Below are 226,484 nucleotides of genomic sequence, written 5' to 3'. Positions count from 1 at the left end.
CAGGCGGCAAAGAGACCACCGTGATCCTAACGGTCCCGAGCCATCCCTCCTAGACCTAGCCGACTTCCTGGCGAGAGAAGTCAACAGCCTACGATTGGATACGTTCGTGCGGAGCGCACCAAGCTCCAGAGAGGGACCTAGGAGAGCAAACGATGGCCGCAGGCTGGTGACCGTCATGCACCAAGCCGAATCAGTACCGAGCAACAAGAACCACAGAACCCCCTCGATGAAAGAGAAGTGGAAGATTGTATGTCCGTACTGCGAAAAGGAACACTGGCTGTCACACTGTGACACGTTCAAGAAGATGACCGCCGACGAGGTGAGTCAATGGATAAAGTCCAACCGCCGCTGTTACCGATGTGCGCGCAGTCACATGGCAGCCGAGTGCCGCTTAAAGAAGAGGTGTAGTCGGTGTGACGGAGCCCACTTGGACGTTTTACATGACAGTAACAGAAGAAAGCCTGCACCCTCAAGCAGCACAAAGGCAAGTGTTATGTACATTGACCCCGCCAGCAGCGGGGGCGCCCGGGTGCTCTTGAAGGTGGTCCGCGTAACACTGGGTTACGAGGACAACGAGGACACCTACGCCGTCCTTGACGACGGGTCAGAGAAGACCCTTCTCCTCACGTCCGCTGCGGCCCAGCTGGGGCTGCGGGGAAGCGAAGTAACGATGACGATTCGGACTATAAGAAGAGACCTGAAGACGATCAAGGGCGAGAACGTCTCCTTCACTATCGCAGCAAGCGGGCAGCCAGAGAGGCGGTATAGGATCACTAACGCTTTCACCAACCAAGATATAGGCCTGTCGCAGTACACCTACCCCATCGCCAAGCTGATGGATAAATACGTGCACCTGCGTCAACTACCTATACCGCTCATAGACGGTGCCACCCCGACCCTGCTGATAGGATCCGACCATGCACACCTCATCGTCCCGATGGACCGGGTCCACACTGGGCCCAGAGGCTGTCCAGCAGCAGTCGAGACCCGCCTAGGATGGACACTACAAGGCCCCCTCTCCAGGTCTCCCAACCGAACAGCAGCCACTAGCTGCCTCCACTCCAGAGTGACAGAAGAAGACACCACCCTCCTACAGCACGTCGAGAGGCTATGGACACTAGAGACAATGCCCTTTAAGAACGAAAAGAAACACATTCGTTCCAAGGAAGACATTTATGCTATAGCCCTCCTCGAGAAGGGGACAAAGAGAGTCAAAGTCAACAGAGTGATGAGATACGCAACTCCACTCCTGAGGCGAGAGGGTATGCCTACCTTCCACGCCCCAAAAGAAGCGACGGAGCGGTATCTATCGAACACAGAGCGGCGCCTAGCCAGAGACCCCGCTCAAGCTACTGTGTACCGCGCTGAGATTAACAAGCTAATCACAGCGGGACACATAAAGAAAATTGACATTAAAGAGGCCGATCAGACGACCGAATCATGGTACGTGCCGCACCACAAAGTCCACCACAACGGCAAGGATCGGATTGTGTTTAACTGCAGCTACCAGATCGGATCACAAAATCTGAATAAAGAGCTCTTGCCCGGCCCAACACTCGGCCCCTCTCTACTGGGCGTGTTACTACGTTTCCGCCAGAACAAGGTGGCCATCAGCGGCGACATCAAAGGGATGTTTCTGCAGGTGCGACTAGTGGAAGAGGACAAGCCCCTGCTGCGGTTCTTATGGAGAGAGAGGAATGAGGATGGGCAACCATCCATCTATCAATGGGAAGTCCTCCCTTTCGGAACCACATGCAGCCCATGCTGTGCTACGTTCGCACTGCAAAAACACGTCGCAGAAGACCCAGCAGCTGATGAAGAGGTCCGACAAAGTGTAGGAAATAGTTTCTACGTGGACAACTGTCTGCAAAGCGTCTCGACGCCAGAAGAAGCCGAGGCCCTCCTACTCAAGCTCCGCGCCTCCCTGATCATAGGCGGCTTTGATCTCCGGCAGTGGGCCAGCAGCGACCCTCAAGTATTGCGCAGCCTCTCCCCAGAGGACAAGGCAGCAAGCAGCGAGACCTGGATGGCGACCATCCCAGGAGAAGCCCAAGAAATGACATTAGGACTAGTCTGGCGCTTCAAAACAGACTCGCTCCATTATAAACACACACCCCTGACCAAGGAGCAGGGAAGGTCGACTTCACTACCGACCACAAGACGGAGTGTATACAGAACACTCGCCAGACAATATGACCCGTTGGGATGTATTCTACCTTACACCACCAGGGCAAAGATGATTGTGCGAGCGCTATGGGACAAGGACCAGGGCTGGGACGATCCCATACCCGAACACCTTGCCTCCACATGGAGAGAGTGGGAGACAGAACTCAGCTCGCTCCCAGGTGTCAACATACGCCGCAGCTACTTCCCACCCACAGTGAGGCCGGAGACGTGTCAGATAGACCTGCACGTCTTCAGCGACGCCTCCGAAGTAGCCTACGGTTCGGTGGCCTACTTGCGGGCCCGAGAGGAGGGAGGAGAAATACATACTGCCTTCATCCTGGCTCGCTCAAGAATAGCCCCCCGCAAGCAACAATCTATCCCGCGTCTAGAGCTCTGCGCAGCCCTAGCAGGAGCGCAACTCGCCACGTTAATCCAACGTGAACTCACCATCCCGGTGCAAAGAACAATCCTGTGGTCAGACTCCATGACCGTACTCACATGGATCCAGTCCGATTCGTGTAGATACAAGGTCTTCGTGGGAGTCAGAATCACAGAGATCCAAGAGTTAACAGAAGCAGCATGCTGGAGGTATGTGGACACAAAACAGAACCCAGCTGACGTCATCACACGGGGAATGTCCCTGGATGACCTCACCCGTCACAATCTCTATATTGACGGTCCCGAGTTCCCCAAGCTCCCGGAAGAAGAGTGGCCTACACCCACCCCACGGGAGGCGAGTGAAGAGGAGGCAGAGAAGAAGAAATCTATGTTCTGTGGGTTGACACACACACTCGTCCCCACAGATCCCAACATAGACGACTGCCCCACCCTTGAGAGTGCGCAGTTAAAGACATTCCTGTGGCACCACCCAGAGGTTCCGTCCACTACTGACATTACTGCAGCTAACTACGAAGAAGCAGAACTCCTTCTGCTACAGCGAGCCCAAAGAGACTCGTTCCCCGACGAGCTAGACTGTCTGCAGGGATCAAAGCCAGTCCCGTCAGACAGCAGACTGCTCCACTTGGCCCCTGAGAGCGACGCCCATAATCTCATCAGAGTGGGTGGTCGTCTGAGGAGAGCCCCAGACTTACCGGATGACGTCAAGTACCCGATAGTCTTAAACAGCCGACACAAGGTCACAGAGCTCATCATAAAGAAATACGACGAGGACGTGCACCACGCCGGGGCAGAGAGAGTCTTCGCGGAGATCAGACGTCGTTATTGGATACTGCAAGGAAGAGAAGCAGTACGACGCTTCCAGCGGACTTGTCTAGACTGTCGCAAGTGGCGAGCACAGCCCAGTATACCCAGGATGGCTGACCTACCCCCCTGTCGCCTCCGACTCGGCGACAAGCCCTTTCACTCCACCGGTATGGACTGTTTCGGCCCGCTGTATGTAAAGAAAGGAAGAGGGACGGAGAAGCGGTGGGGTATTGTATTCAAATGCATGACCACCCGAGCGATACACATAGAACTCCTTCCAACCATGAGTACGGACTCATTCCTTATGGCCTTCCGGAGATTCACATCGCGGAAAGGAAAACCGTCTATATTATTGTCTGATCACGGGACAAACTTCAAAGGCGGAGAAAGAGAGCTGAGAGAGAGCTTCCAAGCTATGGGCCCAGAACTTAAGACCCACCTCGCTCCATCTCAGATTGATTTCCAGTTTAACCCCCCGAATGCACCTCACTTCGGTGGAACTTGGGAACGAGAAGTACGTTCAATAAATACAGCCCTGTACGCCGTGCTTGGGGCCCAGACCGTGGCGGAAGAAGTCCTCACGACAGTCCTCACGGAGATCGAGGGAGTATTGAACTCAAAGCCCCTCGGTTACGTCTCAAGTGATGTAGCAGATGTCGACCCAGTCACCCCCAACACTCTCTTGATGGGGCGGCTGGACCCCGCGCTACCACAGACAGTGTACAGGCCTGAAGAAGCGAACGGCCGAAGAATGTGGAGGTACAGTCAAGTATTGGCTGACAAGTTTTGGAACAGTTTCCTCCTCCACTATCTACCATCTCTACAGACCCGCCAGAAGTGGGTAAAAGAAAGAGACAATTTGACGGAAGGTACAGTCGTCATGATTATCGACCAGTCACTACCCCGAGCTATGTGGCCGGCCGGCCGCGTAAGCAAAGTGATCACTGGTGCCGACGGAAAGGTCAGAGCGGCAGAAGTGCTCGCTCAAGGGCGGACATACACCCGGCCCGTGGCGAGGCTGATAGAGTTGCCAAGGCTCCCCGACTCTCTCGATGACGACCATGACCCCCCCGACTTTGTGAACTGCCCTACCCTCACAACGGACATTGAGTAGTGGACAGTGCGGTTAATCTGTCTCTGCTTATCTAATTAGGTGCGGACTAATTAGGAGGCGGCTGTTACGAAGGATCAGATTAAACCGAATATATATATTTATTACTTGAGATATATTGTATAATATTTGTATATCGTCTGAGATCCCTTGTGTATTCTTTGTACATATACACGGAATATCCCTTTTACCTAGTACAGACCATAATATTGCGTTCTCCTATTGGACAGCGGTCCATTAGGCGCCACTGCCATACCCCCAATGTCTAGTTCAAAGTCACCGCCAAAGACATGCCTGGACATGACCGGCTCTGCGCAAGAATACGAGACAGAAATAAGGCTGGTACTAGATTGTTCACCTAACGTATAAATACGGCGCAGGTGAATACAGAAGTACTGTTACCCAATAAGTTGAAGCCTCACACCACGATACAACGTGCTGTGAAGTGGGCCCGTTTTGCCCCAAAATAGAGCCTTGAGACCGCGTGCGAATTGATAGCTGAAGTATCAGAGTTTAACGCTGTACCGTCGAGTTCGACCTATTCTATTATTTCAGTAATCTATTTATGTATAGTGTATCGTGCGGCTACCGTTCTACAGTGACCAGCATTACCAACGCTTCCTCGTACCAGCTAGTGTGCTTATCCAGGCTGGGCGGCTTAACCTGGCGCCGTCATCCGAGGAGCCCTAGACGAGGACCGTGTGGATATGTACACTGGATAACCTACCCGACGACTGCATAGCCCTTTTCGGCTGGATTATATTTGCTTTGGTCCTGTATCTGATGGAGCGGAGAATCGTCTACACCCACAATTGTGTGGGATTTACCCTGTGAGGAGCAACGTCGAGCCCGCCTCTAGGACGCCTGAGGCTGGCTAGCTTTCTTCCATGCGGAGCTGCATACCGGAGAATAGCTGTTGTTCGTCTGTGGATCAAGAGATTATTGCACTGTCTCCTGTACCTGGAGTCTCCTTATTCTTCGTTGACCCAGACTTTCGTTACAGACAAATCCTCTCCCCTGCTGGCCTACAACCGGAGGGACCCTACTAGTATCTCCCGCTGCCCTACTAGTGTACCATAGATATAATTCCTAAGATACAGGTGGTATTCATTATCTCCTGCGCAATATTCTAATGGACTTACGCTCTTGACCTATTCATGCACATTCTTCGCCTTACAAGCGCGACTCTAAGTAAAGTAATGTAATATAATATTATTGCTGCTCATAAATATTCTTCTAAACGAGTACTTGTGTGAAACCGTGTTATTGTGGATGTGTTCATCTCATATACCCGTGTACTGTATGGCCAGTAGTAATGTACATAAGACAGTAGTGGTTTAATGATACCATACTTATTCAATACAGTCAGGGAATTGTACCCCTCAGTTACAACTATGCTTGCACCTCATGGTACCAAAGCACCTCAAAGGCACTAAAAAACAAATTACAAACATCTCAAAACAAGCTAGTCAGACTACTGCTTGACCTAACTCCTAGAACCCACCTCACCCCTGCCCACTTTGACAACCTAGGATGGCTTAGAGTAGACGACAGAGTACAGCAACTTGCAATGGGCCTGGTCTACAAGATACACTACGCGACCAAGGTACCCATGTACATGTCAAAATACTTCCCAAAGGTCAGTGAATACCACGATCACAACACCAGAGGGAGCTCCACAAATCATGTAAAACCCAGATTCGGCTCAAACAAGGGACTAAACACGTTTCGCAATTATGCCACATCAATGTGGAACGCCCTACCTAAAGCTGTAAAGGAATGTGAATCACTACTAGGGCTGCACGATTAATCGTTTTTTAATCGAAATCGCGATTTGGAATGATGCAATTATCAAATCGCCAAGCCTGCAATTAAAAAAAAAAAAAAACATTTTTTTTTTTTTTTTTTTTTAACCAGGAAGTCCCATTGAGATACACGATCTCCTTTGCAAGGTAGACCTGGCCAAGATGACAGCAATAACATTTGCAATACATCACACAGCAATAAAATGTGCGATACATCACACAAGAACATAATAAATGTGCATGTATACAATACATCACATGTAAACACAAAGCAGAATAGTCTACATGATAGTAAAAGTGTATAATACAGGGTAATACAGTAATTTTGCAGTTGGGACCCGACTACAGAAAGCAGCAACATTCTTCTTGTAAATTTTTTTTTAAATATGTTATAATCGCATCGCAAATCGCAATCGCAATATCTGTCAGAATAATCGCAATTAGATTATTTCCCAAAATCGTGCAGCCCTAATCACTACCCACTTTCAAAAACACTCTCAAAAAACACCTACGTGAGACTGCAATTCGAAACTGGCCCCTACAAATGTCCTAACCTAGTTGTACAGTAAATGACCAAGTAAGGCTTTGTCAGTATTCCAATGTACAGTGTAAAATGTGTGTGTGTCCCCTACCCAACCCCCCCCCCCCCCCCACCTCCAATGTACAGCCCTCACCCAACCCACCCAACCCCACCCCACCCACCCAACCTCCTCCAATGTACAGTTTCTACGCCAAATGTATATACACTCTTTTTCTGGACACTTTTGTATCACAAACAGTACTGTATTTGCAAATCTGATATGTCATAAATGTATAGATGTAGCAGTACTGTCTATCTGTATGTCATGTATGTCATATATGTTATGATGAATTGAAAATGGGGGACCCTGATGTAAACAAGACGAAAGTCTTTCTCTGGTCTGCATCCCCTTAACAATTGTATGTATTGAGCTGTACTGTACTGTACCCATTCTGCAATCTGTTAATAAACTTTTCAATCAATCAATTCAATCAATTCAGGAGCACTGCCAGAGCTCTACAAAACGACCTCTAGCAGGCCACAATGTGCATGTTTCTGCTCAAACTGAGAAGCAGACTCCATGAGGGTGGTATGAGGGCCCAACGTCCACAAGTGGGGCCTGTGCTCACAGCCAGGGCCGTTTCTATGCATAGGCGAGCTAGGCAATGTAATAAGACATGTTAAAAAAAAAAAAATTACATCTCTTATTTTGGAGATCGATGTCATATTGTGACACTGAAATGAAAATAATATTTCATCAACTAAAATATTTCATCAACTAAAATATCTATAATTTCCAGAATAGTAAACACGTACAGGCGTAGAGGCGGCTCTGTGTAGGAGTGTGTTTCAGGCTGTGTGACGTAGAGGTAGCTCTGTGTAGGAGTGTGTTTCAGGCTGTGTGATGTAGAGGCAGCTCTGTGTAGGAGTGTGTTTCAGACTGTGTGATGTACAGGCAGCTCTGTGTAGGAGTGTGTTTCAGACTGTGACGTACAGGCAGCTCTGTGTAGGAGTGTGTTTCAGACTGTGTGACGTACAGGCAGCTCTGTGTAGCAGTGTGTTTCAGGCTGTGTGACGTACAGGCAGCTCTGTGTAGCAGTGTGTTTCAGGCTGTGTGATGTACAGGTGTACAGGCAGCTCTGTGTAGCAGTGTGTTTCAGGCTGTGTGACGTAGAGGCTAGTATCAGATATCAGGCTGGTACAAGGCTAGTATCAGATATCAGGCTGGTATCAGATATGAAGCGTCTAGAAGCACCGGATTTGCTTCTGCTCAAGCCACTGCCAGAGACCTCTGTGAGGAGATGAATGTGGAGGCTGTGCTGAAGCAGAAGAGGCTGAGAAAACCAAAACAGCAATTATCCTACGAGTCTCCTGATGAGCCCTTCAGTGATGCACTGAAACAAATGGAAGTTTCCTTCTTCAACCAGGTTGTGGAAGAGGCATATCCCTGGAGGGCCGCACAGACCTCCATGTGCTAGCCAAATGAACAATAACGAAGATGGACGTACCAACGTGTCAATCTAGAGTGACACAAAAGTCGCATGACTGTTGCAAAAAAATCATATATGACATATGAAAGTGGTCCAAATCAGAATTGAAAAGATCAGATGCATGTGTTTTGCTGACTCGTTAGTAGTTTACAATATACTGTCAGTGTCGTGAAAAACACTGATCTGAGTCACATATGAGCAAAATAAATCTAATTTGGACGCTGTTTCCTGCAGTCTGAACGTAGCCTATGATGCGAATAGCGTCCTCAGAGAAAACTGCTGTACAATTCGAACTACTACTCAGGATACTGCGAGAACAGAACACATCCCTATAGAATGCCACAATAATGTGGAACGCCGGGCCCACAGCCGTAAAGGAATGTGAATACCTACCCTCCTTCAAAACCGCTCTCAAAGAGCACCTACAGGTGGCTGCAATTAGAAACTGTCCGGTAAAGGGCAAAATCCCCCCCACCCCCACCCACCAGGGACGTGCACAGGACTTTAGAGGGGCAGGTGATCAAAGGCTGAAAAGGGTACTGTACCTGTGTCTTTTATAATCGAACCTCATCTGTTGTTACCAATTCAAGTTTGAAGTCGTCTTTGCGGACCCCTAGGTGTGATGCTGCCGTGTGCAGCACATGGGATATGGTGTCCTCCGTGGACCTTTTGGGGCGATATGCAAATTGCAGGGGGTCCAAGGTGTTGGGGAGGGAGGAACAGATGTAGCTCTTCACTAGCTTCTCAAAGCACTTCATGGCTATGGAGGTGAGAGCTACAGGGGGATAGTCGTTGAGGAAAGCGGGCTTGGATGTTTTGGGTACAGGGACAATAGTGGACTTTTTCAAACAGGTGGGGATGACAGACTGTTCTAAGGACATGTTGAATATGTCAGTGAATACCGGGGCCAGTTGGTCTGCACAGACTTTTAGGACGCGACCGGGGATGCCGTCCGGTCCTGCTGCCTTCCTGGTATTCCCTTTCTTAAAGGTCCTCCTCACCTCATGCTCTGTTAACCTGAACACTGAGTCTCCATCTGCAGTGGCTCTACTCTCCATTGCAGTGGCCTGTAGGTTGTTGTTGTAATTTACAGCCTCAAACCGTGCATAGAAGGTATTTAGCTCATTTGCCAGGGAGACATCAGTGTTCAGGGGGGGGGGGGGGGCCTTTGTAGTCTGTCATCGTTCTGAGGCCCTGCCACATACCTCTGGAATCAGCCTGTTCAAACTGAAGCTCTACAGTTCATTATATTACAATATGTATATATATCGTGGACGACGGTATAGTAAAAACACATTCCTTTGCATGGACCCATTACGGTATACCTTCATATTCTGTTTAACTCCCAGCCCTATAGGGTTACCATTTTTGAGCATCGCTAAATGTCAGAAGTCGCACACGATCCAGTTTTTGGCTTAGAGTGCCCCTAGAGTTTGTACTGAACTTGGTAGATCTGTCTTTTTTTGTCCCTACATCATACCCTGCAGGAAACATTGAAACTAGACACTCTAGTGTCTATGGGTCGGTTTAGAACCTTAATGACCAATCAGGTCACCACAATATGTAATTGTTTTTAAATTATTACCTCTGTTTTAATTTTTATCTATTCTATTATTTAAAAAATATTTTTTTTGTATGTATTTTCTAACTGTACTATTAATTATTCTGATTGTCTGATAATATTTATAATAATATAATATAATATTAATATTTATGACGCACTGTGACACTTGTGTATGTAACATCTCGACGGCACTGTAAATGAGTTTAATTATTCAGTATATTATCTAGTATAAATAAAGATTGAATGAATGAATGAATGAATGAATGAAAAAAAGTCTGATATTTTTCTTGAACTCAACTGCAATAGTAAAATTAAACGTTTTAATTTAATACCATCTGTTGTGAAGGGCCAGATTAAAGCTGAGAATCTACATTTATTGTTTTATATACATTGTATATTATTTATATATACACGGTATATCCCTTTACCTGCGTTAGAACCATAGTAATATTCGCTCTCCTTATTGGATAGCGCCCTAGGCGCCAGCCCGCAAGCCCCCAACGTCAGGTTCAAAGACAAGCTCAGGCATGTCGTAACATGCCCGGAGACAGCGTATTGATTCCAGACAAGAACTGAGGTTTGGGACTAGATAATCACTTAAGTATATATACGGCGCAGGTGCGCACAGCAGCACTTCGTGTTCGTTCATCAAGTTCATCCCGAGTCAGCGGGTAGTGAAGTGAGCAACCGTGCGTTGAGAACATGTGCGAATAGAATAGTAAAGTGTCAGAGTTTAATGCAGTAACGTCAAGTTCGACCTAGTTTAATGTGAAGTAAATAGTCGTTCATTTATTGTATATCGTGCAACCCAGTTCGTTCGTGTGTAGCATTACCTAACGGTTCGTTCGTGTTAGCTAGTGAACCTTAGCCAGGGTGCGTGGCCTAAATACGTCGCCAGCACCCGAGGAGGCCTAGTCGGAGAACCGTTGGACATGTGCACAGGAGAACCAGCGGCGGCGATTGCAGAACCATTTCTGGTTGGATTATATTGATTTGGAACGTGTTACCCGGAGAAGAGCCTCGTTGATTTCCACTATCGTTTGGGATTTAACCTCGTGAGGATTACACTCGGGCTGGCCTCATGGACAGAGGCTGGCTAGCTATCATCGTTTGCTATCGAGCATTTGGATTACAGTTATTGCTTTTGCTGCTGATCGTTGGATTTACAAGGACTGACTTCTGTACGTGGAGTCCCTTTATTCTTCATTGAATCAGACTGAGTATCCGAACATTCCTCTATCCTCTAGACCTTACAACTCTGAGAGGAACCCAGTGTCTCCAGGCGGTACCAGCGTTGCCTTCTATAATTGCTATTATACGCCAGGTGGCGTCAACCTAGACCCATCGTAGGAATCCTGCTATTCCCAGTGACTCATGCTACTGACTGACTTTATGCATATTCTTCGCCATACAAGCGCAACCCTAATTCTCATTCTGTAACCTAATGTTGCATAATAATAAAATACCCTCAAATACTATTTCTTTGTCAATGCCGTGTTATTATGAGTGTTCACCATCTATATTCGATGTACTGTCTGGCCAGTAATTAAAGTACATACCTAGCAGTGGTTTAATCTATCACAATCTTTAATACAGTCAGGGTTTTGTAACCCCTCAGTTACACCATCTAATACCAACATCATGACGGAAAATAAATCTATACATTTGCAATGTGTCTATCCGACACTTGTGGTCGTTGTACGAGGATGTACCCATGGATGTACATTTCTGCCTTCTCAGTTGTGTGGATAAGCTGTGGTGTGGAGTCTGGACTCTGGACTAGTCGATGCGCCATCTACTGGGTAATAGTGAAATTACCCAGGCGTGCACAGTAGCAGTTTATATAATAATAATAATAATAATAATAATAATAATAATAATAATAATAATAATAATAATAATAATAATAATAATAATAATAATAATAATAATAATGCAGATCAGTATAATAATAGCTGATCAGACTACTATTGATTGATTGATTGAAAATTGTATTAACAGATTGCAGAATGGGTACAATACAGTACGGCTCAATACGCACAATTTGTAAGGGGATGCAGACCAGAGAAAGACTTTCGTCTTGTTTACATCAGGGTCCCCCATTTTCAATTCATCGTAACATTTATGTTACACTACAAATGTACTGTTACATCCAGACATTTATGACATACAAGATATACAAATATACAGTACTGTTCAAAAAGAGAATAATTATATACATTTGAAGGGGAGGAGACTGTACATTGGGGGGGGGGTTGGGTGGGCGGATGTTTGGACATTTACTGGGGCCAGTTTCAAATTGCGGCCTCCCGTAGGTGCTCTTTTAGAGCGGTTTTGAAGGTGGGTAGGGATTCACATTATTTTACGGCTGTGGGTAGGGCGTTCCACATTGTTGTGGCATAATTTCAAAACGTGTTTAGTCCCTTGTTTGAGCCGAATCTGGGTTGAACATGATTTGTGGAAATCCCTCTGATGTTGTGGTTGTGGTATTCACTGACCTTTGGGAAGTATTTCGACATGTACATGGGTACCTTAGTGGTGTAGTGTATCTTGTAGACCGCAGGCCCATTGCGAAACCTCACAATGGGCCTGCGGTACTCTGTCGTATACTCTAAGCCAGCGGTTCTCAACAGGGGCGCCGCAGAGAGCTGCCAGGGGTGCCTTGAGATTTTTATTTTGTTTTTTATTCTTTTTGGATTACAGAAAATTATCACTAAAGTGCTATCTGTTGCAGCTGCACTGTTTTCCATGAAAATACCATATTTGGATCAGTTTGACCATTTCTCAAAATCTGAAAATCATTATGAAACTTGGTGTTAATAAAACACAGAAAAGGATTGATTGATTGATTGATTGAAAACTTTATTAACAGATTGCAGAATGGGTACAATACAGTACAGCTCAATACACACAATTGTTAAGGGGATGCAGACCAGAGAAAGACTTTCGTCTTGTTTACATCAGGGTCCCCCATTTTCAATTCATCAGGACATATATGACATACATGACATACAGATAGTCAGTACTGCTGCATCTATACATTTATGACATACCAGATTTGCAAATACAGTACTGTTTGTGATACAGAAGGAGTCAAGAAAAGGGAGTATATACTTAAGCATTACATCACGCGCAGGAGTGGTTTGTGACCAATAAACCATGCCTAGGGGTGGTCGTTAGGCCCGAGGCGCAGCCGAGGGTCGTTAGACCCCCCTAGGCATGGTTTATTGGTCACAAATCACGACTGCAAGTGATGTAAAGCTTTTATACAACTGCTAGATTCATCCAACCTTATTTCTATACAATAAACACACATTAATCGAAGATTTATTGAAAAAACCATCCGCCAGAAAAAGTAGTTCCCACAACTACAAAAAAGACAAGTTGCCTCCATGTGGAAGCAGCTTGAAGTGCATCCAACCAAACTAACACATCCAACTGTGTATTATTGGAATGATTGAGAGAAGTTGCCTCATGTGGAAGCAGCTTGAAGTGCATCCAACCAACTAACACATCCAACTGTGTATTATTGGAATGATTGATTGAAAATTTTATTACCAGATGCAGAATGGGTACAATACAGTACGGCTCAATACACACAATTGTTAAGGGAATGCAGACCTACTTTCCATAGAACTTCATTCTTAGATGCTTCTATATAAAGTAGGTAAAACAAATTAAAAAGTCTTCTTTGCCCTATAGGAAAAAAACGTTTTCTTCGCCCTATTCTTTTATTTATTTTTTTAAACCTACTGTAGAGGGCCTAAACTTAACCAGTTGGAAACCAAGCGTACAGTAATAAAATTAGCAATCAATCAATCAATCAACTCAATAGGCCATGCTCACTTAGAACAGCGCAGCACCCAGCTCTCTGACTATCCCCCGCGTTGCAGGCAGAGTGTGTGTGTGTGTGCGTGCGTGTGTGTGTGTGCGTGTGTGTGTGTATGTGTGTGGGGGGGTGTGTGGCGGTGGGTGGAGACTAGAGCGAGCGCTGACAGTCGAAAGGAAAAAGAAATTGAAAAAAAAATCGCAAATTAATCCATCAATCAATCCGCGATTTTTCTTTTGTTACAGAATGATTCAAGACCCATCAATTACATCATCCAACATTGTTTAAACGACTAAGACATTCGCTGTGACAGAATCGCTTGATATTTAGTCGTTTAGTCGCATCAACATATCCATTTGTAAAGATTATTGGCCACCTTCTTGTGATCCGGCGGAGTGATGTGATGTGGGTCGGTTGTGGGCGGGTCCTGGGCCAGCAGCGTGGATTGTTGCCAATAAAGACGTGTAAAATGACTGTTTCAGCCAATCAGAATCGAGAAATTTGCATGCCGTTGTATAAATTTGACGTAGAAACTGTACATTGGAGGAGGTTGGGTGGGGGGGGTTGGGTACATTGGGATATTGACAACCATACTGGGTAATTTACATTGGAGGTGGTTGGGGGGGGGGGCACACTGTATAAACAAGCAAAACTGTACATTGAGGGGGGGGGGGGGGGGGAGGAGACACTGTACAAACAAACAAAATTGTACATTGGACAATTGACAAAACCATACTAGGTAAATTACTGTACATTGGAGGGGGTTGGGTTAGGATATTTACAGGGGCCAGTGTTGAATTGCAGGATCACCAAGTTACTCTGGATAAAAAAAGATTTACAGACAACATTGAGACAAAGCTTCCTGACACATCTCCATCCAAACTCTTGGAAGAACTCATTGAAATCTCATCTGATACCACCTGGAGAGCTAGTTTCAGAGTGTGGTGCTGAGTACCAAGTATCTCATGATGCAGCAGTTAATGTGTTGATACCATTCAGCACCACATATCTGTGTGAAGCTGGCTTTTCATCCATGACAGCTCTGAAAACGAAATATAGGGCCAAGTTGAGCCTTGAGGATGACATGCGTGTTGCCTTGTCAAAGATCTCCCCGCGTATTGACCATATTATTAGCCAGCAGCAGCAGACCTCGCATTGAGCTAGAAATGTCCACTGAGTGAACGAGTGCTTATTTTCTGTATTTATTTATATTTTTTGAGAAATGGTAACTTATATATTACTATTGTAATTATGCACATCGTTGCGGGCAAGACCCCCCACATTTCATTGTATACTTGTATGCCGTGACAAATAAAACTCTAGTATCTTGTATCTTGGTGATCCTTTTCTGTATTTTAAAAAAATACATGATTTTCTGTTTTTGAGAAATGGTCAAACTTATCCAAATATGCTATTTTTATGGAGAACAGTGCAGCTGCAACAGATAGCACTTTAGTGATCCTTTTCTGTATTTAAAAAAAAAAAAACATGATTTTCAGTTTGAGAAATGGTCACACTTATCCAAATATGCTATTTTTATGGAGAACAGTGCAGCTGCAACAGATAGCACTTTAGTGATCCTTTTCTGTATTTAAAAAAAAATACATGATTTTCAGTTTGAGAAATGGTCACACTTATCCAAATATGCTATTTTTATGGAAAAGTGTGCAGCTGCAACAGATAGCACTTTAGTGATAATTTTCTGTAATTTTATTTAAAGAAATGTGCTATTTGATTTACTACTACAAGCAGTGTAATGTCAACAGTACTAAGCCATTTAGAACGGAAACACCTGTTAATAATGCATTATATAGCCTGCATATACACACAAATGTGTTTCCCGGTTTCTTAAATAAACATTATTTTGAAAGCAAGCACTTTTGTCATCATTGTAGCAAAAAAGACAGGACCGGAAAAGTCTTTATCGTATGTAGGGGTGCCCTGGAATATTTTATTGAACACAGGGGTGCCTTGGCAGCAGAAAGGTTGAGAACCCCTGCTCTAAGCCATCCTAGGCTATCAAAATGGGTAGGGGTGAGGTGGGTTTTAGGAGTAAGGTCAAGCAGTAGTCTGACCAGTTTGTTTTGTGATGTTTGTAGTCTTGTTTTTAGTGCCTGTGATGATGAGAACCAGATGACATGGTGCCTGTGATGATGAGAACCAGATGACATGGTGCCTGTGATGATGAGAACCAGATGACATGGTGCCTGTGATGATGAGAGCTGCAACATGTTGTGGTACCACCTCACGTGTGTGGGACTTACTCACAGTCGTGCCTCAAGTGAGCCGTGGCTCTGTAGCACATGCCAAAAAAAGTTATGAAGAGGGGTGAAAACTCAATCTCAGTTGCACTGAGGTCACACTGCTAATTTGAGATGTTTACAACTTTACAACATTGACCTCACATCCTGACACATTCTCATAAAGAAGCTGTGTTTGTGTGACAGGGTTTCTACACCTTTTCCAAAAGCTTTCAAGCAGTTGAAAGCACTACCTTGAAATTCAGTATTGTTATTATTATTATTAGTTAAATTCACTATTATTGAGGGACTTCATTTTATTAGTGAATGATTGTAATGTGTGTTGTAATGTGTTTTTTATACTGACCGTTTCATATGTTACATCTGTTTTACTGGAGTCTGGATTTTTTATTCAAGTTTTACCTCACCTCCAGACATACTTTTACTGAAAAGCTGCTATTGTGTGATGTTTTTGTATTGAATGCTGTATCTTTATTTCACTGCAAAAAACATTGCTTGAATGTTACAATGATACTTTACCTCTTTATCCTGATTTATGCTAAGTGCACTAATCCAATCGTATGCTACAACAATAAAGATGTTAAGAATTGGAATGGTTTGAAATCAGATTTTTTCTTCTTCTTCCGTCGACGAAAACTAGACTAAAACGAAGGATAAAAATTACTAAATGTGACAAACTAATATGCATTTTTGTCTAAAGAGTAAGACTAAAATATCTGCCAAAATTAACACAATACATGCATTATCCAAACAGGAAGAAAGTGCCACACTCTGGCTCCATTCATCATCGTTTTGACAGACAGCTGTTTTTGTCAGGTGAAGACAGCTCGTCTGTCGAAACGGTGTACTTGCTGATTTTATAAAGCAACTGACAGTGAGCGGTACTTTATGCCTGTTAGAACAGGGCTTCCCATTTTCTGTCTCTCCCTTCTCCACCACACCTGATTCACCTAGTCAAAGGGTGGATAATTAGATGATGAGTTGAATCAGGTGTGTTAACGGGAGAGACAGAAAATGTGCAGTGCTTGGGGTCCCCAGGAGCAGGATTCGGAAGCCCTGTGTTAGGCCATGTCCACACGTATCTGGATATTTTGCAAAACGGATATTTTCAGGCTCCGTTTAAAAAAAATCCTCGTCCACATGACAGCGTTAAAAAAATAACTCGATCCAGACAAACACATAAAAGCATATAAATTGCTCCAACAAGCATGCCGGGCCAGTAGGTGGCGATACGCGATATCTCAAATACCATAGCGGACTTAGCGGCACAGAGCGGACAGGACGATTAACAGATACAATGTCAATGTTAAGATCACAATCTCCCGATTCTGAAACAAAATATGGCGAGTCGTTATCACAAACTGTTCCAAAGATATTTAATGTTTTGCTAAACATGTCTAGTGTTGTGCCCGGCTTTAGACCAAATAGCAAATTCTAAATTGTGTTTTTTTTTTAATCCACTTTTTCTCCCATTTTTTCTATATTTTCTCCCATCCCAATTTCGTATCATCCTATTCAACCCTCCCCTGTCACGGACGCTGTTTCTTGCCTCCCACAAGCCGGCTGCAATGTGGACTAAGTCATACATAGCACAAGTCCCCTCCGGTACTTGAGGTAACAGCAGTCGCATCTTTTCACCTGCGCAGCTCGATCTCTCAGTGGCGAGGAGTAACGCGTGGGAGGCTCGCGTCTCTACAATTCGTAGCCGCATTTCTGCAGACCCCTCTCTGATTGGTTGAACTCCATTTTTGCAGACCCCTCCCATTTTTACAGACCCCTCTCTGATTGGTTGAGCGAAGCCCCTCTCTGATTGGCCCCCCGCATGAGCCGAGACAGGCTCCTCTAGCCAGGAGTCGAAACTCCGTTAACTCCAGAGAGAGAGGCTGAACGCAATTTATACGCATGGAAGTATTGATTACGCCATAACGAATCATTAAAAGATATATACCGTTAACTGGAATATGTTGTGTGTGCCTTTACACATGTTGGATAGGATTATGTAATTGGTTTGTATAGCGTCGCGTATAACGTTATTTCGCGTGACTTCACGGTTTATTCACATTTCACAATTCATCGTCGTGTTTACATCAGGGTCCCCCATGTTCAATTCATGATAACATATATGACATACAGGTAGACAGATGGACAGTACTGCTACATCTAGACATTTATGACATACCAGATTTTGAACTTGTGGTAGGCCTAGACATTTTCAATTCATCGTCTTGTTTACATCAGGGTCCCCCATGTTCAATTCATGATAACATATATGACATACAGGTAGACAGATAGACAGTACTGCTACATCTAGACATTTATGACATACCAGATTTACAAATACAGTACTGTTTGTGATACAAAAAGAGTCCAGAAAAGAAAGGCTATACATTTGACGTAGAAACTGTACATTGGAGGAGGTTGGGTGGGTGGGGGGACTATACATTGCTTCTTCTAAGTGTCTATGCTTTTTTTTGTCAGTATTTACTGGCTTTCAAAAAAATAACATCTTGTTGCTTGTGTGTTGAAGGACTTTTACCGAAGGGTTACACATATCATGTCTGCACGTACAGACGTGCGGTGAACCCATCCTGGACCTGCGTTGACCATACCTCTTTTGAGGCCACTGTGCGAATGACTCACCAGTCTGAGGAGGAGATCCTGGTGTGGGCAAGGTCGATGCAGGTCACCTGGAGAGTGGCCCATACATATATGTCATATATGTTATCATGAATTGAACATGGGGGACCCTGATGTAAACAAGACGATGAATTGAAAATGTCTAGGCCTACCACAAGTTCAAAATCTGGTATGTCATAAATGTCTAGATGTAGCAGTACTGTCCATCTGTCTACCTGTATGTCATATATGTTATCATGAATTGAACATGGGGGACCCTGATGTAAACAAGACGATGAATTGAAAATGTCTAGGCCTACCACAAGTTCAAAATCTGGTATGTCATAAATGTCTAGATGTAGCAGTACTGTCCATCTGTCTACCTGTATGTCATATATGTTATCATGAATTGAACATGGGGGACCCTGATGTAAACAAGACGATGAATTGAAAATGTCTAGGCCTACCACAAGTTCAAAATCTGGTATGTCATAAATGTCTAAATGTAGCAGTACTGTCCATCTGTCTACCTGTATGTCATATATGTTATCATGAATTGAACATGGGGGACCCTGATGTAAACAAGATGATGAATTGAAAATGTCTAGGCTAATAAACAACTTGTGACAAATAACTCTTGACTTGACCACCAGCCTCTCTCTCTTAAGGCATTAACTGGGTTAATTAATCTAAATGTTATATTGTAACTGTCTAGTTATTGATTGATTGAATTGATTGAAAACTTTATTAACAGATTGCAGAATGGGTATACAGTACACAGTACAGCTCAATACATACAATTGTTAAGGGAATGCAGACCCCAGAGAAAGACTTTCGTCTTGTTTACATCAGGGTCCCCCATTTTCAATTCATCGTAACATATGACATACAGATAGACAACTGGGTTAATCTAAATGTTACATTGTACAGTAAGTGGGGAGTGTAAACAAGTTGACCGCTGGCTGTGTTGTGAAATGTGAATAAACCGTGAAGTCACGCGAAATAACGTTATACGCGACGCTATACAAACCAATTACATAATCCTATCCAACATGTGTAAAGGCACACACAACATATTCCAGTTAACGGTATATTTTTTTAATGATTCGTTATGGCGTAATCAATACTTCCATGCGTATAAATTGCGTTCAGCCTCTCTCTCTGGAGTTAACGGAGTTTCGACTCCTGGCTAGAGGAGCTTGTCTCGGCTCATGCGGGGGGCCAATCAGAGAGGGGCTTCGCTCAACCAATCAGAGAGGGGTCTGCAGAAATGGGAGGGGTCTGCAAAAATAGAGTTCAACCAATCAGAGAGGGGTCTGCAGAAATGCGGCTACGAATTGTAGAGACGCGGGAGGCTCACGCTGCCCCCGACACTTCCTGATTCTACTGCGCAGGCGCACCAACCGACCTGTAGGAGTCGCTGTCCACAACGCCCGATCCCCACCCATCAGTTTCCCACCCCCTAATACGGCCAATGTGTATTAGTACGGACGACCAGCTAAACTGAAAGCAAATGTGGAGCGCTGGGCTCGAACTGACGTCTCCAGCATTTCGTGGTGAGCGCCTTGCCCACTACGCCACGTAGCCGCCCAAATTCTAAATTGTGTTAAGACGCCAGACAGAAGAGCGTCTGTACCTGATGCGCTCTGATGTTGTGGATAGTTGAGGATGTTGGCATTACGCGTGAGTGGTCCCAGGTCAGGATGACCCAATAACATTATTAGTTGAATAGTTACTGTACATGAATTACAGGAATCATTTGAATATATGCGAGATTATCTATATAGATATATATTTTTTTAAATCAGTTGTGCAAGTCAATTTTGGTGAGTTGTTTCTATACAATTCACTTATGACAAGTCATAACGCCGCGTGAGTCTCGGAACGTGAGAGAAAGAGAGAGAGATATTGTGCTATTTATTATCTACAATGTATAAAATAACAGCCTAGAGGCTTTTAAATACAACAAGGTTTGATTGATTGAAAACTTTATTAACAGATTGCAGAATGGGTGGGTACAATACAGTACGGCTCAATACACACAATTGTTAAGGGGATGTAGGCCAGAGAAAGACTTTCGTCTTGTTTACATCAGGGTCCCGCATTTTCAATTCATCATTACATATGACATACATGACATACAGATACAGTACTGTTCCATCCAGACATTTATGACATACAAGATGTACAAATAAACAGTACTGTTTAAGAGACAGAGTTTCTAAAAGAGAGTATAAACATTTGAGGGGGAAGAAATTGTACATTGGAGGGGGTTGGGTTAGGTCATAGACAGATATTTCAGACACCAAGCAATGCTGTTGCATTTCATGGCAATCACACAGACCATCGTTCATAGTTTCACACCAAACTTTGAGGGGAGGGGTGCTATGTATTTGAGCACACCCGACGACATGGCTGTTGTTATGCAAAGACAGCTGTGGTCGGTACTTAGCATGTGCACACAAAAATGCGACTCGTCCCTGGCTGCCGGGTGCTCACCTGGCTGCGTCTATTCGAAGCCCAAACAACTCCTGCTTCCGCGTTCGAGTTTTGCGCTCCGATTGGCCACTGACCTACGGTATTACGCCCCCCTTATCTACGCCAGTTCTGCACGCCAAACTCTACTAACAGCCTGCAGCTTGCTCGCTAGTCCTGCCTCTACTAACAGCCTGCATTATCCAATTCATATCAATCGAAATAATGTATTGTTTTCATCTCTATATTAACGGCTCGCTAGTTCTGCCTCTACTAACAACCTGGATTATCCAATTCATATCAATCGAAATAACGTATTTTGTTTTCATCTCTCTATATTAACGTGATTCCATCAACACAACATAAATGTTCAAAACACGACAAGACAGTTTGCATCACTTCCTACGGTTCTCGGCACTTATTCTACCGGTAGTGCGGTAGTTGTTGCCACGGTATTGGGTCTTTGGGTGAATACTTCATTGGCGGGGAAGAAGAACACTGATAGCGGGTTTTATTGATTGATTGAAAAGTTTATTAACAGATTGCAGAATGGGTACAGTACAGTACAGCTCAATACATACAATTGTTAAGGGGATGCAGACCAGAGAAAGACTTTCGTCTTGTTTACATCAGGGTCCCCCATTTTCAATTCATCAGGTGTGGACCGTTGCGCGAGCCCCAGAGGCTCCCAGAGTTAAACTGACGTCAAATCGGAGCAAAACAAGCTGAATCCGCTTAAAGAAGACGCATGCATGACATTGGGTATACTAATTAAAACAAGACATTCATTTGCTTTTTTTGCTCCGATTTTACATTAGTTTAAAACCCATTGTGCGCTGTAGAATTGTCAAAGAGTAAGTGCTTTTGCCCCTTTTCATTTGTAACTTCATCCTTCAATATCTTATTTAACATTACTGTATGATATAAGTGTGTATTAAAAGACGGAGCTGTTAATGCGTATGCATGTCTGTGTCCACGGGCAAGCTATATTCACGTAACTCACATATTCTAATGATCCCTGTAATTCCTGTACAGTAACTATTCAACTAATAATGTTAAGTTATTAGGGCATCCTGGGACCACTCATGCGTAATGCCAACATCCTCAACTATCCGCAACATCAGAGCTCATCAGGTGCAGACACTCTTCTGTCTGGCGTCTATTAACAAAATTTAGAATGCAATTTGGCTTTTAACTGAAGCCGGGCGCAACACTAGACATGTTTAGCAAAACATTAAATATCTTTGGAACAGTTTGTGATAAGGACTCGCCTTAGTTTGTTTCGGAATCGGGATATTGTGATCTCAACATTGCATTGTATCTCTCCGGCGAGAAATAAGCGGACAACGAATAAAACGTCACTCACTCGCCACTTAAAGAAATCAAAATAGTGTATTTAAACAACCTCAAAAACGTTCGAAACACGGTTTATATGGCGGCTGGGTGGCGCAGCGGACATTGCGCTCGTCACCAACGCAAGAGACACCAGTCTCGAATCCGGCTGTCAGCGTTGCCTCCGGCTTGGGCCGGCAGTCATACTGACTCAATTGGCAGAGTCAGCGGGAGGGAAGTCGTTGGGTGGTAATCTGGTCGTTGTAAACAGCGACTCCTACAGGTCGGTCAGGGCGCCTGCACAGCAAAGACAGGAGATGGCGGGAGCAGTGTGAGCCTCCCACACGTTACACCTCGCCAAAGTCCGCGCTGGCAGGTGAAAAGAAGTGACTGGCTGCCTCCACATGTATCGGAGGGGACATGTGATGGGCTTCTATCCTCCCTACGACCGGCCAGTGGGGGGGCACATGCAAGCAACGATCAGGACAGGGGAGGGAGAATTGGCACAAGAGGAAATTGGGATGGGAGAAAAATCACAGAAAAATTAGGAGAAAAAGTAGGTAAAAAAAAAGAAACACGATTTATATTAACCCATTCTCTGCCGGGCATTGTACCCATCATTGTACCCTCTCTGCCAGCGCTATAAGTCTATGGAGATGTTCACCTTCTTTTCAGGGCTATAACTTTTTTAATTGTATTGCTAAATTGACATTACTATGGTCCATTCAACATCAATTATCTATCGTTCAGGATGTAGGAAAGTTTTACTTTTTCATTCACACATTCATACTAAAATACCGTCTAGAGTATAAATATGTTTTTATCGTTTTCTGCAGTATTTCATAGAACGTGAGATATAGACATAAATGCATATATTAGATGATCAAATGCAGTTTGATACCGATCAACATTATATTAAAAATGTCAACTGTACATGGTCCTAAACGTCATGACTGGTCATCTGCGGGTGAACGGAGGGGGGGGGGGGGTCGTTTATAATTCAATGGCCGACGTTAAATGATTCATGTAGTATGGGTGATATATTGATCAGAGCAGTTTGTATCGAAAATGGTAAAGAAAAACACTGAAACTCACCCCAGTCTCCTCATAGCGTTGGGCGATGAGTGGAGCAAAAAAGATCGCTATTATGGGATGTTGATCGATGCGATCCATTTCCGGTTTGTATATTACTAATACACGTCCAAATCATGTTGATTATTGAGTTATGGCAAAGATTCATATCGACGGTGTCTGTATTGAGCCGCAGGACGATAAGCGAGTGGCCGGACGAAAATAGGGGACGGTCCGAGCACTTCCGGTTTGGCAACTCGTCGATCGGCCACGAGGTGGCGGTATTGAAGCGTTGCAGAGTTGTGATGGCCCAGACAGAATCACCCAAGACTCCGTGGGTGAAATATGAATACCATGACGAAAATATGAAATATTGATCTCAAAAACGCCTTACGGAGTTATTGGCAGACAACGCATGGCGGAGAAACCCGCCTTAACACGTGAATGGCGGAGAATGGGTTAACTTAATAAATAAACAAAAATGAAAAGTCTACTTATGTCAACGAAAATGTCCAGTAGGCCTAACTAAATAACAGATACATCTCCGTTACACGCAAGCAACGTCTGATGGCCGAATCTGTCAGACGGCACTGGAGTAGATTTTTTTTTTTTTAAACTTTGGCTGGCTCTTTTTGCGTTTATCGCTCTTTTTCTCTGGTCAAGTGTGACCGACAGAAACAGGTTGAATGGGGGTATAGATGGGGGAAGACACTCTGAGAAAGTTACGGCTACAGTCCGGGAATCGAACTTGCTACCCCAGATCCGTGACGAGCACGGTTGTCCCCGGCGCCGAAATAGCGCTCGAGGTACGCGGTGAGCTACTGGAGCTACCTGGCACTGGAGTAGATTTACATTCAGACATTTATGATACAAGATATACAAATATACAGTACTGCTTAACACATCCTGCGCCAAGAACGAGTTACGCCCTTTTTGCAGAGATCAATAAAAGAAAATATATACATTCGAGGGGGAATAAACTGTATACTTCTGTCTGCCATTTCAGCACCAGGCGCTGTCCATTGTTATTACGTCCATGCGCTTCAAGGCTACGGGCGCCTATTGCCATAGAACAACAGTCTGAGCATGCGTAGTGAGCTGTGACGTCATCGTTTATCTAGACTATGCGTTTACAGTGGCTACACGGATCCACTGAACCGATATTTTGGAAAATCTTCACTTTAAAATGCGTTTTCGAAAATCTCTGTTTGTTTCTGAAAACACCATTTACGTGTGGATGAAAGGCCCAAACGTGGAAGAAAATGTGCGTTTTGCAAAAGATCTGGATTCGTGTGGACATGGCCTTAGAATCAAGGGGGTAGCTATCAGGTGCACTATACTACAAAAGAGAATGACTGACTTTTGACTTTATGAGAGTGAACAAGGCGCATAATTTCACAGCAGTAAGATGTAACACATTTGTACATACCCCCCCCCCCCAAAAAATCTAAATGAAATATGTATTTACAAAACAGACATGACAACATTGATCAACTAATGTTGAAAACATGACAAAGTAACCTGAGCCAGGGAAACTCATATTGTTCAGTGGGGCTGCAGTGGGGAACAAAAGATTTTCAGGAAATCATTATTCTCATTTGGTATGCTACACCAGTGGTTCCTTGAGGTCCACCTGCCGTTCCATGTATTTGTTAAATTCCACCACCAGCACACCTGATTCAACTAATCAAGGCCTCGTTAAGTTGAATCAGGTGTGCTGGTGGTGGAATTGAACAAATACATGGAACTGCTGGTGTGCCTTGAGGAGAGGGTTGGGAACCACTGTGCTACACAAGCTAAAAAAGCATTTAACCCTTTCACTGCCACACTACAGAAGGTTAACCCTTTACTATCACACTACCGACGGTTACCGGTTACCCTCAGTACATCACTCCCATCACTATCTGGTAACGCATGGTCTGGTCACTCTGGTAGTTTCATAACAGCACTGGGGTACATATTTGTTAAGGCACAGCACACAGTCACAATCTTGTCAATAAAAGCACAGTCCTCGCCTTCAAATGGAACCAGCAGTTGCACTGGTATGGTATGATGTAGCATGCGATACTCATTGCGTACCAAACCGATCACTCTTTCAACATGGACCCTGAGGTGAGCTATCTGCCGTGTCTCCTCTACAGATTTTGGATCCATCTGGGCACGTCCTCTTGTGAATCCAGGGATTTTCACCTCTGCACACATTAGTGCAACATGGTCCCCGATGTCAAATCCACGGTCTGCTAAAACCAAGTCTCCAGGCAACAGTTTATTGAGGAGGCCACTGTTCTCGGTCAGATGCTTGTCACTTACACGCCCTCCCCACCCTTTGGAAATGAAAAAGATATACCCCTGTGGTGTAATGCCAATCAGGTACTTAACAGTGTGCTTTTGCTTGTAGTGGGAATATGTCTGTGCCTGCGCTTTCAGATTTGATGGTCTCTCACTCTCAGTGCCAATTTCAAAGCAGTCCACAATAACCGCAACACGATTGCCAAAAGCCTCTGCAAACTGATGTGTCATGGTTAATTGCAGGCAATGTCTAGTTGGCCAGTGTACCAACTCCGAGAGGTGATGATGTAGTACACATATGGTCTCTCTAAACACGGTGGCCACTGTTGTTCGGCTTACGCAGAAGAAATGTGCAAGGTGCTGTTGCTGCAGATTCAGTCTCAGCCGCATCAGAGTTAGGAGAAGCATCTGGAAAGGAGACAGTTTTCGGCCTGCCTTTGTCAGGCATGGAATAACCAATGTGTGCAAAGCCTGCAGCAAGGTCCAATATGGAAGGCCAGTGTAGAATCTGACCTTCACATCATCATCTTTCAAGGACTCCTCATTCATCTTCGCCTGAGACAGCTCTTTCCTCAGTGTCATGTTCTCCTCGAACAAATGCTCAGTGTCTGTTGCTTTGACCTCCGTGTACCCGAGGTCTACAGAAGGTGCCCAGTCTGGGTGGGTTTCATACATTTCATAGGCCGGTTTCCCTGAAAAACACACACAATTTCTTTGATTAGTTATGTAGTACTAGCTATGCAGGACTTGGGACTTTATTAGGAGCCCCATTAGCTGGCACAGAATCAGCTACTTTTCTTGGGCCACAAAGAAAACAAAAAGCACAACAGGAGTCAGGACAGACATTTACAAAGACAGCAGCCAGCCAACGTCAGTTGTGCTAAGTTAGCTGGCTGGTGCTAGCATTCCTAACGTTAATCTACTCTAGGGTGACCAGGTGTCCCGCTTTTGGTTGTACTGCACAGCCATTTGACCTAATGTCCCACATCCCGCATATTGAGAGGATGTCCCGCTTTTCGAAGCAAAAAAAAAAACATGGGTCTAAAAGCCCCTCCCTACAGTAAACGTAGCAACCCGCCTCTTGTCCACACACAATTTGCTCCGCTTGTGACGCTACCTCATATCGCAGATCTGATTGGTTAGGTAGTAATTTAGTGCGCTGTCAAAATCTAGCGCGCTGTCAACGTTTAGCGCGCTGTCAAAAACAAAACCATTACAAGCGAACTAGAAATCAAGATGGAAAGCAGTAAAAAGAAACGAACCTGCAGTAACTTACAACCAAGAATGACAAACGACACATGCCGTTTCTTCTTAAACCCAAACATGATAGCCAGACGGGCAGCTGAGATAACAAGCGTCTATCACACTGTACAACACTCCCATTCATACAGGTCAGCCGACTGTGGTAGCAAGCTAGCTCCTGTCATTTGGCCAGACTCCCGAGATTGCAAAAAAAATATCGTGTGGTCGTACAAAAGCTACATCCATAGTTATGGATGTGCTTGCACCTTCCTCAGTGGAGAGTTGTTTGAGTGAATTAAAAACCCCAATGGTCGCAGGTGCTTTCCATGGTTCTGAAGATGGGCAAACACATGGCGGCTGCCAGTGCCAAGACGAATGTGGAGAGATATAATTTTGTATTTAATTTGTATTTATTTTTATTTAACCTTTATCTATTCGGTGAAGACCAGTTGTTGTGAAGGGCCAGATTAAACTGAATATATATATGTATCGTTTGATATACTTTGTATATTATTTATATATATACACGGAATATCCCTTTACCTGCGTACAGACCAGAGTAATATTCGCTCTCCTATTGGACAGCGCCCCCAGGCGCCAACGCGCAAGCCCCCAACGACAAGTTCAAAGACAACTGCAGGCATGTCAGAACATGCCCAGAGTCTGCGTAGTAATACGAGACAAGGACTGAGGTTGGGACTAGATATTCACTTAAGTATAAATACGGCGCAGGTGTAAACGGCAGTACCTTACCTAAACCTTACCCACCTTCACCACGAGTCAACGTGCAGTGAAGTGAGCAACCTTGCATCTAAATAGAGCATTGAGAACCGCGTGCGAATAGAATGTTAAAGTGTCCGAGTTTAATGAAGTAACGTTGAGTTCAACTTAATCTAATGTGAAGTCAATAGTCGATCATTTATTGTATATCGTGCGGCCACAGTTCTTCCGTGTGTAGCATTACCCATCGGTTCGTCGTGTCTTTAGCTAGTGCACTTATCCAGGCTGTGTGGCCTAAATACGTCGCCCACACCCGAGGAGTCCTAGGCGAGAACCGTTGGACATGTACACAGGAGAATCGGCGCCGGCGATTGCAGAACCATTCCTGGTTGGATTATATTGATTTGGGACGTGACTACCGGAGAAGAGCACCGTTGATTTCCACTATCGTTTGGGATTTAACCTCGTGAGGATTACCACTCGGGCCTGCCTCGTGGACGGGGCTGGCTAGCTGTCGTCACTGCTGTCGAGCATCTTGGATTACAACTATTGCTTTTGTCTGCTGATCAAGGGAGTACAAGCACCGACTCCTGTACCTGGAGTCTCTTTATTCCTCGTTGACTCAGACGGAGTACCCGAACATTCCTCTACCCTCCAGGCCTTACACCCCGGAGGGAACCCATTGTCTCCAGTTGGTACCGGTGTTGCCCTATATAATTGCTACTATACAACAGGTGGCATCAGCTTAGACCCATCGTAGGATTCCTGTTATTCTTAGTGACTTATGCTCTTGACTGACTTTACGTATATTCTTCGCCATACAAGCGCGACCCTAATTCTCATTCTGTAACCGAACGTTGCCTAATAATAATAAATTACCCTCCAATAGTATTTCTGTGTCAATGCCGTGTTCTTGTGGGTGTTCACCATCTATATTTGATGTACTGTTTGGCCAGTAATTAAAGTACATAACTAGCAGTGGTTTAATCTATCACAATCTTTAATACAGTCAGGGTTTTGTAACCCCTCAGTTACACCAGTTATTCTAATAGAGAAACACAATTTATTTGTATTATTATTTTTGTATTATACACTGTTTTCCCTAGTTCTGTGTTAACAGGGAATATCGAACACAGACATTCCTGTCAAGTGATAAAGTTTGAATATTTAAAACAGATGTTAGGTGGTAACAAGCCGGCTGCCAGTGCCAAGACGAATGTGGAGATATCATTTTGTATTTATTTTGTTCTATTCGTGAAGACCAGTTATTCTAATTTAAAAAATTACATTATCTATCTGTCCCACTTTGTCCCACCAAAATCTTACTGTTGTCCTGCTTTTGGACTTTTTGCATCTGGTCACCCTAATTTGATTGATTGATTGAACATTTTATTAACAGATTGCAGAATGGGTACAATACAGTACAGCTCAATACACACAAAACACAATTGTTAAGGGGATGCAGACCAGAGAAAGACTTTCGTCTTGTTTACATCAGGGTCCCCCATTTTCAATTCATCATAATCTACTCATGTATGCTGACCAAGGGCAAGGGGTAACGTAACATTAATCCATGCGTTAACCACATAATATATATATATTTTTTTACAACTTACCTGAGTGAAAATGCTGTGAACACACAAACATGTTTTTGGAAATGTTGTTGAAAGTGATGTTTGTTCGTCTTACAGCTGCTACCCACGCCATTCGGCGCTTCTTTGTTAGCTCTGAGATCGGATTCAGAGGTCCGTGGCTTTGTTTCCAAGTTGGAAAGGAGAAGAATCTAAGTCCATTAGCAATCTGTTTCTTATGCTTGTCATAAGACCGGTTGTAGCAGTTAACAACACAGCAGTCCCGCACCATTTTGACTACCCACACGGGACAACTGTAAACAAAGCGCGGAGACTATCCCCGGCAGCCCATAACGCCTTGCGGTTTTTCCTCTTCCGCTACGACACCTTTTTTGAGTAGGGTCCAGCTGCAGCGCCGGAGAATCCTCTCACTGCAGAGACGCCACTGGGCAAGCCTGTGGCAGCCACGAACCTACTTTCTATAGAAGCAGCTCGGAGGTGTGCTGTTTTAACACATTAACTGCCACGGAGTTTGCCCGTCTCATACCACTCTCTGCCACCACTCTAAGCCTATGGAGATGTTTACCTTCTTTGCAGGGCTATACCTTTTTAAATTGTATTGCTAAATTGACATTACTATGGCCCATTCAACATCGATTATCTATCGTTCAGGATGTAGGAACGTTATACTTTTTCATTCATAGATTCATATGAAAATACCGTCTAGAATATAATTATGTTATCGTTTTCTGCAGTAATTCCTAGAACGTGAGTTATAGGCATAAACGCATAGATTATCAACTGCCGTTTGTTGCCGATACACGCTATATTAAAAATGTCAACTGTACATGATCCTAAACGTTATGACTGATCATGCGCGGAAGAACGGGGGGGGGGGGTCGTTTATAATTCCGTGATCGTCAGTAAATGCTTTATGTAGTATGGGTGATATATTGATCAGAGCAGTTTGCATTAATAATAATAAACAATCACGCCGAAAATGACGTCAGCGTCCTCTTACCGTTCGCCGATGAGACTGGAGGAAAAAGATCCTACTTATTTGACGTGGATCGACTAGATCCATTTCCGTTGCAGAGTTGTGCAGGCTCCCACTGTATCAGCCGAGGCTGGGTGAGGGCATTATGAATACCATGGCGAAAAAATGATATATGATCTCAATAACGTCGTACGCCGTGGAATGGCAGAATTAGCATGGCCTTGAAACACGTTGTACGACGTTATTGGCGCCAGATGTGTTAAGTGAGCGTGTGTTATTGGATTGATTGATTGATTGATTGAACATTTTATTAATGTCCGCCTTGTTTCGAACTGGTTATGCTTAGGCCCTCTTTCGAAGTCGGTTATGCTTAGAGTTTATCTTTAGAGCAGGGCGATAGACCACCAGCCCTGATTCCAAACTCTAAGTGTAATTCCCTCCAAGCACAGCAGACACAAGTGGTTTCTTTCTACGGGTTTATTGAAAGCATGGTCCTCCAATCCACCATGAAAACTTAAAAGAGAAAACATAAGTCGCGTTAGGTCGACACAAACAATAATATACACAGTATGAAAAGCAACATGTCAACAAAGCAAAATGCACACAAACACTAAATACCTCGTTGGCTGCATGCTACAAAAAAGGGGTTTTCATTCTTCTGTTCTTGTCAACAGTCATGGTAGAACCTGTACAACTCCGACCATCCCTGCTGCTTGCTCGCAGGTGCCGTAATCAGTCCCAAAAGTAAAAACGCGAGAGCAGCCCAAGCCGGACACCATATATAACCAGATGTCAAAATGAATATACTATATACTGTAGCAAATTAAATAACAAAGAAAATAAGAAATGCAACATAAATACATTCTCAAATATTACACTAGACTTACAAACTTAAATAACATATAAATTATGAAACCATATAATGGCCACAGCTACACTAAGGCATAACCGACTTCGAAAGAGGGCGACTTCGAAAGGGGGCCTAAGCATAACCAGTTTGAAACAAGGCGGACATTAATAAAATTGTCAATCAATCAATCAATCCAATAACACAAGCTCACTTAAAACAGCGCACCTCCGAGTTGCTTCTATAGAAAGTAGGTTGCTTATTGCTTAATAACAGCGGAGCAGTGCTGCCGTTGCTTCCGCGTTTTCCCTGCGGCATTATGTAACCGCCCTAATCCGCCATGATTTTCATTCGGCGCTCAGCTCACCTGGCAACGCAGCGGTCCTGCGGTCCATTGTTGACAAGTTCGAATCCCATCAAAAAAATATTTTTAACGTGATTTTTTTTTTTAACGTGTATTCTTTCGCCGGTTAAGGTTAGGCATGGTTAAGGTTAAGGTTAGGCATTGTTTCGGAGTTGGTTAAGGTTAGAACGGTTAAGTTTAGGCGCTGTTAAGGAGCTGGTTAAGGTTAGAGTTTGTCTTAGAGAATGGCAATATTCTTTCTATGGTTAAGGTTAAGGTTAGGCATGGTTAAGGTTAAGGTTAGGCATTGTTTCGGAGTTGGTTAAGGTTAGAACGGTTAAGTTTAGGCGCTGTTAAGGAGCTGGTTAAGGTTAGAGTTTGTCTTAGAGAAATGCAATATTCTTTCTATGGTTAAGGTTAAGGTTAGGCATGGTTAAGGTTAAGGTTAGGCATTGTTTCGGAGTTGGTTAAGGTTAGAACGGTTAAGTTTAGGCGCTGTTAAGGAGCTGGTTAAGGTTAGAGTTTGTCTTAGAGAATGGCAATATTCTTTCTATGGTTATGGTTAAGGTTAGGCATGGTTAAGGTTAAGGTTAAGGTTAGGCATTGTTTCGGAGTTGGTTAAGGTTAGAACGGTTAAGTTTAGGCGCTGTTAAGGAGCTTAGAGAATGGCAATAGACAGCCTATTTCCGCACTGCCGCTCTCCCGCGTTGCCGCGGTCACATGGTCAAATTGTCACATTCTTGCACTGCTCCGCTGTTAAAAAGTAACACGCAAGTAGGTTCGTGGCTGCCACAGGCTTGCCCAGTGAGAGGATTCTCCGGCGCTGCAGCTGGACCCTATTGCCTTTTTTGAGGTAGGTAGTTTAGTTATGATTACAGTGTGTAGACAGCGAAAGCAGTAGGCAGGTATGAATTGTTTTTGGTCTTCATTATTTAATGATATATAGTGGGGAACAAGCATGGCAAATTTGTGATGAATACTGTATCAATAACACGTTTAAATAAGTGTTTTTCAAGGTATTGCTAGGCAAAAAAAAGATCACGTGGGAAAGTTACAACCAATCAGACGTAGCTGTCCGTTATGGTTTTAGCGGATATTACGCCAAAGACTTTCTCCCGCGGTTTTGAGTTGGATTCGCTCGTTAATAACTAACCGGCTGACTGTTTGGTCACGTGATCCGGTAAAATCACACTGCCGATATCAGCGTCTTCTGTATAACAACAACACCGGGTTATTGTGAAGAGCAGGCCAAATAAACGTGTTTGCTTTCCGCGTCGCTTCAGTCTTATCAGATACAGCTGGCAGAATAATTTGATAAGAACCCAGCGAGGATCTCACGGAAGGAAAACCCCCGACGGCACCGGTGGGTCAAGTAAACAAACGTCCCGCTCGAATCCCATTCCAGGAAGTCTTTGTTGTTTGGTAACACGGGCTCTTCGCGTGGAGTGGGCATTTAAACGAATTAAACGAACGCTGCTAAACACAGGTTGTATTTGCAACAGAGCGACATATATATTTATTGTGATATTTGCTAATAAGTCGTCAAGATGCCACCGAAAAAGACTGCTAAACCGGTGACACCGCAGAACAAGGATGTGAAGCCCTGTGTTAAAGGACCGTCTCTGGACGAGAAGGACAACCCCGAGTTGTCTATGGAGAAGTAAGCTAACAGTTTAACCCCCCATCCCAGACAGCCCTCTGCTAGTTAACTAACATTAGCATACTACACTAACATTTACTCGTTTGTCGCCTTACGTTAGTTTAATTGTTCATGTTGCCTGTCCTTATTTTAAAAGTGACTGTGTTGTGTGTTGGCAACCCAGCAAGCTATTTCTTGTTAGCTGGCTGACTCACTGTCTTGCTAGTTGTTTATAGAATGAGATGCATTGTCATTATACAAGTACAGTACAATGAAAATAAGTTTGGCATCCAACCAGAGTGCTCATGTAATATACTATGTACAGGTGTTTAAACTGGATATAAAATATATAACGAGTACTACTAAGTAATAGTGCTAATCATATGTATGTGCAGATGATGTCCTATTATGTACAGTGATACCAGTATAAAGACACTATGGTAAGTATGTTATACTGGCTAGCAGCGTAACTAGTAAGAGTAGGTAAGGGATATGTACTTATATAGATATAGTATCTACAGATTTATAGTATCTACAGATAATAAAAGTATGTATGTATTGATTACTAATTTGTAGTGTGTTGTGTAGGTAGGTTCTATGATCCATTATGAGATGTTCTTATTGGAAAATATCAACAATCACATTACCTGAAAAATCACTTGAAGACATACAGGCGTCCTTGTCCTTAGTGTGTCTTAAACAATAGGCCTAAAGTTACCCACAATATGCTTTATATGACTCAACAATTATTGTGTCATGATGTTCCCTTAACTTGAACACAAGGAGTTTTATTCACTCTGTATCAGTGATGGCTGTCGGAATGTAGAGCTATTATTTTGTAGCCCCCCCCCCCCCCAAATACCACTTACAGCTCCTTTTTTAAGTATCACTGTCATTTGTGTTTCTCTGTTTTATAACTAAGATTTTTGCCCTCAATCCACCTCTAGACACAAAGAGAAGGATGCTGATTTCGTGGCCCTGTGCAAGAGCCTCCAGGTTACAGGCATGGTGTGTGATCGTGCGTGGACGCTATGGAAGACTATTCAAGAATCTATGGACAAAGTTCCCGTATGTATCGGCCCCTTTTATGTATATTAGATTCAAATGTATTGTCATTATACAGCACAAGTACAGTACAATGAAAATAAGTTGGACATCCAACCAGAGTGCAAATGTAACAGTAAAGTGCAATAGTAATATACAATGTACAGGTGATTAAACTGGATTTAAAATATATAAAGAGTACTACTGAGTAATAGTGCTAATTGGATGTATGTACAGAGTTGTAACTATTATTATGTACAGTACAGTGACACAGGTATATAGACACTATGGTAGTAAGTCATACTGGCCTGCAGTGTAACTAGTAAGAGTAGGTAAGGGATATATATGTATTCAAGTTTCTTTGAATAGTTGTCATACAGAAGTACAGAATACTTTTATACAAAATGCTTCTTACTGTTACGCTCCAGAGACTGTGCTAGACAAGATAAGTATGAAATAAAATAGTATAGCATGTAAAATAGAAGTAAAAATAGAGGTCACAGTGTTCAGTATAGACATATGTACAATGTTCGATGCAGAATAGAAGTAACTGAGTTACCATACAATATACAATATACTATGCAATGTACTAATATACAATACTATATAGTGCAGAGCAGAAATGGGATGAGGTACAATTTAGGTACAATTTACAGTAAGGTGTACGAGTTGTAGTGCAAATCCTTTACCAATAAATATAAAGTGTAAAGTGTGTTTAGGTGATCTAAAGTGTGGAGAGTATAGAATGGAGTGTATAGATAATAGTATCTACTATCTACAGATATGCAAAATAATTGTGTGCAGGTATGTAGAGACGGATGTGGATATATATATATATACACACACACGGTAAGAATAAATATATATATATATACCGTATACAGCATTATTGTACATGCTATCATACAGAGTTCTATGGGTAGACTATAGTATATTCTGGGAGCAGACTCGGATGTATTTCCTGTCAACCGTTGCAGCAGGAAATAAACTTGGGTCCTATTAGGATGTTATTGTTGTCACTTTGAAACCGTCTCTACATTCATATTGATTTTCTTTACACCCCCTGCAGCGTATTGATTGTACTACTATGACCTGCTGTCAAAGGTTGTAGAGGATAGTTTATATTAGGGATGGGGGCGTGAGTCTCGTTCTGAAATCCTGTGAGGCACGAGTTGTTGCAGGAAGTTGGAAGCTGTGGAGCATGGATAGTACACTTTAATGTTACCGCAAAAAGTTAGTTTATCTTTGCTTTATCTAAAAGATAAAAACAGCAGTTCGTGTTTGACATTTCCAAATTGTGCCAACGACATTTCGCCCACTTTGCGTAGCGTTCATAGACTAGTATTGATACGGACATGCTGTTCCATGAGCGGAGAGACCTGCTGCAGACTAATGTAATTATTACAAATGGTAACTGACTATTTTGATTGACGATACACATTAAGCATCGGGTATATTGCTATGTATTGTTATGTCCGTGGAGCTGGGCATAATAACATCGGTTATGTGTGTGTGTGACTGAGCAATATATCGTTATTATTGCTGCTGCCATGCGTTTTAATGTGTACTAAATATGTGATGGGTGTAATAGAACTAACAGATAGGGTGCCTATAAAGACTATTCCAAATGGTTGTCAAATGCATGCCAATATGTTGTTCATTCAATCTTTATTACAACTTGAAATCATTGAGGACACACCCTCATTTCCAATGATGTTGAATGTTTGGTGATCAAAGATTTAAACTGACTAAAGGATACCAAATTATTGAGTTTTAAAGTTTGTTGTATGATGTGTCAGGAGCACAGAAGCTAAAAGCAGATTTCCCAAGTTCAGCACAGACTCTAGGTGCTTTAAGTGTAACAGCCAATCATTGGAACGTGTACTATAGGGTCCAGGTGTCCACTCCAACAGAGAAGTGAGATAAACTGGGCAATCTCCAATTATGGCTTTATATAGAAATAGATGCTCTCACCTCTCTGCTAGAGAGGGCCATCCATTTCAAATGGAAAATAGGCTTTGTCCTTTACGATTAGCCTACATAGAGATATTTCTGGACATCCTTTCTAGATAAGCCCTGTCTACCACCAGAGGTTTGTTCTAAGATCTACTTTTATTGTCTTTTATACCTATTCTTATGTCTGCACTTTATGCATTGCTTTTAAAGTTATTATTATTATTATTATCTCACTCGTGCCTAATCTAGCAGTGGCATAATTCATCAAGATCACTTTCATCTACTTAAAAGGTCAAGTGCTGCAAGTCTGTTTGACTCTTTACATCAAGGAAATATGTGACGCACATCCAAACACTTCATCAAGTGGTTGATATAGAAGGAGAGAATGAAATTTAGAAAGACAAAATCATAGACTAATTATCCAATAAATGAATTGAATACCTTTTATTTAGCATATAAAAATAGCATAACGGCAATTTAAAAACCGTAAAAACAGTTAATACATAACATACACTTATTAGTATGTGTTAAAAACAAGATGGACAAATGCATAGGGATAAAAATAGCTAAAATAGAGAGTGATAAAAAAAAAAAGAAACAAGTCCAATCATTAAATAATTAAATTAATTGGTTACAGTCCACAACCCAGCTCCCCCAGTCCACGGCAGTTGGCCCGTCCTGGCCCTGCCTGGTTGTGGAGCCTGATTGCCACCGGTACAAAGGACTGCCCGAAGCGTCAGCTCATCATGGAGGGGGTGACAGGGGTTCTCAAGGATAGCATACAGGTTCCTCCTCGTCCTCCCCTCTGCCACCACCTCCAGACTGTCCAGGTCCGCTCCCACCACAGAGCTTGCTTTTTTTGACCAGTTTGTTTATTTTGTCTGTGTTGGTGTTGCCCCCCCAGCATACCACAGCGAAAAAGAGGGCACCAGCAACCACAGACTGGTAGAACATCTGCAGCAGTTTGCTGCAGACGTAAAATACCTGAGCCCTCTCAGGAACAACAGTCTGCTCTGTCCCTTCCTGTGTAGAGGGCCTCAGTGTTGTCTGTCCAGTCCAGTTTATTGTTCATGAGAACACCCAGGAATTTGTAGTTCTCCACCCTTTCCACCTCCACCGCTTCCTGCTCCGCCGATGGTCGGGTCCACCACCATCTCCTTCGTCTTGCTGATGTTGAGCTGTAGGTGGTTTTCATTGCTCCACTCTGTGAAGCTCTCCACCACAGCTCTACTCCTCCTCGTTGGTGATGTAATTGCCTGGTACATTAGACAGGTTAGGTTACCTATATGATAATAAACAACTTGAAGATTTAAAGATCCCTTCCACTCAAACATGTTTACTTTTTAATATATATTCTGTTATAGTTAACTGCTCTTGGAGGCTTGACTTTTGACTACACAGACTGCTATACAATTTTCAGTAGTTTATTGAACAATTTGGTGAAAAACAAAACATTTATACAAATTGTTATTCAATATAGAATATCTTTAAAAAATCCACCCGGAGGCGATCTTTCTAAGAATATAAACACCTCTGACTGTCCATTCACAAGTACAATTCTACCAGCTAGATCTAGAGATTGTCTTCGATGGCTATAAGAGATGATTGTAACTTAAGTTAACAGGATTTAACACTTTTATTTCTTGACATTTCAGGATTCCCAAAAAAGGATCTGGGGCGCTTGTCTGTTTGTGACGGTGACAGACCTGGATGTTGCCAGTTTCACCTTAACCCACGTTCAGAAAGTGGTGGAACTGAAGTAAGTAATGCTGCAGTAATGTGTGATGGTGATGAGTGTCGCATGACTAAATAAGCTGAAGGGTGTTGTGAACCCAGAACCATTAAGGTACTGTTATGCAAGTAACGGTAAGAGTACATCATATTTATTAAATAAATGAGGAATGGAACCCATAAACAAACAAGGAACAGGGCAAGGGAGAAAAAACGAGGAATAATAAAACAAGACAAACAAGACAAGATGAGGGATAAATCAACAAATAAACAAACTCCAATCGTCTAAATAAAATAACCAAGGGAAAGCAACACTTAATCAACAGGGTCACAACCCACCTCAACTGGTAAGCAGACTAACCAAAAATGCTATCAAAGCAAAGTGAACCAGTGGGTTCAAGGCCACAAATGATAACAAGCAACCAATGGTCCTGAATAACTGATCCACCCACCCCTGGATGAGTGATAAAATAAGATAATCCTTTATTGATCCCCTTGGGGAAATACATGGTGTGGGATGCATAGCTTCACAGTCCTATACAGTCCAGTATCATACACTATAGATACACTTAACCGATTCGCGGCCAACCACGTATATAGACGTGATTGGGAGCCAGTGCTTGACGGCCAACCACGTATATACAGAGCTGTATTTTGTCTGGAAAAGGCATATCGGGACTCCGAAGGTGCAGTACCGGCCAGATCCTGGTATTGGCTTGTGACGCCGAATTCAGTATGCAGTAAAGGAATATAGCATCAGCCAATGGACATATCGATCTACCAGATGGCGATCAAATAACTGGGAAATTCTTTTTGGAATCCAACCGGCCACAGGTAAGAGCCATTTGATGTCAATTTCAGTCTGATCGGGCCTTGTTCTCATAGCCATCCACCCGGTCAGCGTATGATGTTGCAATAACGAATGCCGTTATTGGTAATCAATAATCAGAAACGACTTCCCCCGCCGTCCCCTTTCATGCATTCATGGTGGAACATGATACCGATCATATGCATTTTTATTTTTAACTCTAGCTTGTGTAGGGCCGAAACACCACGATTTAACGTTATTAGCTTAGCGCCCTATAACGTTAGGTTATAACTATAACCAAGTTCTGTTAGTAATGGTGACGCTCGGCGTCACTCACGCACTGTACCTCGCTTGTGCACGCTCACTGAATAAAATTCCACAATGTACCTTTATATCCCAATATTCGTCTGACCACACCCCCATCAGCTTACCCTCATAAGCAGGTGTGTGGCCACCTACTCGCCTCCTTCCCAAGCTTTCACCACAAGGTGAGATCAAGGGCTGCAGCGGCGTCGGACGCCGAGCGTCACCATTACTAACAGAACTTGGTTATAGTTATAACCTAACGTTCTGTATCGTAACGGCTCTCGCTCGGCGTCACTCACGCACAAGGGAGGCCGAGCGAGAGCCATCGGCCGACAAATATACCCCGCTGAGGCCCCCCACAACCATCAGATCAGGGAGGACCGAGCCCCCCCGACCCCCCCTAATGGAGGGCACCCCCCCTATTGGTGGATCACGGGAGAGCGACGGACCCGACCGTGCGAAGAGGCACTCAAGCAACTCAACGCACAGGGTGAGCAGACCGTGGCCTGACCCCACGACTACCCACACGCACAACCCGCATGCCACCCGGGAACGAACGACCTCGTTACTGCCCCCAGAAATCACGGGGTCAAGAGCAAACCCAACCCCGTGGCAAGGCCGTAGCAGCGGAGCGCGAAGGAAGACCCAGACCCACCAAAGGGACTGGACCCCCTGGAAAACGGGGGCCCGGAGAAGTCCATGATGCCAGCATCAAGACCCCACCAGGTGGTCACCTAGTGACCCCGCCCCCCACATCGCCAGCGTATTCGGACAAAGGCCCCTCACAAGAGCGGGCCCTGTCCCCCCAATAGCACACCGCCTGGCACACTGACCCTGCAGGACAGGCAGTCAGCATGGCCGTAAGAACCAAAGGCTTACCACGGAAGCAGGCAGCGCACCGGGGAAACCAGGCAACCGGCTGTAACCCGAGCCTGGAGTACTGCGGACGAGACAGGCGCCAGAGGGGTCAGCTGAAACAGCCGCCCCGGCGGAAGGGGCGTATGCTGGCGTTGTTGACCACCATGACAAAGCCTCCCTCAATGAGGCAGCGAAGGCTGACACGATTGGCAGACGTCATGAACGTGCAGGGGCACACTCAACCGGGCAACCCGGGAGTTGACACCGCACCAACACACCAGAGAACCAACCACCCAGTCGTTACCCTATGCGGTGGTTGGTCCCATAACCCCTCAAGAAAAAACTCAAACGTACCTGCGGGCACTACCGCAGTACAAGTGTTTTAGTTTCCAACAGGGTTATTCCAGGCCTACGGGTCGACGAAACATTACTTCGGACCGGGCCCCGCGATACGGGGAGCACAGGGTCCCCTGAGGAGGTCAAAGACCACCCCAACAGGCCCCTCTTCGCCATGCGTAAGAGAAGAGCGAAAAGAATGGAGAACCAGCCCCAAGCACCCCGTACTTGGTATTCCCAGGAGGTCTCCCAACCAAGTACTAACCAAGACCAACCTGCGTAGCGGCCGAGATCTGACGAGATCGGGCGTGTACAGGTTGGCACGGCCGTAAGCCATTACGACAGTGCAGAGTACAACGTACCCAACAAGGGTCTCCATAGCGCCTAACCCTGTGACACCCGGACCGACCTGGCATTTCTCCCCCTGGAAAAAGCCCAAGTCCCTCAGGGTACCAGAACAGCAGATCTGCATCCCCGGCGGACAACGGGTTCAACTGCTCCGGACCAGCGTGACCAGAACCAGTCCCGTGCCCTAACCACGCCGACATGCCAACTCCAGGAGAAGGGGCAGATATGCGTGTTGACCTTAAACATGAAAAGAAGGCACCACCCAGCCGTTCGGTGCGAACCGCGCCCGGTGGCCCACCCCCAGGGCGTGAGACCCTTCTACGTATGTTCAGATCCATTCCGTCATCATCCCCCTGATATGAACGAGAATCCGTCGACAACCAACATAGGTCGTCGGAAGAGGAAAAAAACCCCATCCCAGTTGCTTTATAAAAACGCTGTTTTAACCCCAAGCAACCAAGGCGCGCCAGTCAGTCGCCTGATCTTCAACAGAACACCCCGAGCTAGCACTATGCGTGCGTCGGGACACAACCACATCAATGAACAGGCTATTTAGACCTGTCATTGAATCCCCAAGGCGCTCAGGGGAACGACAAGAGGGGTGTGATGCCTCCTAACTCCAACTCTTTTTAATAAAAAAGAAGGAAGCACCAACAGCATGAATCCCAGTCTACACAGCCGGGGGTATTTTTTTTTACATTTTTACATCCCACCACCCTCCCATAGGGAGGAGACGGAAATCCCCAGAGAGACTTCCCACGCGAGCTGTACAGATTGAAAAGAACATATTGCAACCTTGAGCCATGTAAATTTTGGTTTTAGGGCTCTCCGGGGAGGAGGCACTGAACCCATACACATGCACTCAATCGAATTGAATCGAATACACACACAATAGAGTAGGACTCCTTTTTGAGGTTCCACTCACCTTGACAATCTGAGGAGGAGGCTCTGCACTCTGAGGAGGCTCCCTCACATGGAAGGAGAGTCCTAACTCACAGAAGGCCCGAATAGGAGCTTCGTGAGGAGGAGCCCTGACCACCCCCCGAAACAGATCCATCATATGGACCCGAACAGCTCACGGAAGTCCTACCAACAGAGACGCGCTCAGTGACGTACTCTATGGCGGGGGAATTTCTGCGGTGCACACGCCCAATATTCCAGGGCGTGCGACCAGGAAACTCCCTCCCCCCCCCCCCCCCCCTCTTACCCTGTAACGTGCCGAACAGCAACGTGACAGGAACCTTGAAGGACAGGAGGTTTTAACCCCTGCCCATCAAAGAAGGGGAGAAAAGGATTACCAGTTCACCCCTTTACGACCCCACACCCATGATACGATGTAATGACAAAAGAGTATGACGCAGTCATAGTCAGCTCCATGAAGCGTCTAACAGCTTCACACAGCGCATGTGCTAACCTGCTATCTGATTTTTACTAAGGAAAAAACACAGAATAGAGGGGGCCCTCTCAAGAGCCCCTGTACCAGACTTACACATGTGCTTCTGTGGCCAACCCAACCCAGTTGTAGGTCACACGACACACACAACCCATTATCACCTACAAAAAATGGCAAAAACACTCTACAGAGGAACACCGTTTTTCATAATGAGAGAATACATAATTCTCGATTAGTATCGGCCACAGGCCTTGCTAAGCACACACGAAAAGTGACCAAACAATCTTTTCTTTTAGGAAAATACAGTTCCTCAAGCAATTTTAGCACAACCCCAGCAATCAAGCTAAGGGTTACATCGTATCCCACCACACAATGACACAATATATTGTAACAACATGTCTGAGAGGAGGGTGAGGAAGTCCCCAGGGAACCGGGGGGAAAACACCCCTCCTACTTTACCCTTAATACGGCCAGTCGAACAGGTAACCTGTTAATATGTGAACACACTGTTGTCATTACAGGCTGAGAAAAGAATTCATTCTTCACTCATATGTCACTAAGCATAGCTTTATAGGTTAGTTTAACCCCCTTAGTTGTGAGTACACGGTACATAAACACACATGATGTTTCTCAACACAACAAACCAGATCATTTTCACATCTGTAACAAACAACCCGATTTGCATGGAGAAGCTAAATACCAGTGACAAGACAATTCACACATAACTCGCATCGTATCCTAAATGTAGTGCAGCAACACTCGTTTTGGAAAACATCGTTATTTACAAAACATTTAGAAGGGAAAGAAAGAAGTGTTCAAGGTCTGGTCAAGACTAGAGATGTTCCGATACCATTTTTCCCTTTCCGATCCGATTCCGATACCTAAGCTTTGGGTATCGGCCGATACCGATATTTATCCGATACCAGTGCATAAAAAAAAATTAAAAAAAAATTATATACATTATACTTTTTTTTTTTTTTTTTTTCAGATACTGTTATACTGTTTTTTAGTAATAACTAGAACGTATGGTATTTATTCAACAACAGGTGATTGTATAGATTTGTATTAGTATCATTAATCAATGAGTATGGGCTGCAGCACTGCAGATATACCCTACTCCAATGATCCACACGGACATTAAACGGTGTTGCACTCGCTACTCAGTGGCTCTGCAGATATACCCTATTCAGTCTGTAAACTAGTGGCAGATAGAACGTTCATGTTGTGGTTTTTGATGCAAAATAAATATTCAACATTCTCTTTTGAAACTCCGCCTCAGACTCTTATCCTTTGGCACTTGCTGTACTTTGCTTGCAGGTCTGCAGCCATTATTGCTGGATTATGTGAATAGCACCAACTTTAGACACGGTAACGTTATCAAGCTAAGCTAACTGACCTAGCTCGCCTTCCCGCATCGACATTAAGATAACGTTAGTAATAGTCAGCTAACGCTAGTCCGTAGCTACTTAACTTAAATACAATTCACCGTGGGTGCATTATTGTTGATAGACGGTCACGGACAGTGTTAGGTCCTGGAGAAAGGACAGGCGATCATCTGATTTGATGTAACGTTAAAAGCGGATGTTGTTCCAACTAGCTATCTTTCCAGCTAATGCTATCATAACACCAGCCAAACACATCCCGATTCCCGTCCGAGCTCCCCGTCACACCGCACTGTCGGGGACAATGGAATTTAAGAAAGTGTATCTGCTGTTAAAATGACACAGCATCACACTTTAAAACATGTTCATTTTATAATCCTCACTCTCCGCAGGACTCGGCAGGAGATAAATTACATCATGGGATCGGAGGCTAGAATTTACGTGTACTCGCCGATACCGATACTAGCATTTTAGGCAGTATCGGCGGCATTTCCGATACTAGTATCGGTATCGGAACAACTCTAGTCAAGACCCTTCCTACCGTGAGCATAGTCAGAGTGTTTAAAGCATGTTATAGTCAGTTACGTCTATTCTGCATCGAACATTGTACATATGTCTATACTGAACACTGACCTAATTTTTTTTTTTACTTCTAATTTACATGCTATACTATGTTATTTTATTTCATACTTATCTTGTCTTGCACAGTCTCTGGAGCGTAACAGTAAGAAGCATTTTGTATAAAAGTATTCTGTACTTCTGTATGACAACTATTAAAGAAACTTGAAACTTGAACTAGTCTCAGAACGTTCAACAGTGTAGCATTAAGCTAACGGCCACTCTCGGCCGATAGCAGCAAGCTAACGTTACCTAGCCTAGTGACACAACAGGCTAGCGCCCGCAGCTAACAGCTGACTGGCTAACAGGTAGGCCACAACTAGCACGCAAGCTAAGCAGCTATCACCTGAACTTGTACACAACGATATAACAAGCCACACTCAGACAGGCCGCCGTTCTGAAACCCTCCTCACCTTTTAAGAGAGAAGAGAAACGAGATGTTAACACAGTTTTACAACAGTGATTTTACCATCCGGCGGAGCCAGCACAAGTCCCATCTGGGCTGTAGCCGACTTGAACATGGATTTTCCGATAACGATCATCCATGCCCACATTTCCTCGTTTAGGGTATACTCTCATTTGCATATGAAAGACGGGGCCTATACGGTGACAGAAGTACCCACGTGTCCAGAGATCCTGGGATCACCAGTTCTACTGGTCGTGGCCCACTAGTTGCTATAATGGGCTTCAAACCAAGATCCTCCGCCGTCGCCTAAAAGGCTGAACAAAGGACCCTAATCTGGGGCCGGTTTTCGTAAACATTGTCAGCTAGCCCCCATAGCACTAACAGACAAGCGGAGCTTGCAAGCAAACATTACTCACCAAACCTGGAACCCACCGCTTCTCACAACAGCGGCGCGTCCTACAGTCCAGCTGTGTCGCTGGAGAGTTTTACCCCAACCAGCCGCAGCAATGAGGACTGCAGTTGGGAGGCATGTAGCGGCGTGAACTCCCAATACGAAAAAACCGGCGGAGGTGTAGAATGATCATCATCTTCCAGACACTCCAGTACGAAGACAATATCGCCGTATTTTCTCGAATATAGTGAGAGAGAAAATAAAGATATGATGTCAACGTATCTCTCGTTTTCCAACTTTCTCCTAACAACCTCGTCAAGTGGGGATCTACCAAAGGCACTTCCTTGTGGTGAAGCGAAGAAGGAGGCGAGTAGGTGGCCACACACCTGCTTATGAGGGTAAGCTGATGGGGGTGTGGTCAGACGAATATTGGGATATAAAGGTACATTGTGGAATTTTATTCAGTGCGCGTGCACAAGCGAGGTACAGTGCGTGAGTGACGCTGAGCAAGAGCCGCTACGATACAGAACTAGCTTTGCAGGAATTACCCCAGACCATTGCGGTATGTAGTTCATATTCACGACGCTATAAAACGGGAACGTATCGATTAAAAAATATTTCTTTATAGCATATTGAAGGGAAGGTTTATACTGTCAATTGACAATGCCCCGCCCCCTCTTTTTTCCCCCTGTCTGAAGGAAGCAACAGTTGTGATTGGAGGATCAGGGGGGGGGGGGGGGGGGCGGGCACAATGAATGTCACACAAAATCGTATTGTGAACGTTACTGTCTGTGCATTACAGCCCTGACACACCAGTCGTGCGTTAAGGCAGGCAGGCGGGCGGGTGGCGTGTATGCTTTACCCAACGCAGTTGTGCGATTTACGAATCTGATTGGCCACTGACGTTTCTGGTCATGTGACATGTGCGCCCAATAGCGTGACGAGCTGTGTCTTTGCCCATTTCCGCGTCGAACAGCCTGCAAAGCACCTGGCGTTCTATCGCCATGCTCTAAGACAAACTCTAACCTTAACCAACTTCGAAACAGTGCCTAAGCTTAACCGGCGAAAGAACTTGCCGTCACGCTCCAAGACAAACTCTAACCTTAACCGACTTCGAAAGAGTGCCTAAGCTTAACCGGCGAAAGAACTTGCAGTCACACGATTGGTGCACATGTCGCATGACCAGAAACGTCAGTGGCCAATCAGATTTGCAAATCGCACAACTGCGTTGGGTAAAGCATTCACGCGGGCGGGTGACCAGCGCCTCACTTTTGCTCCCACAGTGTTTCCCATTAATGACCTAGACCGCGCGCCACAGTCCAATTGGTCCCGCCACAGTTTTATAATTTTTTTTATATTTGTTTTAAATATAGAGGGGCCGAGGTTCACCCACCAGTCTCACAAAATCCTGTAAGAAACACTGCTCCCATGTTAACGGACGTAGCTGTGCCCACCGGCCGCACGTGGGCGCGCAGGGTCGAAGCGATCGTTTTCGCTTTGGTTGGATTCAGAGGCATGCGCCACACACATTTTCACAGAAATACACTCAATATCTGCATTATTACCACACATATAGATATTGTTCAACCAGCTAATGTGTCTGTATCTTTCCCAATACAAATAAACCATTCACATTCTAATTAATTGTATAATAACTGGTTATACATGCAAAATGGACAATAGAACACTGGAACTGGAAATCTTTAAAAAATCTTCAAACGGGGACTGACTTCGCATATAGACTATAGCATTTACAGCTGTTCCAGTGTAAATGTGCCTTCCTCCGTGCGCTTTCGCCCGCTCTGAAGTCGGACTCGGTGTGCCAGGCCATGCGCGCAATCTCGCACGGAACCCGCGAGTGCCTGAGTGCGCGACTGGTCTGTTTGCGCCGTTATTGTCCCTGCGTGCATTACTGTCCGTGCTGGCAATTAAAAAATACGTCACCTATAAAAATAAATGCAACCTTTTTGGATCATAAGGACGTAGCTAGATTATAGTGTTGAAATTAAACGCGAATCGCTTATCTTTACCGCTAGAATGCCAGCTTTATAGTAGGGCTGGGCGATATGACGATATTATATAAATATCGGGTACAGTTCATTAACGATACACTTTTTTAACGTATCGTGGATATCGTGATGTTTTGCCCAAGAGGATTGTGTCGCGTCAATCTGGTCCACACCCGTTCAAACTTTTGAACAACGCCGCCCCCACACACACTAGTCACTACTGCATCAAAGTTACTACTTATTATTAACAAAGGCATTCGTTTTGAGGCATTAGCGTTATATAGTTACATGTTCAATAACATTAGCGTATTTACCCAAACATAGCAACGTCCGATGACGACATAGATAGCAAGCGTTACTGTTCATATCTCAGCCCGTGCTGAGTTGTGCATGACCATTCTGCGGTCTGTTAATAAAGTTTTCAATCAGACAGATGTATGGAAAGGCTTTTATTATAACATTCGTTGCAATAAAATCATTATGGCTCGTTTAGTCATGCTGCGGTGCGCTGGTAATCACTCGTCGGCCGCGGGGAGCTCAGCTGTTGTTGTCGTTGAGCTGAGCTCAGCTCTCGTCAAAATCAATGGCGGAAGTAAAAAACGCATAGCGCTTGCCGATTGGTGCTAAGAACAGCAGGGCGGGTGTAAGCGGTGTGACGTAATTGGCAGACTCGACTGTCAATCAAAATTATTCTGTTGCCGGCTGAATGATCGAATGAATGAAAACGTTATTAACGATTGCAGAATGGGTACAATACAGTACAGCTCAATACAACAACAGTGGACTGGGGGATGAAGACCAGAAAAAGACTTTCGGCTTTTTTACATAAGGGTCCTCCATTTTCAATTCATCAAAACATTTAGAGACATACAAATATACAGTAGTTTCATAAAAATGCTAAAATGCTATTGATTGATTGATTGATTGATTGATTGATTTAAAACTTTATTAACATATTGCAGAATGGGTACAGTACAGCTCAATACATACAATTGTTAAGGGGATGCAGACCAGAGAATGTCTTTCGTCTTGTTTACATCAGGGTCCCCCATTTTCAATTAATCATATTTCATATCTAAATCATATAATATCTCATTGCTAAATATATGCAATATATAATCTAATAATCCAATAATCTAAATCTAATATATAATATAAAAATGCTAAATGCATGGGTATTTTATTTAGTCTTTAATGTTAGCTTGCAAACTCAAATACTGTCTTGGTAAGCCTCATAATGAATTGTTTGGGGAAAAAAAGAAAAACATCGTGATGTGTATCGTGTATCGCCGAAAGGTCAGAAAATATCGTGATATCATATTTAGGCCATATCGCCCAGCCCTACTTTATAGTCGTTTGCGTGGTTTCCGTTTCACTATGTTTGCGAAGCTGTGTGTGTTCTGTATTATAGCTGTGGAGACATGGGCCCTATTCCCCGTACCTGGTTCAACTAAGTCGATCAAAAGTCCCATTATCCAGATTCAATTAACCCGATGTTTGAATCCAGGCTTTCCCTGTTCCTCGAACGCTGATTCAGTCTAGTTAATTCGAACCAGACTTGATACTCAGGATAATTGCGCGCGGCCGCCTCACCTGAAAAGACAGCAGGTGTCGATCGCAGAAATCCTGATTTTCTAACGGCATTGATTGATTGATTGAAAACTTTATTAACAGATTGCAGAATGGGTACAATACGCGGCGGCTGGGTGGCACAGCGGACATTGCGCTCGTCACCAACGCAAGAGACACCGGGTTCGAATCTGGCTGTCGGCGTTGCCTCCGGCTTGGGCCGGCCGTCATACTAACTCAATTGGCAGAGTTAGCAGGTGGAAGTCGATGGGTGGTAATCTGGACGTTGTGGACAGCGACTCCTACAGGTCGGTTGGGGGACGCCTGCACAGCAGAGACAGGAAATGGCGGGGGTAGTGTGAGCCTCCCACACATTACACCTCGCCAATGAGAGTCCACGCTGACAGGTGAAAAGATGTGACAGGCTGCCTCCTCGTGTATCGGAGGGGACACGTGATGCAAGGCTTCTATCCTCCCTACAACCGGCCAGTGGGGGGCATATGCGAGCCACGTTCAAGACAGGGGAGGGGAGAATTGGGACAGCGAAAGAAAGAAAAAGCTCAAAGAGTATCTAATTGATACGAATTAATAGATACTTATGAGGATATCTGTACTGTATGTGCTTAGTATCATGTACTATATAAATACATGGTTCCCAAAGTTTTCAAGGCGCGACCCCCGAAATAACGTGTCAGAGAGGCTTGGAGGGAGGCTATACAGTTTCACTATTAATCAGGGTTTAATCTGTTTCGGACATCATCCATACATGCATTGAATTGATTAACCTTTGGTTTATACCAGTGACACCTCATGTTCATCATCAGATAACGTGCTTGAACAGAAATGCATTTTCTCATTCATTTATCAAAATGTCAAAAGCTCATTCAATTTATCAAGTCACGTCGTCGTCACGTCATCAAATCCATCAAACTGCGCATCTCCTCATATTTTAAACCCAGTTACAATATCACAATAACGTGTGAGTGACAGTGATACAATTCAACACTCCACAGATTCAGATTCCTCGTAATGCATATCCACAATCCACAGATAAAGATGCTTCAATTTATGCTTGAATGAAACACAATCCGGGCGCTCCGTTAAGCAAATACATAAACCGTGGAGAATATGAAACGAATCAGAGCCAAACGCCCGATAGGTTTCATTCATTAAAAATATCCCAGCGGGATTCACATTTGCAATGCTCAGTTATTAAAATAACCACATAGTGTGTTTCGCGAGCGCCGTATCCGTATAACTATGACGTGCATTATTTAGGAGGACAAAGTAAATCCATAGGCTGAATATGATTTATTATCAGCATTTTAGGTATATTATTTTACATTTCAAAAGCCCCCTCTATGAAGCACAAAAACGTAATTCAGAATGGTATAATGGGATCTAGACTGTGAGAATTCTTTCAGGAAGGGAGCTGGCATTTCTTTGCGAGGGCGTGGCCATGCAGGTTATCCAGCTAACTGAACTTAACCCTGCCCTCGACCAGGTTAAAACTTTTTGATCTGTTGCCATAGTGATTTAGACAATCGCACGTCGGGGAACGGAAAGGTCTGGCTTAAGTCAAGTTATCCTGAAAATTATCCGGCTAACTCAGTTAGCCAGGTACGAGGAACAGGGCCCAATGGTGTGGCTCATTTTGACAAACATTACTTGTAGTGCAACATGGGAATAATAGTTTGTTTCCACATGCTGTAGTTTGTAGTTTATTACACGCTAAACATTGCGCATGTCCAAGATAATCCAGTCTTTTTTCATAGATCGCGAGATAAAACGTGTTATGTGCAATAAGCCCAAACCGTTCTGGTTGATCCCCTGAAACCCCAAATACTCCCAAATCAAAAGGTATATGCATGTATATATGTACCTTCACAAAATCATCATGGGGGGGGGGGTCGTTTTAACTCAAAACTGTGATCGTGTTTGCCGAGCATGTTTTTCGTCCGGTGAAACACAGAACTGTGATCGTTAGAAAAACACGTTTCAGATTCTGTAAAATAGACATAGAATGTACCTTACCTTAGCCAGAAGGTATTCCAAGAAGAAGAATTCCAAGTGATCCCATCGCCATCGCGATTACCAGTGTATATGTCTATACACGTTTCGATGGTCAAATACGCTTAGGCAACGGAATTTTGGGCCGATCAATGTGAATCTATGTTCAAGGAGGAGGAGGGGCCCCTACCAAGAAAAAAGAAAAGGTCACTATCAACACCAAGCCATTCCAGTTCAGACACAGACGATACTGCCACCTGGTGATAGTCTATCAGCATTGCAGTTCTAATGTATGTGAATGTGCCACACACAGTGATGCAGATCGCTCCTGGGCAAGTCTGTAGAGCGGGGATCAAAGTAAAAATATCAAAAGATCCAAAAACACTCGTTTTTGGCACTCAACGCTTGTCGAGCAAACATGTAATTTTCTGTTTTTGGCACAGAATGTGTTAACACATTCGGGGCCATTGGGATTAGACTATGAGGCCAGCTTGAGGCCAGCTTTTCATTACAAGTTTTCACTGTGCGTGAGGTTGTTTGTAGAGCTAAATCTATATTTTATATTATTGCTATGTGTCCATTGTCATTGTCAATTGACAGTATAAACCTTCCCTTCAATAAGAATCTTTTTTTTCATTAATACGTTCCCGTTTTATAGCGTCGTGAACATGAACTATATACCGGAATGGTCTGGGGTAATTCCTGCAAAGCTAGTTATAGGGCGCTAAGCTAATAACGTTAAATCGATTGGCGTTTCGGCCCTACACAAGCTAGAGTTAAAAATCAAAATGCATATGATCGGTATCATGTTCCACCTTGAATGCATAAAAGGGGGGGGGGGGGAGTCGTTTCTGATTGATTACCAATAACTGCATTCGTTATTGCAACATCATACGCTGACCGGGTGGATGGCTATGAGAACAAGGCCCGATCAGGCTGAAATTGACGTCAAATCGCTCTTACCTGTGGCCGGTTGGATTCCAAAAAGAATTTCCCAGTTATTTGATCGCCATCTGATGGATCGATATGTCCATTGGCTGATACTATATTCCTTTACTGCATACTGAATTCGGCGTCGCAAAAAGTATTCCAGGCGATCTGGTGAAGCCATAGCTTTAGGCTAACAGAAAAGCTAACCCGGAGTGAAAAAAAAGTGACAACCGGTCTGCAACAGGGGAAACTGCATTCTCGAGACAGCGCCAATACCAGGATCTGGCCGGTACTGCACTTTCGGAGTCCCAATATGCCTTTTCCAGACAAAATACAACTCCGTGACAACATCCGGGATATTAAAATGGAATAAAAACAAAAACAAGCTTATCACGTATATATACGTGGTTGGCTGTCAAGCGCTGGCTCCCAATCACATATATATATATGTGGTTGGCCGCGAATTGGTTAATAGATAACTTGCCCACCGCTAACTGCTAACCCCAATTTTGAATTCACATTGTCACTTTTAGAATATTTTAACATCTCACCAGTTTATAGTTAGATTTTAGAACAAAAAGTGATAGCCCTATATCCCATTGAGTGTTTCAATAACGGCCCAATACCAATGCATTGACGTATTCGACTTTGGCAGGTCCACAATGAATGTTATTGTTTACATGTTGTGCATGTATCCCCTCCCTACTTCCCATTTCCCAACGTGGAACGCACCTGATTCGATTAATGACATGCTGGTGCTCTAGTCTAGTGCGACATCTAGTGGCTGAATGTTAATCTATAGCACAATTTTTTATTTTTTTTTTATTATTATCTTTCTTCCCCTCCTTTTTCCCGATTTTTCTCCCATCCCACCCCTCCTGGTTGTTGCGTACTTTCCCCTACTGTTGGTCCGGGAGACCGGAGACTGTCACATGCTTTCCTTTTGATGCTAGTGCAGCCTGCCGGCAGGCCAACCTGGCCGCGCAGGTTCTCACCGGGGAGAGTGTAGCGTGTGGGAGGCCACACTATCTCTCCTTAGTTCCAACCCTTGCTGAGCAGGCGCCCCGACCGAACTGTAGGGGTCGCTGTCCACAACGCCCAGGACCCACCCTTCAGCTTTCCCACCCTCTGATACAGCCAATTGTATCAGTGTGAGAGGCCAGCCAAGCTGATAGCAACGCCGGGAGCTGGATTCGAACAGGCGAATCCAGTGTCTCCCGGTGTTGGTGACGAACGTAATCTCCGTGCGCCACCTGCCCCCCCAGCACCATTTATTAATTTATTATTAACTTTAATTATTCATTTAGTAATTTATCAATTGCATGTATTTATTTATTCCATAATTCTTTTTATCATTCTTAATTCATACATTTTTAAGTGTGAAGGAGTTCCTGGATTTGGTGAGGAAGTTGGATGTGAACTTGGACTCAATAAGCACCCGGGTGGATTCTGCCATTGCACGCCTGGAGAAGAAGTATGACATGTCTCTGGCTCTCTACCAGAGGTTTGAGAAGTGAGTGATGGCAATACAACACAGTACCACACCTACTTTGTCAAGATTACCTGCGCTAAGGCCTTTTTAGATGGCAGCACAGTCTTAACTTGTGTCTTCTTGTCAAATGTCCTCTACGGCATTAATGTTTGTGGCAGCTGCATTAGCTAGAGACGTAAAGCTCATAATTTGAAGGTATTCCATTCAAATGTGCAAATCAACCACATTTTTGTTATAAAGTAAAGTAATGCTGTTGATCTGAATCAAATTGAATTGACCACGAGCAAGGCATTTAATCCCTAAATCTCTCCACCAGAATTGCTTAGTGGCCAACGGTACCCGATTATGGCAGTACAAAGTTGATCCCAGGTGTTCCGTTTGCCTGCCTTCAGGTTATTGCTGCTACTAGTAGTAGCAGCAATAGTTGTATTGGTAGTAGCAGTATTGGTTCTTATATATAGATTTGCAACACAGAAATCAATTCATCCAATTTAGTAAAAGGTTATTTTATTAACATCAAATATATTTATTGGTCATCTGTTTTTGTTTCAGAACATGCAACAAAATCTTTGCTCTGGCGTCTGATGGCAAGTAAGTTAAAGACCTCATCAGCTGGAAGCATTGTCACTTCTCTTTTCAGTAATATAATTTGACTTAATTGTGATAAATGTTATCAGTGATGGCGTTGGTACGTATCGTAACTGTTTAATGTCTCGTTTTAAAGGGAGAAGGAGACCTTGCGATATTGTTGGACATTGTTTCTGTTGGCTAAAGGTAGGTTAACGTTTATTACACAACTGCCACTAAGTGACTAATTTCACTGAAGTTATACAGGTTGGTATAACACCTGTAGCAGTAGACCCTGCCACACGCCATCTAAGTGGTACTTTACAGGGCTCTCGACACAGACACAGGCAGAGATGATGGTGAATACTAGGGCTGACCTTCGATTTTTTTTTGGCAATCGAAGCTTCGGGGCCGAGCTTCGATTTTATTTCGAAGCTTCGAATAAAAAAAAAATTAATTGTTCTTTTTTTATATGTATAATTTTATTTTTTTATCTTATGTTGTGGGACTTGTACAGCACTTTGGTAAACTTTATTGTTTTTAAATGTGCTCTATAAATAAAGTGGATTGGATTAATGAATTAAGTAGCCCCTTTCGTGACTGTGACGCAGCCAACACAGTGTGATTTAATTCAAGGTGGATCGCTGTTGTCGTTTGAACAACTTCAGATTTCATGGGAACTACCAATCCCCCAAATCAAGAATGTTTAAGATGAATGAAGTAAGATTTTGATTATTTGAAATATGGCCTGTGTAGACTAAACCAGGGGTTCCCAAACTTTTCAGGCCAGGGCCCAGAAAATAAGGCGTCAGAGAGCCGTGGCCCAATGCACATCGGCAGGCTTTTTTTTTTTTTTTTTTTTTGCCAGGCGACCGATTTTTTAAGCCAAATATCACTTCAATCCTATTAAGTTAGCTCAAGTTAGTTATTCATTTATATGTGCTATTTATGAGAGGGCTAACTTGTTGCAAAATAATAATGATAATAATAATAGCCTCATTAAAATACTATTGTTGCTTCGGTTGTTTTCAGCGTTTTATGTGCATAATCTGTTATTTAGTTTGAAATGTTCGTTGAAATAAGTAGATTTTTCGTTTTTGTTTATTTATTAAGTTAATATAAAACCATATAGTCACATTTTAGAATACAACTAGAAACACTGTCCTGGCCTGCTTCTAAGTTCAGTGGCCTGACAAAAAATTAAAATAAAAAAAAAATTTAAATTTAATTTTTTATTTTTTTTAATCATCTCGCGGCCCACCTGGGCCGCGACCCCGACTTTGGGAACCACTGGACTAAACTATGCACAGAATTATGTCAGTCTACAAGGTCCGGATTCTACATGGTCTGGCAATGTAGACCTTGTAGACTCCACTACAGACCAATTATCAGTGAATGTTCATGCATTTTTAAGAAGGGCTACTTCCACAAAAAAACAAAGAACTCACCAAAACATCTCAGTAGCACCTTATCTAAATGTTCTATTTCATATATGGAGATTCATATTTATTTATGTATTGCATGCATTTCTACATTTTATTTCCTATTTTGTTTATTCATCCCAGTATCTTTCTTTCTTATGTGTGGAATTCTACAAGACATTTACATTCACATTTACATTTAGTCATTTAGCTGACGCTTTTATCCAAAGCGACTTACAAGTTCTGTACGACAGGTCATCAGGAAGGATACAACTCTATCGGCTGAGTAACAATATTCATCAAAGTGTTGCGTGTTACAGTGTAGGTTAGTTTATTAACCTACAAGTGCATGACAGTAAGGTTAGTTAGGGTTAGATTTTTTTAAATTTTATTTCAGATAATGGTTGAAGAAGTGCGTCTTTAGTCGACGGCGAAAGATTGGATGGGATTCGGCTGTCCTAACTGGGGTGGGTAGTTGCATTCCACCATTGTGGGGCAAGGACTGAGAATAGGCGTGTAGGTGGTGTATATGTGTTTTGAGGATGATATCCTTCAAACAGGCAATAGTGATTGTTACAAAGGATCAGATTAAACCGAATATATATATTTATTGATTGATATATATTGCATAGTATTTGTATATCGTTTTGATATCCCTTGTATATTCCTTGTACATATACACGGAATATCCCTTTAGCCTAGTACAGACCATAATATTTCATTCTCCTATTGGACAGCGGTCCACAGGCGCCAGGGCCATGCCTCCAGAGTCGGGTTCAAAGCCACCGTCAAGACATGTCTGTACATGCCCGGCCTTGCCCAAGAATACGAGACAGAAATGAGGCTGGCACTAGATTGTTCGCCGTGCATATAAATATGGCGCAGGTGAATACAGAAGCGCTTAGGAACTAAAGTTGAAGCCTCACCCACGATACTCCGTGCGGTGAAGTATGGCCTGTTTGGCCCCAAAGAGAGCATTGAGACCGCGTGCGAATTAATAACTGAATTGTCAGAGTTTGGCGCTATACCGTCGAGTGCGACATATTTCTATTAAGTCAGTAATAGTCTATTTGTGTATAGTGTATCGTGCGGCTAAAGTTCTACAGTGACCAGCATCACCAACGCTTCCTCGTACCAGCTAGAGTGCTTATCCAGGCTGGGCTGCTTTCATGGCGCTTTCACCCGAGGAGACCTAGACGAGGACCGTGTGGACATGTACACTGGATTAATCTACCCGACGACTGCATAGCCATTTACGGCTGGATTATATTTGTTTTGGTCCTGTGATTTATGGAGCGGAGAATCGCCGACGCCTACACGTGTGTGGGATTTACCCTGTGAGGAGCCACGTCGAGTCTGCGCCTCAGAGAGCCTGAGGCAGGCTAGCTTTCTTCACTGTGGAGCTACAGTCTACGGAGAACAGCTGTATTCGTCTGTGGATCAAGAGACTATTGCACCGTCTCCTGTACTTGGAGTCTCCTTAGTCATCGTTGACCAGACTCTCTACTACCGACAGATCCTCTACCCCTGCTGGCTTACAACCGGGGGGACCCTTCAGTATCTCCCGCTATATATTACCAGTGCACCATAGATATAATTCCCTAAGATTCAGGTCGTATAATTACCTCCTGCGTAACCAGAGAATGGACATTCATTATTGATTTGCCTACGCACATTCCTTTGCCTTACAAGTGCATCCAAAGTATAATAGAGAAGTATATTATGTACCTTTTGCTGCAATAAATACTTAATTATAACTTTGTGTGGAACCGATTTATTGTGGGAAGTGTTCATCATATTTATATATCATGTACTGTATGGCCAGTAATTAAAGTACATAAAGCGGTAGTGGTTTAATGATACCATACTTATCAATACAGTCAGGGAATTGTACCCCTCAGTTACAGGGATGATATAATTTGGGCAGTGCTGAGCTGGGTTACTTTCCTCCAGGGTATTTGTCCCCTTGGCCCCACCCAATGGCCCCATGCACACACACACACACACACACACACACACACACACACACACACACACACACACACACACACACACCGAAGTAAAAATAAAATAAAAAATTTGAAATGTTTTTTTTTGAAAATATTTGTATACATTATTTTTCTTTTTTTAAACTTCGATTTTTTTTTTTTTTTATAAACTTTTGACCAGTCAGCTGGTTCTTTTATACGTTTATCGCATTTATACTTGGTCAAGTTCGACCGACAGAAGCAGGCTGAAAGGGTTCAGATGGGGGGGAAGACACTCTGGGAAAGGCACGGCTGCAGTCCGGGATTCGAACTCGCTCAGCCCCAGATCCGTGACGAGCACGGTTGTCCACGGCGCTGAAATAGCACTCGCGGTACGTGGTGAGCTACTGGAGCTCCCCTGGTTCTTTTAGCGTTTATCGCTTTTTCTGGTCAAGCATGACCGACAGAAACGGGTTGAATGGGGTATAGATCGGGGGAAAGACACTCTGAGAAAATACGGCGAGTCCGGGAGTCGAACTCGTGTACCCCAGATCCGTGACGCGCACGGTTGTCCCCGACGCCGAAATAGCGTCCGAGGTACGCGGTGAGCTACTGGAGCTCCCCAACTTCGATTTTTTTTTAATGTTCGAAGCTTGTGCCATTGAACGAAGCTTCGAAGTATTTAAGACAGCCCTAGTGAATACATACCGGTTTATTGAAGAGAGTCGCAAGATATAACAAACCAGGAGCAGATATGATGTCATGACAAAGGCTCTCCTCAGTGTGTGTGAGGATGGCTAATTTAACATGTGCTCACTGATTACTGCAATGTGTAACAGGTGCGCAGCCACACCTGCTTCCATGTCTGATTAGCTTGACCCAGGACAGGTGTGGTTGATCCCAGGTCTGATTAGCTTGACCCAGGTCAAGTGTGGTTGATCCCACATCTGATTAGCTTGACCCAAGGCAGGTTTGTTTGCTCAAACCAGCAATCCCCACACCACAATACCTTTTTAACACTTTGGATGCCACCAACGCTATAAGTCGTTAGTTCATGCCGCCAGTTGAGTGCCGCCAACGACATATATCGTTTGTTTGCCGTATTTTTTTTTATTGGCAATTTGAATTCATATTTCATCAATCAAGCCTCGGGTTAGTGCTGCAGAGTCTCTCTGAGCTCAATTGGGAAGATACCGCCCCCTATCGTCTCTCCCTGTGTAACTGCACCCCATTAGTTTAGACTGATGCAGGGGGAGTGGTCAGTTTCCTCATTTTATTTTCCCCTCAAGGCCAACTGAAGAGACCAAGTGATCACCGGCCATCAGAACGGCGTCGATTATGTATTTACAGTACCAACACTGTAATCAATAAGCGTGATCGATATTTGGAATGGCGATCAGGAATTGGAATAATCTTTTTGGATAACATCTGATCTCAGGTAAGGAATCTATTTTTACCAGTCTTAGGATAATCAGACCTGTTTTCACGGAGATATAAGCTTTTTCCCTGTGTGTGTGTGTGTGGCTGTGATCGCTGATGAGGAAATGAGAGAATATATTTTTCAGCCCGCCTCTATAGCGTGCATAAGTACACATAATTATACTATCGATAATCTAGCGTTTTCTTTTCCATCACGCCTGGATGAATATAATCCTTTATACATTTAGTCTTTCCAGAATAGGTTATATTTGTTTATTTACTTTTGTCACCAATGGCCACTTTTATTATTTCTATTCTGCTACATGTGAATGTTGTAATGATCACACAGGGGTCTCTGGGACAAATCCTTTTCAGATGGGTGTATGTATGAGAACACAGGGTTTTGCCCCAATTGCAATAAAGATGAGACATAATTTAAATAAAATGGCAAACATAAGGGTAAATAAGTAAAAAATAAGTTTAAGTACAGTGTATAAGGTTGCACAATAGTTTAACACTGAACACAAACACATGTGTGTACAGAGGATGGAGGACAAAGCAACCACGTATTAGACAATGATGCATCCGTTTCTAAGCTGGTCCCAAGCTTTCACTGAAAAAAAAAGTTTAAATACTTTTTTACCACATGGTGGCGCTGCACCCCTATACCATTGTTTAGGGAAAGCCCTGGGAACATTCTCCATCCTCAGACATGGATATAGGTTTTACGCCGTGTGTTGTTTATTCCCTCTCCTCTGAGCAGGAACGGCTCTGCAGATGGAGGACGACCTGGTCATGTCTTTCCAGCTGCTGCTGTGTGTGCTGGAGTTCTTCATCAAGCGCTGCCCTACCGCTCTGCTGCAGACTCCCTTCAGTAAGCTTCCCCGCCTCTCACGTCTTGTTTTAATTCCAGTAGGGCTGACCCCATTAGTCGACTAATCTATCTAAAGGAGCCGTAGTCGACTGCCAACCTCTTAGTAAAAAAATATATATAATTTGCGTGGCTAACGCTAATGGCGCGCATACCAGCGAGGCTAACTCCCTAAGAAAACACTGAAGGCACTGAAAGAGGATTTCACCCATCTAATGAACACACTAGACTAGACAAATATCAAGATGTATCCATCAGTGGACCAATTGCATGCTTTTGCAGAGGACAAGAAGCCTTCATTCGACTCCATCAGACATTAACTCTTTGACGGCCAAACCCGAGTAAAGTCGGGTTATCTTGCCAACCGTTGAGCACCAGAAACCTGGGTATACTCGGGTTTTGATCCTTTGATATTTTCCTTTGATCAGCGTTCTATATGGTCAGCTGGAGCCCTCTACGTGCCTATGTTGGAATTGCAATGACGATCGAATCTCACCAGGTGGTAGTATCGCCTACCGTTTGAACTGGGAATATCACTTGTCTTGTGATCCACTCCAGCTGTTTCCGCCTAGGAGTGGATCACAACATAGCAATCGGTGGAAGATTTGGTGCCTCAGAGCTATTATTTCCCGTATGGTAGCCATGCCCATTATACACGAGTAATTGCGATCGCCATGGGATTTATTCATTTTGGAATACTTTCTGACTAAGGTCTATCTTAGGTAACCTGCTGGTATTTTTATTTTTTTTTATCTACTTTTTCTCCCATTTTCTATTTTTCTCCCATCCCAATTTCGTATCGTCCAATTCTACCCTCCCCTGTCTCGAACGCTGTTAGGCCATGCCTCCCACAAGCCGGCTGCAATGTGGACGAAGCCTTACATCACGTGTCCCCTCCCGTACTCGAGGAAGCAGCCGTCTCATCTTTTCACCTGCACAGCGCGATCTCTCAGCGTCGGGGGTCTGCGTGGGAGGGCACGTCCCCCGTCGCTTCCTGATTCTGCTGCATTTACATTTTAGTCATTTAGCTGACGCTTTTATCCAAAGCGACTTACAAGTTCTGTACGACAAGCCATCGGGAAGGGCACAACTCTATCAGCTGAGCAACAATGTTCATCAAAGTGTTGAGTGCTACAGTGTAGGTTAGTTTATTAGGACAAGTGCATGACAGTACGGTTAGTTAGGGTTAGATATTTTAATATTTTTTTTTAATTCAGATAATGGTTGAAGAAGTGCGTCTTTAGTCGACGGCGAAAGATTGGACGTGATTCGGCTGTCCTAACTGAGGTGGGTAGTTCATTCCACCATTGTGGGGCAAGGACTGAGAATAGGCGACTTCTCTTTGATGACCCTCCCGGAGCTTGGATAGGAGTAGGTCTGAGGCGGCCAGAAGATGCAGAGCGTAGGGGTCTTGAGGGTGTGTAGTTAGAGACCATTGACCGGAGGCAGGCGGGAGTGGTTCCCTTTGCCGCACGGTATGCTAGGTCGAGGGCCTTGAAGCGGATTCGTGCAACAATGGGGAGCCAGTGCAGGTCCCTAAGAAGTGGGGTGACATGGGCCGACTTCGGTAGGTTTGAGATCAGGCGAGCCACTGCGTTCTGAATGAGTTGAAGAGGCTTAGTGGCAGTGGCCGGGAGGCCAGCGAGCAGTGCGTTGCAGTAGTCGAGGCGGGAGATGACTGTTGATTGGACGAGGAGTTGGGTGGCTTCTTTTGTCAGGAAGGGGCGGATCCTTCTGACGTTGCTCAGGAGGAATCGGCAGGTTCTGGTCGTCGCTGCGATGTGAGCAGAGAAGTTCAACTGGTCGTCGAGGACAACACCAAGGTTCTTGGCGGTCGGGGACGCAGTCACAGCTGCATTCTCGACTGTGATTGAAAGGTCGGTTAGGGGGGAGGATTTGGCCGGCAGGCGGAGCAATTCTGTTTAGCTTAGGTTCAGTTTGAGGTGGTTGGTCGTCATCCAGGCGGAGATATCGGACAGACAGGCCGAGATCTGCTCAGAGAGGTGGATATCTGAGGGAGGGAAGGAGAGGAAGAGTTGAGTATCGTCGGCATAACAATGGTAGGAGAAGCCATGAGACGTGATAATGTTACCCAGTGATTTAGTGCGCAGGCGCACCAACCGACCTGTAGGAGTCGCTGTCCACAACGTCTGATCCCCACCCATCAGCTTCCCACCCCCTAATACTGCCAATTGTATTAGTATGAACGACCAGCCAAGCTGATAGCAATGCGGAGAGCTGGGCTCGAACCCAGCGTCTCCTGCATTGGTGGTGAGCGCCTTGCCCACTGCACCACCTAGCCGCCCCTGCTGGTATTTTTCTAACGTAAAACAGGCTTCTGTACCGATCACAGTGTCGTAGTTTACCGGACGTAAAACTTACTTTTGGTAAGCATCACAGTTTTGAGTTAAAACTACCCCCCACCCCCCTTGATGATTTTGTGAAGACACGTATGTACATGGTATATACTTTTTGATTTGGCACTGTTTGGGGCTTCATGCGATCAACCAGAACGATTTGGGCTTATTGCATATAATGTGTCATATCTCACAATCTATGGAAAAAGACTGGATTATTTTGGAAATGGGCGATGTTTAGCATGTAACAAACTACAGTGTGTAGAAATTAACTGATTAGTCAGTAATGGACTATGAACAATGCCTGTAAAATGAGCCATACTATTGTCTCCATAGCTATAATACAGAACACACGATGGGTCTGCATTAAACATCGCTAAAATGGTCATTAACCCTGGCGCCAAACAGTGCAGATGGCGAAAGCTGGTGGCCGTCAAAGAGTTAAACACCGCCCACAGCCCAAATGGAATGATAAAAAAATATATATATAAATCTTTTTTTATTAACTTTATTTTTGCATATGATCATTGCATTTGTATAGCGCTTTTTAGACACTCAAAGTGCTTTACAATAGCCTCCTTCGCCACCACTGTGTACCTTGGGCTAAGGGCTCAATGGCTGCCATACACTCTGACACCAGGCACACATCACAATGGCGTGATGGCAGGAGACAGAATTAGCCAATTAAGGGAGGAAGGGGTGATTAGGTGGCCCTGATTGGGAATTTGTCGAGAAACCCCCTACTCTTTGTGATAGACATGCACCCTTGGTTCTTTAACAACCAAATTCAGTTGGGACCTCGATTTAACGTTTCATCCGAAGGATGGCACTGTACGGTGTCCCTATCATACCATTACGGGAGCATTGTTACTGCCAAGTCCAGAGGAAAGAGTGCTCCCTGCTGGACAGCAACACCACTTTCTGACAACTGCCTTGCCCGGGGCTTGAACTGGTGATCTTCTGATCATGAGTCCAGAGCTCTACCCAAATAGCCACGTTGCCGGACAATTTTACAACCCTTTTGTAACATGTCTAGAACAGTGCTATAGAAATTATATCATCTATGTCATATAACAACCACCACCATCACTCTACAACCTGGCTGTGTGATGTTATGAAGAAGGTTTTAAAAGTACACGATTTTCACCTTTGTTTTAAGAATTATTTTTACAAATTAAGTAAAAGTAGGATGCATGTAAAAACATTATTTTACAATTGATTTCCTCTCCTTAAAGAAACGGTTGTCAAGAACTCCCGGAAATGCCCGACGCGAAGATCTCGTCGTAACCAGAGCAAAGCCAGCAGCCAGCTTCCAGAGCCAGAGGTGGATGTAGAGCTCCTTGACATCCTGTGCCAGGATAACGACTGCAGCCTGGAGGAGGTTTGTTCTCTGACTGCCAAGTCGGCTCCATAACTACCAAGTCGGCTCCATAACTGCCAAGTCGGCTCCATAACTACCAAGTCAGCTCCATAACTACCCAGTCAGCTCCATAACTACCCAGTCAGCTCCATAACTACCCAGTCAGCTACATAACTGTGAAAAAAGGAATTACTCCTAAAAGTTGCCCTGATTTTTGCTCTCATCTTGTTTTTTGCCCTCTGTTTTCAATGGTTTCACAGGTGAAGAATGTGTATGCGTCCAGTTTCACCCTTTTCCTGGACTCACTGGACCTCGCTAGATCCCTGGATCTCCCTCAGGTATTACATGGCATTCTGTACAACCCGTCTGCATCACGGCTACAATATATACCTTCAGGGCTTTCCGTAGGATTTTAGACCAAGATGGTGCTGAGTCGCTGAGGGGGACCGGATGGGTTTAGAGAGACTGTCACCTTGGCACCCATAGGTGCAGCAGGGTGGCTTGGTGTTTAGAGAGACGGTCACCTTGGCATCCATAGAAAGAAAATGTGCTCTTTTGTAATCCTCTGTAGTTTGAATGCGTCATGGGTGGAGATGTAACGGTATGAAAATTTCGCATCACTATTATAGTGACAAATGATCACGATTAGCAGTATTATCACAGTATTGTTAAAATGTGTGGAAAATCTTCAGAAAGTACTGATGGAAACTAAAGTACCGGGGAGCTCCAGTAGCTCACCACGTACCGCGAGTGCTATTTCAGCGCCGTGGACAACCGCGCTCGCGCGGATCTGGGGCTGAGCGCATTCGAATCCCGGACGGCAGCCGTGCCTTTCCCAGAGTGTCTTTCCCCCCATCTGAACCCTTTCAGCCTGCTTCTGTCGGTCGAACTTGACCAAGTATGAATGCGACGAAAAAGCGATAAACGCTAAAAAGAACCAGCTGACTGGTCAAAGTAAAAAAAAAAAAAGAAACTAAAGTACCAAGTTTTATATTGAAAACTATATACAATGACCCCCCCCCCCCCCCCCTGCACAATTTCAGTCTTAAAGGGGATGTATTTAAATCCTTTAGTTAATATAGGTCTTTGAGGTCCCCTAAGCATGTCTTAACTCATTCTGCGCCAGCCATTAGCCGGGTCCTGTTGTAGCTATGCCACGCTTTAAAGATAGGAGTGCGTCACCTTGTGGGCGGCCGGGTAGCGCAGCGAACTAAGCGTCTGTCTACCACCACAGAGACCGTGGGATCGAATCCAGCTGTGGTGCTTCCGGGTTGGCTGGCCGTCCATACTAACACAATTGGCAGTGTTAGCGGGTGGGAAACCCGGCGAGGGTGGGTCCTGGTCGTTGTAAACAGCGACTCCTACAGTTCGGTCGGGGCGCCTGCACAGCAAGGGAAGGCTCTGGGAGAGGTAGTGTGACCTTCCACACGTTACACTCTCCCAGTGAGAGTCCGCGCTGCCAGGTGAAAAGAAGCGGTGGGCTGGGTACACATGTGTTGGAGGAAGCATGTGATAGTCTCCGCCCTCCCGGACCGACGGTAGGGGGTAATAATAATAATAATAATAATAATAATAATGCAGGACCTGTTCAGAGGTCTTTAACCCATTCTCCGCCAATCACGTGTTAAGGCGGGTTTCTCCGCCATGCGTTGTCTGCCAATCACGCCGTAAGCCGTGTTTGAGATCAATATTTCATATTTTCATATTATGCCTATATCTCACGTTCTATGAAATACTGCAGAAAACGATAAAAACATATTTATACTCTGTATTTTAGTATGAATGTGTGAATGAAAAAGTAAAACGTTACTACATCCTGAACGATAGATAATTGATGTTGAATGGGCCATAGTAATGTCAATTTAGCAATACAATTTAAAAAGTTATAGCCCTGCAAAGAAGGTGAACATCTCCATAGACAAATAGCGCTGGCAGAGGATGGTTTAGGATGGTCAAAGTGGTGGCAGAGAATGGGTTAATTGGCATGCAAATATCCTCAATGTTTTAGCGGTTAGCACACACACACCGGAACACACACGCATGTATTGTCTTTGTAGGCGCAACAACCAGGAAGGGGATTGGGAATTGGCATAACGACTAACATTGGGATGGGAGAAAAACGGAAAAAGAAGGGGGGAAAAGATCATAAAAAATCTAATTAAAAAGGAGTGCGTCACCTTGTTTGTAGAGCTATATCTATATAATTTTTTTTATCCACTTTTTCTCCTCCTGTTTTTCTGTGTTTTACTCCCATCCCAATTTAGTCGTTATGCCAATTCCCCCCTCCCCTTCCTGGTCGTTAATCGCATGTGCCCCCCACTGGTCGGTCTAGGGAGCCCTGAAGTCTATCGGATGCTTCCTCCGAGACATAGGAGACAGCCAGCAGCATCTTTTCACCTGCCAGCGCGGACTCTCATTGGTGAGGTGTAACGTGTGGGAGGTCACACTACCCTCACCATCTCCCTCCCTCGCTGTGCAGGCGCCCTGACCAACCTGTAGGAGTTGCTGTTTACAACGACCAGTATACCACCCCACCGGCTTCCCTCCCGCTGACTCTGCCAATTGAGCCAGTATGACGGCCGGCCAAGCCGGAGGCAACGCTGACAGCCGGATTCGATACCAGTGTCTCGCGTTGGTGACGAGCGCTTAGTCCGATGCGCCACCCAGCCGCCCCTATATCTATATTGTATATTATAGCTATGTGGACAATACTATGGTCATTTGACAGTGACTTTCTTCCAGCCAAGATGCAAAAAAGAGATAATTTTTCAATGCATACGTTCGAGCGTTATCCCTTGGTGAATATCAGTATAATTTCAGAGTGGTCTGGGATAATTCCCGAAAGGCTGAGCTATAGCCTTATACGTGAATTCTACTATAAGCTTTGGTGTTTCTTGCCTGGACACGCTACTATTCCCAAATCAAATGTATATAATAGGTATTATGTTTCATCATGAATGCATGAAAGGGGGGGGGCGTTTCTGATTCTTTGATTGCCAGTAACGGCATTCGTATTGAACAGCTGGATCGGTATAAAAACATTGCAAAATCAAGCTAGAATTGACATCAGATAGTCCTTACCTGTGATCGGGAGTATTCCAAAAATAATATTCCAATTGTTTGATCGCCATCTGGTCCATCTGATCTCCATCTGGTCCACGACATAAGGATCGGGGGCATTTGATGCACTTCAATGCAATCGGGAGAACCATTCGACTCGCCCGACCCAGAAAACTGCGCCCGGAGACATTTGAGTGTAACACAGGGTCTGGAACAGGGTTTACTGCGCTCTCGATACTGCCACCTTGGAGGATCTGGCCGGTACTGCACCCTCGGGTCGCAGTATGCCTTCTAACGGCAACATACGGGTCCCTGACATTGAATAGAATATTAAAATCGGAAAAAAGGAAAAACTATCAAATAACGAGTATACTCGTTGTTGGCGTTCAAAGGATGGCACCCAATAACGAGTATAATTGTTGTTGGCGGGTAATGAGTTAAAGCGGAACTATTTTCCTATTTCTTTCACTATTTGGGCAATTTTACACTATTTCTTTTAAACTTAAATTTTTATTTTCATTTTTCAACAACATACATAGACAACATTCATAGACAATACACAGTACATAAATTAAAACAAATAGACAAAAAATGAGTAAAGAAAAAGTGTGACATGGGTCCTTCGGTCCATTCTACATTTGCATTATTTATTTACATTTGTATTCATTTCCTTGTATCCTTTTCAAACCTCTGTGATGTCGTTACTTCCCCTCCTGTATTCTTCCCATTTTCCCCATTTCCATTCAAACTTTTCTTCTTGCAGCCTCAGCAGATGTGTGATTCTCTCCATTTCCTGTATCCCCTCTACCAACTCTATCCATTGATCCTTTGTCGGCACTTCTACCTTGTACCACAGTTTAGTTAAAGCTTTCTTGGCTGCCACTATCAATAATATTGATATTTGATTAAGATATTATCTTAATCAAATATTTGTCTTCCCCTTGGATTCCTTCCTGTGACAGATTCCCCAAATACAACACTTGGCCTCCCTGGGGTATTTCGTATCCTATTATTTCATTTATTATCCCTCCTATCTCTTCCCAGTAGTGCCTTATCTTCTGACATCCCCAGAATATGTGTGTATGGTTCGCCCCTTCCTGTCCACACTCCCTCCAACATGTTTTCTTTGCTGGTGTGTAATTGCCCTGTATTTCTGGTGTTATAAAGTATCTAATTATATTTTTCCACCCAAACTCCCTCCATATCCTTGATCCTGTGGTTGTTTGTTGTGTCTTACATGTGTCATACCATTCCTCCTCTGTTATCTCTATTTCCAACTCTCTTTCCCACTTTTCTTTCACATACAATGTTGTATTTCCCTTACTGTCCATTATTGCCTGATATAGTGCTGATATCACCCTCCCCTTCCGTCCTTCGTATGACTTTACCATTATCTTAATTACCCCATTCTGTTCTTTGTCTCTATCTTGCTTTATTTCCTTGTTATAGTAGTCCCTAATCTGTGAATATCTAAAGTGGTCCCTATTCTCTAGTCCGTATCTTTCTTTCAATTTCTGTAGAGTCTGCATCTCCCCTCCTTCTGTCATCGTGCACATTGCTGTTATACACCCCCGTTCCCACCTCTTGAACCCATGGTCTTCTATCCCTGGTCTGAATTTGTTGTCGTGTGCTATCCATCTCAGTATCTTAGATTCTTTTTCTAGCTTGTATTTCTTTACTATTGTGTTCCATATGTTTATAGTGAATCTGGTAATTGGATCTAGTAGTTGTTCCTGTCTTCTGAACAGCTCCCTATCTCCTATCAGTGCCTGCACTTGGAATCCCTCTCTTTTGGTTTCTATATCTTTCCATTTGGCCTCATAGTTCACATTGCACCAGCATGCTACTGTTCTAAGCTGTGCTGCATAGTAATAGCTTTCTAAACTGGGTACTGCCATCCCTCCTTTCTCCTTTGGTAATTGTAGAGTCACATATCTGATCCTTGGCCTTTCCCCCCCCCAAATGAATCTTCTGTCTATCCCAGGGGTGGCCAACCCGCGGCTCGCGAGCCGCATGCGGCTCTTTGCCCGTCAATGTGCGGCTCTTCCATCCATAAAAAAAAATTTTTTTTTTTTTTTTTTTTTTTACTTTTTTTTTTTTTTATGTCACTCATTCCATAAGGACGTAGAATAAACATTTACAATTTTTTTTTAAATGGTCCATTTGCATGTTCTTGGTATCTGAATCTAGGGACATAGGATCAGTGTCAGAAATAGTGTGTCTGTTACTAGGCTTGAGTAAATTGTAATGAACCAAAGGAGAATATCAATTCTATTTAAAAAAAAATTATCTTTGACTGTAAATAACACCATGCTAAAATTGACCAGACCTGAAAAATCTAAGCAAATGAATAAAGGGAAGATGATTAAACAGAAGGTTTTGTAGATACAGTACTGAATTCTGCCATCTTTTTTATAATGTAAATTTCTCCACCATTTTTCATCATATTGCAACACCGTTTTTTGCAAGACGTTCACAGAAAGGTAGAGAAACTAACTGCGTTCTGTTTTATGGCAATAACGTTCAGGTTTGTGGGAGATAATCCCAAAAAATAAGAGAAATTAAAAAGTAAATCAAGAAGTCAGATGATTGACAGGGGCTGGTGTGAGCTGGGTAGGGTAGTTTTTCGAAATTTGAAAGCCCTGAGTCTCTTCCTTCAAAAGACTACACTCACTTTTGGCTGTGCCACTTCCTCCTGTCAATAATATGCGCCGGTTTCCGACTCAATGCCCTGAGATTTCTATAATCTTATATTTCACTAATAACAGTTAAAATAATTGGTAAACAAACATAATGCTGAAAATATACACTTTTACTGTATATCTCGGGCTTAAGAGGTTAACCCTGTGAGGCCCAAATTAAAAAGAAATTAGCAACTTCAGAGGCCAGAGGGTGGGACATATAAACACATTTACTATCAAATAGCATTGTGAGGCTGAACAACAGGACCAATTGACTATACATGTGCTTAAAGGGGAACTATCTTATAAATGGCTTTTTTCAGTGTTTACCATTGTTTCTTAGCTATGTGGACTTATATTAATAGGATCTATGTCTCTAATTCTCATATTGGCGCATTCTTCCAATTCTCCTCTCACAATATTCACCCTCAGTGAACTGAGTCATCTGAAAATGTGCATATCTGTGATGTCAGAGATTTCTCAGCTGCATAATAATGTGGCAGTTGATGTGGCAGTTGGCACCAGGCCACACAGTGGTTGGAGCCCAGCCTCAAAACGGCTTAAGATCTTGAGGTAGAAAAATGCGGTTTTTAGTACTTGATTAGAAATACAAAACAATGCATTTAAAAAAAAAAAAACCTAGGTGTTCCATAGACTCACAGGAATTGTGTAAAAGTGCCCAAATAGTGAAAGAAATAGTAAAATAGTTCCCCTTTAACATTTTTTAAATAAACATTATTTTTTTAAATGGCTAAAAGTGATTTTGTAATTTTGCAACCGTGGGTCTCACAGGGTACTTTTAACCCTGTGAGGCCCAAATAAAAAAGACATTAGCAACTTCAGAGGCCAGAGGGTGAGACCTATAAACACATGAAGGGTGCCGTGACTGAAAAAAAAGGTTGAGAAACGCTGGTATATGGTGTGGCTCTTTGTGGTACCACAGTCATTTTTTTGTGGCTCTTAGTCTCTGACTGGTTGGCCACCCCTGGTCTATCCCATTCCCTAAATTGTTCGTAAGGTTTTTTTCAATAAAATTCATTGTTTTGAATTTTTAATCAACTACTTTGGTGCACCACTTTCTCTGCACAAAATCGGAGGAAAAAGGAGGGGGAAGAAGATCAAAAAAATAAAAAATTACTGATCATGCGCGGATGAACGGGGGGGGGGGGTCGTTTATAATTCCGTGATAGTCAGTAAATGCTTTATGTAGTATGGGTGATATATTGATCAGAGCAGTTTGCAATAATAATAATAAACACTCACGCTGAAAATGACGTCAGCGTCCTCTTACCGTTCGCCGATGAGACTGGAAGAAAAAGATCCCACTTATTTGACGTGGCTCGACTAGATCCATTTCCGGTTTGTATAATAATAATAAACGCCCAAATCATATCGATTATTGAGTTATGGCAGCGATCCATATGTACGATGTGTGTCTAGAGTCCCGCAACAATATGTGAGTGCCGGACGCATTTCCCCGGTACACGGAGATCACCAGAGATCCATTTCCGGTTGTAACTCGTCCGATCACCACCAGGCGGCAGTATTGAAGCGTTGCAGAGTTGTGCAGGCTCCCACTGTATCAGCCGAGGCTGGGTGAGGGCATTCTGAATACCATGGCGAAAAAATTAAATATGATTTCAATAACGTCGTACGCCGTGGAATGGCAGAATTAGCATGATCTTGAAACACGTTGTACGACGTTATTGGCGGAGACAGTGTTAAGGTTTTTTGCAGAGAAAAAACCCCACTCAGATTATGCATTCTAGCGGCCTCTTCAGTGCTGTTCTCAATGGGCTGTTTCTGTGCCTGTAACAAGCGAGCCTTTGTATGCATCTTGTACACATGCATTTTATCAAGATATCTTCACAACGCAAATACACGTGTATACCAGGTCTCAAAACAAACCCATGTTGCATGCTGCTAATGGTTATCATTAAAACCGGTAAGCGTTTCATTACTCAGGGGAGTATATTGCGAGGCTGGTATGAACACCGTTGAGAAAGGAGAATGCTATTGTTTGCTATCGTCACTCCAGAGAACAGTGGACGTTGTTTTATCACGCCAGCACTTCCCTAGTGCTGGCGTCACCAGGTAACAGAGCTGTAGCTACTAACTCTCATGAAGCTTCTCATTCCTACTGTTAGCTTGACAAATATTTGTTCAAGTTGTCCGTTTGACACATGGTAAAATGAGACGTTTTATTTACGCAGCAGCACAGTAAAACCACTGTCAGATGTAATAATTGAATCCAGAACTTCAGAAATCCAGTAAAAGTGGTATTATGTTGTTAAAATATTATATATAAATAGATATACTGATATTATATATAAATAGATATACTGATATAGAGTGATAGTCAGTAACATGCGTCTCTCAGTCCCTCCGCTCTGCTGTAAGCGGAAAATACATGTTCTGGTATCCCATTCCCACTTTATCCGATCAAGAGCGAGAACTAGTTATTAAGCACATATTTAGTTGAAACAAATAATCTGCCAGTGCAGTAAGCAAATCTGGCATGGCAAGATTTCTTGAAATAAGTACAAATATCTAGGGGGAACGAGATACCAGAAAATGAATTTTCTGTTTACTGCAGAGTAGAGGGACTGGGATACCCATGTTTGTGACCAAACACTCTATCAGTGATGGTTGTTGGAATGTAAAGCTATTTAACACTTATTTTACAGCACCTGAACACCTACACACCTTTTTAATAAGCATTGTTTAACAGTCTTTGTGCTTCTGAATTAAATGTTTTTTCTTCTTTTGTAGACTGAATGCAGACTAAATGCTTTGATTTGAATGATTAAAAACATTATGGCAATATGTATTTCCAATCTTAATAAAATTATTCAATTAATCATAACAGCCTAATTGATTTACCCCTAAAACCTCTGAGGGGAGTAGTGGAGTTTGATGTGTTGACGTCATTCAGATTTCTACAGCGCTACTATTTTAGTCAAATAATGCTAAAATAAAATCATGGTACCTAGAACATTTTAAAAGTAGCACATGTAACTTCAAACCTGTGATGGATATTTTCAGGTATATATATATATACTGATCATTTAGGATGTGATGTTCAATTTGATTTAGATTCTTTAGGCAAAGGTTTGACGCATCATAAAGTAGGGATGCACTGATCTGACCTTTTCAGTCCCAATACCTGGGCCCTCATTTATCAACAATGCGTAGAAAGTGTTCTATTTCCGTTCCTACGCACGGAATTTAGAATGTGTGTACGCACAGAAAAATCGGGATTTATCAAACGTGCGTACACAGGTTCTATGCACACTCAGTGTTGATAAATACCATTTGTTCTACGCTCCGCGCTCGTGCACGATTTTAAGTATTTGCATATAGAACCGCCCGTAATTAACCATATACGGTAATGAAACACCCCCATGAAATTTGGAAAAGTGGACTAAGCCGAGCGAAGCATGTTATGGGAGAAATACGCGACAGGCTGACAGACGTGTACATGTACGGTGATGTCGGATATGATATCTATTAACTTCCTAAAGACCATTGCTGCCTGGGCAGCGCAAACACTAATAAAGACCGTTAACCACTGTTTGCCATTGGTGTCATTAATAACCATGATGGAATATGACTGCCTTTTTTTCTTTCGTTCGATTAATACCCAGGGATTAAAGTTATCCGTCAATTTGATTCCAAATCGCGACGGGTCTTCCGTAAATTTTCTACCTGCATGGTTTAATATGATTTGTAGAGGCATACAATCTATTTTGATGTCAGTATTAGGTATAGCCTATATAAATTATATATGCATAGCCTACATTATGCAACAGTAATTTGTGCATAACGCAGCATGGCACAGACATGTCACACGGAGCCCCGCGAAGCCGGCATACAGTAAACTAACCTGATCGTTAATATAACTGTTGTCCTTGTATCTTTACGCTTATGAAATTATTTTTTTTGTATCCACTTTTTCTCCAATTTTTTCTATATTTTCTCCCATCCCAATTTCGTATCATCCAATTCAACCCTCCCCTGTCATGAACGCTGTTTCTTGCCTCCCACAAGCCGGCTGCAATGTGGACTAAGTCATACATAGCACAAGTCCCCTCCGGTACTTGAGGTAACAGCAGTCGCATCTTTTCACCTGCGCAGCTCGATCTCTCAGTGGCGAGGAGTAACGCGTGGGAGGCTCACGCTGCCCCCGACACTTCCTGATTCTACTGTGCAGGCGCACCAACCGACCTGTAGGAGTCGCTGTCCACAACGCCCGATCCCCACCCTTCAGTTTCCCTCCCCGTAATACGGCCAATGTGTATTACTGTGGACGACCAGCTAAACTGAAAGCAAATGTGGAGCGCTGGGCTCGAACAGGCGAGCCCAGCGTCTCCAGATTTCGTGGCGAGCGCCTTGCCCACTACGCCACGTAGCCGCCCACATTTAATAATATTTATAGGCTATAGGCCCTTGTTTGTCCATAGCCTATTCTCAAATGGCAAAATCTCGCTGACGGACCCATGTATAGCCTATATCATATTCCTATATGTCTCCAAGGAATCGTGGGGCTCGGAGAAGAAAGGGAACCCCTGCTATAGCCTATCCTTTATAATGTTATAGGCTATTTTATTTACAGTAGTCTATTTATGATTTGTTTCCATAGCCGGTCTCAGTTATGCTGTGGCTGAGATGGGTCGGGATTAATGAATCTGATAGGTGACTGCTTCTCGGCTATACTAATTAAAGCCACGATTGAAAATAATGTACTTCCTTCTTGACAATAGCATATACTATAATAATATGAGAGCATACAAGAACAATGAATCTCACTGCCATGTAGCCTACGCCATGTATAGCCTGTAAGTGTGTCTGTCCACTATGTTTGTTACTTTGTTATTTTTTCCCCCTATGTAAAGCGACCTTGGGTCTCTTGAAAGGCGCTATATAAAATGAAGCTATTATTATTATTATTATTATTATTATTATTATTATTATTATTATTATTATTATTATTATTATTATTATTATTATTATCCAATCCAACTTTATTTATAAAGCGCTTTAACAGCCACAGGGGCACAAAGTGCTGTACAGAGGGAGCATATTAAAAACTATAAGCAGCACTAAAAATGGATAAAAAAAAACAAAAAAAACAAGAGTACCAAAAAAGAGAAGAAAAAAAGAAGGTAAACATAGGCAGCAATACAAATTTAAATAGATCAGAGTACTTAAAAAATATTTAAAAGCAAAGGACACAGTAACAAAACGATACAACAACACAGTAAGACAATAAGATCATAAAATCAACAAGCTACATGGTGTCGAAAGCCAGAGAGAAAAGGTGGGTCTTAAAGGGGCTATGCGTTATAAATGTCATTTTTCAGTCTCTAGCATTGTATTATAGTAATAGGAGTTCGTATCAATGTGTTTTTGGGCCTAAATACTATATTGACGAATTCCTCAGCTACAGCCCATCCCCTGTTTGCCTCTAGTAAATCAGGTCATGTTGATTTGACGACCTGGTGCACGTCACAGGGCGCTGTTTATAGCGCACAGTGATGTGATTGGCTCTGTGGTTTTAGTAATGCCCGCCTCCATTCTTCGACAGACAGACCGGCGTTAGCTCTCGGGACTCGGGAGCGATCGCTAGCTAGTTAGCACCAGCCGGGGCCGGCGTTAGCAACCGGGGGCGTCGCGGAGCATTCAGCCTGCTGGCTACCTAGATCCACTTCAACCAGCGTCGCGGAGCATTCAGCCTGCTGGCTACACAGCTTGTCGGTGTGCTAATAGCCTCTGCAAGCTAACGGTAGCTGGCTCCAGGCTATTAGCACATCGACAAGCTGCTGGAGCTCCCGACGCTCGGCTGGTTGAAGTGGATCTAGGAATGCTCCGCGACGCTCCCGGTTGCTATCATGTGCAGGTCCTCTTCTCAGACCTGTGTACTGCACACGCATCATGCAAGCTACACATCGCTGCATGTTGATCAATGGTGGCCCACTCGGTGCATCACAGTGGGCTACTATTGTGCTAACAACAACCGCGGTGTCCGGCTTGTCGGCCGGCATGAGTGCTCGATTTAAAATGGTTCTCTCCTCTTTGTATACCTTTGTCCTCACAAGTATTCTGCCAGGGAACTTATGGATACGACAATAGTAGTAGTTATAAGGTGTTTGATCATTGTGTCGTTGTACATATTGTGTATACACCGTTAGAAGCTAACGTAGCTTAGCTTGGTAGCTATTGTGCTAACAACATACCCCGACGTCTAGCTTGTTAGCCGGCATGAATGCCCGATTTAAAATGGTTCTCTCCTCTTTGTATACCTTTTTCCTCACAATTATTCTGCCAGGGAACTTATGGACACGACAATAGTAGTAGTTATAAGGTGTTTGAGCTTGTAACGTTAGTTAGCTCATAGCTATCGTTTGAGCTTGTAACGTTAGTTAGCTCATAGCTCTCGTGTACCACGATAGCTATGAGCTAACTAACGTTACAAGCTCAAACACCTTATAACTACTACTATTGTCGTGTCCATAAGTTCCCTGGCAGAATACTTGTGAGGACAAAGGTATACAAAGAGGAGAGAACCATTTTAAATCGGGTATTCATGCCGGCTAACAAGCTAGACGTCGCAGCATGTTGTTAGCACAATAGTAGCCCACTGTGATGCACCGAGTGGGCTACTATTGATCAACATGCAGCGACATGTAGCTTGCATGGTGCAGTGCTTTGCCCCACAGGTCTGAGAAGAGGACCTGTGGTACCCTTGACTGAGATTTCATAATCAAAACTGTTAGATCAACCCTGAAAACTGAAAATATCTGTGGTAATAGTTCATAACATGGACTCTCAGAGTGATGGAACCTATGTTAGCTTCTAACGGTGTATACACAATATGTACAACGACACAATGATTTACATTATTACAAATATGGTAACGTGGTTGTGGCTTTTACAAATAGTGGTAACATATATATATATAGATAGACAGTACTGCTACATCTCTATATTTATGACATACCATATTTGTATGTAACCTGAAACCTAAGGGGGGACCCTGATGTAAACAAGACGAAAGTCTTTCTCTGGTCTGCATCCCCTTAACAATTGTGTGTATTGAGCTGTACTGTATTGTACCCATTCTACAATCTGTTAATAAAGTTTTCAATCAATCAATCAATCAATAAGACCTCCACCTGGATGGAATGACGGGGAGATGGGCGGAGCTATTTGGTGGGTGGCTGTCACTCAAAGTGTGGGTGGAGCCAAGCCAATAATAGCCTGCTTTCATGAGGCTGAAAAATGCTGGTTTTGAGTACAAGATTAGAAATATAAAACAATGATTATTTTTGGAATAAAAATTACACATGTGTTACATAGACTCACAGGAAGTGTGTAAAGTTGCCCAAATAGTGCTAGGAATAGCACTGCATGACACCTTTAAGGAGGCCTTTGAAACAGGGCAGTGATGAGGCCTGCCTAATCTGCAGTGGCAGCTCGTTCCACATTTTGGGGGCGACAACGGAGAAGGCACGGTCCCCCCTGAGCTTACGCCTAGTTGTAGGCACTACTAGGAGCAGCTGGTCAGCTGACCTGAGAGAGCGAGAAGGTGTATAGACCTGCAACAGCTCAGAGAGGTAGGGTGGTGCAAGGTCATGAAGAGCTTTAAAAGCAAATAAAATAATTGGAGTGAGGATAAAATCGGTGAGATGTGGTCAGTTGATGCCAGTTGATGCCAGTTAAAAGACGTGCAGCGGCGTTCTGCACCATTTGAAGGCAAGCCACTGAGGATCCACTCACCCCTATATAAAGTGCATTGCAGTAATCCAGCCTAGTCGTCACAAATGCATGGATTACTGCTTCAAAATTCTGCGCCTGTAGGATGGGCTTAATTTTGGCCAGCTGCCTTAACTGGAAAAAACTCGATTTGACCACGGCCTTGATCTGGCTGTCAAATTTAAGGTCTGGGTCGATTTTTACACCTAAGTTCTTTACTATTGGTTTGACATGTTGTGCCAGTGAACCCAGATCTAGCAGTGAGGTCACAGAGGGGCCATCAAAAACCATGACCTCTGTCTTTTTGTCATTAAAATTAAAAAAATTCAATGCCATCCAGGATTTAATGTCATCGAGACATTTGGTCAGCGGCTCTATGGAAAAGGAGCCAGACTTTTTTAGTGGCATATAGATCTGGCTGTCATCAGCGTAGCAGTGAAAAAGAATGCCGTGCTTTCTGAGGATGCAACCAAGGGGCAATAAATAAATAGAGAACAGGACGGCGCCAAGTATCGAGCCCTGGGGTACACCATACAATAGGGGGGCAGTAGAGGACACAGAGTCCTCGAGCCTGACACAAAAAGATTGATCTGCCAGGTAGGACTTGAACCATTCAAGGGCTATGCCTCTGATGCCCACCCACTGTTCAAGGCGGGCAATTAAAATGTCATGGTCCACCGTGTCAAATGCGGCCGACAGGTCTAAAATGACCAGGACAACACAGTCACTGGAATCAGTAGCTAAAAAGATGTCATTAAAAACTCTTAAAAGTGCCGACTCAGTGCTGTGCAGGGATTTAAAACCAGATTGGAAAACCTCGAGAATATTGTGCTCGTTTAAAAAATTCATTAGCCGAGTATAGACAATTTTCTCAAGGATCTTTGATAAAAATGGCAGTTTAGAGATGGGCCTAAAATTTGGCATGGCTGCAGGATCAAGCCCAGGCTTCTTGATCAGGGGCTGCACAACCGCATGTTTAAAAAGTGCCAGGACCACACCAGAGGACAGGCTGCTATTTATAATGTTGAGTACAGTAGGCCCAACAGCTGGGAAGACTTCCTTAAAGAGTCGAGGTGGAACAGCATCATCTGGGGAGCCCGATGGCTTCATTTTGCCAATGACCTCCTGTAAGGAAGACAGCGTCATGGGCACAAATGTGTTAAATACAGCGGGGCTGGGGACAAAAACGGAGGGGTCATAAGCAGGAGGTGAAATAGAAGCCCTAATGGAGGAGACCTTATCAATAAAGAAGTTAAGGAAACCTTCACAGGCAGCACGAGAGGCCTCCACACAGGTATTATTATTATTATTATTATTATTATTATTATTATTATTATTATTATTATTATTATTATTATTATTATTATTATTATTATTATTATTATTATTATTATTATTATTATTATTATAATAATATTATTATTATTATTATCACGTCTGTGCGGGAGGCGGGAGCTCACAAATAGACTGTTAGTCTCAGTAAAGTTTCAACGGAGGTCATCTATTCTAACCAACAAATTGAAGTAGAAAGCATTTCGTTGTGACATCTTATTTGGAAACATGACACACAAAATAATAGTATTTAGCTTTTTATTTTAAACCATATTTAATCGCGTTCTGCCTGGGTGTTCTGCGTCATAAGCACGGAAGCTTATTTCCGCGTTGTAGTCTTCATATTCTACCGCTGGGCGCCAGGTACGCATGCTCTGAGCTGTGCGTATATATTAGGGGTGGGGGAAAAAATCGATACGTAGTAGTATCGCGATACTTTGCGTGGCGATACTGTATCGCTACAGGGACGCCAAGTATCGATATTTAATTATTCATATTTATTTTTTATTTTTATTAAATTTTTTGTATAAGGAAGTTGCATTGTTCATTTCAATACCTGTAATAGTACAGTAGTCCACACACATGTGCATTCAGTTAATTTGGAATATGACTGTAATACAAACAGTTCAGTTTGTCAGGTACATGCAACACAGATTACAGTGTTTACATCCGTCTGCTTGAGAAAATACCATGTTCTGCAATAAAATGATTGAAGTGAGATGAACAGACTGAACTTTATTTTATTAGATAAAACATGTTGACAGTTTTACTTTGCAGTTAAAAAAGATAATAATAATAATTTGATAAAAAATAAATAAAAAAGAATCGGGATATATCGAGTATCGCGATACTATCGTATTGCGGCTCAAGTATCGCGATAATATCGTATCGCCAGGTCTCTGGCGATTCCCACCCCTAGTATATATACGCACAAAGTCAAGCACACGTTCAAATTGATAAGTCCCACACTTTGCTTAGAAATGATTGTACGCACGGGTTACGCACATATCTGTTCGTACGCACCATTGATAAATGAGGGCCCTGGGCTTTGGGTATCGGCAGATACTGACGACTGATCCGATCCATTACTTTTAATGAACAGTATATAGACTTCATTTTGGGGTCATTGAACAGAAAATATTGAGATATAATAAATTTTTCTCCATTACAAAATGTCAAATGTCTAAAATACAGCAAGTCAAGTCACTGTGCTTTGATTTCTGGTATGATGGACGTGTTTCTTGGTATCGGATTTTAGTATTTGGGAAAGTCGCAGCAGATACCGATATTCTACTTTAGCCTGGTATCAGACTGATATCCAATATCAGTATCGGTCCATCCCCATCATGAAGCTTACATTTGACATATGCTGTGGAATATTTTAAATGAGCCAAACAGTGAAACTGTAGAAATTGTATATAAAAATAGAACATACCGGTAGTTTATTTTCTGTTTCTGTATGAGTATGCTCAGTTTACAATCAGAGAGACGAGTGTACAGTGTACACACAAGCGTCTGACCAGAAAGTGAGAAAGAGCTCTGGTCAGACTTACAATTAAATACCAGCTGGGAATGACGAATGAAAACGAAGATGAAAAATTAAAACAAAAGATGGGTTTAGGGGTTTTGTCGTGTCTCACACAAGACTGGAGACGAGGCCAAATGTCATATCTAAGTCAAACTGTCTTGGGCCTTGGCCGTTGTTTTAAGAACAATGTTAACATTTTCCGTGCCACGGGTCCGGTGCCCCGGAACCCCGTTGCGTGCCAACGCCTACTTCAATGATAGAGCTCTCATATTTGCGAACGCATAAACTATATCTTAAATTATGGCTATGTGTATAATATGGCCATCGCTTATCAATGACTTGTTTGCAGTCAACACTGTCTAAACGGATTGTTTTTTAGTCGGTTCATTTCCGTTTTATACTATTTTGAAAAACTTGTTTTTTTGAAAGTGTCAGGAAAATATAAAGATTCTGTGATAATCGCCCTTTAGTGGAATACACAGGAAAAAACGTTGTAATTTTTCTGCCTATTTATGAATCTGTTTCAAATAAACGCTAGATTATCGATAGTATATGTGTACTTATGCACGCTATAGAAGCGGGCTGAAAAATCTATTATCCATTTCCTGATCAGCACACACACACGCACACACACACATAGGGCCCACGTTGATATCTCTGTGAAAAAAGCTCTGATTATCCCAAGACTGGTAAAATAGATTCCTTACCTCAGATCAGATGTTCTCCAAAAAGATTATTCCAATTCCTGATTGCCATTCCAAATATCGATCGTGTTTATTGATCCAACGCTGGGTGGTCGAAACACAGATTCCACGCTGTTCTGATGGTCCACAATGAATCCGATCGGCTCGAGTTACATGCCTGAGAAGTAAAATGTGGAAGCAGGTTTTTTTTTTTTTTTTATGCGTTTCATTCAATCCAATCCAAAGGGGTGCAGTACCACACGGAGACACGATAGGGGGTGGTATTTTCCCAATGGATCTCAGAGAGTTCCAGTGGTAACGGGAGGCTAGATTGATGAAATATGAATGGAAATCGCTAATAAAAAAATAAACGAGATCTCTCGTCGTTGGCACTCAAAGTGTTAAGACTGTCGCCCTAGTGTCTGAGCTGTATATTATTTAACTATATTAACTAGTCAAGGCTGTACAGAGAATATGTATTTTATGAACATGATAATATTTTCGACCACACTACCTTTTGAATAACTTTTAACGTGAAAATGTTATGGGACAAATTCTATTTATTTCCCTCGAGGCAAATTACCTAGTTTTTTCCTTTGTAAGTTTTACTAGCCATGGAAATGTTATGGGACAAATACTATTTGTTGTGGGTAAATCTTAACCTTTTGTTTCCCTCCAGGCAACTTACCTCAACAAGCTGTATGAAGAGCACTACCTCAAGAGCAGAGACTTTGATGGACGACTGTTCTTGATTGGAGACGAGACTCTTCTCACCCCCAAAATAGAACCGTGAGTAGAACCATATCATTTTAGTCTGTGTTTCTCAACCTCACATTTTCAGTGTTTCTCAACCTCAGTGTTAGGGCATCATGAGGGGTCTCCTGATATTAAAACGGGGCCACTTGAAACATTTCGAATTCAATTAAAATGACTGATAATATTATTTTGCAACATAAATTTGCTCACAATGGGCCTCACTTCAACAATACTCTCTTATTATTTTTCTTATATTCTTACTTACCTGTCTGTTAACACTTTGAGTGCCAGCAGGGGGCGCACGATTTAGCCCTCGAGTGCCAGCGCTATAGTCAATACCATTTTGAAAAACGTTCGTTTTTGGAAACTTCCAGAAAAAAAGGTGATTCTGCAGGAATCGCGCTTTAGTGGAATACACAAAACCCGTTGTAATTTTTCGGCCTATTTATGAATCGTTTTCAAATAAACGTTAGATTATCGATAGTATATGTGTACTTATGCACGCCAGAGAAGCGGGCTGAAAAATCGATTATCTTATTTCCTGATCAGCACACACACACACATATGGGACACGCTGAGATATAGGTGAAAAAAACTCTTGATTATCCCAAGACTAGTAAAATAGATTCCTTACCTCGGATCAGATGTTCTTCAAAAAGATTATTCCAATTCCTGATCGCCATTCCAAATATCGATCGTGTTTATTGATCCAACGCCGGTTACTGGAAACACATATTCCACGCTGTTCTGCAGCTCTGCAATGAATGGGATTGTCTCCGGTTACATGCTTGACAAGTAAAATGTGGATTCCCGACTCTTTTTTTCCCATCCATTTCATTCAGTCCAATCCAATGGGTGCAATACCATCCGGAGAGACTATAGGGGGTGGTATTTTCCCTGTTCGAGCCCAATGGTAACGTGAGGCTAGATTGATGAAAAATGAATGGAAATCGCTAATAAAAGAAATAACGATTAAATTACGAGATTTCTCGTCGTTGGCACTCAACGCATGGCATGAAATAACGAGATTTCTCGTGGCTGGCACTCAATGTGTTAAGAGAACAATAAGACCAGGCGGTTAGGTGGCCGAGCGGAGATTGCGTTCGTCACCAACCCCGGAGCTGTGAGCTGGATTCGCCTGTTCGAATCCAGCTCACAGCTCCGGGGTTGTCACCAGCTTGGCTGGCCGTCTGCACTAATACAATTGGCTGTATTAGAGGGTGGGAGAAGCTGGCGGGGTGGGTCCGGGTCGTTGTAAACAGCGACTCCTACAGTTCGGTCGGGGCGCCTGCTAAGCGCGGATAGGACTCGAGGGGGATAGTGTGATCCTCCCACACGCTACGCCCTCTCGATGAGAATCCGCGCTGCCAGGTGAAAAGAAGCGGTGATTGGCTGGACGTGTGTCGGAGGAAGCACGTGGTAGCCTCCACTCTCCCAGATGATCTGACTGTGGGGGGTAAGTGCGCAGCGACCAGGAAGGGACTGGGAATTGGCATACGACTAACATTGGGATGGGAGAAAATCGGAGGAAAATGGAGGGGGAAAAAGACAAAAAAAAAAAAAGAAAAGAGAACAATAAGAAAAGCCACCGCCACATTCATCAAGCCGTTCTTAAAGTCCAAATCTGTTCTTACCCAGGTTTTTTGAATGGTGAATCCACTCATTCTAAACTGGATGCGCGTTCTCGCAAAAGTCATTTGCATACAGAGACACGCCTCGCGGGCTCATTATAATACGAGAGCCGTGGGTCTGCATTGTATGAGCGGATCCCCCGGCCGTATTCAAGCGCTGGAGCGCTTTGCGATGGATCAAAATTAGATGGGAATCGAATGTATTGTCATCATACAGCACCTATAGCTATATAGTGGAATAGACTGTATTAATATAGTAGTAATATAATAGTAGTTGGCTAGTTGCGCGCTTCTGGCCACCTCCCGCAGTGCGCGCATACAAAATGAATCATTCCAGCAAAGTACTGTAGGCTTTGTCAATACTGACCGACTGTGCGTTGTCAAGAGCCAATCGCACAGGTTGGGAAATACTTAACGGTTAAGCAGCCACTCATCTGGCTCTGCAAATAGATCTAGAGTCTGAATATCTCCGCATATATAGCCTGATGACTGGCAGTGCGCATAGTACAGTGCATGCTCCAAGTCAGACTGGATGACACATCTCTCTCAAATCCATTCTGAGAATGGAACGCAGTGCCCACGACGCGGGTCAAAGTCAGCTGTTTATTTATTTTATGTTTTACTGTTTGCATACGAGGTGGTCCGCAAATGTTTTTGATAACAATCTAGTGGTCCGCATAAAACAGAAGTTTGGGAACCACTGATATAGACAATCTCTAAATATGCGTTCTATGCTACGTATACAGTACTGCATATCTGTATGTCATGTCATAAATGTCATGATGTATATCTGTATGTTGTGTATGTCATTATGAATTGAAAATGGGGGACCCTGATGTAAACAAGACGAAAGTCGTTCTCTGGTCTGCCTCCCCTTGACACTTTGAATGCCAGCCACGCGTTTTGTCGTTAGTTCATGCCGACCGTTGAGTGCCCGCCAACGCTATATAGCGTTTGTTTGTCGTATTTGTTTTTATTGGCGATTTGAATTCATATTTCATCAATCGAGCCTCAGGTTAGTGTTGCAGACTCTCTCTGAGCTCAATTGGGAAGATACCGCCCCCTATCTTCTCTCCCTGTGTAACGGCACCCCATTACTTTAGACTGATGAAGGGGGGGGGCAGTTTCCTCATTTTACTTTTCCGTCAAGCCAACTGAAGAATCCATTGTGATCGCCGGCCCGGAAAACGTGTGGATTATGTATTTACAGTACCCAACGCTGAATCAATAAACGCGATCGATATTTGGAATGGCGATCAGGAATTGGAATAATCTTTTTGGATAACATCTGATCTGAGGTAAGGAATTTATTTGACCAGTCTTAGGATAATCAGAGCTATTTTCACCTATATATCAGCGTTTGCCCTATGCGTGTGTGTGTGTGGCTGTGATCGCTGATGAGGAAATGAGAGAATCGATATTTCAGGCCGCTTCTATAGCGTGCATAAATACACATATACTATCGATAATCTAGCGTTTATTTGAAAACGATTCATAAATAGGCCGAAAAATGACAGTTTTTGTGTATGCCAGAATATTCCAGTAAATGCCGATTATCACAGAATCTTTATATTTTCCTTGAAAACGAGGGCTTTTCAAAATGCTATAAAACGGAAATGAACCGCTTAAAAAACAATCCGTTTCAACAATGTTGACTGCAAACAAGTCATTGATAAACGACGGGCAGATTAGACACATAGCCATAATTTAAGACAGAGATTATGCGTTCACAACGCTATCATTGAAGTGGGTGGTGGCATTTAACGGGGGTAAGGCGCACCGCATGGCTGGTAATCAAAGTGTTAACAATTGTGTGTATTGAGCCGTACTGTATTGTACCCATTCTGCAATCTGTTAATAAAATCTTCAATCAATCAATCAATGGCCTGGGCGCGTCTATGCTTTTACCAACGTGTTTGTGTTTCCGCGTTCCCTTTTCTGCACTCTGATTGGCCACTGACCTACGCTAGTACGCCCCCCTCGTAAGTAGAGAGTCGGCGCTGCACTCAACCGATTCATTCAACAGGAAGCGATTTGCGAGTACAATACACCATCACGCCAGAGTGGATAAAGAAATGCTCCAGAAATGAATATGCGTAGGGAAAGGCTTAACGAGTCAGCGCGGGAGCGCACACACAAAAGCACACATGCATTATATCGATTTATTAACACTTTAACTGCCGGAAGACGTGTTTCAGGCGTCCTTCCCCGCCATGCTCAAGTTGCCGAAGACGCCGTAACTCGTCTTTGATATCAATATTTCAAAAATCTGTGATAGGATTCATATTTCCCATCCGCTGGCCTGAGACCCACCAAAAAGCCCCACTGAACCCTCTAGCGGTTCAAGAGCGCCATCTGGTGGCCGATCGGCGCAATCGCCTAACAGGAAGTTACTTGGATGATGTGCTGTTCTCCCATATTACTTCCGGGCACTCGGTAAAGGTCCCGGCACTCTAGCTCGTCACAATACATAGCGATCCGTTGCCAATAACTCGATAAACAACATGATTTGGACGTATATACCATTATACAACCTGGAAATGGACCGGGTATTCCAACATCCCATAATAGGAAAATGTATACTCCACGCTCATCGCCCAACGGCGCGAGGAAGATACGGTAAGATTCAGCGTTATTTTTCAATGTCTTCTATACTAACTGATCTGATGAACATTTGACCCACATTAGATGAATGGTATAACGCTGCCCACGGAATTATAAACGCCCCCTCGCCCATCCGGTCAACATCAGATGACGTGTAGTAACTTCCAGAAGTCCGTCCAGTTGGATTTTTTTTATATCGCGCCGATTGCTATCAAACTGTATTTGATCATCAATATAATGCATTTGGGGCTATAAATCACGTTCTGGAGAAAGCTCAAGTTTCAAGTTTCAAGTTTCTTTAATAGTTGTCATACAGAAGTACAGAATACTTTCATACAAAATGCTTCTTACTGTTACGCTCCAGAGACTGTGCTAGACAAGATAGTATCAAATAACATAGTATAGCATGTAATTTAGAAGAAGAAAATGAGGTCACAGTGTTCGGTATAGACATATGTACAATGTTCTGAGTTACCATATAATATACAATACTATGCAGTGTACTAATGTACAGTACTATATAGTGCAAAGCAGAAATGGGATGAGGTACAATTTAGGTACAATTTACAGTAAGGTGTACGAGTTGTAGTGCAATCCTTCATCAATAAATATAAAGTGTGGGGAGTGGGTGCTACAGTGTGTTTGTTTAAAGTGGGTGTGTGCTATAAATTGTGTGGAGTGGGTGCTACAGTGTGTTTGTTTAAAGTGAGTGTGTGCGTGTGGATGTGTGTGCTATGTGCGTTTGGTGGTTGTTGTTGTGTAGTGTTCATTGTTCGTTTAGCAGCCTGATGGCCTAGGGATAGAAGCTTCTTCTGAGTCTTTCTGTGCTCGCCTTGAGACTCCGGTATCGCTTGCCTGACCGCAGCAGTTCAAAGAGGCAGTTGTTCGGGTGACTGCAGAAAGAGATGAAAACATACTTATACTTTAGATCATATTTTAGTATGAATATGTGAATGAAAAAGTTTAACGTTCATACACCCTGAACAATACATATAGGACATTGAATGGGCCCTAATAATGGCAATTTAGCAATATAATTTAAAAAGTTATAGCCCTGCAAAGAAGGGGAATTTCTCCATAGACAAATAGAGCTGGCAACCTATGGTATATCATGAATTTAGCCTTAGGCAATCAAAGTGTTAATGCCAAATAATGGACGACGACCGCAATTGGCACTTGAAAAGTGTAAATGATGGATTAGTCAGTAACAATTCATGACAGCTTTTATAGCTCAACTGGTTAGTGCCCTGCCTGTGGACCATATGGTTCCCGGTTCGAATCTCTTGCTTACTTTTTTTTCGTTTCGTAACGTTAAATAATCTATCCACTCTGGTGTCCCAAAAAGGACAATAACACCACCCATACTGCACCTTATGTGAATACTGTGATACTGTGAATACTGTATATTTCAGTTGGTTAGATAGTCAATTCTATTGACGTATTTGTTTACACTGCTTGTGTTGTTTTCACTACCTGTGTACTAAGGCTGAGCCCGAATGTTCGAACGTTCGAACGTTCGTTTGTTATGTTAACATTCGAATTCTAAATCAAAATTAGAATTTTTTATTTTTAATAATACATTTTTATTTGTATTATTCATTCTGTTTGAACCAATGTGGTTTTTCTTCACAGTTGCAGATAAAGATTAGGCTACACTAATATTATAGTATTAAAAAAAACGTTATATTCATTAAAGAAAGTTGATTTGATAAAAAAGAGACTCATTTAATCAGATTAATCACTTTATTCAAATTGAGGATATTTAAAAAATATATATATATATTTTATTTATATATACTTTGATTTTTTTTTTTTTTTTTTTTTTTTTAATTAAAAATGAAGGTTCGAACGTTCGTTCGTAAAACCCTGACGAAGTTCGAATCCCAAAAACAGGCTTCGGGGACAGCCTTACTGTGTACCCCCCCCCCCCATGCTGCTATGATGCCTGAATTACCCCAAGGGGATCAATAAAGGAATATCTTATCTTATCAACCAGAGTGGATAAATTAATTAACGTTACAGAAAAAAAAGAAGTATCCAAGAGATTCGAACCGGGGACTAACCAGTTGAGCTATACAAGCTGTCATGAATTGTTATTATAAAATCCTGTCAGGAAGCGTGCCTCAAAGCATGAATGAACCGGCATTTACCGGCATTTCTAAGCACTTTAAACTTACCAGAACTTTAGCGCAACAGCGGAAACAGCTGTTCCTGGAGGCAGTACTGTTATATGCATTTGCATTTCAGCGTCCTGCTACGCTCATAGCGAGGGGGGCGTACTAGCGTAGGTCAGTGGCCAATCAGAGCGCAAAACGGGAACCCGGAAACACGAACGCGTTGGTAAAAGCATAGACGCGGCCTGGGCGGCCAGAGCATAACTGTTCTAACGGCAATATATAATCCATTTCAGACAGAATGCACGCAATACGTTATAATAATAATAATAATCATTGAAAAGTTCTGTATTTTTAAAGTCGTATTTGGGGGCAATTAACCAATGGTATGCTTTTTGATTTTATTTTTATTTTGGGTAAGAGTTTCTTATCTGGGTAAGAGTGCTCTCGACCACTCTTAGAATTTGGTCTTGCCTGAGAGAAAAGCAACAATAAGTTGATGTTGGTCGTTGAGCAGCCTGACAGCCCGTGGATAGAGGCTGTTGGTCAGTCTGCTGGTTCCGGACTGGATGGATCTATACCTTCGAGCAGAGGGCAGCAGTTGAAAGAGATGGTGTGCTGGGTGGTACTGGTCTTGTAAGATGTTAATTATACGCCGTAGGCAGCGGGAGGTAAAGACTGTGGAGATATCTGGGAGGCTAGCTCCAGTGATCCTCCTTGCAGCCTTGACCACTCTGTGGAGGGCCTCCTTCTCTGCCCTGCATGCAGCTAGAAAACCACACCAGTAGTCCGTACGTGAGTAAACAGAGGAAGGGGGCAAACTAAGGGGAAGGAAATCAGAGGACCAATTAGGTAAAAAGGCAGTCAGGCAGAGTCATTGATAAATTTGGTGAAGAGATTTGAGTTGAGATTTGAATGAGTCCAGGGATGTTGCGGATGTTTGGAGGGAGGCAGTTCCAGAGGGTGGGTGCAGCAACGGAGAAGGCTCTGGGTCCGACAGTGTGCAGGTTGGTGGGGGGGATGGAGAGGAGACCGGCGGAGTCGGTGCCTCCGGGGTGAGATGTAGGGATTGAGGAGGTCAGCTAGGTACCGTGGGCAAGGGAGTGAAGGGATTTGTAGGTGATGAGGAGGATCTTGAAGGTGATTGGGGACTTGACTGGAAGCCGGTGGGAGTGATGTGGTGCCAGGAATTGGTGAGAACCCTAGCAGCTGAATTCTGGACATATTGTAGCCTGTTCAGGGCATTGCTGGGTAGCCCTGCAAGGACTGCATTTGAGTAGTCCAGACAGGAGGTGATGAAGGAGTGGATGAGTGTCTCTGCTACGGAGTGGATGAGTGTCTCTGCTACGGAGTCAGTGTGTCTCTGCTGTGTGTCATTAACGCACACTTTTAAGAAATGTGGGGGGGGGGGGGGGGGATTTGGGTCACATGTTTTGATCAGAATATGAGGTCACCTCCCACAAAAGGTTGAGAACAGATTAGATGTATCTTTATTAATCCCCTTGAGGAAATTCAGGGGTCATAGCAGCAAAGGGGATGGGGGAGGAGAGGTACAGGCAGGGTAATATGAATAACAATAAGAAATAGGAATACAAATGTAAGTGTAAAGGTGCAGTAGATGATAAAGAACAAGATTAAATGTTAAATAAAAATAAAAGGGTCTGATCTGCTGGACAGGTAAGACATACAGTATGTATACTTTATCGATAATACCGTAATAACACAATGTGCGTATGTACAGCCCCCCCTGGTACGATATACAGATTCTATCCTAAGTCGACCCCATTACAAATATATATATAGCTAACCTAAGTCTACTCTGTAATACTCTGCAATACTCCATACTGAGTCTTAGTCTAACCTGGTATAAATAATCAGGTTATCAATAAATATGCGTATACAAATTTAGATCCAAGGTGCTAGTAAATGAACAAGTGACGCGAGTCCTTATGCAACTGTGTGGGATTCAGTAGTACTAGTTAAGAGTCTAACAGTTCTCCAGTCGTTAGTTGTTTACCCATTTATTCATTCATGTGTATTTTGACGGGGTTCTTCTGCCAGTATGCATTCTATATGGTTGAGATGGTGTTTGTGTTCAGATGCCAGGTGGAGAGGACACCGAGGAAGAACCAACCTGAGCAGGAGACTGTACTCATCCCACCCCAGACACCCGTCAGGTGAGGAGTGTTTCTTTTCTGTGCAAATGGCTTCACACAAGGGGATAAAAGGGCCTCTGTTTTGGTTGATAAATGTTGGATTATTCTTCATTTATTCATTCATTCAACCTTTATTTAAACTTGAGGGACACTGAGGTTTCCCTCATTCACAGTGACATTGAGTATACAACTAAAAGAGATATAATAAAGAATAACTCGAGTTCGACACTGTTTGGCGAACAATATCACTTACCCTTAGCTGCCAGAGTTGTACCCTTCCTGCTGACTTCTTGGACAGAACTTGTTAGTCACTTTGGATAAAAGCGTCAGCTAAATGACTAAATGTAAATGGGACGTATTTATTTTTTAATGTTCCTGGTTCAGAATATGTAAAACCCAAGTGACAACTGAAGCTTTCTAAAATAAGATGCAATTTTGGACATTGACTCCGCTGCATGGCATAGAATAGTCATGGAATGCAGTTCAATGTAAATGTGTAGAATGTATATTGACCTGAGCTCTACGTTTTCACTTGCATCACATGGTCACTAAGGCCATGGTTACACTGGGCTAAAACAGCAACGTTTTGTTGCTGAATGATTACGTTTGCATGTCCAAGTTAAAAATAAACGCATAAACCGAAAATGGTGCCATGTAATTTGCGCGATACGGAGCCGTTCTGCCCAATGCCCATGCGCAGTAGAGACCGACGCCAAATTCTCCCCCTCCCAGACCCATGTCATGTCAACAAACCCTTACCACGCAAGAGTTGACTACATGAGCAGCTCAGAGCTCCTCTTTCAACATAACAAGCATTAAACAAAATGGCCCAGTCATCTATTCACTTTTGTTTAATACATGAGGCGTTGTCTAATGTTATCTAGCTACTGATAGCTCCTGATATCAACATCTGATATCATCAGTTTGGCATTAGTTTTCGCAGGTGCTGGCTGGCTACCGTCGCTCGTGAGCTAACGTTAACTACCTAGCTAACGTTACTTTCAGACCCTGTTAGTCAAGTTGAACTATCGCTCTGGGGACGCTGATTAATATAACAAGCTACAACAGTCTCCATTTCCTTAACAATTGTTTGTATTGAGCCGTATTGTATTGTACCCATTCTGCAATCTGTTAAATAACGTTTACATCCATTCATTCTGCTAGCATTAACGTTACTTCGCTGCTAGCCACAATGCTATACTGTTATACTGGCATATCCCAATCACGTTAGCACGTAAACTAACAAAATCTGCGATATTTTTGTGAAACTCCGCTCTTGGTGGTCAATTGTGTTGATGTTAGTTTTGTTTCATCAACAAATCATCAACAAATGAGGCCGAACACGCAGTGAATGTATCCGTTTTTGCAGTGGCGGCTCGCCACTAGGGGCGCACGGGCGCCGCCCCCCCTTCAGGCCCCTGGTTATATGAGAGTAGAACAAGAAGCATTATCTTTTTGTTTTTTGTTTTATAGCCCTATAAATAATATAAACATGTTTAAAATGAATAATATTTATTAATTTTAAGTGTTTGTGTTTCCAATGCACAATATAACGTTACTATATAAAATAAAAAAAATACTCGTTTTCAGGAACAGGAAGTGACTCACTTTTTTTCTTTTTATTTGTTTGTATTTCTCGGCCCGGGCTAGACGCGATAGCGCTCTGAGTGCGCGTCCCTGTTCGATCGCTGTATCCGTCACAGCCAATCAGTGCGTACCACGTTGTGCGTTGAAATATGACTATTATGTTGGAATCCGGGCGCGATTTGAAGCGGTCTAGTCAAGCGTTTAGAATTTCCGTCTAGAATTTCCATAGCCGCATTTCGCGGAGACGCTCTCTGATTGGCCGACGCGGCAATGCCAGTTTTTTCCTTAGCCACAGTTTGCAACATGTTCGAAGCTGTGTGTTGTGAACTTGTGATTCAGTCTGGAGTCTGGACAGTGGGCATTGAGTGGAATGGATATACATCGACACCAGTCTGGGGGACAGTCAGTGGACATACACTTTATTAAGCCCTCCGGCTGGACCACGTTTCAATTAAACAAAGTGAGTTAATTCTCTCTCTCTCTCTCTCTTAGCCAACTCAGCTAACTTTAGCTGCTGTTAGCCACTCAGCTAATGCTTAACTAACGCTCTCTCTCTCTCTCTCTCTCTCTCTCTCTCTCTCTCTCTCTCTCTCTCTCTCTCTCTCTAATTTCGCCGCGTGTGGGGCATAACCACTCAGACAATGAATGGTAACTTGTTTAAAATGACGAGATATACAAATGTGATTATTATTGAATGGATCTGACATCATCAGAGAGAGAGAGAGAGAGAGAGAGAGAGAGAGAGAGAGAGAGAGAGAGAGAGACAGAGAGACAGAGAGACAGAGAGACAGAGAGAGAGAGAGAGAGAGAGAGAGAGAGAGAGAGAGAGAGAGAGAGAGAATATTCGCCAATGCGTGCCTTGTACATGTTTGCAAAATGTTTGGTATAGCGCCCCTAGTGGCGAAGCATCCACGAGCCGCTACTGCGTTTTTGTTTATTGCACTTTATTTCTTGCTGAAAAATAAATGCTATGTGGCTAAATGACTCATGCAAGATATAAAGATGGTGGCTTTTGAGATTTTGAGCAGGATGTGGAGTGTCTCGTTCAAACCTTTCTGATTGGTTGAAAATGCCCGTCATGTTTGAACTACATCGCCACATACTGCTTTGGCATCGTACTACATGTATATAGTAGATGAGACAAAAACGACGTCTAACTTAACTCTTACTTGCCTGCCAATACGCAGCGTTCTGAAAATCTAAACGAAATGAAATGGCCCTAGTGTAACCGCAGCCTAAGGAGCCACCATGGTGAGGTCTGCTTTAATGCTTCAGTCTGAAGTCATGAGTTTGGTTTGGTCTGATTGTTAGTGCAAATGGGAGGAGAGAGGGGGCGTGCATGTTGAAGCCAGGCATTCCTTCCATTGATTACATTTACTTGTTTAGGCAGTAGATACAACTAGATACAGTCATTTACCACTAAAACCATTTTTAAAGTTTTTTTGGTTTTAAATTAGTGCTGTTAGACGATAAAAAAATGTATCTAATTAATTACAGGATTTGTAATTAATCTAATTAATCACATTTTAATCACATAACCATTTTAGGCCTGCTATTCTATATTCTATAATTGTAACTGAGGGGTACAATTCCCTGACTGTATTACTAGATATGATACTTACTACCACTACCTTTGTACTTAATATTCGGCCACCCAGTACACGACATAAATATATTATCATGAACACTCTCACGTAGATGAAACGGATCCAACACAAATGTACGAATTAGAAACAGGTCTTTATTTCCTACACAGCGATGGTGTGTAGAATAAGCACTTAATCACTTAATTACATTTATGAATTGAAATAGTATGCACTTTTATGGCAAGGAGTATTCGTCGGTATATCAATAGAGAATGTCCAATCTCTGAAGGCGCAGGTGGTAAATATACGACCTGGAATAGTTAAGGAATAACAGCAATGATACTTTAATGATTATAGGCTGGATACACTAGAGGGGGTTAATCCGGTCGCTTGTAAGCCGACAGGAGTAGGAGGGGGGGGGGGGTAGAATCCAGCTGCCTCGTCCGGCCAAGGGTATCCCAGGTGAACCCACTGTAGTGCCGTTCAATGCGCCGGCGATCCTTGGACCACAGATGAAAGCAGGTGGACTCTTTGTGGGCCGGCTCTCTCCGGTCCACGGGGGAGAGACGTGAAGAGACCTCGTCTTGCAGAGCGTCTCCTCACCTTGCGTCCTCTCCAGGGGGGGGGGTTCCAACACACGGCAGTGTCGGGGGTCTTTATCCATGGAATAATCAAAGTATCCAAAGCATAATCCGTGCCTGGGAAGGCGGGCTGTCGTCGGTAGAATAATCCGGTATACAGGTCCACTCGCTCGTCGGCTCTGGGGCTCCTCGGGTGCAGCTTCACATAGGGTCAACCACCCTGGGTAAGCAGCCAGTTCTCTGCCCGAAACGATGGGGTACTGACTACGGTAGTATTCTCACCGCACGAAGCACTATATATTAACAGACTATTATTAGCTTAATAGACTACGTCCAACTCGACGATATAGTGCCAAATATGACTATTCAAATATTAATATACACGATGTCTCAATACCGATGGTAGGCCGAACTTGGCCTTACTCCCACATGTGGCGTCGCGGGGAGGCTTTACGTCTGTGACTCTATTGGAGGGTAAGAAACTGGACTGAAAAGAAAGTCCTACTTTAGTAGCGCAGTATATATACGCACTATGAACAAATAGTCCCATTAGTGGTGCGGTAGCCAAATTCCTACGCGGAACTAGGACTTGTTCGTACATGTCGAGCGGTACGTTTGAACTGGGTCTGAGGGGTATGGCAGCCTGGCACCAAGGTCTCGACCAATAGTAGAATGGAGACTATTATGGGATGTTCAGTAGGCTAGAATGGATATTCAATGCATATTGTACAAGGAATATACAAGGGATATCAGGGAATATTAGAGAATATACAAATACAATTAAATATATATATATAAATAAATATATATATTCGGTTTAATCTGGCCCTTCACAACAGCCACCCCCTGAATAGGTCCCGGACCTAATCAGTTAAACAGAGACAGATTAATCGCGTTGTCTATTTACGCATAAGGGTTTGCTGTAGGGGTCAGTCAACTTCACAAAGTCATAGGGTTGTAGGGTCATGGTCATCATCGATTGTGTCTGGGAGTCGAGGCAGTTCTATGAGCCTCGCCACGGGACGGGTGTAAGTGCGACCCTGGACGAGCACTTCAGCTGCTCGGACCTTGCCGTCGGCACCGGTGATCACTTTGCTTACGCGGCCGGCCGGCCACATAGCTCTGGGCAGTGATTGATCAATAATCATGACGACTGTTCCTTCTGTCAAATTGTCTCTCTCCTTTACCCACTTCTGGCGGGTCTGTAGAGACGGTAGGTAGTGCAGTAGGAAACTGTTCCAAAACTTGTCGGCTAATACTTGGCTGTACCTCCACATTCGTCGGCCGTTCGCTTCTTCAGGCCGGTACATTGTCTGTGGTAATGCAGGATCTAGCCGCCCCATCAGGAGTGTGTTGGGGGTTCTGCGTAGGCGACCACTCACTCTGATGAGGGTATGAGCGTCGCTCTCGGGGGCCAGGTGAATTAATCTGCTGTCGGATGGGACGGGCTTTCCTCCCTGTAGACAGGCCAATTCATCGGGGAACGAGTCTCTCTGGGCTCGCTGCAGTAGAAGCAATTCTGCTTCCTCGTAGTTAGCTGCTGACATATCAGCGGGGGACTTGCACTCCGGGTGGTACCGCAGGAATGTTCTTTGTTGTGCACTCTCTATGGACGTGCAATCGTTTATGTTAGGGTCGGTGGAGGCTACGGTGCTCAATCCACAGAACACAGACTTCTTAATTTCCACCTCCTCTGGACTTGCTTCCCTCGGGATAGGCATGGGCCACTGTCCTTCCGGGAGTCTTAGGAATGCGGGGCCGTCACTGTAGACATTGCGACGGGTGAGGTCATCCAGGGGCATCCCCCGGGTGATGACGTCAGCTGGGTTCTGTTTTGTATCAACGTAGCGCCACTCTGTTTCTCCGGTTAACTCTTCGGTTAGGTCTTGAATCTCGGTGACTCTGACTCCCACGAAGACTTTGTACTTGCATGAGTCCGATTTGATCCAGGCGAGTACCGTCGTGGAATCTGACCACAGGATTGTTCTAGACACCGGTATGGTGAGCTCACGTTGGATGAGCGTGGCTAGGTGCGCTCCGGCTAGGGCTGCGCAGAGCTCTAGACGTGGGATAGATTGTTGCTTGCGTGGGGCTATTCTCGAGCGGGCGAGGACAAATGCTGTGTAGATCTCTCCCCCCTGGTCTTGGGCCCGCAAGTAGGCTACTGATCCGTATGCGACCTCTGAGGCGTCACTGAAGACGTGTAAGTCCATTTTACATGTCTCTGGCCTCACCGTGGGTGGGAAGTAGCTTCGGCGCATATTAACGCCTGGGAGTGAGTGGAGCTCCATCTCCCACTCTCTCCAGGTGGATGCAAGATGTGCGGGAATGGGGTCGTCCCAGCCCTGGTCCTTGTCCCACAATGCTCGTACAATCATTTTTACCCTGGTGGTGTACGGTAGAATACATCCTAGCGGGTCATATTGTCGGGCGAGTGTTGTGTACACACTCCGTCTGGTGGTCGGCGCCGCCGCCGGCCTTCCCTGCTCCGTAGTCAGGGGCTTGTGTCTGTAGTGAAGCGAATCTGTTTTGAATCGCCACACCAATCCCAGGGTCATCTCCTGGGCTTCTCCCGGGATTGTAGCCATCCAGGTCTCGCTGCTGGCTGCCTTGTCCTCGGAGGAGAGGCTGCGCAGTACTTGCGGATCGCTGCTGGCCCACTGCCTGAGATCAAAGCCGCCTTTGATCAATGAGGCGCGGAGTTTAATCAGGAGAGCCTCGGCTTCTTCCTGGGTTGAAAGGCTTTGTAGACAGTTGTCTACGTAGAAGCTGTTCTTTACGCTGTGTCGGACCTCTTCGTCCGCTGCTGGGTCCTCTGCTACATGTTTCTGTAGTGCAAATGTCGCACAGCAGGGGCTGCACGTCGTTCCGAAGGGGAGGACTTCCCATTGGTAGATGGCTGGGTGCTCATCTCCTGGCTTCTCTCTCCATAGGAACCGTAACAAGGGCTTGTCCGCCTCTACTAATCTCACCTGCAGGAACATTCCTTTAGTGTCCCCGCTGATGGCCACCTTTTCCTGGCGGAAGCGGAGTAGAACGCAGAGTAGGGAGGGGCCGAGTGTGGGACCGGGCAGTAACTCTTTATTCAGATTTTGGGATCCGATCTGGTAGCTGCAGTTAAATACTATGCGGTCTTTACCGTTGTGATGGACCTTGTGGTGGGGCACGTACCACGATTCAGTGGTCTGGTCAGCCTCTTTAATGTCCATCTTTGTGACGTGTCCCGCTGTGATGAGCTTCTCAATCTCAGCGCGGTATACACTCTCTTGGGCGGGGTTCTTGGCTAAGCGCCGCTCCGTGTTCAGCAGGTACCGTTCTGTGGCGTCTGTCTTGGCGTGGAAAGTAGGCATTCCTTCTCGCCGCAGGAGTGGCGTGGCGTATCTCAACACGCCGTTGACCGGGACTCTCTTGGTCCCTGTCTCGAGGAGGTGAATTGCGTAAATGTCATCTTTAGAGCGAATGTCTTTCTTTCCGTTCTTAAAGGGCATTTGTGCTAGGGTCCATAGCCGCTCTACGTGTTGCAGGAGTGCGGTTTCTCCCTCTGTGACTCGGGAGTGGAGACATCTAGTGGCTGTACTTCGGTTGAGAGATTTGGCGAGCGGGCCTTGGAGAGTCTATCCCAAACGGGTCTCGACTGCTGCAGGACAGCCTCGGGGTCCGGTATGAACCCGGTCTATCGGGACAATGAGGTCTGCATGGTCGGAGCCTATCAACAGGGTCGGCATAGCATCGTCTATGAGCGGGATCGGTAACTTGCGCAGATGTGCATATTTCTCCATCAGCTTGGCGACGGGGTATGTGTACCGCGACAGTCCTATTTCTTGGCTGGTGAAAGCGTCTGCAATCTGGTACCGTCGCTCAGGCTGGCCGCTTGCTGCGATAGAGAATGAGACATTCTCGCCCTTCATCGTCTTCAAATCTCGTCTTATTGTCCGAATTGTCATTTGGGTTTCGCTTCCCCGCAGCCCTAGCTGGGCCGCAGCGGAGGCGAGCAGCAGGGTCTTCTCTGACCCGTCATCGAGGACGGCGTAAGTGTCCAGGACTTTATTCTGGTAGCTTAGTGTCCCAGGCACTGCTTTTAGGAGTACTCGGGCTCCACTGCTGCTGGCGGGATCGATGTACATGACGCTCGCTTTGCGGCTGGATGGTGCAGGTGAAGGGCGCCGTCTGTTACTGTCGTGAAGTATGTCCAGATGGGCTCCATCGCACTTGGTGCACCTTTTCTTTAAGCGGCATTCGGCTGCCATGTGTGAGCGCGCACAGCGAAAACAGCGCTTGTTGGACTTTATCCATTGACCTGCTTCCTCCGCGTTCAGCTTGGGGAAGGAGTCACATTGCGCTAGCCAGTGTTCTTTCTCACAGTAGGGGCACACTATCTAGCACTTCTCCGTTCTGGAGGGGGTACTGTGGCTCCTGCTGCTCGGTACTGACTCCGATTGGTGCATCACAGTCACCGATCTTCTTCCATCATTTAGTCGTCTGGTTCCTTCTCTGGAGCCAGGGGTGCTCCGTCCGAATGTATCTAGCCGTAGGCTGCTGACTTCTCTCGCCAGGAAGTCTGCTAGATCGAGGAGGTTCGGTTCGGGGCCATTCGGGTTTCTGTGGTCCCTCTGCCGCCTAAAGCGCTCCTGACGAGCGGGCGGCAGCTTCTCCAGAATCCTTTCCACATTTGAGTTGGCGTAAAGTTCATACTTCCCCTTCTCTCTTTGCGCTCCCAACATCCCTACCAGGGACTGCACTCTGATGGACAGGTCGTCCAGTGCTCGATTGTCTATTGCTGGGGGTAAGCGGTCGATGTGTCGGATCTCCTGGATCACGTAATCCCATATGCGCCCATACCTCTGGTCCAATGCTACCAGCGCTGCTGTGTATGGGGTGGTGGAAGTCGCGTAGGCGAGCGCTATATTATGTGCGCGGGGCACCTTTAAGTGCTGCAGTAGGATGGCGTATTTGTGGCGTTCATCCAATACATCCACCAACATGGTCTCCAGACACATGCGGAGTTCTGTATACTGGGCCCGGTTCTCTTGGGTGAAGTCGGGTACCATAGGCGTGCCAATGTATGACGCTGACTGTGGATACATCGGCGAGCGTTGGGGGAGAGGCCTCCTAGGCGAGTCTCCTCCCGCTCCTTGGTATGGGCTGGTACCGGCAGTGTACCATAGCCCGCTTGTCCAGGTGCTGTTCCTCGGTGCGGGTCGTGCGTCGTGCTCACCCGTGTATAGAGTCGGGGGTCTGTAGCGCAGCTCCGCGGGAGTATAGCCTGGGCTGTACCGGACCTCCTGGTCCGGTAGAGTACTGTGCTGTCTTCGGGCGTGGTTCTCCTCCTCTTCCTCTTCGTCTTCAGTTAGGTCATCCAGTGCTTGTAGTCTCTGGTTTAGCCTCTCCACAGGATATGCTGCTCCTTCCCGGTTGCTAGGTCTCGCTTGGACCGGTGGGGGGAGGTGGTCTGTGGGGGGTATAGACCTCGTCTGTTGGTCAAGTTCAGGGTTGTTTACTCGGCTAGGGGATGCCGCCCTGGAGGTGTGTCTAGACGAGTTCCTGGAGCCTCTGGCGGAGGGAGAGGGTGTTGTCCGTCTGATCAGCTGTTCTATTAGTTGCGCTTGCTGTCTGTCGCGCGCTGCGTCCCGTTGAGCACCGGCTCGTTCTCGGGCCACATTCTCTTCCATCTGAATGCGTCTTATTTCCAGGCGTATGTGCTCTTCTTCGCTCCGTTGCTGTAGCTGCAATCGATCGCGTTCACCCTGGAGTCTATCGCGTTCAGTAGAGGCTTTCAGGCTGACGAGGAATGCCTGCTGTAGGGTCCTCTCTGCCTCGCTGGGAGAAGGCGGTTGTATAGGGGAGCCTTCCCTCGGGGTACTCCTTGCGGAGCCTTGGAGCTCTATCTCCACGGTGCTCTCCCAGTCTTCTTCCGTGCCGAGTTCTCTCTCGGTAGCGTTGTATTCCTCCCGGGACTCATCGGGGACTACTTCTTCAGTACTGGCGGGGTGTGAAGTCATGTCTGGTTCCCACTGGTCCCCACCGTGAACTTGGTCAGTTACATTAGAGCCCGTAGGGGCCTCTATGGTCGGGGTAGTCTGGGCGTTGGGGTTAGACATACTTTTACTTTCTAGTTTTACCGCGTTTACTGTTAGTAGAAGACTAGGTTGTTGACTGACCGCGTAAGCCTCTAAGTACTGAGGGAGCCGTCGTTCGCGCTGCGGGCGTTGGTTAGGAGGATCGTTTCGTGGAGTGTTCATCATAGGCCATTTCAATATTAATAACACTATATTAATATTACACTAATTACCATCCGGCTCGAAGGACCAATTGTAACTGAAGGGTACAATTCCCTGACTGTATTACTAGATATGATGCTTACTACCACTACCTTTGTACTTAATATTCGGCCACCCAGTACACGGCATAAATATATTATCATGAACACTCTCACGTAGATGAAACGGATCCAACACAAATGTACGAATTAGAAACAGGTCTTTATTTCCTACACAGCGATGGTGTGTAGAATAAGCACTTAATCACTTAATTACATTTATGAATTGAAATAGTATGCACTTTTATGGCAAGGAGTATTCGTCGGTATATCAATAGAGAATGTCCAATCTCTGAAGGCGCAGGTGGTAAATATACGACCTGGAATAGTTAAGGAATAACAGCAATGATACTTTAATGATTATAGGCTGGATACACTAGAGGGGGTTAATCCGGTCGCTTGTAAGCCGACAGGAGTAGGAGGGGGCGGGGGGTAGAATCCAGCTGCCTCGTCCGGCCAAGGGTATCCCAGGTGAACCCACTGTAGTGCCGTTCAATGCGCCGGCGATCCTTGGACCACAGATGAAAGCAGGTGGACTCTTTGTGGGCCGGCTCTCTCCGGTCCACGGGGGAGAGACGTGAAGAGACCTCGTCTTGCAGAGCGTCTCCTCACCTTGCGTCCTCTCCAGGGGGGGGGGTTCCAACACACGGCAGTGTCGGGGGTCTTTATCCATGGAATAATCAAAGTATCCAAAGCATAATCCGTGCCTGGGAAGGCGGGCTGTCGTCGGTAGAATAATCCGGTATACAGGTCCACTCGCTCGTCGGCTCTGGGGCTCCTCGGGTGCAGCTTCACATAGGGTCAACCACCCTGGGTAAGCAGCCAGTTCTCTGCCCGAAACGATGGGGTACTGACTACGGTAGTATTCTCACCGCACGAAGCACTATATATTAACAGACTATTATTAGCTTAATAGACTACGTCCAACTCGACGATATAGTGCCAAATATGACTATTCAAATATTAATATACACGATGTCTCAATACCGATGGTAGGCCGAACTTGGCCTTACTCCCACACGTGGCGTCGCGGGGAGGCTTTACGTCTGTGACTCTATTGGAGGGTAAGAAACTGGACTGAAAAGAAAGTCCTACTTTAGTAGCGCAGTATATATACGCACTATGAACAAATAGTCCCATTAGTGGTGCGGTAGCCAAATTCCTACGCGGAACTAGGACTTGTTCGTACATGTCGAGCGGTACGTTTGAACTGGGTCTGAGGGGTATGGCAGCCTGGCACCAAGGTCTCGACCAATAGTAGAATGGAGACTATTATGGGATGTTCAGTAGGCTAGAATGGATATTCAATGCATATTGTACAAGGAATATACAAGGGATATCAGGGAATATTAGAGAATATACAAATACAATTAAATATATAATTATAAATAAATATATATATTCGGTTTAATCTGGCCCTTCACAACAATAATCATATTTCAAATGGCATGTGTCCGGATGGCAGAATTCAGTACTGTATCTACAAAACCTTCTGTTTAATCATCTTCCATTTATTCATTTGCTTAGATTTTTCAGGTCTGGTAAATTTTAGCTGTAAATTTTAGCATGGTGTTATTCACAGTCAAAGATAAAAAAAAATTATTGATATTCTCATTTGGTTCATTACAATTTACTCAAGCCTAGTAACAGACGCACTATTTCTGACACTGGGAATACATTCCCTGAGATCCATAGATGTCCCTAGAATCAGATACCAAGAACATGCAAATGTACCATATTAAGTAGAGTTGTTCCGATACCGATACCAGTATCTGAAATGCCTCTGATACTGCCTAAAATGCTGGTATCGGTATCGGCGAGTACCCTCTAATTCTGCGCTCCGATACCATATGAGGTAATTTATCAACACGCGCGGTATCCCCCTGCTGAGAGTCAGCATTATAAAACAAACGTGTTTTTAATCGACCGTGAATTAATGTGTCAATGCTGTTTGTCATTTTAACAGCAGATACTTTCTTAAATGCCATCGCTCCGAGTCCGACAGAGCAGTGTGACAGGGAGCTTGCTGGTGTTATTTAGCATTAGCTGAAGAGCTAGTTTTAGCTTAACGTTACCTTGGCTAAAGTTGGGACTATTCATAATCCAGCAATAATGGCTGCAGACCTGCAACCAAAGTACAGCAAGTTGGCAAAGGAGTATTCCAAGGTAAATCACTTTTTCACCAGTAACGTTATATTCTTTCCATCTACCGGTAGCTCATGCTAACTGGCTAACCTAGCTCACGTTAATGTGGCTAACCTGTGTCGTCACTGATCGACAATTAATGACATGTTGCGGAGAGCCATACCGGTGACAATGTTTAGCTTTTAGTGCCAAATGATCATCTGTTGTTGAATAAATACCATTAGGGCTTGTGTCCATAGCGGACGTTTTTTTCAAGGCGGACCGCTTTGAAAAAAGAAAAAAAAAAGCTCAGCGTTTTCCTGAGGCTCGTGACTGCCGCGGCGCCGCCCCTTCCTCGATGAGTTACCTTGATGAGCGCACTCATTTCCAAAAGTTTAACTAGTTTCAACTTTATGCGCTGAGAGCGCTCCGCCCAAAAACGCTGCCGCCGAGAGCTCATAAAATGTGAGGCGTGGTGCTGGGAAGAGGAGCGCGCCTGTCGCGTCTCCAGCATAGAAATGAATGACAGGAAGGAGCTGACAACTCAACTCAAAAAATGTCTGCTATGGACACAAGCCCTTAGTTATTACTTAAAAACGGTATATATAAAACAGTATCTGTAGCTGTAAAAAGAAAAAAGTTTTATAATTTATATAATATATATATTTTTTTATGTATGCACTGGTATCGGATCTGTATCGGGAAGGAAAAAATGGTATCGGAACATCTCTAAAAAAAAGTCTGTAAATGTGTATTCTACGTTCTTATGGAATGAATGACATTAAAAAATATTTAAATACATTTTTTTCCCTTTTTTTTATTATTAATTTTGAGTTAATCTTTATAACGTGATAATTTGCTGTGTAATTAATTAATCTAATTAACGCAATAAACTGACAGCCCTAGTTTAAATTATTTTTCCCTTTTTATAAAATAATGAATGGTGTTTTCCGCTACCTCCACTAATCCACTAATCAGCTGATCAAGAGGCAGACATGGGCCGTTGTTGATCAGCCAATCACGCAGAAGAAATAGACTTGTACTCTGTGTAACCATGATGGGATGTAAACTAAATGTGAATAGGTTACTTGGTAGAATTTTTTTTAAACAAATACTTAACACATTGAGTGCCACGCCCCTTCCGGGAAGTGACCACTTCCGTGCCATCCATTAACCCCATGTAAACGTAGTTGTACTTTGTAGACCTAAACCTATATTTTATAGTATAGCTATGGGTCTAATAACGCCGTCGAGTCTCATTGAGCTGCTTCTGGTCAACGTGCAAAAAACAGATTATTTTTTCATCCGTACATTTCCTTTTTATACCGTTTTGAATATGAACATAGTCCGGCCGCTTCTGAGCAAATCCAGGGAAAAGACACGAAAACAGCGTTTTTGTGTAATTCAATAAACATGTTGTCATTTTTCGCCTGATTAACAGATCTTCCTGAAATCAACGCTAGATCATCACTATTATCCTTTGTCGTGCACGCATGCAATGTGATTTAGACCGGCCCGCCCCTCCTCCTGCAACCCAACGGAAAATAGCCAAACAGCTATAACACAGATAGCTTCAATCGCAGTAGAAATAAATATCGGATCAACGCAAGCTTTCATATATGGTGTCCTTACCTGGTCTCTGAAGTAATGAAAAAAAATTATCCAATAATCTCATTGCCATTCCAGTTATCCACAGCGATCGTGCCTCCGAAGTTGTTGGACATTGCTCTTCAACGGGCGGGCGGGGTCAGTAGTCCAAAAACGTATGGTGAAGGCTGAGAAGTGGCTAGAAAACTATTCTCGTTCCCACCTCTGCGAATTACACAATTTTCACTCTGAGTGAAAGATATATTGGTGTAGATTTAGGAACAAAAAGTTCTCCATTGACAAAATAGCCCATTTTGCGCAATCATAATTTTAAAGTCGGGACTAGATCTTTCCTCGCAAACGGATATTTTGTCACCATGGAGTTTTCTTTGACGCAATTGGTGCTAGTTCGGTCACGTATCTTGCGCTCGACCAATAGCAGCTCTCTTTGTTGTGAGGTCGTCGCAACAAAGAGAGCTGCTATTGGTCGATCCGGTGTCAACAAAGAAATTGCATCCACACTAACGTTACGGACTAAATGGACAGAAAAGCACCTTCTAAAGTTCGCAAAAAGGTTTCTAAACAATGTTATATGCATCTCACGTCCATTCAGAAAGAACGGGTACAAGATTTGACACAGACACGGTGGGATAGATATAGAAACTGCGTCGAACGGTGGCTTAACCAGGCCAGAATCATACCATTGTGGAGACATACAAACATTGTTTAGAGATCGATTTGTGTCATAAATGTCACGATAAATGTATTGATATAGCACAAGGCAAGCATTAGATTCATGCTTTACTTTACCTCTACCAAAAACAAATGCTCTGAAAAAGACGGTAATGTATAGAGCAGTTGCTTATTGGAATAAAATACCCAGAAATATAACTGGTAAGGAACAAATTTATGTTTAAAAAAAAAAGTTTTAAATTGCGCTCATGAATAATGAGTTTCATTTTGGTCATTGACTTATTATGGAAATTAGTATGGAAATATAAAGGTGATCGGTAAAAAAGGAGAAAAGTTATGATATATTATGAGGTAAAATCATATAAATTATTTTGAACTGTTTTATTCTTATGGACTGACTATGTAATTTGTATTTTATGTTTGTAGAATTGTGATATCTAACTTATGAATATTGAGTGAGCTTTTATTCACTGTTTTGTTCGTTGTGATGTTTTCTTGTGAGTACTTCAATGTTTGTGGTTTTATATTTTATTTTTTTATTTGTGTGTGTTTGTATTTTTTATGTTTGGACCCCAGGAAGAGTAGTCTCACTTTGGTGAAGACTAATGGGCATCCACAATAAAACAATAAAAAACAATAAAACAATATCTGTATGTCGTGTATGTCATGATGAATTGAAAATGGGGGACCCTGATGTAAACAAGACTAAAGTCTTTCTCTGGTCTGCATCCCCTTAACAATTGTGTGTATTGAGCCGTTCTGTATTGTACCCATTCTGCAATCGGTTATAAAGTTATCAAGATAAGAGATTCCTTTATTGGTCCCATTGGGGAAATTCAGCCATCATAGCAGCATGGGGGAGGGGAGGTACAGGTAGTAAAAACAAGCAGTGTAAACAATATAACAAGTCAATATAATTAACTAACTAACTGAAATATACAGTATTCACATAAGGTGCAGTATGCATAAGGTAGTGTTATTGTCCTTTTTAGGTTCCTAGTAGTTATAGTTGGATGTCTGGCAGCAGTCCCTGCCCACTGTTGTGGAGCCTGATGGCCGCTGGTATGAAGGACTGACCGCCGGAGGTTTATTTGTCACATACATACACAACTAACACAAGTTTAAAGTTTAAAGTTTGTTTATTATTTATCACAATAAAATACAGGTACTTTACGATGAAATGCTTGTTTCTGTATGAGCCCCTGAGAGTGTGCTTCATACAGTAAAAGAAAGTAAGTAAGTAAAGAGGAATATTCAATATATAATACAGAGTAAAATGAGTAAACAGTGAGGTGTGTGGAGAGATCAGTGTCAAACTGATCTCAACCAATACAAACAAATCACACTACTACTGTATAATCCTAATCCCCTCGCCCTATACATCCCAATCCAGTCCACACCCTCATCCACCACCACACTTCCCAGGCAAGACTGATGTTAATCATCCTCACCACTATCTGAGTCATCATCCCATGTAGCCCTATCTTCGGTTTCCTTAGAAACATTTGCACAGTTTTGGCATTGACAAAGATCTGTACATGGCAGTTTTGCAGACACACAGGAACATCTTCCTGTCTCAAATTGTCCTTGTTTGCAACCTTAGTGGACTACCTGCAACACACTATCAGAGGCCGGATTTGTAGTCATCCGTCATAGTCACTGTTAACTCCCCATCCTCGACATGCCACCCATTGCCAACAGGTAAAGGGGCACACATTATAGATTTCAATGAATGTCTCATTATAGCTGCTTGGTAATTTGCCCTTTTGCAGCATTGGTACAATGCGCCACTTGTCAGGGGCATAGAGAGTTCTGGCAAAGCCGATGCCATGCAGAATGCTTTATATCTGGCATCATTCACATTCTTAGCTGATGGCTGGCCAGTGGCCATACAGGTGGCACACATATTTGCTAAGACCATCAAAGGTAGACTGGTCTAGGGTAATTCACCTTTCCCCCTCCTCCCACACTGTGCAACATCCTGATGTACAATATCCACAGTGCAATACCCACCCACTACCATCTGACACTGTGATTGTTATTTGTGTATTGCTATTCTGTATATTGTTGTTATTTTGTATATTGTACATGACTAACATTGTCTTATTGTATAGCATTTAATGTTTCTGTATATGATTTTATGTTTCTCTTTCATTACTTGTGATTTTATTACTGCACCTTAGGTTTGAGTCCCAAATCTCGTTGTATGCAAATATAATGACAATAAAGTACAATCTAATCTAATCAGGGTCCCCCATTCTCAATTCATCATGACATTTATGACATACAGATATCATGACATTTATGACACAAATCGATCTCTAAACAATGTTTGTATGTCTCCACAATGCAATGGTATGATTCTGGCCTGGTAGTTAAGTTCGACGCAGTTTCTATATCTATCCCACCGTGTCTGTCAAATCTTGTACACGTTCTTTCTGAACGGACGTAAGATGCATATAACATTGTTTAGAAACCAGGGCGGCTAGGTGGTGTAGTGGTCTAAGGCACTCGCCACCAGTGTGGAGACGCTAGGATTCGCGTGTTCGAATCCAGCTCTCCACATTGTTTTTCAGTTTGGCTGGTCGTCCGCAGTAATACACATTGGCCGTATTACGGGGAGGGAAAACTGAAGGGTGGGGATCGAACGTTGTGAACAAGCGACTCCTACAAGTCGGTTGGTGCGCCTGCGCAGTAGAATCAGGAAGTGTCGGGGGCAGCGTGAGCCTCCCACGCGTTACTCCTCGACACTGAGAGATCGAGCTGCGCAGGTGAAAAGATGCGACTGCTGTTACCTCAAGTACCGGAGGGGACTTGTGCTATGTATGACTTAGTCCACATTGCAGCCGGCTTGTGGGAGGCAAGAAACAGCGTTCGTGACAGGGGAGGGTTGAATTGGATGATACGAAATTGGGATGGGAGAAAAATATAGAAAAATGGGAGAAAAAGTGGATCAAAAAAAAAAACATTGTTTAGAAACCTTTTTGCAAACTTTAGAAGGTGCTTTTCTTGTGTGGATGCAATTTCTTTGTTGACACCGGATCGACCAATAGCAGCTCACTTTGTTGCAACGACCTCGCAACAAAGAGAGCTGCTATTGGTCGAGCGCAAGATACGTGACCGAACTAGCACCAATTGCGTCAAATAAAACTCTGTGGTGACAAAATATCCGTTCGCGAGGAAAGATCTAGTCCCGACTTTAAAATTATGATTGCGCAAAATGGGCTATTTTGTCAATGGAGAACCTTTTGTTCCTAAAGTGCCTCAGTGCATGTGTGCGTGTGTTCCTGTGGGTCGCCCATCTCGCGTGTGTGTGTTAAACTGCATGACAAATAAAGACTTCTAGTCTAACAATTACACCAATATATCTTTCACCCAGAGTGAAAATTGTGTAATTCGCCGAGGTGGGAACGGGATGAAACTATACAGCCTTCACCATACGACCTAAAAGCATCCCTACAAGCGTGTGTTTTGCCTGAGTGTTTAGGACCCGCCCCCATGCCGCAGCTCGGTAGAGAAAAGAAACCAACCCGTTTCTAACGGGGTGCATTACTGGCCGAGGGCGGTATAATACCGTCTGCCAGCTCAGACACACTCGGAACAGTATGCACAAGGTGCCCCGCTGAATTATGAATGGCAATAGATAATAAAAGAAATACTGTGACAGAAACGTAGATCTACGTTTCCGGCACTCAACCGTCGGGCGACAGAAACGTAGATCTACGTGAACGGCAGTCAATGTGTTAAACTTCAAGTTGACTCGCAGTATTAAAGGTGCACTATGCAGTTTGGGGAGAGAGATTTGTTTACATTTGCAAAGCCTGTAATTAGTTCACAACAGATAAATCTACCAACATACTTCCCTCTTTCTCTCTCTTTATAACACAAACATAGTCTTGAACTTGTACGCACACAATCACATACACATATCCTTCACATCATTCCCAATCATATCTATCTACATCATTATCCATATCTCTTATAGTATATGTACATCATATCTATAACTCATATTACTCGATGCTCCACTTATTTGATTTACTATCATGTATAAATACTTTGTTAGCTTTTTTTGTTGCAACAATTATTGTACAATACAAGATGGGAACGTAATTCATTGGCAATGCAATTGTTGTGCATACAATGGCATATAATGAATTATGATTCATATATATTTACCTCATACTGTACTTGTCATCTGTACTTGTGCTCTCTGTTATTATTATTATTTTTTGTGCACTAAAATACGTTTTATGAAGCGGCTGGGTGGCGCAGCGGACATTGCACTTGTCACCAATGCCAGAGACACCGGGTTCAACTCCGGCTGTCGGCGTTGCCTCCGGCCTGGGCCAGCCGTCATACTCATTCAATTGGCAGAATTAGCTTGTGGAAGTCGATGGGTGGTAATCTGGACGTTGTGGACAGCGACTCCTACAGGTTGGTTGGGGACGCCTGCACAGCAGAGACAGGAAATGGCGGGGGTAGTGAGCCTCCCACACGTTACACCTCGCCAATGAGAGTCCGTGCTGGCAGGTGAAAAGATGTGACAGGCTGCCTCCTCGTGTACCGGAGAGGACACGTGATGCAAGGCTTCTATCCTCCCTACAACCGGCCAGTGGGGGGCATATGCGAGCAACGTTAAAAGACAGGGGAGGGAAGAATTGGCACATTGGAATTGGGATGGGAGAAAAAATAGAAAAAAAGAAAGTGGATAAAAAAATTAATAAAAAAAATAAGTTTTATGAACTTCTGAAGTTGAACCCCCCCCCCCTCTTTAACTGGGACAATTGCACAATCAGAAACGTAAACATATATTTACAACGGTATTGCATAACAGTAATAGTATACATTCCCTTTTTTCTCATCCTTTTTTACGCAGCCTGTAAATGATTATGAGCCACTTTTAGTGCTATTTAGCACCATATTTGTTAAGAGCAGGCCTTGCTCACACCCCTGCTAAATCAGCTGTGTTCTTTTAATGCAGCCTGTAGACCAGGGGTAGGCAACACTAGGCACGCGTGCCTGCATAGGCATGCGGGGGCATTTGCATAGGCACAGGGGGCAGCAGTAAAAAAATATATATATATATTATATATTATATATATATATTTTTTTTTTGCTTTTAAATATTATAGTGAAATATTTTGCACCGTTGTCGCATTTATCTTGTTGAAATCCTCCCACAGCTTCTTTTTACTACCACATATTTAATTGAGACCCTTTATTTGTTTATTATTTCAATTTAGCTGGAAATACATTGCTACATCATTCAGTAACATTTGCAGAGCCTTATAACAAAAACATTATTACGGTCACCATTGTGACCAGTGGGATTAATCAACACATTTTATTTATTTTTCTATTTCATTGACCATTGCACATGTTAAAAGCCATTTTTTTTTACTCAAAATGTGAGTATTACCAAGTCAACTTGTGTTCTTAAAACAATGACAATAAACATAGTTTTATTAGGTTGAAATAATGTGGTTGTGTACTTATTTTTCTGTTAACTTATTATGGATTGAAAACCTTAATGCACAGTAACTGAACTCAATATTTTTAAGTTCTGGTAACTTATTTTTTATTTTTTATTTTTTACAGTCAAGTCAAGAGTTTTAATTGTCACTGCATACAGGTATACAATGAAATGCGGGTGGTCTTGCCCGCAACGATGTGCAATACAGTGGTACAACATATAATAGAATCAAAAAATGAAAAAACAACATTGTGCAGTAAACAGGTAACAGGTAACATGGAGTGTCATCTCGGTATCTGTACATAGTTATTTACAGAGCATATGGGACATGCTAGTTAGCTTTGGTAGTGCAATACACTGTTCCTGTTATTCTAATTTAAAGTGTCCTTTCCTTTTGGCCATAAGTGTGCGTGTGTGCGACATGAGTGTGTGCCCGCTCATGTTAAAGTGTTAAGTGGCTGCTCGTGTGTGAGCGTGCACAGCGTGCGTGTCGTGTGTGTGTTCATGTGTGCTTGTGTGTGGATAGTTCAATGTTCTGAGCACTCAATGTTCATTGTTCAGGACTCTGATGGCCTGGGGGAAGAAGCTGAGCCTAAGCCGCTCTGTCCTAGTAGCTGGGGTTCGCAGGCGTCTGCCTGACCTCAGCAGCTGGAACAGGCTGTTATTGGGGTGGTGAGGGTCTTTCATTATCCTGCAGGCTCTGGATTTGCACCTCTTGTTGTATAGAGCCTGCAGGGGGGGTAGTGCAATACCGTGGTACGCTCGGCTGAGCGCACCACTCTCTGTAGGGCCTTCTTGTCCTGTGCCGTGCTGTTTCCATACCAGGCAGTGATGTTTCCGGTCAGGATGCTCTCTACAGCTCCTGAGTAGAAGGACTGGAGTATCTTCCCCGATACTCTGAACTTCCTTAACTGTCTCAGGTGGTAGAGGCGCTGTTTCGCCTTCTTTACTACTGTGTCTATGTGTGTTGACCATGTCAGGTCCTCTTGAGATGTGGACCCCCAGGTACTTAAAGCTGCTCACCCTGTCCACGGTAGCCCCGTTAATCATCAGTGGTGTGTGCGTCTCCTGCTGTCCTCTCCTATAATCCATGATCAGCTCCTTGGTTTTACCAATGTTCAGGAGCAGGCTGTTGTCCTGGCACCAGCGTTCCAGTACCTCAACCTCCTCCCGGTAGGCCTTCTCGTCGTTGTCCGAGATCAGCCGTCTGCGAACTTCACTATGGAGTTGGAGCTGAACTTGGCCACACAATCGTGTGTGTAGAGTGAGTACAGCAGGGGGCTCAGAACACAGCCCTGGGGGGACCCGATGCTCAGGGTGATGGTGTTGGAGGTCTGACCCCCCACCCTGACCGCCTGGGGTCTTTCGCTCAGAAAGTCCAGTACCCAGGCGCTCAGGGCGGAGCTCAGACCTAGCTCGATCAGCTTGTCCACCAGTCTGGTGGGGACTATGGTGTTGAACGCTGAGCTGTAGTCAATGAACAACAGTCTCACATAGCCCCCCTTCTGACGGTCAAGGTGCGAGAGGGTGCTGTGCAGTACCTGGGAGACCGCGTCGTCGGTGGACCCGTTTGTCCTGTATGCAAATTGCATAGGGTCCATATCACTGGGGAGGGAGGCACAAATGTGGTCCTTGACCAGCCTCTCGAAACATTTCATGACCACAGAGGTGAGTGCCACCGGTCTGTAGTCATTTGGACATGTTGGGGAGGGTTTCTTCGGTACAGGGATGATGGTAGACATCTTGAAGCAGGCAGGGACCACTGACTCCGCCAGGGATTGATTAAATATGGCGGTGAACACTGGGGCCAGCTGGTTGGCACAGGACTTGAGTATGCGTCCTGTTATGCCATCTGGGCCAGCAGCCTTCCTGGTGTTCACCTGCATAAATGCTCTTCTCACACTGTGTTCCGACAACGAGAGAGCGTCCCCGCCCCCCCGCGGTTGCCCCCCCCCCCCTCCACAACAGCCGGTGCGCCAGTGACGTCACTAGCCGGAGAGCCAGCAGCGCCACTGTCTACACCAAACCGAGCGTAGAAGATGTTGAGCTTGTCCGGGGGGAGGGAGGCGTCGTCGCTCCCCATTGAGGGGGCGCTGACTTTATAGTCGGTTATTGTCTTCAGTCCCTGCCATAATCCTCTTGTGTCGTTTTGTGCCATTTGTGTCTCCAGTTTGTCAGCATATGTCCTCTTAGCAAGTTTAACAGCCTTGCGTAGAGTATAGACTGAAGCCTTATACTCCATGTTTCCTGACTCTCTACCCAGGTTGTAGGCGGTGGTGCGAGAGTTCAGAGCTGCTCTAATAGTGCTGTCCACCCACGGTTTCTGGTTTGGGAAAACCCGCACCGTTTTCCTGGGGACAATACCATCAGCTATTGTTGTAATGTAGCTCACCACTGTGTCTGCGAGCTCGCTGACGTCACTGGCGCTTCCTTTGAACATATCCCAATCCGTATCTGTAAACACGTCCTGGAGCGTGGCCTCTGATTCGTCGGTCCACTTCTTTGTCTCACGTGACACGACGGCGTCACGTGATCTTTGTTGATATGCCGGAAATAGCAAGATGGAGTCGTGGTCGCTCGAGCTTGAGGACCCCGTTAATGGCGGAGAGGCTACTGTCTTGTAGCCGGCTCTGAACGGGGAATAACAGTGGTCGAGTGTGTTCTTCCCTCTGGTGGAGCAAGCGATGTGCTGAAAAAAGGACGGCATCACTTTCTTCAGGTTTGCCTGGTTGAAATCGCCGGCCACTACCATCGCTGCGTCTGGATGTTTGATCTGGTGTCTGTTGAGGTGATCGTGTAGTTCTCCCAGCGCTTTGCCCGTATTCGCGTGTGGGGGAATATATACGGCGGTCATGATGACCGCGGTGAACTCCCTCGGGAGGTGAAACGGACGACACAGGATAGAAAGGTGTTCCATGTCCGGGGAACACGAGTTCGAGAGAACATGCACCCCTTCGGGATTAACCCAGGAATTGTTCGTGAGGAGGCAGACCCCGCCGCCGATGCTCTTTCCTGAGGCAGCCGTACGATCTGCACGTAATACTGTGAAGGCATCCGCGGGAGAGACGCTTTTGTCCGGAGTCGCCGACGTGAGCCATGTCTCCGTGAGACACATGATGTTGATGTCTCTCATCTCCCGTTGGAACCGGACCCTCGCCCTTAGGTCATCCATCCTACCCTCCAACGAACGGGCATTCGCCAGAAAGATGGATGGAATTGCTGGGCGGTAAGCAGCTCTTTTTAGTCTCAGTCTAATACCTCCACGTCTCCCTCTGTGTCTCCTCCTGCCGTAGCCTTTGTTCTTTTCCTTGCCGCCATTCTCCCGTCTGATTTCTGCTGGCCATTCTAGGTCAAAACTTATTTACACGATATACCTCACATTCACCCTCCATTCACATCCTGGTGTTCTCCTGGTGTTCTCCATTAGGCCTGTAGGTGGAGCTATGACAGCACACGTACAGTACACACACCGATGGTGTGTGATGTGTCCAAAAATGAATGGGCAAATGTGAGTGAAATGGTCGCACTGTATGCAGCTGTTTGTCTGCATTGCATTCCCCCCCCCCCCCAACTCAGATTTAGGGTTGATACAACCATCATAATAATATTGTTAATAATAACAATAATGATGTAATAATGTAAAAATTATCATTAAAAATACCTGATTATGAGGAAAAAAATTTACGATGCATGGAATATTGTTGAGGCACACTAGTTACAACTATATTTCAAACAGGCACTCCATGTCAAAAAGGTTGCTGACCCCTGCTGTAGACAAATGTTGGCTGCTTTATAGGAGCCAAAGCACTCATGAGTTATACATTATTTCTATTGGCTTAGTTGGCTACACTGTTTAGATCTACATTTCAGAATACAATCAATGGGACTTAGCTGTATATTTAGGTTATTGTATTATATGAATGAGTTTATTTTTATAACCTTACATTGAAACGGCATTGGGAATATTGATTGGATTTAGATAAAGTCATTGAACAGTCTTATTTGTCATAATAGAACATTCTAGAACAGGGGTTCTCAACCTTTCTGCTGCCAAGGCACCCCTGTGTTCAATAAAATATTCCAGGGCACCCCTACATACGATAAAGACTTTTCCAGTCCTGTCTTTTTTGCTACAATGATGTCAAAAGTGCTTGCTTTCTGTCACCAACGCAGGAGATGCTGGGTTCGAGCCCAGCTCTCGGCGTTGCTACCAGCTTGGCTGGTCGTTCATACTAATACAATTGGCAGTATTAGGGGGTGGGAAGCTGGTGGGTGGGAATCTGGCGTTGTGGACAGGTCAGGTCTCGGCGCTTGCTCAGCGGGGGCAGGACTTGGTGGAGATAGCGTGCCCTCCCACGTGTTACACTTCACCAATGAGAGTCCTGGCAGTCGCCGCACGTATCGGAGGAAGCGTGCGGTCGGCTTCGGGACGCCCTTGTACCGACTCGTAGGAGAACATGCATACAGCAGCCAGGTAGGGGAGGGGGGGAATTGGCACGGCGACTAAATTGGGACGGGGAGAAAAACAGAAAATTGGAGAAAGAGATTTTTTTTTTTTTTTTAAAGTGCTTTCTTTCAAAATAATGTTTATTTAAGAAACCGGGAAACACATTTGTGTGTATATGCAGGTTCTATAATGCATTATTAACACTTTAATCGCCATGGGTTAAATTCATAATTTACCATCCCTCGCCAGCTCTATTTGTCTATGGAGAAGTTCCCCTTCTTTGCAGGGCTATAACTTTTTAAATTCTATTGCTAAATTGCCATTATTATGGCCCATTCAATGTCCTATATGTATTGTTCAGGGTGTAGCAACATTAAACTTTTTCATTCACATATTCATACTAAAATATGGTCTAAAGCAGGGGTTCCCAACCTTTTTTCCCCCAGGGACCCCCAAACATCTCTGATGAAATTCCTGGACCCCCCTCCTAATAAAATACCATAAAATACTTTTTTTTTTCATTTTAATAACAAACCGCTTATAAACAGGCATATGCATCATAATTAGACCCACTATGCTTCTTTGACTTGTGCCTTCAATCAACAAATCTCATCTTGCACCATATGTATTTCAAAATGTTGGCCAATATTCAAATCCTGTATTCATCCTCTCAAATCAGGCCCTAATGGTGAACGGTTTGCATTTATGTTGAATGAAGTAAGAATCCACTGCAGTAAAAATATGCTCACCTCGAGTGGTGGTAGTAAGGTTGACTGACATGAGAATGTCCTGCTTCAGATCCTCATTTTCGATATACTGCACATAAACGATGAGCACAGCCTCGTTTGCGACAGTTGTAGTTTCATCAAGTTATATGGCAAATGGACCCTTTCTAAGCTTTTCTGACAGCTGCTGCTCGCAATCACTTGACATCTTATCAATTCGGTCTTTCACTACATTGTTCGAGAGTGGTACTGATTTTAGTTTATCCGCCACCTGTGGGCCGCACAGTTTCTAAACCATTTTGATGCAGGCTGGTTTGATGAGCTGCTCGCCAATATTGTGCGGTTTCTTTGCTTTTGCAATTAAAAGCGAACACTCAAAGGAGGCTTCGGTAGCCTTCTGTAAATCACTGCCACCCCTGCTCCACGCTACTCTAACATCAACGGGCTTTTCCTCCGAAAAAAGTCAGGATTCTTCCCAACGGTTTCTGGGTGCTTAGACGCCTGATGTCTCTTCAGCTTGCTGGGCTTCAGGCTCGAGTTTGCCAACTTTTCTCCACAAATCACACACTCAGGTCGTTTGTCTGGTCCCTCAGTGAAGCCCATGGTGATGTAATTTTCGCGATTGCTGTAGGTCCTAACTTTTTTTGCAGATGAGCTGCCGTCATCTCCTTTTCGTTTGTCACACATTTTCGCCTCTGGCGGCTGACTGCAGACGAGCCGAGAAAGTTAACTAGCGTGCTAGGCTAGCTACGGAAAGTGATACAGTCAACTGATTCGCGTTTTAGCGGCTACCCGGTAGCCTACTGTTAACGTTCAAAAATCATGTCTAGATGTTTATTTATTTATCTTTATTTTTTATTGTAGTGGAGAGACTATTCATGCTTCTGATGATAAAAATATGCTAATTAAATATTTCTCTGAAAGATTTTTATTTTTTTTTGTAAATAAAAAAAAAATACCTCAAATCATCTGTGGTCTGGCGGACCCCCTGCAGCCCCTGGCGGACCCCCCGGACCCCAGGTTGGGAATCACTGGTCTAAAGTATAAGTATGTTTTTATCGTTTTCTGCAGCTTTCTTCAGAACGTGATTTATAGCCCTAAATGCATTATATTGATGATCAAATACAGTTTGGTAGGAATCTGTGCGAGATAAAAAATGTCAACTGGACGTGGTTCTAGAAGTTTCTACGCATCCTCTGATGATGACCGGATGGGCGGGGGATCGTTTATAATTCCGTGGGCAGCGTTAGATGATTCATCCAGAGTTGGTCATATGTTCATCATAGCAGTTCATATGGAACACGTTAGAATATAACGCTGAATCTTACCGTGGCTTCCTCGCGCCGCTGGCAGATGAGCGTGGAACAGAATTTTTTCTATTATGGGATGGAGAAATGTCCGATCCATTTCCAGGTTGTATAATAGTATATACGTCCAAATCATGTTGTTTTCTCGAGTTATTTGCACCGATCGATGTTCACTGTGTCAATACGGAGTCTCTCTAATGATGGCGAGTGCCCGGACCACATATGGATGAGCACTACCGGTTCAAAGGTTAATTTCCGGTTGGCGATCTGCCGATCGGCCACCAGATGGCGCTCTTGAACCGATAGAGAGTTGAGTGGAGCTTTGCAGTGTGTCTCAGGGCTCCGGAAAGGAAATATGATTTCGATGACAGATTTTTTAAATATTGACATCAAAAACGAGTTACGGCGTCTTCGGCAGAATGAGCATGGCTAGGAATGACGTGTAAACTCGTCCACGGCGATCATAGTGTTAACAGGTGTTTCAGGTCTAAATGGCTTAGTACTGTTGACATTACACTGCTTGTAGTAGTAAATCAAATAGCATATTTCTTTAAATAAAATTACAGAAAATTATCACTAAAGTGCTATCTGTTGCAGCTGCACTGTTCTCCATAAAAATTGCATATTTGGATAAGTGTGACCATTTCACAGAAAAGGATCACCAAGTTACCATTTCTCAAAAAATATAAATAAATACAGAAAATAAGCACTCATTCACTCACTGGACATTTCTAGCTCAATGCGAGGTCTGCTGCTGCTGGCTAATAATACGATCAATACGTGGGGAGATCTTTGACAAGGCAACACGCATGACATCCTCAAGGCTCTACTTGGCCCTACATTTGTGATGTCACAGTATGATGGCATAATCAAACATTCTAGAACATTTGTGTATCTATATATATTCAACAATTCTCTCCTGGGAATGGAAGGTCTGGACTGGGTGGAGGTGGTTAGCGAATTGGCTGAGGGGGCTGAGAGGGACAAAGCAGCCCAGAATAAGATCGCAGGGGGCAAGGAGGGTCCCGCGGAGGGGGGCTCAGACAGGAAGTAGCAGCATTAGCTGCACTCCAATGGACAATGTAGTTGATGACGGGGTCCAGTAGAAGAAGAAGAATAAGAAGAAGAGCCCATAAAAAGAATTACGGAGGGCAGTAATACGCCACGATGCGTCTACACTGCCGGAAATTCAAATAATAATAAGAAGAAGAAGAGCTCATTGTGCATCTTGAAACAGTACTTAACAGTGCTGAACAGATAGACTAAACAACCTAGATTGAAGCCTGCAGTTCTAGACCAAGGTGCCTTGCCTACCATTTTGCTGTGGAAAGAGCCGGCAAGTTGATTTTTACGGCTTTCAGGTGTGGAGGAATTTTGTCATGTGTCGAGTCTGCTGTGATTTTGGAGACTGGGAAAATACAGTTTTCTTACCTTGTAGTGACGTGAATATTTCGTGGCAGTAAACAGCCAAACAAGTTTTAGTTTAGGAAAATAGCTTTAGGATCACTTCTGTAAAGAAAGACTTCGCTGTGGAAGAGAAATAAACCATTTGGATATCTTTGTTTTACACCGGAGCAGCTGTGGACATTATTTTTCTTTATCAATGAACGTACTACTCACGAGTAAGCAACTTTAACCAGTAGAGTGGACCGTCGGCCCTCATAGCTGCCCATAAGATTTAGTTGTTCTCTGATAATCAAGTTTAATCTACCGTAATCTAATGAGGGTGATGTTCTTAAAACAAAATCAACAGAATAGAGCAGAAAAGGTTTAAGCATGATACTCATGAGACTTCATTTAGAGTGTATACCGTAATTCCTCTAATAGTAACCGGTATTCAATTAAAAACCGGGTCTCTATTAATAACCGGGTGCGCTGTTGAGCTAAGCAATTATAAGCCGGCCTCCTAATACAAGCCGGGTATATTTTGTTATTGTTGTTATATGCTGGCCTGGCTGTGCAGTAAATACCATATAATGGTATGGTGTTAATGTTTACCAAGAGAGTAAGCCTACCTCAGAATTGTATAAAACGAAGTTATTATTATTATACCAGTATTGTGATTGCACTATTTTACTTTATTTAACTTTTTTTGACCACCTGTAATTGCACTGTTTACTACCGTATTTCATACAGTACTTGGTTTCAATAAATGAAGCCAGTACATTTTACTGGGTTCAAACTGACACAAAATGTTGATATATTCATTATGATCCGTTTGAAAATTAGAAATATAGGCCTCTCTCTTATACATGCCTCCTCCTAATACAAGCCTGGTATCCGCTACAGTTGAAACAAATACAAGCCGGGGTTACTATTAGAGGAATTACGGTAATAGTGTCTGATCATGTCTTCTTGATTGTGTTTTTTCAGGGCTGCCATGAGTTCAATTCAGCAGTTGAGGGGTGCTCTCCCTTCCATTGGTGACCAGCCATCAGCCAACCTGGCCATGTATTTCAAGGTCGGTCTCTATAAGCCTTGCTATTTGTTGGTTGAACACCATGTTGTTGCGTAATACTCTGCTCCTTGGAAATATTTACACAATTTCTACAGCCATGGAAAACCTCGAAAGGTTATCGAATTAAAAAAGAAAATACTAAATTGTTTTCCATGCCAGGAAGTGTTGTAGACAATTATACATATCTCAAAACTTTAGGAAATGGAATATTGTGACGTGATGATTCTTAAACGATCTCTTCTACAAGTGATCGTTGCTACTGAAAACCAGATCTGCTGTTCAAGAAAAGACAAATGAACATATGCCAATTGAACACGTATGACAAATTTACATATATGACAAATGAAGACATGATAAATGAAGACGTAACAAATTAACCTACTGTATATGACAAATGAACATGTATACCGGTAGTTTGGAATAAAAAAAAAAATTGTAGCTTATATCATGTTACTCACTCTACTCTGTATAGCTGGCTAATGCACTATGTGTCCTGGACATTTAACTGACTTGGTGAATAAAGTGTCCTGGACATTTAACTGACTTGGTGAATAAAGTGTCCTGGACATTTAACTGACTTGGTGAATAAAGTGTCCTGGACATTTAACTGACTTGGTGAATAAAGTGTCCTGGACATTTAACTGACTTGGTGAATAAAGTGTCCTGGACATTTAACTGACTTGGTGAATAAAGTGTCCTGGACATTTAACTGACTTGGTGAATAAAGTGTCCTGGACATTTAACTGACTTGGGGAAATAAAGTGTCCTGGACATTTAACTGACTTGATGAACGATGTGTTTCTTGCTGTAATCAGAACTGCACTGTCGATCCTACTGAGGAGGTTCTGAAGCGTGTGGAGAGACTGGAGCTGCTGTTCATCCAGAGGTTTGGCCAGGCAGTCGGCCCACACTGTGTGGCAGTTGGAAAACAGGTACCAACGAAGGGCCCGCCTACTTTGATCCATTGTCTGGGGAGGGTGTAGACTAGTACCACTTGCCTCCTCTGATACACGTGGAGTTGCCAGCCACTTCTATTCACCAGACAGCTAGGAGTCAATGTAGCCGCTCTATAATAGGAATGGGCATGAGTAATGTTTTCCCAGATGGGAGTACTCTCATGAATTACTTGACTAGTGCTTGAGTAATTGTTTAGTGGAATGCATTTTTAGAATGCATATTACAGCGCATGACGGCAGTAATAACAAGATATTGCAGTCTCACACACACGCACTACATATTTTATTATGTCTCGCTCTGCGGACATAACGATGCACAACAATATTCCAGATGCTTAACTCATTGGACGGCACTCACGAATAAAGTCGGGTTAACTCGCCGACACTTGAGCGCCAAACCCGAGAAAAGTCGGGTTTTCTATCGTTATTTCTTTTATTCGATATTCCCATTCATAATCCATTGAGGGAGCCTGTGTTATCATTGGGAATGAGTCTGAGATCGCAAACGTCCAATACCACCGCCTGCCGCCTTGCGGCCGGTATTGCACATCCTTTGAAACTCTCTGTCTTGAGCTGTGCGTCGTTCTAAAGTGTCCGGGCGGGGTTTTCCTTGTCGGGCAGGACAAGCGTTTATAACGCATGGATTGAGGAGAATCAAGCACTCCCGGTTCATGTTCTTTGGTGGATTATGTTGGCAACACGATCAACATCAATACTTGGAATGGCGATCAGATAATTGGAAGGAGGGGGGGAAGGGCGAAAATATAAAATGTGCCATTCAATGTGTACTGTATTCAACTGTACCCTTGATGACTAATAAATAAATGTTTAAAAAAAAAAGATAATTGGAATATTCTTTTTGGAGTACATCCTATTCAAGTTAAGGGCTATATGGTATCAATCTTGCGTTGATCCAAGAATCCCTTCACTGCAATCCGAGCGTATATGTGTAATGTGTGTGTGTAACGTATTCCGTTGGTGACGATCAAAGCATAGAAAAACGACCCCCCCCCCCCCCACCCTTTCATGCATTCATGATGAAACATAATACCGATAATATAGCGTTGATTTCAGATTGATTGTTGATACAGGCGAGAAACGGCAGGTTTTTTTGTGAAATGCACGTATTGCTGCATAGCGTCGTTTTCTGGGATTAGACAGGATTACTCTAAAACTATACTCATTCACCACGGTATAAAACGGGAATGTATGGATGAAAAAATTATTTCTTTTTCACAAATTGAACGATAGATACTCGATGTCAAATGGGCAATAGTATTATATCCATATCTATGATATATAATATAGTTTGAGCCCTGCAAACACTGCATGTATTCCTATTGTTTAAAGCGGTGGCCTTCTTACCACACGGTACACAGCGCCCTCTGGCGCTGATTGAGTTAATGCATAATGTCAGTCAAAACAGTCCCTTACCATTTGTAATAATTACATTATTATTATTATTATTATTATTATTATTATTATTATTATTATTATTATTATTATTATTATTATTATTATTATCTGCAACTGGTCTCTCCGCTCATGGAACGGCATGTCCGTATCAATAGTCTATGAACACAAAGTGGGCGACATGTTGTTGGCACAATTTGAAAATGCACAAACACAAACCGCTGTTTTTATATTTCAGATGAAGCTAAATCAACGCAACCAAGTTTTCGCGGTACACTCTCATGCTCCACAGCTGACAAGTGTCATCCTCCTGCAACAACTCGCGCCTCATGGGAAATCTGAGCGAGATTTCTGTTTCAGTGGCACAAACAAGCACTTAACACTTTGATTACCACTGGTGAACATGGTAAAACGTGGTTAACACTTTAATCGCCGGAAACGCCGAAACTCGTCATTCCCCGCCATGCTCATTCTGCCGAAGACGCCGTAACACGTCTTTGATATCAATATTTCAAAAATCTGTGATCGAAATCATATTTCTCCCCCGGCGACCTGAGATATACTGCTGAGCTCCACTCAACTCTCTAACGGTTCAAGAGCGCCATCTGGTGGCCGATCGGCAGATCGCCCAACAGGAAGTCATGTGGATGAAGTGGTGCTCACCCATATTTCGTCCGGGCACTCGCTATCATTAGCAGGACTCCATCTTGACACAGTGAACACCGATCGGTGCAAATAACTCGACAAACAACATGATTTGGACGTATATACTATTATACAACCTGGAAATGGATCGGGTATTTATACATCCCATAATAGGAATATCTCTGCTCCACGCTCATCGCCCAACGGCGCGAGGAAGATACGGTAAGATCCAGCGTTATTTTCCAACGTGTTCTTTACTAACTGCTCTGATGACCATATCACCCACACTAGATGAATGATATAACGTTGCCCACGGAATTATAAACGACCCCCGCCCATCCGGTCAACATCAGATCATACGTAGTAACTCCTAGAAGCACATCCAGTTGAAATTTTTTATCTCGCACAGATTCCTACCAAACTGTATTTGATCATCAATATAATGCATTTAGGGCTATAAATCAAGTTCTGGAGAAAGCTGCAGAAAACAATAAAAACATACTTACACTTTATACCGTATTTTAGTATGAATATGTGAATGAAAAAGTATAACGTTGCTACACCCTGAACAATAGATATAGGACATTGAATGGGCCATAATAATGTCAATTTAGCAATACAATTTAAAAAGTTATAGCCCTGCAAAGAAGGGGAACTTCTCCATAGACAAATAGAGATGGCGAGGGATGGTAAATTATGAATTTAACCATGGCGATCAAAGTGTTAAATGCCAGCACCCACTTCAATGATAGTGTTGTGAACGCATAATCTCTGTCTTAAATTATGGCTATGTGTCTAATCTGCCCGTCGCTTATCAATGACTTGTTTGCAGTCAACATTGTCAAAACGGATTGTTTTTTAATCGCTTCATTTCCGTTTTATAGCATTTTGAAAAGCCCTCGTTTTTCAGGAAAATATAAAGATTCCGTGATAAACGGCATTTACTGGAATATTCTGGCATACACAAAAACGTTGTCATTTTTCGGCCTATTTATGAATCGTTTTCAAATAAACGCTAGATTATCGATAGTATATGTGTACTTATGCACGCTATAGAAGCGGGCTGAAATATCGATTCTCTCATTTTCTGATCAGCGGCACACACACACACACACACACACACATATGGGACACGTTGATATATCTGTGAAAAAAGCTCTGATTATCCCAAGACTGGTAAAATAGATTCCTTACCTCAGATCAGATGTTATCCAAAAAGATTATTCCAATTCCTGATCGCCATTCCAAATATCGATCACATTTATTGATTGGGTGCTGGAAATACATAATCCACGCTGTTCTGGGGTCGGCGATCAGCTTGGGTCTCTTCAGTTGGCTTGACGGAAAAGTAAAATGAGGAAACTGGCCCGCCCCCCCCTCTAAACTAATGGGGTGCAGATACACAGGGAGAGACGAAGGGGGGCGGTATCTTCCCAATTGAGCTCAGAGAGACACTGCAGCACTAACCTGAGGCTCGATTGATGAAATATGAATTCAAATCGCCAATAAAAAAAAATACGACAAACAAACGCTATATAGCGTTGGTGGCATTCATAGGTCGGCATGAACTAACAACAAAACGCGTCGCTGGCATCCAAAGTGTTAAGAATGAATCTAAAACCATTTGTTCAGTTGAAACCGAGTACTTGAGTAACCGATTAATCCTGCCCATTCCTACTCTATAATAGTCAAAGACACTTTTGTGACATTGTCTCAAATGCAAAGCCGACCCACACACATGCCAGCCTTGTTGATGTTGCATTTCTTTTAATCTTTCAGAGGTTTAGCCTTGGTGTCCGACTGTATTACAGAGTCATGGAGTCGATGCTCAAATCGGTAAGTTGTTCTTATGGAAACTTTCCAACTAAGGCATCCCCAGGTGAGATCAATCAATCAATATAAATATTGATCACGCAACAATTTCTCTCATTCCGTAATTCTTAATTAAGGTCATTCATGAACACCGGTGAAATCATCAAGTCAATCTGATCTGCTCAGTGTCCAAGCTATTGTCTGCTATGCTGTATATAGGCTGTTACACTGAGACCACAATCCACAATCCTATTTATACATTTGACCCAGATGTTATCTAAGGTGTGGCTCATCTTAGCTTATGTGTAGTCTAGGGACATTTCTGAAGAACTCTGTTTGTAATTGGTTAAAACACTTCTGTTACACACATGAGCATTTTATCACACACCTGTCTCACTTAATGACGTTAATGGTTCTATGAAAAACAACTCTTCTTATTCTACCTAAATCATGTATTTTGACAATTAATTGATGGGCATATACAAACCCAAGTTATTTACAAACTAGCAAAGAGTTCTTATGGTTAAGAGTGGTCATCATAGCATCTTTAATATCTATATTTTCTCACATTATCTCATGAAATTTCATACCTCTTGTTTCGACAGGAGGAGAAAAGACTATCTGTGCAGAATTTCAGGTATGTTTTCAGGAAAGTGCGGGGTAAAAAGATGAATTACCATCATTGTCAGACCTCATGGATGGTATCGGTTAACTATTGACATTTATGTTAAACATGAGTAGAGTATACGTTCACTTTGTCGTTCTGATGTGTAGTGTTGAGTGTGAGTTGATCATATGATTTCCATTCCAGTAAACTTCTCAACGACTCCACATTCCACACCTCTCTCCTGGCCTGTGCTCTGGAGGTCATCATGGCAACTTACGGGGGTGAGTCCATCAGATACCTTCGTATTGATTTAATAAATTGACATACCAAGCATGCTACATTAAAATACATTAAATCACATGACTTTTTCCCTTTTGTTTCCTTTAAATAGTTTGGCAGGAACAAATGTGAAAAATAAATGTATGTTCTCAATGTGTAAAATAATGATCTGGACAAACTACAACCATTTTCCTATTGTATTTTGCCCAAGAGACTTTTATATTTAAATGTCTCTTGTAACAGTCTGGGGGGAAGAAAAGACGAGTAATAACTCACTTAATGTAAAAGACTAAACAAAAAAGACTAAGATGACTAAGAACCTAAGGGCTGATTTGTCTACTAATATAGGACAGCTCTACTTTCATACAGCAATCATTGTGTAAGATTAAGTTACATGTCTCTTTTAAATATATATTTTTTTATATAAAATCAAAATGAACCCTTTCAGTAGTAAATCATTAATAGCCATCTTCTACCCTTCTTACATTGTGGTTGGCAATGCTCCATTTTGGCTGACCGGTAAGAGGTTCGGCTTCCCGTGTGGGAGACCTGTATGTGAAATGGGTTTTCACAAGTACATCAGTGTGTACTGAAGTGCGATGGGTCATAATTAGTGTCCATATCTCCTTGTGAACAGGACACACTCTGAAGCCTGGAGGATACAAGCGCCCGGGTAGCAGTGGATCTGCCGAAACGGACCTGTGCTTCCCCTGGATCCTGGACGTGTTCCGGCTCGCCGCCTTCAACTTCCTCAAAGTGATCGAGAGCTTCATCAAGGCCGAGCCCACCCTGAGCAAAGACATCATCAAACATCTGGAGAGCTGTGAGCACCTCGTCTTCGAGACCCTCGCGTGGAGTACGGTCAGTAAAGCCTCTTGTACTCTGTTCTCACCTGGAACTGGGCAAACTAGTATTTACCAACTTTTTATTTTCTTTTGTAAAGGTTATCTAGGTCAAACAGTAGAGCTTTTGCACACCTGAGTGCATAGGAGGAGACCGAGGGTCGACAATTAAGAAACAAAAAGCTCCTGCTTCACCTGCAGTTAAAACACCTTGATTGCGAACTGGTGCATATCAGGTTAAAAGATATGGGAATGACTTCCTGGTTCCCGGCTGTATATGTACTGCTACACTTTGCTGGCTTCATATCACAGCTGTATATGTACTGCTACACTTTGCTGGCTTCATATCACAGCTGTATATGTACCACTACACTTTGCTGGCTTCATATCACAGCTGTATATGTACCACTACACTTAGCTGGCTTCATATCACAGCTGTATATGTACCACTACACTTTGCTGTCTTCATATCACAGCTGTATATGTACCACTACACTTAGCTGGCTTCATATCACAGCTGTATATGTACCACTACACTTTGCTGGCTTCATATCACAGCTGTATATGTACTGCTACACTTTGCTGTCTTCATATCACAGCTGTATATGTACCACTACACTTTGCTTCATATCACAGCTGTATATGTACCACTACACTTAGCTGGCTTCATATCACAGCTGTATATGTACCACTACACTTTGCTGGCTTCATATCACAGCTGTATATGTACCACTACACTTAGCTGGCTTCATATCACAGCTGTATATGTACAACTACACTTTGCTGGCTTCATATCACAGCTGTATATGTACCACTATACTTTGCTTGCTTCATATCACAGCTGTATATGTACCACTATACTTTGCTTGCTTCATATCACAGCTGTATATGTACCACTACACTTTGCTGGCTTCATATCACAGCTGTATATGTACCACTATACTTTGCTTGCTTCATATCACAGCTGTATATGTACAACTACACTTTGCTGGCTTCATATCACAGCTGTATATGTACCACTATACTTTGCTTGCTTCATATCACAGCTGTATATGTACCACTATACTTTGCTTGCTTCATATCACAGCTGTATATGTACCACTACACTTTGCTGGCTTCATATCACAGCTGTATATGTACCACTATACTTTGCTTGCTTCATATCACAGCTGTATATGTACCACTACACTTTGCTGTCTTCATATCACAGCTGTATATGTACCACTACACTTTGCTTCATATCACAGCTGTATATGTACCACTAGGGCTGGGCGATATGGAAAAAAATCATATTGCGATAACGATATGATAATGTTATCATATTTCTCTATATCGATAATTATCGAATTGTTATAAGTATTACATTTTTTGTATTTTTTTTTAACAACAGATGTATGTTTATTTTGCAGCAATTCTTTGTCATTGCCGTCATCTTTAGTGTTACATCCCCTCACACTCCAGTTCTCAGGCTGCAGCTGGTTTAAAAGCTAAAGTAAACCGGCTTCTCTGCTGGCTGTGGCTCCAGGGGAGTTGAACAGTTCTGGCTCTGCTCGTTTATTTTCGATCTTTTGGCGGACAAACCACTGCACATGTGCACCGTGACTCGTGACTGGAGTCTAGTTCTGCTAGCACACATAGCCTACTGTGTACAGACGGTTTCAAACTGTATTTTAAATTAGAAAGCAAACAAAATAAATGGACAAGAGAAAAATAAATCTCAATTTGGTCAGTATTGTCATTTGGACAAGCAAAGCCATTACTTTAAGTTGCAGGCAAGAAAGACAAGTCTGTCCACTGTCTCTGGTTTTAAAACTGCCCTGTTGCAGGTCACAAAAAAAATAAAATATATATATATATATATATATATATATAAAAAACGATTTTTCGATTTTCTTTTAATTTCGATATTCGATATCGATTATAAAAATATATCTTGATATTTATCGTTATATCGCCCAGCCCTATGTACCACTACGCTTTGCTTGCTTCATATCACAGCCGGGCAAATTAACTTATACTGAAATCAACTTTAGATCTCCCAGGCAACAGCAAGTCATGTCATTTTAATTTTACTTGGTAAAGAAGCATTTTATATTAACCTAAACATAAAATCTGGGCACTTATTTGTGAAAACACTTGAAATGGTCCAACTTCTCAAAATGTTTATTGCCAGAGTCTGTTTTCTGGGTGCTGGCATGATGAACCAGAATGCGACTTGGAGTGAAAATAACACATTTTATGTTCTAATCAAGATGTCAGCCCCTAGTAAATTTCAAACGTTTGTTTATTTTTCTGTAGTTTACCGCTTACCTGACTGTCATCTGTGATACTCCTCAAGTTAAAATAAACACCAAGGGTTTTTATACCTTTCTATTTGACCCAGGTCTCATCTCACCACAACAACATGCTTAGATAAATCACACTTATAATGCTATTATACACTTATAATAATATTTTCTGTGTGCTCGGCATAGCGTATCATGACCAATGAACTTCAAAAGGGGTGTGGCTCAGCACATAAATAGAACAAGGTCATCAACCATTGGGTCACTTTAACACATTGAAGTTTCATTTTCTGTTGCTCTGATTTTCTACTGGGCCTAAATAACAATCACTGAGGTGAAACTATGTGGTGGAGGAACGCTAGTCTTTATGTGGTGGGGGAATCTTTTTGAGTGCCTACAAAAGAGTGTCAACAAAAGAGTGTCATAGTTATTGTGTCAATCTGATTGTGCAAGTGGATTGAAAGCTTTCTCAACTCTGGAGAAAGCTTTTGGAATTACAACATACAAGCAATCTGACATGACATCGTCACACTTTTCTTCATTGTTCAGTAATTAGAGATTTGTAATTAATTTAATATTGGAAAAAGGTGAACAACCCTTGTTGATTGTATTACAAATGTATTTGTACAGAGATCATTAATTATAACCTATTCTGCTACATATTATATATTTGTAGGAAGGAAGCATGATAAGTTGAGTATTAAATATATTTAGTTGGCATTTTTTTAACATTTGATAACAATTTACTTTATTTTTTTTTTTACTTTTATCTACTTTTTCTCCCCATTTTCTATTTTTCTCCCATCCCAATTTCGTATTATCCAATTCTTCCCTCCCCTGTCTCGAACGTTGGTAGACCATGCCTCCCACTGGTCGGCTGCAATGTGGACGAAGCCTTGCATCACGTGTCCCCTCCGGTACACGAGGACGCAGCCGTCGCATCTTTTCACCTGCACAGCGCAAACTCTGTGGCGAGGAGTAACGCGTGGAAGGCTCACGCTGCCCCTGATACTTCCTGATTCTGCTGTACAGGCGCACCAACCGACCTGTAGGAGTCGCTGTCCACAACGTCCGATCCCCACCCACCGGCTTTCCCACCCCCTAATACTGCCAATTGTATTAGTATGAACGACCAGCTAAGCCGGAAGCAACGCCGAGAGCTGGGCTCGAACCCAGCATATCCTGCGTTAGTGGCGAGCGCCTTGCCCACTGCGCCACTTAGCCGCCCTTGATAACAATTTACTTAAAGTCAGTAAGGTAAGGCTTAACCTTACATTTGTCAAAAGACCTTTATAATAATCAGTTAATCACTCTTCTATTAAAACATATTGAGGAGAGTAGACCTTGGTGAACTCTCCTCAAAAGGCCCCAACATCTATCCACACATTTGTTATTCTCATAATGCCGGATATGAATATTGGGTGTTCATAAAGGTTGAAATTGTGGTATTTCAAAGTTGTGTTGAGATGGAGCTCTTTGCGGCAGTGGGGTTCAGGGTTCACACAGACATCCAGATAGAGGGGATCCAGGATGAATAAGATGGTGTTGAGTAGCAACTAGGGGCAGTGCCCCTGTCTGTGAGGCAATAAAGAAAGCCATTTGCTGTAATTTCCTGCAACTTTGATTTTGATTTGTTTTAAGTTTATTTCAAATATGCAACAACAAACAAACATCAAGTACAGATATAGCCTTAAGCCCTTCAAATAATAAATGTATATTAAAAATAAAGAACTAAACAAAAAAACACGTCAAACAAATTAGTTTTCCTTATTTTTGTTGTAATTTACATATTTGATAATGAGTGGGAAGATTTAATCCAACCCCTTTTTATTCATCAGATCATACTATATACTATATATATTAACTTTACTAATTCATACATTACTAACTGCTCGTTTTATTGTCACTTATATTGAAAAAAATTTCATTCTTGCATGAGGAAGGATAATAATGATAATCTAGCATTTGATTTCAGGAAGATTAGATAATCAGGCGAAAAATGACCGTGTTTAGTGTATTCCACTAAAGGGCTATTATCGCGTCTTCCTGGGATTACTAAGAATCACCAAACCTATACTCATTCAAAACGGTATAAAACGGAAATGTACGGATGAAAAAACAATCTGTTTTGTGCATGTTGACTGGAAGCAACTCACTGACAATCGACCGGTGTATTACACCCATAGATATAATATACCGGTAAGATATATTTTAAGCACTCGCAAATCTCGCAGTCCCCCCATTGATTAAAGCGATGTCGTACTAGCGCCCTCTGGCGCATTAAGCGATGGTGCAGAATGAGTTAATATTTGCCAAAACTGTAGGTTACCCTGTATAGTTTTTCTAGCAATTTTATATACATATATACAACTACATACCTACTGTACATATCCACATATATACATACATACATACACATACTGCCAGTTATCAAACCCCTTCTTCATCTCCGTACCAAAAAAGATAATGAATAAATAAATAAAAAGCAAATACAAGGTACATTTCTAAATGTTATTTATTTAAGTAAAGTGTATAAGGTTGCAATAGTTTAATGTTGAACCAAGCAATCGCATATTAGACAATGATGCATCTGTTCCTACATGGCCCCAAGGCTTTTCACTCTTTTTATTTTATTCATTCTTTTTTATTATCTTTTTCCCCCTCCTTCTTTTTCCGATTTTTCTCCCATCCCACTGTTAGTCGTTATGCCAATTCCCAACCCCCTTCCTGGTTGTTGCGCACTTTCCCCTACTGTTGGTCCGAGAGACCGGAGACTGTCGCATGCTTTCCTCTGACGCATGTGCAGCCAGCCGGCAGCCAGCCTGGCAGCGCAGATTCTCACTGGGAGAGTGTAACGTGTGGGAGGCCGCACTACCTCTCACCAGATCCTACCTTCGCTGAGCAGGCGCCCCGACCGAACTGTAGGGGTCGCTGTCCACAACGCCCAGGACCCACCCACGGCTCCCCTCCCCCTAACTCAGCCAAACGAGTTAGTATAGCGATCAGCCCGAGCCAAGGCAATGCTGACTCTCCGGGAGTCGAGACCGCAGCCTCTTGCATTGGTGACGAGCACAATCTCCGCTACGCCACCTGACCGTCACTCTTTTTTTTAAACACGTGGTGGCACTGGCACGTCATGGTGGCACTGTGCCCCTATTCCATTGTTTAGGGAAACCCCTGGGATCTCAGTCATGTCCCCCCGACTCGTAGAGGTTTGTCTCTTGCTGCCACTGCTCCCCCTGCTGGCCTGCTCCCTGTGGTGCACCAGGCTGCTTGAGAAGTAGTAGATGAAGGGATTGAGGCAGCAGTTGGAGCTGGCCAGCGACAGCACCACGGGGTGGACGGCTTTGGTCACCTTGGCCAGGCCACAGCTGTGCAGCAGACCTACGTGCGTGAGGGTGTATCCCAGCAGGTTGAGATGGTACGGCACGAAGCAGAGCAGGAAGACCGCCAGCACCCAGTAGATGACGGTGAGCGTGTGCCGGCGGCCACGACGCCGGCGTTGCCCGGGCTGGCGGAGGACGTGCAGCACGCGGCAGTAGCTGAAGAGAAGCAGCGTGCCGGGCAGCAGGAAGGTCCCCAGCACCAGGCCCAAGGTCGCCAGGATGAAGGTGCGCTGCTGCCGGGAGGACGGGTCCAACAAGCAGGGCTGTTCGTGACGAGCAGAGAGAGAGCGCAGCAGAGGAAGTGTCGCACTGAGCCCGAGCACCGCGCACCAGATGCCTACGCTCACCAGCCGTGCGGCACGCAACCTGCGGGCACGCGTCCCCGCTCTGTGAACCACGGCGAAATAGCGGTCCAGGGCGATGCACACGAGGAAGAAGATGCCCCCGTACAGGCTGATGTACTTGAGGGTGAAGGTGAGCTGGCAGAAGACTCCCCCAGGGTTCCAACTGGAGAGATCACTGGGCTTGGAGATGAACGCCTCGCCCCGCTGGTGGTAGTAATAGATCCTCAGCGGCAGGGACACCACAAAAGACATGTCGGCGGCGGACAGGTTGGCCATGTAGAACGTGGTGCTGGTTACGGTGCAGGGGCTGAGCCACAGCCGGCGCAGAGCCAGGCTGTTGGCGGCGAGACCCAGCAGGAAGATGACGCCGTAGGAAACCTGGTAGAAAGTGAAGCGGTAGCTGGTGTCCACGGTGCAGAGTTTGACCGACTCGTCTGTCTTATTCCAAGGCTCCATAGCTCACGTGGTTTGGTCATCCGCCGTGCCTGGAGGAAAGAAAGTAGCTGTAAAGTTGAAGGCAACAGGAGGTGGATGACTAATTATCTAGTAACTGCTGCTTGAGTAGTTAAAAGTATAGATTTAATTAACTTTTTCTTTATTCTATTTTATGGAGAGTAAATTTTACTTGTCTACTGTTGGCACAGCTGAATTGTGTTTAATCTGCTGGCTAGCAATCAGTCCAGTGGTTTTGTCAACAACTTAACTGCCTCTCGCGGCTCCTCTAAAACACACACACCCCTGTTTATAGTTTATGGAAGTTTCCATTCAAATAGCAATGAGCTAGCCTGACTACTGGGAGGTATAATGAATAACGATCCATGCAAAAGTATGGATTTTTACAATACTTTCATCCACATTATATACATATTCAAATATATATATGTATATACTGTATCATTTTAGTCCATAACGGTTTGCATTGCAGTAGTTATGTTAAACTGTCGAATGAAATGGACCATTTTGAATGGAATGGCACCATGACAATTTTATTACAATATAAAGACATGCAAAATATGCCATATCTCATTGTGATTTGTACTGGAAAGTTAACTACTGTTACTACAGTCAAAACTATGACGGATATTGTTGTATGATATTCCGCTCAGCCCTCATCTCAAGAACCACACCAAGGACCCCTTACTCACACCTTGAAAAACACTGTCATAGCAAATACTCTGGAGTCTTCGCCCTATTCTCAGTCCTTGCCCCACAATGGTGGAATGAACTACCCACCCCAGTTAGAACAGCCGAAACCCGTCTAATCTTTTGCCGTCGACTAAAGACGCACTTCTTCAACCATTATCTGAAATAATTTTTTTTTATAAAAAAGATATCTAACCTAACCTTACTATAATGCACTTGTCCTAATAAACTAACCTACACTGTAACACTCAACACTTTGATGAACATTGTTACTCAGCTGATAGAGTTGTACCCTTCCTGATGACTTGTCGTACAGAACTTGTAAGTCGCTTTGGATAAAAGCGTCAGCTAAATGACTAAATGTAAATCCCCATGAAGGGAACCGGTCTAGGCTTTGTTTAGAAAATAAGGCGAAATTAAAGCCACTTTGAAAGGAAAATATTGTTGGAAAAAAGCTTTGATTCAGTCTTTAAAGTGTGGGATTTGACAGCATGATCAATGTCCCGTAACAAAACAGTTGTCATATTATGACGGCACCCATTTGGAAACGAGGTGGTTGTCAAATTCCTTCCTGTGACTTGTGCTCCAGGCAGAAGAACTGTTGTGAAACACCCAGCATAGAGTGATGCTTTTATGAAGCCATTGAACAACCCTGCTCATTTCAAATGAAATGGACGTGTTCTACCGGACTTGTATCATTTGAAGGCTGTTTGATGTGAAATTTCCATAGGACATGCCTGTATATTGTAAAAAAAAAACGCCTTGACGGGAACATGGAATTAGGCATGAGGAGAAATTGTATTATGGATGAAAAGGCTTACTCACCAACTTCAGCATTTACAGTCCGTGTTGGGGTCAACTTGTTCAGCATGTGGTTGATTTGTGATATAATGCTGTTCTAGTGGATATAGGCTACTGATGGATCTACTCTGAATATGTATTAGTTCCCGCCCCCATATTGACTCGCAGGCTTGAGTCATTCATGCGTTTCTTGCTCTCTCTCTCGCACACATGACAGTGACAATATATAGTATTGGACAGCTCACCACACAGAAAGTCATCCTGCCACCTTGTTGCCATTTAAACTGCTCCTGGCTACTGAAAGATAGAAAGCTCTCTGATAACCTAAGTTTTATTGAATAATCTATATGACAATTCTCTGTCTTGGACTCTTGGAACGATACATTTGATTTATTTGTCATTGTTAGAGCAACAAATAGATTAGATGGACAACTTCTGTATCTGTGCACAACATTGTATTGTATCCTGAAGACACAGTGGTAGACGGAGAAAGGAGAACTATTGAGGACAGGATAATCGATCAAAATGGACAAAAAATCAAGTAACTTCAAAACTAGTGTTTTTTTTATGACTATCTAATGGGGAAGAAAGACTGAGTCAATATTCATGCTATTTTACTGCTGTGAAGCACCTTGGGCTGTGATTCTTGTATGAAAGGTGCTATACAAATAAATAGAAGGTTGGCTCAAGGTTTCACTCAAATGTCCAGGTCTTCAGCAACCAAAGCAGCCCATACTGTAACTACCATCTTACTGCCACCATGCATCATGGCGACTGTATGGCCTATTATGTAGAGCTAATTTGCTAGGCTAATAATTTACTTATCTCAAGCCCCGCCCCCCATTTCTCGATCCTCCAATCTCTCGTTTGTCCGAGGGAAGCAACAGTTGTGATTGGAGGATCAAGAAAAGCGGGTGAGGCTTGATATAGGTCCATTGTCTCGCTGAAAATGCCATCTATAATGACCCATTGTCAACATGAATCCTAGCAGCAGGGTGGAAACGTAACCGCCTGCTTTGCTCACGACACGCATGTAGTCAATTATTGACAATTTTTACATTCAGCCTTGCAATCCGTTAACCCTTTCAGCTGTGTAAACACTGGTGTGATTGAATTGTTGCCAACTATTCTAATGACGGTTGGTACTGGTCCTTGAAAGCACACATGCCATTTGGGTACTTGCTGGGGGCAGCTAATTGGTCCATCTCAAGCCCCGCCCTCTTTTCTTGATCCTTCAATCACAACTGTTGCTTCCCACTGAAAAACAGTTTGTTGTGATTCGAGGGTTGCGGAAAAGAGGGTGGGGCTTGATAATAGGTTAATTGGCTTGGTACCAGTTTTTCTTTGTGCTTTTTAGCGTAATTATTCATTTGTACCATTTTTCCATGTGTGACCGTGGAGACCGACAAATACATAAAAGTCAGTATAAAAGTTCACGTTTATTTTATTACCACACAACTAGGCTGGTGGAATTGGTAATATCATGACAGGCAAAAAAGATTTTAAGAAATGTGTTTTGGGTGGGAAGTTACAAGCATGGGCCAAGTGTGTACCACAACGGATCATGTGGTAGTTTTGAATGCAGGAAATGCACTGAAAGATGGTGGCAACAATAAAACTACTTGCTAAAAAATATACATACAAATAATTAAATATGATTTTATGTTGAGTAAAATGTCCTTTTACTGGAGTTTGAGGTGACATTTGTACTACTAATACATCTTTAAAACTAATAAATAAACTATTTATTTCTTAACCAAGTACTGGCTGCTTGCAGTTAGCAGTGGTTTCAGTGAGAAAAACACTTACAAAGCTAAAGCTACTACAAGAAGAGTTTTCATAAAAAATATATCATAACATACTGTATATCATTGTCAAATTAGTTGTGATACCGTGGCCTAATCACGGTAAACAAATTGGACCACTGCCAAAATAATTGGTAGCCTATCAATTCTCATAAGCCCACATCTCCTATAAACCCTCTCACTTGCTGTTTGTTCCCGCCCTTAGCATCTTCCCACATGGGATTTGTTTTGAATAAGCTAGAGAGGGTAAATAGCCCATTCTAACCGTCAACGTGGAGTTATTTTTATTGATTTACATTTGTTTCTTTTCTAAATGTCAAGTATTCCTTAAATTGTTACTTCAGTGGGGCTGGGTAGAGAGTAGCCAGTTAGAACATGAATTTATACCCAGTCATTAAGGCAACTTTGCATTCCATTCTAGAGAGCACTAGGAGACAACCTGGTCTAAACATGATCGCTCCTGTTTTCAGTTTTTATTGACTGTTTAAATATGTAAAGTAGACATTTGTATTCTCAGGAATGTCCTCAAACCATCAATGGTTGATCACTTGTCTTAAACAATCTAAACAGACAGATGTTATATCTATAATGGTGCCACAGCACCACCGTGTCTCCCAGGTCCTGGTGAAAAAACCCTTTATCTCTTATCTCTTTTGCTCTGTGTGATCTCTGCTGAGCTGCAGTTTGCATACTTCCCCTCAGGAAGCATGTGCCTACTGGCCCACTTCAAATTTCCCAATTCCTTCCGTCAGCAGAGTGATGAGTACCGCTCCCGACTGCTTGTCCGACAGCGTCCTCGGGGCTCTGCGTCTCAGCAGGAATGTAGAAGGTTTGGTCCTGGCAGCAGCACACGGCTCTTACAGAATAGAGCCCTGTGGAAAGCTTAATGATGTATTTAGGCAATGCTAAAGCTTTTGTGCTGAGTGCATAGGAAACCCCAAGACTCACAGGCCGACTTTGGTGTTGCTTAAGCTAACTGAGCTTTATTAACTGGACATTTAGGTATAAGATATGGCCTGTGGATATGAGCTACAACAAGCAAGCAAACACAATATTCCTAGTCTTCCCACATAAATGACTGGTCATTAGACAATGCCTTGGCTGTGTGATTCTGTGCCAGTGGCACTGGTACTTAATTAAAGGAACACGCCAACATTATGGGAAATGTTCTTATCGTCTTCTCCAGAGTCCGACAAGAAAATGGATACCAATTGCGTTCAGTAGAAAGCTGTCCGGCTGCAAGCTAGCCTAGCTTAGCACAAATTGTGACCCATATCCGCTTCCATTCATTATGCTAAGCTAGGCTAGCTTGCAGCCGGATAGCTGAGAGGAAATTGGTATCTATCTTCTTGTCTGATTCTGGACCAGACGGTAAGCACATTTCCGATAATGTTGGCGTGTTCCTTTTTTAAGAACAATAACTGAAATCCATCGCAACCCACCACATGGTACGGTATTCACCAGCTGCACTCTAGTGGCAGTGGTTTAACAGTTGCAGTATGATTTAATAAGTGGAAGTCTAATGTTTTCCTATGCCGCCAACCAGGAAGAAGAATGTATGTGTACAACTGATAACCACCCACCAAAGTATATACCGTAGTCTTTTATGTATTGCCCTCGTCCAACCAGAACTGATAACAGTGAAATAGTTTTGAAATTGTGAATCCTTTTTTATTGTGAATTCATTTTGTATTAAAAACAGGCTCACTCTATAAAGTGCTTAGTAGAAGAGTTATGCCACAAATTATTTCAGACAGTACATTTTATAATGGTCATAACTAATACTGGTCCAACTTTGCCAAAGCATAAGTATTTTTTTCTTTTTTTTGTCTGAAATTGCAATGACTTATGAGTCATTGCTCTCACCCATTCACTTTGTAGCACCTGTTTGTCCCCCTGTGTAGCTGTATTTTCCCACTTGTTCATTAACAGCCACCATCCACTGTTCAACAATGATAAGATGGGCTCCGGCTGAACAATAGTGTTAAGTCTGAGTCAGTAAATTGACCTCTGTGCGATCCAGCAGATGGGAGAGTGTCGCTCCAGCAACCACACTGAGTTTATACCGCTCGTGTTTCTAGGGTACTCCAGACTATTCTTCCAACTACTACCTTAGGTCAAACTCAAAACAATACTCACGGAAATATGAATTATGTTTCCTTTAACACTGAATATTACACTGTAGACTCGTTGTTAAAGACTTTGGCTCTGAGAGTACTCAAGTTGAATTGAGAACTCTGCACAGAGTTCGTGTGCAGACCCTCGCAGAGCCTGCTTTCCTTACGCGAAATCATAGTCTTGCGTTTGATGGAGTTCTGAATTGTCTCTGAGGTGAAGTAGTAAATGACCGGGTCAAAGCAGCAGTTGGTAACCGCTATGCAGAGGGCAATGGGGTAGATGGTCCTTACAATCGATTCTGCAACGCAGCCGCTGAGGGTCTTGGTGCGGACCAATGCGTAGAAGACCAGGTTGACGTTGTAGGGGATGAAGCAGAAGCAGAAGACAAAGAGATGGACGATGATCATCCGCAGGATTTTGGTCTTGTTGAGGTTACCTCCGCGGCTGATGGTCTCGGGGTTCCTCAGCGTGCGAAGCACCATGACGGAGCAGAACACGTTGACTAGCAGGGGGATGAGGAAGCCCACCGTCTCGATGAACGCCACCACCTTGGACAGCTCGGACTTCCACTGCTTTTTGGAGAAGTTCTCGAAGCAGTAGATGGAGGAGGAGTTGACGTTCCGGGGCGACGTGGTGTCCAGGAGGAACCCGGTGGGCAGGCTGCCGGACAGCACCAGCACCCACACGGCGCAGCAGGCCAACTTGGCGTTCCTCTTGGTGCGAATTGTCTGCGACCGGAACGGGTGCACGATGGCCAGGAAGCGGTCCACGCTGATGCATGTGAGGAAGAGGATGCTGCCGTACATGTTGGTGTAGAACAGCGAGACTGAGAGCTGGCAGGCCACCCTGCCGAACGGCCAGTCGCGGTTGATGAAGTAGAAGATCCGAAAAGGCAGCGTGAGGACGAAGAGGAAGTCCGAGACGACCAGATTCATCATGTAGGTCGTGGTCTCATTACGCAGCTTTAACGTACAGGCAAAAATGTACATGGCCACCATGTTGAATAGGAGTCCGACAATGAAGACCAAGCTGAAAACCGAGCTGTAGAGGGTGTACTTAAATTGGTCGCTCTTGTTACAGATATGGCTCATAGCCAGTGCGTTGATGCCGTCAGTCTGTGGAGTGCTGTTATACATCTTTACAAATGACTGATTCTGGGGCATGAACAAATTGGCAAGACTTGTGTTCATTTGAAGGAATATTTCTCAATACTTATCAGGAGAACGTACTTGTGTGAACCAAATGATTACCAGTTAATGTTCAACCCCTGTGTGATATGGGATGGGGGGAGTAAAAAAGAAAAGGGAAAGCTAGTCAGTCTTCATTTGTTTAGGCAATATGCAGTCATCCAAACATGCACAAGAATGCTAAATCCCTCATTATATGTTACTTGGTACTGAAGAGAAAACTCCCATTAATACCTGTAGTGATATCCAGTCATCTGACTGTCCTTTGCTTTAAGTGAATATATCCAGCTGTTTGATGTATATAAAAAAAAGAAGAAAAATCCCATATGTTGTCCGCTGGTTGTAATCCTTGTTTTTGGGCCGCTTGTTGAGTGTGTAGCCACAGCGAGAACAGTCATGTGTGTCTGCTCAGCTCTCGCCTCGTTCTACTGGTTTCCCTGTGTAATCCTGCGGCAGCCCCCTGGCTGCATGTTGATCCGTACCCTCACGCCTTAAGAGGACTTTCACTGGGCCGTGGCTTGCTCACTAATCTGAGACCTTTTACCTTGCGACTAGTCGGTCAGGGGCTCCGACAACAAATTGCTCAGTGAAACGTTGACTGGGGAGAGGCAGCTACCAGTCAAAGTCCGCCTATTGCTGGCTGCTTGATGAAGTCACCTGTAGGCTCTTCCACAATAGGACTTGGGCGGGGCTTGTTGGTGTTCTTTTTGAAACTATGCATCTCCAGGTCAAGCCAGCAAACACGGCTGTTACCGGTTTAAAGGATTTTTGTGTTTGTGCTACTGATTAGATTTAGTTGCTACCGTTTGTTTGAAACATTAATATTTTAAGAACATCACATACTTGTATATTGTTGACTTTTTTTTCAGATTTTCTTTTTCAATCCTCAAATTGTTAAAACCAGGAATCCACTATTTTAAAACAAGCTAATTGTAATCCATGTAGGTTTGATGAATTGATCAATCTAGTAATTTCATTCGACCTACGTCATCGTACCTGTATCGGTAGAAGTTGTAAAAAAAAAAAAGCCTTGAAGCACAGTACATTTGAAACTTGTCGAGATCAGCAGGGAACAGCAAGAATGCCGGGAGGGGCCATGTGTAATGATGACACGTCTGTGCCTGCAGTGCAGACCCACCTGAGTCAGTGAACAAGAAACAGTCAATAGTGGTGTGTAGTCCTGGACCCACATCATCCAAGCCAGATTTGCGTGCAAGTCTTCACCTCAGGTTTTAATGGCACATGGGTTACTCATGTGTACACTATGCTTCATGTATTACATACCTTGTCATTTTATTTGGTTGTTTGTTCTGTGTGTTTTAATTATTTCCCTTACCTCTGTGATGTATGTGTATATCTGTCTCTTTTCTATTTAATTTTATGAATTATTTTGTCTCCTTTTCCCTTTTGCCCTTCGAGGGCAGCTTTTGTCCTCTTGCCAGGCCGTCATTGTAAATAGTAATTTGTTCTTAATTGGTCTGCCTGCTTGAATTAAGGTTAAATAAAACAAATAAACATGTGTGTAGAGGGATGTCCTGATTACCATTTTTGGGGACTTAGAAGCTTCAGTGATAATTATATCATTGAATAATCAAAGCTTCATTCTTGTGGCGTGGGAGATTCAATTGTGGGGGTGAATAGAGAACTGTGGGGTAGATATTTTCATTCTGTATGTCAAGAAACTGATTCTCAAAATAAATATTCTTATTATTATTTCTATAGGCCAGGGGTGGCCAACCCGCGGCTCGCGAGCCGCATGCGGCTCTTTGCCTGTCAATGTGCGGCTCTTCCGGGTAACCCTGTGAGGCCCAAATTAAAAAGACATTAGCAACTTCAGAGGCCAGAGGGTGGGACATATAAACACATTTACTATCAAATAGCATTGTGAGGCTGAACAACAGGACCAATTGACTATACATGTGCTTAAATGGGAACTATCTTATAAATGGCCTTTTTCAGTGTTTACCATTGTTTCTTAGCTATGTGGATTTATATTAATAGGATCTATGTCTCTAATTCTCATATTGGCGCATTCTTTCAATTCTCTCACAATATTCACCCTCACTGAACTGAGTCATCTGAAAATTTGCATATCTGTGATGTCAGAGATTTCTCAGCTGCATAATAATGTGGCAGTTGATGTGGCAGTTGGCACCAGGCCACACAGTGGTTGGAGCCCAGCCTCAAAACGGCTTAAGATCTTGAGATAGAAAAATGCGGTTTTTTAGTACTTGATTAGAAATACAAACCGTACGTTAAATCTAGAGGAAGGAAGGACGTGGTACTTACCTCACCATTTGAAAAAAACCTAGGTGTTCCATAGACTCACAGGAATTGTGTAAAAGTGCCCAAATAGTGAAAGAAATAGTAAAATAGTTCCCCTTTAACATTTTTTAAATAAGCATTCTTTTTTTAAATGGCTAAAAGTGATTTTGTAATTTTGCAACCGTGGGTCTCACAGGGTACTTTTAACCCTGTGAGGCCCAAATAAAAAAGACATTAGCAACTTCAGAGGCCAGAGGGTGAGACCTATAAACACATGAAGGGTGCCGTGACTGAAAAAAAAGGTTGAGAAACGCTGGTATATGGTGTGGCTCTTTGTGGTACCACAGTAATTTTTGTGGCTCTTAGTCTCTGACTGGTTGGCCACCCCTGCTATAGGCTGTTTCTTGTGCTGATGTAGAAGAGAAACAAAAGATCTCTCACAACTTTGTCCTTCAACCAAGGTGCACAAGCTATCAAGGGAGAAAAATTCAGCAACTCTTTGGAGGCCGATGGATGTTAAAAAAAAAGAAAGAAAGAATGCTCTTTATTCATACAATTAAAACCAACACATTTCTGCAACATGCCTTCATCAGGGTTGCAATCTATGTAGGTTGAATGAAATCAGTCAATTACTAGATTGATCAATTCATCTAAACTACACAGATTAAAATTGGCTTGTTTAAAATGTACTGATAAATTTGTCTCCCTCCTTATGCTGATGTAGGGACAAGTTTAACACATTTTTCAATCGCTTTGACCAGAGTAGCCTCCCCACACCCCTCCCCACCCATCAACACCAGCACCCCTCCCCACCCCTCAAGCACCCCACACCCATCAGCACCGGTTCCCCACCCCCAACAGCAGCAGCCTGCCCACCACCACCCACAAACACCAACCCCACCACCTCAGCCAACAGCACACTACCTATGGAGACATCAGCCCCAACCCTGACCATCACTAATAACAGCCAGGTCAGGAGGCAGCTCTCCAAGATTAGTGTGAATAAGGCCAGAGGACCAGACAACACCAATCCCAGGGTGCTCAAAGCATGTGCGGGGCATCTGGCAGCACCACTCCAACATCTATTCAACCTCTCCCTGAGGCTGGAGAGGGTGCCCCAGCTCTGAAAGACCTCCTGCATTGTCCCGGTGCCCAAGAAGTTACTACCCTGCACCCTCGACGACTACAGGCCAGTCACTCTGATGTCACACGTCATGAAGACGTTCGAGAGACTGGTCCTGCAACACCTCAAGCCCCTGGTGCGTGACTCCCTCAACCCCCTGCAGTTTGCATACCAGGCAAACAAACCGGGTAGAGTACGCCATCATCTATATCAGGGGTCTCAAACTCGCGGCCTGCGGGCCAATTGCGGCCCGCTGGATGATATTTTGCGGCCCCCTACTTGACATCAAAGTTTAGTGTTAATGCGGCCCGCACGCAACTTTTTGCCGCGTCGTTGTGCGAGTTGGAAGTACTATTTATTTTATCACTTGTAGGCTACCATAGCGCAGGCTCATGACAGCAACGTTACGTTAGTGACTTGGTTGAAACGTGAGATTCCGGAGTGATACCAAGTGGAACGAAAATATATCCAGTGCGTATGGCAGGCATCCTCGAAATTCTCCGCTGTCTCCTCTGCAAGCAGTGCTCTGCCTGTCCGGCTGCACTGCTCCACACTGTCTGTGTCTGGCTACTCTGGTCCAATCACATTCAGCGTCCCGTCAGTGTTTCTCCCCCCACCACCCTGTAAGATCCTGATCAAACTGGCCAGTATCACGTCTTCATCTGTTTTGGCTCTCCATCCAATTCCTCTGCGTTGTCATTTTAATGGTCCTGACGTCTCCGACACTGGCTGATAAGATCCTATCTCCCCCGTTAGTGCAATCCACAAACCATAATAATTCTCCACCTCCGTAAGAATTCGACACTTCGACACCGTGAAATACCTTATGAGGAAAAGCGTTGTTTTATTGCTATAAACAGAACCTCATAATCAGATGTTATCAGATGTATCGTCCTTGAAGAGTCTATTCTAATGATCTTTCGGTGTGTTCGTCTATCGTCCTTTTGTTATTCAGTCCAATAGCGGTCAGGCCTGTTCGTTAGCCGAGACCATCCTCGTGGTAGCCGAAGCTAAATATGACGTGGCATTCTTCCCCCCCCCCCCCCCCCTCCGTGATAAGAGGAGAGAGAGTCTCTTCTGGTTTCTTCCCTCTTAGTCTCAGTCAGATTTTAGTCTGCCCTACACCCGGAAACACCGCTCGACTTATAGATGTTCGTCGTCGCGACGACGGCCCCGCCTTCTGGTTGTCATGCGACGTGTTGTCATGACAACTGCGTTAATAACCTTTAACACCATTAAACTTTCATTAAGATGAACCTCTCTCCCTCCTGCTCTGGGCCTACAGTACACTCTAATCTCAGATGTTCTTACAAGGAATGTCAACAAACACCCTCGCTGGCAGTGTATTCAATCCACTGGTCACCGTTCTATCACCGTCTTCCATGCACATTTCGATCACCGTTTTAGCTGTGATCCTCTCCCCCCAATCTATACATCACATACATTGAAAAAGCACCCCAAATCCTTCAACCCACAGTCTGTGAATCAGAGCAGAGTAAGGCGGGTCTTCACGGAATGCGTGTTGTCTTTCAACAGGTCCGAGTCAGAGCGAGAGTTGACAGCGCATCTACTGGTAGTTTCATCTGCAGGTACTGTAGCTAGTAACCTCGTTCCCAGTTTTATCTCCGTGAGATAAATGTAGCTAGTAGCCTAGTTTTGCCAGCAGGCAGTTAGTAGAAAAATATGGCATGCTCAAAGATGGCCAGTAAAAGAAAAGTCAACAGTGACAATCGCTGCAATTCAAAGGTGAATGGACTGACAAATATGCGTGCATCCTCCCAGCACCAAACCAATGTGCCTAATATGCCAAGAAACGGTAGCTCTTGTGAAGAGTGGCAATTTGAAACGCCACTACGAAACAAAACAGTTATTTTGATGCAGCCTTTCCTCAAAATTCAGTGCTAAGAACCACAAAAATAAATGGAATGAATCATCATATCAAGCTGCAAGCAGAATTATTGTTAAAGCTATGTCACAATGAGAAAAAGCAACCAAGTCCTCACTCAGTGGCATGGGTGTTGGCTTAACACAAGAAGCCATTCTCTGATGCATAAATAATAAAATAATGTATGACTGAAGTGATGGAGACCATGTTTGAAGGCAAACAAAAGCAAATCCCCCTCAGATAGCACAGCAACCAGAATAACTGAAATACTGGCTGATGATTTGATTAAACAGCTTTGTGATAGAATAAAAAAAAAATGCACAGTGCATTTCCATAGCTGTGGATGAGTCCACTGACACCACTGAGAATGCTCAGTTGCTGGTGTTTGAAGAGAAGATTGGACAGTTGTACTTTTTTTTGGGAATACTTTAAACTTTTTTTGTGGAATATTTGATGCGGCCCAGCCTCACCCAGACTCTACCTCCAGCGGCCCCCAGGTAAATTGAGGGGGCTTTCTCACTAACCATTCGGGGTTGAATCACAGCCCGATCGCACCAGAAAAGGGTGTGTCCGTCCTACTGAGAACGCCCGTCCCCCGTCCCCGGGGACGCTGATTCGCTCCAAACTTGGACCGCTGGAATAGGTGGTCTTGGGTGCGCGCCAGTGGGAGCGGGGGGCGTGGTGTGCGAGCTTGTACCAAAACACGGAAGAGGCTTGCTGTATCAACTTGCTGACACACACAACGTCGCTACTGTAATGCTTTCATGCTTGCTTGAATTTTGGGCAGATAAAAACATACAGCAACAACTGGACAATACCCACAAACTATATTTATGGGCAATTTGGCGAGTTCAGACCTCAACCAAACAAGCATGTTGAGCCTCACGGCTCAGTGGATGAAAACTTCGAGATGAAGCCACGTTACAAGCACAAGACTTCCCTGGCTCGCATTAGGCCTGGCAATTTTTTTGCCATTGCTATGTCTACTATACATTGGTTTCTTGTTCAAATGCATTTATTTCTTTTTTTTATCCACTTTTTCTCCCATTTTCTATATTTTTCTCCCATCCCAATCTTCGTATCATCCAATTCAACCCTCCCCTGTCACGAACGCTGTTTCTTGCCTCCCACAAGCCGGCTGCAATGTGGACTAAGTCATACATAGCACAAGTCCCCTCCGGTACTTGAGGTAACAGCAGTCGCATCTTTTCACCTGCGCAGCTCGATCTTTCAGTGGCGAGGAGTAACGAGTGGGAGGCTCACGCTGCCCCCGACACTTCCTGATTCTACTGCGCAGGCGCACCAACCGACCTGTAGGAGTCGCTGTCCACAACGCCTGATCCCCACCCATCAGTTTCCCACCCCCTAATACGGCCAATGTGTATTAGTACGGACGACCAGCTAAACTGAAAGCAAATGTGGAGCGCTGGGCTCGAACAGGCGAGCCCAGCGTCTCCAGATTTCGTGGCGAGCGCCTTGCCCACTACGCCACGTAGCCGCCCCAAATGCATTTATTTCTATAGACCAGTGGTGCCCAACCAGTCGGCCGTGATCGACCGGTAGATCAATGACATGCAATATAATTGCTGTGAGCAATGGGCTAATGTTAGCTGCTAACTAGTAATAAATAGGCTAAGCTAACTAGCGTTAGCCGTTAGCTTAGCGTTAGCGTTAACCCTGGAAAACGCTCTAAGCGGACTCCACGACACCAGTTCCATTCGTGAGAAAAGGGGGTGGGTTATATTGACAAGGCTTGACAACAGAGGTTCAAATATAACTTCATATTTATTGGTTATTTGTTTCTTTATATCAGCATCCAGTTTCCACCACTGTGTTCAAACTCTTCCTGTGTTGACGTTAGAGCGTGACATAATCGCTACGGCAGCTTACACGCTCAAAACGCAAACCGTAAACAAAAACCCGGAGCGCACCAAGACTGCAGTGTGTACACAAACTAGAGGGGGGAGGGGGGGAGTTCGCACCCAAGGACGGAGCGAGGGCGGAGCGGAGCTGATTCGACCCCGAATGGCAGTGAGAAAGCCCCCTGAGTTTGAGACCCCTGATCTATATGCTCCACAGAGCTTGGAGAAGCCGTGCAGCTCAGTGAGGATTATGTTCTTCGACTTCTCCAGTGCCTTCAACACCATCCAGCCTTCACTGCTAGTGTAGAATCTCTCCGTGATGCAGCTGGAGCACGGCTTGGTGGCCTGGATCAAGGACTACCTCACTGACAGACCGCAGTACGTCAGACTACAGGACAGTCAGTCCGACGTACTGGTGAGCAACACCGGCCCCCCCCCAAAGAACTGTGCTTTCACCCTCTATACCTCAGACTTCTGCCACAACTCAAGCGGGTACCACCTGCAGAAGTTATCTGACAACTCCTAAGCTACATCACCGACGACCTTGAGGAGTATAGAGCCCTGGTGGAGAGCTTTGTGGGGTGGAGTGACAGCAACCACCTCCAACTCAACACCAGTAAAACCAAAGAGCTGGTGGTGGACTTCCGGAGGGGCAAGAAGAGGCCCCCCCCCGATTCCCATCACCATCCGAGGGGATGAGGTGGAGGGGGTGGAGTCATATAAGTTCCTTGGGGTACACCTGAACAATAAACTGGACTGGTCGGACAACACAGAGGCCCTCCTACAGGAAGGGACAGAGCAGGCTGTTCTTCCTGAGGAGACTCTGGTCCTTCAATGTTTGCAATAGACTGCTGCAGTCATTCTACCAGTCTGTAGTGGACAGCGTCCTCTTTTATGCTGTGGCATGCTGGGGGGGGCTACATCAACTCGAGGGACACCAACAAACTGAACAAGCTGGTGAGGAATGCTAGCTCTGTGGTGGGAGTCGAGCTGGTCAGACTAGAGGTGGTGGCAGAGAGGGGGGATGAGAAGGAAGCTGGCTGCTATCCTGGAGAATCCCTCCCACCCCCTCTACGACGAGCTAGTCAAGATGAGAAGCACGTTTAGTCACAGACTCATACCCCCCGACACTCAACTAACCGCCTCGGCCAGTCCTTCATACCAGCGGCCATCAGGCTCCACAACAGTGGGCAGGCACTGCTGCCAGACATCCAACTACTAGGAACCCAGTAGCTGACTAAAAGGACAATATACTACCTTATGTGAATACTGTATACTATACTTCATCAGATCATATATTTAGCATTTAGTATTTTAGCATTTTTAGATTATATATTAGATTAGATTTAGATTATTGGATTATTAGATTATATAGCATATATTTAGCATTAAGAATTTAGTTTTTTTAGATGATATATTGGATTAGATTTAGTTTATTGGATTATTAGATTATATATTGTAACTATTTATTGTAGGGCAAATATAACAGAGGGCATACATACCCTCATCTTGCACCTTGTTGCCCATATTCACATGTCCAGAGTTAATTCTATTGATTTGTTATATTGTTTACACTGCTTTTTCAATCTATTATTTTTACTTCTCCACTGTACTATAATTATGTCACCTGTACCATGTTTTATACTACCTGTAGTACCCCCCTCCCCCATGCTGCTATGATGTCTGAATTTCCCCAAGGGGATCAATAAAGGAATATCTTAACTTATTTTTGGTCGGTAAAAAAAACATAGAAAAGGAAGCATTGGAATAATAGTGACTTTGCCTTTTGGTATTCCCTCATAATGAGGAGCTCTAGGGGTGTTGTAATGTAATGTAAAACATGTAATGTATTGTATGCTCTGGCTAAGAATTTGTAATCGACCCTACAGATTGAACTTTGCCTTGTTAGGTTGATTAGGTTAACAGAACATGATTGAAGCCACTGTTTCTTTTATCTTGTTCCAGTCAGATTGTTGCCCTTATATTAAAACAATGATAATATAAACTAGCGCCCCCTTTTCAACAATTCTGCACCCGGCGCCCCCCTAACAGTCTTAACAGTTTCCCTTGTGTTTCCTTTCTCCAGGGCTCCCCCCTATTTGATCTGCTGAGGCAAATGCAGAGGGAGGGCTCCTCGGAGCAGGTGGAGACGCTTGCCACCTTCAGCCAGCCGCTCCAACACAACCACACAGCTGCAGACCTGTGAGTCCACCGTGTTGATGTACCTAGTTGTCCTACAGATGCACTTGAAATGTCATTACTGTGATGGAAGTGAAGACCATCCGTTTGTGGTCACTGGACAATTTCTGTGTGAAATTAACGACACCTGATTTTTGCTTCTCTTACTGATCGATGAAATTTGCTCACAGTAGACTTAAGTCTGTGTGTCCACATTAAGATATATTTTGGAGCTAAATTCAAACAGTTTTTTACAGAATGTAGCTTTAATGCAGCATTGGCCTGATATCGGAGATGAAAATTGCCATCCGTGCTTCCTTAAAACCTCTTAGCCTGCAACAGCCCATATGTGGGAAGTTTTTCTGACTTTTTGCAACCGGCACTTTGGCGACCCCTAGTGGCTCGGGTGTGCATATTTTGTAATACAATATATATATTGAATTGAAGGCTTATTTGTTGCCTGTCGATGGCGACAAAATCCGTTCAGCGGTTCTCGAGTTACATGCCGGTATTTGAGGCTTGTGCAAAGTACACGGTATTGCGCAAAATACCACTCCCGACTCAGGCTGCAGTAGTTCCGTCAATCTAGATCCGATCTCGAAAATTATTGTGGATCGTTGTAGCCAATGAGTGAGGCTTCCAATGATACCCCATGTGGAGATGTGTGAATCAATAAGCCATACCACCTTCTGGGGAAATACTACCTCTGGACTACTAACTACTACAGAAAAACTTGAGTAACACGTTTTTTTACAACTCAAATTCAGACCTATGTTACTCTATTACGTTAGCACTAAAAGTGATATTTTTTTCTGGAATCAGAAACTTCAGAATGTCATCTTTCAAAAGAGACCAGGTTCATGCATGTGCTATAAGTATAAAGTATGTTGTTTTGGTTTGCAAAAAAAGTATGCAGTCAAGTTGAAGTTCACTTTTCTGCCCGCTTGACTACATTTGATCCTGGCTCACCATGGTGCTGTAAACTGCAAGGGCTCACTGATATTTTCTCTGTCCCTGGCAGATACCTGTCCCCCACGGATAACAGCCACCGCATCGTTCCCGTCCCCATGTGCCCGGCCCCGCCCGGCTCTTCAGCTACCTCTCAGGTCCCCTCCCAGACGGCCTCCCAGGGCCCCCAGATCCCCAGACACCACAGGTCCACCTCTGTCAGCCTCTTCTACAAAAAATGTGAGACGATTGTTTGGGCTTTTTCCTCATTTGTAGTTTTACAAATTTTGGTTCATATCTATTCATAAAACCATATGTGTTTTTTTGCCCCCACTTGGGGCAGAGCAGTTAACTGAGGGAATGAGTGAGTTACTGATGAGTCAGTTAGTGACATCGCCAGTCAGAGAGAGGCTGCTTCGCATAATTTTTTTTTTTTTTTTTTTTTTTTTTTTTTAAATGAGTGGAAGCCACTTCAAAGCAGAAAGTGCAGAATTATAATATTCTTAAAGGTGCACTATGTAGTTTTGGGAGATAAGTTAAATAATTCTAAGGGATATTTTCATAGCTTAAAGGTGCTATAGACAACATTCAGCAGCCACTTGTCTCTTGTAGTGTACAGACTAGCCTACATGAGACTGAACATGCCTCTTGTAGTGTACAGACTAGCCTACATGAGACTGAACATGTCTCTTGTAGTGTACAGACTAGCCTACATGATACTGAACATGTCTCTTGTAGTGTACAGACTAGCCTACATGAGGCTGAACATGTCTCTTGTACTTGTAGTGTACAGACTAGCCTACATGAGACTGAACATGTCTCTTGTACTTGTAGTGTACAGACAAGCCTACATGAGGCTGAACATGTCTCTTGTACTTGTAGTGTACAGACTAGCCTACATGAGACTGAACATGTCTCTTGTACTTGTAGTGTACAGACTAGCCTACATGAGACTGAACATGTCTCTTGTACTTGTAGTGTACAGACTAGCCTACATGAGGCTGAACATGTCTCTTGTACTTGTAGTGTACAGACTAGCCTACATGAGGCTGAACATGTCTCTTGTACTTGTAGTGTACAGACTAGCCTACATGAGGCTGAACATGTCTCTTGTACTTGTAGTGTACAGACTAGCCTACATGAGGCTGAACATGTCTCTTGTACTTGTAGTGTACAGACTAGCCTACATGAGGCTGAACATGTCTCTTGTACTTGTAGTGTACAGACTAGCCTACATGAGGCTGAAGATGCTGAGCTCCTACCTGCTGCCTGCTCACCCAGAGCTGGAGCCCATCATGTGGACGTTGTTCCAGCACACGCTGCAGCACGAGTACGAGCTGCTGAGAGACCGCCATCTGGACCAGGTACTCCTTTCCATTTATTTATTTTAGTATTTATTATTATTCATCTGGACCAGGTACCCATTTTCTATTTATTATTATTCATCTGGATCAGGTACTCCTTTCCATTTATTTATTTTAGTATTTATTATTATTCATCTGGACCAGGGCCCCGTTCCCCGTACCTGGATAACTGAGTTAGCCGGATAATTTCCAGTCAAGCCTGACTTAAGCCGGACCTTCCCATTCCCCGACGCGCGATTGTCCAAATCACCATGACAACAGATCAAAAAGTTTGAGCCTGGTCGGGAGCAGGGTTAACTTCAGTTAGCCGGATGAACCATGGCCATGCCCCCGCAAATAAATGACAGCTCGCTTCCTGAAATGATTCTCACAGTCTAGATCCCATTATACCATTCTGAATTATGTTTCTGTGCTTCGTTTTCCTAGAGGGGGCTTCTGAAATGTATAATAATAGAGCTAAATCCTGATAATAAATCATATTGAGCCTATAGATTTACTTTGTCCTAAATAAAATAATGCACGTCATATACGGCGCTCGGAGTCGCGATACACGCTGCATGTGGTTATTTTAATAACGGCGCATTGCAAATGTGAATCCCGCGGGGATATTTTTAATGAATGAAACCTATCGGCCGTTTGGCTCTGATTAGTTTCATATATTCTCCGCTGTAGATTTGCTTAACGGAGCGCCCGGATTGTGTTTCATTCAAGCATAAAATTGAAGTGTCTATGCGTGGATTGTGGATTTTGTGTGATATTGTAACTGGGATTAAAATGTCTGATGAGATGCGCTGTTTGACGGATTTGAGAAATTGAATGAGCCGTTGACGTCACATTAATGCATTTGAGAATAAAGAGATAAAACTAGCGGTAGTGCTCAATCCTGGCAACCGGGCGACCGGTGTTCGAAACCCCGCATTTCCAATATAATTTTTTGGAATATAATATTAATGATTATACGCAAAAGTAGCCTAGTTTTAAGTTAAAATATTATAAATCTACATGCATTGAGGATGTCATTCTTTATATAGCTCTCAACGTGCACCAAATTGAATTATTCCTACATTGCAAAAAGAAGGAAAAGACTAGGATTCGAACCCGGGCCATCTGCGTGAAAGTCAAAAGCAGAAACCGTTACACCACAGTGCAGATAAGTAAAAGATCCACCATACATCAATCAATGGGTAAGAGAGCCGTATCCTTATTCTGTATAACAGTTTAACTAATTATTTTCGCTAGCAAGATCTCATTTGATTATTCAATCCATAAACCTACTGCCAGCAGGCAAGTTTAAAGAAATATAATCTGATTGATTGAGGTAATGAGGGACTTAAAATTAGCCTATAGATAACGCATTTAACTTGTCGGCGAGGCGATTGAGCCGTACTGCAATCTGTTAATAAAGTTTTAAATCAATTAATCAATCAATGCTGTTAGAAAATCAGGATCTCTGCTATCGATACGTGCTGGCTTTTCAACTGAAGCGGCCGCGCGCACTTATCCTGGGTCTCAAGTCTGGTTCGAGTTAACGAGACTGAATCCACCTTCGAGGAACAGGAAAATCCCGGCTTCAAACATCGGGTTAATTGAATCTGGATAATGGGACTCTTGATCGACTTAGTTGAACCAGGTACGGGGAATAGGGCCCAGGTACTCCTTTTCTATTTATTATTATTCATCTGGACCAGGTACTCCTTTTCTATTTATTATTCATCTGGACCAGGTACTCCTTTCCAGTTATTTATTTTAGTATTTATTATTATTCATCTGGACCAGGTACTCCTTTTCTATTTTTTATTATTCATCTGGACCAGGTACTCCTTTCCATTTATTTATTTATTATTATTATTATTATTATTATTATTATTATTATTATTATTATTATTATTATTATTATTATTATTATTATTATTATTATTATTATTATTATTATTATTATTATTATTATTATTATTAATATTATTATTATTATTGTTATTATTATTATTATTATTATTATTATTATTATTATTATTATTATTATTATTATTATTATTCATACTTAAAATTGTATTTTGATGTCATCTACTTGATGTTAACACGCTTTTATGTTTGAAGTCTTTGTATAAATGTTTTATCTTACCAGATAAAATGTGTGGCTTACAGTGATGGTATGTTCTTCCTTCCTCCCTCCCCTTGCAGTTGATGATGTCGACCATGTACGCCATATGTCGCGTGAAAAATGTAGACCTGCGTTTCAGGACCATCGTTGTGACGTACAAGACGATGCCCAACGCCAACCAGGAGGTGAGGAGACATTGACATTGTTTTGTCTGTTTTACTAACCCTGCAGTTTGTTTTCTTCTACATATAAATCAAGGGAGTCGGTTCACTTTCATTCCATTTCATTTACGATAATTCAGTTAGTGGAATTTCTTAAAATCTTTTATATTGAAAATACTTTTGACATGAGAAGGTTCTCCTATCCGGCCTATTCAGGGTACATATAGAACAAAACGTAAGGCGTATTGAAAAGTTTTGGAATAGGACAGTTCCACTCAGTGTGTCAAGTCTCTCAATTTCAAGAAAAAAAAATTTGGGGACAAAATTACCTGTGAGGTGTTTCAAATGACTCTTGTTTTTGTATTGTTGTTTACGTATGCCACCCAGACATCATCTGTGGGTTGTATCGAGGGGTTTTGAATAATATGTTCTGACTTCCTTGCTAACAAAGTAGAGACCAACGACTGTCGATACATTTTCATTAATTCTTTCAATCTTTATTTCAATTTGAAAAATCATTGAGGGGGGCGGCTAAGTGGCGCAGTAAGTAAGTAAGTAAGTAAGTAAGTATTTATAAAGCACCTTTCATACATGTCATGTAGCTCAAAGTGCTGTACACAATTATAGGCATATATAACGATAAAAGCAATAAAGTCATAGTGATCAGTTAAGATCAATGTTAACAAAAAATAATAATAATAATAATAATAATAGTAACGTAAAAATGAAAATAACGTAAAAACAGTCATTTGCTTACCAGTTTGGGAGAACAGGTCCGCACAAACATTTCCGCTCAGTGGCAACCGGAAATGCACTAAACCAATGCACTTGTATGGTAGGTAGCAATGTTTAGGTCTTATAATGCTAGTGTAGTTACGTTTTTATCAGTGGTCATAGTTGGGTCCATAGTGCTTTACCAAGTCCCACGGATCCATCAGTGGCCGTGTATTGTGTGCGTATGTACCCGTTCGCTCATGTGGTCAGTGGCCAGAGTTGGGTCCACAGGACTTATCCAAGTCCCATGGACCCATCAGTGGCCGCGTCTTGTGGTAGAAAGAAAGAAAAAGAAAAATGCATAAAGAAAACAGTCTAAAGTTTGAAAGTTTGGGAGGTCCGCAAAAACACGCCTTCAGCTCAGAAGCTGAGGTGTGTCAAAAACTTTTGAAAAACTGGAGGCGTGTCTCCTATTGTACCCATCCTTCATCTAAGAAGTTTGAAAGTTTGGGAGGTCCGCAGAAACACGCCTTCAGCTCAGAAGCTGAGGCGTGTCAAAAACTTTTGAAAAACTGGAGGCGTGTCTCCTATTGTACCCATTCCTTCATCTAAAAAGTTTGAAAGTTTGGGAGGTCCGCAAAAACACGCCTTCAGCTCAGAAGCTGAGGTGTGTCAAAAACGTTTGAAAAACTGGAGGCGTGTCTCCTATTGTACCCATTCCTTCATCTAAAAAGTTTGAAAGTTTGGGAGGTCCGCAAAAACACTCCTTCAGCTCAGTGGGCAAGGCGCTCGCCACTAACGCAGGATATGCTGGGTTCGAGCCCAGCTCTCGGCGTTGCTTCCGGCTTGGCTGGTCGTTCATACTAATACAATTGGCAGTATTAGGGGGTGGGAAAGCTGGTGGGTGGGGATCGGACGTTGTGGACAGCGACTCCTACAGGTCGGTTGGTGCGCCTGTACAGCAGAATCGGGAAGCAACGGGGGGCAGTGTGAGCCTCCCACGCGTTACTCCTCGCCGCTGAGAGATCGCGCTGTACAGGTGAAAAGATGCGACGGCTGCCTCCTCGTGTACCGGAGGGGACACGTGATGCAAGGCTTCGTCCACATTGCAGCCGACCAGTGGGAGGCATGGTCTAACATCGTTCGAGACAGGGGAGGGTAGAATTGAATAATACGAAATTGGGATGGGAGAAAAAATAGAAAATGGGGAGAAAAAGTAGATAAAATAAAATAAAAACCATTGAGGGTACGTCAAGCATACAAACATAATACATACATAATAAATGCAATACAAAATACAATAAACAATACAATATGCAAATGTGTACAATCAATTAAAACAATTACAGATTTTGAATGGTTGATCAAGTATTTAAGTATTTGAATTGGACTTATTGGGATTTTAGGTACAATGGACTCTTCCATCTGAATACTCTAGTATTTGATACGTAGTAGACGTCTGTGAGTTGTTCAGATCTGGTCTCAGAGGATTCAAAGAACATTATGAATCATCACCCTGCCGGCGCTATCAGTGAAAATACAAATGCATGCAATTTCAGTGACTTTTTTTGCCGCCAATTTTACTGTGAAAGTTGATGGAGAAGTCACAGGAAAAAGTCAGTCTTTATATTTTATTTGAAACCTCTGGGACTTAACGTGAATATCTTCCAGAAATCAACTACATATCCCACGCTGTGTTTAAAGGTAGAATTTCTAATGCCATCAAATGGCGGCCTAATAGGCAAAAGAGCCCCGCTTGCTATTAGATTAGATTCAAATGTATTGTCATTAGGGCTGCAACTAATGACTATTTTGATAGTCGACTAATCTGTCGATTATTTTTTTGATTAGTCGACTAATCGAAAAACAATTATATTAAAAAAATATATATATAATTTTTTTTTTTTTTTTTTTTACTACCTATCTTTGTGAAAGTGGCTTCTCGGCTCTGGTCCAGCTGAAGATAGAGCAGAGGAACAGATTGGACATTGAGAGAGAATGACCTCAGAGTTGCTTTGAGACTCTTGTCAGGACCAAACAACATCCCCAGTTATCCCATTAGTTCCCCCAAACTTACTGTTGGTCTGTTATGTTAAGCTAAGAAGTCTTCAGCTGGCTGGACCAGAGCTGAGAAGCCACTTTCACAAAGATAGGTAGTGCAAAAAAAAAATTATAATATATATATATTTTTTTTAATGACTAATCGACGCAACAATATCTCGTCTACGATTTTGCACGATGTCGATTATGTCGACTAATCGTTGCAGCCCTAATTGTCATCATATACAGCACAGTGCAGTACAACGCAAATAAGTTTGGCATCCAACCAGAGTGCAAATTTAACGGTAAAGTGCAACAGTAATATACAATGTACAGGTGATTAAACTGGATATAAAATATACAAATGAGCACTACTGAGAAATAGTGCTAATCAGATGTAAAGTTGTATAGTATTATTATGTACAGTGATATAGGTATAAAGACACTATGGTAGTAAGTCATACTGGCCAGCTGTATAACTAGTAAGAGTAGGTAAAATATATGTATCTACAGGTAAAAATATATGTATTGCACTTGGTTTACATTGTTGTTTGGGTCTGATGTGTGGGTTGGATTTAAGGCGAGACACTACAGGTGAATAGGGTAAAAAATTTAACTAATAGATATCACAATGAAACTTCCCCAGTTGATTACTTATATTAAGACAAGACTTTTTTGTATTACAAGTTTTCTGAAATTGTATGTTTAAATATGCAAACTGATAACCTCCCCCTGGCGAACGAGCTAAACACATTTTACTGTAGGTTTGAGAAAGAGGTTCCCCCCCGCCCTCTTCCTTCACCCACTCGGTCACAACCTCCATCCCCCCACCCCAGTGACCATGCATGACCATCTCCCGGGATTTGAAGTGGGAGCTCAACATCACGGGCCTGCTCAAGAAGGCCCAGGGGAGGATGTTCTTCCTCCGGCAGTTGAAGAAATATAAACTGCCGAGGACCATGATGGCCCAATTCTACACGGCCATCATTGAGTCCATCCTCACCCACTCCATCATCTCCTGGTTCCCCGCTGCAGCGGCAAAAGATCTTGCCAAGCTGCAGCGGGTGATTCGCTCCGCGGAGAGGGTGATCGGCTGTCCCCTGCCCTCCCTCAGGTCCCTGCATGACTCCAGGGCGCTGAAGAGGGCGAGGAAGATCATGGCCGACCCATCCCACCCCGGTCACAGCCTCTTCACCCTGCTCCCCTCTGGGAGAAGGCTGAGGATCCCAAAGGCTGTGAAAGCTCGACACAGACTGAGCTTCTTCCCCTCAGCCGCCAGGCTGATCAATGCCTCAGGTCCCCCCCCCTCGGTTCCCCCCCCCCCCCCTCTGCCCCCAAGTGACACTGGCACATTGGCACAATGACACTGACTGCACTGCACTAGTCCGTACTGGATCCCTGCACTCTTCACTTTATATATATATATGTATTTATTGATTAATCCCCCACTGCACTGTTTCGTTTCTTGTCTGTGTTAGTGTTGTTTACTGTGAAAAAAGAAAGGAAATGCATACACTGTATTGCTGCAACAATTACCAATGTGTTTTACACAAATGGCTAAATAAAGGAATCTGTATCTGAATCTGAATCTGAGGCATGATCTACTTAAATATGCACTAATTTGCATATAATTCCAGGACAGAAATCTGAACATTGGATAAAGCCATTTTCAAAATTATAGTTTCATTTTGTTGACATATTAGAGCCAAAGGTTATTACAGAGGGGATTTTGGATATCTCTTTTTATCACTCCATAAATCAGAAAATACTCCATTCAGTCCATTTTTATGGTAAAATTCCATATTTCGCCATGTTTTTAGGAATAAAATGTGATATAAATCAGGGTATTAAGAATGCGATATCAACAAACCCTTCTGTAAATACCTTCAAAACATAGATACGAATAGAACTGGAAGGTTTGGTGTATGTGAGTGCTACTGAAGTGCAGATTTCTGGCTCAGAGTATGAGGAAAAACTCTTAAAACTCATTTTTTGGGAAAACACCTTCAAAGTTCTGTATTGTAAAATGCCATACTTTCTTTTTAAACAGATATTTACAAACACAATACCTAATCAAACCATTAGTAATAGACAACCTAAACACATGCCTGATAACTGAATAATAATGATGTTATTGAACTGAACAGAACTACACACAGGCTATAGGCAAAACATATTTGAATAGATTTCACTATGAAACTTTCCCAGTTTGTTATGTACATATAAACTAAGAAAAAATATATTGCAAGTTTTCTGAATTTTATGTTTATATATGCAAATGAGGCACTTCCCCATTAAATATGTGCAAATTTATGGATGCAATAAGGCAAAATGAAGTAAAATAAACAACAAAATGTGTGTTATTGACGTTTTATTGTCACTAGTTTCATAGAAGACCTGTTTAGGAAGCAAAATATAACAATCTCAAAATCAACAAAAAAAAGTATATTTGCAAAGTATATTTGCCTATTCACCTGGGGTGTCTCGCCTTAAGCTATTGCTGGCCACTCCTCATCAGGCTCTGCCAAGAGAGGTCTGCATTCACAAGAATAAATCTCAGCAACGTTTTAGGAAAGTTATCTGAACCTGTCGTCTCTGTCTCTTTGTTGCAGACCTTTAAGCATGTGTTGATCACTGAGGGCCATTATGACTCCATCATCGCCTTCTACAACCAGGTGTTCATGCAGAAGCTGAAGACCAACATCCTGCAGTATGCCTCTACCTGGGTGAGACTGTGGTGGTTATCATGCTAACAGGAGGCCTCTACCTGGGTGAGACTGTAGTGGTTATCATGCTAACAGAGGCCTCTACCTGGGTGAGACTGTAGTGGTTATCATGCTAACAGTAACAGGAGGCCTCTACCTGGGTGAGACTGTAGTGGTTATCATGCTAACAGGAGGCCTCTACCTGGGTGAGAGTGTAGTGGTTATCATGCTAACAGGAGGCCTCTACCTGGGTGAGACTGTAGTGGTTATCATGCTAACAGTAACAGGAGGCCTCTACCTGGGTGAGACTGTAGTGGTTATCATGCTAACAGGAGGCCTCTACCTGGGTGAGACTGTAGTGGTTATCATGCTAACAGGAGGCCTCTACCTGGGTGAGACTGTAGTGGTTATCATGCTAACAGGAGGCCTCTACCTGGGTGAGACTGTAGTGGTTATCATGCTAACAGGAGGCCTCTACCTGGGTGAGACTGTAGTGGTTATCATGCTAACAGGAGGCCTCTACCTGGGTGAGACTGTAGTGGTTATCATGCTAACAGTAACAGGAGGCCTCTACCTGGGTGAGACTGTAGTGGTTATCATGCTAACAGGAGGCCTCTACCTGGGTGAGACTGTAGTGGTTATCATGCTAACAGGAGGCCTCTACCTGGGTGAGACTGTAGTGGTTATCATGCTAACAGAATGCCTCTATATGGGAGACAGGATTTAGTTATCATGCTAACAGAATACAGTGTTCAGTTCAGCGTCGCTATGTGTTCTTTATTAAAACAAATTTGCTAGAATGGTTGTGAAATTGGTATTAAATTCAAAGTTATATTTAAAATGTCTTAAAAAGTCCTTAAAAATATCCTGTTATAGCTACACAATTACAGAAGTCACAACAACGAACATTCTTCTTTGTGTTTCCAGCCTCCTCCTCTCTCTCCAATTCCCCACATGCCCCGCAGCCCCTATAAGTTCCCCAGCTCCCCTCTGCGTGTTCCTGGGAGCAACAACGTCTACATCTCCCCCCTGAAGAGCCCCCGCAGGTCACCCAGCATCATGACTCCTCGCACAAGGTCAGCTGGCATCCGGAGCACACAGTGTCTATATAGATTAGATTAGATTAAAATGTATTGTCATCATCATACAGCACAAGTACAGTACAATGAAAAGAAGTTTGGCATCTAACCGGAGTGTAACAGTAAAGTGCAATAGTAATATACAATGTACAGGTGATTTCACTTTTGAAAGTGAATCGGAAAGTGTCATCCGATTCACTTTCCACACTCGCCTACTACCGTCTTTTCTCTGCCCTCTTTGCCTGACGTTCACGACTTCCTAGTCTGACGTCCATGAATAGACGGAAGTAACGGAGTGGAAAATGCATCAGATTATTTAGACTGTAGACAACATTGCCAATAAGAGAAACTAAATCACACTAGTGTTATCATTTTTATAGTTACAAAATGTCATCCCTGAAATTGATACAAAAGAGGCATTATTTTAAAGAGCCATTCTTGCACATTCTTGTCTTCACAGAATGCTGGTATCGATCGGGGACTCTTTCGGGGTACGTAGATCTTTCTGCAAACCTCAAACTGGTCGGCCAGAATTATCAACCAACTACATCACCTGATCTCCTTTTGAAAGAACATTTAACACATTCTCACGTTTTTGTTTTTGTTGTTTTTTTGTTTGTTGATCTGCAGTCCAACAGTTTCCAGAAGATTAACCAGATGCTCCACAGCTGTGACCTGTCCTTCAAGAGGACTCTGGATATGGGCTCTGGGCCCAAACCCCTGAAGAGGCTACGCTTCGACGTGGACGGGCAGGATGAAGCTGACGGGAGGTTTGTTCACAAATGGACTTTTACACACAAGGCCCCTCCCACCACCCTCTAGTTAGTGATCTGTCTCTCTGTCCACGTCTGCTCGTATCAGCCTTGCGTCCGGTTCTAACTTACACCTGGAAGGAACTCCACATTATAATATTCTCGGCATAGCAACGACAGGCCCGGCCTCTCTTCTCGTTGCTATGTGACACGCTGTCTTTTGACCCAAATCCCTATGGCAGCGGCAATGTTGATATTATCTCATTGCAATGTTTTGATTATGGACCTGCTGAACGACCCTGGACATGCACACACACCCTGCTTGCTGCTACCACACTGACTCTCTCTGACCGCCTCCTCCACCACCTCTACCTCTCTGACCTGGCTATAAGTAGATGCTGTCATCCACCAATATTTAACACTATATACACCTTGAAAAACCTATATTTCCTTCAACATTGAACACAAAATGTAAAGGGATTGACTCTTTGAGATAATACCAAACCTGACTGATTGTCTATTTACTCAGTTTACAAACGACACCTATATTACGGATCCCCTTTCTGCGTATGTGTATGCACACGCTTGTGTATGTGTATATGGATATATACCTTTCTCTTTTTACGGTTAACTAGCATGAATACCGGTACTTATTTTATTTTTATTTTCTCCTTTCTCCCTCTCTTTTTCTCTCTTTCTTTCCTCTTCTCTGAGTGTGCTCTTGATTCCAGGGGTGGTAGGGAGGGATAACATTTACATTTAGTCATTTAGCTGATGCTTTTATCCAAAGCGACTTACAAGTTCTGTACGACAAGTCATCAGGAAGGGCACAACTCTATCAGCTGAGTAACAATGTTCATCAAAGTGTTGAGTGCTACACTGTAGGTTAGTTTATTAGGACAAGTGCATGACAGGTTAGTTAGGGTTAGATTTATTTTTATTTTATTTTTTATATATATTTTTTGAGATAATGGTTGAAGAAGTGCTAAGATAAGGGGTGGGCATAGCGGGTCATCGTCCATGTGTCTTCAATGTCTGAATAATTTGTACAAGTATGTTTGTTAGAATAATTGGGTGTCTACATTTATGTCTGTATGTATATTAGTCTGAATAAGAGTGTCTAATTTGTATGAATGATTCTATTTAAAGCAGATAAAGTAATTCAATATATTTGAAATATGCAGACATTTGGGAACTACCTCTACTGTAGAATTCAAACACAGCTCTGAACTACTTCTTTCCTTTCTTTCTCAACAGCAAAACTGGTGGAGATTCTACACTTCTAATGAAACTCGCAGAGATGAGTAAGTGAAAATTATCTCCTTGATTCCATTTGATTTAGTTTAACTTTGTTGTACACAGTGTGGACATTTGTCTTTGGTCTCACGATTGAACAAACGAATAAAACAATGACAATAACAGCAGACATATTAGGGCTGTCCCCGACTAAGGATTTAGATGGTGGACTATAATTGGCCAAAATTTGTCGTTAGTCGACTATTGCTGACTAAAAAAAAGTATAATATTTTTAATTCTTTTTTTTTAATTTTTAAATTTTGTATCATTCCATTTGGGCTGTGGGGGGTGCTTAATGTCTGAAGGAGTCGACTGAAGGCTTCTTGTCCTCTGCAAAAGCATGCAATTGGTCCACTGATGGCTTCTTGTCCTCTGCAAAAGCATGCAATTGGTCCACTGATGGATACATCTTGATATTTGTCTAGTCTAGTGTGTTCATTAGATGGGTGAAATCCTCTTTCAGTGCCTCTGTGCCTGTTTTCGTAGGCAGTTAGCCTCTGGTATGCGTGCCATTAGCGTTAGCCACGCTTCTAGGCCTCTTTTCTTTTGGAAAGAATGATTCTTTTTGTATTCGACTAAGAGGTTGGCTAGTCGACTACGGCTCCTTTCGACCGATTAGTCGACTAATCGACTAATAGGGGTCAGCCCTAAGACATATACATACATCTCTAATGTAAGTGCAGAGAACGTAGGAATACAATATATACATCAACAAGGACCGGGTCTAACGAGTGCAAGATTTATTTAACGCCTTAATGGCATTAGGAATGAAGGAGTTTCTTAAACAAATTTTGGTCTGGGGCGGCTAGGTGGTGCCCAGCTCTCCGCATTGTATTCAGCTTTGCTGGTCGTTCATACTAATACATTTGGCAGTATTAGGGGGTGGGAAGCTGATGGGTGGGGATCGGACGTTGTGGACAGCGACTCCTACAGGTTGGTTGGTGCGCCTGCGCAGTAGAATCAGGAAGCGACGGGGGCGGCGTCCCTCCAAAGCGCAGACCCCCGACGCTGAAAGACGCTGTGCAGGTGAAAAGATGCGACGGCTGCTACCTCGAGTACCGGAGGGGACTCGTGCAATGTATGGCTTCGTCCACATTACAGCCGGCTTGTGGGAGGCATGGCCAAACAGCGTTCGAGACAGGGGAGGGTAGAATTGGACGATACAAAATTGGGATGGGAGAAAAATAGAAAAATGGGAGAAAAAGTAGATAAAAAATAAAATAAAAAATGTTGGTCTCTTAACACTTTGATTGCCAGCGTGGCGTGCACTATTTATCGTTGAATGCCACCACCCACTTCAATGATAGTGCTCTAAAAACGCATAATCTATGTCTTAAATTATGGCTATGTGTCTAATCTGCCCGTCGCTTATCAATGACTTGTTTGCAGTCAACATTGTCGAAACGGATTGTTTTTTAATCGGTTAATTTCCGTTTATAGCATTTTGAAAAGCCCTCTTTTCTTGAAAGTTTCAGGAAAATATATAGATTCCGTGATAAATGGCATTTACTGGAATATTCTGGAATACACAAAAAACGTTTGTCATTTTTCAGCCTATTTATGATTCGTTTTCAAATAAACACTAGATTATCGATAGTATATGTGTACTTATGCACGCTAGATAAGCGGGCTGAAAAATATATTATTTCCTGATCAGCACACACACACACACACACACACACACACACACACACACACACACACACACACACACACACACACACACACACACACACACACACACACGGCAACTGCTGATATATAGGTGAAAACAGATCAGATTACCCCAAGACTGGTAAAATAAATTGCTTACCTCAGACCAGATGTTCTCCAAAAAGATTATTCCAATTCCTGATCGCCATTCCAAATATCGATCGCGTTTATTGATTCAGCGCTGGGTACTGTAAATATGTACCATACTTTTCGGACTATAAGCCGCAGCTTTTTCCCCCATTTTTCGACCCTGCGGCTTATATAACGGTGCGGCTAATCTATGGATTTTTACAGTTAACTGGGCTCGCTCCCTTAGCTCTGACCGTCGGATCAGACTCGTAAATCTGCTGCAGCAGTGCACGCCTTGCCCCTCCTCCTCCGCCTCACAGTCGAGCCCTCCTCCTCCCCCTCACAGTCGAGTGCATAGCCAGCAACCAGCCAGACGTTAGCTCCCGGGACGATTAGCCACGTTAGTTTGCCAGCAACCAGCCAGGCAGAGACGTTAGCTCCCGGGACGAGTAGCCACGTTAGTTAGCCAGCAACCTGCCAGGTACCGACGTTAGCTCCCGGGATGATTAGCCACGTTAGGTAGCCAGCAACCAGCCAGGCAGAGACGTTAGCTCCCGGGACGAATAGCCACGGTAGTTAGCCAGCAACCAGCCAGGCAGAGACGTTAGCTCCCCGGACGAGTAGCCACGTTAGTTAGCCAGCAACCTGCCAGGTACCGACGTTAGCTCCCGGGACGATTAGCCACGTTAGGTAGCCAGCAACCAGCCAGGCAGAGACGTTAGCTCCCGGGACGATTAGCCACGTTATTTAGCCAGCAACCAGCCAGGGACGTTAGCTCTCAGAACGATTAGCCACGTTAGTTAGCCAGCAACCAGCCAGGCAGAGACGTTAGCTCCCGGGACGATTAGCCACGTTAGTTAGCCAGCAACCAGCCAGGTACCGACGTTAGCTCCCGGGACGATTGCTATCTAGTGTTGGCTCTATCGTTCCATGAGCTAACGTTAGTAGCTACCTAGTGTTGGCTAAGTAGCTATCGTTAGTAGCTAGCTACCGTTACTGTTTAAACAAAAATGTTAATAAATGGGAGCTTCCTCAAACAGCCATCTCTTTCCCGACAATCCCCTCTGGGCACGAACCCTTACATTATGGTAATTAAACATTAAAACACCTGCGGCTTATAGTCCAGTGCGGCTTATATATGTACACATCATTCAATTGAGCTGCTGCGGCTTATATTCAGGTGCGGCTTATAGTGCGAAAAGTACGGTATTCCACTTTGTTTTGCGGCTCGGCAATCACTTCTGTCTCTTCAGATGGCTTGACGGGAAAAGTAAAATGAGGAAACTGGACCCCCCCCCCATCAGTCTAATCCAATGGGGTGCAGTACCACAGGGAGAGACGATAGGGGCGGTATTTTCCCAATGGAGCTCAGAGAGAGTCTGCAGCACTGGCGTGAGGCTCGGTTGATGAAATATGAATTCAAATCGCTAATAAATAAAAAAAATACGACAAACAAGCGCTATATAGCGTTGCTGGCATTCAACTGGCGGCATGAACTAACGACAAAAAGCGTCCGTGGCACTCAAAGTGTTAACGACTACCAAAGGGGAACAACTCGAACTCCCCATAGAGTGGGTGAGAGGGGTCACCCACTATCTTCCTAGCTTTCTTCCTAAGCACTTCATTGTAGATGTAGCTTAGTTGTTTTTGTAGCTTCCCTATGGTTTTAGAGGCCAAATTCATTATCCTCTGCAACTTATTTCTTTTATGTTCAGATTTCCGTACCACATGGCCACATTAAAGCTTAAGACTCCTTCCACTAGGTTCTTATAAACTGGTTCCATAATTGGCTTACTCGCACAAAAGATGTTGAACTTATGTAAAAGGTGGAGGCGTTGATTGCATGATTTAAATATGTGATTGGTATTCTTATTGAAGTTAAGATCGCTATCAATGTACATGCCAAGATATTTTGAATTACGCCACACCTCCTCTGTAGAATACGTCTAACCTAGCGGTGTTCCTGTGTTCTTTATGAATACATCTAACCTAGCAGTGTTCCTGTGTTCTTTATGAATACATCTAACCTAGCAGTGTTCCTGTGTTCTTTATGAATACATCTAACCTAACAGTGTTCCTGTGTTCTTTATGAATACATCTAACCTAACAGTGTTCCTGTGTTCTTTATGAATGTCTAACCTAGCAGTGTTCCTGTGTTCTTTATGAATACATCTAACCTAGCGGTGTTCCTGTGTTCTTTATGAATACATCTAACCTAGCGGTGTTCCTGTGTTCTTTATGAATACATCTAACCTAGCAGTGTTCCTGTGTTCTTTATGAATACATCTAACCTAGCGGTGTTCCTGTGTTCTTTATGAATACATCTAACCTAGCAGTGTTCCTGTGTTCTTTATGAATACATCTAACCTAACAGTGTTCCTGTGTTCTTTATGAATACATCTAACCTAACAGTGTTCCTGTGTTCTTTATGAATGTCTAACCTAGCAGTGTTCCTGTGTTCTTTATGAATACATCTAACCTAGCGGTGTTCCTGTGTTCTTTATGAATACATCTAACCTAGCGGTGTTCCTGTGTTCTTTATGAATACATCTAACCTAGCAGTGTTCCTGTGTTCTTTATGAATACATCTAACCTAACAGTGTTCCTGTGTTCTTTATGAATACATCTAACCTAGCAGTGTTCCTGTGTTCTTTATGAATACATCTAACCTAGTGGTGTTCCTGTGTTCTGTATAATTACATCTAACCTAGTGGTGTTCCTGTGTTCTTTATGAATACATCTAACCTAACAGTGTTCCTGTGTTCTTTATGAATACATCTAACCTAGCGGTGTTCCTGTGTTCTTTATGAATACATCTAACCTAGCGGTGTTCCTGTGTTCTTTATAATTACATCTAACCTAGTGGTGTTCCTGTGTTCTTTATGAATACATCTAACCTAGCAGTGTTCCTGTGTTCTTTATGAATACATCTAACCTAGCGGTGTTCCTGTGTTCTTTATGAATACATCTAACCTAGTGGTGTTCCTGTGTTCTTTATAATTACATCTAACCTAGTGGTGTTCCTGTGTTCTTTATGAATACATCTAACCTAACAGTGTTCCTGTGTTCTTTATGAATACATCTAACCTAGCGGTGTTCCTGTGTTCTTTATGAATACATCTAACCTAGCGGTGTTCCTGTGTTCTTTATGAATACATCTAACCTAACAGTGTTCCTGTGTTCTTTATGAATACATCTAACCTAGCAGTGTTCCTGTGTTCTTTATGAATACATCTAACCTAGCGGTGTTCCTGTGTTCTTTATGAATACATCTAACCTAGCGGTGTTCCTGTGTTCTTTATGAATACATCTAACCTAGCAGTGTTCCTGTGTTCTTTATGAATACATCTAACCTAGCGGTGTTCCTGTGTTCTTTATGAATACATCTAACCTAACAGTGTTCCTGTGTTCTTTATGAATACATCTAACCTAACAGTGTTCCTGTGTTCTTTATGAATACATCTAACCTAGCAGTGTTCCTGTGTTCTTTATGAATACATCTAACCTAGCAGTGTTCCTGTGTTCTTTATGAATGTCTAACCTAGCAGTGTTCCTGTGTTCTTTATGAATACATCTAACCTAGCTGTGTTCCTGTGTTCTTTATGAATGTCTAACCTAGCGGTGTTCCTGTGTTCTTTATGAATGTCTAACCTAGCAGTGTTCCTGTGTTCTTTATGAATACATCTAACCTAGCGGTGTTCCTGTGTTCTTTATGAATGTCTAACCTAGCAGTGTTCCTGTGTTCTTTATGAATGTCTAACCTAGCAGTGTTCCTGTGTTCTTTATGAATACATCTAACCTAGCAGTGTTCCTGTGTTCTTTATGAATGTCTAACCTAGCAGTGTTCCTGTGTTCTTTATGAATACATCTAACCTAGCAGTGTTCCTGTGTTCTTTATGAATACATCTAACCTAGCAGTGTTCCTGTGTTTTTTATGAATGTCTAACCTAACAGTGTTCCTGTGTTCTTTATGAATACATCTAACCTAGCGGTGTTCCTGTGTTCTTTATGAATACATCTAACCTAGCGATGTTCCTGTGTTCTTTATGAATGTCTAACCTAGCAGTGTTCCTGTGTTCTTTATGAATACATCTAACCTAACAGTGTTCCTGTGTTCTTTATGAATGTCTAACCTAGCAGTGTTCCTGTGTTCTTTATGAATGTCTAACCTAGCAGTGTTCCTGTGTTCTTTATGAATACATCTAACCTAACAGTGTTCCTGTGTTCTTTATGAATGTCTAACCTAGCAGTGTTCCTGTGTTCTTTATGAATATGTCTAACCTAGCAGTGTTCCTGTGTTCTTTATGAATATGTCTAACCTAGCGGTGTTCCTGTGTTCTTTATGAAGGCTCCACTCGGAGTCGCATGCAGGAACAGAAGATGGAGGAGGATGCAGAGTCAGGGAAGTTGTAACCTGAGTTCCTCCTGAGGAGTCGATGTGTACAGCACTGTTTGCCACAGCCTTAACCACATTTCTTCCTTTGAGACGAGAGTTAAGTGTTAAATTAAGTGTTCGATTTTAGTCTAAATTAAGCTAGTTTTTATTGGCAGTTTTCTTTGAGCAGCAATATCGTGACCTTGGAATTATATGGTTCTATCCTAACATGTAGGTCAAAATGAATGTGTTTGATGTTGCCCTACAAACAGGCATTCACGCGTGGGTCGAGTTAGATTAAAAAAATGGTTTAAGTAGGTGAAACATTTTCATTAAAAAGGTTTTTATTCCTCGGTTCAAAATTCTACTTAAACCTGCACTATGGGACTTTCTCATGAAAGAATATTGCTGCTCCAGCAAGCTGAATCATGGAGGTGGGCCAAGTTAGGCTGATCAATAGAAAACCAGTGCTGTAAAATGCATAAAAGGGAATATAAGTTTAAGTTGTACATTATTATCCTCGTGGGGAATGTATCCTCTACATTTGACCCATCCTTACTACTTAAGAGCAGCTGCCTGGGACCATTGCCCTTGCTCAATCAGAGTCAAGAATGTTGATGTTAACTAACGTTAGCTAACATTATCGTTATCGATAGCTTTTGATGCTATAACGTAACGTTAGCTAGCTGACAACTGCACATTTAAATTGACAAACACTATGTGTAATACATGGCACAATTCAAACAGGATAAATACCGGATGCCTCTCTATTATAAGCCATGAAATGATGGTGTGTGTATAATGTAGTTTAATATCAATTTAGTTATAGATGCCTTTATTCATGTTTAAAAGGGAATTATCTTGGTACAGTGCCAGATAGAACCTTATATTTCTAAATAGAATTGGTGCATTCAGAATTAGGAGGTTCTATCTGAAATGTGATCATCTTTAAAATGTCCAAATGTCTCTGGATACTGTCCTCAAAGTAGCTATGGGATGTTTGGCATAGAATTACCCTACTTATCTCAAACCCTGCCCTCTTTTCTTGATCCTCTGATCATGACTGTTGCTTCCCTCAGACAAGCAACGTTTTTGTTTGTTTATCCAGGAGAAGAAACGGTTGTGGTCGGAGGATCAAGAAAAGAGGGCAGGGTTTCAGATCTGTCAATTTCGCTATCTGATGTGTGAACCTTTTTGCGGGTCAATATCTCAAAACTATTCTAGAACCATATAATTCCAATGTTATGATATGCAAATATAGAGAACTTTCTCTTCCTTTTTGTAGTTGTTGTTTTAATTGAGTGCTTACTTGTTTTAGTTTTTATTATTTTTGACTTGTTATGCGATATTGCAAAAAAAGAATGTGACCATGTTTTGCTGATATTCTATTTGAAATCCTTGTTTTTAGTTTGTTTTCTAGTATTTTTTTCTTTTTCATATTCTCCATCGGCAACGCAGTGTGACGACACGTTACTCTTTTAGTGTAGTAAATGCTCAGGCTTTGAAAGAAATTAAGTTTTAATTAATTTTGCTTTAAAGGGATATTGTTGCATTTTAGCACCTATGGCAGTCTATAGCAGTTCAGGAGCAGTCGACTTCCGACATCATCTGCCTTGCGAATCTTCTGATAATGCTAGCGTACAACCCCACCTCACACCCCTGGTATCCCCAGAGTGTCAGTAGGGATGGGCAAAATTACTATTCGATAGTCACTGGGAACTATTCGAATACTAATTGAACTTATTAACCAGTCAACTAATTAACTTATGATTTTCTTTTGACTAAATAGCTAAAAACAAAAGTCACATTGGTGATGCTTAAAGTCTGAGCTTCCACGTTAACGTATGGTTTTGTTTTTACTTAAAAGCGAGCTAGCTAGCTGCTGTCATTGCTAACAGCTAACGCTAGTGGACCAGGCAAACGTAAAGCATTCATTCTTAAAGTTACATCACCAATGCTTGAAATGTGTGAGTTTAGTGAAACAACATGGCAAACGTACAAAACATTGCTATCATGTAACATCCGGTCTCTTTCTTCATCTTTTTCTTTTCCGATCTCCCAGCTGTTAACAGACTATTATGCTACCTGGCTAGCTAGCGAGCTGTTCAGCGGTGTAACAGTTAATAGGGTCCTCTCCCAATACACTACACAGTGTGGTTGCTGGTAAAAACAAGGGAAAACATCTTTTTTGAGACCAAACGATATTCGCATAAACTATTTGATTTTTTTAAAATAATTTAATGACTATTCGCAAATCGATGCCCATCCCTAAATGTCAGTAATGGTGGCCGTGAACTGGCGTGGATGTACATGTTCTAAACAGTCTAAACCATCTTTCTTCTTTTTTCCCCTCCTACAAAATGAAACAAGAGTTTCTCTGTTCATTTACTATAGGATTTTTAGTTTAAATTTAGCTTGTTTTAATTAAGCCGCGTTTTCTTTGAGAAGCAATATGTGAATAGAGAACTTTGCCTTCCTTAATAGTTAACGCTTTAACTGAGTGTATGTATATTTTTTACATTGGAATGGATTTGTAACGGGATGATGAATTACGCTTTGGCCATGTTTTGAGAAAGACATTAGTTTTGCAGATGTTATATACAGGCTTCCTACGGTCTGCAAAGTCTGGAAAAGAATAGGGAAATTCATTTCATCTATTTCCAGGTTCTTGAAAGGTTTAGGAATATTGCACTAATGTCTGGAAGAATATTGTCGTTCAGTCCCCGTACAGATGGATACACATTTTATGTAGCTGTAGATCCAATTACACTTGACATATTGTTTGTTGTTGTGAAGAATTCTCTTCAGCAGTGGTGCGTTGGCCTAGTTGACCCGTCGTGTTGCCCTGCTGCTATCAGCAGACATCATGTTGAACCAACCAAAATCTCCAAAAGTCCACTCAAGAAATCTGGAGTCTGGGGGGAAAGGTATGAAGTTCCTGAAATAGGAAAACGTGTTGGAACCCTGTATATAAGAAATCACTGTTTTTCACATAGTTTTCTAGTTCCAGGAATACTCCCTCCTTGGCTTGTGTATTACATATTATGTTAACCCTTTTATTGACATAGTCATAGGCCCTCTGGCCGGCTCAGTCTGCCCTGTTGAGTCAGCCCGCCAAGATTTTGGAACTGTTCACCTATTTGAGTTTTTGACACAGAAATGATGCACCTTAATGCAAATGTTGCCATCATGATGTAACATTTCAAGTGTTTTCATCTAATCACTCACTTAAAAAAAAGTGTAAACTGCCAGGCTCTGAAATAAATCATGTTATTTGAACTTGTGTCTGTTTTTTCTCTTTTAAATGATAAGAATTCCAGGGTTTGAGACCCCTGCGTCTTCTGGCCGCTTGAGACCAAAGCTGTCCTTGCTACACAATGGTGAAACAAACTTCCCACCACAGCCGGGACAGCTGAAACCTGCCCAATTTTCTAATTAACTAAAAACATAAATTAACCTTATTGTTTTACTATTATGTACCTTACCACTATGTCCTTTGTTACTATACTGATGCCTATAATGCTAATATGTCTATACAACTATGCACTCAAAACACTCAAGTTTGACACTTTGACTAACAATACCACTTACCCTTACCTGCCAGAGATGTGCACCTCCTGCGGACTTATTCACATTTCATAAGTTGCTTTGGATAATGGCGTCAGCTAAATGACTAAATGTATAATTAAGACCCCTCAAAGGCTTAACTCCATGTGCAACACCATACCCGGATCACTCTGATACAATGGATTGTTTGCACTAATGTGTTTTATGTATAAGAGTGGAAATGCCTCTAAAGTGAAATATATAAAATACTTTATGCACAACAGTACTTCAATATGGTCATATTGTGCCTCTGTGCCCTGAACTTGTTACTCTGTCACAGCAGATGGCGCTATAGAATAATTGACTGATTTAATCTTTGGGTATCTGTTACCCAAAGATTGAGCATATGATGGACATTAATGCCTTACTCCACAGTAACCTAGACAACAAACTCACTTCTAACCTTCCTTAGTTACCGTTGATGTTTTCTTTTTTAACATTGGAGTGAAACAATTGGTGCAGTGTTGCATTAAGAGGTACAAGTAAAAAATACTGTAAACCAGTAATGGTCATAAAAAAGCTATATAATTCCTTAAGTAAAAGTAAAGGGGGAAAAATCAAATGTAATACAAATGGATGTTAGATGTCATATTTACAAAGCAATGTTCAGGTATTGGTGGACTGGACACTGCTATAGAAAGGTATACTGTAGGTATATATACAGATGTAGGCAAGTTGAATATATATATATATATATTTTTTTTTAAATATAGATGTATATAGAGATATGGACACAAGTTATGCAAATTAATGATGTTTCATATATACAGAGCAAATGTGTACCCTTTAAAGCAGGGGTTCTCAAACTCTTATACCACGACCCCATTTTATTTAGGATTTTTCTTGGCGACCCCACACTTAATGTATCGTGTAATTTCAACGTGGAATTAAAGAATATCAAAATAAAAGCACACGTTGAACTTGATCTTGCATATTTATTAGAACATTTAATTACAGCACTATGTTATCAATACACATTTATAAATTGAGGCATATTTAGCCAAAATATGTTGCTAGAACATTAAACAAATATATAGATTTTCTTTTATTATTATTTAAATTTTCTTAGTTGCCAATGCGCGCCCCACTGTCACCTACCCACGACCCCACTTTGGGTCGCGACCCATAGTTTGAGAACAGCTGCTTGAAAGGGTACTGTATGTCGGCAAACTGAGCATATTACACAGCTATTTACTTTGAAATCCATAATATGTTATCAATTAACGTGGAACTAGGCCCAATTTCAGAATTCATACATGTTATTCCTCTGGTCTAAGACGGTACAGAAATATTAGTGAAGATGAGCCACTAAAACTTGTGTTGCCATCAAGTATAAAGTCTGAAGCTGCTTCATAGAGTGAATTGGGTTTTATAGATGTCACTGAGAGCACCCAGGAGAATGTTGTGAGTTCATAGATACATTTTCTGTTTCAGAATGTGAGTGTGCGTGTTGGTCCACAAAATCTGTTTCCTGTTCATTGTCAATGGAGCAGCTCCAGACTTTACTTGATGACATCACAAGTTTTATTCCTATTTCTCTGGTTTCTGTCTTTCAATGAGAGTAGCTCACCAATGTTCACCAATATTGATTGAACTGTCTCAGGCCATGGAAATATCTTACTAGACTTTTTTATTTGAGTGGTGTCCCCCTTTAATGCATCAAAATAAAAAGTACAATGTATGTGTAATGTACCAGTATATCATAAATTAATTTAAAAAATAGATCATTTTTACCAGGATATGGAGGTAAGATATGTTTCAGTTAAAGGTAGTATCTGAAATTCCATCAGACGGCAATCTCTAGCCAAAGGTGCCTCTTTGGTATAGTCCCTCAAGCCAGCCTATCTCTTTCCAAAATCAATTGAATGCTCCAGTATTTGGGAATTGCAGGAGCCAACACGTCTGTCTTGAGAGACTGCTATTGATATACTGTAGCTCTTAACATTGTTTAAATGTTTTGTTTTGGTCTGATGCGTGGGTTGGATTTGAGTGGGAATCGGGGGAGGGGTTGCTATCGCTGGCCACACCTCAGGATCTACCAAGAGGTCTGGAGAAATTCACACTATAATACGTTTATATATAATGAAATATAAAAAAGCAATAATTTTGGCATGCTGATGTTGGAGAAGTCCAAAGCTCTGTGGAGTCAGAAGTCATGAAGATAAAGCAAAGGAAGCTTTGAGAGTCAGAAGCTCATGAAGTGCTTTGAGAAGCTAGTGAAGGGCTACATCTGTTCCTCCCTCCCGATCAACCTGGACCCCCTGCAATTTGCATATCACCCCAACAGGTCCACGGAGGACGCCATAGCCCATGTGCTGCACACAGCAGCATCACACCTGGACAAGAGGCAGGGAAACTATGTGAGAATGCTGTTGATCGACTACAGCTCAGCATTCAATACCATAGTCCCCTCCAAGCTTGTTAAGCTCAGGGACCTGGGCTTGAATTATGACCTCTGCCAGTGGGTCTTGGACTTCCTGACGGGTAGACCCCAGGTGGTGAGAGCAGGCAACTGCACCTCATCTATCACCCTCAACATAGGGCCCCCCCAGGGCTGTGTGCTGAGTCCCCTCTACTCGCTGTACACACACGACTGTGTGGCACAGTGGAACAACAACACAATCATCAAATTTGCTGACGACACAGTAGTGGTGGGCCTGATCTCTGCAAACAATGAGAGGGCCTACCTGGAAGAGGTAAAGAATATGTTGCGGTGGTGTCAGGAGAACTGCCTCTCCCTGAACGTCAGCTAAACAAAAGATGATTGTGGACTTTAGGAGGTTGGGGGTCAGGGACTACAGCCCCCTCAGCGTCGACGGGGCACCGGTTGAGAGAGTGAACAGTTTTAAGTACCTCGGAGTCCACATATCCGAGGACTTGACATGGACCACACACATTGACAGTGTTATCAAGAAGGCACGGCAACGCCTCTACTTCCTTAGGCGCCTAAGGAAGTTCCAAGTGAGTCAGAAGATCCTTAACACTTTCCGTGCCAGTCCTATATACCCCGTTGCGTGCCACCGCTCTATTCAATGACAGAGCTCTCACATTTGTGAATGCATAAACTATATCTTAAATTATGGCTATGTGTCTAATACGACCGTCGCTTATCAATGACTTGTTTGCAGTCAACATTGTCTAAACGGATTGTTTTTAATCTGTTCATTTCCGTTTTATACCATTTTGAAAAACGCTACTTTTTTTTACATTTTTCGGCCTATTTATGAATCGTTTTCAAATAAACGCTAGATTATCGATAGTATATGTGTACTTATGCACGCTATAGAAGCGGGCTGAAAAATCCATTATCTTATTTCCTGATCAGCTTTTGATTGATTGATTGAATAGTTTATTGGTTTAGAATGGAAAATCACACATATACATTTATGAAACAGGTATACATTTTCTCCATTTACCAATAGGATTTCATAAAACACAATAAAGCCATAGGCTTGTTTCCATTGTGGTCCTTCATCATTGGTGTCAGTGGATTTATGTACTGGTGTGTGGACGTGGGTGTTTGTAGTGTCTGTATGTCAGGATGTGTGGTATAAAAACAAAAAAATACATACAATAATATTCCATTTTATAGACCATAAAAGAATAAAGCTACACACACTCACAGCCACACACACACATATGGGACACGTTGATATATAGGTGAAAACAGCTCTGATTATCCCAATACTGGTAAAATAGATTCCTTACCTCAGATCAGATGTTCTCCAAAAAGATTATTCCAATTCCTGATTGCCATTCCAAATATCGATCGCGTTTATTAATCCAACGCTGGGTGGTCGAAAGACATATTCCACGCTGTTCTGATGGTGGGCAATGACTGGGATCGTCTCCGGTTACTTGCCTGACAAGTAAAATGTGGAATCCGGACTCTTTTCCCCCCATGCGTTTCATTCAATCCAATCCAATGGGGTGCAGTACCATCCGGAGAGACGATAGGGGGCGGTATTTTCCCTGTTCGAGCTCAGACAGATCCCCACTGGTAACGTGAGGCTATATTGATGAAAAATGTATGGAAATCGATCATTAAAAAAAGAACGATTAAAAACTAGATTTCTCGGGAGGCGGTCAGGTGGCGTAGTGGAGATTGCGCTCGTCACCAATGCAAGAGACTGCGGTCTCGACGCCCGGAGTCAGCATTGCCTTGACTTGGGCTGATCGCTATACTAACACACAACGACTAAATTGGGACGGGGAGAAAACAGAGAAAAATCGGAGAAAGAGAGATAAAAAAAAATAAAGAGATTTCTCGTCGGCTGGCACTCAACGGTTGGCATGAACTAACGAGAAATCTTGTCGCTGGCACTCAAAGTGTTAAGAACTTCTACTCATGCACAATAGAGAGCATCCTGACTGGCAATATCACCTCCTGGTTTGGGAATAGCACCGCACAAGACCGTAGAAGACTCCAGAGAGTGGCCCGTTCAGCCGAACGCACAATTGGAGGTGGGCTTCCCACTCTCCAAGACATTTACAACAAGCGTTGCATGGGTAAGGCTAAGAGAATAATCAAAGACTCCAGCCACCCAAACAACCGCCTCTTTGAACTGCTGCGGTCAGACAAGCGATACCGGAGTCTCATGGCAAGCACAGAGAGACTCAGAAGAAGCTTCTATCCCCAGGCCATCAGGATGCTAAATGACAATAACACTATGTAACAAACCATCAAATACACTCACAGCACACACATCCACACGCACACACTCACTTAAAACAAACAACTCACTGCAGTGCAGCACCCACTTTACCCACTTTAGACACTTAACACACTTTATATTTATTGGTAAAGAATTTGCACTACAACTCATACCTCATTACACCTTACTGTAAATTGTACCTAAATTGTACCTCATCCCATTTCTGCATTGTACTGTATATTGTATTGTAACTCCGGTACTTCTACTCTGCATTGTATATTGTATACCGGTATATGTATATTGAACACTTGTCTACGTACTTGACTTCTATTTTATACTTATTATACTTATTTTATACTTATCTATTTTTATCTAGCACAATCTCTGGAGCAAAACAGAAAGAAGCATTTTATATAAAAGTATTCTGTCTAACTAATAAAGAAACTTGAAACTTGAACTTGAGGAAGCGTCCTTTCTGATAAAAACGCATAATCACAGAAGATATGTGGCACGTATCAACCATAGGGTTCTACCTCAGGCTGTAACATGTATCAACCATAGGGTTCTACCTCAGGCTGTGACACGTATCAACCATAGGGGTCTACCTCAGGCTGTGACACATATCAACCAGAGGGTTCTACCTCAGGCTGTGACACGTATCAACCATAGGGGTCTACCTCAGGCTGTAACACGTATCAACCATAGGGGTCTACCTCAGGCTGTGACATGTATCAACCATGGGGGTCTACCTCAGGCTGTGACATGTATCAACCATAGGGGTCTACTGTACCTCAGGCTGTAACACGTAACTACCATAGGGTTCTACCTCAGGCTGTGACATGTATCAACGATAGGGTTCTACCTCAGGCTGTGACATGTATCAACCATAGGGGTCTACCTCAGGCTGTGACACGTATCAACCAGAGGGTTCTACCTCAGGCTGTAACATGTATCAACCATAGGGGTCTACTGTACCTCAGGCTGTGACATGTATCAACCATAGGGGTCTACTGTACCTCAGGCTGTGACACGTATCAACCAGAGGGTTCTACCTCAGGCTGTAACATGTATCAACCATAGGGGTCTACTGTACCTCAGGCTGTGACATGTATCAACCATAGGGGTCTACTGTACCTCAGGCTGTGACACGTATCAACCATAGGGTTCTACCTCAGGCTGTGACACGTATCAACCATAGGGTTCTACCTCAGGCTGTGACACGTATCAACCAGAGGGTTCTACCTCAGGCTGTAACATGTATCAACCATAGGGGTCTACTCTACCTCAGGCTGTGACACGTATCAACCAGAGGGTTCTACCTCAGGCTGTGACACGTATCAACCAGAGGGTTCTACCTCAGGCTATGACACGTACAGTGTTGCGTTGCTCATATCAACACTGGTTGCACGCACGCTAATGACACCACGTGCATGCGCGCTCCGGCGCATGCGCATAAATGTTCCCTCGCATAAGGACAGTGCCTAATTGCCTCTATGAATGGAATGTAACACCTGACGACCGGCGCTATTGATATGCAAAGTAGCCAGGTGGGTACTGCGAGTTGGTGCATCAGTCGAGTGCAGCACATTCCTGTGTGCACACACTTCTGCTCACAACTCACTGGACACGTATCAACCATAGGGTTCTACCTCAGGCTGTGACACGTATCAACCATAGGGTTCTACCTCAGGCTGTGACACGTATCAACCATAGGGGTCTACCTCAGGCTGTAACATGCATCAACCATAGGGGTCTACCTCAGGCTGTGACATAATCAAGTCAAGTCAAGAGTTTTATTTGTCACGGCATACAAGTATACAATGAAATGCGGGTGGTTTTGCCCGCAACAATGTGCAAATAACATATAATAGAATCAACATTGTGCAATAAACAAGTAACATTGTGCAATAAACAAGTAACATATTAGGGCATATCGGTATATGTACATAAGTTATTTACAGAGCATGGAGGACATGCTAGGTCCTTTGGTAGTGTCTTTCTGTACATGCTAATTTATACAGTCTCCGATTATACTATACTATTTTTAAAGTGACCTTTCCTTAGTGGCCATAAGTGTGGGTGTGTGCAGCATGAGTGTGTGCTTGCTCATGTTAAAGTGGCTGCTAGTGTGTGAGCGTGTACAGTGTGTGTGTTGTGTGTGTGCTCATGTGTGCTTGTGTGTGGAGAGTTCAGTGTTCAGGGCTCTGATGGCCTTGTTGGGGTGGTGTGGGTCTTTCATTATTCTGCAGGCTCTGGATTTGCACCTCTTGTTGTATAGAACCTGCAGGGGTGGTAGTGCAATACCCGTGGTACACTCGGCTGAGCACACCACTCTCTGTAGGGCCTTCTTGTCCTGTGCCGTGCTGTTTCCATACCAGGCAGTGATGTTTCCAGTCAAGATGCTCTCTACAGCTCCAGAGTAGAAGGACTGGAGTATCTTCCCAGATACTCTGAACTTCCTTAACTGGCTCAGGTGGTAGAGGCGTTGCTTCGCCTTTTTTACGACTGAGTCTATGTGTGTTGTCCATGTCAGATCCTCTGCGATGTGGACCCCCAGGTACTTAAAGCTGCTCACCCTGTCCACGGTAGCCCCGTTTATCCTCAGTGGTGTGTGTGTCTCCAGCTGTTTTCTCCTAAAATTCACGATCAGCTCCTTGGTTTTACCAATGTTCAGGAGCAGGCTGTTGTCCTGGCACCAGCGTTCCAGTACCTCAACCTCCTCCCGGTAGGCCTTCTCGTTGTTGTCCGAGATCAGCCCCACCACCACTGTGTCGTCCGCAAACTTCACTATGGAGTTGGAGCTGAACTTGGCCACACAGTCATGTGTGTATAGTGAGTACAGCAGGGGGTTCAGAACACAGCCCTGGGGGGACCCGATGCTCAGGGTGATGGTGTTGGAAGTCTGACCCCCCACCCTGACTGCCTGGGGCCTTTCACTCAGAAAGTCCAGTATCCAGGCGCTCAGAGCGGAGCTCAGACCCAGCTCGATCAGCTTGTCCACCAGTCTGGTGGGGACTATGGTGTTGAACGCTGAGCTGTAGTCAATGAACAGTCTCACATAGCCCCCCTTCTGACGGTCCAGGTGAGAGAGGGTGCTGTGCAGTACTTGGGAGACCGCATCGTCGGTGGACCTGTTTGGCCTGTATGCTAATTGCATAGGGTCCATATCACTGGGGAGGGAGGCACAAATGTGATCCTTGACCAGCCTCTCGAAGCATTTCATGGCCACAGAGGTGAGTGATAATGATGCTGCACCTACGATATAGAGAACATAATGGGGAGTGTTCTCCCTTATCTTAGTGTTTTCTCTAGAACACATAGTAGCATACTACAAAAACCTAGGGGTCCGCAAGGACGACTTCAAGCTGGAAATGGTAACAACAGATGAGGTACTCAATAAACTGAGCGCCCTCCAACCTAACAAGGCCACTGGCCATGACAACATCCCCTCCAAATTCCTCAGAGACTCAGCAGCCGCCATCACACCAATCATCACACACATAATAAACCTCTCCATAAAACAGGGACACGTCCCCAAGGACTTCAAAATTGCGAGGGTGACCCCTCTGCACAAAAAGGGCAGCAAATTAGACCCAGGCAACTACCGCCCTGTTTCTATTCTCACCTCCATCTCGAAAGTCATGGAAAAAATAGTCTACGAACAGGTCGAAAAGTACCTAGCGGAAAAAAATCTAATCTACGAATTCCAATCTGGCTTCAGAACATCCCACTCCACTGACACATGCCTTCTCTATTTGAATGACCACATCAAACAAGAGGTGGACGCAGGCAAATACTGCGGCATGGTCATGCTGGACCTACAAAAGGCCTTTGACACGGTCAATCACTCCATTCTGATTGACAAGCTAAAAGCAATTGGTTTTGATAGTCTATCAGTGAGCTGGATGCAATCCTACCTTGAGGGGAGGGAACAGATGGTGGAGGTAAACGGTACCCTATCCCCCCCCCTCACAGTGAGCTGTGGTGTTCCACAAGGAAGCATACTAGGACCGCTACTGTTCCTAATTTATGCAAATGACATGTCGTCAGCTTGTGACTGCAACTTGTTCCTGTTTGCGGACGACTCAGCCCTGCTGGTCTCTGACAAGAACAAGTTACAGGTTGAAAAAACCCTCAGCTCGGAACTAGGCAGAATCTGCATATGGCTCGCTGATAACAAACTATCATTACACATGGGCAAAACAGAGTCCATTCTCTTCGGTTCAAATAACAAACTCAGCAAGACCGACGGCTTCTCAGTTACAGTGGGTGACAATATTGTCACAAGGAAAGATGAAATTACCTACCTGGGTTCCATCCTAGAGGCTAATCTCTCCTGTGACAAAATGGCATCCAATGTAATAAAAAAAGTCAACCAACGAACTCGATTCTTGTACCGGATCTCCTCTCTGGTAAACAAGAACACCCTGAAGACTCTGGCAGGAGCACTCATTCAGGGGTACTACGACTATGCTTGCACCTCATGGTACCAAAGCACCTCAAAGGCGCTAAAAACAAAATTACAAACATCTCAAAACAAACTGGTCAGACTACTGCTTGACCTTACTCCTAGAACCCACCTCACCCCTGCCCACTTTGACAACCTAGGATGGCTTAGAGTAGACGACAGAGTACAACAACTTGCAATGGGCCTGGTCTACAAGATACACTACACGACCAAGGTACCCATGTACATGTCAAAATACTTCCCAAAGGTCAGTGAATACCACGATCACAACACCAGAGGGAGCTCCACAAATCATGTTAAACCCAGATTCGGCTCAAATAAGGGACTAAACACGTTTCGCAATTATGCCACATCAATGTGGAACGCCCTACCCAAAGCTGTAAAGGAATGTGGATCACTACCCACTTTCAAAACCTCTCTCAAGGGACACCTACGGGAGACTGCAATTCAACACTGGCCCCTGTAAATATCCTAACCCAACCCCCTCCAATGTACAGTCATTTACCTAGTATGGTTTTGTCAATAGTTCAATGTACAATTGTGTTTGTTTGTACAGTGTCTCCTCCCCCCCCCCCCTCAATGTACAGTGTTACTTGTTTATACAGTGTGCCCCCCCCCCCCCCCAACCACCTCCAATGTAAATTACCCAGTATGGTTGTCAATATCCCAATGTACCCAACCCCCCCCACCCAACCTCCTCCAATGTACAGTTTCTACGTCAAATGTATATACTCCCTTTTCTTGACTCCTTCTGTATCACAAACAGTACTGTATTTGCAAATCTGGTATGTCATAAATGTATAGATGTAGCAGTACTGACTATCTGTATGTCATATATGTCTATATGAATTGAAAATGGGGGACCCTGATGGAAACAAGACAAACGTCTTTCTCAGGTCTGCATCCCCTTAACAATTGTATGTATTGAGCCGTACTGTATTGTACCCATTCTGCAATCTGTTAAATAAAGTTTTCATTCATTCACATCCATCTCGAAAGTCATGGAAAAAATAGTATACGAACAGGTCGAAAAGTACCTTACGGATAAAAATCTAATCTACGAATTCCAATCTGGCTTCAGAACATCCCACTCCACTGACACATGCCTTCTCTATTTGAACGACCACATCAAGCAAGAGGTGGACGCGGGCAAATACTGCGGCATGGTCATGCTAGACCTACAAAAGGCCTTCGACACTGTCAATCACACCATTCTGATTGACAAGCTAAAAGCAATTGGTTTTGAAACTTTTGATAGTTTATCAGTGAGCTGGATACAATCCTACCTGGAGGGGAGAGAACAGATGGTGGAGGTAAACGGTACCCTATCCCCCCCCCTCACAGTGAACTGTGGTGTTCCACAAGGAAGCATACTAGGACCACTACTGTTCCTAATTTATGCAAATGACATGTCGTCAGCTTGTGACTGCAACTTGTTCCTGTTTGCGGACCACTCAGCCCTGCTGGTCTCTGACAAGAACAAGTTACAGGTTGAAAAAACCCTCAGCTCGGAACTAGGCAAAATCTGCATATGGCTCGCCGACAACAAACTATCATTACACATGGGCAAAACAGAGTCCATTCTCTTCGGTTCAAATAACAAACTCAGCAAAACAGACGGCTTCTCAGTTACAGTGGGTGACAATATTGTCACAAGGAAAGATGAAATTACCTACCTGGGTTCCATCCTAGAGGCTAATCTTTCCTGTGACAAAATGCCATCCAATGTAATAAAAAAAGTCAATCAACGAACTCGATTCTTGTACCGGATCTCCTCCCTGGTAAACAAGAATACCCTGAAGACTCTGGCAGGAGCACTCATTCAAGGGTACTACGACTATGCTTGCACCTCATGGTACCAAAGCACCTCAAAGGCACTAAAAACCAAATTACAAACATCTCAAAACAAACTAGTCAGACTACTGCTTGACCTGACTCCTAGAACCCACCTCACCCCTGCACACTTTGCCAACCTAGGATGGCTTAGAGTAGACGACAGAGTACAGCAACTTGCAATGGGCCTGGTCTACAAGATACACTACACGACCAAGGTACCCATGTACATGTCAAAATACTTCCCAAAGGTCAGTGAATACCACGATCACAACACCAGAGGGAGCTCCACAAATCATGTAAAACCCAGATTCGGCTCAAACAAGGGACTAAACACGTTTCGCAATTATGCCACAACAATGTGGAACGCCCTACCCAAAGCTGTAAAGGAATGTAAATCACTACCCACCTTCAAAAACACTCTCAAAGAACACCTACGGGAGACTGCAATTCAAAACTGGCCCCTACAAATGTCCTAACCCAGTTGTACAATAAAGACCAAGCATGGCTATTCCAATGTACAGCCCCACCCCACCTACCAAACCTCCTCCAATGTACAGTTTCCATGTCAAATGTATGTCAGTATTCCAATGTACAGTGTGTCCCCCCCCTTTTTAGTATCACAAACAGTACTGTATTTGAAAATCTGGTATGTCATAAATGTATAGATGTAGCAGTACTGTCTATCTGTATGTCATGTGTGTCATATGATGAATTGAAAATGGGGGACCCTGATGGAAACAAGACGAAAGTCTTTCTCAGGTCTGCATCCTCTTAACAATTGTATGTATTGAGCTGTACTGTACTGTACCCATTCTGCAATCTGTTAATAAACTTTTCAATCAATCAATCAATCAATCTCTCTATAGCTTCGTGTTTTCTATATATATTTTCTCTATACTTAGCCTATTGTTTTCTCTATATATTCTCTCTATATCTTAGTGTTTTCTCTATATATTCGCTCTAGCTTAGTGTTTTTTCTATATATTTTCTCTATCTTAGTGTTTTCACTATATCTTCATATGTATGACTATGGTTTTAAATACAAACTTTTGTTTTGAAAATATTATATTTTGAAGAAAGATAGAAAGTCACAGTTAAACAAACAAACAAAGAAAAAGAAACAAAACCAACACACGAAGGAGTGTAATGCATATTTCCTACACCTTTCTTCATAATGATCATGATCATGCTTTGTCATGAGCGCTTTTATTTTGGTTAAAGTAGACCATCTCCGACCGGATGTTCAGTGTTTTCTGTTGCAGCTGGCTGGCGGCTTGACACCAAGACACTGTTTTTGTCTCGTCTTGACACTGGTGGGCTGTTTGCGAGCCCCGTGGGCTTGAAGCGGGTTATCTGAAGCTCGGAGGAACGTTATCTGACTGTTGAGTTGACAGACTAGCAGGTACGTTGCTAATCAACCACGAAGACCCAGATTATCATCAGCATCAGAGACGGGCGTGTCGCCGTGGAGCTCTGCGTCGGAGATGCGCCGTTGTTCCGCAGTGATTGACGTTAGCTTCACGTTAGCCAGCAGTCGCCAAGGAAACGATAAAAGAAGGAAGGGTCACGTTGAGTTGAATGGGATCAGCCGTCTCCTCTTGTAACCTCGGGTACAGGTTATTACCTAGGGTCGGAATCATCGGCAACGTGTTGCATTGTTAACTAGCTAACGTTTGATATATTGGTTGCTGTATATTTACTCGGATAGCTGGTATATTTTTTATTTGAATACAGGCTTCAATAGAACTGGCACCAAAGTCTGGCACCAACGCTGGGAGTCTGGCGTGTTGACCCTTCCTCCTTTTATGGTTTCCTTGGCAGTAGCTAGGAAGCTAACATCAGCCACTCGAAGTCGAAACGCATTCTGCAGTTTCAGACAAAAAGTGCGTTGGCTGAATCTAATCTTGCTTTCAAATATATTCTCCGCTTTTGCGGGATGGTCTATCCGTCGTATAGCTATGCTAGCTGGGGTTTTAAAAAAAAATCGATGCTTTAAATCGATGCTATAGCAGCCTATAGCTAACGTTAACTTCCTGGCAGCGTCCCGCTAGCTCTCCACAATAACGCGTTAGCATCCCCCCTCTGGTGGAGTTGGGCTCATAGGAACCACAAGGGTTTAACCTGGAAACCAGATTAATGCGAGTCCCATGAAGTTGGATTCATGCTGGTCCCATGCACTTGAATTTATGCTGGCCCCATGAAGTTGGATTCATTCTGGCCCCATGCACTTGAATTTATGCTGGCCCCATGAAGTTGGATTCATGCTGGTCCCATGCACTTGAATTTATGCTGGCCCCATGAAGTTGGATTCATGCTGGACTGGTCCCATGCAGTTGGATTCATGCTGGCCCCATCACCCATGCACTTGAATTTATGCTGGCCCCATGAAGTTGGATTCATGCTAGGCCCATGTATTTGAATTCATGCTGGCCCCATGCACTTTAATTTATGCTGGCCCCATGCAGTTGGATTCAGTCTGGTGAGGTCCCATGCAGTTGGGTTTATTTATTTTAGTCTCATGCATTTGGCTTTATGCTAGTCCCGTGCAGTTGGATTCATGATAGTTCTATGCATTTCCCATGCAGTTGGATTCATGTGGTCCCCATGCAGTTGGATTCATGCTGGTCCCATGCAGTTGGATTCATGCTGGTCCCATGCAGTTGGGTTTATGCTAGTCCCATGCAGTTGGATTCATGCTAGTCCCATGCAACTGGATTGATTCTAGTCCCATGCAGTTGGATTCATGCTAGTCCCATGCAACTGGATTGATTCTAGTCCCATGCAGTTGGATTCATGCTAGTCCCATGCAGTTGGATTCATGCTAGTCCCATGCAACTGGATTCATTCTAGTCCCATGCAGTTGGATTCATGCTAGTCCTATGCAGTTCCCATGCAGTTTGATTCATGCTAGTCCCATGCAACTGAATGAATGAATGAAAAAGTTTATTTTTGAACATGTAATTCTCCATATTCCTCCAAACAAATCACGATCTAGCTCCGTCAAACCAAACAATCATAGCACATATATATTATTTTTTTATTAAAAAAACATAAAAAAAAAAAAAATATAAACAAAAGGTCAAGAGCAATGTGTTTGGTTGGCAGACATGTCCAAAAAAGGAGTAGAGGGAAGCTAAGCTTATTGATCCCTACCCCCTTACATTTTTATTTGTTCTTCCATTAATTTTACGCTATCACACCAACAGGATCCTTATTGCTGACTTTGATGGCAACCCAGTTACAACTGTCATAGTCGTGTACTCACCCACCAATGTGGCACTAGCTGAGGAGGTGGAGAAGTTCTATGAGGACCTTGCAACAGCGGTCTATGATATCCCGGCTCACAACTTCCTAGCAATCCATTCCTGGGTGACTTCAACGCAAGGCTCGGACCAGAGGATGCACCTTTCACACACCATGAATCCACCAATCGCAATGGCGAATACCTGGCAGCCCTACTGATGGAACACGAGCTACTGGCTGCGAACACCATGTTCCAGAAAAGAAGGGGCAAGAGATGGACCTTCCAGGATCGGGCTACCGGTATGCAACGTCAACTGGACTACATACTAGTAAGACGAAGGTGGAGGAACTCCATCCTGAATGCTGAACCTTACAGCACGTTCAACTCTGTGGGCTCTGATCACAGAGTGGTCTCCATGAGGGTGCGACTGAGCCTCAGGGTCCCCAAACCAAGCCTGAAGACGCGGTATGACTGGAAGGCGTTCTCAGTCAACCCTGGCCTTCAAACTAGGTACGCAGTGGAAGTGAGGAATCGCTTTCAGCTGCTAGGTGAGGGGGAGGAGCCTAATACCAAATACAGGCGGTTCGTTGCTGCGAATGAAGAGGCGGCCAGGATGTGTGTTCCAGTGGTGGAGAGGAATGGGGTCTCCCGGAGGTCCAAACACCCAGAAGTCATGGTGGCACGTGAGGGCGTGGAGGAGGCACGACGAGGCTACGGGCATGAGCAGACTGCAGAGAATCGCAAGGTACTGAAAAAGGCCAAACAGCTTTTGTTCGATACCTACGACAAGATAAGGGGGGAGGAGTTGATGGAGAAGGTGCAGAGAGTGGAGGCAGCGCATGGTGAACAGCAGTATGGGGAGCCATGGAGGGTCATCAATGAGATGAGTGGGAGGAAAAGGTCGAAGCAGGGACAGGTAGAAGGCAATAGCCCAGAGGAGAGGGTGACCTCCTGGTTCACTCACTTCCGAAATCTACTGGGAACACACTCGACAGTGGATGAAGATGAGGAGACGATACCTGCCGTCCTCACAAATCTCACTATTTTTTTTTCTTCACAATTTCTCTTTATTTTCCCTTTTCAACATGAAACAAGACAATACAATAACAATACTAATAAACAAGACATCACAGGACAATAACAGTAATAATAATAATAATAATAATAATAATAATAATAACGACAATGACAAGACCATCAGTTAAATCAGAATAATGAAAAATAAAATAGTCATGTATAAATTAAATATATAAATTAATAAGAATATATATACATATACATATACACATATATATATACATATATATATATACACGCATACATATATATACACATATACATGCATATACCCACATGTATGTACCATAAGGCGAGATTACTTGAGCACCCGTCATCTCCAGTATCGACAACCAAGGTCACTCCCTACCCTGTGAGGACCCCAAATCCGGCGCCCCAGCGAGCCAGAGCATCATGCCTCTTTAACACTCCGACTCACCAAGACCTCGAATCAGGGGCCCCCACCAGTCCGAGACCGCGTCTTGTTTGCTTTTCTCATATTTTTATATTCAGAGTTAATGATATTGTTTACACTGTTCATTTTTTCTCATACGTATTTTTAAATAAACAATAATAAATAATAACAACAATGACAACAACAACATCATTGACATTGTTATACAACAGACAGGCCTCTTACGCGTCTGTTGTACAACTTCTTCCACTAGGGAAACCCACCTCCAAAAAAGACACAACCGGGGATAGACATCCCAAGACCCCCGGCCCCCACCCCTCCCCCAACCAAACAGCAAAACCACCAATCGACACGGCCAGCGACAGCATGCGGATATATTCACATACCGCCACTAGCCGTATCAATCAACAGCCCCTCTGCTCAATCGAGAAAACAGCGGAGACCAAAGGTCCCGGAACATCCACCCCCGGCCGCGCTCCTCCAAGGTCAATCTCTCCAATGGAAGAAGCTGGGATATCTGATCTTGAAACATCTCAAAAGTGGGCGAAGAGTCATTTTTCCAAAACAGGAGAATACATTTCTTGGCAAAGTAAACAAAAGAATCTCACTATTGACGATGGTCCCTTCACAGCCAGCGAGTTTACCAAAGTGAAATCCACACTGAAGCAGGGGAAAAGTTCTGGGCCAGACGGCATTCCCCCAGAGGTCTATAAGAACTGTGACCTTGACAACATCATCCTGGAGTTCTGCAACCATGCCCTGATGAAAAACAACCAGCCTGATATGTGGTCTCAGAGCTGCCGCGGTATTGATGTTTTCCTTACCGCACGGATTTGCAAAATATTTCCTACCGCCGCGGTTATTACCGCACACACAAAAAAAAAAAAAAAAAAGTTTGAATGCATTTTTTTTTTAGTAGTAGTCTACTTTTTATAGCATATAGCCTGCCTCTAGTCTAAATGTCGATCTTTAGAGGATGACTTTGCAGCATGAATATTGTTTGGGATTCGGCAATATTCAATAATATTTTAGTTATTGAAAGTGAAACACGGATTCGAAGTTTCCCCTCTGGTCGTGCGCCGTTCACTCGGTGTCGCGGGCAGGGGTGGTTACCCCCCCGACCCTTTCTTATTATTATTACTATAAAGTTACTACTTTATAATAAAGGCATTCGTTTTGTGGCATTACCATTATATAGTTATACGTTCAATAACATCAGCGTATTTACCGGACCATCTCAGTTCCTTTCTTTGCTCAGAGCGTGCTGAGTTGTCCCATTCTGCGGTCTGTTAATAAAGTTTTCAATCAGACAAGTGTATAGAACGAAGGGCTTTTATTATAACATTCGTTGCAGACAGTAAAATCATTATGTCTCGTTTAGTACTCCTGATGAGCGATGGTAGTCCACTCCGGCGGGGAGCTAAAGCTAACGTTATTAGCCGTATTGTGATGAGCTCTGATCAATGGCTGACATTCAGGATGTAAAAAACTGCAGGACGCTCCCAACGTGTGACGCGTCTCTCTTCTGACCAATCAGTGGTCTGCAATGTTTCACGTGACTTTTCTGGTACCCAATAGGGTCGCTTGGAACCTCGATAGAGGTGTAGGGTATATCTGCAGAGCCGAAAGCCCAACGAGAGGAGGGTACTTCATTATTATTATTATAAAAAACAGCGGTGATGCGGTATTCAGCCTACTCTGCGGTGGCCGTGATGTAACAGCGATACCGCGGTAATGCGGTAATCGCGGCAGCTCTCTCTAACATCATCCCAGTGCCTAAGTCCAGAGATCTCTCGAAGCCAGACAACTACAGTGGCATAAGTCTGACATGTGTCATTGCAAAGATGTACAATCGCATGATGCTAAACCGGATAAGGAATGCCATCGACCCCCATCTCAGGGAGAACCAAAATGGTTTCCGAGAGAAGAGGACCACTGTGGCCCAGATCTTGGCCTTGAGAAGAATCATCAAGGAGGTGAAGAAGAACAACCTGACACAGCGGTACTGTGCTTTATCGACTTCAAAAAGGCTTTTGACTCGATACACAGAGCCGTGATGATGAGGATACTCGAGGCCTACGGAGTCCCTCCCAATCTACTCCGGGCCATAGGGACCATGCACACGGGTACAAGGGCCAAGGTGCTAACCCCAGACGGCAACAGTGAAGAATTTGACATCCTGGCTGGAGTGATGCAAGGGGACACCCTTGCCCCCTTCCTTTTCGTCATAGTCCTCGACTATGCGCTCAGGAAGGGATGGACGGGAGCAGGAACTTGGTCTCACAATAACCCCAAGGAGATCGAGACGACACCCCGCCATAGTCCTAACAGACCTTGACTACGCGGACGACATCAGCCTGCTCTCTGACCAGGTGGAGCAGGCACAGGAACTCCTGTGCAGAGTGGAGACGGAGTGCGCCAAGGTTGGCCTTAGGCTAAATGCCAAGAAAACCGAGGTCATAATGTATAACATCCTCCCGGATCATCCACCTCTAAGGACAACAGGAGGCTCTGCTCTAAAGGAAGTCAGTGATTTCAAGTACCTGGGCTCGTGGGTCAACTCATCCGAGCAAGACCTTAAAGTGAGGAAGGCACTTGCGTGGAGGGCTCTGAACGGCATGACCAGTGTGTGGAAATCCAACTTCCCCCGTCAAATCAAGCTCAACTTCTTTCATGCAACAGTTGAGTCTGTCCTTTTGTATGGCAGTGAATGCAGACCCTGCAGAAGTCCTTGGATGGGTGCTACACCAGAATGATGCGTGTGGTGCTCAACATCAACAGGGATGAGCATGTCACTAATGCAAACTTGTATGGGGGGGTGCTAAAGGTGAGCGATAAAGTGGCAGTCAGGAGAATGAGGCTGGCAGGTCACTGCCAGAGACACCATGAGATGCCAACCAGCAAACTTGTGCTGTGGGAACCAACACACGGGCATCGATCACGAGGACGTCCCACGTTAACCTACGTGGACGTACTCAGGACAGATGTGGGAACAGAAAGCACCAACGAGCTAGCCAGATGCATGGAGGATCGGGATGACTGGAAGCACCGATGGAGGGCCCGTCCGAGGACGACCTAGATAGATTAATTTGACTAGATATAACATAATTTAGTATATTACAGTATAGAATATACTTTTACTTATAATACGAAAAAACCACATAACACCACATAACACAATATAACATAACTTTGTTTATCCTCATTACTCATTTCTGTATTTCTCAAATTTTTTTAGCTGCTTTTTAAATTGTGCCATATGTTTACTCAGTTTGATGTATTCAGGTAAATTATTCCACAACTTCACTCCACACACCGATATGCACATGCTTTTCAGTGTAGTGTGTACCATGGGTTGTTTAAGATTTCCTCTCCCTCTTAAGTTATATTCTCCTTCCCTGTCTCTGAACCATTTTTGAATGTTGCCTGGGATTAGTATGTATCTGGATTTATGCTAGCCCCATGCAGTTGGATTCATTTATGCTAGAACCACGCAGTCCCACAAACGAGTTATTATTAGTGATGCACGATATATCGGCCGATATGGCTGTTTTTTTTTTGATCCACTTTTTCTCCCATTTTTCTATATTTTTCTCCCATCCCAATTTCGTATCATCCAATTCAACCCTCCCCTGTCACGAACGCTGTTTCTTGCCTCCCACAAGCCGGCTGCAATGTGGACTAAGTCATACATAGCACAAGTCCCCTCCTGTACTTGAGGTAACAGCAGTCGCATCTTTTCACCTGCGCAGCTCGATCTCTGTGTCGAGGAGTAACGCGTGGGAGGCTCACGCTGCCCCCGACACTTCCTGATTCTACTGCGCAGGCGCACCAACCGACTTGTAGGAGTCGCTTGTTCACAACGTTCGATCCCCACCCTTCAGTTTTCCCTCCCCGTAATACGGCCAATGTGTATTACTGCGGACGACCAGCTAAACTGAAAACAATGTGGAGAGCTGGATTCGAACACGCGAATCCTAGCGTCTCCACACTGGTGGCGAGTGCCTTGCCCACTACACCACCTAGCCGCCCCCGATATGGCTGTTTTTTTTACACATCGGTCCGATCCGATATCAAGATATGGCCGATCTTTTTCTTCTTCTTTTTTCATGTTTTGGCCTTAAATAGTTTCAAAATATCAGTCATTTCTGAAAATAAGTTACAAAAGTAAAAAAAATAAAAAAAAGCGTTTTGGAAAATAGCTCTTTATTTGATTATCATAAAAAAGTGTTTTTTATACAGAGATATCGACATCGGTAAATATCGGTATCGGCCAGAACAGCAATATTAATATCGGTTATCTCTTATCTGTATCCGCCACAATTTTCACATCGGTGCATCACTAGTTATTATAGTGTGTTTATTTCGGCATACTGGGGTCACTAGGCCGTCTTGGACTTGTATACATCGGGGGTTACATCTATAAAGCTGAGACTGTTGATCAAAAGAGAGCCCAATTAGCCTACATGAATGTGTTGAATGAAGATGTGAATAGTCATAGTAGCCCTTTCAATGTGGTAAATTAATTTCTATTATTTTTTAAAGCTTAACCTAACTGGATAAAGTAAATGTGTTATCCAGGTTTTAGAGTCAATGCTCTCCAGAACAAGTAGCCTACTGTAAGCAAAAAACATTCATATAAACATAGTTTTGCGATCCATCCACAAAAAAACACACAACAATTAAATTCCCCAAACAGCAACAGCCCTAGACACCCCACCCTGTATTAGAGCCCCCCACAAGTGGTGATCGTTATCAATACCAAACTATGGCGTTAACACCGAACTTTGTACTAAGGAGACTGTCTGTGAGTGTGACTGCATCATTTGTGTGTTTATGGTTGGCCTTGTCGGCTTCAAGGAACAGCCAACAATTCAAGAGCTCTATTTGTTCTTCAAAATGAGCAAGTATAACATTGAATTGAACAGGGTACCTATCTATCTATTTCCAAAATGCCCATGCAACCTGTAAAAGGGTGTGTGGATATTAGGAATGTCATTTGTCCTTAAGAAAACTATTTGAATATGAATAGGCTGAAATGAGGCAAATTTGAATGTTAATGTCATAATATTTACATATTATGACCACATTGAAACAGGCATAAAATGCTTACAATTAACAAGTCTGTTGTATTTGCTCTTATGGGTGGTACCATTAGGTACCAACCCATGTTGTGCTGTGCTTTGTAATGCACATTTATTGGTTTGTATTGGAGGCACATTTTTCCAAAATTACAAGATGTTTGATAATGTTTTATTTATTTATTTACAGTTTTGTATTCAACTCATTCCGACAGCCGTAGTGGATATTATCAACATTGCGTTAAACAATCATAGCAGGACTATAATTATCATAATCATCAGTCATCATTTATTGGTGATAATGAATGTCATAAAAAATGTGGACGCATTCGTTCCGTTAGATGAGTGAGGTCTTTGTCTCTCTTGCAGGATGAGTGGTGATGATGTGAACCCGGCTGCACTGGCCCAGCCAGTAGAGGATGTCCACGGAGATGGGCGCTGGATGTCACAGGTTAGAGTCCTAATGGGAAACAATATGCATCTGTGACGTAGGGCTGACCTTCAAAGCTTTTCTCGAAGCTTCGGGGCCGGGCTTCGGTTTTAATTCGAAGCTTAATTTTTTTTTTTTATTTTTTTTTATAATAATAATTTTTTTAATCTTATGTTGTGGGACTTGTACAGCACTTTGGTAAACTTTGTTGTTTTTAAATGTGCTCTATAAATAAAGTGGATTGGATTAATTAACGTCATGGTGCCCAAATGCGTCCAAATTTTTATAGGATTCTATCACATTTGCATAACAATAGCGAATATTACATACCTTGCGCCGTTTTCATTGGAGTTTTTTACAAATTAACGCTGTTTTATTTGTCCTATATATGCGGATATCATTTAAAAACTTAAATTGTACCATTTTGGTTCCCTTTAGACAACAAACATAATGCTAATGATGCACTTTAATTATGATAATTAGGTGGCCATTCACGGTCACTGTAGAGGTGACGTGAGGGCGCATTCATAGTTTAACGCTCCCATGTTCAGATCGCATTTTCATCACCTTTTACTGACCTGCTGACCTGTGAACTGTGAAAAAAGATCTTGGAAAATGGAGTTCTTTTGTTTGAACCTGTTTTCATCCGTTTAAATCAATGCTGCCATCTATTGTCAACTGGAAGGTAGTGTATAAAGCGTTGCTTTGTCTCATCTCAGGAGCAAACAACATCCCCATTTTATTTGTCTAACAAACAAAATATTAATCACAATCACTTGTCACATTAACATTTGAGAGTACATGTGTTTTCAACAAAAATGACAAATTTAACACAACAGCCAGCACTTTTTAACATTTTATAAACAATATATAAAAAATATAATAAACATAACTTAGAACAATATCGACTATTTACAGCACACCATACATATTTATACATTTTTTTCATTCATACACTCCTCTTCTGCGGCTGGGGAGAGAGCCGCCACGCGGGGTACGGGAGGAGGTTGTGAGAGTCCTTGATGTTTCAGTCCGCTGCCGCTGTCGGTCTGCCCTGGCCAGAGCTCCTGCCTCTGCGCGGGCGGCGCGGTCCTCTGTCTCGTCGATGGCATCCGTCATCTCCTGGGCGGTGAGCAGGCGGGCCTTGGTGGTGTTCCTCCTGACCTTTCCAGATCTTCGGGTGAACTCTTGAGGCAGGCCAGGACCGTGATGTGTTCCCTGGTTCCCTGGGCCTGCCTGTAGGCGTGCTTCGTCCCACGGGGCACAACGACCTTCCTCCGGTTGGAGTCCATCTGAAACCCCGTCTCGTCACAGTTGTAAATATGACGGGTTTCTCCCTCAGCCCATGTTCCTCCAAGGTGGTGGTGAGGAGCTTGAAGTAGTCTTCTATGGCCCCCCTCTTGGCGCAGGCTGCCCTCCCACGGTCAATGGTGTCCGGGATCCGGATCGTGAGGCGATGGTGTTGCCTCTCGCTGAAATTAATCCACCACCCCTGGCCAAGGGATGTTTTTAGGTTCCCTGGGTGGCGGAGGTTATAGATGGCCAGGGCGTGGGCCAGGACCTGCGACCTCGTCAGCGGAAACCCATAACTGGCAGAGTACAAGCAGTACTCCACCAGGGAACTTTCATCTTCAGGGGTAAGATAGGTGCTCCGGTCGATGTTGCAGGCCAGAGACACCTTTCCGCTGAGTCGGTCGATCAGGCTGAACTTAGGGACCTCGAACAACGTGGCTGCCCGCCTCGCACTCCACCTGCCTGCTCTGACCTCTGCAATGGCCTGATCCATAGCCTCCGGGGCCCACAGACGTACCTTCCTCTCCATCTTCCGCATTTGCCGGATATTAGGCATGCTCTGCAAACACACAAAAATATTTTAAACAAGAAAGTAAAATAATATGAACTTTATTATTATTGTACGACTGACGAGTTTATTTTATTTGATTTATTTAGCACATTATTTAAAAAAAACAGTGCTAGGAGGGAACTTATGTGAGTGATTTATGATGAAATTAAATTAGATTTGAATTGTTTTTTTTAATATGGATAAGGAGGTTGTTGACCTCAATGATGAATTTAGTTTATTGCTATGGTTTGTTGGATATGAGTGAAATTCTGATGAAAAGATGCAGAACAATGGAAGGTATCAAGAACATCTTGCCTATTGTTAATGAACTTTAATATGAATGAGCATGAAACCAAAATGATTATGCCGAAATATTACCAGACATGCAAACACACACACACAACCTTACCTTCACCCAGTTCAGCATGGCAGCCTCACACACACACCTCCATTCACCTGTAGAGAAACAAACAAGGACACACAAACCTACCGTGTCTGCTGTGCTGTCTCTGGACTTTGTCACTCTGTCTGTCTATGGTTCAGATGTTTTTTTATACAGAGATTGAGAGAGAGAGAGAGAGAGAGAGAAAACCAGTTCATTATTTTCCCTGCGACAATTATTGTTCTCCCTTCGATTATTTTCGCGCGAACTCAGTTCATCACTTCAGACAAACTTAGATCTCTTAAGATTACAAATGTACAACACATTTCGTCGGACAAAACACTGGCTATATATGCTAGCAACATAAACAAACGATCTGACTTCATCTTGGGGCGAGTGGGAGTTCATGTTTAAGGAACAGGATGCTACTTTTACTTGTAAAACAGCGTCGCCCGAACACATTCGAACAATTATAACGTTGCAGTGGTACAAACGTTCACATCTAGTAGTCTTTAGATGACTAAATATAGATGAATACTCATGAAATGTGATATATATACTCTAAAATAAGTGATTTCATATCACCTACCTTTCGACGTCAAAATCTGGTGGGGCTGTGAGGAAAGATCCAGAATGCCGCGCAAGATGGGGCGTGACCGAAGTTGGGTTTGGGCGTTCCCAGATAAAGAGGGTGACCGGGATTGGTTTACGTTCCGTTAATTAAGTAGCCCCTTTCGTGACTGTGACGCAGCCAACAAGGTTTCACTCGGCTGCCCTGCCTGGGTGCAGTGGGGCTGCTCTCACAGCCAACGACATGACATTACATAATTATGTTGCAACCTTCGTCTATCAAGCAAACAATTATATAAATATTTATATGTAGTTGATAGAGACAAAGGCAGAATTCGACTTAATTAAGCACGTTTTATTAAGACATATTTTTATATGGGCCGGGACACTTTAAAAAAGCAGCACAATGAACACAAATCTGTCCGACATAGTCTTAAATAACAAACGGCATTGCTTCGCTTCTTCGTCGACATGTCTGCTGCACATGTCCTTGTTGTTTTCAACACCGATCATCTCCACGTGCTTGTTGTAGAGAGGTGGAGTCGAGGCGCAGCTTACTTTCGTTCCATTGGAATGGAGGCGGGAAGGCGCCGCTTACTTTCGTTTCATTGGAATGGAGGCGCAAGATTTTGGAGGAAAAAAAATATTAAAAAATTAAAGAAATTTAAATGTTATCGATTTTCTTTTAATGTTCGAAGCTTGTGCCATCGAACAAAGCTTCGAAGTATTTAAGACAGCCCTACTGTGACGTATGTATCATCTGTGTCAAATAGTCTTATCTGGATTGTTCTTTTGGTTTATTTATCATACATTTTTGTTAATTATTATTTTAATTTAATTTCTATTTTATTTATTTTTGTTCCCTTTTCCCTGGCCTTCGAGATATTATTTTGTCTCACCAGGCCGTCATTGTAAATACGAATTTGTTCTTAATTAATAAATAATAATTGAGATAATAAAGATAATTGATTTTCAATCTTGGGATTTTATTAATCTATAATCCCTAATTCAAATGAAGATAGATTCAGAATCGGGAAAAACGATTTTTTGAACCTCCTTAACTGGCACCCAGAAAAGTTGTCATTTTTAAACTTGAACTTGAGGACTGCATACTTTCTTTGAAAAGCGTATCTTTATACTTTATACTTATAGCACATGCATAAGCCTGGTCTCTTTTGAAAGATAACGTTCTGAAGTTTCTGATGCAAAAAAGAATCACTTTTAGCGCTAATGAAATAGAGTAACATAGGTAGGGCTGGGCGATATGACGATATTATATAAATATCGGGTACAGTTCATTAACGATACACTTTTTCAACGTATCGTGGATATCGTGATGTTTTGCCCAAGAGGATTGTGTCGCGTCAATCTGTCCACACGTTACTCGTTCATATCTCAGCCTGTGCTGAGATATGCCCATTCCGCGGTCTGTTAATAAAGTTTTCAATCAGACAGATGTATGGAAAGGCTTTTATTATAACATTTGTTGTAGTAAAATCATTATGCCTCATTTAGTCATCCTGTGAAGCACTGGTCTCCTACTCGACGGCCGCGGGGAGCTAACGTTAGTAGCTTTGTTGATGTTCAGCACACGGGACATTCAGGAAGTCAAAAACTAATAACGCTTGCCGATTGGTGCTAAGAACAGCAGGGCGGGTGCAAGCGGTGTGACGTCATTGGCAGACTCGACTGTCAATCAAAATGATTATGTTTCCGTCAGAATGAATGAATGAAAACTGTATTAAAAGGTTGCAGAATGGGTACAATACAGTACAGGAGGATGAAGACCAGAAAAAGACTTTCGGCTTTTTTACATAAGGGTCCTCCATTTTCAATTCATCAAAACATTTAGAGACATACATATATACAGTAGTTTCATAAAAATGCTAAAATGCTATTTATTGATTGATTGATTTAAAACTTTAACATATTGCAGAATGGGTACAGTACAGCTCAATACATACAATTGTTAAGGGGATGCAGACCAGAGAAAGACTTTAGTCTTGTTTACATCAGGGTCCCCCATTTTCAATTCATCATATTTCATATCTAAATCATATAATATCTCATATGCAATATATAATCTAATAATCTAAATCTAATATAAAAATGCTAAATGCATGGGTATTTTATTTTGTCTTTAATGTTAGCTTGCAAACTCAAATACTGTCTTGGTAAGCCTCATAATGAATTGTTTGGGGTAAAAAAGAAAAACATCGTGATGTGTATCGTGTATCGCCGAAAGGTCAGAAAATATCGTGATATCATATTTAGGCCATATCGCCCAGCCCTAAACATAGGTCTGAACTTGAGTTGTAGAAAAACGTGTTACTCACGTTTTTCTGTAGTAGTTGCAATATCCAAATATAGTATTTCCAAAACACCATGGGTCCATAGCCCGGAGTCCCATGTAGTACATGTCTAGCTTTAATAAAAAATCTGTACAGAAATGAGTGATTAGGAGCGATTTTGGTAAACTGTAGAAACCGCGCCGGTGGGCAAAACCCTCAAGAGGGTTTTTCAAAACCTCTTTTTGAAAAACAAAAGCAAATGACTTATTCTTAAATCTATATCAATCAGCATTGTTCCACAAGTCAACCCCAACAATAGAAATGGTGGTAAATTGACCCTGTGTAAAAGGATCTCAATAACACTTGTGGGAGCTATTGACTATTTTCACATTTATTTAATATATTTATTTGTCATGTGATTTTGTAGAATTAATTTGTTTACAGCCATATTATTTAAGTTGTTATGAGTTGCAGCTAAATGCTTTTACTTTGAAGGGGTTTTGGGCAATTGGGAAGCACAGCTGGGTGTATTTAGGTAATTAGAGGACAACAGCACAGTTGGCACCAGGGAAGGTATATGGTTTTTTATCAGCGTCAGGAGATCATATAGTTTCAAACATCTTTTTTCTGTATTCTTTGATAAATTTACAATAAATGCCACGAAACGGTCAATGCCGTTTGGACAATGGACTTCCTGATCTGCGTAAGATTCACTGCCCTGGTGCTTCAGTGGCTTTTAGTTTTTATTAGTTGTGACAAATAGCCACTACAACACTCTCATATACACCTTCACACGGAAATTGGGTCGCATCAGAAATACAGCGCTACGTCACCTAGTACTGAAGCAAACTCTGTTGTCGGTGTGTTTTCTTTTTTTTCAGCATACGCGCTTTGTGCTGGAGTGCAAGGATGCTGAGCCAGATGTGCTTTTTGTGGGTGACTCTATGATCCAGCTTATGCAGCAGTATGAGGTGAGAGTGGACATCTGGGTTCATAATTTCACAGCTCACTGGGTGGCGCAGCGGACATTGCGCTCGTCACCAACGCAAGAGACACCGGGTTTGACTTGGGCCAGCCGTCATACTAACTCAATTGGCAGAGTTAGCGGGTGGAAGTCGATGGGTGGTAATCTGGACGTTGTGGACAGCGACTCCTACAGGTCGCCTGTACAGCAGAGACAGGAAATGGCGGGGGTAGTGTGAGCCTCCCACACATTACACCTCGCCAATGAGAGTCTGCCCTGGCAGGTGAAAAGATGTGACATGCTGCCTCCTCGTGTACCGGAGGGGACACGTGATGCAAGGCTTCTATCCTCCCTACAACCGGCCAGTGGGGGGCATATGCAAGTAATGTCCAAGACAGGGGAGGGAAGAATTGGCACAATGGAATTGGGATGGGAGAAAAAATTGAAAGAGGAGAAAAAAGTGGATAAATCTTTTTTTATTTCACAGCTCACGTGGTATTAGGGATGGGCAAAACTCGATAGTCACTGGGAAATATTTGAATACTAATCGAACCCCCCCCCCTCCCCACGTTAACATATGATTTCGTTTTAATTTAACCTCTTAAGCCATATTATTTAGAAATTTTGCCTAAAAGTACATACCCAAGTAAATTGAAGATTGCTCCACTTCTACATGGTCCATTAGTATGTTCCTGGGCCCTCATTCATCAACGTGGCGTAGAAAATGTTCTATTTCCACACGTAAGCACAGAATTTAGAATCAGTGCACGCACAAAAAAAACGGGATTTATCACACGTGCGTACACAAATTCTACGCACACCTGTCTTGATAAACATGACTTTGATCCTACGTTTGAGCTTGTGCACTGTTTTAAGTATTTGCATACCAGAACCGCCCCGATTAACCATATACGGTAATGGAATACCCCCATGAAATGTGGAAAAATGGACTAAGCCGAGGGAAGCGTGTTATGAGACAGGCTGACAGACGTGTACACGTACGGTGATGTCGGATATGATATCTATTAACCATTGCTGCCTGGGCAGCGCAAACACTAATAAAGACCGTGCTGGAATATGACTGCCTTTTCCCGTGTTGTTTGATTAATACCCAGGGATTAAAGTTCTCCTCAATTCTATTCCAAATCGCGATGGATTTTCCGTCAATTTTCTACCTGCTGCATATGATTTCTAGAGGCATACTACAATCTATTTTGATGTCAGTATTGGGTAGCCTATATAAACAATAATACGAGAGCATATACAAGAACAATGAATCTCACTGCATGTATGATGTAGCCTGCCTTTCAATACATGAACTTGAATTCCATCATGTTTGTGTGCGGGACTCACAAGGCTGTTGTCACAATGGGTGGTACCGGTACAGTAATAACAGTCTACACAATATCACGATGGACCATGCCATAGCCTATGTTCTATTATGACATGATCTGTGACGACAAATGTTCTAGAATGTTTGATTAAGATATCATACTCTGACAGCATGCCTATGATCAACAAAAACGCGAACTTGAATCCCATCATCATATTTACATAGTCTGTCCACTATCTGGTGTCATTGCAATGCGTTTTTTATTCTTTCTTACAGTAAAAAGGGGGAAGAACACTATCGTGGGTGTTCATATGACTTGTATTCTGCTTACAGCTTCGAAATTCCACTTGTTTCGTTTAACGTAAAGCCTTTTAAATATAATCAAAACGTTCCCGTGTTTCTGCGGTCTGTGCGCAAAATAATAACGAGTTGAGCTACGCGGAGCGCAGTCAGTCAGTACACCCCGTATATTCCGATAATGCTATATAAACCATGCTGCATTCATTCTGAGAGAAAGATCTATTGTTCCAAATGCTATTTATAGGGGTTTGACCATAATTACACTACTGTTGCTATTTTACAATGAACTATAATGAATTACGGTTCATACAGAACATGCCAGTGTTGAAACTAATGCACAGAAGCTCATTTCCTTGTTGTAATAATATATTCTACCACTGGGCGTCAGCTAAGTGTGCTCCGAGCTGTGCGTACACATAAGCACGAAGTCAAGTTCAAGTTGAAATTGATGAATCCCACTCTTTGCTTAGAAATGGTCGTACGCACAGGTTAAGCACATATCTGTGCGTAAGACACGTTGATGAATGAGGGCCCTGGTATCTATGGACATCTATGGACCTCAGGGAATGTATTCCCAGTGTCAGAACTATTGTCTGTTACTAGGCCTGAGTAAATTGTAATGAACCAAAGGAGAATATAACTTTTTTGAATTAATCTTTATTTTTAATTCTTTTATCTTTATCATGAATAACACCATGCTAACATTGACCAGACGTGACATTTTCTATTCAGCACCTTCTTGAGATCAAGTGTACAAAAAATCTAAGCAAATCAATAAAGGGCAGATGATTTACTTTTTTTTTTGTAGATGCAGACAGTACTGAATTTTGCCATCCGGACACATGCAATTTGAAATATGAATATAGAATATCAGGCCTATAAATTACCTTATTATGGCCAAGTCATACATCTATAGATCGGGCCAAATCTCTTCTTTCCAGTGGTAGAGTTCAATCTGGATTTAGTACCACCAGGCACCCATGACAGAGCAGCAAAGACTGTGAATTAAATCTACTGTAAGTAAAGTTACTTTTTTGTAATGAAAAACGTCTGGTCAATGTTAGCATGGTGTTATTCACTGTCAAAGTGAAAACATTTTAATTAATCTTTTTTAATTGATATTCTCCTTTGGTTCATTACAATTGACTCAAGCCTAGTAACAGACACAATATTTCTGACACTGGGAATACATTCCCTGAGATCCATAGATGTCCCTAGATACCAAGAACATGCAAATGGACCTTGTAGAAGTGGAGCAATCTTCCATTTACTTAGCTATGTATTTTTAGGCGACTTTTCTGAAAATATGGCTAGGTTGTAATAAGAGGTTAATAGCGAACGTGACATAATCAAACAAGAGAGCTAGCTGGCTTCTGTCATTGCCTACAGCTAGATATTTGCGAGTCGCATCAGGCTAACGTTATTTCCAGGAACAAAAGCATTCATTCCGAAAGTTACATCGTTGATGCTTGAAATGTCTGAGCTATGTTAACGTATGGTTTTGTTTTTACTTAATAGTGAACGTGAGATAATCCACTGTCACCGTCATTGCTAACAGCTAACGCTAGCGGAGCAGGCGAATCACTGGTGCTTGAAATGTGAGCTTAATGAAACAACATGGCAAATGTACAAAATGTTGCTACCATGTAACATCTCCAGTCTATTTATTCATCTTTCTTTTCTGTTCTCCCAGCTGTTAAAAATGTTTTTGTTGAATTTCTTTAATTGAACGACTATTCAAAAATAGATGCCCATCCCTAAATGGTATGTTTCTGGTTCATCATCTCAGAGCTCACATGGTATTAGTGGTGTTATGGTATGTTTCTGGTTCATCATCTCACATGGCATTAGAGGTGTAATGGTATGTTTCTGGTTCATCATCTCAGAGCTCACATGGTATTAGGGGTGATCTAGTAATCTAGGACAATGGAAAGCAGATTGTGAAATGAACGGAAGGGAAAACTGCCCTCCAAATAGGAATTCGAACACATCATTACAGTTTGAACATCGGTAACATTTTAGAGAGTTCAAGCGATTGTTCGAACTTCCAACAACAAGTGACAGTCCGTCTCTTTGATGTCCACAGCTCTGGAGGGAGCTGTTCTCTCCTCTTCACGCTATCAACTTTGGCATCGGGGGAGACACGACGTGTAACGTGCTGTGGAGGCTCCAGAACGGAGAGTTAGAGAACATCAAGCCCAAGGTGAGACATACCAGCCCACATCCTGAGGAGGAGGAGGGCAAAGACCGCTTAGGGTTCCCTACTAGGGATGAGCGTGAGTCATTGATTACTCGACTACTCGCCGGTTAAATTGAACTCTTTTGAATTGGTTTTTGAGTTTTTATCACCAAAGGTGCTAGTTTGTGCCATTGAAACAGAAATCTCACTCTGAAATCCTGTGAGGCATGAGTTGTTGCAGGAAGATTAAAACACCTTGGAGCAGCAAGTGAGTTGCGAGCCCCGCTTTGTTTTATTGTTGCAGGAAGACAACACTGGAGCATGAGAGTGTACCACAAACATTTTGTTGTGTTGAAAGCTAGCTTATCGAAAAGATAATAACAGTGGTTTGTGTTTGTGCATTTCCAAATTGTCGCCCACTTTGCATAGCGTTGAGGTAGAGGTAATGTAATTATTACAAATGGTAACTGACTGTTTTGACTGACAATGTATTGAGCATAGAGTATATTGCTGTACAGACATAATAAAATTGGTATTGTTTGTGTGTGACTCTGCGCAATATCTCGTTATTACTGCTGCCATGCACTTTAAGATGCCTTCTAAAAATATATTTCCCTAAACAATTACTAGAGTACCTCTCGATCTGGGAGAACATTACTCGTGCCCATCCCTACTCCCTACATATTCTCATTCCCACCCAGACTAGACTTGTTGTTTTTTATTCAATATGACGGTATGTAATATTTATATTAATGAATTCATCTGAAGTGTGTACAGAACTAATTGCTACGGGCACCGGCACTTCAACACACCACTCGCTATCGCTGCTACAGCCTCAAATGTTCTGCTGACACCAGCCTGGTCAGCCTTCTCGCAATACCAGACGTATGCCTCGAACAAACGAGATGTGATAGTTTCTTCACGCACTTTGTGCAGAGTATTTTCTGCAACAATGGAAAAAAACACACAGTCACCTCGACCGCCGAGAAACCAAGAATTCGCTCTGCATAAAGTCTGCATGCAAACAAAGAAAGAATATGGATCTGACAGGACCCACGGAGTACAGTATCTAAATCTAAAACAACAGAGGCAGTACCACTCGTGGTCAGCAGGCGGCAGTTTTCGCTTTAATTGTAGAACGCGGGACCAAAGCCTAATTCACTAGTTGCTTCAGAACACTATAAATAATTGCCCCAGACAAATTGCTCATCAATGTTTTTTTTAATTTAATGATCGCAGTATGAAGACGCTGAATAATATACACAAGATAAAACAATACGCCTGTAAGTTCTTGTGACCATAAATGTACAATGGTAGTTAATAATAATAAAAAACTATAAAATATATATATACATCATAATAAAGTATTAAAAAGCTGATCAATTAAAACAACCTAATGGCCAAGGAAAGCACATAAGTAGAACACATCAGGACCCTGGAGAAAAGCACTGTGGAAGAGATGTGTCTTCAGTTTTGATTTAAAAACAGTAATGGAGTCTGAGGCCCTAATTGTTTCTGGGAGATGATTCCACAAACATGGACCCAGTGCTGAAAAGGCATGTTGCGCCATAGTTTAACTTACAATATAATGGTATATAAAGACTTATGTAATGGCAACATAGTGTTCGTTGAGTGTTTCTTGAGCAGAACTCATTGATTGTGGCCTGTGTTCCCGTCCAGGTGGTGGTGTTGTGGGTAGGGACCAATAATCACCAACACACCGCAGAACAAGTCGCGGGGGGAATTCTTGCCGTCACAGAGCTGCTCACCTCCAGCCTGCCCAAGGCAAAGGTCATTGTTCTGGTAAGTCTGGTCGTAATTGTTTTGGTAAGTGTTGATTTCTAAGTTGTTTACTGTTCGTCTGCAAAGCAGAGTTATTCGTCACTTGCCATTCGAGATGTAGTGAAGCACAAATACAAACGGTCATTTGGCGTCACTCTTGGATAATTATATTGTTTCAATATTTATCATCCAACAGAACAGGGGATTGCACAGTAATGATCACCATATGAACTTATGAATTGACTGAAGAGCCTCTGTCTAATGCACATGTCGGCAATATACATTTTGGTATATATATCAGACCAACTAGGCTAGGCTATATGTTTTTTTTTATTTAATTTTTTTTAATCTTTTTTTTCCCCTCCTTTTTTCAGATTTTTCTCCCATCCCACTGTTAGTCGTTATGCCAATTCCCAACCCCCCTTCCTGGTTGTTGCGCACCCCCTCCTACTGTTGGTCCGAGAGGCCGGCGACTGTCTCATGCTTTCCTCCGACGCATGTGCAGCCAGCCGGCAGCCAGCCTGGCAGCGCAGATTCTCACTGGGAGAGTGTAACGTGTGGAAGGTCGCACTACCTCTCTCCAGATCCTACCCTCGCTGTGCAGGCGCCCCGACCGAACTGTAGGGGTCGCTGTCCACAACGCCCAGGACCCACCCACGGCTTCCCTCCCCCTAACTCAGCCAAACAAGTTAGTATAGCGATCAGCCCAAGCCAAGGCAATGCTGACTCTCCGGGAGTCGAGACCGCAGCCTCTTGCATTGGTGACGAGCACAATCTCCGCTACGCCACCTGACTGCCCCGGCTAGGCTATATGTTAGCTATAATGTCCAAATAGAGAAACTACCACCACCTAAAGAATGCTTATACTTTGTTTTATCCATGTTGAGAGTGAATAACAGGTAGGCTATAGGCAGCGAGGTGAAATGTAGCGCTCGCTTGCTCAACATGAAAAAAGTAGGTGGACAGCGCCTGGTGCTGAAATAACAAACAAGCAGTGTGGTGTGAAATTAAAACACCAGTTCAGTAAGTTATTCAAACTTTATCTTTACTTATAAATATATATATAATATATATGACTGTGACGGCACCACACATGTGAACAGTAACAATGCAATTAAACTGAAGTCAAATCAGAGCAAAAAAAGCTGAATCCGCTTCAAGAAGATGTGCTACATTAGGTATATAAGGAAATTACAATGAGACATTTATTAACTAAATAAAAAATACAATTAACCCTCTAAAGCCGGGCGCAACACTAGACATGTTTTGTAAAACATTTAATATCTTTGGATTTGTTTGATAGACTTGCTTTATTGTATCTGAATCGATTGTAATTTTTCTAGTGCATTTAGTGCATCTCTCCGAGAATGCGCGGATATAAAGCATAGAATCTTGAAATATCTAGATTGGTTGTTTTCTCTGGACTGCATCTAATCTGCTGTATCTATCCATTTATCATATATCTATGTCTGTCACTATAGCCAATGGAAATGCTAGAAATGGTCACGTGGACTGGGAGAACCAATGAAAAATTCCTATTGTTTCTCAATAGTCCAGTGCGCTTCACAGAAAGGGCCGTCAGATAGACGCATTGGTTGCGCGTAATGTAAGATGGACCGATAAGAGGGAGGCGCTTGTCTCTGGTTTTATAATAAAATGGCAAAAAGACAAAGGTATAATGTTCAGTGCAAATGTGTATGTCGTTTATAGTTTATTATGCCACCTATGCAGCTCGTTTATTTTGTCCATTCTCTGCCTCTGCCACAAATGTATGTCTTAGTTATAAGGTGGTCTGTCACAGAGTTAAAATGTTTTCACTATCGATATATTAAATTAGCCATTGTTTTTGTTTCCGGCCCCCCATACAATGGCTTGGAAAAAATGTGTCCCTCGGCCAAACTTAATTGCCTACCCCTGGTCTAATGCCTCGTCTCCACTAGCCAGGGTTTAGCCGTGCTGTGGCCTGTCTGGCACACGGTGAGTGTCTCCATTGTCTTGAGACTGTTGTATCATCGTGATTTGTAGCTTGTGTACCACAGTTGCTGATGTGAATTTTGAAAGGTTGCCTAGCAACCGGAGAGTTTACAAGAAACACAATGGAGACGCAAACACAACCATACAAGGCTGAACAATGTAAGGAGACGATGTATAATTTCCTCTGTCAAATCCTGGATAACCAAACAGTCAAGTCTTTTTGAGATGGCTTATTTTTCACTTTTATCATTCATCAATGTCGCTTTTATTTTTTTATTTTTATTTTTTCTCCCATCCCAATGTTAGTCGTTATGCCAATTCCCAATCCCCTTCCTGGTCGTTGCGCACTCTACCCCCTACCGTTGGTCCGGGAGGGCGGAGACTATCGCATGCTTCCTCCGACACATGTGTACCCAGCCTACCACTTTTTTTCACCTGGCAGCACGGACTCTCACTGGGAGAGTGTAACGTGTGGAAGGTCACACTACCTCTCCCAGATCCTTCCCTTGCTGTGCAGGCGCCCCGACCGAACTGTAGGAGTCGCTGTTTTACAACGACCAGGACCCACCCTCGCCGGGTTGCCTGTTATTTTTCTACAACGGAGTTCGGCCATTTGCGAATCTGATTGGCCAGTGTCATTTCTGGTCATGTGACGCGTACGCCCAATCGGGGGACCGCAAGTTTCTACACTGGTTAGGCTTAGACGCTTGTTCGAAGTCTGTTAAGGTTAGAGTTTGTCTTAGAGCATGGCGATAGAACGCCTGCCCTGATTCCGACGGTTAAGCTTAGGCACTCTTTCGAAGTTGGTTAAGGTTAGGGTTAGGGTTAGGCGATAGAACGCCAGGTGCTTTGCAGGCTGTTCGACGCGGAAATGGGCAAAGACACAGCTCGTCACGCTATTGGGCGCACATGTCATTGATTGATTGATTGAATTGATTGATTGAAAAGTTTATTAACAGATTGCAGAATGGGTACAGTACAGTACAGCTCAATACATACAATTGTTAAGAGGATGCAGACCTGAGAGACTTTCGTCTTGTTTCCATCAGGGTCCTCCATTTTCAATTCATCATATGACACACACGACATACAGATAGACAGTACTGCTACATCTATACATTTATGACATACCAGATTTTCAAATACAGGGGGGGGGGGGGGGGGGGGGACACACACTGTACATTGGAATACTGACCTACATTTGACATAGAAACTGTACATTGGAGGAGGTTGGGTAGGTGGGGTGGGGTTGGGTGGGGCTGTACATTGGAGGTGGGGGGGGGGGGGGGGTTGGGTACATTGGAATACTGACAAAGCCATGCTTGGTCTTTATTGTACAACTGGGTTAGGACATTTGTAGGGGCCAGTTTTGAATTGCAGTCTCCCGTAGGTGTTCTTTGAGAGTGTTTTTGAAGGTGGGTAGTGATTCACATTCCTTTACAGCTTTGGGTAGGGCGTTCCACATTGTTGTGGCATAATTGCGAAACGTGTTTAGTCCCTTGTTTGAGCCGAATCTGGGTTTTACATGATTTGTGGAGCTCCCTCTGGTGTTGTGATCGTGGTATTCACTGACCTTTGGGAAGTATTTTGACATGTACATGGGTACCTTGGTCGTGTAGTGTATCTTGTAGACCAGGCCCATTGCAAGTTGCTGTACTCTGTCGTCTACTCTAAGCCATCCTAGGTTGGCAAAGTGTGCAGGGGTGAGGTGGGTTCTAGGAGTCAGGTCAAGCAGTAGTCTGACTAGTTTGTTTTGAGATGTTTGTAATTTGGTTTTTAGTGCCTTTGAGGTGCTTTGGTACCATGAGGTGCAAGCATAGTCGTAGTACCCTTGAATGAGTGCTCCTGCCAGAGTCTTCAGGGTATTCTTGTTTACCAGGGAGGAGATCCGGTTTTTTTGTAGGTCTAGCATGACCATGCCGCAGTATTTGCCCGCGTCCACCTCTTGCTTGATGTGGTCGTTCAAATAGAGAAGGCATGTGTCAGTGGAGTGGGATGTTCTGAAGCCAGATTGGAATTCGTAGATTAGATTTTTATCCGTAAGGTACTTTTCGACCTGTTCGTATACTATTTTTTCCATGACTTTCGAGATGGATGTAAGGATAGAAACAGGGCGGTAGTTGCCTGGGTCTAATTTGCTGCCCTTTTTGTGCAGGGGTGTTACTCTCGCTATTTTGAAGTCCTTGGGGACGTGTCCCTGTTTTATGGAGAGGTTTATTATGTGTGTGATGACTGGGGTGATGGCGGCTGCTGAGTCTCTAAGGAATTTGGAGGGGATGTTGTCATGGCCAGTGGCCTTGTTCGGTTGGAGGGCGCTCAGTTTATTCATTATTCACATGACCAGAAACGTCAGTGGCCAATCAGATTCGCAAATCGTCGAACTCCGTTGTAGAAAATATAGACGCCGCCGGGTTTCCCACCCGCTAACACTGCCAATTGTGTTAGTGTGGACGGTCGGCCAACCCGGAAGCACCACAGCTGGATTCGATCCCACTGTCTCTGTGGTGGTAGACAGACGCTTAGTCCGCTGCGCTACCCGGCCGCCCCAATGTTGCTTTTCTGACCAATTGTGAAACAATTCACATCCAAAAGGATCTTTTAACAGCTTTAGCCAAAATATACCCCGGCCAAGCCACGTGTCCCCCTGGTAGCTTTCAGTTTATCTTCTTCTTTAAATGTTTCCTCTCAGGGTCTGTTGCCGCGAGGCGAGCGCCCCAACCCGCTGCGGGAGAAGAATGGCGCGGTGAACGAGCTGCTGCGCACCTGGCTGCCGCGCCTCGACCGCGCCCAGCTCCTGGACTTCGGCGAGCGCTTCGTGCACTCCGACGGTGCCATCAGCACCCGCGACATGTTTGACTTTCTACACCTGACGGCGGCGGGCTACCGCGCCCTGGCCAAGCCACTCAGCGACTTGCTGCAGCAGATACTGGAAGAGATGCCAGGGAGGAGGCCCTCGCTGGCCTGATGGGGGCCATGTTGGAGGAGCACAGCCAGAGGCATGCCTCGCCTATCTGCTAACGGGAGAGAGGGGGGAGACATGCTCCTGATGTGCTTTTTTAGAGAGAGAGAGAGAGAGAGGGGGGGGGGGGGGCAGAGAGGGAGAGAGAGAGTGAGAGGGAGAGAGAGATCACACACGCATGTGCACAGGGTTGGATCTCTCTAGTATGGGTGAGCCTGCGAGAGGGAGACGGTGAGATCACACGCATGTGCACAGGGTTGGATCGGACACTGTGACTGCAGAGCACCACTAGCACGAGGAGAACAAGAGGTGGTATATTTTCTGAAGCACAGACACTAATATGCTGAGGTTGTGTGCGGAGACTTACAGTGACACACTTACATATAGGTATTGGGGGAAAGAGAGAGAGAGAGAGAGGGACCTTGTGGGACTGTTTGCAAAAAGTTGCTACGCCCTCCAGAGAATAGTAACACTCTTTTCTTTTTTTTAGCACTTAAATCCCCTCAATTTGAAATGGAGCCATGTGCCCCATTCTAAACCAGCAGCCCCCCATAGCTTTTGTGCACTTGTGAGGTCCCTAGTGTCCCCCACCAGTTCAGCTGGAGTTCTTCCTTTTCCTCAATTGTGGACAATTTGATATTTAAAGACTTTGGAGCACATTTGCCTTGCTAATACAGCACTAATATATCCTGTTATAAGATTACTAGAGACTCTCTCCCTCTCCTCCTTTTATGAATAGATATTTATTAGTCTTCCATACCGAAGCACCTCCCCGGACACCGTATCTCTCTCGTGTGTGTAGTTTATTCCTCCCCTTTTCCGCCTGCTTCGTAGTACAAGATGTTGTTATCGGTCGTCTTTTTAAAAAGAAAATGTAGCACCGTGGGTTAAGCTACTGGCGAAAGCTACTATATCGTTGACACTAAAATCCAACCGCAGGTTAGACGAAGAGGGAAAGTGGTCATCGCTGCCCCCTGGTGGCCGTGTTTAAAATCTCATAGAGAAAAGGTGGGATATTGATGTGAAGTCAAAAGTTATACTACATGTATATCGTGTGAAATGTGGCAGCAATTTCATTTCCGTGTAAAATCTGTCTCGATTATACATGTATGTACGTTGTTTTAAGTTAAAATCGGGTTCTGACAAGGGTTTTATCGCAATGAATGTTGCATAACCCTAACGTTTTTTTATTCTTTTTTTTTATATAAATGACGGAATTTCATGACTCTAGTTTTTGGATTTGGGAGTTGTTTACGTTGGCTATTATTTTTCAATTGTTTGAGATGACAGGAATAACTGAAGAATTCTTAAATTGGCCATAGTTCCCCTTTAATGTATCCCACGTTGCTTCTGTCTTAAGCTGTACACATAATCTAGTGCACTCTCTAATATATATGTGTGTGTGCGCGTATGTGTGTGTGTGCGCCTGCCTTTGGTGTTCCTGGGGAACGCGGTGTACGTTTGTGTCTCTTGGAGTGTGTACATTGGATGTGTGAATGTCCAGAAGTGACCCGTTTGTAAATAATAAATATATGTGAAGCTTGACTAGAAGACCTCGGAGTTGTGACTGTTTTGTGAGAGGGTTCAGACGGCTCTGTACTGTCTGGGTGCAGTACGCTCCTCATGTTGGATTACTGGTCACTGGTGAAGAACGGTTAAGCACCGGAATAAAGATCCATGATACTCAAGTGTTGCGGTTGTCCGTTATTTCAAAAGTAGTGCAGAGAGTGGGTTTGTCATTTGGGTTGTCAAGTGGGCACTTTGAAGATTCAAAACATCATCTGGGTTTGAAAACAGGGCGCCAAATTTCATTGTTTTTTTTAGGCTGTTTTTGCTAGATGCTAAATGTTTACATTTAGTCATTTAGCTGACTCTTTTATCCAAAGTGACTTACAAGTTGTGTACAAGAAGTCAGCAGGACGGGTACAACTCTCAATCTCTAAGGGTCAGTGACACTGACACTGTTTGTTGTATAGTCATATTAGCATAGTAATATAGGTACAGTAGAATAGTAGTAGTAAAATACAGTACTACGAAGGTTAGTAGTTTTTTCAGATATTGAACTGTTTTTAGTCAACAGCGGTAATCAATGCTTCTTGAAATCAATATCCGCATCATAATTGCCTAAATTTCACCCTTGAATCGTTTACTGGTGCATGGAATCCATTGTACTGAAGTATTGAATTCTACAACAGCGTAATTAACACTGGTTGCCAGAGGCCACCGAGGTACAAATATATTTCTTATACTAGTATGGAATTCATACACATACAATTATTTGTTTGTTTTTTATGTCATAAAACCAGATATTCTCTGGATTATCATTGATAATGTAATATATACTTGCACGCAGATTGACTGCCCTAATCTACAACGTTACCAAACTAGGAGGTACGTACAACATTATCTATTTCAGTGGTTGTCAAAATCTATTCAAGGACCCCCATGTTATGCAATCAGTAAGATATTGTTCCTTGTGAGACCGAGGTTACCCTCATTTACAGCGATGAGCTTACGAAACAAGACATCAGCAAATTCATACATATAGGCTCAACAAATGCGAATAAACAATAAGAAATCAGCTATGACAGTTACAAGGCGACACAATGGTCGGAGATCATACTTTTAAATGCAGCAAAAGAAGGAAGGCGGTCAGTTGGAGGGCATTCCAGCCGTTGGAAGCATCAAGAGCAAACTCCAGGGACCCTAAGAACAACCAACCAGTCATTCTCTTTAGATAACAGGAGAGAGCAGAATAGTTAGCCTTATATGTTTTCTCGCTGCACTATATTCTAGTGAAGAATATATTAGTGAAATTAAACCGTCCCCTGGAACCCCCCCCCTGGGACCCCACTTTGAGAACCAGTGAACCGTTTATAGCTGAAGTGGGACAGTGCTCTGGTTCTGACTGGTACCTCTACCCCAGAGTCCAATGAAGGCAGTCAAGTCACAGTCTTTACACATACAAGAGCAGTGACATGTTTCTCCTGCTGTCCACCCCTCCCAGAGACCGCAAACATCAAATAAAAGATAAAGGGATAACGTTTATAATAAAACACAAGATACTTGTACCCTAAAGATGAGGATATGCGGTTATGAAGCTAAAACTATTTTGGCTCTGGATAGACCATTAAGACATTAAGTAATGTAATACATAATCTGGGAGCTAGAGGGAGACAGAGAGTGGGTTATCAAGTGGGCACTTACTTACTCTTGAAGATTCCTGTTAAAGGTAGAATCTGTAATGCTGTCAAACAGTGACCTCTACTTTTACATTTAGTCATTTAGCTGATGCTTTTATCCAAAGCGACTTACAAGTTCTGTACGACAAGTCAGCAGGAAGGCTAACTTACAACTATCAGCTGAGTAACAATGTTCATCAAAGTGTTGAAACGTGGGTGCTGCAGTGTTGAGTGCATAGTAGTAGAGACATGTTAGTATATTAGGAAGAGTGCAAGAGGACAGTAAGAATGTTAGAATTTAAATTTTTCTCATTTCAGATATTAATTGAAGAAGTGTGTCTTTAGTCGACGGCCAAAGATTGGTTGGGTTACGGCTGTCCTAACTGGTGGGAAGGTTGTTTCTCCATTGTGGAGCAAGAACCGAGAATAGGCAGCTTCTCTTTGATGACCCTCCCGGGGCTCGGACAGGAGTGGGTCTGAGGCGGCCAGAAGAGGGTGTGTAGTTAGAGACCATTGACCGGACGCAGGCGGGAGCTGTTCCCTTTGCTGCGCGATATGCCAGGTTGAGGACCTTGAAGCGGATTCGTGTGGCGATGGGGAGCCAGTGCAGGTCCCTAAGAAGTGGGGTGACATGGGCTGACTTTGGTAGGTTGGAGATCAGACGGCCGGCTGCGTTCTGAATGAGTTGAAGAGGCTTGGTGGCTGTGGTTGGTAGACTAGCAAGCAGTGCATTGCAGTAGTCGAGGCGAGAGATGACTGTTGATTGGACGAGGAGTTGGCTGGCTTCTTTTGTCAGGAAGGGGTGGATCCTTCTGACGTTTCTCAGGAGGAATCTGCAGGTTCTGGTTGTTGCACAGATGTGAGCAGAGAAGTTCAGCCGGTTGTCAAGGACAACAACAGGTTCTTGGCGATCAGGGACAGTTACATTCTCCACTGTGATGGAAAGGTCGGTCAGCAGGGAGGATTTGGCCGGCAGGTGAAACAATTCGGTTTAGCTTAGGTTCAGTTTGAGGTGGTTTGTCGTCATCCAGGCGGAGATGTCGGACAGACAGGCAGAGATCCGCTCAGAGACATGGATATCTGAGGGAGGAAAGGAGAGGACAAGTTGAGGATCATTGGCATAGCAATGATACGAGAAGGCATGAGACACGATAATGTAATCCCTAGAGCCTTTGGCACAGTACATAAGACAATCCCAGTCCATAGAGCCGATCTCAAACTTTAATCGCCAAGGACGCCGTAACTCGTCATTCCCCGCCATGCTTAATCTGCCAATGACGCCGTAACACGTCATTGAGATCAATATTTAAAAAATCTGTGATCGCAATCATATTTCTCCCGTGGAGACTTGAGATCTACTGTTGATCCCCTCTCAACTCTCCAACGGTTCAAGAGCGCCATCTGGTGGCCGATCGGCGGATCGCCCAAACCGGAAACGGAAACTGGTGCTCATCCAAATTCGGTCCGACCACTCGCTATAGGTCCCGGGACTCGAGCTCGACACAATGGATAGCGATCCGTTACCAATAACTCGATAAACAACATGATTTGGACGTATATACTATTATACAACCTGGAGATGGATCGCATATTTCAACATCCCATAATGGGAATCTTTTTGCTCATCGCCCAACGGCCCGAGGAGACTGGGGTAAGTTTCAGCGTTTATTTTTACCGTGTTCGATACAAACTGCTCTAATGATCATATCACCCACACTACATGAATCATCTAACGTTGGCCACGGAATTATAAACGACCCCCCCCCATCCGGTCAACATCAGATGATAAGTAGTAACTCCTAGAAGCACGTCCATTTGAATTTTTTAATCTGGCGCCGATCGCTATCAAACTGTATTTGATCATCAATATAATGCATTTAGGGCTATAAATCACGTTCTGCAGAATGCTGCAGAAAACGATAAAAACATTTATACTTTAGACCGTATTTTAGTATGAATATGTGAATGAAAAAGTATAACGTTCCTACATCCTGAACGATAGATAATTGACGTTGAATGGGCCATAGTAATGTCAATTTAGCAATACAATTAAAAAAGTTATAGCCCTGCAAAGAAGGGGAACTTCTCCATAGACAAATAGAGCTGGCAGAGGATGGTATAAGGATGTACATAAGCGTGGCAGAGAAAGTGTTAAGGGAACTTAGCATCACATTAGCTTATATGCAGACAATGTATTATTGTTCATGCAAAACCCTACCACCTCCCTACCTCATCTTCTCAAAGTAATAGATGATTTTGGCAGTCTATCGGGATTTAGGATAAACTGGCCAAAATCGGCCTTCCTTCCACTCAATGTGACTGCGAAGGCTACCTTCCTCCCAGCAAATATACCCATGGTAGGACACTTTAAAACTTAATTTTTTAGCGTTTATCGCTTTTCTGGTCAAGCATGACCGACAGAAACAGGTTGAAACGGGATATAGAGCAGGGGAAGACATTCTGATAAATGACGGCGGGTCCGGGAATCGAACTCGTGTCCACCAGATCCGTGACGCAGCACGGTTTTCCCCGACGCAGAAATAGCGCCGAGATATGCGGTGAGCTACTGGAGCTCCCCTGGTAGGACACTTTAGATGTCTTGGAATTGAAATATTCCCCACTATATGCCAAATGGTGAAGTATAATTATTCCGGATTCCTAGATAGGATCACAAATTACTTCGGCAGGTGGTAAAAATTTAAAAACTCATTACAGGCCCGAGCATCAATAGTTAAGATGGATGTTTTACCCAGAATTAACTTCTTCAGCTCGATGTTGCCGTTACCCCCCCCCCCCCCCCCCCCCCTGTTGGTTACTGGCAAAAATTACACTCCGCTGCATATAAATTAATTTGGAACAACAAACCTCCACGAATAAAAAGATCCACTGCACAGAGAAACAAAGCCGACAGGGGTTTAGCATTTCCAGACTTCAACTATTATTTTAAAGTGTTCTCTTTAAGACCACTGATCACCTGGTTTGATTCTCAAGCATCTGTATCCTGGAGACCATTAGAGGAGAACATAGTGGCACCACATAGACTGCAGGATATAGTGTACACCAACTTATCAATTAAGCAATGCAACTTGAGATTTGGCCCTCTTATTACACATGTGATCAGGATATGGCGTGACACACAGAAAAAGTGTACAAACCACCATAAATGGCACAGTCATTCTCCCCTATTTAATAACAATTTACTCCTTATTGCACAACAACCTATCAGATTTCCTAGATGGGAAAAGAAAGGTATACATACATTGGGGGATATATTCGATGACCATGGTTTCTGCAGTTATCAAGATATATCTAACAAATTTAACCTCACCAGCTCCACTCATTATTTCTATCTACAATTAAGAGCAGCTTTAAAGTCTCACAGAGTCGCATTAAAGATTCCACTTGAGCACCACAGATTTGACAAATTCTTTTATGAAAAGGAGACATCGAGAGGCTTCGTCTCTGACTTTTATCGTCACTTACTTACGTCCTCATATGATGTCCTTCCCCTAGACTCGGTTTGGAGGAAGGATATCCCAAACTTGGAAGTAGATTTTGATTGGGATGAAGTCTGGGCAAAACGTTCGGCTATCATCACGCAACCCAGATCACCAACAGATTCATCTTAATTTTGTTCATAGGACTTACCTGACTCCTAGACGTTTGCACCTAATGGGGCTTAGACCCTCGATGCTCCTTGTGTTTAAACAGTGCTCTTGGTACATTTATGCATATGTATTGGGAATGCCCTCCTGTTAAGATATTCTGGGAAAAAGTAACCACTCAATTATCAGATTTTTTATCTCTGACCATACCTATACTGCCATCTGTATTGTTGTTGAATGATGTTTCTCAGCTATCAACCTCTGTACATGTAAAGAGACTAATTTTGTCCGGTCTTACGGCTGCCAAAAAGTTGATAGCGTCACACTGGATTCAACCAGATAAAATGTGCCGGAAGGTATGGGTTCTTACTTATCTCGATGTGATTTATCTAGAGTTATCTACTGCACGAATTTTAGGTGTTAATGAAGCCAGCATAGCAATCTGGTTAGCTGTGGTGGAGAAGATAAAGGGAAGTATTAATGAAGCATATGAACTTGTAATTTCTGATGTTAAATGGAATAGTGGATGTATAGTCCAAGAGGGGGTCCTGAGGGGGGGTGGAGGGGGAGGGAAGGGGAAGGAAAGAGTGAGGAAGACCGTCATTGTTATTATTATTTCTGTCATTGTCCTGTGATTTATCATAGATTTTTACTGTTACTGTATTGTTTGTCTAGTTTTATGTTAAAAAAGGGAAAATAAAAAACATTTGTTCAAAAAAAAAAAAAAGAGACACGATAATGTTACCCAGAGATTTGGTGTAGAGGGAGAAGAGGAGGGGTCCAAGGGCCGAGCCCTGGGGGACAACTTTCTGAAAGGGGTGGGGGGGGGGCCGACAGGGTCCCTCTCCATGATACTTGGTAGGAGCGGTCGTCGAGGTAGGATGCCAGTCATGTCAGCGCAGAGCCAGCCACTCCCATTCCTGTGAGTGATGTGAGGAGGACTGTGGTTGACTGTGTCGAAGGCTGCCGACAGGTCCAGGAGAATCAGGACAGAGGAGTAGCCCTTCGCTTTAGCTAAGTGAAGAGCCTCTGTGACTGCTATGAGGGCCATCTCTGTGGGGTGACCAGTCCTGAAGCCTGACTGATTAGGGTCTAGGAGGTAATTCTGTAAGAGATAATCGGTAAGTTGGTTGGATACAGCACATTCAAGTGATTTAGAAAGGAAGGAGAGAAGAGAGACAGGATGATAGTTGTCTATGACGGTGGTGTTCATGTTTTTTTTTTATGAGCGGTGTGACCTCTAGACAAAAGAGCCCTACTTGCTATTGCACTTTGTTTATATTTTTGTTTTGGTCTGATGTATGAGTTGGAGTTGAGTGTGGATAGGGGAGGGGTTACCTCAGGCTCAGTATAAAACATTACTAAACTCTTATTCTAAATGCCTGGGTATAGTTTGAAAATTGTTGATACCAATTTGTATACTGATATCTTGCATTCAATACTGATACCACAACAATACTATTTGATTATGCTTTGTGTGAGTGAAAACCTTATAGCCTAATTGTGTTTTTCTAGGCCAACTATGTTTTTATAAAAGACTATGTAAAAAAATATATATGAGGAGCTTTGTGTCTTTTTCGATTTGTCACTCAAGTCATGTTAGATACAATAACGTGTGATTGGCTGTGAAAAATACCATATTTTTTATGTATAATTTTGATGTGAAGAGTTTTGATACCGGGTAGTATTGTGTGATTTGAGTATTTGGCTGTTGGTCTGTATCCCTGCTTCAGACTGGCTGTTGGTCTGTATCCCTGCTTCAGACTGGCCGTTGGTCTGTATCCCTGCTTCAGACTGGCTGTTGGTCTGTATCCCTGCTTCAGACTGGCTGTTGGTCTGTATCCCTGCTTCAGACTGGCCGTTGGTCTGTATCCCTGCTTCAGACTGGCTGTTGGTCTGTATCCCTGCTTCAGCCTGGCTGTTGGTCTGTATCTCTGCTTCAGACTGGCTGTTGGTCTGTATCCCTGCTTCAGTCTATTTTACCTGCACATCCTGCTATAGGAGTATTTCCAAACATTCTCAGAACAGATTCCAGACCTGCCAGATCGGAATTGTACGTAAACTAGAAGAATAAACAATAGAAAGAAGGCGAAGCCATCTTTCCATTGAGAAGAGGTACAGACACACCCCTCCTCTGCCTGGGTCAGTGAACCTAATGCATCATGGGACAGAGAGAGGGCGGGGGACACAACAGAAGGTACAGACAAGACCAGGCAACAGGAGACCTGATCCTGCTGCAGCCCCAGGGGAACATTCCTTCTCAGTAGATGACCCTAGAGATAAAGGGTTAACAGCCAATGGTCTGTAGGGAAATATTGTATGTATCTGTTTTAATGTTTGTCTAATAAGCAACGGTAATAGTTTGATTATAAATCTACTATCACAAGTCTATCCACACTCATTTTAGAAGCCATGTTAACGATCTTTGATGGTTACGTTTGGGTATGGCAATTTTGGGGAACTTGATACTACGTTTTTTTCAACAAGTTCTCGTCAGAAAATGTAAATAAAGTACTAACGTTAATCAACCACAGGAAAAAAGTTATATAATGTATGTTATGTTATAGCCAAGTAATATATTTACATTTCGTATTGGAGAAAGTCTAAAACAAACTGCGATCGAGAGTCAAACTAACTAACTGTCATGGGTGAGTGCTCTTACCACTAGATTAAGACACCCACCCTGATCCATATATAGCAATACTATGATGATGATTCGCTTTAACGCTTAACAGTTATATAGTCGATAAGTACTTTATTTACATATTAAGTTAAGCGAGATCGGGCTGTTTCTTTTAGTGAGTCCCAGAGTGAGCTTACCTGTTCGGCAGGAATAGAACAAGCTCTGCATCACTTGACAAGCCAGGCATCATTCCCTACGTACGCACAACAAAGGGTTTCTACACACTCCCAGAGGCACCGGCAGCTTTGAGCTGGATTTAAGAAAAAGAGATTTCCCAGCGGCCTCTGATCGGGGTACTTTCCGACGAGGAACACAGTGGTGTTGGTTTTCCAATGGGACCCCGGGAACATCACTTGGCAGGCCACCCCCCAAAAAAAGATTGATTATTAGGCAACCTGAGATGTTGCAGTGGGTGATGATTACAGGACCTGGGAGTCACAGAGGCCAGATCAGTAGCTGTTGGGAGAAAAGAGAATGCATCCTTCTGTTGTGTCTCAGAGGACAAGAAGGTATCCAAGGTGATCTGTGAGAACTGAGAATGTTCTTAGGTTCAAAGGCTGGGTTGGATTTCAGCACTGTACTGCTTAAAGGGATATTTCACTTTAGTAGAGTTTGTCAAGTTTCAGCAGTCTTACCGCTATACCTAAGGTAATCTACAAGTAAGCTAGCGGCCTGTGGTTGTTGATATCAACCACAGGCCGTGGTTACTGTCCTGTGGTTGTTGATATCAACCTCAGCATTTGTCCTTTTATACTGTCTGTGTTTTATTTTTTTTCTGTTAATTACAGCTCCATGAAATGGTATAGATGAAAAATAGTAATACCTTGTCTTATAGGGACTGCTACCTTATCATTTAATGAGCTGTAATCAACACAATCATAATCAACACAACAAAGGATTCATTCATTCATTGCCCCTGATGACATCACTGGTGGCCATATTCAAACTAATTTACTCTCAATAACTGTCAAACTAAATGAATGTGCACAAAACTGAGTTTTTGGATGTGTGAGATGTGCAAATTGAATCAGCATAGTTTTTTGGTGAAGTGCCCCTTTAATTAAGTCATCCCTAATAAATGTACAATCTGCAGATATTGATGGTCCACATAAATCACTCACCCTCTTGGCAGACATGACTGCTAGGAGGAGCGCTAACATCAAAGATAGAACCTTCAGAGGTGTTCAACCTCCCAGGGTTCAGAGGGAGCTCCTGTGATGGTGTTCAGCACCACGGACAGGTCCCATTTGGGGTCTGAAAACGACTCTCATTCTCCTGGTGCTTTTGGTTAAATACTGATATTTCCTCAAAGCCTTTGTGACAGAAAGAAATGGCGCGTGCATAATCCTCTACGGTGGAGTGTGTGCTGTCTTTATCCAGTATAACTTGAGAAAGAGCAGGAATATGTTTCACCTGACAGGGGGGTTCCACATCCTTCCTCTCACACCATCTTTGTTTCCCTCATATTTTAGTTAATTATATTGTTTTTCTCATATTTTTATATTCAGATTATTCAGATTAAAATATTCATTTTATTGCCTATATTTATGTCTTTCTTCTATTACCCTGCCCATACCTGTACCTCCCCTCCCCTGTGCTGCTATGACACCCAAAACGGGATCAATAAAGGAATATCTTATCTTATCTCTCAACAAGGCCACCTCTCGAGTCAGCCCTGATGCCTGCAATAGTACGAGTGACAAGGGATCGGCCAAGGGAGTGTGGAGGAAATGGAATCCCCTTGTTCGTTCCAAGACAACAGCTTAAATCTCACACCTAGGAGGGACAATGTACAATGTATTACAAAACCCTCCTGCACACCTACAAATCCCTTCACGCTCTGACACCTCAGTACCTCACTGACCTCCTCCACCCCTACACTCAGTCACGGACCCTGCGATCCACGGACACTGGTCAGCTCTCCATCCCCCGAACCAGACTGCGGACGTTCGGGGACAGAGCTTTCAGTGTGGCAACTCCCACTCTCTGGAACTCCCTCCCCGCAGAACTCCGCACCTCCCCCAACTCTGGACTCATTTAAAAAACTGCTCAAAACCCACCTCTTCAACTTGGCCTTTAACCCCTAATTTCTCACTTTACCCATATATGATAAATGATGATGAGATATATGATGATCTGTCCACTATGTTTGTTAATTTGTCATCGACCTTGGGTCTTCTGAAAGGCGCTATATAAAATTAAGTTATTATTATTATTATTATTACATACCTTGTAATTGAATTTGTTTTATTTATTTCTTTACGTGTTTTAATTATTTCCCTTACCTGTGTGATGTATCGTCTGTCTCTTTTAAATGAGCTTTTGTCCCCCTTCTGTTACCCTTCGAGAGGTCCTTTTATCCTCTCACCAGGCCGTCATTATGAATATGTTCTTAATTGACCTGTCTGGTTAAATAAAGGTTAAATCTAAATAAATATAATAAAATTAATAATTTTTCTGAATGCGGTTCCACCACAGGGGATAAGGAGGTCCAGACTTGACTGGGAGTCAGTGGGGGTGGATGAGGGTGGGGGTGATGTGCTGCCAGGGCTTGGTGCGGGTGAGAAGCCTGGCAGCTGAGTCCCAGGTTGTGGACTTCAGGGGATGGGCAGATGGAGCAGCCGACGCCGTCTACATCCATGTGTTACTTATGATATTATAACACTCAGGGCCGGCCCTTCTAAATTTTGTGCCCTATAGAGGAGATTTCAGATTACCCCCCGCCCCCCCTCTTTTGATCTACAATACAAAATAATGAAAACCAATCTGGACAGGCAACTGCATGGTCAGCACTTAATTATTACCATTGTTTTCAATGTATTTAGACACGATACATAATGAACTCTCTTAAATGGCCCATATCTATAGTTCTATTTCATTCTGGCTTCCGCTCAGCGTCATTCTGCACTAACCTCACTTCGTGCCTAGCACTGAATAAAAAACTCCACAATGTACCTTTACATACCGACATCCGTCTGGCCACACCCCTATCCGCTTACCTTCATAAGCAGGTGTGTGGTCACCTACTCGCCTCCTTCTTCACTTTCACCACAAGGAAGTGCCTCGGTAGATACCCACACTTGACGAGGTTGTTTAGTTGAAGAAAGTTGGAAAACAAAAGAACGGGAAGATACGTTGACATTATATCTTTATTTTCTCTCTCACTATTTTCGAGAAAATACAGCGATATTGGGTCTCATTCCCGAAATTTTTTCAAAGATATATTCTGGAAGACTTATCTTGGAACCACTGAGACATAATCTATGACAAGTACACTCCGAGTCCTGAACGTGCTGGTAATATGTCTTAAGTGGCTGAAAAGGTTGCACAAATTATATTATCTGATATCTGCTTGGAGAATGGCATTCTGTCTTAAACTCGAAAGCGCGTTCCCGTTCAGCTCATTTGCATACAAAACAACGCCTCCATAGCTCCTTATAAGGCAACTGGTGACGCAGCTGTGTGAAATGGAATGGCGGAAGTGCTTTGCGAGTCTTGCGAGCCGCGTGATTACGAAACCTAGCGTCAGTCAGTGCCAATCAGAGAGCGTCTCCGAGAAATGCGGCTAGGTTTCGTAATCACGCTTGCGCCCATCAAAACTAGATTAGATTAATGTATTGGCATCATATACAGCTCGCGGTACACACCTGCCGCAGCGTGAGCGCACACACACACGCCCGCGCGCGCACAGTACTGTATATGAATGAATGAATGAATGAATGACATAATATATATAGCCTACGGCGGGCGTAATGAATGAACGCAGTATGGCTTATTATTCCATAATTAAGCCTATAGGCTACTGTTCATTCGTAGGCGCACACAAGACTTGTTATGGAATATTAATGCAGTCTATTTCCACCGATTAGCTTTAGTTATTTTTTTTTATCCACTTTTTCTCCCATTTTCTATATTTTCTCCCATCCCAATTTCGTATCATCCAATTCAACCCTCCCCTGTCACGAACGCTGTTTCTTGCCTCCCACAAGCCGGCTGCAATGTGGACTAAGTCATACATAGCACAAGTCCCCTCCCATCAGTTTCCCACCCCCTAATACGGCCAATGTGTATTAGTACGGACGACCAGCTAAACTGAAAGCAATGTGGAGCGCTGGGCTCGAACAGGCGAGCCCAGCGTCTCCAGTATTCGTGGCGAGCGCCTTGCCCACTACGCCACGTAGCCGCCCTCCGATTAGCTTTAGTTCTTATTTATTTATCCACTGTCATTTCAGTGTTGGTGTATAGGCTATATAGTGTATTTCAATATAAGTTTAATTGATTAATGATATATTCGAAGGAATGCAGGTTTATAGCTATATCAACCCCCTCCAATGTACAGAGTAAATGACCAAGTATGTCAATATTCCAATGTACAGTTTTGCTTGTACAGTGTAAGTCTATCCCCCACCCACCCCTCCTACCCTATCACAAACAGTACTGTATTTGCAAATCTGGTATGTCATAAATGTATAGATGTAGCAGTACTGTCTATCTGTGTCATGTGTGTCATATATGTTATGATGAATTGAAAATGGGGGACCCTGATGTAAACAAGACGAAATTCTTTCTCTGGTCTGCATCCCCTTATGTAATTGAGCTGTACTGTACTGTACCCATTCTGCAATCTGTTAATAAAGTTTTCAATCAATCAATCAAACAAAAGTCTGTCCCATTGTACACCAATCAATGGGATACATTGCATGTTGACCTGCATTCTTTCAAATGTATATAATTAATCATTAAAACAGATTTGTAACAAATAAGAAATACAAATTCCACAGAAGGCATTAAATTATTATTATATTCAACCATTTCACAATAATTGCATAATTGTGTTTGAATATCTGAGTAATTAAAGTAATTATACATTTGTCCAAAATAGCTGGTTCAGATATGGTTAAGCAGCTGCCCTGTGATCAGATGAATCCATATTATAAATTTTTCCGACATCAAATGCGTAATTTCTTATCGTACAAATATTGTCATATTTATTTTAATTATGATTAAGTAATTAATTCCAAGGAGGCCTGTAGCGTTGACGTGAAGGAATCACTATGAGAACACAGTCTGTCAAGTTATAATAACATTTTAAATTAGTCAATCAATCATGAGATTTGATCGTGGGCTGAGAGCATATTTAAGTGTGCTCCTCAGCACTCTTAAATCTGCTCTCAGCCACGATCAAATAAGATCTCAGGAAAGTTTGGAGACTCCCACTCCCAGCCCTAATATGTCTTAAATGGGCCGAAATCTGGCTAAGACGAAATATTTTGTCGTAACTTCGTTCGGGAATGAGACCCATTGTCTTCGTCACTGGAGTGTCTGGAAGATGATGATCATTCTGACCTCCACCGGCTTTTTCGTATATGGGGCTCGCGCCGCTGACATACTCCCCAACTGCAGTCCTCCTTGCTGCGGCTGGATGGGTATTGGCCCTCCGGTCATACAGCTGGACTGTGGGAGGCACCGGCTGTTGTGAGAAACTGAGTGCTTCCGTGTGGGGTGAGTACTGTTTTGCTTGCGAGCGCTGGTTGTCTGCTTATGCTATGGGGGTTAGCTGACAATTTTACGAACGCCGATCCCGGACTGGGGTCCTCTGCTCGGCTTCTTAAGCGGCGGACGGAGGATCTTGGTCTGACGCCCATGATGGTCAACCTAGTGGGCCGCGACCGAGACTTGGTTAAAACCCGGGATTCTCTGGACGAGCGGATGCTTCTCTGTCCCGTGCAGGCCCCATCTTTCACATAAATGTGGAAGTACACCCTAACGAGGAAATGTGGGCATAGGATCTTCATTATCGGGAGTTCCATGCTCAAGTCGGCTGCAGCCCGGATGGGAATTGTGCTGGCTCCGCTGTATGTCTGGTAAATCACAGTTGAAAACTGTGTTTGACATTTCTTTTTCTCTTCCCTCTTAGGATGGGGAGGGACTCAGGCGGCGGCCTGTCTGAAGTGTGGCTTATTATGTCGTTGTGTACAGTTCAGGTGATAGCTGCTTAGCTGGCATGCTAGTTTGTGGCCTACTGTGTTAGCCAGTCAGCTGTTAGCTGCGGCGCTAGCTCGTTATGTTTACTAGGCTAGTAAGTCGGACCGCTGTTAGCTTAATGCTACACTGTTGAAACGTTATTGTGACTATAACATGCCTTAAACACTCTGACTACGACGTCATCTTTGACAGAGGATGTTAGTCGACCCTACACCCGGGTGCCAGTGCCAGCGAGGACTTCGTCAACATGGAGAACGGCGGCTGGGTGGCGTAGCGGACATACCCTCATCACCAACGCAGGAGATGCTGGGTTCAACTCGGTGTCCCGTTAACCAGTGTGGCAGTTCTCTCGGCCGGCGCTCAGGGTGAAGGTAGGAGTCCTGACCGGACTTTAAACACTTCTTCTTTTCTTCTCTTCTAAATGTTTTGTAATAACGATGTTTCCAAAACATGTGTTGCTGCAATACATTGAGGATACGACGTGTGTTGTGTGTGAATTGTCTTGTCACTGGTATAGCTTTTCCCTCTGTAGTAAATCGGCGTTGTTTTTTACATGTGTAAAAATGAACTGGTTGGTTGTGATGAGAACATGTGTGTTCATGTAACGTTGTACCGTGGGTGAACTCACAACTAAGAGGGTTAGTTAAACCTGTGAAGCTATGCTTAGTGACATGTGATTGAGGAATGAATCTTTTTTCTCAGCCTGTGATGACAATGAACAGCATGTTCACACATTAACAGAGGTGCCTGTTCGCCTTGGTCATATCAAGGGTAAGATAGGAGGGGTGACCCCCCGGTTTCCCTGGGGCTCCCCCCCCTCCTCTCAGACATGTTTGGTTACAATATATTGTGTCACTGTGTTTGTGGGGATACGATGTAACCCTCAGCTTAAGTTGCTGGGGTTGTGCTTTCCGCTTGAGAAACTATTTTTTCCTAAAGAAAAGGTTGTTTGGTCACTTATCATGTGTGCTTAGCAAGGTCTGTGGTCATTACATAATCGAGGACTTCTGTCTTCTCTCGTTATGAAAAACGGCGTTCCTCTGTAGTAAGAGTGTACTTTTGCCATTTTTTGTTGTGATGAAGGGTTGTGTGTGTCGTTGTGATCTACAACTGGGTTAGGTTTGGCCCACAGAAGCACATGTGTAAGTCTGGACCGGGGCTCTTAAAGGGGCCCTCTCTGTTCTGTGTTTTTTCCTTAGTAAAACTCAGGTAGCAGGTTAGCACATGAGCTATGTGAAGCTGTTAGATGCTTCATGTAGCATGCTATGACTGTGTCATGCTCTACTTGTCATTACATCGTATCAGGGGTGAGGGGTCGTAAAGGGGTGAACTGGTAATCCTTTCCTCCCCTTTTCTGATTGGTCAGGGGTTAAAACCCCCTGTCCTTCAAGGTTCCTGTCACGTTGCTGTTCGGCACGTTACAGGGTGGGGGGGGGGGAGTTTCCTGGTCCCACGCCCTGAAATATTGGGCGTGTGCGCCGCGGAAATTTCCCCACCATAGAGTACGGCACTGAGCGCGTCTCTATTGGTAAGACTTCAGTGGGTTGTTCAGGTCCATGTTATGGATCTGTTTCAGGGAGTTGTCAGAGCTCCTCCTCACGAAGCTCCTCCTCAGGGAGAAGTGCCTTCTGTGAGTTTGGACTCTCCTTCCCAGTGAGGGAGCCTCCTCAGAGTTTCAGAGCCTCCTCCTCAGATTGTCAAGGTGAGTAGAACTTCAAAAAAGGAGTTCTGCTCTATTGTGTGTGTATTCGATTCAATTCGATTATTGAGTGTGTATTGGTTCAGTGCCTCCTCCTCGGAGAGCCCTAACCCAAGTGTTGCTCAATGTTGCAATATTTCTTTTCAATCTATACAGCTTGCGTGGGAAGTCTCTCTGGGGATTCCCGTCTCCTCCCTGTGGCGAGGGTGGCGGGATGTAAAAATGAATTTGTTTTACCCTCAGCTGCATCACGTGGGATTCATGTCAGTGTGTGTTTCTTTCTTTTTTAAATAAAAAGAGGAAAGAACATGAAGCACGACGGCTCCTTGTCGTTCTCCCAGGCGACTTGGAGGAACAATGTCTGGTGTCTTGCTAGACTATCCATTGATGTGTTTGGGTCTCGACGCGTACATAGTGCTGGCTCGGGGTGTTTCTGATAAGAATCACGCAGGGGGCTAGTACGCCTTGGTTGCTCGTTATTAAAACAGCGTTTTTATAGGGCAACTGGGATGGAGTTTGTCTCTTCCGAGCGCCAGTTTACTAGGTTGTCTCGATGAATTCTCGTTCATATCTGGGGGATGTTAACAGAATAGATCAGAACATAGGTAGAGGGGTCTCACGCCCTTGGGGTGGGCCACTGAGCGCGGTACAAATGGGACCGTCTGGGTGGCGCCCTCTTTTCATGTTTTAGATCGACACGCATACCTACCCCCTCTCCTGGAGTGGGCATGTCGGCGTGGTTAGGGCACGGGACTGGTTCTGGTCGCGCTGGTCCAGGTCAGTTAACCCGTTGTCCGCCGGGGACGCAGATCTGCTGTTCTGGTACCCTGAGGGACTTGTGCTTTTTTCGGGGGGAAAAATGCCGGGTCGGCCCGGGTGTCACAGGGTTAGGCGTTATGTTGGGTGTATGTACCTTTGTTGGGTACACGTTGTACCTGGCACTATCATAAGGGGCTGGTTCTCCTTTCTTTCGCTCTCTCACGCATGGCGAAGAAGGGGCTGTTGGGATGGTCTTCTGGACCTCCTCTGGTAACCCTGTGTGCTTCCCGAGCCGCCGGGCCCGGTCCGAAGTAATGTTTCGTTGAAACCGTAGGCCTGGGATAACCCTTTTTGGAAACTGAAACTCTTGTACTGCGGTATAGCTGGTGTATACCCAGCTATGTGTGTTTGAGTTTTTTCTTGAGGGGTTATAGGAACAACCACCGTATGTGGTACCAAGAGGGTGGTTGATTCCCTGGTGTGTTGGAGCAGAGTCAACTCCCGGGTTACCCGGTTGAGTGTGCCCCTGCACGTTCATGACGTCTGCCAATCGTGTCAGCCTTCTCTGCCTTGACCCCTCTGGGTGGGTTTTTTTTGATGGAGGCTTTATCATGGTGCGCAACAATGCCAGCATACGCCCCTTCCGCCGGGGTGCTGTTTTCAGTTGACCCCTTTGGCGCCTGTCTCATCCGCAGTGCTCCAGGCTCGGGTCTACAGCCTGCTGCCTGGTTTCCCCGGTGCGCTGCCTGCTTCCGTTATGGTTAACCTTTTGAGTGCTTCAAAGTTACGGCCATGCTGACTACCTGTGTTGCAGGGTCAGTGTGCCAGGCGGCGTACTAATGGGGGGAAGGGCCCGCTCTTGGAGGGGCCCTGTCCGAATACGCTGGCGATGTGGGGGGCGGTGTCACTAAGTGACTGCCTGGTGAGGTTTTGATGCCTGGCGTCATTGACCTCTCCGGGCCCCCTTTTTCCAGGGGGTCCAGTCCCTTCAGGGGGTCTGGGTCTTCCTTCGCGCTCCGCTGCTACGGCCTTGCCACGGGGTTGAGTTTGCTCTTGACTCCGTGATTTTTGGGGGCAGTAACGAGGGTTGTTCCTTCCATTCGTTCCCTGGTGGCATGCGGGT

At 43.3% G+C, this 226,484-nt stretch overlaps 4 protein-coding genes across 4 annotated transcripts; 2 read left to right on the top strand and 2 right to left on the bottom strand.

Moving 5' to 3' along the window:
- Positions 1-32,884: 32,884 nt before the first annotated feature.
- rb1 (retinoblastoma 1) lies at positions 32,885-169,328 on the top strand. Its single transcript, XM_084320652.1, has 27 exons — positions 32,885-33,112; positions 34,039-34,159; positions 37,747-37,850; positions 52,565-52,699; positions 53,231-53,269; positions 53,403-53,452; positions 58,816-58,926; positions 62,516-62,661; positions 62,901-62,978; positions 80,359-80,468; positions 88,884-88,961; positions 117,743-117,830; positions 118,643-118,759; positions 122,621-122,677; positions 123,259-123,290; positions 123,465-123,541; positions 124,177-124,400; positions 146,672-146,787; positions 147,785-147,951; positions 148,930-149,075; positions 151,257-151,361; positions 156,704-156,817; positions 157,724-157,872; positions 158,336-158,366; positions 158,506-158,645; positions 159,885-159,931; positions 166,054-169,328. The coding sequence occupies exons 1-27, from the start codon at positions 33,000-33,002 to the stop codon at positions 166,116-166,118; spliced, it is 2,760 nt and encodes a 919-aa protein (XP_084176778.1). The 5' UTR covers positions 32,885-32,999; the 3' UTR covers positions 166,119-169,328.
- LOC311232894 (lysophosphatidic acid receptor 6) lies at positions 129,776-138,009 on the bottom strand (the record flags this gene model as incomplete). The annotated part of the gene is made up of 2 exons (XM_084319729.1): positions 137,685-138,009; positions 129,776-130,881 (listed from the first exon to the last, which is right to left on the bottom strand). Exon 2 carries the CDS (start codon positions 130,850-130,852, stop codon positions 129,776-129,778), a length of 1,077 nt encoding a protein of 358 aa, XP_084175855.1. The 5' UTR covers positions 130,853-130,881; positions 137,685-138,009.
- Positions 135,688-137,691, bottom strand: LOC311233671 (lysophosphatidic acid receptor 6-like). The gene has a single exon (XM_084320653.1). It carries the CDS (start codon positions 137,451-137,453, stop codon positions 136,320-136,322), a length of 1,134 nt encoding a protein of 377 aa, XP_084176779.1. The 5' UTR covers positions 137,454-137,691; the 3' UTR covers positions 135,688-136,319.
- Positions 169,329-181,913: 12,585 nt separating the features above from the next.
- On the top strand, positions 181,914-207,507 carry pafah1b2 (platelet-activating factor acetylhydrolase 1b, catalytic subunit 2). Its single transcript, XM_084319845.1, has 6 exons — positions 181,914-182,047; positions 190,811-190,892; positions 196,839-196,928; positions 200,641-200,757; positions 202,414-202,536; positions 207,179-207,507. Exons 2-6 carry the CDS (start codon positions 190,812-190,814, stop codon positions 207,452-207,454), a joined length of 687 nt encoding a protein of 228 aa, XP_084175971.1. The 5' UTR covers positions 181,914-182,047; position 190,811; the 3' UTR covers positions 207,455-207,507.
- Positions 207,508-226,484: the final 18,977 nt, after the last annotated feature.

This window comes from Notolepis coatsorum (genome assembly GCF_963971535.1).
Source record: "Notolepis coatsorum genome assembly, chromosome: 8".
Lineage (NCBI taxonomy): Eukaryota > Metazoa > Chordata > Actinopteri > Aulopiformes > Paralepididae > Notolepis > Notolepis coatsorum.
The sequence above is the reverse complement of the archived record's forward strand: the minus strand, read 5'-3'. Positions and strand labels throughout refer to the sequence as shown.

What these genes read in the sequence shown, in the direction of transcription:
- rb1 (XM_084320652.1), top strand. Translation starts at nt 33,000, where the DNA reads ATGCCACCGAAAAAGACTGCTAAACCGGTGACACCGCAGAACAAGGAT. An exon ending in CTCACCCCCAAAATAGAACC is followed by an intron (nt 80,469 to 88,883) that starts GTGAGTAGAACC and finishes GTTTGTGTTCAG; the next exon opens with ATGCCAGGTGGAGAGGACAC. An exon ending in CATCATGGCAACTTACGGGG is followed by an intron (nt 123,542 to 124,176) that starts GTGAGTCCATCA and finishes CCTTGTGAACAG; the next exon opens with GACACACTCTGAAGCCTGGA.
- LOC311233671 (XM_084320653.1), bottom strand. Translation starts at nt 137,453, where the DNA reads ATGAACACAAGTCTTGCCAATTTGTTCATGCCCCAGAATCAGTCATTT.
- pafah1b2 (XM_084319845.1), top strand. Translation starts at nt 190,812, where the DNA reads ATGAGTGGTGATGATGTGAACCCGGCTGCACTGGCCCAGCCAGTAGAG. An exon ending in TAGAGAACATCAAGCCCAAG is followed by an intron (nt 200,758 to 202,413) that starts GTGAGACATACC and finishes GTTCCCGTCCAG; the next exon opens with GTGGTGGTGTTGTGGGTAGG. An exon ending in AGGCAAAGGTCATTGTTCTG is followed by an intron (nt 202,537 to 207,178) that starts GTAAGTCTGGTC and finishes GTTTCCTCTCAG; the next exon opens with GGTCTGTTGCCGCGAGGCGA.